General features: G+C 53.4%; 6 protein-coding genes across 7 annotated transcripts; 3 read left to right on the top strand and 3 right to left on the bottom strand.

The window, feature by feature from the left end:
- The first annotated feature begins 7,212 nt into the window (after positions 1–7,212).
- On the top strand, positions 7,213–11,201 carry LOC104375989 (regulator of G protein signaling 16). 2 transcript variants are annotated; one of them, XM_086617280.1, is made up of 6 exons: positions 7,213–7,292; positions 8,588–8,689; positions 9,066–9,215; positions 9,387–9,448; positions 10,578–10,744; positions 11,001–11,201. In XM_086617280.1, exons 1-6 carry the CDS (start codon positions 7,213–7,215, stop codon positions 11,199–11,201), a joined length of 762 nt encoding a protein of 253 aa, XP_086473406.1. The 2 variants fall into 2 exon arrangements, with proteins under 2 accessions (XP_086473406.1, XP_009980770.2); XM_009982468.2 differs by lacking the exon at positions 9,066–9,215.
- An 8,489-nt stretch (positions 11,202–19,690) lies between these two features.
- RNASEL (ribonuclease L) lies at positions 19,691–24,134 on the top strand. The gene is made up of 6 exons (XM_009981307.2): positions 19,691–21,149; positions 21,533–21,621; positions 22,034–22,224; positions 22,330–22,453; positions 23,188–23,309; positions 24,014–24,134. Exons 1-6 carry the CDS (start codon positions 19,700–19,702, stop codon positions 24,132–24,134), a joined length of 2,097 nt encoding a protein of 698 aa, XP_009979609.2. The 5' UTR covers positions 19,691–19,699.
- A 3,291-nt stretch (positions 24,135–27,425) lies between these two features.
- RGSL1 (regulator of G protein signaling like 1) lies at positions 27,426–44,182 on the bottom strand. The gene is made up of 22 exons (XM_086617701.1): positions 44,170–44,182; positions 43,268–43,350; positions 42,921–42,995; positions 42,018–42,147; positions 41,107–41,211; positions 40,648–40,809; positions 39,524–40,488; positions 38,890–38,952; positions 37,578–37,809; positions 36,800–36,907; positions 36,263–36,371; positions 34,663–34,856; positions 34,064–34,181; positions 33,520–33,616; positions 32,982–33,111; positions 31,856–32,036; positions 30,959–31,097; positions 30,190–30,314; positions 29,911–30,023; positions 27,969–28,064; positions 27,791–27,855; positions 27,426–27,500 (listed from the first exon to the last, which is right to left on the bottom strand). Exons 1-22 carry the CDS (start codon positions 44,180–44,182, stop codon positions 27,426–27,428), a joined length of 3,378 nt encoding a protein of 1,125 aa, XP_086473827.1.
- A 4,302-nt stretch (positions 44,183–48,484) lies between these two features.
- On the top strand, positions 48,485–57,687 carry GLUL (glutamate-ammonia ligase). The gene is made up of 7 exons (XM_086617544.1): positions 48,485–48,618; positions 53,358–53,548; positions 54,752–54,913; positions 55,182–55,328; positions 55,806–55,933; positions 56,093–56,292; positions 57,219–57,687. The coding sequence occupies exons 1-7, from the start codon at positions 48,485–48,487 to the stop codon at positions 57,535–57,537; spliced, it is 1,281 nt and encodes a 426-aa protein (XP_086473670.1). The 3' UTR covers positions 57,538–57,687.
- Positions 57,688–127,643: 69,956 nt separating this feature from the next.
- On the bottom strand, positions 127,644–128,786 carry LOC104383746 (uncharacterized). Its single transcript, XM_009991978.2, has one exon. It carries the CDS (start codon positions 128,781–128,783, stop codon positions 127,644–127,646), a length of 1,140 nt encoding a protein of 379 aa, XP_009990280.2. The 5' UTR covers positions 128,784–128,786.
- Positions 128,787–170,062: 41,276 nt separating this feature from the next.
- Positions 170,063–277,734, bottom strand: CACNA1E (calcium voltage-gated channel subunit alpha1 E). Its single transcript, XM_086617853.1, is given in 50 exon segments — positions 170,063–170,602; positions 171,215–171,408; positions 171,531–171,711; positions 173,170–173,298; positions 174,580–174,688; positions 175,331–175,437; positions 175,725–175,825; positions 176,361–176,468; positions 177,649–177,754; positions 184,047–184,143; positions 186,862–186,989; positions 187,176–187,341; positions 187,810–187,901; positions 189,784–189,849; positions 190,051–190,221; positions 190,223–190,252; positions 190,254–190,346; positions 191,463–191,573; positions 192,004–192,168; positions 192,368–192,569; positions 193,149–193,286; positions 193,709–193,869; positions 195,198–195,294; positions 197,353–197,364; positions 201,137–201,243; positions 201,543–201,602; positions 201,836–201,965; positions 202,521–202,680; positions 203,268–203,542; positions 203,639–204,223; positions 205,865–205,921; positions 208,240–208,337; positions 209,607–209,674; positions 210,283–210,400; positions 210,809–210,881; positions 211,221–211,352; positions 211,477–211,589; positions 211,851–211,963; positions 213,309–213,518; positions 213,815–213,949; positions 214,294–214,347; positions 215,383–215,498; positions 227,932–228,035; positions 241,841–242,022; positions 242,333–242,485; positions 243,294–243,397; positions 253,188–253,327; positions 253,784–253,889; positions 261,731–261,997; positions 277,448–277,734. Coding segments are annotated over 50 exon segments (7,251 nt in total).
- Positions 277,735–282,414: the final 4,680 nt, after the last annotated feature.

The raw sequence follows: 282,414 nt of genomic DNA, 5'->3' as shown, positions 1-282,414 counted from the left end.
CCCAGACTGGATCTAAAACATGACGGATGAGGAGCTACTCAGCTTTGCATTTACAGTGTAGATCACAGTGTTACCCTACGAGGAACGTCTTCATGTTGTTCTATCAGTGCCCACAGTCACCAGCTGAAAAGCAATGAGGGAAAGAAGGCATCTTGTGTCACGCTTACTTACGCAGCCCTCTGCGGGATTACTGGCGATGAAGAGAGCAGGGTACAAGTGCTCTCTGGGGTAGACCCCTCCTTCCTTATAATCATGATAGAAGCATCTCATCCTCCCATAACCTCTTTTCTCCCTCCTCTACAAACAAACCAAATCAAGACAGAGTTCAGATTTTTTTTTAAGCTCTCTGGCATCGTCCCACCCACAGGAAGGGGCTTTGAGGACAAGACCCAAAACCCAAACACTGGATAAAACGCAGTTTAAGATGTCTTTGTTCCTCGGGAGACACGATTGCAGTGGCTCAGAATAGATTTAGGAGGGTGTTACTGTATGTATTGAACTCTTAAGTGAGCCACTAGGTACCTGGGAAGAAAGGCCAACTCTTATAAGACTTTCCCTACGCCACATTTTTATTTTAATTAGGTCCTGATGCTGTAACTGTCTCCACAGTGTCTGGGTGCTGCTGGTGTTGGTAGATAACAGCAGGAGCTGTTCAGGCAGGACACATGGGATGTTCGGTCTGATTCCTTCCTGTTGATGGGAAGGCATGGGCTCGGGTTCGGTTTGACCTTCCCTGTGCATTAGCTGCTCCTCCACTAGACTCACCTTCCCCTAACAAGGCTGGAGAAGCTCCTCAGCCATTCCAGATGTCCGACCGGCGATGATATCCCCCGAGTTGTGTCACTGCGGTGTAAAGTGTTACTCAACCTGTACTGTATAGAGACCGTGAGGACGTAATAAACAGCCTGAGAACTACCTGCTCTGTGCCTGAGTGTCTGAAAAAGGGATGAGCGAGTCGAGGGGAAGGCAGAAGCTGCGAGCCTGGGGATGGAGGGGTGTCTAGCAGAACAGCTGAGAAGGAAGAGGATGGGAGAAGCTTGTGCTGCCTCGGACCCTGCCTTCATCCTTCTGTGTGCTGGTTTCACCAGTGCAGATGTGCTGGATGGGGCAGCAAAGAAGGGATGTGTTAATTCTGAGCAGCATCCTCTGTTGAAGCAATTTAGATCCAGTCTCCCTAGAGGTATGGTTTGGGGAGATGAGTCAGAAATATTGTCACTAGGATCTATGAGACTATAAAGAAGATAAATATGAAGAGCTTTTCACCAGTGCATTGCTGTCCTTTGCTGGGTACACCCGCTGCTGCCTATCATGGATTTCCCACCCCAAATCCCAAAACCAAGGACTTGAGCACGAACCGTGTCAGACATTGTTCTTGGAGAAGGCTGCAGCAAAGTTTTCCTGCAGCGAGGGGCTGCTGGTGTCTGCCTGGGCAAAGACTCTTCTCCTTCTTTCCTCAAACCCACAGCAAGGATCACAGCTCTAATCACAGTTTTAAGGCACAGAGAAGACATAAACCAAGGAGTTTTGCAGCTCCAAACACTTATCCATAGCTGAATATCTGCTAACTGAAAAGCCTTAAATTCATTTGCTCAAGTGAAAAAAAAACAGAGCTGTCGGGAAAGCGGCTGCTCTCGTCATTACAGCTGAGACAGGAGCTAAAAACTTGTGCTGGGTCATTAGTCCCGATGCATCTTTTCTGGCTAGCCATGGGCAAGGCAGTTCAGTGGCTTTTTCTACGTGGTGGGAGAAAGACAGGAGTCCCCACTACAGTTCAAGGGATCTGAGGTGCCTCGTGCTCCTCCAAAAGTCCTGTCCTGAACCCCTCGTGCTTTGGCTCCCCAAAAAGCAGTGTGAGGGGAGCCTTTCTCCCTGCAGCTGTGGTCGGAGCTGAGCGGAATCGCTGGCTTCAGCCCCGGGAGGCAAGCAGCACGGAGAGCAGTGATGGCCAGTGCAGAGCAGTGGGGACACGGGGCTGCTGACCAACCGTTTGGCTTTTTCCAGCCTGACCGCCTCTGTACGCAGCCTGTGGGAAGAAGTGGCGACGGCTGGGAGCAAACCCTCTTTACCAGCACTTCAAACCCATTGACATGCAGCCAGAAATGGCCGTGGTGAAGGTGGCACTGCTGAGGCATCCACCTTTCCCACGGACCCGGTGCCTCGGTGGCACGTCTCCCACCCGCCCCTCTGCTGCCTTATTTCCAAGTATGAAAACGAGTGTGGGGTCTGCTCCCCGCACCAGGACCAAGTTCTCCCAGAAAAGGGAGCAGCGTGGATGGATCGGGCACGAGCGGGCCATGAAGAGCAAACAAATGCTTTCTCCAGGCTACAAAAACCAACTTGCACCGAGGTCTTGGCTTGATCTGTCCTTGGGGAATGTACTAGGAGGTCACCAGCAAAGCCCAGGGAGAGGACTGGCAGTGGGGATGGGGGCTGAGAAGTAAGGAATGGGAAGGACAAAGGCAGGCTCGGTGGGCAGGGAAAACACGTCTGGGATCACATTGTGCATGAACTAGAGATGAGCAGCAAGAGCCAGAGAAGTCAAAGTGACTTGGCAAGTCCCGAGGGCCAGTTTAGGGAGTGTTGGAGCTGGGCTTGCTGGGGAAGGGTCTGGCTGCAGCTGAGGGCAATGCCGGGTGCTAAAGGGGGAAGGGGAGGTGTTAGCAGAGGCAGGGACAGAGTGAGGGCAGCTGGGGAGGGTTGTTTGGGTGTTGGTAGAGAATTGCATGGGGGGAGATGTGCTGCAGAGTGGGGCTGAAGCAACCCTGTGGGGGCTGCAGGTTGCCCCGAGAAAGGGCTTCAGTGGGGAAGGGCTGAGGCTGAGCAGAGCATCTCTGGAGTGGGTCTGGTAAGGGAGGGAGAGCAATGACCTGGATCTGGTCTGGCCCTGGGTACACTGAGGACACTCCTCACATGGTCCATGGCCCATCCTCCCTGCCAGAAGGTAAGTGTTGGCTTCATGGTCTGTGCAGGGTTGTGTTTAAAAAGAAAAATTAAATGAGCTTGGTTTTCTCCAGAAATCAGTGCAGTGGAATTTATCAGTCCCTCTGCCTTCTTTCTAGCCCCCTTTTGTTTTACCCTAATTCCCATCCCTTCTTATATTGTTTTTCCTTTTCATCTGTTGCTCCTTCCCTCTAAGCCAGTCTCTGAGGCAAAACAATTTGCATGTATCCAAGGGAGGATCTGCCATTAGCACTGTTCTATCTCTCCTCTTAGTTAGGATATATTTAGCCACCATGTCTTTTTTTTTTTTTTTTTTTCCTGCTGTTCAGTGGCTTTAAAGAGCAGGTGCCAGGAACAGAAAGAGATTAAAAATACCTGCTGTCAGATACCTCTCCCCACGCAGATGTGCTCCGGCGCTGTGCAAAGTGAGCACGTGAGCGGAGTGGATAACAGCTGCCCCTCGAAAAGCTCATTTGTAATTCTGATTTTTTTTATTTTTTCAATAATCTCCTTCCGCACTGCTACAAATTTCCAGAGCGGCTGTTTCCTCTCGTGCTTCATGCGAATGCAGCGTGCGCTTTTGTTGGGAATCAATTAAATGCTCCGGCGGGTTTGGGGTGACAGCAGGAGTCACCAAGGGACAAGCTGCCTGTCCTGTAACAGGGTGAGGGTTTCCCCAGCCGGGCAGGCGTGGATGGAGCAAGGCTCACCTGCAACCACATGGACACGGGGTCTCGCAGCAACCCCTGTCTCACAAGCTGTGCCTGTGGCCATCACACCCAGCTGCGATGTGGCTCCTTGGGGACCCCTCGCAAGCACCCCACGGCTTCAGCAGCCTCGGCGGCTTCCCCACTCCTCCCCGGCACCATCGCCAGCTTCCGAGCCATGCCACGCTTCTGCCTGTGCAGCAGCAGCTCCCTGCCAGGGACAATCCCCTGCCAGCACCCCTTTCCCCATCCCCTTTGCCTACATCTCTCCTTAAATGCAACCAGAATGTAACGACAGCTGGCTGGCAGCGGAAGGGACTGTGCAACACCAGCAGTGCCTTTAAGTCTCTCCTTCCTATTTCTTTGTGTTCAGCATCTCCGTGCTTTCAGGCAGATGGCTCCAGGGGACTTGCTGGGCTTCTGGCAGTCGCTGCCGAAGGATTCTGGAGGATGCACAGTGCTGTCTGCGGGTTTTATCGCTCTGATCGCCACCTCTGCTGTTCCTCATCAGTTTAGGAGCCATGGCTGCAGGCATCCCACCGCAGGTGCTTCCATGATCAAGCCATCTCCCAGCCTGAGTGCTCAGAATCCCCACCAGTGCACCCTGCCTGGGGTGCCAGGACTTCCTCAGTGGAAATGAAACCCCAAGAGGGACAGTCCCTGTGGATGGCAGGTGGGCTTCCTGCTGGTGAGGCTGCGGCAGGGTTGCGGTAAGGGAGCCCGGTGCCAGGTGTTGCGACACAGATGAGTTTTTCTGTGTTCCAAAACAAGGACTGATAATGCAGGCAACCGAGCTGGAGCCACGGGAGGCTGCTGGGCTAAATGAGACAGGAAGCACGTAATTAAATTAGATACAGAGCAGCATGAAGACATCTGAGTACACATACGTCGCTGGGCTTGGAGACCATTGCCTAATCCTGCTGAAGAGCTCTGCGCTATAAAACATCGCACCTACTGCACCCCGCGCTGGCCGCCCACCTGTGTCCGGGCAGCAGCTCCCACCCCGTCCAAGGGGAGAGCTAAAAAAGCTGCCTCGAGGGATCAGAGCTGCCAGCCGGTGGCCTGTGCAGGGGGCTGGTGGTGGCCATGGCAGAGCGGGTGGAGGTCTGTCCCGGCCTTGGTGGGGAGGATGTCTCAGGAACAGCCCGATCTCGTTCCTGTGCTGGGGCTCAGACCCGCACGCGTGGCACTGGCACTGCAGCATGTCCCGGAGCCACATGCTGGTTTCAAAATCCCTGGCGTGGGACTCTTGTCACGAGCGTGGTGTTTCCTATGGCTTTGTGCATCTTCTGGCTGAGCGACCACAGTGCCCGAGAGGGCACAGCCTTTGCTTGGCTCTTTCCTTCCCACTGAGGTTTTATAGGGCTCTCTCCTTCCCGTGGGGGCTTATAGGGACTGAGCTCCCATGGCAGGCATCTCCTCGCTTCTGCCCTGCCATCGGCTTTGCCCCACCCCAGCCAAGTGCTCTGAAAGCTGCTACAGAGGGGACAAGGTAAAACCACACATGTAGTTGCCGAATACACTTTATTTTTATGAAGAAAAGAAGCAGGGACACATGGGATGAAGCAAAGTGGAGGTTTTGGCGGGCTGTCACACCATGGCAGAGTTTCTCCGCTCTGGCGTGTGTCACTCACGCTCCTTTCCCATGGGCTGTGGCTGTTGCTGCTGTCCTAGCTGTGTTTTTGCCATGCTGTTATGTTTCACCAGCTGCTTCGAGCAGCACGAGGCCGTCTCAGGGACCACGGACTTGCTGCCAGAGGTCCTCTGTCCTGTGTGTCTGTAACATGTGCCCAGGCATAACCTGCCTGGGAGGATGCCTCGAGCCTTGGGAGTAGTCACCGGAGCATCCTGTGACTTTGGATGGGAGAACAGGCTGCAGCATGTGAGCATAGGTTTAAAAGGAAAAAAGGCACAGGAGAAGCCCTGACCCAAAATGGTGGGAGGAAACACCACCAGCGTGTGGCTGAGAATCGCATCTGTGCGGAAAACTGGGGAGGAGGTGGAAGTGGAGGTGGACATGCAGGTAAGGGTGTAGAAGAGCTGTTACCGCCCCAGGCTTGTGGCTGTTGTTGTTGGCCAACCGCTACAGCTGGGAGGTGAGCACGAAGGGTACGTGTGCACAGCCAGTGCCAAAACACCCAGGTGCAACCCTCTCCCACGGGTACCCGGAGCCTGTGCCCTTGTCAGCATGGCACCACCCCTGCGGCACCAGGGCTCCCAGCATGGCAGGGAGCTGGGGAGGGGCACCTGGCTGATGAGGCCGAACACCTCCAAAACCCATGTTAGCCCCAGTGCCCTTACAACTGAGTGACATCTGTGCTGTGGGCATGCACAGACCTTCTTTGCAGTTGTATAAGCAGAAGATCTTACAGCCTTCTCACCCTTACTCTTCCCCTTCTTCCCTCAAACCCACAGCAAGGATCACAGCTCTAATCATGGTTTTGAGGCACAGGGAAGACATAAACCAAGGGTTTTTTGTAGCTCCAAATGCTTTTCCATGGCTGACTATCCACTAACCAAAAAGCCTTAAGTTCGTTTGCTCAAGTGAAAGAAAACAGAGCTGTTGGCAAAGTGGCTGTTCTCATCATTACAGCTGAGACAGGAGCTAAAAACTTGTGCTGGGTCATTAGTCCCGATGCATCTTTTCTGGCTAGCCATGGGCAAGGCAGTTCAGTGGCTTTTTCTACGTGGTGGGAGAAAGACAGGAGTTTCCATTACAGTTCAAGGGATCTGAGGTGTCTCGTGCTCCTCCCTTTGCTCAGACTTTCTCTGATGTGCATTCCCTACCCTTCTCCCACCATAGACCCAGTGGAGAATTCGTGGTGAAGAAGTACAGCTTCTGCCAGCCCGGGAGGTCAGACATCACTCCTTATTTATTCCAGCTGTGGACTGGCAGCGTAATTTGGGGGGATGTGGAGACATTACACCCTTCTGCTGTATCTGTGGGGTGGGGGGGTATCGTGTTGCCCTGGGGAGTGCAAACCCTTCCCCCAGGCTTTGCATCTGCCCCTGGGATGCTGCAAAACACCCTGACTCTGCTGGGGACTGGCATCCCTTGCTTAAACCACCCGGGAAAAGGGGTGCTGCAGCCATGCCACCACAGCAGCCCTGGCAGCGTCGGGAGGATTGGAAGTGCTCGGGCAGCAGGACGGTGCTGACGAATTGCTGCGCGTTACGGCGTCTGTCCTGTCCCTCTCGCTCTCCCCATCTGCGTACTCGCCCGCCGGCGGTTACTCAGCAGGCTCCACACGTCGGTGGAAACGAGCCTGTTTTTTCCTGTTATCGAGGAAGAAGTTATGACTGTGATGCTCAAGGACAAGCCTGGGCCTCCCACTCCCCCCCCTCTCCCTTCACAGCACAAAAGAAACCTACCTAAGCCGTTATCTTCGCTGGGCGATACCGGAGCAGCGTTTGGTTGGCTGGAGGCTGGAGTGATGCCGAGTCCCCCTCCCAGCCCTCCCGCCTTCCACCCGATATAAAACCCGGCTTCTCGCTGCTTTTCCAGCTGACGGCACGCGAGCGTGGGCGCAGGTGGTGCCGCAGCTGCCACCGCTGTAGTGACCCGATGAGTTGCTGGATGCCTGGGTGCCCAGCGCTCACCATGTGCCGGGGCTTAGCCGCGCTCCCTATCGCATGTCTGGAAAGGTAAGGGGCTTCGCCACGCCGCAGATTTGGGATGCAGAGGGTTCACTGGAAAAGATGCACCTAACTTCAGAGCAGCCGGGCCAGCCTCGGCCGCTGTGGCTGTCATGTTTCATTAGAAAACAGGGTGCAGACTGCCAGGAAACACGGGGCGTAGGGTGGCCTGAGGGCTTTGTTTTGGCTGTGTCCAGGAGGGGAGCATGGAGGTAAAACAGGCAGAGGGAGAGGAGGCTGGATAGGGCTGCCCTGCCTGTGTCTGGGGGTACTGACACTGGAGGGTTGTGTCGCTGGCTCCGTCTCTGCAGAACTCGCTTCAGGTTGACAGCAGCAGGACTATTTCCACCAACAGAGCTGAAACGTTCAGTGACATGTTGTTCCTCCTGCCAAACACGGCTACAAAGCCCCGCGCTGCCAGCTTGACATTTAAAGGCTTATTTTTCTACGAGCGCCTTGGGATGCCCCCATGAGCCGCGGCACACAAATAGCAGCGGGGCTGTCCACTGCCTCGCAGCGACCCGGGGACAGGAGCCGATTTAGCAGCAGCTCCTGCTGTATTGCTACAGACACCTCCCGGCAGGGAGGTGCCACTGCCGCAGAGCCACGGTGACGGGCTGCGGCGTCCCAGGCTCTTGCAGAGGCACAGCAGCATCGTGCAGTGCCACCAGGCTCGCTGGCTCTTGGAGGCATGGGGTAGGTGGATGGTGCCACCGGGGAGCGCAGCCATCTCCGTGGCATGGTGGTAGGCTCCTGGTGACTCAGGAGCACCCCATGCCCAAAAAAGAGAGGCAGGGGAGTGTCAGCTGTGGCAACAGCCTCGCAGCGGGGAGATTCTCCCGCTCTGCCGAGCAGAACGCAATTGCTGTGTTTTTCCAGTGTTTTGAGAGCAGTGCAGCCGGGAGTCGAGGACGGGAAAAGAAGCCAGGTTAGCTCCAGGGAGCTAGGGGGGGTGGTGGGGGGTCCAGCTGGGCACCCAGCAGCTGCTCTGCTACCTGCCCCAGTGGAAAAAGCTCGTTGGGCTTTATAAATGCATGTGGCGCTACCTGGGAAGCGAGCGGGAGGAATCAGTCTCCTGGGCTTAATTCACTGCGGAGCATGGTTGCCAGGGAGCAGGAAAAGCAGTTGGGGGAGCATTTATTTCATACAGCAGAAGGCGAAGAGGCAGCTGAAGCTGAGGAGCAAGGGCTGCCCCTCCGAGCTGTGCCGGGTCCGTGGAGTGCAGCCCCTGCCAGGCTGGCAGGGGTGGGTGGAGGCAGCAGTTCGGTGGCCCATCAGTCCCATCTCCCCTTCCTCTCTTCCAGAGCCAAGGATCTGAAGACCCGCTTAGGGATCCTGCTTCATAAACCAGAGCTGGGACACAGGATCGGGACCTCCAGCAAGCTGCAGCTGGGTTCCAGGCAGAGGTAAGCCAAGCGGTGCTGTGTCCCATGTTCAACCTGGAGTGGGTCCCCATGGACCAGGCTGTCCCGGGGGGGATGCTCCTGCCCATCTGCACAGCAGGGAGGGCCGAGCGCAGCTCACCCTCCCCACGGTCCCACCCCAGCAGGCAGGGAAGGCGGATCACTGCCTGGCTCCACCAGTTATAAAATCAGACCGGGGAACCGATGCTCTGGCATTCGGTACAAAAGAGCAGAGCCTCAACAAGATACCAGAAACTCAGTTTCTCCTGCAATTCCTGGTGTCTCTGACCACTGCCTGGGAGCATCAGAGAATGCAGGCAGCATTAAAAAACCCCACAAACCTAAATATTGCTGCTGAAGGCAAAGCATCTTCTCACAGAGGAGGCTCTGCTGGGCTTGTAGCAGCAGAAAAGGGCTTCACTGAGCATCCTCTGGAGAAGCTGCCTGGCCAAAGCTGCACTATGGAGCTGAGGCCTGGAGAGCTATCGGGGAAGGTAAAAGAAAGGGAGAAAGGAAAGAGAGCCCACAGGTAATGGATACTGGGATCTTGCTTTGGTTTCCCAACAAGTGCCACTGCCTCCCTTGTACCGTCTCCTGTTCACAGGGCCGCTTGACCAAAGCGCTCCTGTCTGCCTCCGCGGGGCAGGAGAATTGCCGTCGGCGGGATAGAAAGAGCCTTACGTCCTGTTGTCTTTTCCAGAGACTCCTCGCGAGAGGTGCTCGAATGGAGGGAGTCCTTCGACCAGCTCCTGAAGAGTAAAAGTGAGTAGGATCTTGTTTTCTCCTCTTGGTGAGAGCGTGTGGGAAAAACACTGTACCCTTTTCTTCTGGCTGGGTGTTTTTGCGGGGGGGGAGGCACAAGTGCTGTCTCGCAACACCTTGGGCATCATCGTGGGCATCCTGTGTGCAGCATTCCATCGGGGGAAACGTCACGCAGTGCCCCGACCGTCCCTTTCTGCAGGCTCAGCAGAAGGCAGCGTGGCTGCTCTCTGGGTCCTTCTTTGAGCAGGGATGTGGCCACCTCCCCAGAGACTTTCATGGCTCAGAAAACTGTGTTGCTTCACCTCTGCCTGTCTGTCCCGTGCCTCCGGGGATGGCTTTTCCACAGGGAGAAGGAACTCAGCTGTTTTACCGAGTTACACGTAGCCATTTTCCCCTCCGATATTTGCTATATGTACGGCGATGCACAGGGCTCCCGTAAGGTGCTGCGTCCCTCTCCCCTACGCAGATGGTACCTCCAGCCTCAGAGGGGGGACCTCTTTTTGAGTCCCACACATAATCCCTTCCTTACACTGGGCTTTGCAGCAGGCACACAATGGCAAAAGTGCCAAATTTTAATACAAAAGTAATTGTCTGCCTTAAAAGCTATTCCACAGCAAGAGAAAGTTCTTCCCTAGAGCGACTTTGGGGCCAGTATTTTTTTTCCAGCCTTCCTCATGTGCTGTGATGGCTAACGACCATCTCAGCCTGGCTCTGAAATCCTTGCTGCAATTACTCTCCCATACTCCTCAGCATCTTGCTTCTCCCTGGATCTCAGCTGAGAAATAAAAACAAAGCCATTGCTGCTCGGTTCCTGCAGGGATACTGATACCTCGGTGGATTTCTCCTTAGGTAGAATTAGCTCTTTTCCGAAACTGTAAAGAAAATACTCTGAAACCTCATTACAGAAAGGTCAGATAAATAAAACCAGAGGATTACTAGTCTGTGGGAAAGGATTTTATTGGAGTCTAGAGGCTAATTAGCAGTGTCTCAGAGGGTGGAATTTGCCCGGAGGGAAAGGAAATCTGCAGATGTCATGGTCCAAACTCCCAGGGTGATGTTCATCAGGCAGCTATCCTCCTCTTCCTCCCCTCCTTCTGCCCTGTTAACTGCTCTCCTCTCCCCTTCCCAGGTGGGGTGACAGCCTTCCACACCTTCCTGAAGACTGAGTTCAGCGAGGAGAACCTGGACTTCTGGCTGGCGTGCGAGGACTTCAAAAAGACCCGGTCAAAAACCAAGCTGGCCTCCAAGGCCAACAGGATCTTCGAAGAGTTTGTCCAAAGTGAGGCCCCTAGAGAGGTGAGAGCATTTTCTGCCTCTGTCCTGTGGCATGGAATGGGGGCGTAAAGGAATACAATGTCCTGATGGGTTTTATTAAAGTGGGAAGATGTGCTCTTGTCCCCGAGAGCTTCCATTTCTAACCTAGCATGGTCTACCGACATGAAGGGATACAAAGGCCTTCACCCACCTCCGAAGGTGGAGCAAACATTTTTCCTTCCACCACAGGAGGACAGTTAAAGCCGAGTTAACATTTGCGGATGCTGCTTCCTTGCAGGTGAACATCGACCACGAAACCAGGGAGATCACCCGGAAGAACCTCTCGGGCGCCACCTCCGCTTGCTTCAACGAAGCCCAGGCCAAGACTCGCACCTTGATGGAGAAGGACTCCTACCCCCGGTTCCTGAAGTCTGCCTCCTACCAGGACATGACCAAGCAGGCCACCAGCCGTGGCATCAGCAAGCGGTCGCATACCTGACCCCAGCCCGAATCTACCGCGGCGGGACGAGCCGGGGGACCAGGCAGAGGCTGAGAGACGGTTTGTGAGGGCTGAGGTCTGCGCGGTGGGGTTTCGGCTGAACTCCTGGCATTTTAGCAGGATCCCCAGGACCTCAAGCGCTTCCCACCGAGCTGCTGGGAAGAGAGATCCTCCCTCCTTGGAGAAGTGGAGCAGATGGGAAGCCAATGCCTGCCCTTGCAGTGTAGCCGGACACCTGCACCACCACAGGGATAGAAAGAAATCGGATTTGAGTTGCAAGCCTGGAAAACAGAGACTGGATTCCCCTGAGCATCCATACCCGGAGAGCTCCCACCTGCTCTCGGGACCCTGCCTCTGACTTGTGGCATCAGCTGCCGGCTGCGGAGCCAGCGCAGAAGCCTGTGATTCCCGGAGTGCCCTGGCGCAACCGCCCCAGACCTGCCTGCAGGGCTTTTCCTAGGAGGGAACATCCGGAATAAAAGGCCAAAGACTAACGTGGCATTGCCAGCCTGGAGGGACCCTTGTCTTAATCCTGAGATCCTTCTTCTGCAGTTTCCTACGCATGTTCTGCATCAAAGCTTTACGCCTTCTTCCAGTACAGCGTATCCCTAGCAGGGACATTCTTATCCCTTGCTTAAGCTACAAGACTTTTAGATTTCGCCTAATCTTAGGTCACGTGCATAACCTTTAATTACTATTATTATTTATTTTATCATTATTATAATATATATATATTTATTAGAAAAGCACTGCTGAAAGCATACGCACGTCCCTTGCTCCAAGGAGCTTGTAAATTAGATTATTGTAGATATCGTAGCGCTTAGCATGCCTCCCACCTTTCCTGTAGAATAGCTTCAGAGAGACGACCAGGCAGATCCGTTAACCCAACTGTGGAGCAAGGTACGGGAATAGCTGTGGTGAGAGCTGCAGCCTGGCAGGGCTGCTAGAGGGATTGAAGGCGGCATGTTTCCATGATTTTGGAGCTGATGGCAGTAAGGGGATGCTTCACAGTCCATGCTGTTTACTTTCTCCCCTTAAAGATGCGGACAGCATCTCAGCACATAGACTAGCAGCTTTGTCCTAGGCACAGAGTAGGACTTTGGTGAGTGATCCTATTGAAAACTTATTTTTTTACACATGGGAGAGAAAACCTTGTTCTTTCACCCGGTTTAAAGTTGGGCTCGGTGTTCCCTTGGCTGGGAAACCAGCCTGCAAAAGAGACAGAGCAAAACAGGGATGTGTGCCGTGAATCCAGCGTCCGGGGGGAAGGCAGAACGTTTTATCAGCTCAGATGCAGCAAGCTCTTCCGAAAGCCCCGCTGAGCAGGGACTCCTGGGGCCGGCAGCCACCCTGCCAACAGATCCTGTTTGGAAGCAACAGTGCCAGTGGCCCCGTGGGTGGGTGACAAGGAGCCCACAGGTGTCCTGTGCTGGGTCAGGGGGAACGTGCCACCTACATCGTTCCTACCGAGACTGTCTGGGGCTGCCACGTGTGCTTCCATGTATCCCTAGAGATGGAACCCGGAGGTCCTTACCCTGCTGGTACTCACTTCGTGCCGAGGAAACATCTTTTGCCCCCATCCCCAGGATTAGCCAGAGCACACTTGGGCTTTTCGTGGCTGTTTGAGCAGAGCAAGGGACCGAGGACCAGTTTGGGGATGTTATTCGGAGTCCTCTTCTGCTTTCCCCATCTCGGTTCTACCTCTGAGCCTCGATGGGTCCCGGCTACGTTTACAGGGAGATTTTAGCTGCTCTCTTATTTATTATTTATTTTTACAACTGGAACCACCTTCGTTGTGTTACTGAAGTGAACGACGCACAATGGTCCCTTTTCATTGCTGACTTAATATTGTCATTAGAAAATAAAACGTAAAGAGGAAAATCCTGTGACAACGTGGTTTTTTTGTTATGGGCTTTCAATTAATTTTTACATTCTAATTTTGGATGATTTGCAGAGCGTGCTAAAGCAAGCTGCTTGTGTTGGCTGGCTCGAGGGGTGCTTACAGTCGCTTTATGTGTTGCAATGTCAGGAATAGGAAAGGAAGGGGAAGACTTGTGGAGAGTAAAGCTTCTTTGTGATATTGGGCTTATTGAAGAGAACTGAACAGCTCACAGCAGGAACAGAAGCAGAAGTTTAGTTTTTACTATATTAATTGCCAGGGTGTTCGGTGCTGTTTGCATTGCTCGCCATTTTCTGAGCACTTCCCAATACCTGTTTAGTACCAGTAAGACACCATCTTAAAGACACTGTCTTAAAGATACAAGTCTTAAAAGCACAGGAGGATTCTAGTTAGGGCTGCTGTTTGCAAAAACTGCTTTTGGGTTGCTGTCATAAATAACAGTTGATTGATACCAATAACTCGGCTGATAATTGAACTCAATTACAAGAGGGGAAGTATCTGGCTCTAGAGGGGATATTGGAAAACATCTTACCTCTGTCACACTCTGTGCTATCTCTGAGGCCTGAGCAGTCCCCCATGTCCCTACGGGATGCTTTGGAAGGACAGAGGTGGGGTGTATGGTGTGGGCACACCTGGGGATGACGGGAGCCATGTGGGGAGGGGGGGCACCCAAGTGTAGCACACAGACGTTCATGCTCCGAATAAAAACCAAATAAAACACACTTGTAAGTTGTCTTCTTTCTGTTTATTGCATATTTGGGAAGCCAAAATGCAGCCTGCAGTGAGCAGACAGGTGATTGAGGATCGCAGCAGTCTGCCTGTATACCTGATCTTAGTGCACGTCGGAGGGAAGAAATGAGATGAAAGGTGTCCAGGAAATATTTAAATTATCTGGCAAGAAAGGCTTAGAGCAGTAAAACAGTCTAGAAGCAGCTAGAAACAATATACTGCTTTTTTTTTTCTTTTAACTGTAGCTTCTAACTGAAAAAAAAAAGGAATACTTTGCCTTGCATATCTTGAAGTTAATTTAAAACTGATTCTGCATTAAGATATTTAGATTGACCAACAAAAAAAGTAAGAAAAGTTTAGAATTAAAATCTTCTTGAGCTTTCTTTAGAAGGAAATACGGGGCTACGTCTGTTCTTGATGCACCGCGCATGGAAACGGATGGCCCAGGCCGATGCTCAGACTGCGCAGCCAATACCGGAGTATCCCAATTTGCAGCACAGTTTCATCTCTACAAGCCTGAGATGCTTCCCGAAGAGAAAATTCAGTCAATAAACTCATGCATCCTCTGCCATTGCTGGCAAAACCCAGCAGTAATATAACAAAACCTTTAAAGCCTTGAGGGGGGGGGATAAAAAAAAAAACCCACCCACAAAACCACACTGAGAAAGAGGAGCTGAAGGTTCCCGTGACCGCCTTTGGGCACGGCCGGCTGCGGTTGCTTCCAATAAACCACGACCGAAGTTTCCCAGGGTGGAGGCTATGAATTTGGAAGAAGCAGAGAAGATCGGAGCTCCGGGGAGCAAAAGTGGGGGCTGGCGGTGGCTTCTCCCCCCCGGTGTGACACATACTTGCTCCAGGGCCAGTTTCCATGAGTCGGGATGGGGGGATGGATGTATTTGGTGGAAAAAACCACCCGTTTGCCTCTGCCCTGGGACCTGGTGCACTCCCAGGCGCGGCTCGGTGGGGTGGCATGGCCCCCATGGCCACTGCGGCCAGGGGCCCTGCTCTGGAGGGACCGAGCAGCCTTAGGGCACGTATATACATGCACGAGTGGCCCCGTGAAGACACGTGTTTGGGCAGGTGGATGTACGTGTATAGGCGTTTGGATGCAGAGCTTTCTGTGTGCGGGCACTGCGGCGGATGCACGTGTAACAACGCACGTATGTGGGCGAATTTGCATGTGTGTACATCCGTGTTGGTTTTGTTTTTTTTTTTTTAAAGAATGTCTGCAAATAAATGGTATAAAATGTTGATCAAATATGTTTTTGAAGGAAGCTTCCCGGCAAAGGGGATGCACTGAGCCATTTCAAATGCTGCCAATATTTTAACTAGCGTTTTTCCCAGCCAACGGGGAAGGGAGCAGCTGCACTGCACTTCTTCCAGCTCTGTGGCTTTCATTTCAAGGCCTTCACCCCAAAATGTGCCAGAAATCGTGTGCTGTGTTCCCATACGGCTCACGGTCCCTCTCCCTATGTGCGCAGCGAAATGCCAAGGTTGCCAACCTGGTCCAGCTGCGTACAGGGATCCTTACCCTCAGGGTGCCTCAGGAACTGATGAAAAATTGATGATAATATTCACGCTTTCTGATGTTGCTGGGATGCTGAGGGCTGTGCCAGGCTCCGCAGCCCTCCAGCCTCCCCGGGGCAGCTCAGCTGCAATCTGGGCTCAGCCTGCGGAGGGAAGCTGGGGATGAGGATCAGCTGCGAGGAAGGCTGCTGGAAGATGCATTTAAGCTCAGGTCCTCGGCCTGTCTTCTTGTTTGACCTGTTTTGGCTGATCTAGGATGCTTTTGATGGAGCTGCTCTGCTCTCCTTGCCCCAGGACTGCGACATGGTGCCCTGCTCGGTGAGGTTCCCGCCTGCCTTTCTGCTGCGCTCACCTCTTCTTCCCAGCCAGTTTCTGCAGGTCTGTTTTTTGTGGTGATGGGGATTGAGCAGCAGCTTTGAAGGCTGGCAAATGCAGATTGAAAATGTAAAAATACTAGTAACGAAGATATAATAATATAAATAGATAAAATATAAATAAATAAAAGGATATTAAATAAAAATAAAAATTATAAATAAAAATACAAATAAATAAAAGTTTATGATCAAAATAAAAAGTTATAAAAATAAATAGATTTATAAATAAATAAAAATATATGGGTATGAATAAATGTAAATTTTATAAATAAATAAATACAGATAAATAATAAATATATAATAATAGATACATAATAATAAATAAATAATAATAAAGTGAAACATGGGTGATGCTCCTGCATGGATAGCATTGCCTGTCAGTGCCTGAATCGCATCCTCTTGTGGGTTGTTTTCCAGGGCTGTGTTCCAGCGCTGAAAGTCACATCAATGTGGCCAAGCATATAAACCCTGGGACATTCTCATTTGGAAATATAATAAGGAAACAAGTACAGGGAACATGAAGAAAAAAGCCATCCTACTATTCATAGCTACTTTAAAAATTATTTTGACTTTGGCAGGCAGTTTTTGTTGCCGCGTTTTAGCCCATGTTTATTTGTGGCTGGTGGCCAGGACGTGGATGCTCGGAGATGTTATCTCAGGGGAATGGTTTGCAAAATGGCTGTAGGTCCATCAGGGTGGAGGAAAGAAAAAAAAAAAAAAAAAATTTGCTAATTGTGCCCTTGATTTCCCTGCTGACTGTGTCTCAGCAGCTCATCTCCTGGGTCCCTGGAGGCAAATGAGGACTCTACAGAAGTGCAGATACAGTAGGAACGGTTGTGGAGAGCAGCTCTGTGACTCCCATGCTTTAGAAAGCCTTCCCCATAAGCTGCCTAAAACTAAGAATTTAAAATTATAACTCAATGAAAGGCAATTTGGATCAGGGATGAGAGATAGGGAAAGCTTTACCAGTCAACCCTTTGCTATGGTAACAGTCACAGGATGCTTCTGCTGGTTGCCAACACCTTGTTCCCTACCATCCTGAGGTTTGGGTTCCTACCATCCTAGGGTTTTTCATCTTCCTGCCATAAGATAATTAACTGCTTTAATTAAACCGGCAAGCTGAACAGGGCTTTCATACATGGGTGGTGTGATGATGTTATGTGTTGTTTTTTCGTATGCGTTATGTTTTTTCGGACATATTTGTTGTTGGCTGAGAGCTTGTGATGTGGCCCTGCTCTGCTTGTTTGTCTCTTTTCCAGCCTGCAAATGGGTGGTTAAACACTGGAAGCTGGAATCCCAGCTCTGGTCCAACCAGGAGACATGCTGTAGGGATCAGCAGATTTAAATGGGAATTAAAATGGGATCTGGACCACCTTGAGGGTGACATTCCCAGTCTTTTCAGGTGCACTGCATGCTGTGGAAAGGAGGATGCTTATTAGGATGGGGCTGCTGCATAGGCAGAGTGTTTTTGAAAGCTGGCGTGCAGATGTGAGCAAGCAACGCGGGTGAACGTAAAGATTGTGGTGCTGTCGTGAGTTCGGCTGGGACAGGGTTAATTTTCACGAGCAGCTGGGAGGAGGCACAGCCGGGACAGCTGACTCAAACTGGCCAAGGGGATATTCGGTACCGCATGACGTCATGCTCAATATTTATATGTTGGGGGAGCTGGCAGGGAGGGGGTTAAACCACGACAGGGCGGGGCTCGAACCCTCGTCCCCAAGACTGCAGCTCTCCCGGCTGAGCTCACCGGGCGCGGCCGCTCCTTCCCGGTCGGGGGGCCGCGGTGGAGAGTCGGAACAAAGCGGGAAAAGTCGTGGGATGAGATAAGGACAGTTTAATAGGGCAGTGCAAAAAAGTGAGAAGGGGTAAGAACCGCAATAATACTAATAAAATAACAATACAGCGATTGCTGCGTCCCCTCCCAGCTCCTTGCGAAAATTAACTCTCTCCCAGCCGAAGCCAGGACAGATTTGCACGTATGATGTGCAGAACTGCGCCCACACACCCCTTTAGGGTGTGCTTTTCTGCTTGCGTGCCCCTGTGTGTGCATCCAGCCATGACTCCACCTAGACACGTGGGTGCCCAGTCTGTGCGTGTGCCAACAGGCAGCGGAAAGCCAGGCGGGACCTCATGGTCACCATTCCAGCCCCGCTCGCAAGTGTGATCCCGATCTCGCAGCTGGCCCAGGTCGGTGGCGGTGGCTGGGGAGGTTGCATGGACTCTGTGCATGTTGGTGAGTTCGTCTTATATTGCAGGGTGGCGGAGGAAACCGGGTGGCACGTCACAGCCTGGGCAACGTCACGTATTTCCTGTGTGCGCTTCGCCCGCCAACGAGAAGGGCCGGAGGACGGGGCTCACTGGGGCAGCACTGCCTTGGCACAGAGCTGCCCACACGTGTGGGTGCCGTCAAGAACATGCCAGTTGTGGCATAAGTGGACCCGGAGCTCAGCAGTTCCCTGGGTGAAATTTAGCAGCGTGGCCAGTTTCCTCATGTGCGCCGATTTACCAAAAGGTGAGGAAAAGCTTAAAATAAAAAAAAACAACAACCTCTCCCATAAAAACCCCTCCAAACCCTTCCCTCCCCAAAAAGCCCCAGCACTGGTGCATTTAATGTCTCTGTGCTTTCAGCTCCTGGGCACGTGTTTGTAAACAGGGTCTGTGTGCGTGGGACCGTATGGGGAGAGCGCTTTGCTCACCAATGCTCTGCTGTGTGCTGGGAAAAAAGTCACCAACACCCCCCCCTCCAAAAAACCCCAGTATCCCCTTGCAAGTGGATAAAATGTTCCCAGGGCTGCTTCTTCCTGGAAGGGGACGGCATATCCTTGCAGGCTTTGCTGGGAAAGAAAATATGATCTGGGGATAGTTGCTGGGAAGCAGCAGTGAAGAGCAGCTGCTGTGAAAAGCTGCTCCCTGGATTTGGAGGCGTTTTAGGCCGGGTAGAGGGACCCCTTGCTCGCCTTCCCGAGGTGGCAGGTGATGCCAGGAAGGGTTGTGTGACTTTGCACATCGGCTGGTGCCCATGATACGCAGATGTGAAGTGGCCTCTGGCCAAAAGCCAGCGGGATGGGACAGAAACGTTGATATGTTTCCTGGGGTAGGGCGCTTGTGGCTCTGATGCTTGATGGAGGAGGAGGAAGGTACACGGCACCTGCCTTCCCCCTCCTCAGGCTCCTGCCTTCCTGACTGGGACAAGGAATTTGAGCACCACCATGCCCGGGGGATGCTGTGCTGCTTTTCCAGCCAATAAAGTAATTTTTTTTTTTTTTTTAATACGTGGCAAAAGGTGTAGAAGTTACTACAAGGAAATTAAATGCCTCTAAATCTATGAAATAGGGTGTTCGTTTCCTGCTGGGCGGGGGGAGAAACCATCCGTGAAACAGTCCTTGGCTTTCCTGAGAGTAAATCCATATGAATTTATACGTTGGCTTTATACCTTAAGAGTTCTCTGTCCCTTTTCTGATTTGCTCAGATAATTTACTTCCAGTTCAGCTTGTCCGACAGTGACTCCTGAAAGCATGGGACACTTGAATCAGGCTTTGCAGTCTGGAAAATGGATGTCGGAGTTCCAGCTTTTCCAGATACTAGATAGACACGGATAGATCAGATCCTACCCGATTAACCTTTTAATGTTGTGAAAAGCTTGGGAAAGGCTTCAGATGAGGTAGGATCTCCTAATTGCCTATGGAGGCAGGAGGGATGAAGATTGGCTTTTCTGTCTCATTCCAGGTATCGGATCAGGGACTTTCCAGGACCATGTGTGTGGCTGCCATCCAAAACTGGAAGGCAATGCCCATCTCTGCCTGCCTGCTGCGTTCTCCACCTGAAAACATTGCTGGGGGCCGGCTTCTTAGGCAACCTGTGATAGATCCGAGATAACATTTATAGCAAGAACTCCCTGGGATCTTTCTGTTCTCTCCCTGGGCTCAGGTGAGGAACGTCAGAGGTATAGAGCCCTCCCTTTGACCGTCATGGAGCCCACAGCTCACAGTCAGCAGGAGGCACCTACCCCTTCCAGCACAGAGACAGCAGAAGACCTTGCCTTCAAGTTAAACATTGCTGTGAGGGAGGGCAATATAGAAGGTGTGCTGGAGCTGCTGGAGAAAGGGGCAGATGTGAACTCCAAAGCTGGAAGTGGCTGGACACCACTGCAGAGTGCCGTGCAAGCTAATGATGAGGACCTGGTCCAACTTCTGCTCGACAGAGGTGCTGATCCACATGCCAGGAAGGACAACGGTGGCACTGCGTTTACTGAGGCAGCCAGTGCGGGAAACGTGACTGTACTGCAGATGCTCCTTGATCTCGGGCTGGATATTAATGACCATGACGACAACGGCTTCACGGCTTTCATGGAGGCTGCGTGGTACGGGAAGGAAGAAGCCTTAAAGTTCTTGTATAGCAAAGGAGCAAAGGTGAATTTGAGAAGGGAAGTTAGCCAGGAGAAAATGAAACTGCACAAAGGCGGCGCGACAGCGCTGATGGATGCTTGTAGGAAGGGCCGGCTCTCGGTTGTCAAAACTCTTGTCCAAGAGATGGGGGCTGACGTGAACATTTGTGACAACAAAGATAGGAACGCCTTGATCTATGCCCTCAAGGAGGGCTGTGCCAAGGAGACATACCAGTCCGGTGTCTCCATAAGCCGTTTCCTGCTGGGCTCTGGTGTTGATGTGAACAGCAAAGATGAATGTGGGAAAACTGCCCTCATCCTAGCTGTTGAAATCCAGAGCCTAGATCTGGTGGAAGCTTTACTGGAGAAGGGTGAAATAGATATTGATGACGCAGATGAAGAGGGCAACACAGCACTGATGGTGGCTGTAGAGAAAAATGATTACAAGATAGCAGAGCTGTTGTGTAAAAAAGGAGCAAGGACTGATGTTGGGAGTCTTATCGCTGTCGCGAATAGGAATCGAGCTCATGACATGGCAGGTCTTCTTCGTCAGTTTAATGCCAGGTTTGTTCCAGAAACCCTCAAAGACTGGGAGCCAAACAGCAGACGCTGGAGGGATCAGCTGAAAACTCTTTATAAAATATATCGCCCTATGATTGGCAAACTGAAGATGTTTCAATACATCCAGCAGAGAATCCAGAACACTTCCCAGGGTGGCATCTACCTGGGGATCTACGGTGGGACAGAGGTAGCAGTGAGAATAAGCCGCAATATAGAGGGTGAAAAAGAGAAAAGGTTATTTGAACAATGTCGTAACTGTGAATGTCTACTGAAGCTCTTCCAGTTTGAGAAGGAAAGAGGTTACATGTATTTGTGCTTCCCCCTCTGGGAGAAAAACCTTGAAGAACATCTGCAGGAACCAGAAGGCCAAATGAGTTACAAAGATGCTCTGAGGATGATCTTCCAGGCAGTGAGAGAGCTGCACTCCCTTGGATTCGCTTACCAGGATCTGCATCCCAGCAACTTTTTAATAGGTTATCTTTTGCTTTCTCAGTGTTTTCATTTTGCTTTCCTGTTGCCTGTATTTAGAGAAGAAGATGCTTCATAGCTGTCTGTGAAAAAAACAGATATGAAACATCAGTGCAGGTGTCCTTATGCAGAATGAGGTGTCTGTGGCATTTGCTCTTCTCTTTGAAAAAGTATAGATATGTTCACAGACATCCATGGAGCGGTGAACAGAACAACTTTACACGTCTCATTAGATCTGCCCTCCTTTCCAGGGCTTTGCAGAAAGATGAACCCCCAGCAAATCTCTTCAGAGATTTGTTTTCTAGAGAAGGGGTCATCTGGAAGTCCGTGACAAACTGTATCAAGGTTTTCCACCATGATTTGTTAACAATTTCTCTTATTTCCTCAGATTTAGGTGGCCAAATTTACTTGGCGGACTTTGATAATAAAAGAAAGTTGATTGAAGGCAAAAAAGAACCTGTAAACTCAGATTTAGAGGTAACTTCCCTGCAAATTGATGTCTGCTTTCAAGCTGCAGATTCCCTCCGAGATTTTCTGTTGCTATGCATCCTAGGGGAAGCCTTCCTGCATCCTCAACTAGAAAACACCTTGTTTTTTGGGAAAACCCGTGTAACAACAGACCCTGCATAAGAGTGATAGTAATGAGGATGCAAGGCTGTGCCGGGCGCTGGGGTGTCCACAGATACCCCGTGAGCATGATCATGGTGTCCATCTCCCCTGTCTGTGTGCACACAGCTTCAAAGTTTGCGCTTGTGCGTATTTGTCTACTTCTGCACACCTATACATGCGCTCACATACGCAGTCTGCTCATTTAGGAATACTCTTCCTCTTCCTCTTGGTAAGAAGTTTCGTGTACCTGGCATGTGAGCAGTGACGTGTTTCTTTGCAGGCCCTCGGCAAGCTCGTGCTGTATGTTTTAGCAGGGGGTAGGAAACCCCTCCAGCAAGTCAGTATCGAGGATTTGGCTGCTGATTCCCCAGATTACCCAGAGGCTCTGGACCTCGTGAGTTGCCTGGTCTCTCATGATGAACGAGGCTTGGAAGGTTTGAGCAAACATCCCTACTTCTGGAGCAAACAGACGTAAGTGCTGGGGAGTGCACAGGAAAAGCTTTCAGTACGGGATTTGCCTGGAGCGCTGGGAAGAGTGATGTCCTGTTGCAGCTAACGAAGCTCCTCATTCCACAGCAGGTTCAGTTTCCTGAAGAGCGTATGGAATAAAATCAAAGATTTCCCCAAACAAGACCAAGAAGCTGTCTTTCAAGCTCCTAATACTACTGAAACTTTTCCTTACCCGTCATGGACCAAGGAGGTAATCCCCTCTCTTTGCACAGGTACGAGGTTTGAGGTAGACTATCAGGCAGAAGAACTGGAAAAAGTAGCCTCATGCAAATACAGATAACTGGGGGAAACAGTTAAATCTAAGTAGTCAAAATACAACAGACTAAAGACTGATGCTAAAATGAGCCTCTGTTAACTGAGGGGGTAGTAGAGGATGGTTATTATAGAATTAGCTGGCAAATATTCAGGGGTGTTGGTTGGTGACCCATTAAGACAAGCATTTCTGGCCCTTGTTGCCAGCAAATTTCTGGCAAAAGGGTTTTGTTAGATTGGCTCAGGAGCAGTGAGACCAGGCCTGCTTTCACAGGGGGCATCTTGGAAAGACGTGCTGCATTGTTTGAGATCTGGCAGTCTCAGTTCAGTCTGGCATGGCCCTCTCAACAGTGACACTGTTGAATGGAGACTCCTGAGTCCCTCCAGACATGCATGAAAATCTCCTGTGCCATGTTGACAGTCCTGATATGAGTCTCAATGTCTTGGCAAGGCAGGAGACGAAACACTTTGCAGAATCAAGGGTCTGCGTGGCGCATGCCCTGCAGAGGGAATTCTTCTGCTCCGGTTGGGAAATATGCTTTTAAGGGTCACGAGATTTATCCATGCAAGATGATGTCCCTCGGGAAAGGCAGTGGCTGTGGTGAGTGGAGGTCGATGTGCTCCTTTTGTGGTGCCTGAAAGGCAGAGAATAATCTACCTGCTCTTTTTCAGATTGACAAATTTGTTCTGAACATCATGGAAAATCCTAGGACTGGGAGACAATTCAAATATAGAAACGACGTCACCAACCTACTGAGGCTTATCAGAAACTTGGATGAGCACCCGGATGGCAGGTACATGTTCACATCCTCACCCCTGCCACAGTTGCATTGCAGGGAGCCTCTGCATTGCAGAGCAAGCATCAGTGTGTTCAAGAGCAAAGTCTTCTTCAGATGGTCTTCTTTAGAAGGGTGAAGACAGCTCATCTGGCAGCACAATAGTGCGTGAAAGACGGCTCGTTAGGGCAGCAGTCTGGAGCTGGAGTTTTTAGATCACTCTTAAATACTTGTATCATCCTTTATACCTGTGAAAAGTCTCCTTATCTACCTTGCTAGTACTTTCAAAGTGCTGATGTTTACTGTGCTGGAGTGCTTTGAGATACGGACTGGGAAGCACTGGTCCTATTAGAAGATCTGGTTAGGAGGTTTTGACTCCTGAAGAGCTGCCAGAGTCTCCAACCCTCTACAGTGGTGGGAGCTTAGAGGTGTGAGGTTAGAGGTGGTGTTAACTCCTAGTGACAGCTTCACTGATGCTGCTCTTCAGTGAAGATGCAGGTGGGATTAGACAGATGGAGGTGCTGGAGGAATAGTGAAAAAATGGATTGAGGAGCTTGGGGAAGGTACTGAAAAGTTGCAGCTCAAAGATTTCTAGGAAAAAAATGTATTATCAGAAAGCCTCTGGAATAGCTTTTTCTCTGCAAAGGAGGAACCAGGGCATCCTGGACACTTGACTCCTTGGGCAAGCTTTAAAAATCCATTTTGTTTTTGTTCTCTTTCAGGATCAGCAACAGAATAGGAGACCATGCTGAGTATTTCTTGAAGCTTTTTCCAGCACTTACCATTTATGTCTACAACAGTTTACGCCAGAATCCCAAATACAGTCACTTTTGTAGACATTAAGGACCCTTCTCTGTAGAATGTCATTGCCTTGTATCCCATGTCTGAGCCCACCATCACTGCCTCTTTTTATTCCCTATTTCTTCATCTGCAAAAGAATTGAAGAAAGTGGGTGAGGAGATGGGGGAGAGCATGTGGAGGACTTAGACTAAGAAATGAAAGATGCTTCAGGAGTGTTTGGTGTAACAGCCATGGGCTTTGGAGAGGAACCAAGTTGAGTGCCAGCCCAGGTCCTGTTTGACTGCCTCTGTTCCCCTGGGCTTATCTGCCTGTCTGAGGTGGAGATCAAGGCCCCAATCCGTATGGAGAGCAGGGAGATGTGGGACAGCCTCCATATACCCAATGCATCTGGGAGGCAGGAGAAAAGCTCAGCCATTGGCAGACAACATGGGACTCCCTGGTAAAGGAAAAGGAGCTTGAGCTCCCTGCTAGGGCCAATATTCCCTACGGCTTCCACTGATGAGCTGCTCATCTACCCCTAGAAAGACAAAGATTTTCTCTTTTCAGTCTTTTTGAAACACAGCAGCCAGAAGATGAGATTCCTAGGCAACGATCTGGCTGCAGAGTTGCCCTTGGCCTGTTGTCCCTCTTCACTGGTAGAGGCACCCAGCCTGCTGGGACCTGAAGGGCTTCTGTTGGGGGATGCAGGAGATGTTTCCATGAGGAACGGACATGAGGAGCACGATCCCACAAAACTCTGCTACCGTGAGTAGTCCTGCATCACCTGAAAAAGATCGCTGACATCAGAGGGGCTGCAGGAACCGGGACCAGTTCCTCCTGGAAAGGACAAGCTCTGCCGTGGCAGGCTGGGTCTGCAAGGCAGGGCTAGGCATGAGCACTGCCTGTCTCCAAAACATTGCTGCCGCTGGTGCATCGCTGTCGTCCTGCCCGGCTTGCCTCCCTGGCACAGAGCTGGTGCCCATACGGCCGTAGCACGCAGCCAGCTCAGAGCTTTGATGTCGGAGCACTGGGTGGTACAAACCCACTTCTGAAATATTTTTCAACTGTTGAAAAGATTTTTAATTTTTTTTTTTCAAACTGAGGTTGTTGCACTTTCAGTTAGTGTATGGAGAACTGAACCTGGAATAAACATGCTTGGAAAACTGACTCTTACTACCCTCATTTATGAATGAGGTCCTCCATCCCCTCTGCACAGAAAGAGAGAGTCTGCAGCACTGTAAAATACTCAAAAGGCTGCAATTTTTGGCATTCCTGTGGAAGTGCCTCTTGGTTGTTTAGATGAGGTGGTGGATGATTTTGTCACTGCGATCAAGCTGATGGGAAGAATTTCCAGGGAAGGCTGGTGTGGTCTGCAGGGCCGTGTCCTGCCTTCTGAGAAAGGAGGTGTCAGAGGAGAAGCTTGATCCATGCACGGTATCTGCAAAGCTTATTGCTCACAGCATCAGGCCACGGGAAGAGGTGGGGCTGCAGGACTGGGACCAAGGCTGGGGAAAGCACCAGGCTGTCTCTGCTCCTCGCAGGGACAGGGAGGATGGGTGAGTGCTTGGGGACAGGCCAGGCAGGATGGAAAACCGGTGGCAAGGACAGCTGGATGGTACGGCAACTGAGTAGTGTGGCAGTGCCAGATTTTGTGTCCAGGGGTAAGGATGTCCTGGGGAGCCAGGAGCAGGGCTGCGGGCAGAGCCAGCTGCCAGAGCCAGTGCTGCCTGATGTGCTGATGGCTCCCAGCATCAGTGCCCGTCTGGGAGGTGCTTGCAGAGCACATGTGGTGCCCAAGGGCATGCTGATTTGGCCCTGCACGTGTCATTCCCCTGCTGTAATGCCTGTACGTTGCCTCTTTGCTGCGGCCTCTGCTTTTTTCTGCTGCTGAGTGACCTCAGGGGTAGCTGGCTCAACCTGGTGCGATGGGATCAGGCGGTCCCCACGCTGCCACGTGTGTGCTGAGGACATGCTTGTGTGCGCAGGGATGGCCCCAGGTCGATGTGTCTCAGCTAGTGTACTGGGGAAAGAAAAAAAAAAAACCCACAAACGGTCTACAGAAACAGAAGCAGTGGAGTGAAGATGGCTCTTAACTGTGGTTTGGCTGTGATGAGCTCCAGGCACATCTGTGAAGCCTTCTAGGGACCGGGCTCAGCCTGCAGAGCCTAAGTGTTAGTGCAAAGCATGGACAAACACAGCTAGCTTTTGGGGCTGAAAGCTTTCGGGGCAAAACCAAGTTACAGCACAAGGGTCATTTTCAGGAGCTGGTCACAGTGCAGGTTGTAGGAAGCTGATGCCACACCCAAGTGCCTCATTTACAGAAATATTGTTGGGTTGGTTTGTTTTTATGATCCTCCAGAAGCAAAGCGTTGATGATCGTAACTGACAAATACGAAAAACATCGTCATCTGCCTTAAATGCACCTGTGCTATTCCCAGGATGCAGTCTTCTAGGATCTGAGGGTTAAAAAGTAGCTAAAAATAGCTCAAAATTTACAAAGCTGAGAGCTCGCGAGGGGACTGTCAGAGGCAAAGCTTGATAATGGTCATGGTCTTTTTTTCATGAGGCTCAAAGAACATCTGGGGTTCCTGCTGCTTCCTGGGGACTTGGCAAAGCCGCTCTGACTCAGTTTCTCCTGGGGAAAATGAAGGTCTTTGATATGATCTAGTTATGCTTTGTAAACACAGGTCTACTGTCTTTTAAAAACACATGCTGAGGCCCCGAGTCAGGCATGAGCTGATTTTGATTGCAAAAAAAGAGAGAGAGGCATCATCTCACCACCCAGAGACAGCTGAGTAGTAAACCAGGTGGGTTCTCTCAGCCTTGCCACCCACAGGAGGTATTTAATTAGTGTGGAAAGCATGGAGAGGGGTGATGTGAGAGAAGGTTGTAAGTCATGCTGAGCAGAGGGAAGCAATCATGGTCCTCGGTCAGAAGCATGGCTCCCTGTGGAGCAGGGCACTGGGAATTGGTGGTCATTGATGGTCTTTGAGGACCCTCATCCTCAGGCAAAGTATTTGCTGTGACTGCTTTCTGGCTTTAAGGGCTTTCCAGATGTCTTGGGAAAGACCTCAAAGGTGGTGCTGTGCTGTGCACCCAGGGTGATTTATTTACAGTTACTAGGTCCCACTTATGGGCAATGCAGTCTTCTACAGATACATGTGAGGAAAGAGATGGTTGTGTGGACGAGGCTATCTCCTCGGGTGGAAATGTGTCATGGCATGTCCCTGCCATGGTTGCAGAGGTGCAAGCTGCTGTGCTGTGTTACTGGGCAGGCTGGAAGATGTTGTGAGTTGCTTTATTTTTAGGTCTTACTGCTGTTTAAGTGCAAACTATGCAGTGTGGCCAGGCTGGTCAAGTTTCTTGGAGCACACTCCTGTCCTGCTCAGTGTGGATGGTAGGTTCGAAGGTCTGTTCTTCCCTTGGTGCCTGCAGGGAAGGGAGACATGTCACATCAGTTGTTGCTGCTCATGGAAGCAGGATGTGGGTGATCAGGTATGAGCAACACAGCTGTGTGCTCCTGGGGAGCTGTTCAGGGCATGAAGAGTTGCAGCAACTGGGGATTTTCTGTGAATGTTACTGGAGATGGTGGGGATGACTCACGTCCTGCACAGACCCACCCAATTAGCCTTTGGGTTGTAAGGGGAGTCATCCGTGCTGCTCCATGTGCTTGTGCTGGTGTGGTTTGGGGGAGGAAGGCTGCCTCTGCCACCACCTACCTCCTCTGCAGGACAGGATGCAGACTCGCTGAATGAGAGCCTTTTCTCAAGGTCTTTATCTGAATCTGAGAAAAACAACATGCACAACCTTGCCACTGTGGACCGATGCAGGGAGCCCTCCAGCCCAGCTCCCACTCCAGCAGCTGAAGCAGGAACGATCCTTTCAGCACTGGCTCACCTTTTTGCTCCTTCAATGGCTCCGTTTTCTCCTGGGGCTGCGGCAGCAGGATCTGGACTCCTTTCAGGAGTGTGAAGACAATGACAGTGTGGTCGCCTGGTGAGGGAGAAGAAACGAAGCGGTACAGTGCGGCAAATGTGGCAGGACAGCAGGATGCTTTGTCCCCTTTGAATCCCACGGGGCTCATACAGAGGTCAAGGAAGGGTGGTTGAGCAAGAACATGAGTTACCCATATCTCCTTGACTGCAAAGCTGTTTGGGGGCTGCAGGGCAGGGGTGTCACATCCCGCCCTGGCTCTGCTGCAGGGTTGAGGTGTCCTGGGTGGCAGGTGGGAGGATTGCAAGGAAATGGCATTTGGAGAGATGGGGACAGGGATGTGCACAGACGTGCTCCTGGCTTTGTGCCCCCATGGGTGGCTCCTCCCAAGAGGAGCTTGCCCATGAAGCGGGGTGAGGCACTATGTCCTGCCTCAGCAGGACCGAGAAGGCACAGACAGTGCCACAGTGACGCCTGGTGATGGCAGATGGATTCGTGATCGGTACCTTCCCAGCCGAGCGCACGCCGCATCTGCGTGATGCAGGGACCCTCGAAAGGAAAGAAAAGCAAGACTTGGGCGATAGGAGGGTTTTTCTGGTGTTACAGTTGTTTCCCCTAGGAATTTTAGTGCCCTTTAACGACAACAGAATCAGGTTTTCTCTCTCTTCCCCATCAGTGTCCTGAAGACCTTGGCAAACACGTGACTCTGTCCCAGATGACAAAGCAGGTGGCTCCTGTGTAACTCAATGTTTCTGGCTTGTCTCTAGCTGCGAATACACATGTGATGGGACAGGTTTTGTCTGTTTTTTTCTGGTGGAAATCGGCTTTTGCATTAAAACAGTGGTATTTGAGAAGGCCCTAGAGGTGCAGCAGGTCTCTGTAGCAAGGTGAGGACTCAAGCCAAACATTGCACATAATCCAGAGGAAAACTCAAGGTGTGGGGTGGTTTGAGCCAACAGAAACAGCTTGGCAGTTTTGGAGCACACCAGCACAGGGGTCTGTCACCCCAGCGCGGCTGCGGAGCTGTAGCTTGAGCACCTGCCCTGTAGGGATCGAAATCTTAGAACTCTGCTGATTTATTTTTTTTTTTTTTTAACCAGAACTTGACAGTGATAAATGACAGGGAGCAGAACATCGGCTTGCTGACACCCACTCGACCATCAAAGCAAGATTAGTATGTGCCTATTTTGGTTTCCGCTTTAATCAAAAATCAATTAGGCAATTACCAAAGGAACGTTCAGCCAGGGAGCTGGGTTGTCAGGCAGGCTGACAGCACTCAGCACCACTTGCTTTGTGTTTTTCTAGTTTTGAGTTATTCTGTGTATTGAAACGAAACAAGTGGATGAGGAGGGGAGGGGAAAAAATAAAATCTTTCTCGTGTCCTAGTGAGGGTCACCTTGAATCCTGATGAAACTTTTTCTCCATTGCAGATGTTCACAGCATCCTCCCTGCGATGCCACTGAGCCTGGTGTTTGGCTGCATGGTGGTTCCCCTTTTCCTGCTCCCATCTGACTCGCAACCCGAAAGATTAGTTGCTTTATTTCTGTTTTCAGGGTGTGTGCGAGAGTATTTTTAACTCGGTTTTCAAAGCAAACGAGTTATGTGACAGCTCTTTCCTCATCAAGTCTCTGCACCCGCTTCCCTATTCCCCTCCAAAATTTCTAAAACTTCCCTGAGCGGTTTTGTCTGAGTTTGAGGGGAAGGAATGGTTTCGAAGATGCTTCATTTTTCAATAGGCACCCACCACGTGTGTCCTCAAAGGTATGTGAAGCAGTGATGTGAAGGAAGGAGTTTGGCTCTTAAGTGGAACCCTATGGGACACTGAAAACCCAGCTCTGGATGCCTCTGCCTTGGAAGAATAAGTCTGAGGACAAACTTGGAGCAGGGGTACAGGTACTCAGCTTACTTGGACTGTAGATGTCAGATGATTTGGAGGACGTTTTTGTACTGGGTGAAGAGATTGGCACCTTCTCCTTCATGGAGACCTGAAAGCTCCTCATCACCTTCCAGGTGCAGAACCTGTATGAGAAATACTGACAACAGCAAACCTCCAAGCAGACATCTACAGCTGAGCTCCTGAGGAGTGTCTCATCTGCATTTTCATCATGTCAGAGGAAGAGGTGGCTGGAGAAGAAGGCTGGGATCCACAGAGCCTCTCCCGCCTTGGGAGAGAGGGGATAGGTACCTTCTCCAGAAGTGCATCAGGATGGGGAAGATGATGACCTTGGCCCTGTGGTAGAGGATGCGGTTCAGTAGCCCATTGGAAGACAAACTCCAGATTAAATATCTCTCTTCTTTAGAGATGTTTACCTGGCCAAAGAAGAGACCTCGATTAACCAAAGCAGTTTGTGGCACTCTTGGTGGGCCCTAAAGTTATGTTTCTCTCCCTGACCCCACTGTTCGTTTCAGTAGTCTCTAAGAAGAGGTATTGGATACATCCTGGCCAATTGTCCCAGGCACAGAGGTGGGATGACACTTGGATTTCTGTGGAAAGCACTGTGCTGTGCTTCACAAAGGGAAGATAGGCAGAGCTATGGCCACTGTAGGGGAAGAGATGGGTGCAGAAGGGAGGGAATGATGGGGACATTGACCTCTGGAGACTGAAAGGACTGAATTGGTGGAGTGCAGCACCTGTCCTGGTGCTTCAGCCCTGGATTTCTCCAGCAGGTTGAGGATTCACCATCTCCTTGTCCACTCCCTTCTTCTCAATCTGTCTGGGTCAAGTGCTAGTGTGGGGTCTGGTAGTGGATTGGTTCCCATCCCATGGAACCCAAGCGGAGGTCTCAAGCTCCAGAGCATGCTCTGAAGCTTCAAGATATGCTTGGCTGGAGCAGATCCAAACCTCTGCCCGCTTCCCCTTTCCCTGGAGCTGCTCGCAGCTGCAATGCAATGGTCTTGAGCAATGAGTGGACAGCAGCCTTCAGCCTTCCTGGGTGGGTCATAGCATCTCTTACCCGCAATTTGGGGGGAATATCGGAGTTCAGGAAGAGTTTGCTGATGATGGCAACTTTCTTTTTCAGAAAGGCAACTTCCTTTTTTGACCGCATGTTGCGGCCTGCCAGAGCTTCAACTGAATCAGCCAGCCTGGAAAACCTGCAAAGGCATGTGGGGTTTTGCTCTGAGACAAGTGCTCTCACTGCTAGGCTAGACAGTCGGGTTCTGTCTTAGCTCCATATTTACTGGGTCAGAAGAAGCTATCCACGAGGTGTGGAGCAGTGAAACAGGTGGAATGAAAAGTTGCTTCCCTCTTCTACTGCCCACATGGTCGTGGCATCCACCTGCAGGATGCGATGTTTGCCCTTCTTCAGGAAAAGAGGGGAATGGAAACCTGGTCTTGTGCATATGGGAGTGTGCTGACTGCAGTGCTGTTGTGCATCAGCCATGGCTTGCTCTCATGGGTTTGTCAGGGAACTGGACAAAGTCAGTGGAGCAATGCCACAACTGGCACATCAAGGAAGGTGTAGGCAAAACATTGGATTACTTGAGACTGTCAAACCAAAAGTATCTCTAGGAAACCCAAACAGGAACCCTGAACCAGGGGACTTTTTTTTTTTCTGTTTGAAACGGAGGGGTTTGGGGGCTCCAGGGACAGGTAACCATGAACAGATTAGATGTAGACAGCTACGAGGTGAGACTTTGGTTGTGTCTTTTGCTGTGAGGTGACGTCCAGCCTTGTGCAGAGGTGCTGACAGGAGTTTAGGGGTGGCAGCACAGACCTAAGTCTGTGCTAACAAACCTATGGACCAGGCTTTAACCCCCTGCTGAGAGCTGGGCACTGTCTGCAGGGTGGGTTCGGGCCAGAGCCAAGGGAGACTGGTGGTACCTGAGCACCTGGTGGAAAGGGAACTTACTTGTCAATCTCCAGATAAAAGTGGAGGTCGTTGACGAGGAAGTTGACGGTGATGAGCTGGCCGTTAAACAGTTGGCGTTTCACTAGTGCCACCCCTATGTCCGGTGGGGTGCTGGCAGAGGCCGTGTGGGAGCGGACAGTGTTGACGGTGCTGCTGCTCTGCATCGGGCTGATGGGCAAGTCTGAAAGAGGGGAAGAGCTGGGCACCTGATGCTGAGCTATACCCTGCTCCTTCACCTCACCTGTGCTTGCTTTTCCCACATGCAGGTAATTTGCTGAGGGTCTTTCTCCCTAGGTGGACTACAGCTTTTCTGCAGCCAGATTCTCCAGGGAATTCAGACCCATTCAGTGTGCAGCCTTCCTCCTATCTTAGTAACCTCCTCCATCCATCCTCTTCTTTGCACCCGTGGAGGGCTTATGTTCATGGTTTTCATGGGGGACAGCCACAGTACATTAGATCAAAAGTCTGCCTGCCTGCCTCAGCGTTATCAGAGGACAGAAGCAGATAACTAGTGAGAAGGAAAGGTAAAACATCTCTGTTACTTCCTCCGTATACAATATTCTCCAGCTTCCAAGCATTTTCATTTCCAGGGTTTCTGCGTATTTAGCAATTTTAGTGGATTTCTTTTCTAACAGCTCTTTCTCCTCTCAAACCACTGTGTAAACTTTCAGGATCTACATGCTTTAGCAAAGCACTCTGTAGTTCACCTCCCTGTTGCATGGAAAACCGTCTCCGTTTGTGTATTTTTGGCCTGTGTCACCTTAGCGTCATTTAGTGCCTCCTGTTTTTTGTGGAAGGGATGCCAACTTGCGTGATGCAACAGCATCGTGAGGCACTTGCATCAGAAAACCAGTTACTGCATGAATGTGTATGTGTGCAAGTTGCCTGTGCAAAATTCTGGACCTCATCTCCCGATTCCAGCACCTAAGCATGCAGATTTCTGCACAGCAATGTCTGGCATCCTGAGACACCCACTCTTCTGGCTCTTTATAGACCTCCAGCAGAGAAAACTAAGTCAACATATGGAGATGGGAGATGAGCAACAGCTTTCCTCCATTTACTTCTTTTTCTAAACCCTGGACTGTCTTGGTCAGGGAGGAGAGGAGTGGCAGGAGTCTAGCCATACTTTCCTCCTTGTTTTCTAGTTCCCGACGGAGAAAGTCCTCAAACTCTGCGCGGTGTTCGTTGTTGTTCATCTCCCTCCGGAACTTGCAGATGCTCTTGATGATGTCGTGAATGGCATACCAGGCCCTCCGCTGTGGAGACACAGCACAGCTCACATCAACAGTGACAGGGCTTGCTCCCAGACAGAGCCCTCCTATTGGGACCCACCACTGTGAGCTGGACCACCAGAGCCCAGCCTTCGCAGTGGGATTTATGACCCAGCCATCATCTTTGCTTTCCAGTATTTCCTGGTTTCACTGGTGGCCATAGGTGCCAGTATGAGTCACTTGGCCAGTCCTGACCAAATCTGGTGGAGTCTGCATGGAGCAGGACTCCAGTGGCTGTAGGAGCAAGGTTTTACTGATCAGATGCCTTTTTGCAGCTCTCCAAGACTGACTCCTTCACCCCATTTATGTGAGCTCTGCTTGACCCACAGAATCTCCTCTCTTTCTTGCCTGGACAACATTCCCAGCCTGCCAGTAGAGAGGGTCTTTCCTTACCAGCTTGTCTGTCATGAAGTTCTCCATCCTGTGCTGCAAACGAAGGTCAGGCTTATGCATATCGCTCGGGGGAAACAGGTCCTGGTACTGTTTAAACCTGCCAGATGGGAGATGAGAGAGAGCATCAAGGGCAGACAGATATGAGGAGAGCAGTGGTTTGGTGGGAGGATGGCTAAGTGAGAGGAGAAGGTTGGAGAAAGGGACAGGGGGCTGGATCCCCTCCCTTGGGCTCTGTCCTTGGGCTTGGGAGTGTCCGTCCTGCATATCTCTAGTGTATGTCCTCCTTCAGCCCAGCACCCTGCAAGCCCAACAGTGCTTTCATCCCCGTAGGACAAACCCTGCCAGCCTTGTGCACGTAAATGCACCAGCAGCTGCATCAGCGGTGTCGCTGGGGTGAGGGTCTGGTTGGGATTTCGATGCAGCGGCTGATAGTTCACGGGGAAATGCGTTTGTAGCAGTTGCTGACTGTCACCTTAGGGTTCCATGGGAAGGATGTGTTTGGGTAAGCACTGGGCTTAGGAACCAGCTTGACCCAGGTCCTCACCATCGTTTTTCCATCGCCTTCTGGACAAAGACCTGTGCTGTCATCAACATGAAGGGGCTGACTACTTCGGCCTCATCTATGTCTTCGATGATTGAATTGTCGCAGTCCAGCTGCTCCTCTGGAAGAGAACTGGGATTACTGCCTGCTCCTGCCAGCCACTCCCGAGCCACTATGACATCTCTTCCTACCCTCACATCTGCAAGTGGCACCTTGTCCTGTCTCTGTCTGCCCTGACTGCTGAATTTGGTTGTCTCATCCCTTCTCCTTTCTACACTGTGCCAATTGCACACTTTGGGAGTGAAGCTGTGACTCTAAGAGCATCTGAAGGAGACAAGACAGGGAAGAGCTATTTTTGCCACGGCAGGAATTCCATGTTGGTCAGAATTCCATTCTTGGTCAGTAGATCCTGCCAAAGTAGGCCACCTTCCTAGAAATACGAGTGTCAGTGGAAGGCCTCAGCAAATAAATGCTCCACTGGATGGGAAAGGAGAATTGACAGGTCCCTGCAAGACAATATAAAATCTGCAAACAGCATCCAACTCAGGGAAAAGAGGCTTCCATCACAAATGGAGTAGAGTGTGGGGTGGGAGGGCACCTACCAGCTGGGATTTCAGCATGGAAATAACGTTTGACGATGCTGTTAATGAGGAAATTCTTTGTCTCGGGGTTGGTCTCTGAGACTAGCGTCTCCACGGCCATCCAGAAACGCAGCGGTTCATCTGCATTGCGCTCCTTGAGGAACTGCTTGAAGAACTGCAGGTGGGCAGGGTTGTGCAGGACTTTCACAAAGTGCCTGTAGAGGAGGAGACACCAGGAGATGTGATCTCTGTACCACCAGTGGCCTGGAAAATAGTCAAGACCTCTGTGCTTGCTGCTCAAAAAAAGAGACACCTGAAGAAGACCTAGAAATGCATGGATGAGGGATGCGTGGGGACCTGTGAAGCAGATGGGCCAGTAAAGGTACTGGTTGAGCGCAGCCTCCCTTGTCTGTTCTGCCCATCCACTGAGCTGTAGGGAATTCGGGGGGGGATTCTCCTGACAAGCTGTTTCTTTTCTGCTATAGTTGCACCTGCCCAACAGCTTCACTGCCATATATCCAAAGGAACTGCTCTCAGCCTACAGAGGAGGCTTCATCCAGGGAGTCAAGGAGGAGGCATGACTCTGGGTCTGTGCTGGAGACCTCAGAACCTGCTAATGGGAGGAGTGGAGCTGCCCTGCAGAGACCAGGGGTGAGAGGCAGGTAAGGATGGGGCACCTGGAAGGACTGGCTGGAGGAGGAAGTTGTGGTCCCCGCTGGTGCTTGCTGAGAATGAGCAATAATTTGCCACTAGATGGCAGCGAACGTTATGGATTTGGCCATGGAAAGGGTGTTCTGGAGTGGAAAAACCCTTGCTGCTTGCAACTGGTAGATCAGTGTAAAGCCAGAGGGCAGCCACATTGCAAAGCTCAGCAGAACTTTGGAAATCCAGAGCTGGGAGTGGACTGGGATTTTGGGTCATTTATGAGGTTAGCAAACCCTTATTTGAAGATCAGTGAACTGGGTCAGATATTTTCTTTCTAAGTGTGGCTCCTGAGACTGACTTTCACAATAAACAGTAAGAGCTGCTCCTACTCAGGACTTGTGTCCTGGTCACCATTTATATGTTGATGTGGAGCTGCAAGGACACTTAGAAACACTTGGATTATTCCCAGAAGGTGAGACATGAGCCACATGGATGCTCATGCAGTCAGCGAGGACAGAGACTTAGGTGTGGTCACAGGGTGGTTTTAAGCAATTTTTTGGGGAATCTGAGAGCTGCCCATCTGTACTACAGGTGGTGTGCCAGGGAGTGACTGGGGATGAAGTGTATGAGATACGCACAAGATGTGAGGAGTAAATCTGAACTATGGGATTGTGGGTGTGTGAGAAGATTTTTCTCCTTTCCTGAGTAATTCTAGAGTTCAGGCGCACAGGCCACCCATGCCTACATCTGAGAGGGCCCAATTATGATTTAGCAACCTGGTCTAGGGGAAGGTATCCCTGCCTATGGCCAAGGGTTGGAATTAGATGATCTCTGAGGTCTCTTTCAACTCAAACCATTCTACAATTCTATGAAGCAGGGAGCAGTGATGCTATAGGGAAGTACTGGGGAAAATCTGCCTCCTGGAAGAGTGGAAGCAGCAAAAACCAGCAAACTCCTGTGCTGCAAGGTGCCAGACCTGGGTCTTTCAGATGGCTTCTTTACTGCAACAGTGGTGGACTTCGTCACCCTTAATTTGTTTTTTCTCATGGGAACAGTCCTCTTCTTTCTGTTCTTGGATTCAGTGACTGTAGAGACAGAACATGGTTGATTCCTTCCTCAGATGACAGCCAGAGCCCGCTCACAGCTGTCTGCAGGGCAGAGGACCCCAAAGAAGCCCAAGCTTCTCCAGAGCCACTGTGCTGATGTCTGCATAGTGAGCCCAGCTCAGGAGATGCTGGGGAACCCTTTTCCTCCATGTGGTTTGACCACCCTGGTATCTGTTTCAGAGAAGCCCTCCCACTCCTACCCTCTCTGGCTGAATTAACACCCCAAAACATACGCCTTTCCAGGGTGACTAGGCCTCTCTCTCCTTCTGGAGATGTTCTACAGGATGATGGGATGCAAGCAGGGAAGACCCCTGCTTGCCCAATCCCCTAAGGTTACGCTGGAGCACCTCCAAGAGCGTGATGGTTGGGAGCCCACTCTGCCTCTAGCCTGCTTACACTGGACTCACCAAGTGATGGACTTTTGAGATCCAGAACCTCATTTTCCTTGCTTGATCTCTCCACAGCCAGTGAGGGTTTCTGAACAGCCAGCTCATTCGATACCATCTTCTGGGAGTCTGCATCAGATGAGAAAAGGAGAGAGATCCAATGTTCATTCCTCCTGGCTATGACAGCATTTTCTCTGAGTGCTGCACTTCGATCGCTACTCGCCTTTGCTTTTCCCTTCTCTGTCCTGTTCCCATGATCTACCCGTGACATGGCATTGCTGAGGTATGACCAAGGCTCCACAAACTACTTAAGAGACTGCTGTCCTTCCCGGTGCACCAGCAAGTGCCCAGAAACTTGACGTTGTTCTCAAAAGATGATGGGAGAAGACAAAGCTTAGGTGTTACACCAGCGTGGCCAGTCCGACATCAACAGGAGAAGGTCAGGGTCTGGAAATGGAGTGACAGCAGCTGTCACTGGCTTTGGATATCCATCACTTTGCTGTTGCTGTAGCCTCCATTTGATCTGATGACCCAGGTCAGTGCAGGGATGTGGCACTCGGTGCCTTTGGTACTGTCAGGAGGCAACTTGGCCCAAAGGTCACTGCCAGAGCTTGGATTACAGCTGATGGCTCCTAGATACCCCGTCCCAACCCACTCCATGATGTCCCTGAGCTGCCAGCAGTACAGCAATGCACAAAAGTCTGTGCGTTAGGGCCATCGGTCACCACGGGCACACAAAATACCCTTTATCATCCTGAGCTGACGTCAGCCCTGGCAGAAATTCAGAGCCTCCTCTTACCAGTCCTGCACAGGAGAGGTTCCACCTCTGCCTGGATGGAGCCCCCTTTCCGGAGGTCCCGAGTGGCGATTAATCGCCAGTGCTCGGAGGAGAGATCTTCCAAGTCCCTCGTGCCATGCAAGGCCTGGCTCAGCTCCAAGGACGCATTTATCCGCTGGGACAGGAGGAAACGTTCATCTTTCCCAGCAGCATGGCCTTGCATCTCCGGCTTCGGGACATCGCTCTGCGGAGACTACGGCGAGAAGAGCAGAGGGTGATTGCACGGAGCACATATCCCATCCGAGAAGCTGCTCCTGTGCTGTGCCCGATGGGCACCAGGTCTGTGCTCCGAGGGGTAATTTCCTCGACAAGAGATGCTTGAAAACCTGGGCAGCTAATTAACTTACAGCCAGGAGCATTTAATGAATCAGGGTCAGGAGCTGCCAGCTGATTTTTTCCAAGATGCTCAGCTCTCGCTGACTCAGACACTGGCATCTCTGCCAGCCAGGTCTTTGGGGCCACCAGCCCTGACAGCCTCTCCTCACCATTTCCAGCATCAGCTGCTGATTTTACTCTGCAGTTTGGGGGGAAGAGCCTAATAGTTGGTTTGAAGAACACTGCAGCGAGCGAAATTGCGTAGGTTGTGCAGGGATGCAGGTGGGATGCTCGGGGGGCTTCGGTCTGCGTGGAGGTTTCCTGCTGGAAGGTTAGCATTTAGGGAGTTGATAAACGTGAGGTATTAGTGGGATTTCTGCTACTAGGAGGGATAATAGTCTGGGAAGACTTGTATGACTCTGCTTTCTAAAAATCATCCCTTTACACAGTGGAAAAAATATATGGAGAACTGCCAGCGTGTGGGCCAGGCACTCGTGCTGGGACAGGGACACACACACGTGTGTGTGCACATGGGTCACGTTAATAGCAGAATTTGCTGTGGGCAAGGAAAAAAGAGGGGAGAGTTAATTCCCAGAAGTGGGCAACCATGAGGCGGTTACCCAGTGCCCTGCCTGCTGCTGGTCTTACCCCCACCTGCCCTGGGAGACTGCCTTGAAGTTTCTCCTTGGTTTTGGGCCAGGTGATGGCCCATCTCAGGGGAGCTCTTGCAGGACAGATGGGGTGTTGTAGTGGAAGAGCTGAGGATCGTTGCTCTGGGAAGTTGGAGCAGGGCAGGCTCTGCTGTATCGCCCTGTGGCAGCGGTGGCAAGGGGACATGGTGGGATGTTGGACAACTGCAGCTAATGCTGGGTTTCTCCTCCCTCCCTCTCTCCTGCTTTTCCCACTGATGCCTGTGCACCCCATGAGGATCCCCATGTCCCCTGTGCATCCCCTTTACCATAAACTGGAGGAATGTCCTGTCGTCGTCAGCTAGAAATTCCTCGTAGAAGCAGCAGAGCACCTGAGGAGAAGCCAAGGTGGGCTGTCATCAGCCGGTGCTCCAGCAGCAACCGGCACCCCCCCCCCAGCCCACCATACCCTGAGGTCACAGCCGTGATGCCATGGGCAGGTTACACCTCACGGGGATGCCTAGGACAGCTCTGCCGGGAGCCATGCACCCAGGCTGCTCCATTGGGCTGCTCAGAGGCTGCCCAAAAGTGCTTGAGTTGTTAATATGTTGTGTCTTACTCATGTTGTGCTGGAACCAGTGGCTCAGATGCAAAAGGACGGCCACCATCCTGCCATCCCCTGGCATGCACATCTAACAACTGAGGTCACCAACTGCTTGTCTCTGCTCCACTGCCCAGCAAACCAGTGAGGATGCTCCTCTCCACTGGCCTGGCATATCTTGGTCACTGGTTTCAGTGTGAGGTGGCTTGTGACTGTAAGATTTCATTCTTTTTCCCCTTCCTTTTCATCTTCATTTTCAAAATATCTCTCTTCTTAAACAGGCCCACAGCCCTCACGGCAGCCCAGATGTCCCAATGCCACCTGTACCTCTCAGCCTGACCACCACCGGCACCGCTCTGTACCTTGCAAATCTCCTTCTGGGCTCTGACTATCCAGGGGGAGAACTCTCCAGACATCAGCTGGTCCCTCAAGCTCCTGAGAGTCCTGGTCTCCAGGGGAAGCTGCCTAATGGTGCCCTCCTCCAGGTAGGTCTTGCATATCTTCTCTGCAATCAAATGACGCAGGAAGAAACTGTTTTCTCTGCTGGGGTCCAGCACCACAGACAGAAATTCCTCCAGGTCATGCCACAGATCCAGGAGATGAGTCTCCACGGACCGGTCCTGGCGCTTCAAGAAGTCCCTGAAGGGCTGTCCTGCGCAGCTCTCAGCACTAAGGGCCCAGGGGAGGAAATTCAAGGTTTTGACCGGCTTTTTCAGGGATGGCAGCTGGGCAAGGGGTGTAGAGGAACGCAGGTTAGAGAGGACCTTCTCTTCACAGAGGTCTTCCAGATGAAGGACCTGCTCTGCATTGGGTCTAGGTCTTTTAGGAGAGATTGCTTCTCCTTTGCCTCCAAAAGCAGTGTTTGCAGGATGCTCTGGCTGCTGAGGAGTCGGTCCCAAAGCAGCCTCTTCCAGATGTGATTCCTTTGTGCTCCTGGCTGGCCCCGGCTGCCTTTTTGGTTGCACCTGAAAACTGAGTGTCTTCATCTCTTGGGTGTCTTTTCCTTCCTTGACCAGCATCCAGATCTCTGCTTTGGCCTTCTTGCTGCAGTAGAGCCCCGACAAACCCTGGCTCCTTTTAATATGCATCGTGAAGGGATTCTCCGAAAAGCCTGAGGGCTCCTGCAAGTTGGGCTGTAATAAACGCCTCTGATATTCCTGCAGCAGAGACTGGCATGATTCCTCTTCCTCCATGCCCATCTTGCAGTGGATGAAGAATTTAGGGAGCCAGTAACTCTGAATCATAAAGAGGGCCCGTTCCTGCATCTCTCTTAGGATCTCCCTCCTGGTGCTGATGAGCTGATCGTGCTTGGTTTTCAGCACCGACCCTGAAATGGATGGAGGGGATTACGATGGAGACATGGCTCCATGCAGGCCATTCCCCAGCCAAGCAGAGCTGATGATGGTATCCCCTCTCCCTGGGAGCATCCAGGAAAGGCCATCTCGCTGGAAGGGCACTGCTCATCCCCAGTTCCCGTGTTTCTTACCAATGACGGTTCTGCAGAGAGTGATGATGCTGGAGCCTTCACGCAGGTGAGTGGCTTTCAGCCTGTAGAGCAAGGACAGGTAGAGGTCCTTCTGCCTTGTGTCCAACTCGTCAAGCCCCAGAAGCCTTTCGGTGGAGAGCCAGAAGTCAGTCAGTTCTTCCCCTATGGATCAGACAAGGGACGAGAGTTGGAGAGAGTCCCTGTAAGCCCCGCTGATGAGTGAAGCAGCAAAGGAAAGATCACCTGGATGAACTGAGGGAACAGTGTAGAGAAGAGCCAGAGCTACATAGAGGCCATGCTGGGGCTCTGCTGCTGGCCCATCTTCCAAAGCTCTATCTGGAATCCCAGTGTCTCCTGTCCCACCGGTGCTTACCCACACCCCCAGCTCTGCGCTGGTGTCCCGCCGGGCAGCTCACCAGCAGCTGGCCGAGAAGGGGCTGCAGAACACTCCATGCCCACCTGCTGTTCCTTGGATGAAGGCCCGAAAGTGCCACATGCCCTGGCTCCCGCTGATGCACTTCTCCAGCAGCCACCGGTCAGCACTTTGCCAGTTCAGCAGTTTTGCTGTCAGAGAGTGCAGAGCATGGCATCGGGGGGTGCCCGGAAAGCCCTCCGGATCCCTCCAGCATCCTCCCTGGCACAGGCTGCTGGAGGGCAGCAGTGCTGTGAGCCAGGAGACCAGCAAATCACACCGAAACAGGAGTTTTGGACAGGATTGTGGGATGCGCGCGTGGTGTCGGCAAGGATGCTGCACCCTCCATGTGTGTTGCCAATAGCCTGCCCGGCTGTTGTGCCTCTTTCCCTTGCAAACATCCACCTCTTTTTGCCTGTGTTTGGGGCTTGCCCTCAAATTTCTTCAGCTTTCTTCAGACAGAACAGCTGGCTGGGCTGCACTGGCTCATTTTAGGGGTAAACAGCACAATTCAGACTTGCTGCCGGGAGAGCAGACCACGGCATGGGCCTGTGTTCCCAGCGTAGGATGCATCAGACGAGGAGCGTATCCCAATAGAGTGCGACAGCACCAGGCACCCTGCACAGCAGCAAACCTGAAACCTCAGGAGCCCAGTTTGCCATGCCTGAGGATGCTCTCCAGCCCCGCTTCACCCAGGAAACACACAATAAACCCTGCTAAGCAGCTGTTTCGGCTCAACTCCATGGAGGCAGCAAGCCTGTAACTAACAGGTCTGTGGGATAAAGCCTCACTCGTCCAACGGAAACTCTGGGATCTGCTGCATCCCTGAAAATGGGACATGCAATGCCTTTTTAACCCGGAGCAGAGGCACGACCTGCTGGGCAGGCACCAGGCAGTGAGAGCCCTGCCGCGGTGGTGGGGAAGCCGCTCCGAATTCGTCCGTGCCGCAGTGACTCACCTGCTTCCCCCGACCGAATGAAACCCAGGAGCTTCTGGCAGAGGATGAGGTGGAAGCACAGGCTGGATTGGCAGAAGTGAGGCAGCCGGTGCTTTTTCAGCCAAGCCAGGAAAGCTGAGGGGCTGAGATCCTGCATTGCACCCCCCACGCCCAAGGAGAGGATTAGACTGGGAACAAGGAGCCATCTCTTGCCTGGGGATTAGGGTGAGTAAAGGGGCCCTTGCGATGGGGGAAGGAGACAGGGAAGGTGCCGTGTTGCTGGATGGCAATGCTAGGCATCCCCGTGCTGAGAAAGAAGGGGGTGACTCGAGCTCTAGCCCCCGCCAGCATCCCCACGAGCTCTGCCTGCATACCTGGGAGACCTGGCGCTGCGTGGGTGCCTCTCCTCGCAGCCTGCCTGCTTTCCCACAGCCCCGCCAGGAATGCACAGTAGCTTTCCAGCAGCAGCGAGAGGAGCCAGTTTCCCTTTCGCTGGGGGATCCGAGCACCGCAAATGGCGCTTGTGGCTGTGGGGAAGGGGGACGCCTGTGGGGAGGGCTAAGCCGGTTTGAGAATCACCAGGACCTTGGCTCTGGGTGAATTCGGGAGGAATACGGAACACAAGGGGCTGACGTTTGTGTCCTCCTTCCCTGCCACCACACACACTCTCCTTAATTCCAGCTGTTAATGTTTACCGAAGGTTGGATGAATCCCATAAGCTGCCCACACACCAGGACTTTAAATGGCTTGTGCTCCTTCCAGGGCTTAAAAGCAAAATGATGCCTGGGTTTGAGATAATACCCCAGCTGCATGAACAGGAGAGCTGGAGAGTGGCCTTGGCAGTGAGAAACCAGCTCCTTTTCTCCCCTGCCCTGTGCCCTTCCTCCCTCCTCCTCCCCCTCCTCACAAGGGGTGTTTTCTCACCAGGTGGCTTGGCAGCTCTGGCCATAGGTCCCACCGGCCGGTGCTGCTGATGTAAATGGGTGTCTGGCCAAAAATCTGTATTGAAAGTAAAGAGAAGAGCTGAAAGAGACGGAGGGTGACAGGGGACCCCAGAGCTCAGCTGTTCTAGTTAGTCCTCACTATGGAGAAGGGCATCGTCTTCCCTTTCAGACCTCTATCTCCAAGCTGAGGTCCTCAGGTTTTCCTCATTTTCCAGCCTGTGGGGTGTATTCCAAATTTTCCTGGGGCCTCTAACACCACAGAAGCTGGAAGTTCACCTGAAAAGAGCTCAGAAAGGTCCTGGGCTTTATGGTGCAGAGCGGACTTACGGGAAGATTCAGAAACGTGTTGAAAAAGTCGACAAAAACATCATCTCTCAGCAGAAGCCCCATGTCCGTGGAGGCTATGGTTGCTACAGGGGGAAGAAGAGAAAGTTACCTGGGCTTTGTGTTGCCAAGTGTGATATAAACGTGAACCAAAGCATGAGTTTTGAGGGGGAAAGCTATAGGGGATGTGCAGTATGTGCTTGTCCTGTGCACACACGGGATGATTTGGACCTGGCACAGTCCAGGAAATTTGGGTCCCAGCTCACCCACGTGCTCTGGGTAGGTGGCCCAGGGTGTTTGGAAAGTGTCAGGTCCAGCTGCACATAGCAGCTGGGAAGTTCAAATGGCACCTTCCTAAATAGCAAAGGTACGTGGTTTGTGGAGGCTGGGCACAAACGTGGTGGCATCCATGGGGCAGGAGAAAGGAGGTGCTGGGGCTGGAGTGGATGAGCTGTGCTCCTCCACCTTACCCAGACAGCAGGTGTAATCCTGCTATCATGGAGAGGAACCCCGTGCTGTGCTCTGGTGCTGCTGCTCCAGCCCCACTGCCCTGATGCCCTCTGAGTCCTCTTGCTTAGGTTCTGGTAGCAAATTCCCCCAAATTAGCAGGCACCATCAGGCTGAGAGCAGGTTGTGGCTTTGGGTAGTGGGACAGTCACTGCAGACCACCCAGGACATCACGGCAGTGTGACAGTAGTGCTCAACATCTCCCGCTATCCTGTGAAGATTTATTCATGTCTGAAAGGTTCTGGATGCAACGAGGTGGGCTGGCATCAGCCTACTGATGGGTGGAAATGTCCACTTGCGTGAAGGCACAGCTGTATTGCAGGGAGGACCCAGAGTTCAGCTGCTTTTACCCCATTCTGTGTTTAGAGGGCCTGTTGCCTCCAGCAAAGGTAACTCACCGGTGGCCGTCATGCTGCCGTGTAGGGAGATGTGTTCTGGAGTGCCACGCCGCTTATGACACAAGTGATTCCTCGGGGTGGGGGGAGGTGCTGCAGGGCTCTCAGGGGCTGCAGGGCGCTCAGCACCTCTCTCTGTGCTGTCCTTCAGGGAAACGTCTCTTTTCTAATCGCCAGCCCTGCAAACGCACTTGGGCAGTCCTGAAAGGAAACTCTTCCCCGCTCCCAACTTGCGTAAACTTCTTGTCTTCGAACCAGGTTCTTGGTAGCACCTCTGCACTGTGCACAGCTGCTGTCAGCGCATCTGGTGACGGGAATTTCGCCGGAGACTCTGCTGCATCTACCCTGGACAGAGCAGTGGCAGATTTCTCACTAGCTGTCCTGCTTCATCAGGTCTGGGGCTGAGCCCCAACCTTGGAGACCCTTCAGTGAGAAGAGGAGAAAGAAAGAAGGAAGGAACCACATCTCTCTTGCTTGCAGCAGTGACCTGTTTCCCTGGCAGGAGGAGAAATCTGCTCCCCAGGTGGGTATTCGATTCTCCCTGTTCGTAACGTTGCAGTGTCAGAGCCGCTGGTGCCACCCAGGTTTTGGGCACCATCGTGCCTGGCGTCTCCGATGTGCCTGGCAGCGGAGAAGCGAGTCCGCTCCCCTGTGTTCCGTTAACAATAAAGGCGGTTGCGCTGAATGTCACATCCCCTTCTGTCGCTGTGGCTGCCGTCCCCGGTACTGTCACCTGGGTGGGTGCGGGCAGGTTAAAACACGCGTGACGGTGCCCGGCGGGGCGGGGGCGCGGGCAGCTGCCCGCACCCCGCAGGGTCCCCGCGAGCGGGGCCACCTCACGAGGTGGCGCTGTCATATCGCGATTGTGAAGCCGCCGCCGGCAGCAATGGGGCTCCGCACCGCAGCGACGGGCTTGGGGCTCCACGGCCGTAACTAGTTACGGGGGTGACTCCTAGAGAATAGTGGGGCTGGTGCTGGGAACCCCAGGGTGACAGTCCCGGGCTGCTGGCACCGGCTGGCCCCGTCACCCTGAGCAAGGGAGACAATTTCTCGGTGCTGCTCCGTGCAAGGAGGGTAACTGGTGCTTCACCAGGAGGGACACGAGAGAGACTTGTGTTAGAGATCACCCCTGAACTGTCCGTGCACACGCGTGTGCCCCAGGGGGGTCACCTCCTGCCACGCTGCAAAGCACCAGCTGCACTGCGTTGGCTCAAATGGGTTTAACGGCGGTGGGTGGTGTGGGACGCATGTCCTCGCGGTGACCATGAAGGAATGTTGTTGCATCGGGTCATGCTTTGCTTTTGAGAGGTGAGGGCGAGGACTGGTTCATTCCCTGCTGCGGGATGGTGTGGCAGCTCTTTCCCTGCACCAGCTGCTATGGGCACGGCTAAGGATGGGGCCAATCCCAGCACCTTGGGAATGCCAAACTCACCTGCCCTTGGTTGCAGCCCGGGCACATCGGCTGGTCACTATGCCAAAACCCTGGCCTTCCTTCCCCAAACCGACGTGGGGAAGGGGCAACCATGAGAACTGTTTATTCTAGGGTGCCCGGCAGAGCGGCAGGAAGGAATTACGGGAGACCCAGGGAGGAGCAGCTCCGATCACAAATTCATAAGGATTTGTGCTTGCTAAGCCCAAGAGGTGAGAGGAGGGGGTAGTGATGAGCTGGTGTGGCTGCCTCGCACATCAAAGGCTCAAAAGTCCTCAGGGAAAGGTTGCAACTGTCAAATACATGTATTTTCCAGTTGGCAACTGAGCAGATACCTGATGAGCCCCTCAGAGGCTAGTGTAGCTCTGCTGGTGCCCATCCAGCTCTGGGCTGACCTCAGCAGGATCATGCTGGTTTCTACTGGGAAAGAACTAACGCTGTGAGGAGGGACAGGCCGACATGGTTACTATGGGAATGCAGGGAGCCATTTTTGTGGAATACGTCCCCAGGAGGAGACCCCAAGAGGTCTGGCAGGACGGAGCCCTGCTCAGCCCAGCCGCAGCTTCTTGGGGTTTGCTCAATGCATGCAAGGGTACATCTGCCCTGGTCATCGTGCTGCAACAGCTCCTTGAAAAAGGAGCTCATGCGAGCCATGTGGCTATTAAACAAAAAAGAAGCTTTTTTTTTTAAAAAAAAAAAAAAGGCTTAAAAAAATTTTGCAGCTGCATGAGCACAGCCCTGATTTAGGAGGAGGCTTGGAGAGGAGCACAGAGTGGCCAAACTCTTTGTGCAAAGATAAGGGCAGGGTTGCAACACCAAACATGTCAGAAGGGCTTCGCTCCCTCTCTGTCTGAGCCCAAATTACCTGCGTCCTCTGTCCCCCCGGCGCAGGGAGCAGCCCACCCTCCGCAGACCTGAGGCCACCACTGCCAGCGGCAGAGCCTCGCAATCCCGGGCTGGCAGAGGGGGACGGTGCTGGGTTTCTTATCCTTGCCCAACATAAACTGGCACGGCTTGCAATGACGATGAAGTCCAAGGCTGCCCGACCATGGGGTCAACCTCGTTGCTTGCAGTCACTGGCCACTCGCAGACTTCCCAGTCAGCCCAATCTGCCCCTTTTCATGCGGTGGAGAGGGTGGTGATGTTCCCCAGAACCAGCTTCAGTAGGTACCTGCAGCCCCAAGCACCTCTGCATTGCTTTTGGTCTCAGGTGATGGTCCACAGCCCCTGCAAGCTGGGAAACTCCAGCACGAGGGAGCGGTGCAAACACCTTGCTGCACAAACCTGCTCTCCTTCTAGCACAAGAATCCCATGCACAGAGTGAGCTTTTGAGGCAAAACTGTTTGGGGTTTTTGTCCCCCCACCCATACAGCCCCAGCCTGTTCTCATATAAATAGTTTAGGACACCTCAAAGACTGCATCAGCCATGGGTTTGATCCTTTTGCGCCCACAGCACCTTAAAAGTGGAATTGTCTGAGGTCTCAGGTTTGGCAGTTCGGCTTTAAATATTAATTCCTTTCTTGAATGTATTAGTTTCAGTGTTGTGTTTTTTTTTTCAAATGTGATTTTCATGCTCAGCCTCCTGGGTGCGTAAGACTTGTTTGCTCAGCGAGGACATCTCTGGTATTTCCTTACATTAATCAGAAGTGGTTTTGAGCCTATTGCCACCTGTCAGTAGTTGCCTTGCTTGGGATTTATTTACGGTGAAAGCTGGGCTCGGACCCATCACACCTGACAGCCCCTTCAGCAAGCTCTGCGTTTGCGTGCTGCTTCTCCAGCTCCAGTGAAATCGCTCGTGTAACCTTATCCGTGCGGCCGGGTCCGTTGACTTCAGCAGTCCAGGCTGAGCATGTGCTGGGGCAGGACAGGGACCTAATTCAGCCATAGGGAAGGGACACGGACAACAGCGCTTTGCAGTTACCTTTTATAACTTACAGCGTCAGGCCTGGATACTACTGTTGAATCCACTTGGGCAGCGCTTGGAGGATTTCTGCACTCTCGCTTATGGAGCTACGAAGCGCATTAGGCTGAAATTAATCCACCAGCCACAGCTAACACGGCCCTGACCTAGCTGAGAGTGCATTTAGCAGCATTAACAGTGCTAATAAAAAAAAAAAAAAAAAGACAAAAAAAACCCCACAAACAAAACCCCAACACCCAAAACCTGCCAACGCACGCTGTGACCAATTTCCAACTGCAGGGAAAGGCATGTGCTGAGCACTCCCTGGGATATTCTCCACCCTTGTACAAAGCAAACTGAGCCAAGCAATTTCTAGGTCTCAAATCCCGCCTGCCCATGACGTTCTCATCTTCCAGCTTCCCCTGGTCGCTTTCGGAGGTGAGCACGTGCTCAGCCCCTGCTCGCTGAAGACGCTCGGCCTCCGTGCAAGGTCTGCAGGTGTGCAGGGCAGAGCCGGCCAGAGGTAGGTGCTGCCTGCCGGAGCTGCTGCCCGTCCGGCCTGGAGCTGGCAGTGGCGATGCCCATTCTGCAAAGAGCCCACCCCAGGGGCAGCTGGGGAAGGGGGCTGCTCAGGGACGAAACAATGGCATGGTTTCCTGCTGGGAGTGGCAAGGTGGGCATCGGGCATGGCGACTGGCGCCAAGAAAGAGGTGGAGAGGGAGGTGTAAGCAAGCCAGGGGGAGGTTGCACAAGGCTTTCGTGGCTGCTGTGCTCCCAAAGCCCCCCTTTTCCTAAATGCGTCATGGATGGGTATTGCAGCTGAGCTTCATGGGGAGGGAGTGGTTTTTTTCCTTTGCACGTTTTTATTTATTAATTTGCTTTCCTAAATTGCCCTTCTGTGCTGCCCAGGTGATCCGCTCTGCTTCCAAAAACCCTCTGGTCACCAGCCATCAGCTACCCTTGACCCTGGCAGCACCTTCAAAGGGAGCATGGCCCTGCTGCGGAGCGTGCAATGTTTGCTCACTTATCGGGCGAGCAGCTACCGCCTCCCTGCCTTGGGGGGTTTCGTCAGCCTCCCGCAGCGCTCCCGGGGAGAACGGTCGGCCACCGCTGCTTGCACAAGGTCAGTGTCCCCCCACCCAGCACCGACGATTCCCCGCCCCGCAGTGATCTCCCTGTCCTCGGTCGGTAACTGCTGTTTGAGTCTGATGGGGGCAACTCGTTAATGCAGTGCTTGCTCAGCTGGCTAAAGCATTAGGTTCGTTTTTCCAGCCCTGGCTAATTAATGATGAGTAAAAGGGGATGTGTCTCCAGTTCTTCCAGCCCCGTGAGCCCATCGACAGGCCAGGTCCCACGGGTGGTGGGCATGCTGTGGTGGGTGCAAGCCAGAGGCAGCTGTGCCCAGCAGCAGGCAGGGATGGAGGTGATGTGCCACCAGGACATCCAGCCCCTGTCCGGTCTCACTTCGGTGTGTTTCAGCTCCTTATGCAGGACCTCACAGCCCAAAGCGCTTTCCTGGATGGGTCTGAATATGGTAGATCTGAATTTGGGAATGTCTTGGCTGTTGGGCATGGGGAGAGGAGAGATGCTGGAGGAGTCTCTGCGCATTGCAGGGAGGTTGGACTAGATGACCTTTAAAGGTCCCTTCCAACCCAAACTATTCTCTGATGCTCTACTTGTCCCTCCTCCCTCCCAGCTGTGCCGTAGCTGGAGGCTGGGCACCTGAGGTGCGTCCGGCCTCCTCCTAGGATCTAAGCAGTCACAACAAAACGGACCATTCCTCCTCCCTGTTTGACATCTATGTTAAAAAAAAAAATAAAATCATTAATTTCTATTTAAGAATCTCTTTTTTTTTTTTAGTGCTAGTGAAAGGCAAACAGGTACTTGGGCTTAGCGGACCAGGTCTGCATCCTGTTGGGGCTGAGGTCTCCAGAGTGGCCCCCTCCTGAGCTGCAGGGTCTGTAGTGAGAGGGCCACCTTTCGAGATGGCCCCAGGGAGCTGGGAAATAGTCCCAGCACTGCAAGGGCAAAGCCAGCAGCCACAAGCCACAGGGAAGTTTCATATCCTGCCTTTTTAACCCTTGAATTGTCCCTTTGCTTTCTTTTCCTCCCTCTGATGTGTGACATTTCGACATTTCTACCTTTTAAGGACATTGCCAAATTTATGAGGCTGCACTTTCGGGAAGGTCCCTGCAGCCAGGCAGGTGCACAAGGCCCCTATGCCAAGAGCAAACAGCCTAGGTCATCTGGGGGAGATGTGAGGACAGGGATGGAAGGGACACATGGACAGGGATTGGTCACAGCAGCCCCAGCAAGGCACAGTGGAGAGGGAAGTCATGACCCCATGCTGCCTGGCTCCTGGCTGGGGTTGGAAAAAGAGATGCTATAGGATGGTGTCGGTCTTGGCACATGTAAGAGCGGGCATGTCTCATGTCAACTGTGAGAGACTCGATTGTCCTGGTCCCCAGACTTCTCCCAGAGAGACTGGGGACCTTGCCGTGTGCTGTCCCCGCTGGGTTTGCATTGCTGCCTTGGAGGCAGAAGGCTGCAAAGTCCAGCCCTGACCGACCCTCCCAGCTCACCAGCTGTTTTCCAACCCTGGCAATTCTCGCAGGATATAAACCAAGCCAGAGGGAAGTGCCGGGGCAGGCGAATAAAGGTGTTCCCACGAATTAATAGGAAGAAGAAAGAAAAACATGTGCCAGTCGGGACTCGCCCCTGGAGCGGTGCATTGTCTCTGGAGCGGGGCCCTTTGAAGGCTGATTTAAATCCAGTCCTGGGAGGTGTCACCTGTTGGCGTCGCGCCTTCCCGAGCTCCCTGGTGAGGTTTTTGTCTTCACTGAACGCTGGTGACAATAAGGGTCACTGGAGCACGCAGCTGAGCGAAGGCACAGGCTGAGCCGTGTTTCAAAAAAAAAACCTCTAAAAACTCCAAAAAAACTCCAACTCCAACAAACCCAAACCTGCAAGGGGAGGAGGGGAAGGCAGACGGTAAACAAGCTGCCGGGAGCCCTGCGAGCCGGCAAAAGGACGTTTCTCCTGCCGCCGGCTTCCCGGGAGAGGGCGCCGGGTCCGCGGCTGCAGCGCCCGGCTCCGGCTCCGCTCCGGGGACTCGTAAACATGTTGTGCAGGGAGAGGGGAGGGACACGGGGCTGCCACCAAACCTCCCCCGGGGCAGGGAGCCACATCCTCCCACCCCAGCCACGAAACCCTTGCCCACGCCGGGAGTCTCTCCCAGGCAGGGATTTGGTGGCCAGAATGCATTTCTTGGATGGAGAGAGGTTTACGTTACAGGCTGCCTTTGCTCCCTGCTTCCCTTTGGGGTCCTTCGGAGCTCGGTGGCCCCAAGGCTTGGGAATGGCATGAGGATCACCCCACACCACAGGGACTTCCACCTGTAAACACCCTGGGCTTGTTTGCAGCCAGCTCTGGTGGCCAAAGTTTCTGGAAAATTTGCAGGGAGCAAAGCACATTTCCAAGAATTTGGCACAATTGGAGCTGTTGGTGTTCTGATGAAACAAATGCAGGGAAAAGCGCTGGGCACAGCTTTACATTGCCCGTGGCTCCCTTTATGGGAGCTGGTTTGTGTCTCTCCTGGCCTGACTGGGTCTCAGCACCAGCTCCTGCCACCTCCTTCAGCTGAGCTGGTAGATTCGGGTAACCACATCTGAACTTGGTCTGAGTATGGATCTGGAGATAATTTCTATGGCTGTAACTTGTGGCTGTTGCAAGGTGATGTTAAAGAACGAGCTGGGTTGTCCGTGGAGGGAGGGTGAAGACCCTCCTCTTGACATGGGCAATAAAGCAAGGTGAGGCCTTAGCCAGCACTTCCACCTCCTCCTGGCTCAGCTCTCCCTGGCCACTTTACCCCCTGCCCGACTCTAGCTGTGCAGAGGCTGTGTCTTCAGTAGGGCAGTCATGATGGCCAGGAGGGTCCTGCTTCTGGAGGGATAACGATTTTGGTGCTATCCGTGTGAAGCTGGCATGTGGTGACCCAGGATCCCATCGCCCCCAGGCAAGTGCATGGGTGGTGTGTGCGTGCAGGCCTGTGCACAAGGGCAGCAGCTCCCTCTGCTAGCACTGGCATGGCTCTCCTGCCCCTTGGGTCCAGGCTGGGAGGTGTGGAGGGATGAGCAGTAGCAGGGATGGGACAGCAAGTGAGCTGCTAGGGTGGAAAAGTACTAGGCAGTGCCTGCAGTGTGCTGAGTGCCCCTTGCCACCCGAGTGCTCCCAAAGTGTGTGCGGGATTTCTCCTCTCTCGTGTGACAGGGACCGATCCTGTGCCCTGGAGCCAGGGTCTTGGCTGCAAATCCGGTGCTGGAGCCTGTTACCTGCGCCAAGGGGCAAAGCGGGGCACCGAGCAGCAGACACTGCCTGTTCCCCCACCCCCGAACATGTGCACCAAGCCCGAGCCGGGGCCCAGAGCTCGAGGGGGCTCCAGTTCCTCCCTCTTTTCCCCGCTGCCTTGTTTACCCAGGGCGGCCCATTTCCATCCCTGGGAGTTATGCAAAGGCAGCCGCTAATGTAAACGCCGCGGAAAGCCCTGGATCTGCTCCTGCCGCCGCTTTCTCAGAACTACGCGAGATGAGGGGTTATATTTTTCGGGCTGGGGGGGGCGGGAGTTGCAAAATGGACCCAAGCCCCACCCTCTCCCCCTCCCCTCTGGTTTTTGCCCCCCCCTCCCTCGGTGCGGGGCGAAGCGGAGGAGGGACATCCTCCCCCCCCGGCCCCCCCCCTTCCCGGGGGCGGAGGGCAGAGGCAGCCCAGCCGCTGTGCCCTCGCTGCCGGAGGAGGAGGAGGAGGGAGGCGGGGTGGCCGCCCCTTGTGCGCGCCCCCGGCCCGTCCTGCCCCCGACCCCCCCCCCCCCCCCCCGCCCAATCAGTGCGGCGGGGCCGGCGCTCCGGCGCCATAAAGCGGCAGCGGGCGCGGCCCCGGGAGCCGAGCGTGGGAGCCCCGCGCCCGCCCGCCGCCGCCGAGCGCAGGTAACGGCCCCGCGGGGCGGGGGGGGCCCGGCCGCCTTCCCCGCCGCAGCCCCTGGGGCTGGGGGTAACTCCGCCTTGTGCCGGGACCGGGGTTCCCGGCGGCTGTTTGGCAGCCGGCGCACGGACCTTCTAGGGGAAAATTCCTGCTTCGCTTTTGTTTTGTTTTGGGTTTTGTGGTGGTTTTTTTTTTTTTTTTTTGGGGGGGGGGGAAGCGGCAGCTGGAGTTTTCTCTTGAAAACAGATGTTCTTTACAGTTTTTATTTTTTTTTCTTTTTGCAAAGCTCTTTAGCTGCTTACTTAAATACTTGTGCCTTCCTCCCTGCCAGCAGATGCACGCGTGGGTGACGCTTCCCGCAGCGGAGCGAGGCCGGTGGGGCCCTCCCCCCCGCCCCCCGGGGCGAGCAGAGCCCCGCGGGCAGCGCCGAGCAGTTTAGACTGGGGAGGGCTGGTCGGGGCAGCCCGAGCGTCCTTGCAGAGGGGTCGGGTGTCGGAGTGACTTTTCCAAGTCGCTTCAAGTTTTCAGATCGTTAGCGGTGCTGAGCACGGAGGTGAGGAGGTCGTGCAGGGCTGAGGAGCACTTTTGAAGGCTGTTTCTTGGTGGATAAGACTTAGTTTGTGGGTTTGCGTGAGTCTGGGTGTTAAGGGGACGTTTTGAAGGTACCGTTTTTGGAGCAGCGCTTTCCTAACTGTCTGTGTCTGCTTGAGCTGCTGTTTTCTGCCTGCAGAACAGCATGGGACCGCTGGAGATGGCTGCCAGCCCCATGGCCAGGCTGTCTCGTGCTCCTCCCTGGCGGCAGGGTGGAAAATCTGGGAGAGCAGGGGAAGGCTCATGGTTGGGGTTGATTTTATTTATTTTTTTGTGTGTGTGTCTTCCTTTCAGGAACCCCCTTGTCCGGTCTGCAGCCATGGCCACCTCGGCAAGCTCCCACCTGAGCAAAGCCATCAAGCACATGTACATGAAGCTGCCGCAGGGGGAGAAGGTCCAAGCCATGTACATCTGGATCGATGGGACTGGGGAGCACCTCCGCTGCAAAACCCGCACGCTGGACCATGAGCCCAAGAGCCTTGAAGGTGAGAGGGTTGGTGTAGGACTCACAGCCCTTTGCTGGGTGGAGGAAGCAGCCATGCTCGGCTGCTCTGGAGTAAGGATGCAGTTTCTCCCTTTTCATGGCAGAAGGGTGGTATTTGGAGAAAACGCCGCTCCTCACCCCCTCCCAGTTACCCCCTTCCTCAAATACCCAAGGGGACATTCCCAGCTCTCCAGATGTGGAGTTTCATGATCTGGGGTTCAGAACCGGTCCCTGGCACTGCCCCTGCTGCGGAGGGGGCTGTTGGCAGGGACTGGGGGCTGTTGGCAGGGGCTGGGTGGCCCATTGACTCTCGAGTACTCGTTTTGGCCGGAAGTAGTTTGGCAGAAGAAAGTGTAAGGGAAAGAATGGAGCTATCCGGTGTAATTAAGAGCTTGTGTCCCTCAGAACAAACAGTCCCAGCTTACACAATAATAGCATTAGGATTTTCCCCAGGTTGCCATGGTGCTGGCTGGAGACAGTTATGAAATGAAAATACTCTGTGTGACTGAGCAGAATTATCTTTTTTTTTTTCTTGCCTCTTTCTATTTTTTTTCCCTTTTTCCCTCTAAGGGAGTGGTTGGCACAGCTCCTTTGAAATCTTTGTGCTTCCTATCCTCCTACTTTCCCCCCCCCCCAGGATATGGAGGAGATAACATTGCCCGGGTGGAGTTCACTGCTGCTCCCGCTGTGCTTTGCCCTGGAGGGCAGTGCATAGCCAGGAGGGGTGGGCGAGGGTCCAGGCTGGCCCTACTCTTCCTCCTCCTCCTTCACATGAAACTCGACCTATACACCTCCTCCAAGCCATGTCACATGGATAAGGGTATTTCATGGCTCCCCCCTCATTCCTACAGCTTGAAGATATCTGATGCTCTGTCCTCTCCCGTCTTGAGAGCAGAGTGGGTGCTGTGCTCATCCCGGTGGTTGTTGCGACATGGGAAACATCCTCAGTGCTGCTTGGTCTTGGCTGGCAGCCCAGCTCCTTATGTTTCCCAGGGTGGCTGGGGAGTTGCACTCCCCTGTTTTTTTCCTTGTTTTTTTATTTTCTTTCCTTCCCCTATTTGGAACAAAGTCAGCTGAGCTGGGATTAAACTTATTGTAGGCCTGTTCTCTATAAGCATCTTCACCTCTAATATTGGAGGGCGGCTGGGAGCCCATCCTCCTGGTGACCCTGGGTCACTGTGGCTCGTTCCTCTCTCTGCTTCAGATCTCCCCGAGTGGAATTTTGATGGCTCCAGCACCTTCCAGTCTGAAGGCTCCAACAGCGACATGTACCTGCGACCTGCTGCCATGTTTCGGGACCCTTTTCGCAAGGATCCCAATAAACTAGTTCTCTGCGAGGTCTTCAAATACAACCGCCAGTCTGCAGGTGAATGGACCTTCTCCTGATGGAAGTGGTGGTTCTGGGGAGAGGAAGGGGAGACCTATCCAAATGCTGTTCATGCCCTTAGCATCATGCATGACACGGAAACAATCCCTGCCCTGACAGTAAAAGGCAATCCAAGAGCCGGTGGTGGAGATAAGGGCTGGCCCTGGGATTCTTCCCGAACGCTGCCGGGACGCACACTGTAGATAAAGTGGAAGTGGGGAATGGAGGTAGAGATGCTAATAAGCCTCATGTTGCTTTTCCGTTCTAGAGACAAATCTCCGGCACACCTGCAGGAGGATTATGGATATGGTGTCCAACCAGCACCCCTGGTTTGGGATGGAGCAAGAGTACACTCTTCTGGGGACAGATGGGCATCCGTTCGGCTGGCCTTCCAACGGCTTCCCTGGACCCCAAGGTAACCTCTCGTGAGTCTGTGCTGGACCCAGTTGGGCGTCAGTAACGCCGTGTTTGAACCGTCATCGGTGTGAGGCAGCTGAAGTGCTTCAGGGGAGCTGTAAGATTTGAGGTGTTTGTAGAACTGAAGGTGGACGGTAGCAAGCAGGACATTGGCAAAAACTAACCCGTGAAATTAAGATCCTTACAGAAAGGCTAAGACAAAGTTTGGCCACATCTAAATTTGCTCCTTGGTTTCTTGGTTTGCAGATGGCTTAAACTGTTGCCCAGCGTGACAGGGCGCAAGCTCAGGCTTTCAGAGGGACTTGATTTGCGTCGTTGCTCTGCTCTGGTAGCGCTTCCATGAAAAACAGATTTTGAGGCTTTTCCGTATGTCCTAAGCCTTTACAGAGTTCTTCCCTGCACGTGCTTGGTCTTCACTGAATTTAAGCCTTTTTCCTCTTGGAAACTCATGTTCCTCTTGCTGTTCACGTTGCAGGTCCATACTACTGTGGGGTAGGGGCTGACAAAGCCTATGGCAGAGACATTGTGGAGGCCCACTACCGAGCGTGCCTTTATGCTGGTGTGAAAATTGGAGGAACCAATGCAGAAGTGATGCCGGCCCAGGTAAATCGTTTTAGGTGCCTCACAGAATGAGATAGTATGGAAGAATCCCAGGCAGTGGGAGCTCTTGGCTCTGAGCCATGTGGTTTTATTGATGATGAGAACATAAGGGGGTGGGAAGTGTCTCTGCACCACTGAGCCAGCGACTCCTCCTCCTTGTAGTGGGAGTTCCAGGTGGGACCATGCGAAGGGATTGAGATGGGGGATCACCTCTGGATCGCACGCTTCATCCTCCATCGGGTGTGCGAAGACTTCGGTGTCGTTGTGTCCTTCGATCCCAAACCCATCCCTGGGAACTGGAACGGTGCTGGTTGTCACACTAACTTCAGCACTAAGAACATGAGGGAAGATGGAGGTCTCAAGTAAGTTGTGGGGTTTTTTGGGTTTTGTGGATTTTTTTGAGATGGGCCAGTAGTATCTGTGTGTTAAGCAGCAGGCTAGACTTGGTTGGTAGCAGTGATCTTTTTGCAGAGCTTTTGACCGCATAGGAGATGTCACACTGGTGCTTGGTGTTGTGTTTCAACTTTCTGGATTTTTTTTTTTCTTCTTGGTGCTGGGTGGGAATTGCAGCCAGCAGTACAGCTCTCTCGGTGCTGACGGAAGCACAGGTGGCCAGGATGCAGCTGTTTGTGACAGGCCGTCCAGCTCTGCATCTGCCAATGCTACAGACAAACTCAGGACAGGCCTTTTTTTTGTTTGTTTGTAACCATGAGAAAAGAGGAAGACCACTTGCTTTTGTCTGGGCCAGGCTATGGAAGCAAATGCCATGTTTTCTTAAACAAGAAGATCCTGAAAACATAAAACCAGAGTTCCGTATGGGGCTGATGTGCGGGCAGGGACCTTCCAGCACTGGGTTGCAGTGGAGCTGTGAAGGGATGATTCTTCCTGGCAACTGCGTTTGCTTTCTTTAATCTTGGTGATGTCCTGAGATGATGAGCCAACCCGTGACTTTGTGAGCTTCCCAAACAGAAACTTCTGTGTTAAGGAATCTTCCCTCCGAGAGCAGGTTCCTTAGGGTGATGCATCTGTGGGATCTGGCCATGGGTCAGACCGGTGGTGTCCCACACACAGCACTCCCGAGGGACCTTTTGAGGCCATGGCGATTCTCTTCCCAGAACCAGCCTGGCCTGGAAGTAGAAGCGGAGAGAAGCCCTGTGTCGAGATGATGAGAGAAGCATGTTGTAGGGCGTAGGCTTCATCATGAAGTGGTTTGGGGACAGCAATTGGAGCTGGTGCCATCCATCAGATGCTCACTGTGCCCCCCTGCCCCACCTTGCTCCCTTCGCAGGCACATCGAAGAGGCCATCGAGAAGCTGAGCAAGCGTCACCAGTACCACATCCGTGCCTATGACCCCAAAGGGGGGCTGGACAATGCCAGGCGCCTGACGGGTTTCCACGAGACATCCAACATCCACGAGTTCTCCGCTGGCGTGGCCAACCGCGCTGCCAGCATCCGCATCCCCAGGAACGTGGGCCATGAGAAGAAAGGCTACTTCGAGGACCGCCGGCCCTCTGCCAACTGCGATCCGTACGCGGTGACAGAGGCCCTCGTCCGCACGTGTCTCCTCAACGAAACTGGAGACGAGCCCTTCGAGTACAAGAACTAAGCGGACTGCGCCCACGGACACCGCCTTCCCCCCGTGCTTCCCGCAACCCTAAACTTCCCTTCTAAATGTAACCCCGAGGGTACCAGATAACATGTTCTGTGTCTCAGTAACTCTTGTTGTTGTGAGGTGGGGAGGAGGGCAACTTTAGTTTTATCGATGTCTGTTTGTCATTGACTCTTCAGAAGACAAGAGAAGGAGAGATTGTTAGAGAACTTTTAACCACTGTTTTATTATTTTTGTTTTTTTTTTGTCTAATTTGTGTACATCTGATGGGATCCAGTGGCTTCCAGGGACCGACTGTGCACACAAGAGGCCAGTAAGCAGGTGGAAGGCTTAAAAACCATAGCTGATTTCCCCCTCCAAGAGTCAAATTTGGGGTGTTAGCCCCACCGCCGGCTCTCTGCAGGCTGATGGTTCTCTAAGGTTGGTGCCCTTCTGCAGGGAAGGGAAGACGGGAGCTGTGATGGAGCCCTGCGCGCTCCTACCTGTATGGTGTGATGGGGAGACCTTCACCCTCTGGCCGCTCCGAGGTTTCTGGGAATCTTCTGGCGTATTGAGCTCAGCGTAGGAGCGTTGAGGAGAACTCCTGTTTCTGTCACTGGAAGTCAACTGGTCTCCGATTCGTAACACAGAGTGAAGTAGTATTTTTCTATTTAAATATAAAAACAAACAAAAAAAATTATATATGAAAGTGGTTGTTTTTTTTTTTTTAAAAAAAAAAGACATGATGTTCCAATGACTCACCCGGCTAGGGCAGGCAGAGCTCCTGAGGATGCTGTCAGAGGGCCTCCAGGTGGGACCGAGGATGAGCTTGGAGGGCTCGGTGGAGGAGACTCGGATGAGGTTTGTTTCAGCGTGGAGTGGAGTTTGCAGGAGGCGGTTCCTGGACCTGGGATTGCTGTAACTCGAGCAGCTGCGACGTGCCCGTGAGCGTGTAAATCAACAAGAGGAAGGTGTCCTGAACTAGGTGTTGACCGGTCAACTTAACCGTGTTCCGGACAGAGCTGTGGGTGTTTTCCCTTTCCAGCGGGGCTAGCATGTCGCTAAAGCAGGGCTTTTGATAAAGAAGAGAAAAAAAAGGGTTTAGATGATATATTTTTTTTTTTCATAATGTTCTTAGTTTCTAAAATGGAATGGTTTTACAGGGACCGTTGGTGTCTCTGTAGTGTCCTGGCTCTGGGGCTGCCATCCAGCTGCGATGGGGGCTAGGAGAAGGGAGAGGCCGCCTGTCCCTCCCAGCCAGCCTTGGCACCTCCCAGCTCATGCTGGGGGGGTTCAGACGTTCTGGGATTTTTACACTTGGGTATCTTAGATGGTGCCAGTTATATTCTGTTGCATTTGGACTTCTTCTGAATAGTTTTTTTTATATATATATAATTAAAAAAAAAGAAGAACAAAACCTCAATTCTGACTTCTGCCTCCTTTCTGTGATCCATCCTGGCAGCTTCTTTTGTGTGCGTGTTGCTTTCACCATTTGAAGGGAATTGGACCCTGATAGTGGGTAGGCTTTGGCTTTTCATTTGTGGGGTGGGTTTTTTAGGGGGCAGGAGTCTTGCAATCTAGGTGTGCTCTCCAGAAAATGGAGTTTTGGAGGTGGCTGTTGATTCTCCGGTGAGTGATGGTCTAGCCGTGACTAGAGTGGTACGGGAAAGGGACTGGGCTTCGGAGTGTCCATAGGGAGCGTTATGGGCTGAGCACAGGTGTTTGTGCATCTCCCCAGCCTCCTCCACGCAAGTGCTACAGGATGTAGAAATGCCTCAGAAAATAAAATTCCAGCAAACTTCATGAAAAAATGGGCTTTGTGGAAGAAGACCCTTTCTCACTCTCCCTATGGAGAGAGTGCTGCTCGTCCACCTTTGGTGTAAAAGTGGGCATTTAGAAAAGTAACCAAGGTAGTAGAAGTGTGTCACGTTGCTTCTTAAGTTTTTTATTTAGCTTGTGGTGCTATTTTCCCAGCTCCCTGAGAGGTACCTTCTCCAGGGATAAACGCTTTAACCGTTTCCATCTTTACGGATTAACTACACACGAGCATACTGCTGGGCTGTTCCGGCTGGCATGTTTTTGTGGACCAAATGGTCTTTTGTCCCTTCCCTTCTGGGGAATGTTCAAGCCAGCCCCTTCTTCACTGAGGCCCCAAAGTTACCCAATCTTCCTGTGCCCATGTGGGGTGGAGTGTTACTGGAGCAGAACCAAAGTGGACACCGTGTCCTTTCCTCTGATCGTGGCATGGCCACGAGGACTTTGGCCTCTGTCTGGGCTGGAACAGGGGTACCACAGCCAGAAGAAATCCGTGCTGCTCTGTACTAAGTCAGGAACCCAGAGATGTTGGGGTTTTCTGCTGATTTGGGTGCAGGGAGGGGCAGCTGTTGTTCTTTCTGCCTTCCAAGAAAATGTTACAGAGGGGAAAAATGGATTACGCCTCAATTGAGGAAACTTCTGTAAGGCCATTTGGACATAAGGAGGCACAAGAAATGTTAATGCTTTTTTTTTTTTTTTTTAAGGCTCCTATACCTCTGAACACGATGGATCTTTCAGGCTGGAGCCTTGTCCCTCCGGAGACCCTTTTCTCCTGGGGAACAAAGGAATTGGGAAAAGGGGACATGGCTTAGTTTTGGCCACCAAGCATCACCAGTAGCTGATGGGCAGTCAGGTTTTGTCCTGGGGCTAAACACCATCTCCCTGTGCCTTGTTGATGCAGAGATGGGGACTACCATTTGTGTCTCCCTACAGGGGATGCCATCTCCAGGCTGGTCATCAGGGTGGTAACGGGAGCAGGCTTGGGTCCCTTGCTTCTCTGGCTGCCTTGAACATAAATTTAGGACAGAGTTTGATGCTTAATAGTTCCTCTTGTTCTCAGCTGAGAAAGCATTTTATTCGCTCACTTCACAATTACCCAACTGAAAACGAGGTCAAAGCAACAAATGCTGTGCTGCAAAATGGCTTTTCAGATGATTATTAAAAATTAAATGTTAAAAAAAATTATAATGAGTTAGAAGGGAAAATCTTTCCTTTTCTCTAGACGCTGGTTTTTAACTTTTTGCCTAAAACCTCCTTACTGAGTTTGTCTTGTGGTTACTTAAACACCATTTCCCAAATATGTAGGGTAGAGAGGCCTCCTCTTAAGACTGTGGAGCTCTTGCAAACTTAGCCTGAAGACTTCAGAAGCCGCATTTACTGCTTATGGATTTCTTAGCTTCTCAGGACGAAGCAAATTCCTTTTCTCTGCTTATTCACACATCCTTAAAACGTAAGCAATGATATAGAAACGTTCTCTGAATACAAGAAAAACTTGAATATCGGTCCCAAAGGGTTTGGCACATTGGAGCATTGGGAACCACTCCGAATGAGGCAGTCAAAATTAGCACCAGCTTTTTGAAACACCTGTTGATTGCGCTCTCTTTTCATCAAATACCAGCTCAGGGGACAAGGCTGCTCCAAAACAATTAATATATCTACTCACACGCCAGGCTTTTCCCCATAACCGAATTTTATGGCAATCAAGATAAGATTAGCCACAGCTCCCTTCCAATACAGCCAGCAGCAGATGACCTGATGGAGATCACACTTGCAGCATCTTTTAACCCCAGGCTGTGCCAGCCTCATTGCTGTGAGGACATCAGGGCTTTTCTCCTCCTCAAAAGCCTGATGAAGCAGGTGTGCCTGGTTGGGTTTATTCTGCTCTTTCAGAGTGCCCTGGTGCTGCTCCAGTATCCACGTAACAGTCCCTTTATTTTATTTTTTCTTTTTTTTTGAGTTTTTTAGTGCTATTTGATCTTCATAGATGACCCTTTTTTGGTAGGTCAGCCTTCGCATCTTTATGAAGCCTCCAGCCCTGGTTGTGACCACTCGTCTTGAACGCAGCTTCTGGAGGAGAAATCAGCCAGTCTTAGGTGAGTAAGGTTTGGCCGAGCTTTCTTTTGGATGCTATTACCTGGGAGGTGGTGATGGTGAGCAGCATTTCTTCTTGTTGCTAGGCAAAATTGGGTTTATTTCTCTAAGTCTGTGCTTTTCCCTTTTCCTGGGATGTTGATTTTGGCCTGTGAGACTGTCCTGCATCTCTTTGTGGTTGTGGAAGACGGGGAGGGGTGGTCCCAGGAAGGCAGCCAGATGCAGACTACAGAGAGGGAGTGATTGGCAGAGCTCTGCAAGAGCCTCTATTTGTGCTTGAACCTCGTGTTATCAGAGCAGCCCTGCTCTGCTCTCTTGAAATGCCTTCTGCGGGTCCAGCAGCGTCTCCGATGTGGTGTTCGGAGATGTCCCAGCTGAGATCTACGCTTGCTGTTCATTAGCTGCGTTGTGAGCTGGTGCAGAGCCATAGAAGAGGGCCTGGAGATCCTTTGCCCTCTTGAAGGAGGCCAAAGCATGCTCTGGAAAGGCACTGGAGCTCAGCCCACTGGGAACAGGTCAAGTGGGGCTGGTTGGTAGTTTCTTTTGAGACCCAGATGAGAAAGCTGGTGGAGCCAGGAGGGGAATCCTACCGTCAAGAATGTTAGTAATTCGGCTGAGCTGGGATTTTATCCTGCTTGTTCAGTTACTGCTTAAACTAGGATGGCTGTGTAGGAAACAAGTGGGAGCTCTTGAAACAGGAGATCTCCTTAGGTCTGCCTGGCTTCCCGGGCCAGCTGGATGCAGGGTCAGACCTGGGGTGGGTTCTCCACCCACAAGTGATCCTCCTGGCTCTTCAGCTGGAACTGACCACCTACATGCAGTGCCTGGTTTCACCATGCTGGCTCTTGTGACTTTTAAATTTGAGTTCTGACCCTCTTTGCTTGCTGACAAAGAGGCCAGTCCATCTGTAGAGTTTGCGGTATGAAGAGACAAATAGTTTTTCCCGAGGTGATGCAGATTATGTGGGATGTCAAGTCACGAAGTAATGACCCATCTGGATGCCCAACGGTGTCACTTGTTAGTTGCCTGATTAATGAAGAAACGGTGATCTCAGTTCACTCCTTGTGACTCTGCCTTGAGCCAGTGCCGGGTGTTTTAGGGCTGTCCCTATCTCTTGTGCAATGACCTTTGAGGAGAACGTGCCCTGGCCCTGCTGCTCTCTGCATGACAGCGTCTCCAGGATCTCCATCCCCAGTGGGAGATGGTGTGGATCAGAGCCTCTCCCAGTTGCTCCTGGAGGTGTCTGGCCTGTGTTTGGAAGGAATGAGGACTAGGGATGGGTAATTCTGAAGGTTAGCCCCCAAAACCTGCAGTGGCCTTGCACGCAGAGCATGCATGGGTTAATCTCAGTAGGAATCCTGCCTGGAGGGGTAGGAACCCAGGGTCGGATGGGGGAATGTGGGGGGGAAAAATCCATGTTCTGTGACTCCAGAACGAGCACCAGAGCTGCAGCTCTTCATCTTCTTGTAGGAAACCCAAGTCCTTTGCATCTCTTAAGCCTTCTCCTTCGCTGCTCCTTTCCTCCCTTCCCTGGTGAGATGGGGCTGTGTGCACTGGGGTGGCGGTGCAGGGGGACACCTCAGCCTTCACCACAGCCAAAAAGTTTCCTTTTTTCCTATTTTTTTTTTTTTCTTCTCCATCCTGGCCTGCCCACAGCCTCACACAAAGCTATTTTGCTTTCATAAGCGGCATTATGTAAGCCGTGTCTTGAGTGGGGATGCAGTGCCAACTTGGACTCCGCAGCGGGAAGGAGCCACATTCCTCTGCCACTGGGTTTAATCCCTGCCTCCAGCCACAGTTGGTTTGCCAGGAGGAATTGGAGGGTTGTGCCGAGGTTCCTAATCCCTCGCCCCAGGTGGAGCCAGCTCTGTTTGTGCGGGAGCCCTGCTTTCCCTTGTCAACAGGTTGTGCCCTGGGCTCCTCTTAGCAAACCCTTTCCTTTGCTGCTGGGAGGGTTGGCCCAGGCATGCATGCCACACCGCAGGACTTTCCTCTCCTCCCTTGTTTGCTGAACTCTCTGTGCTCCATGGCTTAGGCTGCACTTGCTTAGAAAGGCTAGTGGGGGAGAAAAATGGAAGCGGAGACTTCCGCGATTCTAGCCCAAAAAACAGTGGCAAAGGTGGGTTGCCAGGCTGGCTTGGAGAGCAGGCAGGCTGTAGAGCCTGAGGAAGACCACGTCGGTGCCAACAGCTTCTCGCTCTGTCCCACCACTGACTGCCCTCCCAGGGTGTCACGTCTGCAGGATGTGGCTCTTGTCCCACCATGGATTTGGGGAAGCCCTGGAGATCCTGCACCCAGGGGTCCTGTGGCACCAGCCTGGCTGGGTGTAGGGTGCAGGACAAGCAATGGGTGCTTGGCAGAATGTTTGATGGCTCCCCAGAGCCTGAGAAAGCTGCCTTCAGCCCCTGTGCTCAGGACTGGTGGTCTTCAGGACCACATTTGGCTGGGCATGGGCTGCGTGGGTGCAGAAGGAAAGGTCCTCTTCCTCCACTCAGGTTTTAGATGAAGCTGGCAGCAGCAGTGCCTTGCTGTGTGTTTCCATATTCTGTGGGTGGATGAGGCACTAGACTCCACAGTTTTTGCTGGCAGCTTTCCCCAGTGCCAAACATGCTGTTGAAATGGGAGTTATTAATCAGATGCAGGTTTGGACTGCTTTTTCTCATCACAAAGCCAGGTGGCTCAAGCCCATCGTATGGCTCGTGGAGATGCTGAGTGGCTGGCTGAATCGCCCAGCTGCTTCTGTTCTGAGCCGGAGCTTGGCCGAAATGCCTAAAATACTGGGAAAACAAGTGAATAGGATCCTGCTCCCCTGCTGAGCTGAATCTGCAGGATCTCTCTGTGTTTAGGGGATCCTGAGCAAGCCACCAAATTCGAGGTGGGAATAGCCGTGCCCAGGACTATGTTGTCTGGATGTCATTTCCATTTAGGAAGCTGCCTGGGAACAACTGGGCTTGGAGATGGGCTTCAGCTGGCTGAATCACCCCAAACTATGCGCTTGCTCTGAAATACAAGATATTTTCAGACTATTTTTCACCCAGACAGATAACACATGCAGGGTGATTAACTGACTTCGTTATTTTTCCACCTCTCCTCGTGGCTGGTTCTCCTGGCAAGATCTCCATCCGCTCTTTAAAATGCTTTCACTGTACCATGGATGCCTTCCCTTCTGGCAAATAACTGTGCCAGTGATCAGCAGGTGACACTGTCACCGTGAGCTGTGGACCTATGAGGAAGCATCTCATTAAGAGGAGATATTGCTTTGGTGCAGAAGTTTATCTGTAATCTCTCTAGGATGAAGAAAGCTGCTCATGAAGCTGGCTGGGGAAGGAGGTGGTCTCTGGCAGGGCTGTCCTCTGCATCAGTTTGGAGATGTGCCCCATGTACTGGAGCAGGAGCCAAGGACACTCCATGGATGATGGTTTGGGACTAAAAAGCATCCTAAAGATTTCTGTCATGCCAGAAGTCTGTGCCGTGGAAATGTCCTGGTCAGAGTGAGGTGTTTCATCTGGGTCATTGGGTCTCTATTTTCATGGGGAGGGAAAGGGGAGTTGGGAACAGTGCTATCTTACACCCAACGTGTGAGTTGTGGAGCTCACGCGTGGCACATCCTACTCACACCAGCTTCTCTGCTCAGGGTGGAATGTAGCTCGGAAACATGAAGGGATAAAGGGCGATATCCAGGACCCTACAGAAGATGTCTGCCTGGCTTATACAGGCAAGGGAGAGCAGAAGGGGTTGAATACAGCCTGAACAACATACTGCAACACCCCTGAGCACAGGGAGCTGGGCTTCAGCACGGCAGGAGCAGAAGAGCTCTAAGTCACTCCTGTGGGCCACCCATGGTGGCTACAACACACTTGGGAAGGAGCTGACCATGTGATTTGAGCCCGCACATGGGTAGACATGAGTCTATGTGGTTCCTCTTGACACAGAAGACAGCCCTTCTCCATGTCGTGTCTTGCAAAGGGGCAGCCTGGGCTTGCTGGGGGAGCTTGGGCTGGAGAAGGTCAGCTTCTAAGGTGGGACCTTCTGCTGGAATATTTAGTCTCGGTAAAAGAGAAACCTCTGTGCAAAGGTTGAGGTGGGGGAAAGGTGGTGATGCCCCACGGGTTCGGTGGGGCACCTGCAAGACCAGGGCGAATGAGCTTCTAACAAGCTGTTGCTGAAGATGACCACTTACGGAAATGAGTGATGTCATGGGATGTCTTGAGTGAAAGCTAGTGAGAGCTCAGCCCAAAGAGCTCTGACACCCAGCCGCTCCCCCTGCTCATCTCTCTCTCCTATCCAGCCAGCGGAAACTGCTCGTATGAAATCCAAAGCAAATGCTGCAATACTTGTCTTTTTTGGTGTGGGTAACGTCAGCCCTTTTTTTTTCCTGTGCACTATTGAAGCAGCAGCTGTATCTCAACAGGAATTATTAAATTTTTTTTTTTCCTACTCCCGTGTCCTTGTCAGAGCTATTTTCTGTTGTATTCAGAGATTTGTTTGTCCTGAGGAACCGAAGGGACCTTTGCTGCCGGAGGCACTGTGTCCTTCATCCTGCTGCTACGTACCTCCCCTGTTGAAAGAACAAACATCCCTGTCTCAGCCACGCCAGTTCTAGGACCTTTGCTGGCTGGTTTCAGCTTGCCATGTCCACAGGGACTTAGGTCGCTCCTCCAGAGCGACGTTGGATGTACCCTCAACACAGCGGTGAGTGGAAATAGCAGTGGCAGAAGCAGTGGGGGTGAGAGGAAGGCACTGAATAAACCATGCCCATGGATGGCTTTTTCCACCTGACTCAGTTTCTCTTTCCCAGGAGCTGCACAGGGTTTATGGCATTGCACATTCCTGCTCTGTCTCTAGGTTTGGTTGGGTGTGCTGGGCTCATGACTTGTTTGCATGGATGCACTTTTCCAGCACTGTTGACATCTGCTGATCTCAGATTGCTTTCCAACCATGAAACCCTCTGTGGCAAGAGACAATCAAAGGAGGGGGAGACACCTCATTAATTTTCACTCCACCCTGTGTCCTTCCCATCTCTTTCCTCTCCAGGAGACAGGGAGGAATATTGTTTTGCTCGCCTCAGGGAGAAATGAGATGCTGTTTAATTGCCTGCCACCACGTAGCATGGCTGTTGGAGTCAGGGCTGAAGGATGCTGCGCTTGGCTGTCACTGCATGGCACTTCTGGCAGGATGGTGCATCCCAAATTGCAGCCTAGCCTTTGTTGAGTCTGCTGCTCTGACTGAAGCGGAGTAGGATTCGGGCAAGGTGCGTTCCTCCTTGCTGCCTGGATTACTGCCAGGTGTTGGTCACAGCGAGCCCTGACTCCTGTTTCTGCCTCTTTTTTTAGGGTAGGGCCACCAGAACCATTTAACCAGCCTTCTGGGCAGGCTCCCAGGTCAACCTCCAGCCTGCCTTGGTCCCATGGCTTGCGGGATGCTCGCGCGGGGACCAGCCCTGTCGCTGCCGCGGCTGGCTGCATGTCCCCGCAGGGGTGGCCGGGCACAGGGAGGCTCCCAGAGGAGGACAACTGGGAGCCACTGAGCAACAAGGCCAGGCAAAGGGCAAGCTCGCTTCTGCAATCTGTCATCAGTGGGAATGCTGAAATTATTAACTCATTAATGATAATGAGTCTGGCGCTATTTTGCAGGTGGCTTTGCGCAACGCTGCTCTGCAAAGCCGCTCTGTATTTAAAGGCAGAAGCGAGGCATAGAACGCGTGTTTTTAGCATCCCAAATATACCGACATCAGAGGCAGTTTGCAGGGAAAACGATGGTTATTGCAACCTCCCGGAGCACCAGCGCGGCCTGGGATCTGAACAGCCAGCCAGTGCACAGCCCCGCTGGGGCCCGGCTTGGCTCCTGCCGCTCTCCCGGCCACAGGACAGGGATGGGGACAGCCAGGAGCTGGCTGCCTCAGGAGCTGGTTCTGGTGAGGGAGGCATGACCTTCCATCAGCTCACAGTTTCCAAACTGCCTGACAACGCAGAGAGCAGCCGAGCAAGACTTGGGCAGTGAAATCCTCCACTGATGGGCATCTGCTTTCCTTTTCAATACCCCCAGCTGACATTTTATAGGAGCTGCAGATGTTTAATATCCAGGGGCGTTGTTTCTTTTCTTTTTTTTTTTCCAGGGTGGGCTTCTAAGCAGGGAGTCGAGAGCACGAACAAAGAAGATGATGGTGTTCTAAAAGGGGTCGTATTTTGCTGTAGCTAAATCTAACCTGTGTGCCAAACAGATTTATTTCTCAATGACATCATCTGCAGGAAGACAGACTGGTTTCTGAGCAGTGGTAGTGGCGCTGTGGCTACCGGGCTGGTATCAGGCGATGGGCAAGGCAGCGTTTGTAATCAGAGGTAATCCCTTCGGTTGGACACACCGGATCGCTAGAGGAAAAACAAATGACCTGCTGGTACAAGAAACAGAAAACAAAAAAACATATAAGTGGAGACGGGGCCAGCTTCAAGCCAGGTGTGTCCCTTGATTTGAAGACTTCTTGCACCATCTCAGCCCCAGGTTGGATTTGGGCCAGCATCTCTTTGGGGTTTTCCTAGCTGTCTCACTAGAAGATAATTCCTTTCCCTACAAACTTTAAAGACTTGACACCTGTAGTTTATCTATCTTAACTTCCCCATGTAAAGAAGGCTGAAAGAGAGGAGATAAACCACGTGCTCCTCATAGCATGTGTTCAAACTATAGAAGCTTTTCACAGCTTCTCACCCCACAGCACTGGGGAAAGGGCGTACCAGGTGGGAGGTGAGCCAGGCTCTCAGGGAGACAGGCGGAGATGGGGACGGGAGTCTGCTCCAGGAAGGATTGATGCAAGCACCTTGTCGAGCAGATAATGGCCAAATCCTGCCTTGATGGCTCCTGGCTCCCGTGCTCCGCTCCTGGTTTGGTGTCTGGGGAAGGAGAGGGGTAGTGATGAACCCAATCCTGCTGCTGTGACGTGGCATCCAGGAAACGTTGCTGGAGGTTTTCTGCAGAAAGATGACTCCACCTCGTCAGTGTCACACCGAGGCCGGGGTGAAGCAGCAGCAGCAGTGGGCAGGAGAAACAAAGACATCTTTGTTGTGGGTTCCTCTGCCCTGCAGAGCTGCCTGGCCCCACGCCAGCAAGGTGCCTGGCTCGCCACCAAGATGAGAGGTTTGGGGGAGGCTGGTTGAGCAGCCACGAGCTTCCTAGTGCTGAAATTTGGTGGTAGTTGCACTCTTACCTGGAGATTGCAGCCTCCATCCCAGCTGCAGCTTACCGAGGTTCCGATGGGGTAACCCCTGAAACTGCTGATGGGTCCAGTGCCTTCCTTCCCAACCCACCTCCATATGGCAGCAATGCTCATGGTGGGATGAGGTGGCCTCTCAAGGTACACCTGTGCCATGCCCAGGGTGGCGGGGGGTGCAGGCATGCCTGTGTAGCCCAGAGCGAGTGGGCGCAGGGAAGCCACTGCCGGGAACGGGATGAGCGTCAGCGTGCACGGGTGGGAGCGTTGCCTCACCGGTGCTCTGACCTCGGCCGGAGATGCCCTTGATCCGGCCTGTTCCCAACCAACCTGCACCGTGCAGAGCCATCCCCTCGCCAGGCTGAAGGGACAACTCGGGGATCCGCGTGCGTGGGCGTCAAGGACTGTATCCTTTGCTCTGGAAGAGGACGAGACGAGTCTCTCCAGATCTAGGATGCACCCTTAGAAATGCCAAATTCTTAGATCTCCAAGCAGCCTGTTCCACCAGCGTGAAACCCACTGAAAATCCATCCCCTTTTTGGGGGTAGGAGAGGATGGATCCATCCTCATGCTCGTCTGTTTTCCTCTGGTTCATCGCTGCAGGGCAGGTGGGAAGAAAGATCTGCTTGTTCATCCCCGTCTTCTGCGGTTCCCGTGATGCCATTTGTGTTGCATGTTGCTGCTCCTGTTTTGGAAAGCCCCTGGGACCGTGAGAGTTAATTCTTCATCCCAGCTGCTTTCCTCCTAGAGCTAGGCAGGAAGAGGGATTGTGCTAGGCAAGGGGCACCACTGCTGAGGGGGAGGAGGGGAAAAAAGAAAAATGCTTCTTGTTCAGACCTTTTACCTAATTTCCCAAGGTTCAGACCTGAGGGCCATAGCAACTGGAGCTGCTGGCGGTGTGATTGGAGGCGGTGGGCTGTGCCGGGCTGCCCTCCCAACCAGCATCCTCAATGGGATGGGACGCGGCCGGCGTTGAGGCTGGCCTTGGCTTTCTGCCTCCCCTTCCCCTAGTCAGTGGGATGAGCTCAAGGCATACAGTCGTGGGTTTTGTTGTGGTGGGTTTTTTTTTTTCAGCTGATTGCCTTTGCTCATTTCAAATGTGTTTTCCCTGGTTTCTATGAGTTGTTTGAAAAGTTCCCGGCACTGGTGAAAGCAGATGGCGTCTAGGAAGGGCTGTTCTCATGAAGACCTGCCTAGAAATAAATAGGGTGGTAAAAAAACCTCAGAGAGTTTTCGTATGTATTTGTATCACCTTGTAGAAGTGAGAGGGGGTGGCACTTTGCAGCTACAGAACAGAGTTTGGTCCCAAGGAGCTCGAGTCCAGCAATATTTTCCTTTTCCCGAGGTCAAATAAGCCTTTGCAAAAATATCAGGGATTCCTGCAAACTGAAAGCAAACGTGTGACTTTGGGCAATAAAGACCGCAAAGCGTTCTTGTTTTACCTATAGCTTGCTAATTCTTCTTTTGGATTTATTAGTGTGGTTCAACCATCGAGTTCATCTCCAAGGGCAGCCCATCCTGGAGAAACGTCATGTGGTCTCTACGGGTAAAAGACCCGATGGAACTTGGATGTGCTCCCCTTGGGTTTTCTGAGCAGCAACCTCTTGCTTTGGTGGCACTGTCCCCTTTCATTCCTTGGTTGTGCTGCAGAGCTGATGCAGTTCCTGCAGGTCATTGAGATCAAGTGACCCGCAACGCGTCCACAGCCCCTCTTTGGAGCAGAATTGCCTTTTAATGTGAAGATGTGAGGGTGTCTGACAGGGCTGAATCTGTCCATGGCAGTGAGTGGTCAGGGAAAGGAAGCCATAAAAGCTGTTAAAAGCAAAAGCACCTGCTAGAGGAAAGATGGGGATTGTAGGAGCAACCGAGTTGATTTCCATAGAGCTAACCTGTGTTTCCCAGGTTGTCAGGATCACTCCGAGCTTCAGCAGAGCAGCTGAGTTTGATCATGTCTGTGGTACAGTTCTGTCGTGCAGCAGGCAGCATCTCCCTTCCATCCTTCCTCCTCCATGAGCCATGGGTTTAGCAAAGTCACTTATGCAACTCACTGAATCCACTTAATTCTCTGTACACTGGCACCAGGTTCTCTTTGTCATGGGGGAGAAGTTTTTCAAGGCGAAGCCGGTTGTGTTTCTGCTCTTCCTACCTTGTGCATGGCAGCGTGTGTTTACGGTTCCTTTCCTAGAGAGGAGAGCATATTTCCATCCGTGTTATGTATTTATCTTCGAGGTAGAATTGGTATTTAAGGAAAAAAGAAGGTCAATGTAGTCCAGGCAAAGCTACCTTTGTGTTTTCTGGAGGCTTGCTGTGCTCCAAAGCTTTCTGTGCATCCCCGAAGCGTTTGAGCCCTGCCACAGAGCAGGGAAACACAGGTCATCCCTGGGGAGCTGCGTGCAGAGAGGATCAGCTTCCCTTGGATTTTAATAAGCCATGAAATTGGGTATTTGGCTGTTTGCATTATTCTAGTACTCTAATTTGTGTAGAAAAAAAAATAGCAATTTTTAGTCCGTTCATCTTAATGATTTATAGTGATGTTTCTATTCTTAGGTGCCCTTTTAAAGTAAGGTTGTCTCTTCAGCCACGTCCTACTCCAGGGCTTATCAACCAGCCTGTGGTGACACACAGCAGCTCTGAGGGAATCCAGAGGTCTGGATTTGGGGCTGAATAGCTTTTTTTTTTGGGGGGGAAAGCAGTTTCAGGAGAGCTGCTGTATGGAATGACCTTGTGCCATGTTATACAGGAGTGATTTCCCCACTGTTCCCTGTCCCTTCCACCTCGTTTATAGGATACTTCTCATGCACTGCTGGATTTGGACAGAAAAGCCTGGAAAGCTTGGAAATCTCTCTTTTCCCAGGGGTACTAGCCTGCAGGCGCATTTCGATTGCAGCAGAGGAGCTGGATGCTGTCTTGCATTCAACTTTCTGTTCTTAAGGAATCATTAGAATATGAATAGGATTCTTATCAAACCAGGTTCATCCAAAGGACAAGGCCATATTAATTGTTTGCAGAACTCCAGCAAATAAACAGCATTCCTCCTGATTCCTTATTTGCCTGCTTTAACTCCGATGGCCAACTCAAGCTGCGGCTGCAGAGCTCGGCAGCGGGGGGGTGACAGCCTTTGGCAAGTGTTGGACCGTGCCCAGCTTCCCAGGTGGTATGATCAAGCACTATGGAAACAACTTCTGGCTGGAGCCTTTAAATGATGTATTTGGGAGAAAATAAAGAGTCCTTAGCGCATCTGAGGGTCTAAATGTAGAGGGACACCTGCTGTGAACAAGGCTTTTTTCCTTGAGGCCATGTACCATGCTCTGGAGTAAGAGGGGGAAAACAGATAGCAATTAACAGTGATAATATAGAAGTGTGGGGCTTGGCTCCCTTCCCAGGGAAGAACTGGCACCTAAAGCTGGAGTACAAGAGGCCAAAAAGCCTATAGTGACAGGACAAGGGGCAATGGCTTTAAACTGAAAGAGGGGCGATTTAGATTAGAGATGAGGAAGAATTTTTTTACAATGAGGGTGGTGAGGCAGTGGAACAGGTTGCCCAGAGAAGCTGTGGCTGCCCCATCCCGAAGTGTTCAAGGCCAGGTTGGATGAGGCTTTGAACAACCTGGCGTAGTGGAAGGTGTCCCTGCCCATGGCAGGGGGGTTGGAACTAGATGATTTTGAAGGTCCCTTCCAACCCAAACCATTCTATCATTGTATGACTTTCTGTGCCCCAGGAAAAAAGCTGGTGACAGAGGACATGGCCAGAGCTCTCAACGCCTGACATCTCCATTGCTTCTGGAAAGTTCTCTTTGATCAAGCTGGTCATCTGCCTAAAGAGGAGAGAAAAATTTGCAAGCATCTTCCTTTGCCTCGATGTAGACTGAATGGCCAAAAAACCTTGTTGTTCCAACCAGACTGCCTTGTCCAGCCATCGCTGCTCTCCACAGCACACTTGGGTGGCTTCTTTGCTGATGGGCAGGTGGGGGTCTGCCCCATGAAACACATCGCTGCTGGGGCTGGAGGCTCGGAGGCTGAGCTCACAGGGAAGGAAGGGTGCATGCCAGGCATGCTGAATGGCAAAAGCTAGTTTTGGCGCTGGCCAGGCTGCTGGCTCCCCAGAAGGGCTCATGTCTGCAAAATTTATATCTAGGGCTAAATTTAAACACGAAAATGTAGCGTTTAGAAGCCCAGAGAATAGCCCAGCCCTCATCTCCAGCGGCTGCCTCTAGCCAGCCCTCCCTTTGGCAAGGAAGAAGCTTTTGTTTTCCTCCGTCTCTGGGCCAGTTTGGAATAATAACACCAGCAAAACCCTCCCTGCCCTGGCACAATGAGGCAGCACTCTCAGGAGGGAAGTGCCCAGTGTGTCTCTTCCTGATGTTTCCCTTCCAGATGTGGAATGGCAGGGAGCCGGAGACAGCCCGTTGCCAGCTGGGAAGTGGGCTGGGGAGCAGGCAGTGAAGTTTTCCCCTGGAAACTCTCTGGATCTCACTGCTTGTGGCCAGAGGAAGCAGTTTGGGCTGCCCTGCCAGCTATTCCGCTGGTTTGCAACAGCTTGAGTGGGCTCCTTCTGTGCTGCGGTGAGGAAGTGCCTCTCCAGCAAAGGTGAGGATGCCTTCCCTCCCAGATGTGTCTTTATCCTCAAAGAGCCCTCAATACCCATCTTCTCCTCCTCAAACAGCCCACGGTCCTCATCATCTGCTCCTGAGCAACACCAGCGAGGCTGGACTCTACTAAAACTCCTGTAGGCAACTTGATGGGACAGAGAGATCCATCACTGAGAGATCCAACCCTTTGCTCAGTCCTCACATCCCAAGGACATGAGTCAACATGAAACCACCTCCTGCGCAAAGCCTCCTGCCAAGGTCCTGCTGAGCGAGTCCCAGGTGAGTAGTGGCCTTGTGGGATGAATTTGGAGATTGGTGCCTGGGATGAGGTCGAGGGTGTTTCAGGTTCGATCGGCCTGTGAAAGGTCCAGAGGGATTCAGACAGTGCTGGAAGGGGCTGCCCACAGTGCCAGCAGGCACTGCAAGCCAGGGTACCGCATCACGTGACCTGGTTTGGCCATACCTACCCGGTGGAAAATTCCTGCCCATGGGCAACATCCTTCTGCCTTTATTTTAAGCAGTTAGCTAAGGACGCAGCTAACGGACAGAGATAATAGGTGCTGACAGGAGCCTGGCTGCTAATTGGGGTTTTGCCTGGGCTTACATGATATTTGTAATTAAAGGAAGGCAGGAAGGGGGAGTCTGGTGGAGGAAGGGGACAAAAGCACGCAGGTGTGGTGGGAGAGACTGAGCTCGCAGAGGAGTTGGGGCTCTCTGAGGACATCAGTAAAAGTCAGTGTTGAGATGACTCCCATCCATGGCATCAGCGTGGATTCCCTCCAAAGTTCGTCAGTGTGCCAGGGAGACTGGGGACAGGGTGTTCTCACATGTGAGATGGGGATCCAGACCCTGCGCGGTGTCAGAGCTCATCCATCCCCATGTGGCAACAGTGCTAAGCATTAGGAGAGGTCACCTTAAATTTGGGGGTGCTCAAGGCATTTCCCTGCAGTCCTGAAGAGGCTCTCTGCTCTTCCTTTCAACCTTCTTCCCTTCCCGTTCTCTTTTCCCCAAATTTTTATGCAGCAGCACTCACCACCCATGTTCCCAGAGCCCACCAACTGGGGTGGATTCTGTGCTGACACTTTGCAAACAAAACCATAACTTTAAACTGAAAGAGGGGAGATTTTGACTAGATCTAAGGAAGAAATTCTTTACGAAGAGGGTGGTGAGGCACTGGAACAGATTGCCCAGAGAAGTTGTGGCTCCCCCATCCCTGGAAGTGTTCAAGGCCAGGTTGGATGAGGCTTTGAGAAACCTGGTGTAGTGGAAGGTGTCCCTGCCCATGGCAGGGGGGTTGGAACTAGATGGTCTTGAAAGTCACTTCCAACCCATACCGTTCTATGATTCTATGATTCCAAAGCTTTTTTTGCCTAAATTGAATTTTCCACTGGGGAGCGGAAGGTTCTTTGTTTGGCTCTTTGTTTACAAGGGAGAAACGCACACCAGAAAACCCAGTAGGCGTAGGTTAACTTTCAGCTTGAGGCTGTTTCACTTGCCATGAAAGAATGGTGCAGATGTCTCAAGTCAAAGGCGCACGTGAGTCTTTGCAAGATTAGATCTTGCAGTTTGTCTTCCTGAACGTGTAAATACATCTGAGGGAAACCTTTGCCCTGGTGGCAACTCAGGAGAGTTTCCAGCCTATCTTGAAAAGAAATCTTGAATAAAAATAGAAAGATCTAGACACACAAAACCCTCTGAAAGATGTAAACAATCTGTCTTAAGAAGGGATGTTTTTAAAGCAAATTAGAGAGCAAGTAGTATCAGGAGCCCTGTAGAGATGCTGGACATCTGAAATCTTATGCTGGAAGATGTTACACAAATGAGGGTAATTCAGGTAGGGCACTAGGTAAAGCCTAGCTGTGGGTGATGCTGTTCTGAAAAGGGACGGAGAATAAATGTTTTAAACTGGGCCTTAAACCGGCGTTGTCTTCCTGATCATGGAGCTGCTGATTGCTTGATGCTGAATATACAATCCCTGTCCTGAAGGGCTCACATCTGCAAACGAGGTATAAAGGTTGAGGAGCGCTTTGAACCAGCATCTGCAAGCGCTCGTGTCCCTCTGCCCTGCAGCGGATCCCAGGAGAGGGGGAAGCCCGAGTGGCTGCTTTTCCCAGGCTCCCCAGATGTGATGTATCTGCCTGCTCCCAGCCCTTCTGCCCAGCATCCTGTCCTCACTGCAGCCAGCTGATGATCCCCCGTGAAGCGTTATTGCCAAGAAGCAGGTGGTAGCCCCAGGGCACCCTGCCATCTTGCCTGAGCTGGCTGGCCCAGATATGAAAGAAAAACAGGGGTGGGACCTAACACCCCAGCAACTGCCACCCCAAAAGGTGCTGGCGAGGAGAAGATGTGTCGGTAGGGCTGCGGAAACAGCCTCTCCTCCACCTGAGAAGATGCCTTCAGGTGCCGTGCAGGGAAGATTTCCAGGCTGAGTTTCTGGATAGCAGAGTGCAGTGTCAGGTCTCTAGAGAGACCTTCTAGCAGCCTTCCAGTACCTAAAGGGACCTACAAGAAAGCTGGAGAGGGGCTTTTTACAGGGGCGTGTAGCAATAGGACAAGGGGCAATGGCTTTAAACTGAAAGAGGGGAGATTTTAATTAGATGTAAGGAATGAATTTTTTTAAATGAGGGTGGTGAGGCACTGGAACAGGTTGCCCAGAGAAGTTGTGGCTGCCCCATCCCTGGAAATGTTCAAGGCCAGGTTGGATGAGGCTTTGAGCAACCTGGTGTAGTGGAAGGTGTCCCTGCCCACGGCAGTGGGTTGGAACTTAGATGGTCTTGAAGATCCCTTCCAACCCAAACTGTTTTATGATTCTATGATTTAACCATCCCATCAGAGGTTTGGAGACCTCCGGCGTCTTTGACAGGGCCATCATCTCTGCTTTAAATTAAGAGTTGGGAAAAGTTAAACAGAGTTAAGAAGAGGGGAAGAAGAATAAAAAAATGGATGGGGCCAGCCCTGTGCAGGAGATGGGAGGAGTGCAGCCAGAGGAGGAGGAGGAGAGCAAGGAAAGGGGTGGCTGCTCTCTACCAGCCTCTTGGATAATATCGGCAGCAGTCATGTGCGGAGATCTGCTTTCGGCACAGCCTGCGTGTTTGTGCGGCGCAGGGAGGGGGTGTGAAATCAGCTCCCACTTCCAGGAATCCTCCCAGCACAGGATATGCGTCGGGGAGCTGGTAAACATGATCCAAACACTGGCCTGTAACTCAATCGGCTCCCTGCGTTAGCTGCTCCCAGCCCGGGGACCTCGCGAGCCTGATGGCTTCTTGGGGTGTCAGGGAACGGGACGGTGTGTCCCAGGGCATGGGGCACTGCCAGCGAGGGGTCCAGAGTGATGGGAAGCGTTTGGGGGGAGCTTGCACCAAGGATCTGAGTGCAGAGCAACTTCTCCAGCCCGGGGAGGGGTGGATAATCCTTGGGTGCAGCCCAGGTCCAGCTGCTGCTTTCAAACCATCTCCAGCCTCAGCCGTGGGCTCCCAAAGTCAGAAATAGCCACTTGGCTCAGGAGCAAACATCTCTCCAGACCTCCCCTTCCCCACCTCCCGGTCCCAGCGGCGGCGGGAGCCTTGGAACAGCCTGCACCCATTCACAGATAACGCCGGCTCTCCCATGCCAGCTGCCAGCACGCCTCGACCTGCTCCTAATCTGCCCGCTCGCAAAAATACATCTCGCCTGGGCTTTGTGCTGGCTCCCCCTCCTTCCCTCCCCTGCCGCTCGGGAGAGCTTGTTTATTGCTGGGCGCAGGGAAAACGGTTGACCTCCGCGGCCGTCCATCCCCTTCGGTTCCTTGTGTCCCTGGGAGCGGCGGTGTGCCGGCCAGGGCCATGCGAGGGGACAGCGGACCCAGCGTGGGGGCGAAGGCAGGACAGGGGCCTGAGTTCACTGTGTCCCTGGCTGCCAGAGAGGGGTGGGAAGGGGATTTCGTAATCACAACGAGTTCTATTAATTAGACCAGTGCCGGGCTTAGGGATGGTTTCTGCTAATAACCTCATCACGGGGGCTGAGTATTGATGAGTCCAAGGGTGAGATGTGGGGAGGCAGGAATGGGGTTGAAATTAGTTAATACGGAGCATAAAGTCACACAGGTGAGGACAGGGAGGAAAAGCTCCTGTTGATGCTTCGGGGCTCGTCTGAAGTGGCAGAGGAGATGTCTGGGGGCAAGGGCACCATGAGGCTGAGATGTCCTCAGTGGGTGGGGATGGGCTCGGAGGACCACCATGTCCAGCCTGTAGCAGACAGCTTTGGGTGGCAATAGGGTTGTCAGAGGGGTGAGGGAGCCCAGGGGCGATAGGAAGAGCTTGGCTGGTCCAGCTTAGCAAAGCAGGGGGCATGAGGGGAGATCATCCCAACCCCACACCCAGGTCTGCAGCAAATTGGCCCAAATCAATTTCTATTCAGCTGAGACCAGGAAAGAACAGGATTTGATTTTTTTTTTTTTCCTTTTAGCTCTCAGCTTAATTTCTTTCACAAAGCGGGATGTAGCCCAGGGAGGCAGGGCCTGGCCCAGCAGCCCCCTGCGGGAAATGGGGTCGGTTTCGTGCCGCCCGCCAGTTTATTTGTATTTTTAGAGTGCGCCGCAGGCATGAGGTCACTGAAGTGAGTGAAATTCCACCCTGGAGTGGCTCCCCGTCCCATCCTGTTCCTCGGGAATGGGCTGCAGTCAACAGCTGAGCTGGGGCTCAAGTATCCTGGCCACAGCAGTGCCTGGCTGGGTGGGTTCTGGGGCTCTGGGTGGAAGAGCTGGGGACTGGCAAGGCAGTGGGCAGAGGGCAGCCCTCCTGCTGGCATCACACCTGGAAGAGACCCCTGGGAGCGAGGGGTGTGCTGGAGACCCCATTGCCGAATGGCACAGGGTGCCCGAGAGCTCTCCATCATGCGTTATCTCAGCGAGGGTTTTGTTTGGCAGGACCATGGGTGCCTTGCCCTGAGGGAGCTGGGGGTGTGGGGTTGCTGAGATGAGACCAGGACAAACTAAGGAGGGGTGGGGAGCTCGGATACGCAGAGGAGACCATGCTGGCTCGGCGGAGCGATGAGTTGACATGGTGAGTCAACAACGTGGTGAGTCAACAACATGTTGAGTCAAAAGGGGCGGGGAGGGGGGGAAAACCTAGAAAACGGGAATGCGTGAGGGCTTAAATTTGGCACAGCACATCTCCAGAACACATCTCGGGTCTCTTCTTCATCGTCTCCAGCAACAAGAGATGGAAGTGAAGCATCCCGCCAGGGCTTGGGCTTGGCAGCGAGTGAGTCAGGCGGGCGGCAGTCCCACCTCTTGATTCACTGCTGGCAGCACTGCTGGACACAGCCTCGGCACCGGGAGCAATCCCTGCCCTGCTTTCCCTTGCAAGGGGTGATGGAGTCACAGCCCCCGTGGGGCGGGTGGTTGTAGGGGAAAACCGACACTGTATGAGCTAAACCTGAAAGAGAGAAACTGTCCCCTGGGATGCTGAACCCAACGGAAAGTGTAGCAAGAGATGCTTGCAGAAAGTGTTGGATCCTCGTTTCAAGGCATCCGAGTTGTGTAGCGATGAGGACAAGATGTGCTGAGAGTCGTTTTTAGAGCACTGCTCCTCGTGAGGTGTGAAACATCTTCCTCTGCTTTTTTCAGATGATCTTCAAGGAGATGATTTTTCCCTGCTTGAGCTACCCAGCTGCTTGGCATCACCCAGATCAGGTGGCCTGAGCACCCAGTCTTGGTCACATATGCAGGGGGCCGCTTGTTTTCACCCAGAGATATGTATATACGCTGATGGGGGCCAGTAGGACCAACATTCAAACCATGGCTTGAACCTCAAAGGTACCAAGGAGGAGCCCTGTGCGAGGGAGAGGAACCCCAGGAGAAGGGGGTGCCTTTGGCTGCCAGGGCTGCTGCCGGGCACTTTGAGGGCTTGCACCAGGGAATATCGTCCCCGGTCACACACAGCCTGTCGTTGCATTAGCCTGTCCTTCGATCTCAGACCTGGGGACTCTTCTATGAGACGTCCTTCCCTGGTGTAGTGGCACGGGATGATGATTCAGGGAGATGGTAGCCCAGCTCTTCTGAGCAGGGGAGTGGGTCAAGGATGCCCCATGGGCATGCTGAGCCCCTTCTGCCCGCCCATGCTGGAAGCAAGGGTTCCCCCCCCCCTGTGCCCACACCTTGTCTCCGATGCACTACGGTTTTGGGGTGATTTCTTCCCTCTAAATCCCAAAGCAGTGCATGCCCACACCTCCTGAGTGCCATGCTGCCAGTGCATGGCTCTGCTCCAGGGCATCCCCTCTGTTTGGTTTTTCCCCAGACCACCTTCTCAGAGGTTCACCCTCTTTTTTTCCCAAAGCAGGCTGTTTCCCCCAACAGCGAGCGCCTGGCCGCTGAAGGTTCACTACCTTTCCCTTATGCACAAAACTTTCCACTTGTGTTTTTCGTCTTTCCAGCCGAGGGAAGCGTCTGCTTTCCCCAGCCTCTCGCCTGCAGAAGTGTGTGGGATACGTCTGCCCTCCTGTGTTCAAAGTCCCCTCCAAAGAGAAGCCAAGGGTGCACTGACCTCACAGAGTAAATATTTTCCATGACATCTCCTTCCGACAGCTCCTTTCGGGCTCTGCACCTACAGCTGACCTGGCTCCAGGTTTGCGGCCAGCCTGCCTGAGCTCTGCTCGTGTGAGGAACGGGGCTGGGGTCTACCCTCTCCTTGCTTCTCTCCGTGTCCTCGTGCAACGTCACTGCAAATTAACAGCCTGAAGGTTTCGGTGACCCCTCTCAGCTAACACGCACTTGTGGTTATGGGCTGCTGCCAAGCCAGCTGGGATGCTGGAGACAGCAGCATTAGAGCAGGCATGAAGCATCCATGGGCCAGAAGGTGGGATACAAGGAGGTTATTTTTTTAAGTAGGAGCAACTTGTCACCAGGCAAAGGAGGGGACACTTTTTGACTCCGTATCCTCGCTGCTCACCTGGCTAAATGAGAAGGAATGGATGATCCAACTGCTGTTTTCCACCTCCAGCCTCTTACTGCTCTTGCTGTGGTCTTCCCCTACAGAATCCTTCCACCCACAGCACTCTTCTCGAGGGGATGGTCACATCTGATGCTGATCTCCGGAGGGTCTCGGCAGCTGAATTTACAATGCAGGTATTGCAGAGCTCAGAGCTCTTTGTAGAATCATAGAACGGTTTGGGTTGGAAGGGACCATAAAGACCATCTAGTTCCAACCCCCCTGCCATGGGCAGGGGAACCTTCCACTACACCAGGTTGCTCAAAGCCTCATCCAACCTGGCCTTGAACACTTCCAGGGATGGGGCAGCCACAACTTGCTGGGCAACCTGTCTCAGTGTTTCACCTTCATGGATGAGGTCTATTTTATTTGCAACCACAAAAAAATTGGTGACTTTCCCCCACCATTGGTTTGCTAAGAGGAGATGCTGTGACTGTTCTCCTCCCAGGGCTTTTCAAACCACATGCTGATTCCCAGGCCCAAGGCGGTCTCCCGAGGGGGACTGGGGTGTTTCATGCTGCTGTGTATAGGGTTGGATCTCTTAGGGTTGGATCCCATAGGGTTGGATCCCTATCACTCTCCTCTTGTGTGGACCAGGGAGGAACCACAATGTGCTGCCAGAAATAATGTCAAGCACATGGTACACACCAGGAAGCATCAAAAGCTGCTGGCATTGGCCTCGCAGGCAGCCCCACACCTTCTGTGTTGGCCGTGCAGGGAGAATTACTCAAGCAACTTGCTGTGGGCATTTTGGAGCCCTTTAGTTCTAGGGCCAGATCCCACAGACAGCAAAAGTACCTCTGCAAGCGAGGGGAGGAGAACAGCTACGCCTGTCCTGCTGGTACCTCCTCCCCGGTTTGTGTATGAGATATCCATGTTTCCCAGTTCTTCCGCATGGGAGAAGTGCTGTTCTTATCTCTCAGGTTATTAGTGCTAGAGAGAAAATTACTATCAAACATCTGTTAACCTGGGTGGTTTTAGGAGTTCTTTTTTGGCTTTTTAGCAAGCTTTTTTTTTTTTTGAACTGTTCTCTTTTTGGCAGCCAGGGAAGTGTTTCCCACTTGCTCTGCAGCTTGCCTGCTGCTAGCTTCACGGGAACATGTAAGGATGTAGCAAGAGTGCTTGGCTGGACCAGCCTCTGGCTTCCAGATATTGTCCTGCTCCTGCTGCAGAGCAAGTGCCGAACCTCCTCCCTCCATCCCGCGCTCCTAATGAACGTGTGAGCGTGGTGCCCAGCACTCCCCTATGGCTGCAAACCGTGGTGCTCTCGCTCCAAAGTATCGAACACACGGGCTGCTTTTGATGAGCTGGGAATGAAGGTGAGCTCGTTTGCCCATGCACTGAAGACGCACGTGTTGCTGGCGCAGTTTTGCACCTATTTTTGTCCACCCCTTGGAGGAGACACGTATCCTTGCTCTTAAGCAAGCGCTGCACTCCTCTTTGCAGATACCAGTGTGGACCTCTGCTCCTGGGAGGACGTGGAGGCTGTCACGGCACATCCCACCTGAAGGTGACAGCTGAGTATGGGAGAGAATGGGACTCTGCTGGAAGTGCCAGCTCTGTTGGACATGGCAGGCTTTGGAGAGGGGGTGTTATATCATATGTTGGAGTTTAACACTTAGCTGAATGTGTAAATCTTGGCTTTCCTCGAGGCCTGGGTCTTCCCTAGGGCTGCTGCTCTGTCTCCTCACATTTCTGGGGAGAGGAAGCTGCGGCTGACCTCACCACAAGCACAAATTAGTTGTTTTTTTGTTGCTTTTTGTGTTGGGGTGGGTGGGGTTTTTCGTTTTTTTTTTTTTTTTTTTAGTTTTGTGTGTTCAGTTTGAACAATAAAACATCTGTTCCTGAGCCCAGCAGCTGGACCGAAATGAAGTGACGTTAGCATCAATTATTCTCTGGGATGGGAGAATGGAGCAAATTCCCTTAACACTGAATAGCAAATGAGAACAACAGCTTGGCTAGATGAACCGCATTCCCAAAGAGTCCCCAAACAACCCACCTGCTCGAGCCCTCGCGTTGGGGCACCCGCTGTTGTGCACTGCTGCTCCAGGTACCAAACATCAGCCGTGGGGTGAGTAGGGGAGATGCTTCTGTAGCCATTGGAGAGTAAGACTCATTTTTTGGTGGGAGGGCTTGCGGATACTGCGGTGGCAGAGGTTTTTCTGAATGCACCGACCTGATACAAATACCCTAATACAAAATCATAGAACGATTGGAATGGACCTTCAAGATCATCTAGTTCCAACCCCCCTGCCATGGGCAGGGACACCCTCCACTACACCAGGTTGCCCAAAGCCTCATCCAACCTGGCCTTGAACACTTCCAGGGATGGGGCAGCCACAACTTCTCTGGGCAACCTGTTCCACTGCCTCACCACCCCCAGAGTGAAGAAATCAAAGTGGTTTTTTGTGTTTTTCAGAGAGCAGGTGCTGCAGGGCTGGATGTGCACCCATCTCCCGCGAGGCCATCAGGGAGAGCCCCAGCTGGGACATCATCTATGGTAGGTGCAGGCAGCCAGCCTGGAGCAGAGCTGGGGTTCGCGGTGGGACGGGATGATGCAGAATCACGTTCCCTGGGTACAGAAAGGAGCTATTAACGGGGAGAAAAGGACTGGGGGGGGGGGGGGGGGGGGGGGGGGGGGCGATGGAGCACAATGGCTGTGATTTGTTGGCAGTCGTGACCTACGGTCCCTGGCAGCACCTCAAAGCAGCTGTTGAAGTGCCAGCCGGTGGCGATGCTTCGGCGCGTGATGCGGGCGCCTGACCCTGGCGTAAGGCTGGGACACGGGCTGCCCGGCGGGGAGGGCACCCACCCGGCTTCTCCTCCCCAGGGCCCTGCAGAGGAAACCCAGTGTGCTTGTGACAGGATGAGTGCTCTGAGGACACAGTGGCTTTGCTTTCCAGAGCTCTCCCCAAACCCTACTGTCCTACTAGCCATGCCTGGGTAAATTTTACCTCTTACAGGACTGCACACATACAAAAAAATCCTCTCATCTCATCCTGAACAAGCTCACTTGGAGAACATTATTGCCCACATCCCAGTAGCACAGAGAAAAACCACCACTGTGGGACAACTCAAGGAAATTATCAGGGAATAGCATTTTTATGAGCAAACTGCTTTATACCTGCGCAGCCAGATGCCTGAATAACTTGATGGAAGCTCGAGGAAATAATTTGGGCTGCTGCAGTTTTGAAACCTCTAAAATAGCTTTCCTGCTCCCCAGGGAGCTGTGGATTTTTAGGGCTGACAGCTCCCAGCGCCCCGAGGGTGAGGTACAGCTGCTCGTTGTGGAGGAGCATCCCCATGGGGCAGGGCTGGGGGAAAATGGGGCTTATGAGCATCCAGTGGTGCTCGTTGTGAGTTTTGGAAGGAAAGTGAGTGTTTGGGGTGAGCTGGAGGGGGGAAAGAGCCCGTTTGAGAATAACAGCTTGCTCTGAAAATCCAACAGCATCAAGGAAGCATTTTGTCTGGCTTCTATGTTTAATGTCACAGGTATCTCCGTTGGACAGTGTGTCCGGGACGGGTGCCTGTCCCAGGCTCTGTTGCTGTACCTGCACACCTGGGAACGCTCCAGCACCCCCGCTCTCGCAGGAGCATCACCCGCATCACCCAGCAAAGGTGCTGCTGAGAAAACCCCCTCGCTTGCTTGCCTGAGCTGTTTTATTCTAGTCCCTTACTGCCTTTGGCCTCCAGCCTCGGTGATATCAACAAGCCACACTGGGCCAAAACTGCTCCAGGTGTCACGTCCGACGTGTCTCACCTCTCTGCTCAGAGTCTTGCTGGCCTCTCCTACCAAAAAATAGAGTCCAGCTGGGAAAATCTCTAAAATTGGGGAGAGATTTAGATTCACTTGGAAGAGACTTGGCAGAACTAGGAGCAAAATTAAAGTAAGTTTTAGCTTTAAAAAAGTAAATCACTTTGTCCCAAAGCAACTGAACATACCCCAGTATGTCTATTTTTCGTTATTTTATGTGCTCTACTTCAGCCTGTTTTCTCAAGCGTCACAAAAGTGAGTCTGGTGTCATTCTGTCCTGTCCCTCAGTTACATGATGAACTGGCTGGTTTTGGGTAGGTCTGGCAGAGACGTTAATTCCTCCCCAATATCCAGGTCTTTCTGGCTGCAGAAAAATAGGTGCCAGTGCAGGAGGACAGGCTGATCTCTTACAGAGAGAGAAAGGCTCGTTGGGTCCCTGGTTCCCAAAAATGCCTGGCTGGTGGTGACCCCATTGGCTGGAGCATCGGGCAGCTGGGCAGGTGTCTGAGTAGGCACACAGCAGCCTGGACGTGTGGGATGGGGGTGGGTGATGGATTTAATAAGAAAAGCTTTCCCTGACTCCCAAGGCTGGATTAGGGAACAGTTCATCAGCCCAATGGAAAAATTGGTAATCCCTTCATGTCGGGGTGAGGAGGGCTGTGCTGGGAGCCCAAGGGTTGCGTGCGGGATGGGGCTGCCCTGACTCTGGGTATCTCTTCCCTTCCCAGCCTGGCAGCAGAAACAGCCTGGAGAGACCCTCTGGTGCATCAGGATCCAGAGGGATAAAGCTGAGATAAAGGCTGAACTCCCTGCACCCTGCCTGATTCTCCGCTGATCCATCTGTGGGCTCTCTCTGGCTTCTTTAGACCCAGTTTCCAGTGGAGTGCTTTTCCAAACCTGCTTAGTAATCCCAAGTAATAGAAGGCTGATGCCTAAACGTCTTTTGAGGAGCTGGACCTTAATTCCTACCTACAGCGCTGGTGCTCTGGCTCCCTATGAGCCATCTCACGTCTGCAAGGACTGAGCCTCCTGTGCATTGCCCAATCCCAGCCAGGGCAGAACGTGCCCTGAGGACCATGGGGTGGTGGGGAAAAGAGTTTTGTGGCTGACTGTGGTGGGATGCTCTGTGTCGGCAGTGACCAGGCAAGGGGCGCGCGGCTCTGCCTTGTCCCGGTGGCTTTGCTGTGTGGCTCTGCAGCTCTTCCAGGTGCTGGGGTAGGACATAGCCTCAGGTCAGGGCTAAAATGTCGTAATAACACCCACATCCCACCTCGGTGGGGGTCTTGTGCTCCATAGGGCTCCTGTTCAGACCCGCTCACCTGGGGGCTGCCTTCACCTCCCACTTGGGCTCAGGCAGCTCTGGGGGGGCCGTGGTGCTGGGACCCCTCCTCCCACCCCTGGACCCCTCACCTCTTCATTTCAACACACCCCTCCACCTCTGGCTTGTTTACACAGCTCAAAATGTTCCAGGCATTATCAGTGTTTGCACTTTTGCCACTATTTGTGCTAGTTGCACTTTAAAGCAATAAAGTCAAGCTTTGTTTGCTTGCAAGGAAACCTTTTTTTTTTTTTCTTTCCCCTCATTAGTCAAACCAGCACATGCCCTGAAACGAGGCACCAACCTCCCCCGTAAACCCTGGGCCTGCTTGGGCTCCTGGGGACGATGTTCCTGGAGGAAAATGGGGTTTATGTATGTAGACACACGGCGTTGATGCTGTGCATCACCCACAGCGCTGCCTGCCAGCATTTACACTTCATGGGGGGGCTGAAGCCAGCACCCCACCACTTTCACCTTTCAGCTGGTCCCTTGAAGCCAGTGCCGAGGTATCCTGGGTCACGCAGCCCCGGCAGGCCCTTTTCCAAGAGCTCTGGCATTACCCCCAGCAAAGCCACTTCACCCCGGCTAAATCCCAGGGCCCACAGGAGCATCACAGGAGCCGGGTGCCACTGATGGTGCCGGAGGACGAGGGTCCCACCAGTGCGGGGAGGTGACCTCATGTGTGCTCAGCCATCCCCGCACACTGTCCCTGCCTCCTGCGTGCTGGCTCTGACACACTGTCCCTGTCTGGAGGGTTAAACATTAACAGGCTGGGGCCAGTGTGAGGCCAGCTGAGTCTCAATAGTGACTCCAAGGAGGACGTTAATTCCAGAGAAAGCGATGCTAAAAAAAGTGCCTTTCGCTGCACTGCTCAGTGACCCTCTCCCATCTGGCTGCTCCTCCATCCCGGCTCGCAGAAAGCCTTCCTCCGTTCTCCTCCTCAGCTGCTCAGCTGCTTTCTCCACCTCTCAGCCTGGTTGAGCAGGGGCTTGCCGAGCTGCCCAGCTCATCGCTCCGTGGACAGGGTGTTTCACCCACTGCCTAAGGCCGAGGAGCTGGTGCTGGGGTGCGTGCTGAGCCTCGTGGGGTGGTGCCGGCTCCGCTGCTGGCCTCGCTCCCCCTGCCCTGAGCCCCTGGTACCACTGTGACAGGGCAGAGCCCGTTGCAAACCCTGCTCTCTGCATGCCCTGGGGCTCGGTGGCTGGAGGGTGACAACGGCTAACCATTTTTTCTGGAAATACGATGTTCCTTGCAACAGATCGATCCCTTGATTAACATAAGGTGTTTTTTCTCCACCCCAGCAGGGAACACGTCGCCTCTCGAAAGAGCAGCCGTGATGGCTCAGCACCAGGGACATGGTGTACACCAGCCCCTGGCTCTGCAGGGACAGCCTGGGGCTGGACACACAGCTGCAAAGTGATGTTTAAGTTCCCCTCAAAAAATTAAAAAAAAAAAGAAGAAGGGCTGTAGAAAAGAGAAAGCTCTCTCTTGGCTGGAAATAATGGCAGAGGGTGGGTTTTGGTGTCCCCAAAATGTGGGTGCTGTGGTGCGGTGCGTGGTGGCTAACCCTGCCCTCTCCTGGACACGGGCTTGCTGGCAGCCCTGTGGTAATTTCCTGGAGTTTGAAGTGTCTCCCGCTTTGAGAAATGCCAAATGAGTTGTTCAAGGGGTGCAGCCTGCACAGCCGGAGGGGCTGCAGGAGGATGGTGGCATCTCAGAGAGGGTTTAGGATGTGAGCAGTGCTCCTTGGAAAAGTGAGAATGGAACGTGGGGATGCCGTCTGTGACCCAGGAGCCACCAGGATGGGACTGGCTGTATTGGCATAACCCCTCTGGTGTGCCAGTGGTGCTGAGCTAGGGAGAGCCCTTGCTGTCCCATGGAGGTCGTGCATTCATGTTTGATGCCTGGTTTCATATCCCCAGGTTGGTCTGGGAGTGTTTTCCACCCCTGCTGCCTCGGGGACAAGTGAGTGCTGCTGGCACAGCAGTGCCAAGAGCCGTGGGAGTGTGGCTGCTGTCCCACCACGCTTTGGCCCTACAGCTGCTTTACCTGCTGTTTCATTTATGGTTCCATTTATGGCTGCTGGTGTTACCTATAAACAAAGCCAACAGTGTGCCCGGGTCAGCTCCAAATCCCTGTCTTGTATTTGCTGTGATGGCCGTGACAGTTTGGGCTGGGATCGCTAATGGGAAGCACAGCTGGGACAGGGAAAGGCACATTGCTCCATGTGTCCCAATGCCTCTTTGGCTAGTAAGCACCAGCTGTTCCCTGAATTTCCCATTTGCTTCACAGGGACCATTTTCCAGACCAGGAACAAACATCCACAGTCTGCCGCGTTGTGACTTCCAGGTGTGCTCTCCATCTGGGAGGGATGGTCAGTCCAAAGGGGAGCAGGGCTGTGGCTGCACCCCCAGCCCCTGCATCATGCTGGGGGGGATTTGACAAGCCGGGGTGGTTGGGACTTGTTCTGGGGAGGCGGCACCCGCTGCAGCTGTAATTCACAGGTTGGGAAAGCAGCCTGGGATGTGCCTGGTGCTGCCTGCTCCCACCCAGCATGCTCTGAGCCGTGCAGGTGGGCACAGGGTGCCTGGCACAGGCCGGTGCTCAGGGAGCTCATCCTTGCCAAGCACAGCCTTGGCCGCAGCTCCTGCTTCCATCCCACCCTCCTGGCGCACCTCTATCCCACCTCCAGTTCTCCTCCACTCCCAGCTCCACACTAGCACTCCTTGGAGTCCCCCAGGCTCTGCTGGTGCCAATTTCCCTAAGAAACCGTGACGCCAGCACGATGCAGGCACCCCAGCATGGTGCGAACCCATGGGACTAATCCTGCTTTAGCCCAAACCCAGAGGCTGGGCTGAGAGCGGGCAGGGGACACCGGTCCCTGTAACATAGCCTGACGCCTGCAGGCAGGGATCGTGGGGCAACACGAGCGGACCCGCCGTGCTAATTGCTGCCTGTAATCCCAGGATTATGTTTTACTGCTTGTTATATCCTTCTTACAGCTCCCTTCCCTACCCCAGGCCAAACCAGAGCACAGCAGGCCTTGGGCTTCTCCTAATTAAATGCTATTATAACTTTTTTTTTTTTTTTACATCACATTTTTTAATGCGATTTAAACCACATGACATAAAGACACAGCTCGGAGACCCACGTCATTCTGCCTCCCAGCCTCCAAACACACTCGGCGCGTCCCTCGGGATTAGGGACCGAGCGGTGAGCCCAAGGGGATCGCTGCCACCAGGCTCACACTGGACTCCCCCAGCACCTTCACTGGTGGTGGCTATAAAGAAAGGACCCATTTTGGGGGCACATCTGGAGCTGCTGGGGTCCGTCCCGCAGCACTGGGCAGAGCAGAGCCCCGCTCATCCCAGACAGAGCAGCCGTCTGCAGCATCCATCAAAATGCAGACACCTCCTCGGGAACAGGCGTATTTCTTCCCTGGAGCCGGAGCTGCTTATGAAATTACCAGGGATAGACGAATGGCAATTTTTGTTTCAGCAGACACGCTGCACGCCAGGCACCTTGCAGGAGATAAATCTCTGACCTGGTAATTGTATTTCTCCTCCCTCCTCCCTCCCTGGCTTCAGATAAATGGGTTTAAACTGGTCCCAGCTCCCTGAAGAGGTGAGAGATGGGACAAAAGGATTGGGCAAGGGCAGCAGAAGGCTCTTGCAGCCCCGTGTTTGAAAGGTCCTGAGGGCCTCCTAAGTGGTTCCACCATGAATCCAGGTGCCTCCAAGATGCTGCAAGGGATTGTGTTGGCTCATGCTCTTCCCTCCTTCCCACCCCCAAGACAGCCAGCCAGCCAGAGGGTCTGCTGAGGTTGGGGAGGTGGGACCGGGTGAAACCTCTCACTACCTCTTGCTGCTCTTCTCAAACATCTTTCTGGTGCCAGCAATGTCAGCCATGCTGTAGCTTTTCCATCTGTAGCTTTCTTGCTTTATTTGGTTTTACCAGGTGTGCTTTTACTGGTCATTTTTGCCTGTTATGTGGCGTGGTACTTGGAGCAGCTCATTTAGGAGCTTGCTTCATCCATGCTCAGATCTCCATGAATGGTGTAAAAGCTGGGGATAAGGGGACTCAGGGTACGTAAGTGAGAGAGAAGTGGGGGGGATTTGATTTAGACTCACGCTGTGGGCAAGATTTTAGGATCTGCTCAATACAGGCTTGCAGGCTTTTAAAAGGGTTCTTCAACAGTGAAGAACCCATCAAGAAACCGTGATGCAAAGCCATACATGCATCTGCCTCGAGTAGAGGTTCAATACTGAAGGTTTTTTACACAGCTTCGTGTTTTCCTGCCTGTCCGAAGGCATTTTGTCCATTAAAAAGCAAATTGGTCATGTTTGCAGAGGTTCAGTGAGCAAGCATGAGATCAAGGACAAGGGCTCACCTCATGACAACAGCTGCCTTGGTGCTTGCTCGGTTTGGCCATGCTGGTTAACTTCTCAAATTAGGAAAGGTTTAGAAAGCATTTCTCTAAAAAAAAAAAATCTCCATACATTAGTATCTTTTACATAGCAGTTGATAGACATGAGCGTCAATTTTCAGCTCAGAAAGGCCATCAGGGCGGGTCTCTTCTCCCTCTTCCTCCACTGGACAAAAATTGTTGGAATTCTTCGCATCCAACAGCCAGCTCGCCACCTTGCACTGCATCGGCTGCAGAGCAGAAGCAGCTCTGGCAGGCAGGCAGAAAACCACCAAATGAGCAAGTTTCTCTTCTGCTGCTCACATCCGCACCGTTCCTTGGTGCTTCCAAGTGCGTGGTGTAATCATCCTCCGTTTGTTTTTTACGGCTTCCATCCCAGAATAGATGGGAACAGAAGCTACAGTAAACTCCGCTCCTGCTGCCGGGAGCTGCAAGAAAAATGAGGATGAGTAGGGTGCAGCTACTATTCTGTGCCCTTGAGCTTTCTCCGTTAAGCACTTAATAACAGAGATATCCCAAATCAAGCATAACAGGTGCCAAATGGCAAAGGTGCCTCCAGATAAACTCTTTACTGCGTAAAACACTTACAGAGCTGAGTATCCAGGAGCTCAGTCTGCTTCTCCGGCTGATTTACTTCACCAGCTAAAATATATCACCCTTCCTGACTTCTCAGCAGCTGGAGAAGAGCCTGGGTGGAAAGCAGGCAATATTTGCCCTTACACTAGACCCCAAACAACCTGGGAGCATCAGCAAGGCTGTTGGACACCGACCCCATTCCCCCAAAATGTAAACTGGGATGGCACAATGTGCAGGAGCACAGAGTAAAAGATTTCTTGCATGGAAAGGGAAAAAAACCCAACACTTCTTGCACCCGTCATTGGGCAATTCATGAAGAAAAATACTGTCTTTTTTCTTTTTAGGTGATTTATGTGGTTCCCCTGAGGACAGGTAGTAACTGGGTGTTGATGGGGTTGGTGCGACGCAGGCGCTGAGGACACGGCGCAAATGGCGCGAGAGCAGAAGGCAGAGGGTCCCTCCACTCTCCCCTTTCCCCATCGCTGGTTTATTCCCTGCTCCCTCTTCCCGGATACCACTGTGCTGCTGCCGGCTACCCCTGTGAGCCAACTCTCCATCACCTTCCCAGCGGGAAGGAGGACAGCACAGAGGGTTCACTCGTCCTCCCACCTCTGTCGTGCAACCTGCCCGGCACGGCCGCCTGGTGCAGACAGGCTCAGCACATGGAAAGTCAGCTGTTTGCCAATGAACACAGTCGATTTCCTCATCTCCCGGTGATTTATCTGCAGGAGGAAAAGCTAAGCTCAGCCTTGACGTCCTGCTTTTTTATTCTACTTGGTTTTCCAGCCAAGCGAGCTGGGATCCGAGGAGTTCAATGACTGTGGCCGAGGTCAGCCCAGGCGCATGGGAGTCTCCCGACCGGGGGCTCCTCTGAATGATTTATTTTTCGCCTGCTGTTTCCTTATTTTTAGTGCATGTGCTGGAGTTCCTCATTACTTCCGAAGAGCTTATTTGGGACTCCTTGTCTCCGTGCTGCAGGGTCAGCAGTGGCCTCACAGGGCGGGCTGGTCCCTGCCATGCACCACACAGCAGAGCTGGAGGATGCCTGGGGTCTCCAAGCAACGGAGGTGCCTTTCCTCATCCAACTTCCATCCACAAGCAGCCAGACATCGAGGAAAGAGCTGGGTTTTGGGTTTTTTTCCCTTTGCATTACCCGTAGGCAAAGTCCCCAGTGTCACCCCAGAGCAAGGTTTTGGCTCTTCCAGCCCATGTCCCTCCCAGCACTCAGGGAGCAGCTGCAGCTCTGATGCGTGGATCCTCTCATTTGTTCATTGGGATGTCGGGACAGGATGTCTGCTGACAGGCTCCTGGGTTTTCCTCCCCTCCAGCAGCAAGCATTGGGGCAGGCTGGTGTCGTGGTGCACGGGCTGGACGCAGGAGCTCGGCACTGCAAGGAGGCAAGCAGCCAAAAGTCCAAGGGGGTTTGTGGCAGGAGCTGAGATTTGCAAGGAGCCTTTTCGGCTGGGACCGTGTTTCTGTGGCTGTCAGTGGGGGTTCTGGGAGCCTTCCCACACACCCTGGGACTGCAAGGAGGAGGGAGAAGCTCTACGTGCCTGTGTGACCAGGGGCTTTGCCTCGGCCATTGCGCAGCCTGAGCCTTCAGGCATTTTTGCCCACACTTGCTTCCAGGTAGGTTTCTTTTGAGAGGGTTCATCTTTAGGACAGGGGCTGCCCAGCATAGATCCAGTCCTGGCTGTGCACTGACATCCAGTGACCAGCAGCAGCAGTTAATAATGCTGCATTGCTCTGAGCACAGCTCTGCCACGGCCTTTGCATGGGAATCCAGATCATTTTAGAATCACATAATGGTTTGGGTTGGAAGGGACCTTCAAGACCATCTAAGTTCCAACCCATTGCCGTGGGCAGAGACACCTTCCACTACACCAGGTTGCTCAAAGCCTCATCCAACCTGGCCTTGAACGCTTCCAGGGATGGGGCAGCCACAACTTCTCTGGGCAACCTGTTCCACTGCCTCACCACTCTCAGAGTGAAGAATTTCTTCCTTAGATCTAATCGAAATCTACCCTCTTTCAGTTTAAATCACAGAATCATAGAATCATTAAGGTTGGATAGGATCTCTAAGATCAACTCCAACCGTCCACCCAATACCGCCATGCCCACTAAACCATGTTCTGAAGAGCTACATCTACATGTTTTTTGAACACTTCCAGGTATGGTGACTCCACCACTCCGCTGGGCAACCTGCTCGGATATTTGACCAGTCTTTCAGTAAAGAATTTTTTCCTAATATCTAATCTAAACCTCCCCTGGAACAACTTGAGGCCCTTGACCATTTTATCTTGCCTGAACTTGCAGCATGGTTGCACAGGTGAGGTCAGCTACAGTTAAAGAGATCCTGACAGAGGGGCTACATTTCTTAACACGTTTCTGTATTAACTATCCTTAATTCCAGCTAACAAGGACCTGCGTGTGTGCATCCTCAGAGACATCCTCCAAACTCAGAGATGACGGTGTCTTGACAGGCAGGACCTGTGCAAAATGAAGGCTGCCATTCAGCTGGGTGTTGGCCCAGACCCGTTGCCGCTCGCTGGGGCTCAACCACCATCACAGGGGGATTATTCTCCAGGTCCACACCAATAGCCCAAAGCTGGGTGAGAATGAGCCTTGCTCCTTGCAACAGGGGTTGCCTTGCTCCCTCCACGGGCAGAGGGGCTGGCACATGGCATGGGTAGGGTGGCCGCAGGACATGGGCCGTGTCACAGCTCCAGGGCTGACGCTGACGCTGGACTCTGGCCAGCTGCAGGAAGGTGTTTACTGTTGCTGGAATAACCCCAGCTGGAGAGATGGCCACTTTCCAGAGAGCCAGCACCCCTCCTGCCCGCCAGGCTGCTGGGGCGGGGGGGACAGGGACCCCGATGGGCAAAGCCTGCAGTGGGAAGGGTGGAGAGGCAGCTTTGGGGAGGCTCTGGGGTGCTCTCGGGGTGCTGGGGCAGGGTGCTGTGCTTGTAATGGGACTGGGGTGTGCATGGGGGAGCTTTCAATACCTGCTTGTGCAAACCCGAGGCATGCGCGCAAAGGTTGTCTTGGCTCTTGAACACGGCTTTCCTTGCGATTTGTGCTTTGGGCTGGCACCGAAGTGCTCCAGCATTGCCGAAAACGCAGGGCACCCACCTTGCTGGATAAGCAGAAGGGTCGGTGGTGCAGGTATCCAGCAGGGACACAGCCCAGCCTGTGACAAACGGCATCCCCCGGTCACCAAACCCACAGGGCTCCATCCCCAAAGGCAACCAAGACATTATAAAGCGGTTTAAAGTTTTCTTTTTCCAGTTCCCAGGCTTGCGGGGACTGATGGCTGTGTGAACTGCCCCCTCTTCAGGCAGGAGGGTTTCAGATCTTCTCCCTGGCCCCATTCCCCCAAATCAGAATATTTTGGCACACTACACTGCTATCAGACACAATATCTGAGGTGGAGTTTCTATTTGCAGTGCCAAAACGCTGCCCTGAATTGAGGAGCCACCAGGGCCCCCCTGGAAGTGCGGGTACCAATGGATGATGGTCAGCGGGACCAGCACTGCTTTATTCAGGGTTACTTTGACCTACAGGGTCCAGACCTGCAGCCCTTAAAGTTGTAACTTGATTCTGCAGCCCTATAAATAGTACCAGCGCATCCTATAAATAGGACCGGTGCAAAACAGTCACAGTAACTGCAGTAACAGTCGTCTAATCCAGTTAAATACAATGACTATAATCCAGCAGATTAGCTGAGCATGGACTGGGGGTCATAGGGACCCCAGGAGGAGCCTCTTCCCACTGCTGGGTGCACAGTGGGCTTGGAGGAACACCAGCCAGCTCCTTGCTGATGGGAAAATACACTGGAGACAAACAGCTCTGCAGCGGTGAAGATGGCATATGGCCATGCAACAGTCCAGTTCCTGGAGAGGTTCATGAGGAATGTGCTATGCATCCTTTGGGCGTGAGATCACCTCCCATGTTATGGCGCACGGGTTGCTCCAGACATGTTAGGAGCGTGGTCTGCGTCTGGCGGCCCGTTGAAGAACGATCTCCCTCTGGAGCCACCATGCCCTTCCAAAGGGCAGAGGCACAAAATGTTCAGCTGGTGCCTCCCTGGCACAATCCACCCATCCCATGTGTTTTACACTGGGAAGCTGTTTCTTCCCTTTATATAACTCACCCCAGCACAGATCCCTACACCAGTGATCAGATGACACCAGGAGGGGACAAAGGGTCTGCAAACAGATGTTTTGAAGCCTCCTTTTTCTGCAAGAAGCAGGAGCCTCATAGCCACAGGCAGAGCGAAGCAGCAGAGCCACCTCCAACAGCAATTTTCCAGCCAGAATTGTCCCTCTGTCACTCACCTCCCTCTTAACATCCCTGCTTGCCCCTTTCTGCTGGATTAGTTGGTGCTATGGCTTCAACAATGCGAGGCGACGTCACCCTTCATCTGAGAAGAAATGACAGACTCCACAGCCCCGTGACACTGACAGGGAACAACCTGATTTAGGGCATAGGAGATGCTTGTTCTACTCATGGCTCCCTCCTCCCTTTATAGCTCAACGTTCTGCTCCTTATTTCCCACCTTTGGCAGTGTCAGCAGGCAGGAACCAGCAATGGCCACTATTGCCTTGCTGTGATTTTGGCATCAGAGACTCAACCTTGATGAGGAATTGCTCTGCACAGCTACTGCAAAACACGTGTCCTACAGAGGCCGAGCATCCAGGCTTTCTCAGCGTGCAAGCACAGGCAGCTGAGCCTGAGTACCAGTGCTTGGGAGCCCGTGCTCTGAATTCCTTTGACTATTTGGGAGCTTTGAGACTTCATTTGGGGGGGGTTGAAAACGGAGATCAGTGAAAGAGACCTGGATGGGGATCACAGGACCGTCTGTTTGGAGCTGATGTTGGTAAGAAATCAGGGGGAGGGTGTGTGTTACCGGCTTCTCCAGCAGTTGGAGAAGACCAGCCTGGAGGTTGTCAGCAGGTTCCCATGTTGCAGGGTGCTCCCCAGCCTCCTCCGGGCATCACCCATTGACAAAGGGTCTAGGGACAACTGGGAATGAATGGGGACCCGGAGAACGCGGGGGCTTTGCCATCCCCACCTGCGTAGGTACCCGCATGCTTGCAGGGAAGAGGAGAGTGTGGGGCAGAGCTGTAGGACATGGACATCTCTTGACTGCAGCACAAACCACATTGTCCCTTTTTTATTACTGTAGGAAACTACATTTGGAAGAAAATATTGGAGCACATTGCCCAGGCCGGCTCTGTGGCAAGTGGAAAGCAAGCAGGAGGGATGGGAGCAGCAGGGAGGAGTGGGCAGAGAAAAAGAAAAACTCACCCAAGGCAGGACAGTTGAAGGGCTGGGGGGGAAACTTTCCGTATGCCATTTACCAGAGTCATGTCTGCGGTCCTGGAAACAAGCACTGGATCCTGGAAACACTGCCGGAAGAGAGGCTATACCATGAATTTTGAATGTAAGGCAATCCTGAAAAGGCAATAAATATGTTTGAATGCACATCCACACGCCAACCTTCTCACCTCTTCTCACTTTGACACCCAGACATGGTATCTGACCTCTGGGATATGCCCTGCCCCATTACCAGAGGCCCGACCTGAGCCCTCGCCAACATGTTGTTCCCAAAGTTCACCCTCCTGTTGACCTTATTTCCCTCCCCGATCCTCCTGCCCTGTCCAGGCTGGCTCACATCTGAGTGGCCGGGGCAAAAGATGGCAATCAGGAGGGCATGGGAATCATGGGGCCGACAGCAGTAATTTATAGCTCCTACTGCCGTGGATTTGAGCTCAAGGAAGGGCAGCTTAATGAAGTGCAAAGGAATGGGCAGCATGAGAGAGTGAAGCTGGAAAAACCACCAGCCTGCTACTAAATAATGTCCTTCTGACTAGGCATGTCCTGCAGTCTCTAAATCCTTCTTCCAAAGGATTTAATAAATTCCCTGCTTTCCCTATCCCCTCCAAACTAGGCACTCTTGTGTGGAAGGTTGGTCTATCCCCACCACATCCTCCACACTCTGCAGCAAATAGATGGGAGCTGGTCCCAGGGTCATCCTGGTGGGTGGGTCATGTCGGTAGCCAAGGAGGAGCCGGGAGCAATGTCCCAGGAAGGTCACTGCAGCAAGGCATGGGGATGGAGATAGCAAGAGCCGTTGCTTGTCCAGCTTCTGAGTTGCTTTGCAAGAGAACTGGGATGGAGATGAGAAGCTGGCGCAATGAAGGCACAGGGGATACCATACACACCTTCGATCCCATCTTGCTTCCAGTTCCTGGAGGCAAAAGGTCTGGCAGACACGGATGCCAGATCCCCCTCTGCCAATCAGCTTCTCCCGATCCTGCTTAGCCCATAAATTAGACTCAACGCCAAAGCCATGGACAGCAGTTTCCAGGCGAAAGGAGCAGCGTCGACATCCTTCTCCTGACCTTCCTTTGTGCCTGTGTTGGAAGGAAAGAAAAGTGAGCAGCTCCTTTACCCATGTGCACTGAACGGGGAGGTGGTGCAACGTTGTGGGATGGTGGTGGCCTCAGCGATGCCCCTTAAAAGCCTGAGCAAACCGGAGGCCCTTCGGAGCCGGCACCCGGGGCAATAGCTGTTCCTGCTGCTCCCTTGCTCTATGCCTTAAATAGATTTCAAAGCTCTTGGCACCACCTCTGAAGAACCACAAAGACCCGGCCCTGGAAGAGGGTTGTGGCCAGAAAAGCAGATGCTCTATTGCTCCTCTTTGCTGGAGGACGACTGGGCACAGGAGGCCCAGGAAAGGAGGGTGTGTTTCATGTTGACTTTGCAATTTGAGGTGATGCCAGAGTACTCGGTGGTGAGGGAAGAGGGCAAGATTATCTTTGCTCCATAGAAAAACTAAGTCGCTCCACCAGGGATATCTCCTTGGAGATTTGAAAACCGATGGGACAGTCACCCCTGATGCACAGCTGAGCTGGTCCTGCTCGCCCAGCAATGCCCTGGCCCCCTAGGAGCCATAATTCATGGTGTTTATGTGGTCCCTGCCCAGCTCTGGCAGCTGGTGCAGGAGAGCTGCCACGGGACGTCCCGAGCTGCTCCATGCCTCCAGGCCCCCGGCTTTCTGCACCCTATGCAGGCAGTTTGTGCAAGAAGCCCAGGGCTCAGCCTCTCCCTGGGGTGGAGCCCCACCAGCACCCCCGGGGACACGCTGCCCTCACCAGCTGCTCCCAGCCGACCCCCCCAAGCTTGGCGCATTCTGGCATCTGCTGTTCCCCGGGATGTTGGCGGTCCAAGCTCCGTTCCTGCGGTTTACCCAACGGCTGCGCATAGTGACAGCAGGACGGGACCTGCTCGCTCTCCCTTTGCAGCCCAGCTTGCAGTGGTCGCTGTCTTCTCCTCAACCATTTAGAGCTCCTGGAGCCAGGAGGATGGCTGTGCCATTCTCCCTTCAGCTAAGGCTGTGTCACGACACCCAGAATGACCAGGGAATGATGACGCTCCTCTGGAGGTGGCCACAAAACGTTTGGATGCCAGGAAAATCCCACCTGGCTGGTAGCATCACTGGCAGCAATTTCCCTGCAAGACAGACAAGCTGCATGGTTACCTGTCCTCCTGCTTTCCACTCTTTGCAACAAGGCCACCACCTTCAAGTCCTCAACTGACTGAGATTCCATGAGAATTTGGTTGTATTAAGCCACTACATGCCTCCCCGGGCCAAGGCCTCAGCAGGATGCAAACCAGGGGAGGATCCCTGCCACTGACACTGCAGAGCTCCCCAACTCTCATCAGGCACTGCTGCATCTCAGAACAACTGTGCACCCCAACAGGTGACATGGGACACGTTATCCTGCCTGTCCTGACGGTCCCTGGTCCAAATACCCATCCCTGACGTCAGGGACAGGCGTGGACATTCCTCATACATCTGTGCCCAAAGCATGGCTTGCACCTTGGCAAGCTCATCCTGGGCTGCTGCCCCATGGATACGCCAGAAAAGACCAAAATGTTGGTTATTTTGCACCCAGCAATCACCAGCTCACACTCTGCACCCGCTGAGCCCAAGGGACCTGCAGAAAGGGCACCGGCACTGATGTCCTTCCGTTAAATCCCCTGAAAACTCAGCCTCTTCGGTGTGTTCATCCCTGCACCTACCCTGGCTGCTTCCCGGGGAGGTTTGAGGGGAGCGACAGGCTGGAGTCCAACCGGCGACGGCTATAAATTACCCTCCAGCACCCCAGGACCTGGATTCCCTCCCTTCCAGCCTCCCACCAAAGAGGAGAGAGGAGAAGAAAAACCCTGGGAGTAGGCAGGAAAGCCTGAAAAGCTCTGGATGGACCCAGCAGGATGAAGCTGTTTTCCTTGCTCTGCCCTCCCTCCTTTCTCCTTTGTCCCACCCCTAAAAAAAGCCGCTGCTCTGCCCGTGACTAAAAACAAGGCTTCCTTGAGCAGCAATGAAATCTTAATTTTTTTTTTTTTTTTTTTGGGGGAGGGGGGCAGGTGGGTAGGCAGCATTACTGGGAAAGGATAGGGGTTGCATCCGAGCTCCCACCCACACCTCCCCTCCGGCCGTGAGTTAAAAAACGAGCAGAATTAAAAAACAAGTGGCTCCGGAGGAAGAAGGGGAGAAGGAAAAACATGCCGTTCCCCAGTTTTCCGCAATCCCACCAGCTCCTACCCCTCCCGTCTTGGCAGCGGGGGCCATGGCCTGTTGGCAGCCAGCGGATTGGTTGGGGGGGGGTTGGGAAAGGGAACACAATTTGGTGTTACTAGGCAGACTTGGAGATTTTCGGAGGGGGGATGGAGGGAGGGGGACACACACACACATACGCGTGCGCCTGCATCGGGAGCGGAGCGTGCACAGGGCTTGTTTTGTGATGCTGGATTCCAGTTCGCCTCCGCCAGCGCGCTGGGACACGGCGTCAGCTGCTTTCTGTCTATTTGGGAGACAGCAATGGGGAAGGGGGGGGCGGGATGGGGATGGAGGGGGGGTGGTCTTTGGCACTGGGTCAGTGCTGGGCTACGCGGTGCCCGCCTGAATGTCCCCATTGTGCTGCCAGGGAGGGAGCGGGAAGAACTGCCATCGCCCCTCTGCACCCCTTGGCACCTCCCAGCAGCCTGCCAGGATGGGGGTACCCCGGGAAAAGGGCCGTTCTCCCAGGGGGGTGTTGGGGCGGTGGAGAGAGGGGGAAAAGAAGGGGAAAAAAACAACAAAATGACAAAAAAGAACAGGGTTTAGAAGTAGAAAATGTTACCGTGCAGAAAGGGGATTGAAAGGGAAGGGGAAAAACACAGGCACTCCCTTTGCTACACTTTGGCATTAAAAATGGCATTTTTCTCAAGAAACTGTAAAAATATCCCCCGCTGCCACTGCCCCAAAATGCTAATTTCGTCCCAAAAGCTGGGTTCGTGCAGGTGGCCGGCCCAGCGTGGGGCTGAAAAGCGATGTTTCACCCAGCCCCGAAGCCCACGGCTGCCCAGTCCCTGCAGCCACTCCCATGCTTCAGTGCTGGGGCTCTCCCCGTTTCCCAGCCCCAGATGCCCAAACCGCCCCCTCTCCCCCTGAGCCCGCAGGATGGGTGCCAGGCAGGAGCACCCTGAGCACCTACATCCATCCTGGCCACGTTTGGGTGAAGCCAAGCCAAAGAACCTGGGTTTACCTGGACGATGTCTTCTCCATCACCAGCATGGGCTGAGAAGCTCCAAAGCTGCTCAGCACTCCTACGCAGCTTGACAGCGCAAAACTAAACACAAAAGCAGGAGACAAAAACTTAAATGACAGCAGGAAAGGATTTTTTTTTTCCCTTCCTTAAAACATGTGAAAGCCAATTGATTTCTCTAGGCCAGAGCCCAAGTGCAGAAGCAAAATCCTTTCCCAGCTCACCGTGCCAGATGCCCCGCTCCATCCTCCTGCGGGAGGGTCTGAGGTACCTCCGGACAAAGCCTGTATGGTGCTGAAGGAAGGATGCAGGAGTCAAGCCCTCCGGCTTTTGCCCTCCAAAATTTACCTTAACGATCTTAGAAAAAACAAAAGATATTTTGGAGTAACGTTTTGAAGAGCATCAACGTGGCTTCAGGTCCCTGGTGCCTTGTTAAGGAGTAATATGGGCTGGCAGGACCCTTGTGCTGGCCTTCAAGTGACAAGCTGGGGGGGCTGGCACCCATTCAGCTTTTTTTATATCTTAATTTTTCTTCCTTGTTAGTGTGCAAACCAGAAAGTCCACCACTCCACCCTGAGCAGGGAGAACATGAATAGGTCCATGGGGCTGGCACCATGGAAGAAAGCAGGACTCACTCCATGCAAATGACAGGGGAACCCATCCTAGTTCTAGCTTCCTGGCGCTTATTACGTGACCCTTGCATTAATTAATGGGCTTTGACATTGAGTGGGGGACACCACACATGAAACAAAGTCCCCGCTTGTCCAGAGCCCAGCACATCACAGGCAAGCACATGGAGGGCAACTTCCACGCAGGGAAGACCGACCAGGGCCCACCACATCCCCCCGATGGGTTGTCTCACTCTCCAAGGAGGTTGCTTACCCATGCCACCGTTGTAAACATGCAAGGCCACTGCAGGTCCATTCTGGCCACCTGGCAGAGTGAGGCACCTTCCCGGTGGCCATCAGAGAGAAGACAGGGAAGGTGACAGCAGCTTGGAGGAAGATGCAGCACTGGGCACCTCTGAAAGGCGAGCAAAGCCCAAGACAAAAGCATTTGGAGAGCCGCACTCATTAGAGAAGAGGGTGAGGTGTTTTTCACTTGTGTGATGTGAACTTCTATTCATGGTTCCTCATTAGGACTCAAACGACCTGTGGACCTATCCCAACTTTTGTCTGGCACTCTCTGTGCTCCTATCGGCTTGCAATTGTCCATTGGGCAGGTCACTCGAGGAAAAAACCTAAACCAAACCCCACACAATTATAAACCAGGTCCTTCCTTGTGTTCAGCCTCAGCTCAGTGGACAATCTCCTAGGGTGACCCAAGACACTGACCTGGGCCTTCTGCCTTCTTCCCATTCGCTTCACAGCCTAGCCAAGGCCAATACCAAGGGATTTAATTAAAACTTCTTTCCAGCCACAGCGGTGGGCATTTTGTCTGCTAATTGCAGAACTGACAGCCTCTCAGCGAAACGAATGACTGTCCAGTTGGCCGGTGTACCCTTTCCAAGCCAAGAGCTGGGAACATTAGCACTGCACAAGAACGGTCTTTCATAGTAAGGACACATACAAAACAAGAGGTGAACGGTCATCATCATCATTAGGAGGCAAAAAGAAGAACATTTTCTTCTGCTGGGTAAGGGTAGAAACCAGGCTCAGAGCCCGTCTTTGTCATGTTGAAAAACCAAGATGGGAAAAGGACAGCCACGTCTGGCCCTCACACCTATTTGACCCTTGGAGCAACCAGGATGGTGGATTTGTGTTGCACTCTTTCTACTCTGCCTTTTTCTGGAGAAAGGATGATCAGAGTTGTACCCGCTGTTCCAGCAGACGTCTTAGTGGCTCTTGCCCTGAGGGTTTTAAGGTCAACGGAGAGGTCTTGTCCTGAGAGTCCCTTAGAGTTGCATCTGCCTTTTGCATGACAGCGTTCAGGCAGTGGCTCAGAGGTACTGTGTGAGATCAGTGGATAGTCTAAAACCCTTCTCTGCCATCTCCAGACAATGTGAAGTCCTATCTTATCATATGTTGCTGCTCCTCAGGCTCAAAGATCTTGTGTTTTATACTGATGAGCTTCATATCATTGTTGTTGCTCCCATCTTCCAGGCCATCCAATTATCTTTTTACGATACCTATAACCTCCTCTATATTGTTGATACCCTTCAGCTCTGCCTCATCCACCCATCTCAGTGTTGCTCTTACTTTTTTGGGTCATTCACAGCAATACGAAACAAGACAGGTCCCAAGGCTGACAACTGGGGAGCTCCAGGGGAAACCTCCCCTTCTGCTTGATGCTTCCCCTTCCAACACCAGCCATGGCCGCCCAATGTGCAGTCAGGCCAGACCCACCTTCATCCCACTCTCCAACCACATGCTGATCATTTCATTCTTCAAAATCCATCGTAGACCTTGCAACCTTCCCTGAAGGATAACAATTTGGCTTCTCCAGTCCAACCATCCACAGCAAGGACAGGCATCCTCTGCATGAGAAGATGGACTTTAGTGAGGATGTCGGAGATGAAAGGAAACCTTCCAGCTATGGCATTTTTCTCTCTGAAGACAACCTGAGGCACACAACGTGGTAGACTTGGGCTGTGTTTGTGGACATAGTATGCAGAAAACCCGCACCACCCTCACCAGGAAAGAGCGTATCATCGCTCGCCGTAGCAGCCCACCTGGGCTGGTCACCACCCAGTTGCCAAACCCACTTCCCTCCAGCCATTCCTTCATTATAATTACTTGCCAACCCTGATTATAATTACCTGCCAACCTAATTGCACCCCTTCCTTCAGGCGAAGCTCAGAGCTCTCTGCAGAGCAGCAGAGATGTGGCAGCGTGCTGGGAAGCTACTGGTAATGAGAGGGATGTTTTTACAGCCTAAACTGAGTGCCTTAAATCAAGAAAGCGGATCTAGGGATGCAACAAGCTGTGGTGTGTATCTAAAGCGTGCTGCACATGCTCCTCGCGATTAAACACCATCATTAGCACGAGTCACTTGGCAGGCAGGAAAACCCCAGCTCCTGCCTTCATGCTCTGCAAGGGCTATAGCTTCAAACGTGACACCATCTCAAGGGGGTCCTGGCTGGTTTGCTTGCTCAGAGTTTAAGCCTGGCTTTGCCTATAGGGGATGGCACAGAAAAATGATGTGTTCTTTAGCGATAGCACAAAAAAATTCACCTTGAAGATCAAAAGACCCCTCCTCTCTGTTTCTAAGCATGGCATATGCTTCAAGTAGCCATATCTTGGTCTTTCCGCCCTAAAATCATCACCAGCTTTCCCTTGGAAAACAATACAAGTGTATTTGTAATTGAAGGACGTTGACCTGAGGATGAAAACAAGCTGGTAAGGAAAGTTTTCACTTTCAAACGCGACAGCTTTGCTGTTTGGAAACTTTCTCTATTTCATGTTCTTGCTTCCAGCCAATTCACATTTTTTTGTTTCAATCTTTACAGCCCAGCCAGGCAATCCTGTGCGGAGCTGCTGTTAGCGTGTCACGGAGAGCAACACATACCTAAGGGAAGGAGTCAACGTTTGCTGGAAACGGGCCTGGCTGAACTCCCTTTCCCCCTCCCGAATCCAAATGGCCCCCAGCTTTGGAAAAGTTTCCCCTCCAACCCTGAACTCGCTTGGCCTCAACTGCTATAAATAGTCAGAACAAAACCTCCTGGGCCAAATGCCCCGAGTGTTTAGAAAGCTTTGATCCTGTGCTGCTTTTTGAGAGCTCCAGCCTTTTCAGCTCGTGCAGCTTGAGCCCATATCGTGCCTTGAAGCGGGACCGGGGACGCCGGGTGGTGGGAGGGTGTCAAGCCCCACGGGCACCCCAAGCACGGACCCTCCTCGCCTCTCCCGTGGTAAGCCAGCACCAGGGCAAGAGCAGAGGACGTGGCACCAAACTGGAGCCACCATACCCGCCTCGAGTCCACAGAGCTCCCCGGGGAGAGCTGTCCCTCGGCCGGCACTGGCAAGCAAAGCTTCCTCCTCGCTGCTGGCCGCCGCGTTTGCTGGCTGTCCCTGTTTCCCTGCGGGCTGAGGGTGCTTTGCTGCTCCCTCCCTCTGGGTGTGCCCAGCTCTTGTGCCTTGGCACCGCTCGTCTTGGCCAGAGACGGAAGTGGAAAGACACAAACATCAGGGGAGGAAGAAAAAAAAAACCAAAAAAGAAGGAAAAAAAAAAAAAACAAACCCAAAACAAAACAGAAAAAGGGCTGCTCTTGCAGTATTTCCAACCCATCAAGCCCAGAGTGGGAATCCTATGAGAAAACCGGCTCTCACAAAACTCCAGGCCAAGAGGATAAGCAGCCCCGGGGTTTCCATCCCCCTCCCCTGCCAAGATCCTGGCGATTTTGGAGGAGCGCAGCTTGGTGCTTGCAGGGGTGCTCAGCACCCACAAACCAGCAGCCGGAGCAGGCACCTCAAGCCTCCCCTGCCCCTGGTCTGGCTGTGCGGGGAGGCAGCCCCACATACCTCTCAGCCTTTACCAACTCCAGCCCTCCTATGGCTGCTGTCACCAGCTCGTTCTTCCCATCTGGGCACAAAAAAGGGACCTGAAGGCCACCCCAGCCCGGCTTTCCTGGCTCAGGGCGGCAGCGGGCAGTACCTGCCTTTCCTACCTCTGCATTTCAAATGGGTTTTTATCTGTGTGGCTCAGAGCCTCCCCACCTCCGAGCCAGGAAAACAGCTTTTTCCCTGCCAAAGCTCTTCCTTTTGGGAGCAGAAGGCAACAGTGCTATTGCACACAGCGGCACGAGCAGCACGGCAGGGCTGGGGCAGGGCGGCTCGGGATAACCCACCAGCAGCACCTCAGAGGAGAGGGGATCTCACTGCCCACCACAGCTTGCAGGACAGACAGCCAGGACAGGGGTACAGCACCAAACTACCCTCCCTTCCCATTGCTTTAGCATCTCCTAGAAATTTTGCTGCAACCTTGCACTTGGCCAATGCTTTTCCCCAATCAAGTGACTTCGAGGTGGTTCCAGGATGCTTTGCTCCAGAGCAAACCCCACCTGAAGTGTTTCCAACCCCAGCAGTGAGCGGTTGCTCCCTGCCTGCTCACCTTACCCCACAGCAGGCTGGCAGTGGTGAAATCGTGGATGTGTGGAAATTCAGAGGAGCTGGCACGGGCTTGAGTCTCTGGAGAGCCAGCTTGGCTAATCCAATGTTGGGAAAAGGCTGAGGTCAGCCCCATCGCCCCCTGTCACTGACAGGCATCTAGCATGGGGGCAAGAGAGCCTGGAAATTACCCCTTAGGGGAAATCACAAATAAGGCAGCCCAGCTGTAAGGGAGCAGCGTAGCCACATGCACAGAGCCCACTGCAGTACGAGGACCGGCGCTGAACCCCTTCTCGGCCCACTGCATCCCACGGTGCATCCGACGGGGCTCAGTCCCATTGCCTGCGACTGTGCCTTGTGAGGTAGCTGGCTCACAGCCAGACCCTTGCAGGGGACAGCCAGCCCAGCCAGTGCCCGCACAGTGTCCAGCCTGGAGTCACTTCTGCAGCACCCATTCTCGGCTCTCTGAGGCCATGGGACTTGCTGCCTGAGCCCTACCAGGGAGATTCACCCCCTTTTTCCTGCTTGCTCCTCACCAATGCCATGGGGCAACACTCACCCTGCCGCATAAATGGCTGCAGCACCCAGAAACCCCCTTGGGTGGGCTCCCATCACCTCCCCGCACCCCAGCCTGCGGCACCCCGGATGGGGTGGCTGCTTCCCAGGGAGCACACAGCAGGGGGCAGGGGCATAAGCCACCCTCGGGGAGGGGGTTTGGCAACACGATGCCTCGGAGGCGAGGGCTGGCTCGGGGCTTTGTTTCATGTCCTGTTTATCCTGCTGAGAGAAACAGAGGAGTTCAGTGTGCAGGAATCTCGTGCCCTCGCCCCGCTCCCCCGCCGCATGAAAGCTGCTGAGCAAACAGGAGAAAAATCAAAGGCGATTGCTCCGCGCTGGCAGCCCGCTGGGTTTCCGCACCGCCGGTCCCGCTGCCAGCTCTTACATAAGCTGCCGGCTCGGCCCGGCACTGCGCTTGGGGGTTTTTTCTTGTAAACCAAGCAGCTGCCCCAGAGGAACCTCTATGGGACCCTACAGCTGCACTGTCCCCTCCGCTCATCATAGAGGACCCCTCTCCTGCCTCCCAGCCAGCCTGTTGGGTTTCCCCCTGCTCCTATCAAATAAGATATGCAACCTGGGCAGCTCCTTGATATACAATCATGGACCAGTTCAACTGGTTTTTGTCATGGCAGGGCATGAGTGGTAGGTGACAGCCAAGCTGGGCTGTCCCCATGGCATCCCCCAGTCCCGACTCAACCCAACACCATGAGCTGCCACCATCTCTTCTCATCTCATCTCATCCCCTTCAAGACTCAGCACTGGGGAATGTTACTTTCTGCTGGAAAAAGGAGATGTTTCGGCCCAAATCTGAACTCCGTCGCATCAGACCTCACTCCTCTCTGCTTCACACCAAGAGCATCACAGGGGCAGTCACAAGAGGTTCGGCACCAGTGGCATGGGTGTGTGTCCTCTCCACTAAGCACAGCCTGAAGCACCAGGGCAAGCTGTCCCTGCTTTCTGTAAGGGTGTCTTGATCCTTTCATCTGGCCATCAAGCAGTTCCCAGGCATAAGAACATCCCCAAACACATGCCCCGCATGGGTTATGAAGACTCATTTCCCCATCTCTCCTGGGCATGGCCTCTCAGCAGAACAGGAATGAAAACCCTGCAGACATAAAAACACCCAAGAAAGAATATTAAATTCTCTGCATATATGCCCCTCATCATCAGGCATGTCCTCACCTTCCCCCTCCAACACAAAGTCCTTCTCTGGTTTGGCAAGGTGACAGCTGCCAAAGGAGGATGAGCAAGAATGATGTCACCCTACCTTCTCTTTTCATCCCTACCCCTTTTTTTGCTCTCTTTGCAAGCCTTTCATCATGGGATGAGGAAGAAAGCAAAGTTTCATGCTTTGACAGTGTATGAGCAGAGGTGGCTCTCAAGGGCCCCATCCATCTCCCCATCCTGTGGGTACCCTGGGAAGAGCTCCCCAGACCATTGCTCCATCCAACACCGCCCAGACCTGCCGTCCATCAGTCTTCAGCAACACCCTATCATCTTCTACCATGCAAAAGTATTCTTACTTCCTACTTTTTTTATTTTTCCACTCTGTTTAATAATTTCTGATTAAAAGCAATAAAAAAAAGTATCAAAATGCCATTTTCCTGCGTTTTACCATCATTCCAACCTAACAACATGGCAACCCTGTTTACCTGCACGTTCCTGAGCCCTCAGTAGGGAACTCCTCACTTTCCAGCATGCACAGTGGAGGGATTAGATCAAATTAACTCATACTTGGAGCTGCGGCAGGATCAGGCAAATCCTGGCTTGGCCATCTCTCTTTAGACTACATCTTGCAAACAGAAGGGCTGGAAACAATTTTGCTTTAATTGCTTTTTAAAATGCAGCCAGCAGATGGTTTGGTAACCCAAATTCATGACTCTTTCCACAGCTCCAGGCTGCTGGCTTGGAAACCAAACCCATGAACGACCCAGGTAGTGACGGAGCCGTCCTGCCTGCTTTACCAAAGTGCTGGTCATGATGCCCAAGACAGGACTGCCCAGGCTGGCCGAGGGGGCACCTCAAGGCTGTCAGGCCATTAGCTGCCTTGGTTGCACGTCCTGGTCTGTGATCCCCAGCCACCAGCACCAGCGGAAAGTTGTCTCCATTTCTGGCTCTTGGTCTCAGATGAAAAACTAGCCAAATGGCTAGCGGGGACATTAAGCAGGCTGGTCTCTGGTCCCAAGCAGTATTTTTGGTTGGAGGGACTCTAGGCAACGGGCTGGCTGCTCCTAAAGAGCACTTGCTCAGTTTAGCACAGCCGGAAATAAGGGGCAATCTGCAAATGCACCACAGCTTTGTGGTGGCAGGGCCACCATGCTCAGAAACACTGTGTTAAGCGTAGAGAGTCCATGAGTGTATAACATGGTCTGCAGCTTCAACAGAGAGCACGGCATGGTCTCTCCAGGGCATGGGGGGACATGCCCTGCCTACACGTCCCTTTGTCACCTGGTCCTTGGGGGCCGTTCCCATGGACCCATGCCCAAGAGCATCCTAGCTGCTCCTGAAAGGCTCATGGGTTAGGCAATCGGAGTCCTTTTCTTGCTGGCTCTTGCCCTGACCTGCTTCATGACTTCCCACTAGTCCCTTCACCTCTCCTCCTCCATGGCAGTCACAGGATTGCCGGGCCAGCGTCCGTGACGTCTCCATGCCCACCAGACTGGGACCAACAGGGCTACACATTAGCAGGGTTTTAATGCATCCAGATTGACCCTCCTGACCCGAGTGGTTTATTCTTCACCTGTAGTCCCAATCTCTACGGACATCTCCATGCTCAGCATCCCACAGCACCCAGATGCAGAGCCTCTGCCCTAGAACCAGCCACAGCGCAGCGCAGAGGAATCAAGGGCCGCCCCAAAAAACCTCGCAAACGTCCTGTGAAGCAGGCTTGTTTTTCTGTTACAAAGTAATTTGAAATTCTTGGAAGGCAATCAGGAAAGTACAAAGTATTCCAGCTCAGGACAGCCTGGGACTCATTCCTTAGAGGCACAATGGTTGTTTACTCAATCCCTCATACATTAATATCGAAAAATTCATGAGTTCAATTGTAAACAAGAAGTACTGGCTTTACAGTGTCTGTTTAACAATAGCGGTTCCAGCCCGAATGCTGATTTTGTTGTTATCTTTCTCCTAATCTGGCTATCAGAGGGTCAAGATCTTGCAAAATTATGGGAAATATTTCAAGCCCATTTATTTCTGGTTTTGAAATGCATCCCTCTGAAACCCAAGGCCAAAGAAAGACTATTTCAAATCAACATCGAAGAGTACAGGCAGGGAGAAGGGCTGTTTGTGCCAGCACTGTCCTCTGGCTCAAGAACAAATGAGGAAAAAGCCGGCCACAGATACATTTGTGCTGGAAGTCTGTAGAAGATTCCTAATGATCAAGAGAGAAGGTCCCCAAGGCAGTCTCCTAAGGCAGACACAAAATAACCCAAATCCAACCTGCATCCAAGACAAAGCACAATTGGTTTCTGGAAGCGCTTGTACCAGCAAGTTGCCTGTGGTGAGCAGAGGTCTCCTCTGCATTCTTCAGCCCAAGGACTCTAAGCCCAACAGTCCAGGACTCTTCCCAACACTTCATTTGAGGGAAGCCTCTGAAACTGCATCCCGATGGCACGCTGGTGAGCCCAGCTCCCTCTCTCAGAAGGAGCTGTGGGGGATGAGGGTGGAGGGCCTACAGGAGGGACATGGTCCAGAGCTCACTGGAGCTCACCTCCCCTTCCACCTTTGCCGACTGGCACTGCCACAGGCCCTTCTCATTTCACGTCTGTGCAGCCTCGAGCTCCCCAGCTGGTCCCACTTACAGACCTCTCTCCTTTTTGGGTCTGATGCCTGCCAGAAGGAGCGAGCCGAGACCATGGCTGTGGACTCCAGGAGGTTCACCAGGACATTCACGGCTAGGCTGGCAGCATCTCCTGGCCCCTTTACAGCCCTACAGAAACATGCTGCTGTTTCAGGCATTATCGTGCCAGGGAACATGGTTTTAGCTCAGCTTTCTTGCCTCTTCTCCTGAGCAGCAGCTACTTATTTAGGTAGCCTAAACAGGATGAGATCCATCCCTCTTGCTCGCAGAGTCCGAGCAGATCAGCCACAGTCTCGGCTTGCTCCCTTTGGCAGGCATCAGACAGCACCTCCACATGAGCCCTCGCTCCAAGCGGGTCAGGAGAGACGAGCCAGGGAGGACTTTCATGGATGAGTAGGGCTGTGTGAGAAACCCTAGTTGCTTCTTCTGGGGACAGAGCCTGAGGCTATGAAGCAGCAGATGGCATGCTGATCCCAAGGAAGCAGTGCGAGAGGAGGAGGGAGCTTCTCGAGCAGGAGGTTCATGTATCTTTATCTTTGCTGCTGTCAAAGAGCAATGGCTGAGACAGATAGCAGCATCTCAGAAAGCCTCCATGCAAGCTGTCTCCTGAGGACATCAACAAGTCTGGAAAATCATGTTCACTCTCTTGATAAAGGTTTCAGCGAACAAGTGAGCTCCAAGGCAGGTTCCCAGGGAGCAATCGTCTCTACTGGCTAGGAATACATCAGCTTATGTTTGAGAGAAGCCTTTGGCTTGCTCAAGCCACGGGTACCATCTGGAGACACAGAAGCCTGCTCTCCTGTTGGGGTTAACCACTGTCCCAGCTGTAACTTCTGCCCTGCAGAAACCAGCCAGACAGGTGGGGTTTATGGGGTGGTCATCCAAGTGCTGTCAAATCACTATCCAAGGGCAAGAGCTCTCAGATAAGCCCAGATTTCAACCAGTGAAGAAACTGGAGATAAAACACTCTGCAATTCAATCACTCTCCCCTTCCTGCTCCATGAAGGACAAGAGGACATGCCACCCAAGGAAGTCCATGAGCCTTTGATCTTTACTGCTGCCTCTTCAGCCAAAGAGACCTCCAATGAGAAGTCACTACTGCATCAATACAGCAACGCAAGAGGTAGCGTCTGGCTCCCTGTTCACTCCAGTGAGCAGCTACTTCCATGGGCATCATGGGAACGTCCGCTTTGGGACATTTATCTCTATGCGCACCAATACTCTTATCGCAAGAGCCCAAAGCTTGCTCCAAACACTGGTCCCCAGCCCACCTCACCAAGGAGGACACAATCTCCACCAAACCCAGCTGTGACCATGCTGATGCCACTCAGGCTGATAAATATCCTGTTCTGATGAAAAAAAAACAACCATCAGACTCCCTCAGGCTATAGTGGGAAAGGCCTTTCTGCTCCCTGCATGGGCTGGGGGCACCATCCTGCAGATTGTGAGCAGGGTGGGAGCTCCTCCCTGACCGCCTGCGGTGACGGCAGCGGAGCACAAAGCCAAACTGCTTTTACGGCTTCGCCTGCCCAGATCCCCAGGTCTCACCCATCCTGCCGGTTGGCCAGTCCACCCTAGAAGGCAGCTCTGTGTTTGTCTTGGATGACCTCCTGCCAGACCAGAGCTTTCCACAGCGTGGCTCTTCCGCGCTGCCAGAGAGTGGATTTCCTGCCGTTTGATCTAAACTCACCCGTCATTTCACCGAGTGCCTCCCGATTTCCTTCATCAGCCTTGATCTTTCCATCAGGGAGGTGGCCCTGCAGCCTGGGGCTCTTTGGCAGGGAGCTAGGGGAGAGGCCTGGTGGTCACAGAGCAGGTGCTGCTGGTCCATGTCTCCTCTGGCCCTAGAGCTGGAGGGGTGGAAAGGACCTTCCCTCTCTTCCCAGGCAGATAAGCATGGACATGCAGTGCCCTCTGCTGATCCAGCCACCGAGGGAGACAGAGGAAAGAGCAGCACACGTGGCTGGGTGGCTTTGCAAACCTCTGAAGGGGCAGCAGAGCCTCCAGCCTCCCTGCAAGCTCTTTGCTGGCAAGGCAGGGACAGGACGTTTCTCTCTGCTGATAAATCGCCATTAATGACAGCTCTTGGAGCAGCTGTTTGAGAAGCTGAGCTGGCAGAAGAGGCCCAGGTGGTTCCATCAGCCAGCTCCATACCTGCAGGTTATAGCTACCTAAAGAAACTAGGACATTTCCCCCACCCACCAGGCATAACTGCTGCTTTCCTTCCCCATGCAATGGGGAGGTGGACAGCCTGGCAAGATGGGCAGAGCATTAAGGGACAAGAAGCCAGAGTGGGGAACAAGATAATGTTCCCTTTCCCCTTGACTAGAGGCTCCCCTTCCCAAGAGAAACATGCTGCTTTATCTTGAAATAGTGGAGGGAAGCAGCCACATGCAGAGGACAGGCTGGTAGTCCAAACTGTCCTGCGGAGAAGAGCCTTACCAGGAATGGCACGGATCAGGCGTGAAACAGAAACATCGCCCATACCAGGACCTCAGTGAATTACTGCTCTTGCTACAGAAGCCTTCCTGGGAACACAAAGACAGACATTAATTAATCAAAGGCCCAGAAAGGTTGCTTGCGATGTACCTGCTCGCAGGACTGCAGCCCGGCATCGTGAGCTGCAGCCCGGCATCGTGAGCTGCAGGGTGGCTACTGGTGAACTTAGCGGCTGTGAGGAGTGTTGGGTGTGCGAGTGCCTCCGCCGAGCTCTCCTGAACCAGCCAGGAGAACTGCAGAGTGAGCGCAGCTTCCTGCTCCAACCTTAAGCAGAAAGAGCATCCCAACTGGATTGGCTGGAGCTGGCAGAGCCCTGCTGAGGCCCTGCAGGTGTGATGGACCTGGATTGATCCAGCACAGAGGAAGCCAAGAGCTTAGCACAGCCCCCAGACCACCCTGGCTCCCCACCATCACACCAGAGCAAACCTGTAGTTCCTCCTGAAGCAGCACCCAGCCATGGGGCCAGCAGGACAACCACGGCTCAAGGCAGCTCACACTTGAAGAAACCACTTTGTTTTGCTTTTCCTCCACCTTGTCAAACCCTCTCCAATTAATTGGAGAGTAAAGAACCTCAAGTGAGGTTTAAAGGCCATAATACAGGCACTCCTAGTTATTAAGATTCACTTTATGAGATAAAGCCTATGGACGTCTGCAGAACGATAGAGGTTTATAACGCTGGCAGCAGTCTGACTCCCAGCAGGTTTACGTGGCACAGGCAATGTCCAGCTAGATAGTCGTCTCCTAGTCCTGGACCGAAATTGGCTCCTTCTCCTGACTGCAAAGACTGCATATTCCTTATCTCTGCTGCAGGGGAAGGTCACCACTAACATGCAACGCGTTCAAATTGTGATCGCTTTCCCCTCTTCACTAATTTTTCCAGGACTTTTGGGTGATCAGGACATGAAGCAAGTGGAGAAGGATCTGGCTCAGGTTTGCACTTGATTTCAAAGCAGGGTTTCCTTCCTCCTTATCTCTAGCCTCAGCTTTTCTAGCACTGCCAGTCCCCTTCTCTGGGTGACCCCACTTGTTACATACCACACTTAACCATCCTCTTGGACAGAGAGGACCACTGTGCCTTGGTCTCCTTGGCGTTCCTCCGGATGAGACAAGCATCTCAGCTAAGGGCTGATGTGAAGTCACATCTCTCCTGTAAATCAAAGCATAATTTCAGAGCGGAGGAGCACATGAAACCACAAAGAGCATCAACCCAGAGCCCAGCTTGAAAACTCCATGCCTCTCTCAGGACCTCTCACTCCGTCTGATCTCTCTCTCACCAGCACCGTTTGCCCCAAGTTTCATGGACATATCAGCCCAGGACACCCCTCCTTCCCCCAAAACACAGCCACCACTGCGGTGCAGCCTGGCTGCTGTCTAATGGATGACAACAATGCCACACTTCAGGTAAATCCAAAAAGAAAACAGAACCACAGAAATTCTCCTAAGAGGAAGAAATTAGGCTGAGGCCACACCTGATGCCTTCTGGCATAAAGCCTTAATTTTTTTAAGGAGCATCCCAAAACCTGCACCTTCCAAGGTACCTGAATCCTTTAGCGCAGAGGTGGGGATCCAGCTGAGGGCTGGTGACAGGGGCACCACGAGGACCCATCCCCATTTCCATGACCCACATACCCTTCTGCCAAACCCCACCTGTGGCCCCGGCGTGCTGAGAGTGCAGGGCCAGTATCTCCGTACTGCACCTAATCAGGAGACACCCAGCTGGGAGGACTGCCGCCCCGCTGCGCACAGCACCTTCTCCTTATCTTTACACCCGCTGTAAAGCGCTGGCAGGAGAAATGCTGAATAAGGAGCACTCAGCTGGAAGAAATTAATTTGGTTTTTAGCATCGGCGTGGCCCTGTGTCGATTTGAAGCGTTGCTGCTGGGGGACCAGAGGATGGCCCCACAAGTGTGGGTCGGTGCCTTGCTCCCCAGGGAACAGCTCGGTTCCCAAACCAAGCTGACACGTGCTGGAGCTGGGCAATGGGGAGGCCAAGGGGACCCCACTGCACACCTTCTGACAACTCACAATTATTTCTTAGCACTTTCTGGCCTCTCCTTCACAGGCCTGCAACGAGGTGCCTTGGTTATAGAATCATAGAAAGGTTTGGGTTGGAAGGGACCTTCAAGACCATCTAGTTCCAACTCCCCCGCCATGGGCAGGGACACTTTCCCCTACACCAGGCTGCTGACGTTACTTGTAGTGGCAGCACCCAGGAGCTCCCGCCTGCACCCAGGGCTGACGCCAGCCCTGTTTGTTGTGCCGCCGACGCAATCGCCAGCATGTTGTCAGCCCGGGGACGTCAGCAAACCTTGGGATCCTGCCCCGAGCAGGCAACCAGCTCCCGTTTCCCTGAGCTCAGCAGCCTTGCCTGATAAAGGATAGGATGACAAGGAGAAGGGAACACTTTCAGCACTGGCTCTGCTCCCATCAGATAGAGAACAAGTAGCCGCACAAAGTCCCGAGGTACAGCTCTGGGATGGCCCCGTGGCCCCAGGATGTGGCCAAGCCAGGCAGCGATGGCTGCAGGAACCAGCCTGGCTTTTCATCCTGCTGGAGCTCTGCAGGGCACAGGAGTGGGCCCTGTGCATGGGGAGGAGACGCGGCCGTCCGAGCCCCCCAGCCTGCTGCACCCTGAAAACACCCACTGGCAGCGGGGGAAGTCGGGGAGAGGAGGCACAGCGCCCTGCCGAAGCTTGTGTCCTGGCCAAGCTGTGGGAGCAGCTTCACTGCTAAGAACGACAGTCGACCAGCTCCATAGTGTCTCCAGCACTCGTTCCCACGTGCGCTCCCTGCCTCAGTTTCCCCACCTGTCGAAATCATATCCCCAAAAAGCCTGGCGAGAGCCAGCATGGGCTATTTTACATCCTGGGGCTACTCCAGCTGTGACCAGCCTGGTGTGGGCAGCCCCACAGCAGCCTCTGCCAGGCAGGAGGAGAGGGTAGCAAGCAGAAGGGGGTGCCCCTGCCTGCCCTCCTGCCTGGGTGGCCACAGAGCAGGGAGCTGAGCTAGCCCAGCGCCAAGGAGCATCTCTACCAGGCACCCAACACTGCTTGAAACTCTCTGGTTTCTGCAAAAGAAGCTGCCACCCCACTGCTAAGGGGATCACTTTGCCCCCTGTCCCCAAGCTGTCAGCGCAAGCATCTACCTGCATCCCTGCCTGGGCTCTTGCAGGGCTACATTGCCATCTGCTGCCTGCTGTTCGGCAGGACACGCCAGCCTGCCCCTGCAACCCAGCCCTGGCCCTCCTCCATCCCTGCTTGCAGGTGACTGTCCCTGAGGGACCCTCCGGCACCCAGAGCACCATGCGCACTGGGACATCACCCACGCCACCATCTCCGCACCAAGCCGCCTTTCATGGATACCCCACCGGCACCAAACCCTGAGGGTAGCACTGACCTCACGGCTCCAGCCCGGAGGGTAAGGGAGCCGTGCTTCAGTCCCACCAAGTGCATCCATGTCCAGCCTACTGAAGGGCTGTGGACATGGCTGGTACGCTCATTTGTGACTAACGAACATGCAACCGCCCAGCAGAATGGGGATGGCAGAGCAGCATCCCAAACCAGGGCTGTGTCCCCTGCCAACAGCCCTGCTAACCTGCCAGCAGCTCCAGAGGTGGCTGCACGGTGGTCAGCAATGAGATGTGACTGTAGAGCCTGCTTATTTACAATAAACGACTCGTAAAATACCTTAGAAAATGATCTGGACAAAAGCTGCTGCCTTTGGGTCAAATTGGTGCCCCAAAGCGCCGTGGACTGAGGCCTCAGCACGGAGCGCTGCCCTCAGCTCCACCAGTGACTCACCACTGAATGAGAACATGCATCTCCAGCTCCCTCTGTCTTGGGTTCTTCATCTGGAAACACAAAGACGGTATTTTTTAACTCAGAGCCATACCAAGAGACATACGCTTATTTTAAACTTTAAAGCACCTACGTATTGTTCCTGTGGCTTAAGATAGAAGATGCCATCAAAGGGAGGAGAAGAGTGGTAATTATCTGCACTTCAGAATTTTAACCTTTAGAGAAGGAATTGGGTGTCCAGCTGTACTTGTTAAACGCTTTTAAGCTGATCGTTTCTAAGAGGCTGTGCAGTTTATAACTGAGATTACCCACCTGAGGCAGGAGGTTTCCAGAAGCAGCCCTGGGTTTATAGGTCATTGACACGGACTAAGGCTGATGGTTGCTCTGATCTTTGAGGACAAGACCATGGAAGATGGCATGGGAACGCACTGCTGGAGGTCACTGCAGGCAAAAATCAGAGGACAAACATGGATTCTCTTTCCCAGTTACTTATGTGATGGTGAGGACTATCTCCAAAGCCTGGCTGAAAGTCAACAAGAGGCACTGGACAATATGACCACTGTGGGGTCTAGATGGCTTCTTACATGAACTTACAGCAGTGCTTCTGTAGGAAACAGATTAAACAGTCTGCCTTTATGCCCCCAACGGCTCCTGCAATGGGCCTGGGAACAGTCAGGACAGGGGATTATTTGGGCTCACCACCACCATTGCTCCTCCACGGGGGTGCAACGCTGTGTTTATCCCATAACCTAACACTGGTAACCAGGGAAAACACTGAAAATACCAGGGAATGCAAGGAAAAAGGGAGGACTTCACAATGATAAATTAAAAAAAAAAAATTGCACTTACCTGCGTGCTGCAGATTTTGTGACACCTTTTTCTTCTTAAATCACCGTTTTCTCACTCAGGCTGTGTGACTTTGTGCTTTCTTAGTACATGACATCTTACGAGGCTTTTTCTTGGCTGCACGCTCAGCACCGAGCTCTGCTGCAGTGAGAAACCAGCCCAGGAGAACCGGTCACTCACAGACCCACGCAGGGAGGACAGTTTGTTGTATTTTTCCCCGGCAACATTTATCCCCTATTTCAAGAGCCTGAAGGGGAGAGTGATATTCATCAAAATCACCATTTTCCTTCTGTCATATTTCTTTTTCTTTCAGGCTGGCCATAGCAACGTGCCTGCCCTGGGCAGGGAAAGAGCTGCGCATGGGGTGGGACCCCACCCAGACACCCCAAAACACCCAGCGTGGCTGGAAGGGGGACCAGCAATGCTAGGACCACCACGGGATCACGCCAGCCTGGCACTAATTTTGCCAACCTGTGTTAGAGCAGGAGCTCCAGCCCTGGTCCCTGCTCTCTTTGTAGCTTGCAAAGAGGCCTCAGCTGGCCTCAGTGACGATGCTCTTCTCGCCATCATGAGCTGGACCTGCCTCCGACCTCCGCAGATCTCTTCCCATGACTTTCCTCGATCTCTTCCCATGACTTTCTCTTGCCCTCTGGTTTGTAAACCACCCCCGGCTTGTGTTCTGCAAGATCTTCCCTATGAGATCATGTCCTACTGCTATTCCCCAACTTCGCAGAGATGCTGCTGAGCCCCGGCGAATGCTTTTTGCTGGTATGGTGTGGTTTGCTCCAGTGCAACAAGAGGCCACATGGGAAGGAGGATGCGAATGAAATTATTGCGAGGAGGATTTCAGACTACTGGGAGCAGGGATGCTAACGTATGGAGAATGCTGTCTGGGAAGCCAGTTCGTTTATATCACATCCCCACGATAACTCATGGTTTCAGACCCTGGGAGAGCAACAGTGCCCTGCTGAAGCAGCCTGGTCACGGGCACTCATGAATGGTGTCGTTCAGCAGTGACCTCGTGGCCCAGTTGGCTCTGACTTCATGGAGAAATGGGTTTGCACGTCTCTGGTTTCCTGCAGGCACCACAACATTAATTCCTTCGAGTTATCGGATCTGGAGGCGTCTCCGAGACACGTGCTCTCATTTGCTGCACGCAAGTTGTCCAAAAGAGGAAAATCAGAGGAAACAAGCGCGCGGGGAGCAGTCAGTGGGATGCGATGGCTTTGTCATGCACCCACTTGGTGAGCAGTCCCGTGCTCTGAACTATCCTCAAGATGCTCCGAGCGCAGCCCAAGGTAACTACCCCTTCCCACGTGCTCCCCTGGTCCCCGAAAGCAGGATCTTATTTTCACATTTGCACGTGTGAAGCCCTGATCAGCAGCGCAGGACCGAGTGCTGCTCTGTAGAGGTAATTTTTTTTTAATATTACCTGTTGCCAGGACTTTCTAGGATTTAATTTCCGCTGAGCCCAAATGCAGGCAGAGAGTCCTTGGTGCTGAGGTTGCCTATGAAGTGAGTCAGGTCAAAACAAGGGGAAAAAGTTTGATTCCAATGGCAGAGAGGAGACAGAAATCCCAGTGTAAGGATGGGAAAGGTAAGCAGCATGTGCAAGACAGGCAGTAAGAGCAGCAGGGAGGAAATATCCCTGCAGGAAAGCTGCCACGCTGGGGAGAGACAGAAACACACAGGCTGGACTTGTGAGGATGGAGAAACCGCTCATGCGGTGGCCAAGGGACAACCAGACAGTGACAAACACATCTCGAAGGGGAAGAAAAGCAGGGATCTAGCGTGAAGCACCGGAGTCAAATGGGAAGGTCACAGCATGAAGTCCCGTCAAGGTTAGGCTCTGCCAGTGGGAGCTGGGGGACGCAGGGGGGAGGCAGGCAGGCCTGAGGGTGATGGGAAGCAACGTAGGTTGGATGCGAAGGATTGCACGGGGAGCAGATGCACGTTGCTCATCAGACCCCTCATGCAGCACGAGCTTCCGGGGCCGTTTCACACATGCGCACGGAGTGGGGCAGAGCCCGCTGATCCGCTTGCAAAATATCAAAGAGCATTGGTGCTCTTTGCCAAAAAAAACTGTCCCAGGCTGAACCTCCCCTCGTCGGCGCTGCACGTCCCACAGACAGCAAACCCACTGGTGGCTGGCAGCATCTGGCTCGTGGTCAGGGTCTGATTTTAATTCTCTCTAAGTGTTGTGCATAAAAAAAAAAAGGGTCCTGGCAGCACACGGGGCATCTGCTCTGCGGAGCCAGCCCAGTGGGCTGTCAGGCAGCTTTCCCACCTTCACCATCACGGCTCCAAGACGTTGTCCTTGGTTTCTCATCCTCCTGCTATTTTCATTTCTCTGGAAATGCTCCGTGTGGCCAGGTGACCTTTATTAAGATCATAATTTTTTTCTCCTGCATGGTTCTGCATTAAGATCACAGAATCATAGAATCATAGAAAGAGCTCTTTTCTCGGCTGTGCCCTCCAGGAACGGCAGAAGCAGCTACTGCTCGCCTGGCATTGTAACGGGTGAGCTCCTCAGCCAGCAAGAGAAACAGCCACCGGATCCGAAACCTGGCAGAGCATCAGGGCCCCTGTAATTAATAATGTCTGCGTTTTGTTTCCTGGTGGGTCTGTATTTAAAAAAGCAGGAAAATAGTTAAAGTGCAGAAAATAAAAATCCATGCTTTCAAATAAGCGTCATAGTCACTAGAAGAAGGAAAAAGCAGATGAGAACTAAGCATAAATCAATGTGACCAAAGATAAAACTAGCTATACATTAAGAAACAGTTGCCTGGTTGCTTTCTGCTCCTCATGGCTGTCCCCTTCTGCTCCAAAATCCCGGTCCCCTACAGTAATGGTCCTGGGGGTGAAGGAACCTTAGAGAGGTCCATGCCTGATGCTAGCGAGGAGCATGGCATGTGCGGAGCATCCCAAATGCCTGGATCAGGAGTATCCCCGTGGAAGGCCAGAGGAGAGGAAGGGGGGCCAGTGTGCACTGTGCGGAGAGGAGGGCGATGGCAATGCTGATCAGGAGGAAACCAAGGAGAACAACCACAGTGGTCCAGGGAATGGACCGAGGGAGGACATGCCTGTGGACCCATCATGCCAAGAAGGTGAGGTCTTCTACCAAACCTTCACCCTCATCAATGCCAATGGTGTGGCCAGGAAGCTGAAGACACTGGTGAGCCCTTGTGCCCTGGGTGGCGAGCCCAGTCGCAGGGAAGCTGTGTGCCTGCAGCACCCATCCCAGATGGACAGTGGGGCCACTGGGCCCTCTGGTGCTGAGAACACCGCAGTGACCCTGGGCAGCAACTCTGGGGAGGTGTCTGGAAACAGCCACTCCAGTCACGTCACCCAGTAAGCATCAGCTCTTGCCAGCACAGAGGCCATCAAGCCAGGGGTCCGCAGGGGTCCACCTTGGATGAGCATCCCTACAAGTGCCTGCAGCGTGGATGGTCCTTCAAGAAGCCCAGACCTGCACACGGGTGAGCAGCCCTACGAGTGCCCCTTCCGCACCAAAACCTACACCTGGTCCTCGGGCTACCGCAAGCACACCCACACGGGCAAGAGGCCCTATGTCTGTGCTGACTGCGGGTGGCCTTTGCTCACTCCTCCGATCTCCACAAGCACCAGCGCAACATGCATCGCAACGACGAGCCCTTCCCCTGCCCCGACGGCGAAGGAGGAGGCGGTCAGCAAATCAGGTTGCCCAAGTGCAGGGGAAAGAGGCAGAGCTCAGTTGCTCGTGCGTTATTTATTTCTGAGCGCTCTCCCTCCAGGAAAAAAGGATCCCAGCTTGGCCAGCATGGGAGGCATCCCTGTGCCCCTGGCAGGGCTGAGCACCCTGCCCCGGCCGTGCAAAGGCACCACACGCATTTCACAGGACGGTGAAAACCCCGCCGTGAGTTAAGCAAATCCACACGGTGCTTAAACTCCACAGGGAAAAGGGCAAGGAAAACCAAACCAAAGCCCAAACCTTCCTGTGATGCCAACAAGATGAGCGCTGCAAAACACAACCCTTTCTTTCCACGCGGAGTACGCTGGGTACGGCAACGACAGGCAAAATATTTGCATCCCTCACTCTGCCCTTGGGAGAGCCCCTTCCCAAAGCAGAAGTGCACTGAGCGTTTCTACAGCAGTCAGCTGCTTTCTGAGACCAAGAATAGGGACTAGACAGTGGGTAAAAAATGGCTTTTCTCAGGTACCTGATAGCTGAGGCAATTAAAAGAAAATTAAACTGACATTTCTAACTTGCACTGTAAGAGAGATGTGCAGTAGTGAAATAATTAAAAAGTTACTGCTGGGAACATCCTGTTCTTACCCGTCTGTTGCAAAGAACAAAAGGGCAAGATGCATTTTTGGCTTTTCTTTTTTTCTTTCTTTCTTGATAATTAATTACTAGTTATGGCTGCATCCCTGAATGCTAGAACCCAAGGGTTTTCCAAATGACGACAGAGATGTTCAGTGGTTGGTACCTGGTTTATCCATCCTCACTTAGTGACAAATATTTTGCCAGCCAGATCTCTCTGCTCAAGTTATTCACATGATGGGCTCAGAGCTTCATTTTCTGGTTTATTAGCATTTGCCTGAAAGGTCTTTCCAGCAACTGCCTGGGAGCTGCTCCATGATGAAGCTGCAGTCCCATCCCTTGCTGTCTCTTAGTGTCCAGCATCATTTGCTTCCCCATCAGTTACGCTGCTGTACCAGCTGCACCTGAGCCTCTCAGGCAGGGGACGTGGTTCTCTGGATGGGAACCCACCTTGGAGTGTCCTCACACAGATAGGACTCACGCTGCCAGCTCTGGAAAGGGACTTCCCAGCTGTTCTTCACAACTCCATGAACACAGCGCTTGGGAAGGAAGATTCACTCCGAGTGTCCCATGGGACCAGAGATGGGCCTGAAGGATGAGGAATGGCCAGGGGACACAGCAGATGTGCCTTGCTGACCTCTTCATTGCAGCAAGACCCCGGTACGTGTGAGAAAACGTACGAGAATAAATGTGAGCCCCTTCCACCTTTCTCATTAGCTAAAATAAAAGAGTGATATTTATTAGTGCCTGCTCACCACATGCCAGTTGGGTCAGGATCCAAGTCCCAGAATGTTCTTCACATTGAAACTCATGCTTCTTGACACAACCCCAGGTCATCCTTGCCCTCATCAGTACCTCCAGCAGCCATTTCAGCCCATCACCCAAGGGCACCCAAGATTCTGGCCCTTTCTTCCACCTCCCCCAGCTATGTAGCACAACACCAGGTTCATTTGCAGGTGACAACAACAGTATAGAAAAGTTTCTGATGCTTCCCAAGTCAGACTATCCCTGGATTTTAGTCTCTCTCATGCAGAGTGAGGCTGAATATACCCTGGGCTGGTGTTTAGCAGTGACGTCCCAGAAAAGAGAACAAGGCTCTGCATGGTTTTAGGACAAGCATCCTCTTCCCCTAGAAAGTAAGCAGGTGAGGGATGAAGCCCAGAACCATAGTGGGTTTGTGCTGCTTCACAGTCCATATCGCTCTGCTTCAGCCTGTCCAACCTCTTGCATCCAAGCTCTTCCAGGAAGGGGCTGGGGACCAGTCTGGAGGAATAAGGAAGCTGCATGCTAGGCTGACTCCATCACTTCCACTGCCAGGGGTGGTCGTCATGTTTCATAGGTCTGTACACAGTCAGCCAGCAAAATCTTTACAGAACAAGAGAGAAAAGTCACTTAAAACTCTTCCTCAAGGGTGTTTCCTGATGAGAGAAGCAAAAAAGCAACTATAGCAAACTGTGAAATTAAAAGGAAGTCAGATCAAGACAGGCGAGTGCACAATGCGCTCAGCAAGACTTTGCACTGGAAATTGCTAGAAGCCCCCCAAATTTGCTTCCCCCTTTTGAGTCTGAACAAACCAGATCAAGCCGGGCCTTTCCTCGCTCAGAGCTGGCTGTCTCCCATCGCAAGAAATCTGACCAATTTGAGGAAGCACATCCAAAAAGAGAGCTGTCCCTGTTTCCAGTTGGGAGAGGAGCAGAGGTCTTCCGCTTTGCCACCTTAGTGGTCCGACCTTTACAACCACCCTGCTGCCAGCGCTAACCCCTGCGCTTTGGGAGGATGTCCCACATCGCTTGGATGCTGCTTCTGGATTTCTTATCCAGCCATTCACGGTAAAAACTCGCTGAAGAGCCGAGCCCTGGTCCCAGACCACTTGGCCACACAGCACTACGGAGGGCGTGTAAATATATCTGTAAATTATGATTATATAAATGCACTTATAATAAATGTGCTTGTATCGTAATAGGATTGTAGCTGCCAAGGACGGGGGCAGCCTGGCTTTACTTTCCACTCTTGCACTGATTACTGCCTGATCATTACAAACCGGATGCTGTGTCATAGTATGCAAACAGAGAAGGAAATAACGTAGTTAAAATTGGGGATATTCTTTGTGTTTACGTGAACTCCCCCGTCCTGGAGCTATTTTAAAGCTGCTGTTACACCTCAAGTGAATACACTGGAAATAAATACTCTGCAGCTGCTCATTATGCCATGAACTGCCTGAAAGAAAATCTCTTGCGCTTTTAGTTTACACATGCTGCTGTGGTCTTGAGCAAATCCAGGTACCTGCACAGATGCAGAGCATATTTTGGCATCTGTAAGCAGAGACTGCGCATCTGCAGACTGAATGCTTCTCCCAGTTCCCTTTCCCAATGACTATGTCATCCATCACTCATCACCTACCAAGCAAAAGACTTCAGACCAAATCCTTTAGTTTTGTAACAACTGCTGACACCTCAGGTTTTAGAAACCCCTCTTTATAAATTGCTCAGTCCACCAGGCAATCCAAAAGAACCCACTGAAGACACGACACCATCCCTGCCAACAACACCAGCAGTTATTTTCAGCAGCAGCAACACCACCCAAGGCATCGGGGAAGAAGAAAATTATCACAACCTCTTTCAAGCTGGAAAACAGAGGCTGGGCAAGCAGGCCAGCAAAACATGCTGACTCTTTTGGGGTAAAACCACACTCAACAAAGAACATCCTTGCATCGAGGGCAATGTTTCTTTGTAAGAAGTGGCAGGTAGTTAATGGTAATAGCTGTTAAATGGCAAGTTGGTGGCTAGGCTACCTTCCTGTTACCTGGGCACAGCTCCCAGCCCAGGGACCTATTCCTTAAGAGTCAAGAAGATGCACGCTGGTAGCTTGTACAGAAGCAGACCTGCTCAGAACAAATCACTACTCCTGCTTTCAGATTTGAAGCATGTAAGAAACAATTAAGGTAAAACCCTTAACAAGAAAAGGAGTTGATGGCTCCCATGTTTTCTCCTAGCAGATAAACAAGACAAAAGCTATTTCATGGACCGCACGAGTGCATTCATTTGAGCACACCTTCCTCTGGAAAACAACTTTCCCCCGTAGCAGGAGGCAGTTCAGCAGCACAGCCATCCCACAGCGAATTTACAGGTGGGCTGCAGGCTGGTGCACAGACCTGTATGACCTGCTTCAGGGGCCAGCTCCCGTTCAGCAGTTGCTCTTTTAAGATGACTCTAACCTTCGACAGGGCCACAATTTTTTAACTTCTCAAAGCATCAGACACAGCTGGGATCACCAAAATAAAACCACTGTTTTCCTTCCTACTTCCAGTGTGTTATCCCAATGAAATGCTATTCAACTGCCGTTCTGTTGGTGAGATCTCAGCCGCTGCTCATCTTCAGTCTGTAAGTAGGAAAACGGCAGCAGAGGCTCCTCATGCCAACAGAAACTTTACAAGATCAGTGGCTGATCATCACATGATGAAGCCCCACTTCAAATAAAAGCCGCCTCCTCCAGACATTTCAATGCCCTTTGCTCAGATTGACACATTATGGATTTCTTAGTGCTCCCTATTTGCATCAATGATTCCTGCTTCAGACTCCTCCACGCCAGGAGAAAGCAAACAGAGTAAGAGGAGGATGATGGTACGCAGAGGAGCAGAAAGACCGTACAGTAGTAGCTCTACCTTTGTGCGAGGTGCTATATAAACACTGCACGAGCACAGGTGTATTTACGATGCAACACTTTTGTTAATAAAGTAAGAAAATAGTACTGCAGCTGCCAAGGACTTGCCAGTGATTCCTGGCCAGTGAGGGCCAGGAGTCGCCAGTGCTGGAGCTATTCCAGCTTCTCAGTCTTGAGACAATTTTCCTGTGATGGAAATGAGTTGGGCAGAAGCGATATAGCAAGGGGACAGGAAAATTAGCAAAGAGCAAAGGGAATTTCTATGTTCCACTGTTCACAAACACCACCCAGTGATCAGAAGTACTCACACAATCAGGATCCCCTGCCTGGCTCAGAGCTTCAGCCCTGTGCCTGTGTCCAAGTGCTTCCCGCAATGCCCCGGCAACGAGGGCCTGTGAGCCAGTCCTCCGCACAGCACGGCATCAGCGGGAACAGCTTCTTCCATGGCCTTCACAGACACAAATGAGCTAGCAGCTATACACTGGCTATTCTGAAGAAAAATGACTTCTGCTGAAACCACATACTTCAAAACCTCTCTCATGAAGCAATGCTGTCGAGCAGGTGTATTTGCTCACGAACTATCACCTATCAGCAACTGGCTATCAGCTATCAGCTAACTGGTGGCTATCAGCAACTCTGACATTGCGAGAGTGTCAGGGCCTGGGAAAGATTTCCAAAAATGCAAAGTGCAGAAGTGACAATCTCTGGGTTAAATTAAGCTCCAAGGGATTTCCTGTAGCTTGCACAGGAGTTAGTGGAAGTTTCTTTGAAGAGGGTTCAACACACTTTCCCCAGAAACCATCGCACATTTTAATGACCCCTTTCACACATCCAAGCACTTTATATGCAAGTCAACCTTCCCGGCAAGTATCTTTTTAATAATCTTTTAGTTAAGCCTAGTAGTTTTCATTTCACCAATCATTTACTTTTCCCATTAAACAGATCTTTGTTCAAAACACTTTCACCATTATGGTCTTACAAGTACAAATTCCACCAACTGCTAACACCAAAAAGCAGAATAACTAGATGTTCCCAATTACTGCAACTGTCTAAGCAGAACAGTCACACAACATAAAGGTGCCCTGAGTGGTGCAGTTTAATTGGATATTAAAACCCCCTACGGCAAGAGCACCGCATACCCGAGGGAGAAGCAGGATGCTAAAAAGGAGAGACTGTAGGTGACAACTTCAAAATGGATTTAGAAGATGAGGGTGGAAACTTATGCATGATAACTTCTGGAATGGCTTTGTCACCTTGCTATCTGCCCTCTCTCCAGGTCATTTCAGGTCATGTTGAAGAGCATGGTCCCTACAGAACAGCGCTGATGACCTCGCTGTGCAGATCATTTACCCACAGTTGCCTTTCAGGCAGGATTTTTTCCATGCAAAGATCTTTCTTCCAAGAGAGACTAAGCAGCTCTCAGCTAAGACCGACCCTTTGCTAAAGGGCCCCATCAAAAGCCCTTCAGAAACCGTACTGGAGCTACCTGCAGAGGGCAGTTTGGAGAAGTCTCACTTGCAGCTGTAGCCAGGGTCCAGAGCCGTCCCGGCAGAGGTATCTGGGTAACAAAAGCACATCATTTCAGAAACAACACAACATATCCCTAAGAAGCGAGACACCGATCAGTTCCCTAACCTGGAGACTTCTATGAGGAATGAAATTAAAATGACCCATTAGTGAGGCTGGGAGAACTAATCTCCCATTCATAATGAAGCTGAAGCGTGGCTGTGGGTAGAGGTTCAGCTCGATCTGAGCCAAGGACCTCACCTCAAACATGACAGTACCCACAACTGTAAAACACTTGCTCAACTGTTGCACATGCGGAAGGTGCTGAGCAGCCATCACCATTTTTTACTCTATGAAACATGCAAAAAAATGGCACAGCCAGTACTTTACATTAAATAGCCTGGTAGTAAACACAAAGGTACATAACTCCAAAGCTTACTTTCACTCTGCTGCACAACTTCCTGCTGAAAAGGCACAACACGTTAGAAAAGAAATTAGTGAAATTAGGGCAACTGGCAGAGAAAGGAAGCAAAGCTTTCTGACACTGGAAAGGAAATTAGGGCTGCAACTTAAGGACAAACTGGATGCTTCTACCACAGTGGTTAACAGCAGGTTAAGTGTCATTACTAAGTTGCAAAATTAAAAACCTCACTGCCTTAAGTGAGGCAATACATCCACCTCTTCGGAAGTTACAGCCTCGGGGTGTTTGGCAGCACCTGCCCGAGTCTGCAGGGCTACTTTCTAAGGAAACTTTTCTTCACTAACCATTTGAATCTAAATCAAAGCAAAGAGTCTAGCAGACACTTCGGGTAGTACTCAGCCACAGTTCTGTTATGAGAAGCTTCCTTATGTGCGAAAACATTGCAATGAAGAAGACTCTTATGAAATGAATAGCAAAGGTGGCTTAAATTTGGTCTTTCTCCTGCTCTTTGAATTCTGTGTTCTCAAATATTTGCTAATGTAATACTCAGCAGGACGGATTAAGAGTACATGGTTCCATCAGAGAGACAGATGTATTTAAATCTCTCACCCCAAGAACATGCACCATCATAGTGAAAATAAAACTCTCTTTCCATTATTAACTGACATCAGCTAATCACACAAAAGGCATCAGTGCTCCCTTAGATAGAAACATGTACGAAATACAGCTGGTAACTGTTGAGTTTATTAAGGAACTGGTTTGTGGTTGGTTGTGGTTTTTTTTTAAATAACCAACATGACACTTCGCCTCCAAACAAAAAAAAAGGTAACGGAAAGAAAAACTCAGCAGAACGCAAGGAGAGAAGGGGTAGAGGGACAACTCTGGACTGTTCTGACTTAGCAAAGACCTGCACCACCACATCCACAAACCCAGTGCCAAGGAGCCGTCACACTCGAGAGGGCAGGGCCAATTTATCCAGTGATCAAGACTGCAGAGAGAAGTCTCATAGCTCGCACATCCTTGCAAAAATCTCAAGCTGATGCATCGTCAGTTCAGCGAAAACGAGACAGTGCCAGCACACATGAGTGATTTCAGTCTTAGCAACTCTCACAATTCATTACTCAGTGGTAATTAGGTTATTTTTTTCATACAAAGCCAGTTTAAAGTCAGTGAGTGCAATCTCTAGCAGTACAAGTTCCAGAGATCCCTGTGACGTAATGTTCCCTACCAGACACTGCTGGGAAATGGGTCTGGACTGGCCAGAGCACATGCAGCGGAGTGTTTTCTCCAGCCCAGCTGAACAGGTCTCGTTCAGGTAAGAAGCAACCAAGGAGACCACAATCACAAGTGAGCTTAAGAATTAAGACTTGTCCGATTTGTGCGTGCGCTCATGCCTCCGTAGGGTACCTGACTCAGTGAAGGAATGACCACAGTAATTGCAAGAGTAGGGCTTCTCTCCAGTGTGGATGCGGTGATGGCGCCGGAGCGATGCCATCCGGGTGAACACCCCTCCGCACTCCTCGCAACAGAAAGGGTGCGCCCCAGAGTGAGTCTGCTGGTGACTTTTCAGCCTGGCCAGCTGGATGAAGGCCATGCCACACTCCTGACACTTATAGGGCTTGTCTTGCTGGTGAATCACCTTGTGTTTGGAAAGCAGGTTACGCTTACCGAAATCTTTGCCACACGTTGGACAGGCATAAGGTTTATAGTCGACTTCCTTGGAATTTTGCTGATCCTCAGCAGTGTGTTGGCGCACTATCGACCACGGGTTCCTGGCCATGCCGCTTCCCAAGATCACCATGGAGCGCTCTAGCTTGTGCACGCTGCGTAGGTGCCTCCAGACATCAGCCGTGCGAATGAAACCCTTGTCACACTCTGGACATCTGTGCGGCCTGTCACTAGAATGAATGAGCTTGTGCATCCGCAAATATTCCGCGCGGAAGAATTCTTTGGCACAGGTGGGACACCGGTATGAGTTTTTCACAAGGTGAGTTTGCTTATGTTCCTGCAGCTCGCTCATACCCTGGAAAGAGGAACCACACTTCTCGCACTGATATGGCAAAGATTCCCCAGAGAGAGGTTCCAGGTCCTCAACAAACCTGTCAGCAAGAACTGTATTTTCATTACTGTCACGCAGTATTCTCCCTGGTTTCTTGGACTGTGCAGAGGAACCGTGCTCTAAATCTTTATCTTCACACTGCAGGTCCAAGTTGGTATTGGAGGGGACAAATACCCCAGCTGTACTCTCACCTTGTTTCTGATAACAGGTCCCATAGGTTTCTTTGTCTTCACACTTCAACTCTGCAGAAAGCTCCTTCTTACCTGAAGGTCCAGAAGAGTTACAACAGGGACTGCATGTCTGCAAGTAATTCACATCTGCCTCCTTCTGGAGGCTGGATGTGTGGCCCACCTGCTCAGGGGTCTTTCTGGAATAATTCGAGAGCTTCTCATCTGTGTCCCAAATGTTATTCTCAGAGTCCCAATCTATCTTCACATCCATCCTCTGAGGCGTAGGCTGTGTTCATGTGCAGCTCATCAATGATGTGTGTACCAAGAACTTCAGGTCTTTCATGGTAAATTCATCTCATTCTCAGCTTTCTTTAAAGTCCTCCCTAGAAAATAAAACATGCATTTCATCAGTGATTTTTCTGATATTAACATAACATAAAGTCATCACAGTAAAGATTTTTTCCTGATTAAAACAATGAGACAGGCTATTAGTTATGCAGGAGAAACAGAATCATCTACTATTATATAAGTAGAAAATATACATTTAGCTTACAAAATACAGACAGACCACATTTAACAAAGTTAAATCGTCTGTCATAATCCAGCCTTCACTACAAACACAAATTGATACATAATTTCCATTTAAAATTCACCTAAAGATGAGAAATCTTCAGAACTCTGGGATGCAAACACTTTGGGCAAAGTCCTACACCATAGCTGCCCCCACCGCAGGTCTTTTTCCGAGGATTCATGCTTAATCCTTGTTTTTACCGTGCTAAATATGAACTAGGAGCACCAGTCACAAGGTGTTTTCTTTCAGAAAGTAGTTAGATAACGCAATGAGACCCAGAAACTGTGTCAGTCAAACAGCCAAACCCAGAAGCTATGTATGGAAAAGGGGGTCTGGAGAGCTCAGGAGCACCTTTGGCCTCCCATCCTGACCAGAATTATTGTAACTGTCTTGAGGATATTTGGGGTCCCTGTGCCCCTACCAACTAGCACCATGCAAAGAAGACATAAGCAAGGAAAGGTATGAAAGAGATGTCCAGAGAGCTTACTAATCGTCCTCCCAGGCTCCACAGCGCAGCTAGTCATCCTCCAGAGCTGGCCCACTGGAGCAGCTTCAAATTCTCTGGGTAAATTCCCTTTGCAGACCGGCCTCACTAGCAGAAAACATAAGCAACGAAAATTGGTCAGAAATATCCGTCTGAGTCACAAACTTTCTTGTGAAGAAGACACTTTCCTTTATGCCGTTCCAAGGTGTGGATTCACAAGAGCTTTTCTAGCTTCGTCCCAGCAGCCTCTGTTGACAGCAGCTCCACAGGGAGCTTTTGCTCACCTGGTTTAAACCCGCATTCACCTTGAATGAGCTAGTCTAAGCCCAGAAATTGCATTTTTCCCATTCTGACGGATAGCTTGGCAGCTCCTCTGACCCTCACCTTCTCCTTCACACCCACTTTTCATATTCCCTTTGCTCCCACTGTTTTTTCACTTCCTCTTAACTGTTTTTGTCTGGGTAACACTTCTCTGAAGACAAGCACATAGATGTATAAAAATGTATGTATGTAAAAACGTACATATTTCTGCATTTCCATGCATATACAAAGCTAGTTTCAGTAGGTTTCAACAGTCATAAAGGCACTACAGCAACGTGCATTAAGTGAAAGGTCTGATTCACATCTCAGAAAGGCCAGCTTCATGGGAGACACAAGCTGCGCTTTCTTCTGCTGCGATACAGAAAACAAGCCTGAATTAGTCCTCTTCATCAGTCACTGCCTGGAACAGAATGGCTCAAGTCACCCCCCAACTCCGACCGTCCCCATTAATTTAACACCGCGTGCAAACGAGCGGGAACTGTTCCTCACCTCCTGCAAGGGGCTGAGCACCTCCGGCAGCACGTAACTCAGCTGCTCTTCCCTTTGTTGAAGGAAAAAAAAAACTTTACAAAGGAGACTGGCACCGCTTGGCTCAAGAAAACTCCGACAGCAGCCTCTCCGGCTTCTACGGAGGGGGAGGGACACTTCAACCACGACGTAGGCTTGAAAACAACAAATAAACCCGAAATAAGTAGTTTATAAACAGATAACTTGTTGCTGCAGGTGGAATGAAACCCCAAACTTTTTCCCCCGTGGCGCAGGGGACCCTCCCGCTCCGCTGCCGCGCACACCGCCCCCAGCCCCGTCGCTCCCGGCGGCGGCACGGCGCGGCGCGGCGCGGCGCGGCGCGGCGCGGCGCGGCACGGCACGGCAAGGCACGGCAAGGCACGGCACGGGCCCCCGCCGCCCCCCGCCCTACCTGCGGGGCTCCCGCGCCGCGACCCCCCCGCCGCCGTTACCGCCACCGCGCAGCCCCTCGCGTCGCGCCGGCGCGTCGGTCCCCGGCGGCGGCGGCGCAGTCGCAGCGCGGCGCGGCCCGCGGCGGCCGGCGGCTGCCAGCGGCGGGGCGGGACCCGGCCCGCCACCCCCCGCCCCGCGTTCCCGGCCGCACCAGTCCTCGCTCCGGGAACGGCGACCGAGGGGAGGGCCGGGGCCCGGCCGCACCGCCCCCTCCCGGCTCCGGCGCCTCTTTCGAACTGCGGGGAAACATCCAGGTGGGCCGAGCGTTGGCCGACAGCGGGCAGCCGTCCTGCCCACCGCTCCTGCGGAAAGGCGCTCCCCCCGCGCTCCGGGGGACAGCAGCCTTCTCCCCAACTCCAGCCCGCAGCCATTCGCAGGGTGCTCCCCCCCGCAATGGCGATAACTGCGTGTCTTTCCGCAGAGGTTTGGCGGCGATTGGATTCACCTTCAAGCTTTGCTGTCGGAAGAAACAGGCTCTGCTCTGTCCATGTCCCCGACTTCCGTGCCCTGCATCCAGCTCGAATGAATGTTTCTTCACCCTGAGCGCCCAGAACCGCACTCGGTATCCTCAGCAAAGTCTCACCAGAGCCTTTCACAGCAGCATTACTTCCTTATTCCTAATGGAAGTCCTTTGCCCGACACATCTTAGGATCCCATTTGCCTTTTTCAAAGCCACAGTACAATCACAGTCCACAGGCTTTTTCAGCCTCCTTTCCTCCATCCCTTACAGCTGATAACCCACCAATTTGGCACAGAAAACGTCACCATTTCTGGAAGACATCCGATTTTTCTGTGGCTCTTCATCCCTCCCTCCTGTTCATATTCCCTGTCAGCACTTTTCATTCCCACATGTCCATTTTTACATTCTCGTCATTCACCTAGCTGTTTAACAGGAACCATCCAAGGTCCGAACACCCAGAAGTTCCACTGGGAACTTCCCAACACCTTCTGTTCAACTACAACCAGCAGTCCCAATGCAGTCCCTGTAGCGCTCTGGATTTCTCCTGCCCCGTTATCGTACCGACCAGTTCTGCACTTCCTGCAGCGGAACTACTCTCCAACATCACCGTGTCATCTCACAGACACTGCTCCCGCTTTTAACGCTGCGGTTCTGTTGCACACTGGACAGCTAAACAAAAAACTCTCCCTTTCGGAAGTGGGCTTCTAAAATTAACAGCAAATACAGAACTGAAGTTAAAAATGAACAGGAGTGTATATGACTAGCAAAATATGCAAATATGGTATATAAAAACACTCAATGTTCTGTTTCTTTGTGATCTCGCAGATCTTTCCAAAAATACGCCGCGTTTTTGTGATCTCACAGATCTCTCTAAAAATAAACATGAAACCAGAAACTACTCTGCTGGGAGTCGAGGGTGAGGAAAAGAAACGTACCTACCCCTTTCACACCAAAAAAGCGAGCTACTTTGGAGAGCACAGTAAGTGACAGCTCAGTTTCTTCAGATTAGGCAGTTAAAAAATAAATTAGCAACATTCCTTTCATGACAGTCCTTGCACCCATGAGAAACCCACGTGCAGCTTGGTATGGCGAACCTTGCGGGGAAAGAATCGTCATTCCAAGTCTCACAAAGTAGGAAAAAAACCTCAGAAGATTTTCATTATTTTTATTACCGTTTTTCTGAATTTAAAAATCTTAGACACTTCTTACTGCAATGCAGTAGCTGGGCAGGGTAAAGGCTTTCTTCCACCTAGACCCAAGATGCACGGAATCACGTATCCATTCCACCTCCCTCATGGAATACGAGCACACAACCCTCCCCTTGTTCATCACATTACTTGTAAGGAGTAAAATCTGAGCCCAGATGGCCCCAATATCTCCACAGCCAAGCATGCTTGTGGGGAGTGCAGATGATAAACGGCCATTTTTTAAAAATCCAAATCATGGTTCATTACAACTAGTGCATTAGAACACGAGGGGATATATGGAGGGAAGGGATGGATGAGTCATTCTGGCCAAGCGGGCTGTGCAGCCTAACAGTGACACTTCTGCAAAACCAGCACCAGAGGGTGGTGATAATGTAGACAGCGACACCATAACTTAGAGACCACATGTGCACAAACACTCTAACATGTCAGTCTTACAAGCGCAGATGCCCAGACGAGTCCAGCTAGTCCTGATCATATCCAACAACTGCACATCTCTGTAGACTTCAACCTCACACAACGGCAGCATTTCCTCTTGCACCTGCCAAGGAATGGCCTAATGCCAGCAACAATGGTCTTCCTCATAGAGATCAGGGAGGAAATGACCCAAGCATCTCCAGATGCTCCCGGTCCTCCTCCGGAGCATCAATAAGAAAGATGCTTTCATCATCCTCACGTATCCCTTCTTGAGGTTGCTCAGAGTGTTCAGGGTAAAAGCATTCTCAATGTTCATCTTCACACTGCAGGTTGAAGTTGATGGGTTGGTGTATGGATCATCCAGCTCATAGATCCAAATCAAGTTTCTCGGCAAGGCCCAGCACACAGGCGACTCAATGTCTAGCACACAGGTGACACATGAGGGGTGGGGTGGGGCGGCCCGCGGTTTGTAGAAGCAACCCAGCTTTGTATTGCCTTGAGGCACAGACGACCCCCGGGGAGCTGTGTAGATAGCTCAGCCCTGAGTTGTCTGGTGAGTCAGTGCTGCACTATTCAAAGAGAAGAAACTTGATTTGAGCCTTGAAATCCCTCAACAAAGAACACGCCCTGAGTCTCAATCCAACCATTGTCCAGTTGCCTGAGATAAGGTAAAGGGGAGCTGGAAGGTTCTTCCTTCAGACAATCGATAAGGGGAAACTCCCTGTCACACCCCCAAAGACCCCCCTCAGGCATGGTACCTACACAGTCATGTAAATCAGGGGATAAAAGCCCTATGATTTGGGTTGGGAATCGGGAGCTGCTTCTCCAACTACACAGCTGGTCTGTGAGGAGATTCTTCCCCCCTTCCCCCCTTGATCGGGAGCCGGCCATGGTAACTTCCCTGGGATGGAGAGCCCTTACCTGGAGGGGGAAGTGATTATTTAGCAGCTTTAAGTCTGGTGCGCTTCTGTGTTGTCTCCTTCGTGCGCTGCAATAGTGTATTCCGTGACTCTTGTGTGCTGTGACAGTGTATTGCAATAGTGTATATTTTGTTTTTAAATTGCGACAGTGCGTTCCTCCATTGTATCCATAAAAACCTGCAACAGTGGCGTACCGAATCTGCGAGTGCAGTTCAAGTGAGTTGTCAGCTTGAACCTCACAGTCAAACCTGTGAGTGCAGTGCAAATAAACCGTTTGCTTGAACCTTGTAGCCAAGTCTCTTGGCCACAGCTGGCTGAATTACGCTTCTGTAGTAAGTTTCAAAGGTCTCCTCTTCTTTGCACTGCAGTTCTATATGGATTTCTTGTCGGACTGAAGGTCTAGCAGGATGTACCCAGGCCTAGAAGGTGGTGAGTAATCTTGCTCCATCTCCAGCTGAAGGCTGGCTTTTCAGCCTACCCTTTTTGATGTTTGTCTGGACTCCCCTGAGTGTTCCTCACCTGTGTGACAACTGTCTGCCTCCATCCTATGGTACCATATAGTGCTTACTTGTTAGCAATTGCAGAGACAGGCAGTACAAATTCCTGTGACCCCTCATGGCTGGCTTCTTTCATGCCAGCTTCCTTAGAAAAGAAACAAGAATTTAATTGTCTGCCAGGCAAAGCTAGCATGTAATTGAAAATACTTTAGTAGTAATAAATAGAATCATAGAATGGTTTGGGTTGGAAGGGACCTCAAAGATCATCTAGTTCCAACCCCCCTGCCACGGGCAGGGACACCCTCCACTACACCAGGTTGCTCAAAGCCTCATCCAACCTGGCCTTGAACACTTCCAGGGATGGGGAAGCCACAGCTTCTCTGGGCAACCTGTGCCAGTGCCTCACCACCCTCATTGTAAAAAATTTCTTCCTTATATCTCATAGGTTAGATCAAGGACCCAGGGCAACTCTACTCAGTGCACCGTGTCTTCTGTTGTTGGTCCAAGATAAGACGGAACAGGGCTTCTCTGGCAAGGTAATAAAACCACTGTGTACACACCCCAACACTTAGATGGACAAAAGTGTCAACACACTCATAAAATTCCTGAGCACAGTCCTAGAACTAGCCTCTTGCTTTCACTAAAGAACAGGCCACTCTACTAATGTTTCCTTTTTAACCTAAAATAAAAAATGAAATTCAGAGGTCTTACCTCATGTACAGTGGTCTTCAGACGAATATACTTAGCTCTATCAAGTTCTCTATATTTTAATTTTTCCTCCTAATCCTGAGGTATTTAGAGTGTACTCTGCCTTCCATTTCATATGTTGTATTTATGAGCACATGATTTCACTAAATTCTGCATTCTAAGCCTTTTCCATCAGCCTTGATGAGTTATCCCAGCACACAAAAAAAAATAAGCTGTAATCCTCCAGGGGAAGAAGGCAAAAAATCAAGTGAAATACCTCTCTCTCTTCCCATATATGATTCCTATTAAAATTACGTGCTTTGTACCCTTCCTATGTTTATATTCCCAACACACATATATGGATCCCAAATCATTCCTTTTCTTTATGCTACCTCACTTTTATATGTTTTAAATGTGAAGAGTCTGTCAGGACGATGAGCCTCTGTCATCTACTATTTGTCAGGTAGATCTGCTTGGAAATTTTACTTTTTTTTTTTTTTTTAAAGGATCAGACTCTACATTCCCATTTTTCCATTAAATTGCTTAAAAAGTGCAAACTTGCTGTCACAATGGGGGCTTAAGACATTTTATGAAGGATTTAAAATCACATCCTATCAAATTTGAATTTTTATTGGCCATACAGGTTTCTCCCCGACACCTTGCTAATGTGTTTTAGGACTGCCATAAACACTTCAGAGAGCTTCAGATATTGTTTAACGCTTTAGAGAGCCTCAGGTCCTTCTATGTAAAATAAACAAAAAAAACCACCCACGTTTTCTTCTAAGTAGGAGCTGAATTCAGAGAGACTTAACTGACATTGGGCTGAACCTTGAATTTTTAACTCCCCAGGGCAAAGAAGGGCTCCCTGTAGCACACTGAACTCTGGTGAAAGACTAGCAATAGTTGTTTACTGTTAGAGAGACTCAATTTTGCAAGGACACCACCACAGCACCCAACAGCAAGCGCTCTCCTACCCAAGCTCATCACACCACATGCAACATGCTTACAGCCACAGAGAGGGAGAGTGAGCAGCCAGTGCTCCCTGCTGAGGGCGTGATTAAAAGAAGGTTCAGGATCTCCGATGCTGTCCTCTCTCAAATCAGCTGGAGCAAGGTTCCACTGTCCATGGCCAGCTCCAGCCTGTTACTGTAACATGCTTTTTTCTGTGAAGCTTGCCAGGATCTTCTAGGTCCTTGGGTCCCAGTCACCTGGCATCTCATAAACAAGGCATTCGTAAGAAACGAACCCTTTGAGAAAAACTAGTCCTAACTACAGCAAAAATCAGACACAGATACAAAATCTAGAGTCGAGCTGTAAAGAACATGGAACAATCAACAGGAAGAAAGCAAGTAAGGACTGCAATAAGCAGGCTAGTCAAGGAATGACTTTCTGGCACGCTTTCGTTTCTCAAACTTGCATTTTCCTTTGCACCTATTGACCTAGACTGTTAGCAAGCTGCTATGCAAGACTATTGTCCGATTCCACGAACATCCCAGCCCAACTCTGACAGCTCCGTTCCAGTAAGCTGACCCCTCAGGCGCGGGCAGGAGGTGCACATGCAGGAACATCCACACCCCACGGCTCTCTGCAACGACAGGCTGTGGTTTTAAAGGAAACTTCTCTGTTATCTGCACACGTACCTTTCACATGCTTAGTTCTGAGAACCCACAAAACACGTACACGAGCTTGTTCAGGAGCTACAGGAGAAACCTCTACCTGTTGAACAGTTCCCCAAACACCCTTGGTCTGTGCTCATTGGTTTTTATTGTCACTCTTGGATTAACAGGTTGACTCAGGAAAGCATTTGATAATCTACTCAAATTACCATTCAGCATAAAGGATTTTTACTGGAGTACCTGATTAGGCGCGAGACATTTTTTTTTAGCGGTGCAGCAGGAAAACACACACCCTCCGAGAGTTCCCTTTTTGCTCAAAGCGGAACCTGAGCGAGCAGCTCTGACTGAAACACGGCGCTTCGCTCCAGCTACCCCAAAAACCCGGGAGGGGCGGCCCTCTCCGCAGCAGCCCCCGCCGCCCGCACTCCCCCACCGTGCGCGGCGGGACCGGACCGGACCGGGCATTGCGGGGCCCCACGGGCGAGGGCACCGCCACCCACTCGTCCCCGCCGTCGCGACCCGCCATGTTGCCCCGCGACCCTCTGCCCCCGCTGATGACGCGGCCGTAGCCCCGCCCCGGCCTGACGGACAGCTGCCGCCACCAATCGGCGGCCGCAGCCCGGCTGTCGGTCAGAGCCCTCGCCGCCAATCGCGAAGCGCGCGGAGGGCGGCCCGGGGCAGCCCACGACCGCTCCCAAGGGACCGCGGCGCCGAGGGCGGCCCCCTTCAAACCGTCCGGTGAACGGCGGCCCCGGGACCGGCCCCGGCACACCTCCAGTGACCGGCACAGCCGGAGATCAGCCCCTGTCACACCCCCTGGGACTGACACCGGCAGGGACCGCCCCATCACATCCCCAGCGTGACTGACATCAGCAGGGACCGCCCCCATCACATCCCCAGCGTGACTGACACCAACAGGGACCGCCCCATCACATCCCCAGTGTGACTGACACCAACAGGGACCGCCCCATCACATCCCCAGCGTGACTGACACCAGAAGGGACCTCCCCTGTCACACCCCCAGTGTGACTGACACCAACAGGGACCGCCCCATCACATCCCCAGCATGACTGACACCAGCAGGGACCGCCCCGTCACACCCCCAGTGTGACTGACACCAGCAGGGACCGACCCCATCACATCCCCAGCATGACTGACACCAACAGGGACCGCCCCCATCACATCCCCAGTGTGACTGACACCGTCAGGGATCGCCCCGTCACATCCCCAGTGTGACTGACACCAACAGGGACCGCCCCATCACATCCCCAGCATGACTGACACCAGCAGGGACCACCCCTGTCACATCCCCAGCGTGACTGACACCAGCAGGGACCACCCCATCACATCCCCAGTGTGACTGACACCAGCAGGGACCGCCCCATCACATCCCCAGTGTGACTGACACCAACAGGGACCGCCCCATCACATCCCCAGCGTGACTGACACCGTCAGGGATCGCCCCGTCACATCCCCAGTGTGACTGACACCAACAGGGACCGCCCCATCACATCCCCAGCATGACTGACACCAGCAGGGACCACCCCTGTCACATCCCCAGCGTGACTGACACCAGCAGGGACCACCCCATCACATCCCCAGTGTGACTGACACCAGCAGGGACCGCCCCATCACATCCCCAGTGTGACTGACACCAACAGGGACCGCCCCATCACATCCCCAGCGTGACTGACACCAGCAGGGACCGCCCCTGTCACACCCCCAGTGTGACTGACACCAACAGGGACCGCCCCATCACATCCCCAGCGTGACTGACACCAACAGGGACCGCCCCATCACACCCCCAGTGTGACTGACACAGTTATGGACCAGCCATGGAAAACACCTTGTCAGGGCATAAAGGACCGCAAAACAAACCGGAGTGCCTTATCTCTGTTATATGTTCAAGCCCACCTGCTCAATCCCTCTCCGAAACACTCCCGTGGGATGGGAAGGATGTTTATCTGCTGGAGGTCTTTAAAATAAACTTTTAAATGCCCACAAATTCCTTGGGTTCGGGGTGAAATCGTTGACATGCGACTGTAACAGGGTTAGGGATGCTGAGGCGCGGTGTGACACAGCTCTTTTTCCTGCACTTCATCCCAATTTCGTGCTGACAGCCTGCATCCCAGCTTCTCAAGATTTTCCCCACCCCTGCAAAAGTCTTACACAGGTTCAACAATTTTAGGGACAGCTTGTTCCTAATCAAAAGCCATGGAGTTTGGAAGACTGAAAACTCTCCTGGGGACATCAGTTCCCACCAGTTTATCAGTACAGCCTTCATCACCACTGTGACACACAGTCAACGCTTTGTTTTTCACGTAAAATCTTCCGTCTGTACATTAACACACATTTTTTAACAAGGCAGGATGTCTGGATACAGCGTGGAGCTCCAACAGCAGACCGAAGCCGGGGTCTGCCATACCTGTCGCACGCTGTGATTTATTCTCCAGCCAGCTGAGCTGCCCACAGGTAACGGAGAGATGGCTGCACGGGAGAGCGTGAGTGCACAGTGTATATGAGCAATCCCCTAAATATACAGGCTATACGGGAGAAGCCTCCAGATCCAGGACTCTCTGCTAAATCAAGTCAGGGGTATGATGCCTGTGCTATGCAGATGAGCTGTCATATTGTCTCCCACACAAGACTGTCTCCAAAGGAACCTACACCTACTGCGAATATCCTGCAGCATATGGACATTTATAGGTCAACCTGGAAAAAGCGAGAGTAATGATTGTCCAAAAAAAGCAGGAACCCAAATAATTTTCCAGTGTTATTTTGGAAAATGCAGACACGGAACAGGCTGAATTATACATACCTGAGAGCTGTTAGAAAATGTCAGATTGCCTCTAAAATGCATTAGAAGAAAAAAGAAAATGCCTCCAGCTTTCTGGTGCAAGAAGAGAATGCAGGAAGTAAATAAGATTCCCTAATAAAAGTTGGTGCTGGGATGAATTTGCAAGCGTATTCTAACCCTCTCTTGTGCTGAGGACAGAGTCTGGGGTCTCATCCTAACGACCAGAAACATCATCAGGCTGAAACTCTGACAGAAGAGCTGCACTTTCACTGCAGGAGCAGCCGTGATGTATAAAGCCAGGAACTCCTCCCATAACGATTTCAGAGCAAATCCAGAATATTTGTTACCCTTCTCGAAACTGAGCTGGAAAAAAACCCCAACTTCTCGCGCCAACTCTATGAAAACAACACATGTGTCTTGACAGCATACCGTTAGATGATTGAAAAATGAAGACCAACCAACAATGCAATATTCTGGGCATTGGGGGAGGAAGGGAACTGGCAGATCCTGAAGTCCGTTCGTGTTTCCAAACACTCCGCGTTCACCTCCAGCATGTACCTGCCACATCTCCCAGTTGTATGCACCAACCTCAGTATATTTTTCCAAAGCTTCATGCTCTGAAAAGAGCTGAACCCTCTGTTGCTGACTGATGCTTCTGCTGGAGAGCTGAGATTTCTATAATTAGCATCAGAGAGAATTTGAGGAAAGAGCTGTCTCTTTTTCCTTTTTCTTTCTTTTTTTTTTTTTTTGTTAATTCGGATGTTGCACATTTTAAAACAAAACGTTTTACTCAAACATCAGCACATCGGTTCATAATTGCAGAGTAAGGAAGAGGAGCATGTCACTAGTTGGAAAAACATGAAATTTTCAGGGAAGCAACTGAAGCGTTTGCACAGAAGGGGGCATCTGCTTGCGCTCGGTTGTCAGGAAACTTGTACAGCAGAGACTTACGCTTTATGAGAGAAGGGAAAAAAAAACAGCAAACTATAGAAACACCTGCTTTCCCTTCTGTCCTGTGTGTGCAAACTCTCATTAGATGACTTATAGGATGGCAGTTTGATTGGCAGTTCCTTGCCACCAGAACGGATCCTTCTCATCTCTGCTGGGATCTGTGCACCCACATGCAGGACTGTGCTGGGGACAGTGTTCACAAAGGTCGCATCATTCAAAGGAAAGAATCCCCCTGCCCTGAATGTTTCGGTCACCACTGGGATGACCAAAGTGCCCGTCTTTGCATGTTTGTATGTTTGAGCCTTTTTTTTTTCGCATGTTTGCGCCTTTTTTTTTGCATGTTTGCATGTTTGAACCTTTTTCCTTTGGCTCCTTTTCAGTTTTCTTTGTTATAATCCTCTGGAAGAGTCAAGGCATAAACATCAATTGCCAACAGGCATCTATTGAGCCCAAACTGGCCGCTTTTTAGCCACTGCAGTCTGCCGTCTCCCATGAAAGAGAAATTTGGAGTCAAAATGGTTGTTTGGGACTAGGGACATCAGGGCAGCAGAGAAACTTTGCCTCCAAACAACAAAACGGTCCTCCTCCTGCAAACGCTCCGTAAGAGCCTTTCTCTGGCAGGGAGCTGAATCTATACTGTCCCACGCATATGAGGTGGCCATGGCAGTACTGGCAAGGTCCGTGCCAGCATTGTAGCTTTGCAGGCTGAACTGCTCCAGCAAAATCCCTTTGCACTGCCCACAGCTACTGACTGTACGAGAAGGACAACCAGCTTATATTAAACACACAAATATCCCAGTGAAACCCCTCTTACTTATGAGGCACAAAAGGTCTGGTTTGAGTCGTGTTTAGCAGCCTTCCTGACCTGAAGTCTAACAAACGCACCATCATCTTCCTACACCGGGGAGATATCACAAAACACTTACCTGAAATAGAGGCATCTATTCTCCATCTGGTAGGAAAACAAGCTTAACATTTGAAACCGCGAGATGGGAGCAAACAAAGTCCTGAATGAGCGCAGAAGGGAACAGAATGTAATAAAACTAAACAGGTAATCGCTGACAGATTATCTGGAGACACAGGCTAATGCCAAACGAACCAGGAGAGAGAGCTTAAAAATAACCGATAACCGAAGCGCGGCGCCAGGGCAGGGTGTGGTAACAGGCAATCTCATTCTTGGCATCTCTGTGTTTGCTCTTTTGAAATGCTGCAGTTATTTGGATTAAAAAACGTCACTTCCATGAATCCAGGTAATGTTACTGGTATCATTTTGCACACAGATACTCTACGTGTTTGCACAGAAAGTAAACCTTACTTTATCTAAAACGATCAACTTGCTGAGTAAAATATAAGTTTTCCTACTTTTTTTTTTCCCCAGAGAACTGAAACTTGAGGTAATGAATCAGAAACTGTAAAACGATTGGAAAACACCTGGAAAAAGAGGTTTAAAATAGTTATTTCTTGTTCAGCTGAAGAACCTATCGGTTATCCATCCTAGAATGAATTAGTGAAAACCACACAGATTGGCAAGCTCAGCACAAAATTTCTGACCTGAATCAATTTCGTATTTGACAGGATAAAATACTGCTACTTAGAAGAGCTAGCTGAACACCACCTACGAAGCGTGCATGCTGATGAGCTCTCAGAGGGGAAATGGCTCGGCAAACCCAGTCTCATTTTGAGGGAACATATTTGAGAGATGCGACAAGTGTGAGGAGCAATCAGGGCACGGGCTGGGTGCCTTTGGGTCCCCAGGTCTGCCTTGGGGTGCGATTCTGGCCACTGTATCCTTTTGGGTGACTTGTAAATCGAAGGATCACGGGCAACACAGAGCAGCCAACGTAATCAAAGCTGCTGTCATAGGTAATAACTTCAAGATTCCCAAACTGCTTATAAGTACATGGTATCCATATAAAAATTAATGACCCATTGACTGCAAACAGCAAAGTACAAGGCAAAACCAGATTTGTTGATGTATCTATTTGCCATTTGCTGCCTGTCCTCACAATAAAAGTGTTTCTGGTTATGGTTACTGTTAATTGCTTTTTATCTAACAGTGGAGCTAAGAGGTTTCAGCTGAGATGGGGTTTCACAGTGTTAGGCAATTACACAAACATCCAGATGCACAAAAATTCCCTGGTTTGTAATCTCGACAAGGCAGAACACAGTGAGTTATCTTGGGCCTAAAGAGAGGTTTCTGATCTGGAGGAAAAAAGAAAAAAAAAAAGGGTCTGACTGACCAAGGAAGCATCAGGGAAGGTGAAAAAATGAATCACTGCCTCCTTGTGCTTCATCTGTTACAGCTCACAGATTAAAAATTCAACCACGGTTGCCTGAATTTTAACTCATCAACAGGAACACACAGAAGCATCGTATTTTCAAACACACCACATCTTCTGAAGACGTTCCTCCTAAGGAGGGCTTCCTTGTGTGGTGTCATTATCTCCGACAGATCTGCTTTGGAAATTTCCTCTCGGGGCTCCTCCAAGTTGACAAGTGAATTCTCTGCATCAGAAATATTTGTTCAGAGGCTGCCAGGCTCATCAGTCACTTCTCCGAGAAGGAGGCAGTCCGGGGGGGATTCTGCTCTTCCCGCTCTTATTGCCCCTGCAAAAATGACATTATTGAGGGGACAATGGCTACAGCCACACTCCTGGGCCACTTGCCCCTCTATGACACTGCTCATTCCTCAGTGTCAAGGCTGGGAACGACACTGCTGGCTGTCCTTGGTCCTCACAGCCAAATCACTTCAAGCTGAGGCTTTGAGCAACCTGGTCTAGTGGAAGATGTCTCTGCCTGTGGCAGGGAGGTTGGAACTAGTTGATCTTTGAGGTCACTTCCAACCCAAACTGTTCTATGATTCTATGATCACAAACACACCAAAGGCGAGAGGGTAACCTGGATTAGCCTGAGCAGGACTTCCAGCCCCTTGGGCACACCCTGCCCTGGGAATTCGGAGGGATAAGACATCTCTGCTGGCTGCCAGCCACTGACACAGGGCTAATTATTTGAGACCTATCCAGACAGAAGGGAAAAACAAACAACCCCCTGGTCACCTCCAGCATGGGATTGTTTAACACGCACCTTTGGTCTGATGGTAATTCTTCATGGGCTGTACAAGTGATTTATGGCATGGCCGTGTAGCGTCACGGGTGGACAAGGAGAGGATGGCTGGATCTCAGGCAGCATCTAGACTGGTGGGTTACCAAAGGCCTCTGACAGCTCCTGATTTACTTAATGAAGAGCTCTTTCCTACAGCTCTGACTGCCGCTTCATCATTCATCATTAACAAAGCACTTAGGTGCCTTATCTCTGAGCAGCGAGATTTCTTGTGTACACATAAATCAGCCTCCCTCTAGCAAGAAAGCTCAGTTTTCACCCAGCCAGCTCTTTCTGAAAGCGAAGGCTCTGCCACAAGAAAGAAAAACACCTTCCCCTTTTCTTTCTCAGACATACTACATGACAGTCTTTTCCCTTTCAAATGTTATTCACTACTTTTCATTCCATGTTCCCCAATTATTAAAATGATTTTGCTTAGACAGGGACAGGCAAAGCGTAGTGTAGTTCCTTCGTCTTGTTTTTTCATCTTCTGTGTTTTTGTCACACAAGCGAAGATTTGATTTGGTCTCTTTGAAAGACAGTTAGGGACTCATTTGTCGTGATTATTCCACTTGTAAGCTGGTGCTGCTCTGCTACGCGTCTGAAACCAGATGAACCCATTGGTGAACATGTGAGGTTTTGAAAGGTGTCGCAGGAGAAAAAGTGTTATTAGTTCATCCCTCTAACAAAGGTATCGTGCTGGATTTTCAGCCCCGCCGTTACTGCTGTGTCTGTGGTTTCTGAAGCCAAAAGATGAAGGTTCATTAATTAACAAAAGAAGCGGGGAGATAATCTCGTGATTAAGTTATTGAAGTGGGACCTGGGAGAACTGGGTTGATTTCTCAGTCCTGGACTGGTTGCTATGTGATCTTATTCAAATCGCTGCATGGAGATAAACGCAAAACGTTGGTAGTGCCAGCTCCCCACAGGCTGCAGGCGCTGTGGGCAGGGGCTGCTGCGCATTATATTTTTCATTATTGCCAGCTGGAGTCAGTTCTGCTGTAAGACAAATGGAAATAACCCCCCCAACCCTAAACACATTTCGTTCTGCAACTGGCCTTTGCTCAAGCTCTCTATTTTTCCAGAATCTCCTGTGATTGACTAAATCACTCCTTTTAATGTTTTTCCCCTTTCTTCTGTTTCCTAGTGAATGTCTTTACCTTCTGTCTGTTGCAAATGTGAACAGTTTTAATTAGGTGCTGCTGAAATGTCTTTTGCAGTTTGGCATCCTGTTTGGTTTCGCTTCTCTCGTTCTCTTTGCAGTTCTGTTCCTTCCCACATTGCTTATGTTTTCTTGTTTGTGGAAGCTCTTCTTTATATGCATAATTTAATCATGCTGCACTTCAATTTCATCTCTAATAAGCATAAATACAGAAAAGGGCATCTGAAGCCCATCTCTCCAGATGCTTCTTAAATAGACCTCTTTTCCTCTAGCGTGTTCCTCAATGTTACGGGTTTCCAGCTGGACTCAAGGACAAAGCGCTCAGCTCAGCTCAATGGATTTATTATGTTTTCAATTATATTCCTAAATGACTTCATTTCTCCTACAACTTTAGAGATCATACTGAGCGTACACCTTCAACTGAGGTCCAGAACAGCACGGAACGGCTCAAGAAACTCAACAAAGAACCAAAACCCCCAGGCTGGAGCTATTAAACCCAGTTCCTTATCCTCTCCTTTTCCTGCTCTAGGGTTGAACCAGGTTTTGCTTTTGCTGAAGTTATCCTTATTGTGTCAGCAGCAAATCTACATGGTATTCTTTCCCCACGGAAATTTGCTATTGGTGTCTCACCACTCCCTCCTCAGTGCTCTAATCTGTAAGCACTGGATATCACAAGTCATTTTTCTATATTAACTAGATCACTGTTGATCTAGTTACATCCAGCTTATCTGGGGAAGTCAGTAATTTCAATTAAGCTGTGTTATGCATTTACTTCTAGTTTTATAAAAGAAGACAGACTTTCCCTTTTATTCTTCTTGATCTCCAACAGTAATACAAGAAAAATAAAAAATTGGGCTGAAGTGAACTGCAGAGGTCTGGCCGTTCACCTCTCTGACACAAGGGCATGATCATCTACACCTAAATCCACACTGAAGAGATCTTTAACAGGCTGCACACACAAACTTTTCAGGTGCAGCCTCTGTAATCTCTCCCACGACCTGCTCTAGCATTTACCCTGTACCTATCATGACCACGTTTTCTTTCCCTCCTCTGTCATGTTCGAACTGTCTGCTTTGCTATTGTCTAAGCCCACTTCTTCTTCTCCCACCCAGCCTACGTGTGGCGAGCATGATTTTTACAAACGTGCGGTCTGTTATCAGATCTCCTCGCTTACATTCCTTCCCTTGGCTGCTGACCTGGGCCAGTCCCCGTAGAGAAGTGGCAGAGAGCAGGCAGTGCACCCTCTGAGAGCATAGGTTTGGGCTGAAGTCAACTCCACAAAAAGAAAAAAAAAAGTATTTGAGAAGCAAGGATTAGGAAGATGAATTTTATGAGAAGTGAGCAAATTAGTAGTGACGCTTCTTTAAAATTCATTTTTCTGAGGTTTGACATAAGCCACTCAGGCGATCGCCTCCTATCATGTTATCAGGGACAGCTGCCTTGCTGCAATGAAATCATTTCGCCATGCGTGGAAGAAGAGAGGATTAGACACAAGAAGACTTGGGGTGTGATGAATGGAATTAACAGGCGAACCCGCACGCTGTGCAGTGTCTGCCCTGCCTCCATCCATGGGAAGGTGACAAATATGGCACTTCCTTGTGCTTTGAGGTATCAACAAAACCCTTTGATGGTGCTCTGGGGTGGGACATTTGGCTTTATCCTGACCATGAGAAGTACACAGGCTTATTCCTTCTTCCACGCCTCTTCATGGGAGCACACCAGTGTGGCTGTCCACAGCTAACAGTGCAGCAATTTCCATCTCTGTCATTAGGACTTGTGTTTTAATGCTTTCTAGCACAGGTAAAGAAACTAATTTTTATTCTTGTGCCATTAAAAAAGCTGAACAAGGACACATCCTGTAGCTTTCCTCTCAGTGAATAGCACCTTATTCACCGAGTGCTCCTAGTTCTTTTCCCAAGGCGACACCTGTTGAATTTGATTTCATTCTGCTCTTAACTGCTTATTGGAAAAGCAGCAGCCGTGCACTGCAGGCTTACAGTTCTCTTCTGGACCTATGGCAAAAAAATCCAAACTATTAACAAGTGACCTTTCAGCTACAGTGGATGAAATCTATGCCCTAAAAATCACTTCCTTCAGCTGCATTTTTCAGGTTTCCTTTGGCCACTCCGAAGGATTCAAAGCCTTGATCCCACTTGTGGCTTGAGTCCTTTTTTCCAAACAATACACATGTCCTTTTCAATTCAGGCTCCAGCCAGAGACAAGGAGGGCCAAACCACCAGAAAAGGCTCTGGGGATGAGATGGCTCAGGCAGGAGCAAAAGGCTTTTCAAGAAACCATTCTCAGCACGGCTTCCTGCTCAAGTTATCAAACCCAGCATTGAAGTGACCTCCAAAATTATCCAGCACGCTGTTTACCTAGCAAGGGCTCTGACACATTACGGGTTTGCTCATGTTTAATTGAAGTAGGAGAAGCCCTGGGTAACTTGGCTCTGACAGGCACCGTGACATTTTCTTTCTACAAGGGGAAACCTCAAAGAGGCTCATGCCTGATAAGGTCTGACTGTTTCCACGGTTCACATTTACAAAGGAAATAAGTAAAAATATCTCCAGCTACTGGAGAAGAAAAAGAAGCCTTTTTGCTGTTGTGGAGTGGAAACCCTAGCTTCAAAATTAAGGCAGCTAAAATCACTAGTTGCTTTTCAAAATGCTGGCCAAACAGCTGCTGTTTGACGTTTGTGTGTGCAAAGTTACCGTACAAAAAAAAGGAAAGAGGAGAGACGTGTTTGGAAGCACAGCGCTAGCTGCATGCAAAGCAAACACACGGCTCCTTCCAGCCTGGATTGTGTCACTTAACACACGTCTGGACGGTGGAGCTGAAGGCATTGCATCCGACAGGCTCGCTGGCTATCGAAAAAACACTCAGGGTAAAGCAGATCAGTGGTGTTGACATCAACATTGCTGGGCTGCACTAGCTCTTGGCCATCTCACGCGCCTCCCATCAGTGCAGGAAAGCTCAAGAGAGGCTGCCGTGTGCTACGGATGCTTTTGTTTGATCCTGAGTCAAAGCCAGGACTCCTACAGCTCTCATGGTGGGTCTGGTCAGGACCACTGCAGCACCAAGCTCACTTGTGACAGCGGAGATGCAAAGGGTGAGCTCTGGTCTGATGGAGGGCCTGAAATGTTGTTCCGTAAGAAAATCAGCAGCCACGGCAGAGAGAAGGATGCCAGCAGCCCTAATGTAACGCTCAGGGAATCCTTACAGAGGAAGATGACATGGTTAGATAAATTCAGGGTGGTACTGCAGATTAAGTGCATGCCACTAAGCTAATGAAAGCGCAGCCTGCATTTCAAGAGGGCTTCACTGCAGCGTCAGCAATCAGCTCGTTTTGCTGCTGGTCAAGATAATGGTAATGATGGGGCGGCAATGCCAGCGAGCAAGAAACACTCTGAGAAACGGTGACAGATGACTTTAGGAGACTCTTAAAACAATGCTAAGATACTAGAGCAGGAAAGAGGTGTAGATTAAGCTATAAAAGTGACCTATTGGATCAAGCCCCTTCTCCATCATAGCACAAAGCCCCATGGTCACCGAGACGTTCAGCTACCGTGTAACAAGTGTAACAAGATTGATAGGTACTTAATTAGAATGAAAAGATGCAGCAAATAAATAAAAGATGAAACCCTTTAAAGGAATGGGCAGCAAACCCCAGCAAGCAGGGCCTCTAAACCTACACCAGGGAGAAAACGGATACTGCTGATCTGGCAGCAGAAGAAAAGCAGGGAGGAAACATTGCCGGGTGCTGCGGACACACCATGAGCTACATCATGTACCTGGAGCCAGGCTTCTCCTGCTGCTTGCTCCTGGGACATCAGGTCTATCCTCTGGGAACGTCCTGGCCGTGGCAGCAGGATGAGGCTGTGCAGTTCTCCCTTCCATTCAAAATTGTCCCCTGACCACCAGCTAGAAACCAGACACCGCAAACTCCTGAGCTTATTCGCCTTCATCAATATTTTAATAGATATTGGTTTTTACTGTAAGAGACATCACTTCTTGTTAATTTGAGTGCTGGAATGGCACCGGCAGCCAGAATACCTTGGCTCTGAACAAATCCTGAGGGGAAAAGGGAAATATATGCCTAAGAACAACAATTGGAAAGAATCTAATTCAATAATAGGTTTTGTTTGGTATCGTTCTGGCACCAGCAGTTATCTTCCTGTTATTTTTAGGTTCTGATGACGCCAACAGGTTTTGTTTTTTTCTTCATAGGGTTTTATTTTTGCTGTTATGCAAAAAAAAAAAAAAAATCCCAAGGAGAATTTTTCCATGGTTTCACTGAATGAAATTGTAATTATTTCTAGAATTAGGACTTTGTATCTCTAGATCCTCAGCAAAATATGCAGAGGTTTTCCTGAGTCCAGAGAGGAAGATAACAACTTCTTGGTTGGCTTTTGGGAAAGGATAGAGGGATGGGATGAGGACAGAAAGCAAACACATATTTACCTAGCAAGAGACTAACAGGGTTTTAGATGAAGCGTATTACACAGCCCAAGAGGCAGAATTTGTGTTTATAAATACAAAATGAACATCAAAATATTCTCGTTTCATGTGACAGTCTCTTTCTTTGTGTTTTTCTTTCCGAGGGATTAGTCACGGAAGTATTTACTTGGAGATATTAGCTGCAGTAGCTGTACAAACCCGGCACCAAATATTACGAATGCCTGGTCCGGTATTGTTTGCGCTTTCCACTAGGTCGTGAAATTCTTGATCTGTAAAAAACACGTGTTTTGAAAAGCTTTTCCCCGTGATTTCCTTTGCTTTGTGCATCACGAAGACTTATTTTTTTGTGTGCACTAAGTGGCTTGGTAGCAGGGTGGGATTGCAAAGGCAGACTGGGTCAGGAGGGATTCCCAAGGACAGCCGGGGCGAAAGGAGGGGTATCAGCTCTGTGGCTGCACATTCGGGGTGCCGTGATGGGGAAGAGGTGCACCTGCTGAACCCCAAACCTCGTACCTTTATGGACTCCTAATTCAGGAGCTGTCACAGGTAGACACGGTCGATTGACTCTGACGAGGCCGTGTGGTCCTTGAACCGTGTTGCCTGACGCAGACGCCCGCTCACCGAGGTGCAAAGGGATGCTCACCTAGCTGTAAGCACAGCTCAGGGTCACAGTCCAGCTGAGATATCTCCGTCCTCTTCAGATTCCTAATTCTCCAGTGGAAAAGCCTCTTCTCGTGTTTTATTACTGTGGAGGAGCAAACAGGGAGGGGTTTCACTGAACATCCCCATCTCTCCCCAGGTCTGCTTGGCCAAGGGAAAAGCAAGAGGAAAGCAAAGACCATCAGATGTTTCTCCTGGGAGATGCACGTCCCCTTTCAACGGTGACAACTTCCAGACCAAGAAAGGACATTACTGCTCCAGGGCTGGCCAAAACGGGAGTTAACCAAACACTTACAAATGAGGGAATTTGTGCTTAGGGACAGCAGGATCCATATCCCCTCACCGTATTTGCCATCAGGCTTGAGGCATTTTCTGTTCTTGCTTGAGTACTTGGGACAAAGAGACATTGGTTATAAAACTGCTTGGCTATGAGGAATAAGACACAAACTATAAATTCATGTTTTTTAGAGTTTTTTCAGCTTAGATGTCACTTCTGGGCTCTGAGTTATACAAGATCCTGTATTTTTCAAGGGTTAATAACTGGTGAATTCTGTTTTTTTTTTCTTCTTTTCTTTCTTTTTCTTTTCTTTATTTTTTATTTTTACAATTACAAAAGGTATTTGCAAAACATATTTTTTTTACCAGATAGCTTCTGGCTGCTTTCAAGCTGAAATTTGGCAGTCAGCATGCATTTCTTATTCAATAACAGACACAGATTCTGCACTTTAAAACTTGCGGTGGGTACAGACCCAAGAGATTTTTTTTTTCTTTTCTTTCAAATCTGCCTTAAAATCACACTTTTTTTTTTTTTTCTTTTAAAGCAAAAGCTACAACAGAAAACCCTAGGATGTGTATTAACGACAGCCAATTAGCCACATATTGCCTGGGCGGCTCCTGTAGAAAGGCTTTTTATCGATAATGAAGTCCTGGAAACTGATGAATTTTACAGTGGGACGATTTAATATTGGGGAACCAGATCGCCTCGGATGCAAAACAGAAGTACAGAAGTGTAGCTTGGGCACTTGTTCAAAGCCAGCCCCCGCCCTGGTGCTTTTACCAGTTGGGGTTTGATGATGGGTGTCCATGGGATGAAGGACCTAGGAGAAGGACGTTCATTAGCATTACTGGAGGGGAACCCCCTTGGCTGCTCCTGCTCCCTCCTGGCCTTGGCATTCATCACCTGTTTCCCTGGAGGGAGGTAAATCAGAGAAGAGGGAAATGCGCACATCTAATTTTAACTTTGAAGTGGGGGAAACGGTGGCGGGTTGTTTTTTGTGTGATTTTCTTTTTTTTCCTGGAGCTCCTTCTTATTCCCTGCACCCGCCCCAAATATCCTTGCAGATTTTTAAAAAATCTAGTTGGTTTGAATATGCACAGGCTTCTTAGCGTTTTCTCGGACCAGTGCCTTTGGGTAGCTTTTTGAAAAACATGAGAAATTAACATTTGAAAAGGTATTCCCACACACTCTCTGAGCAGGAAATGTGGCTTCCTTCCCTACCCGTTTTATCACTAAGCAGCTTGGAGATAAATAAGGGAGACTTTCATGCCCATTGTGGTTAAAAACCATCATCCCTGCTGGGATAATCTCTCAAGCGTGTCTTTGCTGAGCACAGAAATTGGACAGGGAGCTGCACCTAGATATCCATGTATTGTCTCTCAGCCATTGCAGACAATCTCCCACAGACCTCTGCTTAAAAGAATGAAATGGAAGATGGAATAAGTCAAGAAAGCCACGTCCAGAAACACCTTTCAGCCAGTGCTGTCCCTGCCAGGTCTCTGTCACTGGACCCCGCACCCACCATCAGCACTAGGTGAGGCTGGAGAAGATGTTCTGGTTCCTTGTAGCCTGTCCTTCTTATGCATGTCCTTGGGTCCAAGCACACAATCAAGTCATTGGCAGCTTAAAGCTACCTCCTGGCATCTGTATGGGCAGGTCAAGCCTGCCCTGGGCAGGGCGGTTCATTTTAAATCGTTATCCCTTAGGGCATCATCACGTGAACCTGCTGGACTTGGGTCTAGGACCTGAGTTAGTATCCTTCCCCAGGGAAGGGGCTAAAGGCCTTGCAGAAGGGATACGCCTCAAGACACCAAGTTCAGGAAAGGGTCGTTAGAAAGCTTTGTGGGTAAAAAGCTAAGAAGTATTTTTAGGTGACTTACTGCACCAAACATGGAGATGAAAATTAGACTGTTGAAGCACAATATCTAGGAGCTAAAGCTCTCCTGAAGGGCACGTTTCAACGCAGCTGTAACCAGGTAACTACGAGCAGCACCTTCAGGAAAAAGGAAAGAAAACCAGACCTAATTTGCCATCCAGGCCTCAGTGTTTTCTTGCCCATTTTTGCGTGTGCACCCATCTGCCAAGCCAGATGTACAAACGCGTTGTGTGGGCAAACAGGCACTTGTATGGGCAAACATTGCCTTGACGTGCGTGTTCTCGTGGGCATGAAATCATGTGGCACGCAGAGGCGGCGAGGAGAAGTGGGGCTGGGCGAAGGCTGGCCCCTCTGCCTGGGCACGAAGACCCTCTCTCTGCTCCCTGACACCAAGACACCGGCATAACGAAGTCCAACAAGGCTCAGAAAGGCGGGCGATGTTGCAGGACCTCCTTTCAACCCGTTTCCCCTTCAGTCTGAACCATCCCGCCTCGCTGGCATTGCCACGGGGTTTGACAGGCTCCCATGCCTACCGCAAAAGCCATGCTTCACTGAATCACATGCGAGGCGACGCGATCAGCTGGCATGTGAAATGACTCACATCAAGGTGCTTACCTCATCTCACGTATGAATTCTTGTCTTCCCCCAGCTGGGAAAGGACACCCAAGGAAGCAGGAAGGTGCTACACCACCCTAATATGACAAGTAACACTGTTTATCTTCTGCTATCTATGAATAACCTTGCATAAGCCGTTAAAAACAGGTGTGAAGTAATGCATTTGCTGTGCTTTCACAAGCTAATTGGGAGCATTACAACAAATGACTAGGTAATTAACCAGTGTTCCAACCCCAGTAATCACGTATTGTAATTCTAGCAGAACCACAAAGACTCTGTAATATTGACTCCTTTTGGAAGGAAACACCATTAGCTTTATAGTCTGAATCTCTGTTCTTAAAGCAAATACAGTTCTCCCAGAAACAGCAGTGGGAAGGGAGCGTTTTCCATGCCCAGTTCCCTTGGAGTGTCCCGGAGCTGCTGGTCCCCAAACATCAGCCCTGACACCCCCAGCCGAGCAGCCCCTGGGCTGTGCTTCTTGGCAGAGCGGGTAGGGGAACAGGTGAGATGGATTTCACCTGGAGCAAGCCCCAGCTGCAGGGTGGTTACACGTGGCTGCTTTGGGCTGAACACAAAGAATTATTTAAAGAAAAGCAGGAGTCAAGGAGAGAGACCTCTTACAGCACGTCCTTCCATCCTCTGTGGGGCCAAGGAGCCTCTGGCCAATGTGATGGGACCAGCTCTCAGTGGGGAGAGGACACCAGCTCCTGCTCAGGGTGGAAGACCCTCCTTCCAGACCTGGAGGGCCAGGTGCCACCATGGGCTCATCTTCCAAGGGCTGGAGCACCTCTCCTATGAAGACAGGCTGAGAGAGTTGGGGTTGTTCAGCCTGGAGAAGAGAAGGCTCCAGGGAGACTTCCTAGCAGCCTTCCAGTACCTAAAGGGGCTACAAGAAAGCTGGAGAGGCCAGGTTGGATGAGGCTTTGAGCAACCTGGTCCAGGGGAAGGTGTCCCTGTCCATGGCAGGGGGGTTGGAACTAGATCATCTTGAAGGTCTCTTCGAACCCAAACCATTCTATGATCTTGGCATCAAAGACCATTTACTTCCGATTCAGGGCCCAGTTCACTCTGTCTGGGTGGAAAACAGAAACAGCTTAGAGCATCCTGAAAAATACCAGGGTCTGAGTATTAGTCCACTGCAGGTTCCTTTGGATTTAGTAGCCCCCACAGCCAGCACAGCCCCTGAAAAAGCCCAGGGTTGCGAGTATCAAGGGCGAATGGCAGCAGAAGGAGCTGACAAACACAGCTCCCTCCTGCAGCTCTGAGTACGCTTGGGTGCTCTGATGCAGAGGATGCCAATCTGGCACTGAATTCCTCCTTTAAATCATTCCTCTCTCGGCTCCTAAAACATCTCCTTCCCTCCCTAAAATAAACAAACAAGTTAGAAAGCTCATGAGCCTGGGAACAGGCTGCGGGCAGGAAGCTCTGCGAGATGACGGAGCTCCAGCATCCCAGGAAGGCGGGGGCTCCTGCATCCTTCTGTCTCATGGTGGCTTCCGGCCCCTTCGCGTCACAGCCTGCAGCTCCCGCTCCCCCTGCACCGCAGCTAGCGCGGAGGTGGCTCACGTGGACCCCGTAGCGATGTCACGGTGGGTGCTGTAAGGACAGGGAGACAGGACTAGCACTGGGTGACCTTCAAGAGAGTCAGGGTGCTGTAGGGCTGGTAGCTCACTGGGGAGACATGAAATCTGTGTTATTAACTCCGGGCAAGAATGATTTACCCCCTGTTCAACATCACGGTGCTCCCCTCCATCCCACTGGGACAGGAAGAAGGGTTGTGTAAGCCCGGCGTTGAGTCCTCACCAAAACTGAGGGAGCCAAGAAAGGGTCTGGTTGATCTCAGCCTCCGTCTCCCATCAGCGAGGGCAGGACCAAGGGATGCAAAGGCTGTTCCTGTCTGTGCCAAGGGCTGCGGCAGCTGAAGTGTCTCTCCTTGCCTAAAACTTATCTGCCCTTTATAGGTCTCTGCCCTGCCTCCTTCCTCGAGAGCAACAGAGCAAAGCGAAAAACAGAGGCTTTATTACAAACAGTACCTGTTTCCATAGAGATTTTGCTTAGAAATACATGCGGCAAAGATGGAGGTGAGTGAGGAAAACGCAAGGGCTTGTCCTTGTGCGTCACAGGAGACGTCTCACCCACCTGCGGCATCCAGCAGCCTCCCCTGTCCTGGATGGGGCCGACTGTGGGTGCGTGGCGGGACCCCCAGCCCATGCCCTCTGGACGTCCTTCCCTGCTGCAGCGAATCTGCCAGCTGGTCCTGGCAAACCCTACGGAGATGTCCCCAGCCAACCCCCTCCGAAGCTCAGGGGTAAAAGATGGGAGCCCGGCTGTAGAGCAGCCGGAGGATGAAAGGCAGAAGCCAGGCCAAACTCACCGCGGTACGACTCCGCTGACACCATGAGAGCTCCCACTTCTGTTTAACGAGGGAGATTAAAGAAGTTTCCTTGACCCCGTGGAATCCAGGATTTTCTTGTTTTCCCAGCAAATCATGATGCCTCAGGAGGAGATAAAAGCATGGATGCACTTAGATTCTCTCCTGTTCACCTTTAATCAGCTCTCCGAGGAAACGGGCTCTGTAGGAAGCTATTGCAAACACTTGGTTATTTCCACAGCTTCCCAGAGTAAGGAAAGAGTTGCAAGACAGAAAAGGGCAGAGAAAAAAAAAGAAGTGGGAAGGACGAGGCTTGCAGGGTCCTACCCCAGTGCCCACCACCAGCAGGTGACATTGGCCCAAGCTGGTAAGAAGTAGCTATTGCCCTCACCAGATGGAGGAGTGGAGAGATATGCCGGTCCCACACATTTGGTAAAGTACATATGGGGATGCAAGCAAGAAATTAAATAGATGAGAGACTTTCTTAGACATTGGTATGTCATCTTGAGACAAGGCAAACCAAACCCAAGAGCATTGCCAGGCTGGACTGCCAAGGCAGGTGCTTGGGCCAAGGGAGAGGTGTGCTTGCACCAGGATGGGGTCAGAAACCTGGCACTGCTTTCGTCTGCATGCCTGCTCCTCTGAAAGCAGGGATCCTTCCCCTGCACATAGCCTGAACTTTTGGGAGCCCATGGGACAAGTTCAGACCTCGAGGAGAGCATACTTCTCTGACGGGGAACCAAAGATAGGTTTTATTGCCACGCTCAGCTGCGTGGAGCGGTCTGTCACACACACACTGGGCTGATCCATGAAGGAAGGTGTAACGTCACTTCCCAACAGTACATCCCTGGAGAGAAGTAGCCGTTTTTATGGAACAGTGATACATGAATGGCAAAAATTCCTCAGCTCAAGAAACCCACAGATTCACGAGAAGAAAATTACAGCAGCCTCACGAGGGACACAGGCTTCGCTGCACAGGGAGAGGGATCGTTTGGGGGCAAACGAACCTTCTCCTTGAAGAACAGCCATGACTCAGCTCCACCAGCCGGGAAAAACAACCAGATGGAGTCAGGCACTTTCTCAGCACAGGAAAGCCTCGCCGGGGAGGGGGCAGGAGGTGGCCACCACTCCTATCCAGCCTCTGCAAGGCACATGAAGAAGAGAAGCCAAGTGTCCTGCTGCACCTTCCAGTCGGTGGGACAGCCTTCACTGTCATGGCATCAACGCTCTCCCAGCCATCCAAGGAGCCCTCGATGTCCCTTTGATCCCATCACTCCTGGCAGCTGGAGTGGCAGCTGGGTAAAGCCCAAATGCTGCTGGTGGTGCCCTCCGATGAGCGTGTCCACAGGCACACGCCATCCACAGATGGGGAGAGCAGTGGTGTGTCAGCTTTTCCCAACAGGGCTAGGAAATTAAAATGCAAATGAGATTATTCGGTATTATCTTAGTTGAGCACATTGAGAAATCATCTGGCTTTTGCATTCCTGCAAAACAAGAGCTACTCTCCACTGGCAGGGCCTCACAGCTGCCTCGGCATAGCCTCTGTTTTAAAAGAAAGAAACTCATCCACCCATGGCTCGGTCTGCAAGATCAACGCCCGAGCAGACACGCAGCAACAGATACCTGCAGAGCAGCAGAGCATCGCTGCAGAAAGGGCAAGGACACACTGCTCCGTGCATCCCCACGAGCTTGTGATGCCCAACACAAAGCAGCAGCGGCATCACAGGGAGCAGACCAGAAACTCAGGCCGCTTGGTCCTCCAGACAGCAGCTATATTCCTGGGAGATGAGAACCCTGAGTCTGGGTCATCTACCCGTGACAGTCCTGGCACTTGGCAGACAACAGGGACAGCTGGAAGCACAGTAAACTGAAGGGAAGAAGCAGCAGGTTTCATTTAAAACCCACGGACATTGTGTTCACTTGAATGGTTCGCTTGAAGCAGCCAAAGCCCAGTAGGACCCACAGCTGGATGAGCAGGTTGTCAGGCACGCACCGTGATTGCTGCTGTGATTCGGCCCGGGGAGCTCCTCTTCCTCACTCAGCACTGCAAGATCTCTGCCCAAGAGCCGTCGGGTCCCTGCGGGAGCAGCTGTTATGAGACACTCCTGGCTCTGGCAGCTGCTGGAGAGATTAGAAGATGCCAGAAGTCCCTTTTACAGGAGATCCTTGCCCTGATGCTCTGTGAAGCCCCCCTGCGTGAACTCACACAGCTGCTGGAGCCTCCTGGAGCACACCAAGTCATCTATTTTATCCACAGCTGCAAAACCATTACCCTGCAACCACTCTTTATCAACTGGGGAAGCTGCACAAACTTCCATGGGCCAGAAAAGCCACACTGGGACTCACCTGCAATGTGGCATGCATCTCCTGAGATGCAGACCCCCGTGACATCCCGGATTTGACCAAGTTGCAGAGCATGGGCTGATTGCTGGGTGCCCTTTGATTAGCTGTGGAGAGATTTTTAGATTTCATCAAAATATCTGCAGCCATCATCATCCCAGGGGGCGTCACAGCAGCCAAGGGCAGCCAACTGGGCACGCAAACAGCCCGGCTGCAGGGAGGCAGCCCCGTGCCAGGCAAGCTCAATCTGCAATGGGCAGGCAAGGCAGGCAACCGCTGTCTGCATGGCGAGCCAGCAAGCTGCCCGCAAGCATCTGCTCTCACCAAAGGCACGTTCTGCTCTCTCCACCGCTGAGACCTCATGTTGTCAGGTAATGCGTGCTTGAAGCTGGAGCCAGGATGCTCAGGGCTCGAAAACCACCTCTAGTGAAGTCTCCCTGTTCCATCGATGAAGCTATTCACCCCTCCGTGAAACAGGATTTGCTTCTCCCACCCTGAGCTGACACGTTTCAGGGGGCACAGGCTGTCTCCTCCTGTGCGTCCAGATGGCCTCACCCCCAGGAGCCCCATCTCTGCTGAGAGGCCGGCTGTTACTGCAGCACACGGCAGCAGCAAGCCCAAGCTTTCTTGACAGCTTCAGAGGAGCATTGCAAGAGCTTTCGGTGCAAAAGCAACAGCACCTTGCAGACACCTGCCACCATGACCATGCGAGCCTTGTCGCAGCTCTACAGAGTGGGAAAGAGCAGCTGTTGGGTCACAGCTCCCTCCTTTTGTTTTCTCTAGAAGCAGTTCATCCTCCCACTCCTGGGGACGGTGTTTCTCAGGACAGGGTCTGTGTGGGTCACTTCCAGCCCTGCTGCTCTCTCCCCGCCATTCTGCTTTTGCCCTCCTTCCTTTTTATGCCCAGTTGATGGCACAGTGACGTTTAATCCCGTCTCGCAGCTTATTCAACCAGCAGCTCCGAAGAAGTTGAGCCAAGCTGAGGTTTGGATTAATAGACCAAAACCTGCTAAAAAATAAATAAATTCCACCAGCTGGTCCACCCCCCTGCCAGTTCCCAGGCCACTGTTTGTGACCAGCACTGCTGTGTTAGCACCAGGAGAGCTATCGGCACTGCCAACTGCCCAGATCGACCTGGCAGGTCTGAGATATGGAAACTCGTGGCCATTTAGTGCATCCACTGCTGAGTGCACCACAGGACCTGGTTTCTGCCAGAGCCCTAGAAATGCACATGAAAACACGGCTGTGCAAGGGAGGTTTTTGCTGTTTGCAGGCTCTGAATGGAGTCGCGTTTCACATCTGTCCTCACACGCCGCAGAGCACAGGGATCGGTGGGAGAGAAAATTCCAGCTGCATCTTGAAATAAATCTGTCTGCAGTTTTACCACTCGCCTCTCAGCTGTCCCCTTGGTCCTGCCGTCATCTGTCTCGCTTCTCCGACTGCCAGGACCGAGGTGGAGTGGTGGACGCTGCCAGGGAATGACCTTGTTCAGAGTAAATCCTTTCTCTGGGGGTAAGAAAATGGTGAGGACTAAGGGAGCTGAGCAGGAGACATGCCAAGGAGAGTCTCCTTTGGTGACCATGGCAAAGAGAAGCTCCTGCTTCTCCCTGTAAGCACGTCCTGGCAGGAGCCCACGGCATTGACTTCGGGGTAGGGAGGTTGGTGGCTTGGCCACCAGCGTTTCTACATGGCCTCTTGGCTTCATGACCATCAGACAAGGCTCTGTGCTGTAGGACCAGGCAACATCCAGTCCAGGCACCTCATGGCAATGTCACTGCCACCCTCTGTGCCTGCCTCCGCAGGACAAGGGTGCCAGCACACTGTGGCTTGGCTTCCTCATCGGCAGGACCCAGCCTGTGGGCAATGGGGCCCGATCCTGCGTTTCTGCTGTGCTCACGGGAGCCCTGGCTTTGCTGCGGGTTTCTGGAAGTTCACAGAGAAACATGAATTTATGGAAAAGTACAAACACTAAATAAGCTCCCCCTGCCTAAGCCCCTGCTTTATATTCAAGCGATCACGACAGGCGTTTGTCAGGAACGGAGGATACAGCGTTCTCCGTCTGCAACGTGTCTCCTTATGGCAGTGCTGGCGAATTCAACAACTTGTTCTTCTCAAGGCTGTGAAACTCAGCCTGGGAGGTCTGCCTAGCACCCCTGACCTCCAATTCCCCAGCTAAAATAAGTTTTTGTTGCTGGGAGAAGAGCCAGCCTCCCTCCCAGCACTGCCAGAGCCTCTCCCCTGCCCCCCAGCCATACCCAGGGCTGGCGAGCCATCCCCCTGCACCATGAGCCAAAGGGAAGGGACAGAATATGCAACAAACCTTATTTTCTGGCTTGATTTCAGCCAGGAGACAATTGTAGAACATCACTTAACCTGCTTCCTTCCCAGACTGAAACCTGACCTGTTCTCATGGCCTGTAATAACATCTCTGAGTTAATTCACTGGAGCTGTAGTCATTTGCGTCCAAAAATAGAGCTTAACCTCTTTCCCTCAATGCCGAGGCTGGTTCGAGGGCGAGGTGAGAGCCTTGGTGGCAACGTGGGCAGCAGCTCAGCCCCAACAAGCACCGCCTGGCTGGAAGCCTCCTGCTCCCCCACCAGATAACCCTCCCAAGCAGAGCAGAAAGGGGTTTCTACAGAGGGAAACTGTAAGAAACATGATTAAAGCATTCAGGCAGCGAGCAGCATCTCCAAGACCAAGGGAGCAATGTCTGACCCATTAGGAACTACTGTTCTCGATTCTGTGACCTCATGCCTCAGTTTCCCCACCTGTGAGCAGGACTGGACTTGGGGATGGTGAAAGGCTGTCCTCGCCAGCAAGATAGCCCCATCTCTACAGTGGCTGGCCACAGCAGCTCCAGGAGAAGGGCAGGGAGAGCCCCTCACCCTCAGCACTGCTATTTAAGAGGTGGCTCATAGGCCACACCTGGGGACTGCAGCATCTCCATCCTGCGCAGCTGGGAACGGGCATCCGAGCTTGGAGCCAGCACCAAGCCCTTCATAGAGCATCTCCAGGGATGCCCAGGGACCCACTTGGTGCCGGCAGCTCCACCTCCAAACCGGGGGAGTCTGGCGGTGGCACACGCATGCGTTGGCAGAAGGTGGGTGCACCCAGCAAGTGCCAATGATGGGGTCTGGGAGCAGCTCGTCCCAGCTGGGGCTCTGGATTTTAGCCGCCCAATCTCCTGCTGCAGTCTCCTACAGCCCGCTTTGCTTTGGCTGAGGATTTCCAAGGGGTCTCTCTAGCACGGGGGTGCAGGGAGGACAGAGGTTTAAGGGGCAGCAACTTTACAGCCAGAGGTGGTAAGTAATTGACCATAGACCAACCCCATGCCAGTATGAATCGATGCGCAGCACTCAGCGCCAGGGGCTAAGCCCATGTTTGACCCAGCCGTCTCCTTCACCCCGTTTCCTCAGGCAGGCGTGCTCAGGAGCACACATGAAGGAGAAGAAGTTCTGCCATGGCCAAGGTGGCTTCCCAGCCACTAGCTACGGTCACTGGAGCGCATCTCTAAAGCTCTTCCTAGGGCAAGGAAGGCTAAATCCTGGAGCGAAGAGAGCTGATACTGGAGAGGGGAAAATTAGCAGAGGCAATTAGACAGGGCAGCCTCGTTTTGTCATGCGGATGGTGGTGACCTGCATCTGGGGCAGCATAAACCTGGGTGAGAGTGGGCAAACAAGCTGCCAAGGCCTTTCCCCTGGGAGCTGCTGGGGTCTCCAGTGCCCAAGAAGGCTTTCCTGCTGGGATGCTCCCGGGGTGTGCTGCGGAGGAAGGCCAGCCTTGCTCAGAAACGTCCCGTCGGGTATGTTTAAACACCCACCAGCCTCTGGCAGACGGTGGGAAGAAGCTGATTGTGTCAAGCATCGAATCGCTGTCACTAGTGCAGGCTGAAAACCCGCTTGAGGAGTTAACGCAGGGAAAAAAAAAAGGAGGCTAAGACAAGGGGAGAGCGGCGGCACACGTGACTGATAATCCCATCTGCCCGTTTCGCTATCAGCTGTGGGTCTTCTTCCCCGCTGGTGCTGCTGAGATGTTGCAGAGCAAGCTGGTCCTCTGCAGTGCTGGTCCGCTCTGTGCAGGAGAAAAATATGGGTTTTTTGTCAAACCAGCACCAGGCAAAGCAGAGGTTTGCCAATGCTCATCACAGGAACATCCTCAAGCAGCAAAAAGAGGAGCGGGTGGGCACGGGTGGCTTCCTCTGCCTGGCTTGCACCCTCTGTTGCTTCTCCTTCCCTGCTGCCTGACCCACTGGGGCATCTTCCACTAAGTGATCACTAAGACCTGGGTGCAAAGATGTTTGTCTTTGCAGCGGGGTGGTCCATCCACCTCGGTACATGCGTGGCTGGAGACACCAGGCATATGGGGACACGGGGACGGCAGCAAAGCTCTTGTTCCCAGGACTGGTGACAGATAGTCCGGGCTGTGGCAGGCTGGCTGTGACCCGAGGCTGTGTCCTTGAGAGGATGATGTGAGGATTCCTGGCCTATCCCGTTGTCCCCCGTCATCGCACCCCCTCTGCTCCCACTTCTGCTGCAGAAAGCGGCTGCAGCTATTCCTGCTGAGAGGTGAAAGACAAGGCTCTGCCAAGGGGCAGGGGAGGCTTTGCTTGTTCACAGCTCCTTCGCACAGCTCACGCTGGTTTCCCAATGCGCTCCGAGCTGCTAAAGGAGATGAGACTTGCTGACACAGCACAATATCACATGCTGCAGGAAGAAGGGCTGAAGCTGGGACAGCTCCTTAAAAAAAATTATGGCTGTGTAAATGAAGCCCACCCCTTGATCAGTGAGAAAAACCCCAAAAAAGCTTGATTGCACTTTTTTTTTCTTTTTCCCCTCCCCTAAAGTAAATTAGCAATGAAATAAGGGCATCTGCAAGCCTGTCAACACTCCTGAGGCCAAGGGAAGGGGCAACTGGGAGCTGACTGATGCTTCACCCAGAGGTGTGACACCATGGTCCAAAGCATATTTGCCCGGATACCATAGGATTAAACTCCTCTGGGAGTCATAACCCTCGGATTTATTTCCTTCCCCTGCTCCTCCCCTTTTGGAAAGGAAAAAAAAACCCCACATCATTCATGATGGCCATGATGTGGAGCTGTGAAACTCAATCTGAAAATCGCATCATCTATGGCAGATTGCTCCATAAATTGACCGACTGGGTCCCAGGGGAGCGTGTGTGGGCGGGAGAGAGTGCCTTGCTTAGGCCTGGTTTTGGTTTTACCAAACAACCTCGCACCCTCAACCCTCATCCCTATTCCCTCTCCCTTCCACACCAAGTGGCACCGGTACCTTTGCTGAAGTCTGCAGGAGCAGCCCACCGCGGGCGTCGCATCCGTGTCCTGGTCCTTCTGGACTGCTGTGAAGACATCCACCTCCACAACAGCTTCAAACCGAGTGCACTAGGTGATTTTGGCTGCAGGTCCTGCTCTCCCAGTCCTCCCAGCACCTGAATGCCCCTTGCCAGGGGTGCCTGGCACCCAGAGAGCTCCGCTTCGGTGAGGGGAAGATGCCAGCTGGGGAAGGAGAGAAATGAATGCTTTTTGCATGCAGAATTGGAATTGCATGGCAGAATTGTGTTAGTTTGGGTTTGTTTTTTTTTTTAATTATCTACACAGAAATAGCAGAGGCAAAAGAACAGCGGGCTCTTTCCTGCTCTGTGGCATTTAACCAAGAGACGGGGCGGTGGGTACCGAAACAAGACAAGCCCATGGGAGAGGCAGGGGTGAGACCAGCCCTGTCCATCACCTCGCTCCCTGTCCCCTGTAAAACCAAAAATGACACAAAGCAGCTCCCAAGAAGCTCCTGGGAGACAGTATTGGCAGCTCGCTCTTCCGTGTGCTGGTATGGGCCAGTTTCCAGGGCAGTCCGTGGTATTTTCACCTGGCAAACGCAGCCGGTGCAGATGTGCAGCACTATGTCACTGTGCAAGGCAGATCGTTGCCAAGAGACATAAATAAATGAGCAGGACAAAAAACAGAGGTGCTGAACCAGGCCGGGCTGTTAAAGCCCTTTGGGGAGGACAAGCCTCAACAAGCACACCCCACTTCCCCAGGGAGCTGTGCTGGTGCTGGAAAGGAGCAGCGGCTGCATGTGCTTGCTCGTGGGGGGGATGCTCACCCGTGGGAGGATGCTCACCCGTGGGAGGATGCTCACCCGTGGGGGGGGATGCTTGCCCAAGGAACTGTCGGTGCTGCCAGCCTGTGAGCCAGCAATGCCACGTGGCTCCCGGCATGAGTAAGCACCAGCCCCGCTTCAGAGCCCACACACATCCTTGGCACCGGGAGAGTGTGCTTGTGAGTACCACTGGAGGAACGAAAGGGAAGGGGGAGTTGAGAGCCACCCCCGGCCTCTCCCCTCCGAGCCATCAGCTGCGTCCTTGGAGGGAGCAAACCTCTGCTCGCTCAGCATTGTATGTCTGGGTGTACCACCTCGTCGGACCTCCCACCTCACTGGAACTGGAAAAATGAAGACAAAAGGCTTCATTCTTTCAAGTTTGCCAGTCCCCCCACCCCGTTCTTGTCCCTTCCTTCCCCCAGGGGCTTGAGTTTGACTTTTGTGGATGTCCCATCCCTGGAAGTGTTCAAGGCCAGGTCGGATGAGGCTTTGAGCAACCTAGTCTAGTGGAAGGTGTTCCTGCCCGTGGCAGAGTGGTTGGAACTAGATGGTCTTTAAGGTCCCTTCCAACCACATGATTCCATGTTCTGTGATTGTATGACTCCAGCAGCCTCACAACCAAGTTGTCCTTGTTTTACTGGAGGTTTCGGAGGGCAATGCCACAGCTTAACGAAAGGAACTAATGTGGTCGTCATCAGGCGTTTGACCGAGGGGGTGTTCGAGTGCCCTGGGAAGGGAGCCAGGCTTCCCTCGCAACCCTCCCAGGGTTGCACAATTGCTGGCATCCTGCCTTAAAAATAATCTGGGGAGTCGTATTATTTAGGGAATAAATAGGCACCCAGTGCCACGTGCCTTCATTTGGCTTTGCAGGGGCAGCAGGAGGAAAGGGGGGCAGAGACAGAGAGAGAGCAATCTAATTAGATGAAGCCTCTTCCCAGGAAGGGTCTTTTCCCAGTAAGAAGAGCAGGGTTAAGGGGTGCTGATTTGCAGCAGTCCCAGAAGAAGGACTGTTGATGTCCCCCAGGCACCTGGATGCAGGACGAGCTGCGCACGACACCACGATGCCAATGCTGTGGGTAGGGACTGCTTCCATGTCCCAGGCAGCTCTGCCGGGACCTGGGGCTGGAAGGGCCCTGGAGCACCCACCAGCCAGGCTTTGGTGCTTTTGGTGGCCCCATCCCCCGCGGCTCCCCGAACCCTGGCGCGTGGAGGAGCAGCACCAGCACTTCTGCCAGCGGCATCTGTTTCTGGGGTACTTTTGTTCCCGATTTATCCCTTGTCTCCTGGAGCTATTCTAAGCAGGTACAATCTGCATCGCCATTGTTATTCAGATGATGTACGGATAATTTTAACCTTTCTGTTCCATTTGTCAAGGGGCTTTTTTTAGCCTCCGTGCCTGCCAGGCAGAGCGTTGGCTCTCCGGCAGCGAAGGCTCCCCGTTTTGCAGCACCGGTTTCCCTTGCTGGAGTGAAGCTCTGCTTTCCCTGTGTTGCTCAGGTATCTTTTTCATGGCCCCAGATACACTAGGGGGTTTGGGGAAAGGTGACAAAGGAGGTAAAGCACTCAGCTAGCTACATCCATCGCTCATCCCAGCACCAGCCTCCTGGGCAGGGCTCCATGGGATGTCCATCCGACCTGCACACCCAGCCTGACTTTCAAAGCCTTTGGGGCAGTTCAGACTGAAGACATTCACTTCAAAAAACGTTGATGCAGGGCTTTTGGCAAGCCTCTCCTTAAACTGCTTCCAGTGCCAATGGCAAAGCCCTCAGCCACCAAGAAGGCATCAGCACCCTGTAGAGCTTTCACCACGGTCAGGGATGCAGATCACGTCTTTGGCTTTAAAACGGGAATGTGCTTCCCAGCCTGAAAAATGCCAGGCTTTGCCTCCTGGTTATCACGGCATCCATTACCCAGGCAAGTGCCCGATGTCCCTATGGAACCATACGATTCCTACAGAAAATGTGCTTTTTAGCACTTCATGAGCCTAAGAATTAGAAACCAAACCTGAGAGTGTTTGGGAAATAAGGGGGAAGATGCAGAAAGTGGAGGGCAACATAAAAAGCCGGTCATGACGTCTGGGCTCGGGCCTCGATGGCAGTGGCACATGGGAGACACGTGGGGTAAGCCCGGCTCAGAGTGGTCGGGATGAGCAAAGCAATCGCCTTCATTCTCCCCTGAGCTCCTCTTGGCACTGCACTCACCCATCACCGGGAAAGAAAAAGAAGATTCCTGTTGAAAAGCCATAAAACATCCCTGTCACCCGTGCCCAGCCTGCAGACAGCCGTGGGCTGCTCACTCGCCTCTCAGAACTTTTTGTGCTTTAGATGTCTCTGCAAAAAAAAAAAAAAAAGAAATAGAAGACCTGACTTCAGCATCTTTGCTTGACAACTCACCTGCGAACTTTGGACTGGGCAACTGCATCTGAATCCACTCGGCACGTCCTGGGCGTGGTGGGGTGGCCAAGCTATTCGAATCGCCTGAAGCCCCGGATCCCAGCAGGTTTTCCAAGCCCTCGGTTTACAGGCTGGTGCTCCTTTGCGTTTCTCCAGCCATACAATGTCACCCTGATGCTCTCGGCTTCCTCCCAGCAGGTTTGCTGCCGTGCCGCCGGTGACAGCTCCTCAGGCTCCTGACTCCAGCTCCCCCAGCCTCCCCAGGCTGACGTGTCTGGAAGCAGCTGGACACAAGCCACTGCTCCCCCAGGTGATGACCCTTCCCAAACATGCTCCCTGCCTCTCTCCGCATCCCTCCCCCCGCCATCTGAGGACCATAGTGGTGCCATGGGCAGGGGATGGTCTCCCATGTCCACGCTGGGGAACACCCCACCCTGCGTGATGGGGCACAGCACAGGCTGTGTGTCACCCGCTCCCCACCACGGGGACCTTTGGCCGGGATCCAGCATCTCACCTGGGGTCCCCGTGTCCCCACCAGCATGGGAGGGGGTTGCCAATGAGACGGGGTCTGCAGCGGTTCTTTACAACAAGGTTTTATTTTTTTTCCTTTTGACAAAAAACATTGAAGTTGTACATCGCTGTCAGTCGGTTCGGTTCCCTGTCTGGGTCCAAATGAGCATGTTATGTTACAACATCCCACCCCAGTGCCTGGGGGATGAAAGCAGAGCATCCCCTACCCACCTTCCCTCGGCCCTGGGAGCCACCAGCCCCACACTGGGTGGGGGGCTTTGCCCTCCAAGACCTCAGAGGGAAACAGGAGGATGGGGCTGGGATAGTCAGTCTGCAGGGGACAGCGGGGCTCTGTCCCCTGGATCTGCCCCATTTCCCCGCACACCCTTTGCAGTCCCCCCAGGGCTTGGAGTCCAGTCCCAGCACCAGACTGGGAACCAGCTGGATGCTACTGGTGAATTCCTGCCTGGGCAGGGGCTTGTCCCGTGCAGGTACAGGTTGAAACATGTGCCCCCTGCTTCCTCATCCTCCCTCCCATGGTCAAGCACGGCCAGCAGCCACCAACAGCAAGTGCAACGGCAGATCCTTGGAGTCCAGGAGGTGAAGGACATGTCCAAAAAAGCCACGGACGAGAGATCATCCAGCAGCAAAGTGAGTCCGGCGCCTTGGAAAGCGAGACACAGGCTGCAACGTCACCTGGGGGCTCTTTTTCCTTCCCCCTGGGCATAGTCTTTTTTCCGTGGTTCTCCTGGGGGTTGTTTTTGGTTTCAGAGATGTGCTTTGGAGGTGCCACTTTGTCCCCGCTGGTCCCCGCCTGCCCTCCCGCCGCTGGCACAGGACTGCAACTATTGCGGGAGAGGCAGGAGCAGGCCATTTTTGGGGTCCCCCAGGAAAAAAGTGGCTCTGGTTTGCTTCATACAGTCTCTGTACGTTAGTAAAACACAGGTCTTACATTCCAAAAAGCTCTGGTTCGGACGCCGCAGCCCCCTGCCCTGTGCGGGTGCACCCAGAATGGGTGCCCGAGGCTTGAAACCCACATGAAATGTGCCCCCCACTTCCAGAGCATCCCTCTCTCTCTCCCTCCCAATGGGCACAGGCACAAAAAGCCGCCTCTTCACCTTCCTGCAGGCTGTTGCTCAGAGCCCCACACCCCATCAGACACCTTTCTGCCTTTAGAAGCAGCCGAAGCCAGCACCTCTATTTAAAGCACGGACAGCATCGCCTCCCTTGGCCCCATGCAGCCCCATGCTGCCTGGCAGGCCTGGATCCCCCCAGAACCCTGGCCCAGGGAACAACGCTCCACCGGCTTTGGGTTGAAGCCACGAACCACTCATGGATGGGTGGAGTCGGGGGCAGGAGATGCTCATGCCACCAGCCCACACCAGGGACGTTGCCCACAGTTGCGCGGGGCACGGCTTGTCCCCGAGCACCACGGTGCGGGATGCAGGAGCTGAGCCAGAGCAATGGCAGAGGGTTTCCCAGGGAATTTTTGGATCCTTTGGCAGCTAGAAGTATCTGATCGGGAAGCGTGGGGCGAGCAGGGACGGCAGGGGTGTCACCCACTGGCAAGGACAGATCGAGGCAGTGGGAGATTTTTGGCCCCAGAAGTGAAACTGGCTCCTTGGGTGCATGGAGGGCAGCGTGACCGTTCGGAAGGGGGGTTCGGCCCCTGACCAAGGCCAGGAGCAGGCAGCCTTCGGAGCTGGTGGGATTTGCTTCTCACAAAGCAGAGCTCCTCCGGGGCAGCTGACAAAGCGACGGGGGCCAGGGCTGATCTGCACATGCAGGAGCGGGGCAGGTTGTGCCGGTAGTGTCTTTCGGTCAGGGAAAGACCTGGGCTATCTGAGATAGTAGGGACCAAAGAGAAGTTCCTGGACAGAGATGCTGCTCAGCCACCTGGAGGCAGCCCCGAGGATCCAGACCACGACACCCCACAGTAGAGCAAAGCCATGGGCGGGAGGAAGGGCAGGACGAAGGGCCACGTCCCATCTCTGCACGCATGGCCGTGCCCAGTCCAACCACACCAACCAGCCCTCCAGCCCCTGGAGCGAGCCCTTCCCCGAGGCTCCAAAGGGCTCAGCACCCTCCAGCTCCCCAGGACCACGCTTGGGCTGAAAACGGACACAACTCACTGCACACCCAGTAGAAACATGTCAGCCATCACCAGAGTGAGCCACCTGTCACCGCAAGGCCACCAGCATCTCCCTCAGTCGAGGATGCACACGCATTGTTAGAGCTGACAGCATGCAATTACCAGATTAATTAATGACCGGCGCTGGAAGGCGGCCCTCTACTGCATTTTCAGTGTTTGCAGGAGGCAAGAGCCATCCTGCTCACCCTTTGGACCGAGCTCCTCTCCCAGATCCCCACCGGCTCTCTGACACCCACCTGCCCCCATGCCGGGGCTACGGGATTTGCAAACCCAGCCACCCCCATGGCAGCCCCCTCTGAGGCGGGGGTCAGGCCCCTGGAGCGGGAATGAGGGAAACTTCGGCTATGGGGGAAACTGAGGCAGGGGAGGTGCCGAACCAGGCTCCTCTGCCAGGAGGAGGGAGGGATCTTACAGGACCATCACGCACGCACAACATCTTCTCTCCCCTGCGGACGCAGGAATCTTCTTTTCCTGGGAAAACACAGCAAAGAGGCCTCTGAGAGGTTTGCTATCCCCCCTTAGCACTGCTGGCACTAAGCGAGCCGAACCCCCGGGGACAGCCCCGTCCTCGTCCCTTGGGCATCCCTCTCGCGCCAGCACCGCATGGCACAGAACTGCCCGAGGACCCCTCACTGCAGCCACCTCTGACAGAGAAACACAATTTCCACCGCTGGAAACATCTGGGATGGGGCGAGGGGACCGAGGTGACGTTCCCAATGCGATGGGTGTGCAGCAGCCCCCCTCCCCGAAAAGGCTTGCTCCTGCCCCCACCAAACGGGGTACGGGCAGTGAACTCCCCAAGGGGCTCCCCGGCACCGTCAGATGACTAAAACAAATCCATGTATGTGTATATCTTTATATATACAGCATATAAATATATATACACACACATACCGTATATACACACAGAGGCACACCTAGAGTTCTCCGTATATAAATAAATATATGTCGGGGGGAGACGGGTTACATTCGGCAGCACTGAGCCCCGCTCCCACCTGCCCCCAGTACAAACCAGTTGGTTTCAGTTTCGGACCCCCACCCCAAGCCCTCAGCCCCCCCCACCCCACTGTCACACCTCGCCCCTTTTCCGGGCTGGATGAGATCCTGGGGGAAGGAAACTCAAAGCGGTAGCGGCAGAAGCCCGAGCGACAGAGCAAATGGGGGACCCCGGTACCCCTCGCTGGGACTCTCTGGCCTCGGGGAGCAGAAAACCATCGGGATGAGGAGCCTTCCCGGGGGTCCCGGCTGCAGGGCAGGGAGCGAGGCTGCGGCCGGGGGGCTCTCACTTGCCCCCCAGCATGCTTGCTCTGCCGCCCAGCAAAATGCTTCTCTGTGCAGAAAAAAAAAGTGATAGTAATAAATGAAAGTCGACAGATTTTAATTTTTTTTTGCACAAAGACTTTTTTTTCTCTCTCTTTTTGTTTTTTTCTCTTTTCTTTCCTTTTCTCCCACTCCTTTCCGATCTGTCTGTTTGGTTTTCTCCTTTTCCCCTGCATTTGGTTTTGGTTTTGTTTCATTCCCAGGCGTGGCGAAGAGCATGCATTGGAGAGGGGCAGGGCGGCGGCGGGGCTGGGGCGGCGGAGAGGGGGAGAGCCGAGAAGGGGCTGGGGTGGGTGAGAGGTGGTGGGGGGTCAGCTTCTAGCACTTGTCGTCTTCCTCGGTGTCGCTGAGCACGTCGATGCTGGCCCCGCACATCACGCCCTGCCCTGCCCCTCGCCTCCGCCGCCGGTAGTGCCCGTTGGGCATCTGCCAGCTGTGCCGCAGCGGCGGGGCCGAGCCGATGGTGTTGGAGCGGCCGAGGCTGGTGGCGACGGCCGCCTCGAAGGTGAGCGTCTCCTCCTCACCGCAGTCTGAAGCGTGCGAGTCGTCGTGCAGGGCCAGGTAGGGCTCCGAGATGTAACGCTGCGGGGTCGACTGGCGGCTCTGCTTCCCCACTGGGGAACTGGAAGACTCGGTCAGGCCAGCGGCGTTGGGCTCCAGGGTGGAGGAGAGGAGCGGGGAACCCCCTTCGCTCTCCTCGGCAGGCGGCGAGGCGTCCCCAGCATGCCGCAGCATGGAGGCGTAGGAGAGGAGGGGACGCGGCTTGGGGGGTACCGGCGGGAGCTGGCGGCGGCCTCGCCGGGGGGTGCTGGTGTCCGAGATGGAGGGGATGGAGCTTTCGCTCAGGGAGCCCGTTCCCTGCAATGCACCGAGACACGCTGGGGAATACAGGGGCGACGAGCAGCGCTGTGCACCCACTTTCCCCCAAGGAGCATCCTCCCTGCCAAGCCACGGGGCCCCGAGGAGTATCCTCCTGCTTGGATGAGGCCCCGCTGCATCCTCGCTCACCCCATCCCTGCCTCAGGGTCTGCTCCAGGGACAGGGATGTGTCTGCTGTCAAAGCAAAAAGCTTTCAATGGCCAAAAAAACAGCAGGACTCCCACAAACCCGCTGCGGGAAGAGCTAACAGCTCGATGGCTTCTGGTCTCTACAGGTGGCATCTCTGTGGGCTTCAAGCATGCTCAAAGCACTGGCATCTCCAGGCTTGCACAGCTGGGACGCCTCGAACTTGGAAGCGAGCAGAAACCACGGCGGCGAGAGGATCAGCATGGAGATCCACCCCTCTCCCCAAATGCTCTGCAGGGTGCCTAAGCAGCCCCAATCTGCCCAGCTCACAGGGGACACGGAGATGCCTCCGTAGGGAGGAGAGCTGGCACAGAGCTCCCAGAGTTGGGGCTTATCTTCCCACTTTTGGCAACGAGGTTTTTCTACGTCTCCCGTCATATTTAGGATGGGGATTTTGTCACCCACCTGCCTGTTGGGTGTCTGCGATCTGCCCTCGCTGGGTGACCGGGACTCACGCCGTCGCTCCGGCGACTCGTCCTGCGCCTGGGGACTCCTCTCCTCCGAGTTGCAGCGGGAGATGTCGGGGGACAGCAAGTGCTTGCGCTCTTTGGATCGGCCCCGCTCCCTGCCACCCGAGCGATGCCCGTCGGACCGGTGGCCTGCAGGACACCCTCATCAGTCCCCACCGTCCCCTCCCCAGGAGCAGGGGACGCTTGGCTGGGGTGGTGGGTTGGGTTTTTTTTGGCCTTGGCGTGGGATGGGGCTGCCTGCCCTCGCTCACCCGAGTCGGCGTTGAGGCGCCGGGCGGAAAGCTGGAGCGAGGAGTGGTAGCTGCGCCGGCGGGACTTGTAGGTGTTGTCACTACTGCGCTCCATGGAGAACTCATCCAGCCAGGAGCTGTTGGTGCGCTTGTCCCGGATGGTGGAGAATGATCGCCGCATCGAGCTGGTGTCTGTCACCACCTGCAAGCAACCCCGGCCGCCCGGGGAGGGGGTCAGTTCCAGGCAGGGGTGGGGGGGGACAGCGGGCAAGTAATTACCAGATCATCTGTTATCACTGGCACACCAGCCTCTGGGATGGGGAGATTTGGGGTGAGGGGGCAGCCAGCCTGAGTGCAGCCCCCTAGATAACCTCTGCACGAATCGGGGGTAGGAAGAAAGTGGGGTTTGGCTTTTGGGCTTGTGAACTCCCCTGGCAAGTGAAGCCAGTGGCGGCGATCCAGGCCAAGGTGCTGTGTGCCGGGGGGAGAGCGGCAGCACCCTGCCCCGGGTGCAGGGGCACAGGGGGTACCAGGCCATCGCCCCCCACGCTACCTCGGCACACTTCTGCAGCTGGAGAACAGGAGCAAGTGGGGCAAACAGACAGCAAAGAAGAAATCCTTGAGAGAGGGGGGATCCTCCAGTGCCCCTCGCTCCACCGTTGTTTTCCCAGATGCTGCCACTTTCCCAGACCCCTCCTGCTCCTCAGTTATTCCCACATCCCCGTCCCCTTCCCCTGCACTCATCCCCTCTCTCCCTGCTCATGCTGCTGTTTTATTGTCCCTCTCCTTTCCATGCTTCTCCTTTCTACCTGCTCCCCTCCTCCTAGCTCATGTTCTCACACATTTTGTGGGATCGTCAGCATCGCCTCCTTCTATATTCTCCTTTGCTTTATTCTGGCATCTTTTTGCCTCTGCAGCCTTGGGCCATTCTATCCATCTCCTCTCCTTGCACTGTACCCTCTCTGCTCCCATCCCCTCCTTCTGCTCATCTCCCCCGCTGCCAAACAGTCAATAAAGCCCGTGAGCTCCCTTGCTCTTCAACCCCCACCCAAGCGCCATGATGGGTCACACCAGCCCCGACACCAGGACCTCTATGAGAAAGCAGACCCAGAGATTTCACAGCGAAACTGGAGCCCACAAAAGCATCTGCGTCTCAGTGGAAGCTGAGTACAAGACAGAACAACAGAGAAACCAGGCAGACAAACGAGGAGGTGAGATGTGGCCTGGGCTCCTCTGGACAGACGGAGAAGCGTGTGCGTTAGGACAACGGGAAAGGAAGGAAAAAGCATTTCATCACCTGGGAGATCATCTGACAGACGGGCAGGGACTCCTCGAATCTCAGCCAGCACCCAGGCTGGAGGAAAGGAGGGGTGTCCCACTGCTGGGGGACCCTGCAACCTCCCAGCGTGGTCCTGCTCAACCGTGGACCACCCACATGAGCCAGGAGACCCATTCCCTTGGCCGCTCTCTGCTGCCGGCGTACCCCGCGTAGGGGAACGGCAGCTCTCCTACTTGTGCAGCACCCCAAAGATGGGGAGATGCTCTGATATCAGGGAAGCTGTGGGGCTCGTGGGACTTGCTCAGCACGGAGAGAAGCCCCAGTGTTACCTGGTAGGCTTTGCTGAGACCCGGCACCCAGGGGGGCTTTGCTTGGTTTTACCTGGGGATCCACAGTGAGACGAGGCATGGAGGAGGCCCTCCCAGAGACAGCGTGGTCCTGAGTGTTCACGGGAAGGTAGCTGCCACGGTTAGAGGGCTGCACTCTTTGAAACTCCCTAACCTCTGGCTCCTGGAAATAAACACACAGCCGAGCTCTTGGGATGGGGTTGGAGCAGGGCGACACGCTGCTTCCACCCCGGTTGCGGGGACAGCCCTGCTCGCTTGACCGAAGATGGAATTTAAGCGGGCCAAAAAAATGGGGTCTGAGATGTATCATCCAGCCTACTGCTGCCAAAAAATAATCTCCAATTCCCAGTCCGCTGCAGCTGAGCCCAGATGTGGTGCTGCAGCTGAGCCCAGTGGCAGATGCATCCCGCACCTCTGCAGTGGCAGCGGGAACCCTGCCTAGATCTGGGGACGCCCTGACAGCCCAGGCTTTAGCTCCCTCTCCTTTTGCCAGAAGAGGACAAAGGGAGGGGATTTTTCCCTCTCATTCTGCTTTTAAGCCTTCCTGGCTGCATCCCCGTTGAAAGCAAGCATGCCCACCGTGGCACCTTTGCGTTTGTGTTAATTCCCCATTTTCGGGAACTCTTTTGCACAGGACGTGGTGTCAAGGAGATGGGCAGGGAGTGACCCTGGAGATCTGCTAGAAGGTGACTTTAGGGGTTGGGGGGGAGCCTCATCTGCCACATCCCTGACAGCAGAATGGTGGCACAGCGGAGGTGGCCGGGGCAGGGGACGCCTGCCCGCATGGCACGCAGCTCACACAAGGCCCGGGGACACGGAGCGGGCTGGTGATGCACAGGGGTACAACACCATGTCCGATGAGCGTTGGGGTGGTGCGCAAACGCACACACACAGACACGGAGAGAGATGTATGTATATATAGACAGACACACAGACGGACACCGCTGCTGCCGGTCGGCGCGTGTGCCGGGCCGGAGGGGTGTGTTCCCGTTGGAGACAGTTTGACAGCTCAGTTTGGGGTCGGGGACACCAGCACTGACAACAAAATGGACATGAATCCGAAAACATCAGATACCATCACTCAGCACGGGGTAACCCACTGACATGAGCGCTCAGTGGAAAAAAAAGAGCAGCCTGTGAAGAGAAGGATATTTTACTGCAGGACGTCGTGCCCCACCCACGGCTCTTGCCCCAGAAACACTCGCCGCTGCCTGGCCCCATTAGCCAGGGCTGCTCCAGGGACGGCTGTGTCCCCAGCGTCCGGACAGAGGCGAGGGGCCAGAGCCCCAGCTGGAGGACGCTCAGGGATGTTTGTCCTCTGCTCAGATCCATGCCTGATCCAGCAGCTGCCCTCTCCCCCCTGGCAGCCCCGCACCTCCCCTCGCCCACCAGCATCCCAGCTGGGATGGCAGGTCAGCACCCGCCAGGCAATGCATGACTTTACCAGGGACTGGTGCTCCTGGAACTGCCCCTGGGCCGGATCCATGCAAGCCAGCTGGAAGATCTCCTGTGGCGAGAGCGGGCTTAGCGAGGGGAACCCACTCCGGCTGCTCCTGCAAAGACAGTCTAGTTTCAGGGAGGCAAGGAGGTTGCTGGGCATTGCCTTTCTAGCGGCTCAGAGCTGGGGAGCCCCCATGCTTGATAATATCCCCTCAAGGCTGTTGAGACCCCCAGGACAAACATCACGTTCCTTGGAGAGCTGAAGTGGTGCCCAGGCAGGAGAGGACACCAGTGCCCCAGGTCCTGAGCCAGCAGTGGGGACATCCCAAGTGCAGTGCCAGCAGCTCCCACCACCTGTTCCCACCAGCCAGGGTGCTGGGATTTCCCACCGGCCCTGCACCACCCAGGGACCCGCTGCTCAACTGCTCTTGAGGTTCAGGGCCATTCCAGACCCTCCTAGGCAACAGAGCTTGCCCTCCGTGCTGGGACTGTCCTGCAAGAAGAACATCCCCACAGGCACTTGGTCATCCCTCTCAGCCACCTCCACTGCTGTTGGTGATGCTGATGCACACCAGCTACCCGGGATCCTGCAAAAGCTTTGTGCTGGAAGCTTTCTGCCCCGGGCTGGGTTTTCCTACTCTCAGCAGCTCCTTAACCCTCTGTGCATCCCTGTGCCAGTTCCAGAGAACAAAACAAGGGCTGCAGGAACAGAAAAGTCACAGGACCACCTCCCTTCTTCTCAGGGCAATACTCACAGGCCTGAGAGGGTGTCTTGCTGGAGGTAAGGCAGAGCCTTCGCATTCGAGATGATTTCCTGCGGCAAGGAGGACGGCTCCATGCGCTGGAACATGGGGGCATTTTTCTGTATTGAAGAAAGGAAGAAGCTGAGCCTGTAGGAAATGCAGATAAACATCCAGTCCTTCACCAAGCAAGCCCCCGTTGCTTGGGAAGACGACGGCATGCTCACGTTCGCTGTCGGGGACCAAGGAGGCACATACGCATGCCTTGTGGTCACCAAACCCCAACCTGTACCACCAACTTCATCCCCCAGCTGCACCCCATGCATGTTTGGTTGGGGTGCAGTAGGGAGCAGCCAGGGTGCTCTGAACGTCCCTGTCCTGCCCACCCTGTGCCCTCGCTGAGCCTCACCTGCTCCTCCAGCTGCTGCCGCTGCTTCTTCGCTTTGCTCTGCTTGTAGTAATCCATGATCATCATGGCTGCATATATTTTGCCAACAGTCAGGTCAGAGGCTGAGAGCATAAGAGGGGACAGAGCGCGGATGCGGGTGCGTTAACAGAAACAGCAGGTCTGAAGGCACCGGCGTGGATCTTGGGAAGAGCCCTGCTGTGGGATACCCTGCTGACCCTCAAACTCTGCTCTGAAAGAGAGAGCGAGCTGAACACCCAGCCACTCCACATGAAGGTAAAACGGATGGAGATGGCTTGAAAGCATCCTCATGAACCACCTCACCCACCATCCTCATCACATTACCAGATGCAACAGAACAAGTGGTGCTCAGCCTCCTGCCCTGATATGCTCCAGAGACGATTTACAGGAGTCCCTGGGTTTGGCCGGAGTCGATCCCTGCAAACTGGGCGTTCTTCAAGAGGGTTCCCAAGTAGCCAGGCAGAGCAAGGCAGAAGCCAGCCTGTCGCAACACAAACCCTTTCCCCACTCCTCCCCCAGCTGGGGATGGGTCTGACCGGTCCCCACCTCCCTTTGGGAAAAAGTCGCTGCAGGTATGACGGGAACCTGGCAGTGATGGCAGCTCCCCCAGAGACTCACTTTTTGGCATGGGTACCAACAGGTCAAGCATCTTCTGGGACAGGTGAGGCCAAATGGTCAAGATCTCCTTTTGAAGTTCGGAGTCTAACTGCTGCCAATCTGCACCACCTTGAACAGCAGAGAGGGGGAAAAATGGCCCACGGACATCAAGACTTGGCACCAGGGTCCCACTAAAACCACTCCTTCCCCATCTTGAAGTGAAGTTCACAAGCGGTAACCAGCTCCCTGGGCTGGGAGGGCCACCTCGCATCAGCAAGCCCAGTCTTCTGCTCTCCCAGGGAAACTTTCCTACCATCCTTTCCATATGTGCCTCCGTCTCTCCATCCCCTGCCCTCCCACTCAAAGCTGCCATCTTCAAGCACTCCTTGGGTCCGTCTCTGCGGCTCCAATCCTACTCCAGCCCACACACACCTGCTGCTGCCCCACTTTCTCTTTTCTGGTGAGCGGATCATGTGCTGGTGAAAGAGCAGCTCCGCTTGGTTGAAATCCTTAAATACTCGGTGATGCTGCGCAAGGAGGAGAGGGGAGCTGGCGAGTATTTAAGGATTAAGTTGAAGGGGTCTGCTGAGTTTAGGAAGACCCAGGCTCAAAGGGTGCCATCAACACGTGTCAACTGCAGACACCCGAGCCCCGTGCAAATCGGCCGAGCTCTAGGAGACTCGGGTTCAAATCTCTGCTTGATCTAGAGGGGCTTGAAGCCGTTGTTTCAAGATGCAAGGAGCTGTCTGAGCACTGGGCTTTTGCTGGTATCTTGTCCTGGGTTGGGTTTTCTTCCAACAGCTGAGCCGTTCCCAGGGGATGTTTTATTGAAAATGGCATGTTTCTGCAGAAAGCTTTCGATCTGATGAATCAGAGCGTTTCCAGCAACAACAACAAAGCAGGTTTTCCTGCTCTGAACATTTTATCTTTCCTATGAGAGAGATTTCTGTTCCCCACAGCCTTGGGAAGCCAAGTAAATGTGATCTTTTCCCTCGTTGGGTTGGTTTTGTACATGGGGAGGAAAGGGAATTCTCTCTCTTCTCCGTTACACAGTGGACATCAAGCTGTTTCTGCTCTCTAGAAGCAGCTTCTAGTGGGGAACTGGCCACCTCTTCCCTAAAGAAATAGATTTTTTTATAGAAAGCAGCAGAAATTTGCCCGTTCAAGATAATAACTTCCATCCACATGCCAGGCTCTGGGGTAGCCGACCCCAAATTTGGCTGTGATGTCCTCAAAATGCCCAAAGGATGAAAGCTGGTCACTCTGAGGCCCTCCTAGCTCTGTCCCCTCTCTACCCCACCGACCTTACCTTTGGCAATTTTGATGTCCAAGGCTGTGCGTATCAGCGCCATCAAGGTGGAGGTAAAATGGACCGTCATGTCCTCGGCCACGGGCATGTTCATCAGCACCAGTCTCTGCGCAAGAGAGAGAAAAAAACAGCGGACGGAAAACAATATCGAAAAACACATCGACCAGGCTGGAGGAAAAGAAATTAAACATTAAACAAAAGGGAAAAATAAAAATAAAAAGCAACAAAGAGTGTCAAAACAGCACAGCCAAAAAGAAGGGCAAGGATCACCCCACCACCCCCGCCCCCGGCTCCTTCCACCCCAGGACACCGGCTCACTGCCTTCCAGGGCTCCTCCTGCACCCCAGGAACGGCCCCTGAGCCCCCCTCCCCCCGGCACCGGGGCTGCCACGGCACCTCCCGGCACTTTTGGGAAGACATGCCTGATCCGTCGGGGATACAGGCGTGAGGGGATGCTCGGGAAGGGGAGAGGGGGCTCAGGTTTCCGTTCCCAGGTGGTTTGGCTTCCCGGCTCTCAACCCTTCCCACCTGGGGCAGGGGAGAGGAGGGTCCCTAATCTCCAGGGACTTTGGATCGGCTGGATTCCTCTAGCATGCTACATCCTGGCGCTCCCTTTTTGCGTCTTTCAGAGATGAAGTTTGCCAGCACATGCACAGGGTCCAAATTATCCAAGGGTGGGGAAGGGAAGGAGAGGGTAGAAAAAGTGCAGAAGGAAAGAGAGAAGGGCAACCAAGGCAGGTTAGACACGCCATGCTCCTTCCCCATCCCGGGCAGGCGGGGTGCAAACCGAAGTGACCAGATCCACTTTCCAGAGAGTATATTTTGCTTTGTGAATACCTTGGGTCATCCCTTCCCTGCCCGTTCCTTTTCACCCAGCTTCTCATGTCCTCTCCCTGTCTCCAAGCCTCCTTTTTTCTTCTGGAAAAGCACGATGGAAGATGCACGTGCACACGGGAGCCAGGGAGGGCGGCAGCACTTTTGTGATCTCCCCTTCGCTTGCCCTGGACACTGCTGAAAGGGCTGCGGGCAGCAGCCCGGGGCCAAGACAAGCTTCGCTTTTCTCCAGACCGGGGCAACATGTTGTTCCATAGCTCCAGGTCTTGTCCCAGCAGCTGCTGCCCTCAGCAAAGCCATGGCAGCTTCCACCCCATGTCCTTCAGGGCTTCCTGCGCTCCTGCTCCATGCCTGTGCAGCCGGGAGCACGCCGAGCTGGCGGCCGAAGGAGATGCCTTTTGAAGGCATCTGGCTTTGCCTTGCATGAGCCATCCTCGGGATGGCTCGTTCCAACACGCCCAGCTCCTCCCGTGCTGCAGAGCTGCTCCTACGGGATATGTCCTTGCTGCCTACCGGCTTCCCATCTCCAGGGGCTTTAGCCCTGTTCCTGCACTGGCCAGGTCAAGGATGGCTCCAAGCCTCATGGACGAGCTTGCGTCATCGAGCTCCTGAGGACATCTCGCTCTCCTAACTGCACTACAGGGTCGCTCCTCACCTTCTCCAACCCTCCCGCTTCCATGCTATCACTGATCCTGCCCCTCCTCTTCCGCTGGGTTCTTCCACCCTGGAGCTTCCCAGGCTTGCAAGTGACCTCAGCAGCATCCCACACGTGGGCAGTGGAGACTGGCCAGCTTGGCCAGGGCTCTTCCGAGCACGCCAGGCTCCCCCGGAGCAAGCTAAACCCACGTTGGATGTCTCCCAACGCCTCCCCGGCTCCCCCCAGTCCCACCTCCCGCAGCTCCCTCCGGCCCCGGCTCCTGCTCGGCTCTAGCCCCCGTAGAAGGAAGGGTTGATCTACCTTATAGGCCACTTTGGAAGGACATCTCTTGCCGAGGCCTAGCGGTGGTGACATAAGAGTCAGCATTTCATACATCTCAGTGTAATGGATTCGGCCACTGCTCATGAAGGGGGAAGGGGAGGGAGGGAGATGCAGAGAGAGAGAGGAGGCGGCATTCCCAGAGAGCGGTAAAACGTACAAACGGGAGGGGGGAAAAAAAAGTACAGGAAAACAGGAGAGAAAAAAATAAACAAAACAACAAAAACAAAAAACAAACGGACAAACAGGAAAAGAATAGGAAACCCGTTAATCAAGGCAAATCGTACATGAGAGACTGTCCTGACGTGGATTTATAGCACTGCTCACACAGACCCAGGAATGCTGGCGGAAAGCATCTCACCCCTCTCCTCTGCTGCTGGCCTCGGGCACCTGCCTCGCTACCGGTCTGGGGGTCCTCCTCCACTCCCACCCCCCTTCCTAAAGCCCTCCAGCAGCCCCCAGACTTGCCCCACAGGTTCCAGGGCTGTGTGCGAGTGGTATAAATCAGATACACGGCACTCGAGCCATGGGTTATTCGGGATAACGGCGGTTTGCAACACGGCGCTCCGTGGCCTTCGTAGCGTCTTCCCTCCCAGGGACGGGGAGGACGGGGGGGACCTGGGTATGGCTTTGCGTGGCCACCTAACCCATAGCCAGAAGGCTGTGTATCCCCAGCTCGTAGGGTCTATGCAATTGGGAGGCAGCGTCTTGCATAGAAGGCAGTGGGCCAGGGTCACTTGTCAAAGGAAGATGCCCAGTTGCTTCCGTCTGGCTCTGCGGATGGGCCACTTTTCCCGCCATGCACCAGTGCAAAAAGGCATGCTGAATCGGCTGGAAAAAAAAAAACAAACCAAAAAAAAACAACACAAAAAAAACCAACCAAAAAACCAAAACCAGGAGGAAAAGTTGTACATGCCATGCTCCCGCCCTGGCTCTCTCCCACATGCGGCTGCAAGTTCCACCAGGTTGGAGTTTAAAGAGTCTCAGCAGAGGCAGCTGTTTGGGCCTTCCAACATCAGGGTTCGTTTGGGTTTCCCCAAGGGAGGCAGCTGGGACAGACCCCCGCCTTGAGCTCCTCTGCTCTCTAAGGCCCTGCAGCGAGGAACGCTGCCAGGAATGGGCCACCCACGGGCGCCTCGAGCCCTCTGCCAGGCTGAGATGTTCAGACCGTGCCTCCCTCTCTTTGCGCATCCAGGATGCCGCTCAAGCACATCTCCCAGGGATCCTGGGCTTTGGCTGCCTCTCCTTCCCCTGCACTGCCACGCTCAGGACGGTTAACGGGCAAGGGCAACCTCACACCAGCAAAGGCGTTGACCCGTACAGCTGGGCTGGGAGGATGCTGCTGGGAAGGAACCCATCTCAGCCGGGGTGGCCTGGGAGAGAGGCCACTGCCAAAAAAATAAGTGTTCCTTGCAGGATCCTGGCCAATTCTCTACCTGCGTGCTGAGAGCAGCGTGAAAAGGGGAGAAAGTGATAGCTCCTCTTCTCAGGGGGTACTGGCTGGTTTGGAAGCAGCCCTCTGAGTAAAGAGGTCCCCAGCAAGATAAGTCCTGACATTTCGGATGCGATCTAGGGATGGTGACAACCTGCAACGGGAGCTGTTTGGGGTGCAGGCACAGAACAGGCTGGGCACATCCTGGTTGAGACCTGACACGCTGGAAAGAGGATTGATAACCACACCGGAGAATATGAAGTGGGACGATCAAGACGAAATATCCAGGTCCAGGAGGCCGTTAAGCAGAGCCTTGGCAGAGCTGGATGTGTCGCCAACTTGAGATGTCTGAAGGGGAGAAGATGACTTCAAAATTTTTATGCACGAGCTTAGTGCAAAAAGGAAGCAAGACAGTGATCTGCCACCCACCCTTCCTGGCAGGGGGGATTTTAGCATACCCAGCACCCATCAGACACTGTTTTTTGTTCTGAGATTCTCTGCACTATGAAGAAGGAATGGGTTCCCATCACAGGAAGAGTTTGCATCAGTAACCAAGAAGGACCACATGAGAACAGTGCGGTTTTCACGGATGGGCTGCACACTTTGCTGCTTCTCAGAGCAAAGATCTTAAAGCATTTTGAGCAGCACAGCAGTACCCAGAAACCACATCCTTATGGAGTGAAGCTCAGGAAGGCACGTGGAATGACATCCATCTGAACAGGATGGCTCCCAAGAGCTGGTCATGCACAGGCACATCCTTGATGGGAGAGCTGACCATCTGCCCTGTGTCTGGATGGAGATGTGCCCTGTGGCTATGGCACAGGGTGGCCTATAAAACCACCAGGCACTAATGGCTCAGTCCTGGTGCTCCGGGAGAACCCTGTGAGTGATGGGGGGAGAAATCTGGAGGACATCTGTACTCCTGTGGTTAAGAAATAGGGACTGTGCCATACCAGGCTGTTGGGAACAGAGCACCAGAATAGCAAGTGATGTCAGAGTAGATTCAGGAACAGATGTCCACAGGGACATGAACATCTGTAGAGCATTTGCCTGACCCATGACCATCTCAAGGGCTACTTTTAGGGGGCAAAAGTGATGCCTTGGCTCCCTTTTGCATGACTGCTAGAAGTTGGGGAGGTGAAGAAAGACAGAGATATTAGCAAGGAGTGGAGAAGGCTGCTGGGATACAGTCCCAGCAAGATTTGGTTACAAGACCTGCTCTCCCCAGCACAAGGACAGAGCTTGCTGGACATCCATGAGAAGTCTTCCTGCGACAGTACCCCTTTGTTAGCCTACCTGCGGATGGCCTAGCGGGTATGCTTCCATACCGTGCTGCACCACTATGCCACATCCTGAACTTGGCCAAGAACCACCTCTTCCCAAGCAGCCTTGTCCACCACTCCATAAACATGTTGGTGTTTGTTTCGTTTTGGGATCTAGACAGTCGTGGCAAGACGCAACAACCACATGTGTTTTCTTCCTTCATCAGTTGCCTTTTGGGAATTGTTCCAGGGCAGTAGGAATCCCCGAAAGTCTCTCTTGTCCTTGAAACGCCCTGTGCGCAAAGAAGAAGAGACCAAGGTACACAAGGAAGGAACAAGGATGGTTTCCCTCACACAACAGCAGAAGCTGGTCTTGCTCTATCTGCCACCACGTCCCCTTGAGTTTCTCCACCTTCACTGCTCTGTCCATCCCACGGAGTCAGGAGAAAGCCTGGGCTACTGCAGAGCTCCCTCTTCCCAGGAAGCGTTACAGGTACCCTTCCGAGCATCAGGTGATCCAGTTTAGGAGAGCAGCATTTGCCAGTGAAGCCCTGATGTCAATCGAGAAAGACCAGAAATTTCTCCTGAAGGTGTCTTCTGTCCATGGGGGCCTGAGCAAGTGCCCTCAGCAAAGCTGCCGTCCTTTGCCAGGGATGCAACAGAGAAGCATGGGAAGGCTGCAAGGAGCCCCTCCTCAAGCAGATGAGCCATCTGAGATTCTTGTAAGAGATCTCCTATCTCTAACCACCTCTTCCTAAATGAGATGACCAGGTCTTGTCTTGCTTGCTCTGCTTCGCTTCTGGTGGTCTACTTCAAGATTTCAAACATGTGCATCATCCCCACGACCGGCTGTGGAGGGTGACAGACCTGCTCCAGGGATGCTGGCTGGAAGAAGTGTTTCCAATGGGGCAGGGAGAAGGAGGCAGCTACAACATGCCATGTCAAGGGACCCTCTTCCCCTGCAGTGCCAAGATCACAGGCTGAGGGCATCTGAGCTTCCCTCCCACATCTCCTCAGATGCCGTGAGGGATGCAGAGTGAGGAGACAGCTCTGTGGTTCATCATTTTGTGCCACGGGTGTCGTGGCACTTTGGAGAAGATGGCAGGTGTAGGATTTTGCTCAACTGTCACCCCAAAAATAAAATTTTAAAAAACTCATGCAAGTTGGAGAGACACAAGGAGGCCAAACCGCTGCCGTAGACTCATGGAGCTAGGAGCTCGGCTCAAGTAGAGGGATTAGAGCTGTTGAGCTCCAGAGATGTGCCCAGGTGCCACCTGCTCCCAGCACATCCAGCAAGTCAAAGGCAAGACTAGCAAGGGTCCTGCTCCCCAAGAGGCGGTCGTGTGTCCTCCGAGTGCCACGCTTGCAGAAGAGCCTGTTGGGCACTGCACGGTGTCCCCCAAAGTCAGGGGTCTCCCTGGCCTCCTCATCCTCCCCCCAGTCCTCACTCTCCAAAGCAACAGCCAAGTCCCCGCCATCCTCCTGCCTTTGCTCTCCCCTCTTCCCTCCCCAGGAGTAACCCATATCTGAACCCCTCAAAGAAACCTCCTGAGGAGACTCTGAGAAGCCAAGCAGGGACGGTGGCGTTTGGCCCGGTGCCCTTCAGGTGCTCTCCACGCCAACGGAGCCGGGGTGAGGGGCTGGCCGGGGGTGGGGGACACACAATTTATGGAAACCCACCCTGGCCCAACTCATACTCCCCCTCGAGGAGGCCAGCTGCTGGCTCTGGGAGGCCATGGACCTCTTTAAACTCGGAGGAAAGCAACGTCAGGGTTCCCTCGGGAGGCGCGGTGGCGGTGGAGCAGGGGTGGTGGTGGTGGTGGGGGGGTGGGGGGAAGGAGGGGTGGATGGTGCGTCCCGTGGCCAGGTTGTGGCGGAGGACTGGGAGGCAAACCTTGCACGCCACCCTGTAGGGGCAGTTCTCTCCTAGGCCCAGAGGAGGCGAGATCACCCGTACTAATTTGTACATATCCTTATACGAGATCCTGCCGCTGCAAAGGAAGCACAGGTGGGTTAATAGGACACTGAGAAGGTGGAGGGGAGGATGGAGAACTTAAGAACCCCACCCCGGGGGTGCACGGGTCTTCTCCTCCTGGCTCTGTCGGACCCAGAGAGGTGAAAGCTGTGAGCATCAACTACTGCCTTCTCCACTGAGTCAGCTCATACCTCATACTGACCCATCTCGACCCCGGAGGAGGATAGTTTTGGTGGTGAACACCACCCCATCGCTCTTTCTCATCATGCCCCTGGACACCTACGTCTGATGGGAGAGGGCTGGGACTTTAGAGGAGGTGAGACTGCAGCTTGGTTGGGTTCTAGCCACCACGAGCCCTTCAGATGGAGCTAGGTGCCATCACATCACCAGAGAGCCTGCCCTTGCACAATCAACTCTCTGGTCCTCACAAGCTCCCAAAGAGGTTGGCAGCTGAGTCACTTGTATCTCCAATATCTGGGGAACCTGAGACGGGGAGAGATAATGTGACCAGCTGGTGACCGGTGGCTCTGGCACTGGCACCTGGGTCTCTCGTGGGCCAGTCCTGTGCTCTGACCACCAGACCACGCTCTGCCAAGGGTACACATTATTAGAAGCAAGTCCTGCCATACACACACCCCTCCTTGCCCACAGAAGCACATCTCCCCAGGCCTGGGTGTGATCATGGCAGGATACGGCCTGTATCCTTCCTGCACTGGCCGGAATAAGGAAGCCGTCGAGGCGGAGAGCTGGCAGGAGAGGGCACGGGGGCCATCGGATGCTGAGCTCCCCACTCCACGCCAGAGCAGAGCCCTTCGGGAAGCAGGACCGTGTGGGGTGGAAGTGCTGAGGTGCAGCATGCTGCAGCCTCCTGGGCATCCTTGGACAAGCTTGGAGGGAAACCACACAAGGAGGCAAAGATCAGCGTTACCATCCTACCCAGCACCTTTGCCTCTGGTTTCTCCTTGCTCTTCTCCCATGCCCTCTCCATCACTGGCCAGAGATAACCCAACCACCTGGGCAAAACCCATCCCTGAGCCCCTCCCCAGGCATGGAGCAGTCTTCCTGCAAGACCTTCACGTGATGGTGTCGGTGTCAGGATGCAGAACTGCTGCCCCACTCAGGTGGTGGGACCCGTTTGGATGTACTCACCCGTTCCTCACCCAGCAGTGGGCGCCAGGACTGCCCCCACAGGCCCAGCACCACCAGCTCCTGTGCACCTCCCCTAACCACTGGCTATGTATCATGATGAGAGAGCACGGCTTGCTCAAGAATCAGAGAGGTGCATGACATCGATAGGACAGTTCAAGTGCTTTTCCAGTGACTGTCCTGCAGACCCAGGCCACCAACACGGGGGGGTGAGAGTTAATGAAGTGCCTGGTGTGAAGAAATCCTTCCCAAAAGCCACTGGCGAGAAGCCCCACACCAAGCAGCTGGGTGTTTCACTGCTCTCACCTCTTCTCCCTTCTCTGATTGTCCATCAGGACATCTACTCACCCATGCTGACCTCTCCCCCTTGCACAAGGCACAGTTGCCCACTAACAGGCAAACCCACCCACTCATGGGGGCTCTGCATAGCAGCAAGGGTGCTGGAGGAGGAACCTGGCCAGCACTGAGCTGCACAGGGCTGGACAGAAACAGTGGAGGAAACTATGCCAGGAGCTGATGGTATTAGGCATAAAAAATTATCTTGGCTGGAGCTGGTCTCTTGAGAAGTGGGACATGAGCAGTGGAGGTGAAGAGTCTCCAAAGGGAGCACGTGTAGCTGCCAAGGGCTCTTGAGCTAAGATGGCCCATGTTCCCCATCACAGGGGTGGGGGGTCATGGCTCAATAGAGGCTGCCCCTGGGCTGAGGGAGGGAGGAAGGCGCCACACGAGATGCCCTCATGGAGCTGGGAATGAGCGTAGGGCAAACATGCTCCCAGAGCTGCCAAGGGCTCCACGCTGCCCTAGGGTTGCCCCAGACAATGCTGGTGGGAGTGGTGGAGAGCAGCTCCTCTGCAGCAGCAGCGGGAGCAGAGCCAAAGCCTGGCCACCCAGGGTATATATAGAATCAAAGAACAGTTTGGGTTGGAAGGGACCCTAAACATCATCTAGTTCCACATGGCCGCTGTGAACCCACCCCATCGCTGAGGACAGGCTGCTGCCTGCGAGCGGGAGCACTGTTGGCCGGGGTCCTTGTGAGCAAAGGCGTGAGCACAGGAAACAAAGTCCTCCTGTCTCCGGAGGGGTGAGCGGGCTGGCCAGCACAGGAACACTATTCCCCAAGCCCATCAAACGCATTCCAAACTAGGTCCTCCACAGGTGACTTGGCAGGAGCCCCCAGTGACATGAGGGTCTCTCTCTCCCCATGGAGACATGCTCAGCCCTGCTCTGCTGGAGAGCTGTGGGTGCTGGGGACCAGGCGGTGGTACCTCAGGGCAGAGGTACCCAACTGGCACACGAGGACAGGGAAGGAGGCTGAGAGGGACCTGCCTGCTGGCCGGGGAGGAGGGGAAGATCAGGAACCTCCAGCACTCAGGATAAACACTGTGGCAAATTGTGAACATCACCCAAGACACTCGTGCCTGGTGGCATCGTAGGAACTGGCTGCTGCCCTTGTAACGACCGCAAGCGAGAGCAGCCCTTCCCTGACTGTCCCACGTATCACGGCCGGTTTCCAACAGCGGAACACAGAGGCACCTGCTTAGAACCAGCTCTGAGAGGCCACTTGGGAGAGAAGGAGCTGGCTACATACCACGCTGCTCGGTCATACTCTGCCCAGATCCGGACAAACTCATCTAGATGGTGAGGCCCAAGGATGGAGGAATCCCGAGTCAGGTATTCAAAATTGTCCATGATGACCGCCACAAACAGGTTGAGCATCTAAGTGAAAGGGAAAAAGGCGGAGAGAAAGGAAAGTGGAGGGAGAGGGAGCAGAGAAGGGAAGGGAGAGAGAGAAGGAAGGGTAATCATGGGAAGCTGGAAGACGACAGATGACCCTATGGTGGAGGTGCAAGCTGAGGGGTTGATAAAAGGGACCACCGAGGCTCTCAGTGGGGAGGAACTCACCAGGAAAGAGCAGAAGAAGATGAAGGAGACGAAGTAAACGTAGGCCAGGTCGGTGCCGCAGCGCTCATTCTCGTTCTGCCCCGATGTCGCCGTCGTGTCCGGCTCGCAGCCTTTGCCCTCCAAGCACGACAGCATGATCTCCTGCCATGCCTCTCCCGTGGCACTCCTGCGCCCAACGCAGCCATGCTCAGCAGCTCACGGTGGCACAGGACAGAGCCGCAGCAGGATGTTCCCGGGAGAAACCTCCCAAGAAGCTATGCAACCCCCTCCACGAATTAAGCATGTCCCCGGCGTGCAGAGGAATGAGGTGCTGGGTCAGCACCAACCAAGCTGGACCCACCTGAGTGCAGTCATGTCAGGGTGTAGCTACTGGCACGGGGGACCAAGTCCCCCGAGCCAGCCTGCCCAAAGAGCAAGGAGATAGCCATCCTTTTTGGGGCAGGGTGGAAAAAAACAGGAGTTCCTGTGCTCCTGTGGCCATGTGTTGCCCAGGTGCTCTCTAGCACCAAAAGTTGACCTCCACCAAACAGCCTGCAGTGAGAACCCGCCCAGCCCGGCTCCTGGCACGCCTGCACCCAAAAACACCACCAAAGGAGCTGAAAACACCACCAAAGGAGTTTCTTATGTTGCTCACCTGAAGAGGAGCATGAGGGAGCCCAGGAAGCTGCGGAAGTTGTTGTGGCGGTTAATGTGGCTTTCCTCATCTAGTTTGATATTGCCAAAAACCTACGGGAGGGAGAAAAAGGGCTCAGCTATTCAGGCAGGTGCTCGTTGGCCAGGGATGTTCATCATCCTCACCCCAGAGCAGCCAAGATCTTCCCTCTCTGCGCAATCCCCCATGGAAAAGCACCCCAGCAAGAGCACACTGAGGAGCCATTGGGAAGGAGACCCTCCTCTCCTCGGTGGCGACGGGCAGTGGGCGGCAAAGACTGCGAGAGGCTGAGCTGCCATGGAAAGAGAAGCACGGAGGACCTGGGATCAACCAAGCCTAACCTCTCCACATCCATCCCTCTGCTGTGCTACAGGCAGTTTTTGAGCACCACACGGCACCTGGTGGTCCTGAGTGCACTGGAGGCGCAGGGACGAGTCGCAGCACCCTGGGTGGGTGCTGGCTCACGCTCCTGGAAACTCCCAGGAGCTTTTTCCCTTGGCGGGGAAAGGGTCCGTGATGGTGGGGCTGGGCACAGCCGTGCTAGCAGGGTGGGGAAGGGCTCAGCCAGGGAGGGACAGACTGACTGCTAAGCCACGGCGGATGGCCGGACACAGGGGACTACTATCCCCAGGGCCAAAAGAGGCAACAAAGCCCCAAACGTGGGCAATATCCTACTAAAGACCCATGGCCAAGGCTGTGGTAGGACATAACAATCTTCGTAAAGTGCCTCAAAGAAGTAAAATGTGCCGTTATTCCTGTTAAATATTTATTCCATTTTCCGTGAACCTAAAAATACACTAACTGCAGAGTATTTTTTTTCCCTGCACGGGTTTTTTGGAATGTGTAATTGTAGAATATTTTCTGCCTCCAGCTATTTTGCTCAAATAACGCCCCCAGACTTTACTGCTCGGGGATTTGTTCACAATGGTGTTAAAAAAAAATAATTAAAATAAATCAAATACTACCACACAGCGGGGAGGGGTGGGGCTGAGTCAGATGGTGGTTGTTGAGCGCGGTGAACACCTGGAGCTGGTGCCGAGATGGGTAGGACAGAGCGGCCAAAACCAGCCACGCGACTCTCGAGGTGGGAGAGAGGAGGTGGAAGAGACTAAACACCGGCGCTGCCAGGCAGCCTGAGCGGGAGCCCACCACGCTGCCCCAAAAGCTGCCCCCCAAAAATCCGCCAGCACATGGTGGACAACGGCGGCGGGTACCGCGGCGGCTCGCTCATCGGGTGGCTCCGGATTCCCAGCGTTCGTTGTTGAAGATGCTTTGTCAGATCTTCAGCGTGGGATTTAGTCAGCGCAGAACCGAGCCAGCCCCGTGGCACGTGCAGAGCTGAGGGTTTCAGCTCACGCGCTTCTGATTTATCAGCTGGAGCCTGGAAAGCTCCATGTCTTCCCGTGCTCTGCAGACCTCCCACCCCTCTGGTAGGTCATTGCAGGAGCCCAGGCAGACCACGGGACTGTCCCGACGCAGAGGGACTAGGTGGATGCTGGGCTGCAGGGATCACAACCGTAATTCAGCCGGTCAATGGGAAAGGCAGAAGGCTGCTCACCAGGTCCCTCAGGCATGAACTCAATCTCTGGGGACTGCTAAGGGGTTGGAGATGGGATGTCACCTCTAAAATTAAAGTGCTTATGAAATGAAGGGGTGGTGATTTGAAAGCAGCTGCCGCACAGGATGCCCTGGTGATTCCCCAAGGCCACATCTCAGTGGGTACAAGCAGAGAAGGCAGCTGCGGAGCTTGACTGAACAAGCTTGTGGCAGCTCCCCCAGGGCATGCAGCTCTGCAGCTCCCAAACAAGCGTTCCACCCTCGGGACCTTCCCAGACACCGTGACCGAGTGAAGCAATGACAGGCAGGCACAAGGCTGCCTGATGTGCGTAATGCTGAGGACACGCTGCTCCAGCCTGTCTGTGCCAGAGGGATGCACACCAAGACGCCCGTGCTCACCTGCATCCCAATGATCGCATAGATGAAGAAGAGCATGGCGATCAAGAGGCAGACGTAGGGGAGGGCCTGCAAGAGAAGCAGATGAATCATCTCATTGAGCACAGGTCCAGCTCCAGAGGAGCACAAGAAGCACAGCGAGCTGGGAAGCTGTGCCCATCTGTCTCTCCTACAAGCCAACAAGTCAACAAGACCTTGGGAACAGCCCGCACTGGGGAGCAGCACCCCAGCACTGTGGCCTGGGAGGAGACCAGGTCACCTGTGACTTACCTTGAAGGACTGCACGAACGTCCAGAGCAGGATGCGGATGGTGTAACCCTGGCGCAGCAGCTTGATGAGCCGAGCAGCTCGGAAGAGCTTCAGGAAGCTCATGTTGAAGCTGCTGGTGTTCACCAGCTGGGAGAAGATGAGAGGGTCAAAGGGAGGTGGGAGCCCCCCCAGCCCACAGCACTACACCCCACTGCTCCCAGCCCCTGCTTCACCTTGGTGTCCGTCAGGATAATCTCCGTAATGCTGCCGATGACGGTGATGAAGTCAAAGATGTTCCAGGTGTCCCGGAAATAATTCTGCAAAAGGAAGGAGAGAAGGAACGTGGATTTGAGCTCAGGGATGGCAGGTGCAAAGGGCGCTGGGCCACGGGCCCAGGCCGCTCGTGAATAACGGTGGTGGAAGAGACTTTGCCACCCATTTGTATGCGGCCACAGTCTGGAGCATCATCCCGCGTCTGAGACAGTGGCAGACCTGAATGTGTCTGCGGTGAGCAGCTTCTCCTGGGAGATGACTCACATGTCCAACAGGCCACCTTGGTCAATGGGAGTGCGAAAAGCAGCCACAGCCAGCCCCAGACAGGCTGTGAAGGCTCGTCACGCTGACCTTCACAGCCACAAGGCTGCTTTGCCCTCCTCTTTGTGGGCACCTGGACCCTCTTCAGCTCCTGCTGCTGTGCAGCAGCTGGTGCAAGAATGGACCTGACCATAGCTGGCCCACTGGGACCGGGGAAGATGACTGATGAGGTGGACTTCATCAGATGATGATGGTGGACCACCAGATGAGGTGGATGATGGCTGATGAAGTGGACCACCAGATGAGGAGGATGATGGCTGATGAGGTGGGCCACCAGATGAGGTGGACCTCATCTCCCAGTATGGGTTAGAAACAGGAAAGAAACTATAAAAGAGGAAATCCAAGAGTTGCTCCTAAGCAGCAAAGCGTAGCTGAAGAAAAGGCAGTCCATGGCTTCAAATCTTAAATAGCAGCTGAGAACCTGAGGACTGTGAATTAGGCTGGGAGGTCTCACTGCTGTTCAGGTCTGGTCCAACTGATATAGCCCAAGGACAGCAATGCACCAGCATCTCGTGTCTCCCGGGGACAAGGACAGACATCAGCATGATGGCGGCAGCAGTTGGCTTTAGCAGAGTGGCTGCGCGGCACGTACGTGGTCCATGCACCAGAGTGCAGAAGCAAGTCAAAAAGTAAAGGAATGGTGTGGCTTCCCCCACCAGCATCCAGCAGTGGGAAGTTTAATGAGAACCAAAGGAGCAATTCCAACCTAAAAGCAGCTCTTAGGCTGGGACCCAAAATAAACAGCTACAACCTCACATTATTAACACCTTCCCCCTGTGATCTGTGTGCTGCCAACATCCAAATTAACACCCTCGTCGCGAACAGGAGCAGCCACTCACCAGGAAGCCAAAAGCGATGATCTTGAGGACGCACTCCAAGGAGAATACCATGGTGAACGCGATGTTCAGGTACTTCAGGGCCAACTCATAGGTGTACGGAGCAGAGTAGTACTGATGAAAAGAGAGAGACATCGCTAGCCAGGAGGGAGCCTGCTAGCCTCTTGGCTGATGACCATCCCAGGGAAGACCTGCGGTGGCCCATGCTCCTTGCCCTGGGTGCCTCAAAACCATCTCCTCCTTCCCCTCTCCACCCCTCTCCCATGACAGCTGCCACTGCTTCTAAGAAGGAAGCACAGAGTAAATCTAGATCTTTCTGCAATAGTTATGAGATCCAGATCATTCGGGTCATCTGCTTTAGGGAAGATCGCAGCTCCAGTTTGGGGCATGTGGTGTTCCAAGCGATTATGCCAAGGGAATGCATGCTCAGACTCTGTCTCAAAGCATCTCCTAGAAACAACCAAAATACCCTTTGGTCCCATCCTGACCGATCGTCCTTCTCCCCATCACCCCAAACAGGACAGGCTCACCCTGATCGACTCACCTTCATCATCAGCACCACGGTGTTCAACGCTATCATGGCCATAATGGTGTACTCGAAGGACGGGGAGACCACAAAGTGCCAGACCCGGTACTGGAAGGTGTGCCGGTTCTGGGGCATGTACCGCGTGAGGGGCTTGGCGCTGATGGCAAAGTCAATACAGGCCCTCTGGAATAAACCAACGTGCATCAGACCCTGGCCGATGGTAATGTGGGGAACGGTGGCTGTCACACTTCTTCCCTTCATGGGTTGGGCAGGCAGGTGGCTCACGGGTTTCTTACGCCTGGGGAGCTCCAGGCTCCCAAACCCCACCTGTTACCCCAGAAAACCCATAAAAACATTCTTTTTCCCCGTCCCCAGACTGTACCTCATTCTTCTCCAGACTGCACTCCTCCATCATTTTGTCTCCTTGCTCTTGGAACGTGATGATGATGAGAGCCACGAAAATGTTGACAAAGAAGAAAGGGAAGACCACAAAATAGACGACATAAAAAATGGACATCTCCATGCGGTTGCTGCGACTGGGCCCACGGTCCTCCTCTGTCACGTCCACCGAATGCTGCAGCACCCTGTGGGCAGACAGGCAGAGAAAAGCAACCGGAGATATGCCCATCAGGACTGCCACCACACAGCATGTCTCATGAGACCTCCTTTGTACAGCCGGCTCTATCTATCCGCAGTTGCAACGATGATAAGATAAACCTCTGTCTTATTCTCCTGTAGAAGGTTGGCCCTTCTAAGTGGCAACAGCCTGGCTTACCCTCCTTTGCCTGTGCCCCTGATGGAAAAGAGATTTTCCAGTGCTCCATGTACAGAAAAAAAAAAAAAAAAAAAAAATCGCCCAAACTCACATGAGCATGAAGAAAGGGCTGATCTTATGGTCTTCTCCAAAATCAAGCAGAAATATACCTCAGGGCCAGGCAGAAGAAGGGATTATCCACCATTTCCTCCCTAAGGAAGAAGCTAACCCCAGCCACCCTCCCCAGGGTAAAGCTCTTTTGTCCTGACAGTTTCTCACCCTTCCTCTCCTCCTCCCTGCCCAGCAGTTTCTCTCTCAGTCCCACCTGGGCGTAGCCAGTTATTAACCCCACAACTCCAACTGGGGATATGCCCACCCCCATTCAAGCAGGATGGAGCAGAATACTCACTGGGGCCAACCCTCGCCGGTGGAGACAGTGAACAGGGTGAGCAAAGCCCAGATGATATTGTCGTAGTGAAACTCATGGCGTTTCCACTCCCGGCACTTCACCTCCATCTTGTTCTTCTCATGGTCCACGTAGTTCCCTCTGCAAGGTCAGGAGAGAGTAGGGACATTGGTTTTTACACTGCCAGACTACAAGACAGTGGCTTTAAACCCTGGGGGCAGAGTGTGTGTGCGGTGCAGGGGACACCACTCCTCCTGTAGAACTGGAGGAAGAAATGGGGGGAGGCTGGACAACACCTGGGGGGAAGCGGAGAGGGTGAGAGAGAAGGAGGAAAGAGAACAGGAGCAAAATATGGGGCTCTGCGTCCCATGCCCCATGCAAGGATGCACAGCACTGACCGCGACGCAGACAGGGCTCAGCCCATGCTGTCTGCTCCAAGAGGCTACAGCCAAGAATGAGTCACAACCAAGGGACTTAACTGAGAACCCAAAGACGACATTACCCAGCACCCTGCCTTTGCCAGAGGTGTCAGCAGCATCAGACCTACTGAACGGTGCACCTACATGCAGTCCTTCTCTGTGTCCTTAGAGCTGTCAGTGCAGTAGAAAAACTTCCCCTTGAAGAGCTGGACGGCAATGACAGCAAAGATGAACATGAAGAGCTTGTAGACGATGAGGATGTTGAAGACGTTCTTGAGGGAAGTCACCACGCAGTCGAAGACGGCCTGCAAGGAGGGCATTACTCACCTTGGGCAACCAACGGCCTTGGCAAAAGGCAGGACCAAAACCTTCCTCAAGACTGCCATGGGGGAAAGACATTTCCCACTCCTGGGGTGGAAAGGAGGAAGGAGCTGGGCTTTCTCCCAGGCAAAGGGCTGTTTTATGAGCAAGTTTAACACCTGGAGTACCCCCAGAACACACATAGAATTATTAAGGTTGGAAAGGACCTCTAAGATCACCAAGTCCAACCGCCAACCCGATACCACCATGCCCACTAAACCATGTTCTGAAATGCTACATCTACATGTTTTTTGAACACTTCCAGACATGGCGACTCCACCACTTCCCTGGGCAGCCTGTTCCAATGTTTGACCACTCCTTCAGTAAAGAATTTTTTCCTAATATCTAATTTAAACCTCCCCCGGTGCAACTTGAGACCATTTCCTCGTAGAGCCTGAGCAGCCCCTCAGACAGCAGCAGAGATGGATATTTATACGCTCAATGTTCTCTGCAACCAGGGTAGCAGATGGAGGACCACCCTAATAATGCAATTAGCAGCGCTCAGGACCAATTAGCAAACACTTCATTGGTTCACATCCCCCTGAAGAACACGGCAGAGTGAATACCTCTGCCAGCAATAGCAGCACCTCCCCAGGCTGTGCCCTCAGCCCAAGTTCTCACAGTGCTTTAAGAAAGAGAGGAATGTCCCTATCCCTGCTTTGTGATGGGGGCAGAGGTGTCCAGAAATGAACTGACATGGGCTGAATCCACCCACTGATCTGGAAGAAAAGCTAGGGTCAAAACCTGTGTCTCGGGGGTGCCACCCTGGGCCTCGTCCATCAGCCAAATAAACCTTTGCGAGAAAAACTCGGGGCTTCCTCAGTCTCTTACTCCTTTTTGGCTCTTTACCCCATTGGCTAAAGTAGGGAAATCCATAATCCAGCCTGTGCTGCATAAGTAATCCCTCTATTCAGCTGGGAAATTCCCCTCCAGTGCAACACCATGACAGCAGAGCACACACAATCCTGGGTTGTTTGCAAGCTGCTCTGGTAGGAAAGATAATGAACCTCGGAAAGAGATTTGAGCTCTCCCAAACCTGAGGCAGCCTGTGTTACTGGGAAAAAACCTGGGCTTTGCTGCCTCATGCCCACTCCAGCCCCAGATGTGCAGCAGCTTGAAGGGCGTCGCGTTTGAAAACCGGGCTCCTAAAACACAGCAAATGCTTTGAAAACTACTCATGCATCGCTCATGAGAACATCGCTGCACGTGGTCCCTGCACCAACTGGTCCGTGCTGGAGAAGACAGACATAAGGCAGGAGATGTTGGTCATTACCTTCAGCTTGGGCAGTCGCTTGATGGTTTTCAGGGGCCTCAAGACCCGTAGCACACGGAGAGACTTGATGGTCTTGATATCCCGGCCCTTGTTGGTCCTACCGCGTCAGAGGGAGGCACAGGCACCCAAAAACAAAAGAGAGAGACAATAAACTTGCAGACCCGGGGCTGGATGCTCTGGGGGGGTTCTCAACAGCTGACACCCACCCCAGCATGCATGAAGATGAGAATGAGAGGGCCATATGCCACCATGGGGGCCAGCGATCACAAACGTGTGACCGTTGAGTGCTCAGCCCACCCAACCGAGTCTCCTCCAACGCATGTGCTGGCAGATGGAAAATAAATCAACCCTCTCCTCCCGGGGATCAGGACCTTTCCGCCTTGCTGGGGGAGCAGCAACCTTAGCAAACCCTCTTGTCGTGATGGCAGGGCCAGGGCAGGCGACGCAACGCTCTCCCCGCGCAAGGGCAGCTGCCCGAAGGGCTCTGTGCCACACTGTTCTGCCCCGTGTCCCTGAGCCAGGCTGCTCCACGGGGCCAGGAGGTTTGTTTCCTACCACAGGCAAGTGCCATTGGCAGGCGGGGCTTGCAAAAGGCCATGACCTTTGCAAATTATTTTCTTCCATTGTTACTGGCTGCGAGGGACTCACGATAAAACGAGGGGGATGCCCTCAGTGGAGTCTACATGCAGGTCTCTCACCAAGAATATTCTGTCCTGGTCTAAACTCAAGATTCACAGTCGTCACATTTGGCACCTGCCCTGTGCTAGGTTTCTTTGCACAAGTGTTGTCTCCTACAGCTTTCTGCCTTGTTCCATCAGTGCTACCCAACTTGGTCTTCCATCTCACAGAGTCTCAGCCTTCCCTCTCCAGATCAGGACAGTGCTTGCCTCCACCCCAAGTCAGTTGAGGGAGGCAGATCTTACTATTAGGATTATCTAGAAAAGCAGTGCTAAGAACCCTCTTGACCTTCGTTCCTTGAATATGGTGATTACTCCCAACCACAATATGAGGTTTTTTTTCTTGTCTTTTAACTAAAGCCCGTGGGCTGGATCCCAGGATGGAGCAGAGAGGTCCTGGTGAAGGTGGCATGGTTTGTATCCACTGGGCACCCTCAAAAAATATCAAGGAAATGACTTAGAACAACAGACACGGCAAATTACACTGCTCTTTTACAAGGGTTAATGCAACAGGGAGCACAATAATGGACTTAATCATTAAGGGATGTAAACAAAGCCACTAATTAATAGTCCTATCTGGAAGCACAGTCCCACAAACACACGGGAAGCAACTGTACCAACAGCCCCAGGACTCAATTTGCACATCCTGTCTCCTGCTTTGCTCAGTATCAGGGCCTGGGTAAGGGGCTGGGGTGAGGATCCCAAGGCAGCGCTCAGCTGGTGCAAGATGCCAATCAAGAGCAACTCAACTGCAATGGTTTGCATTTGCCGAGGAGGGACCTCTTCAAGCCTCAAGAAACCTCCTCCTAGATCCTGCTTGGAATATGGATATAGGTCTGGATGACACAAGGAGGAAAGCTTGGCCTTTCTGTGTCTACAGCCAAGGCTGAGCTCTCCCTGGCCCCCTGAGCTTGGCATGAACCACCTCCCATGCCCTTGGAGGACGTCAAGGCTGAAATCCCTGCGGTGTTTGAGTGCAGGAAAAGCCCCTGCCAGGGCAGAGCCTTCAGCTCTGTGGCAGATACCGCTTTCCCCATGTCCTGCTCCCCTGGGTGTGCTTCACACCGTCTCAGGGACAGACACTGAGATCCATGATGAAAGCACCCTCCTTTGAAGGCAAGGGACTCATAGAACGGTTTGGATTGGAAGGGACCTTCAAGATCATCTAGTTCCGACCCCCTGCCACGGGCAGGGACACCCTCCACTACACCAGATTGCTCAAAGACTCATTCCACCTGGCCTTGAACACTTCCAGGGATTGCATTGCTTGCAAAGAAACCCCGCCTGCGCTTTCCTGGTGCATATCCCCTTTAACGCATCCCAGGGCAATACCAGTGCACGTACAGGGCAACGTACTCGGGTCCCTGGGAACACAACTAAGGATCAGCACAGGCGTCAGACAGACGGACTCTTGCTTGTGCCTGTCACCCCCCACTCCCCAGGGCGGCACCCCGCAGCAACCCGCACGGCATAGTTACCCCAGAGCATTCCTGTCGGCGATCCAGCCCAAGCAGCACCACACAGCACCAACAGAGAGAGGGAGAAAGAGAGAAGAGAGGAAGAAGGTAAGAAAAGCGGTGGGGGAGCTGCACGGGGATGACTGCAGTCTCTCAGGCAGCTCTCTGCTATCCCATGCCTAGGTTGAAAGGCACAATGAGTAGACCACGTTGTGTCCTGCGGGACGGAGCTTATCTCCAGGGAGGGACTCATCCAGTGAGCTGGAAGCCCCTGCCCTCCCAACTGCAGATTTTGGGAGGGAGCACGTAGTGAAACCTCTGCTGAAAGAGGAACCCGTGGAGAGCAGGACGGTGGGCAACAGCAGGCAGGCGCGTAGTCCTCCTTGGCCAAAGGCAGATGCCTCCAATGGAACCTACCTGCAAGGCCACCAGAGTTCTCATCCAAACAGCCTAACTCTGCTAAATCCTCTCCAAGAAATCCACCAATTAAGAGCCTCAGCTGCCCCACAGGATCTCCTGCAACCCAGCAGGACACTCGTTCAGGCAAGCCAAGGTGGTCTACAAGGTCCCTAGTTGTAACCACACCTCCGTCCCTGCTTGAGTCCCTGCCCCGTGCACGCAGAGCACTCAGCACCGTGGGCAAAGCCTGCACAGTAAAACATTCCTTAAAACCCATAAAAATAATCCCATGGCTGCACGTTAGCGAAACAGGTGGAAGGTGCATTGAAAAGGCGATAGCTGAACTCCGCAGCGTGTCTGTGATGGGACATCAGACCTCTGACCTGACCAGCCTCACACCAAGTTATTCCGCAGCATGTTGGGGTCCCTCTTGCTTCCAGACCCTGGTGCCGATGAGCACAAGGCGATGCCGCTCGGCAAAGAAAGAGGCACCTCTGCTGGGTACCTCCAGCTGGAGAAACTCCTGCCCATGCTCACCAGGTGAGACAACGAGGGCTATGAACTGATCACTCAACCCTTCCACCATGCTTTGCACCACTCAGCCTTTCCCGCTGCTGTGAGCCCACCAGCATCACTGCCCCTCGGCGGCTCCACCACGCCGCGAGCCGGAGCCGCTCCTCTGCGCAAAGCCTCCTCGCAGGCTGCCGCGGGTGGCGAAAGTGAGCAGGGTCTTTAGTTACGGTTCGGGTTATTTCAGCTAATTTAATTTGAACTCTTTGGAGATTTATGGGTTTATATCAGGCTTTTTATTTAGGCTGCATTCAGATTGACGTATTCGCTTTCCATGCGGAGAGCTACGGAGGAGCCAAGACGACCTCTTGCTCAGGATGGGCTTGGAGGGGGCAGCCGACAAGTCACAATAGCACATGAAGACACACAGCTTTACGGGTGGACACTCGCTCATTGGTGACTTTGATGGGGCACAGCAGATGATGGTGGCACTGCTGGACCAGCTCAGAGACCTCCTGCGCTGCCCACGGCTACCCGGGCCCCCCACCGGAAAACCAAACCACAAAGAGGGGGCAAAAGGGCCTGAAAACCCAAACCGCATGGCGTGTCCCAGCACTTCTTCTACTGGGAGGAGCTGGACCCAGTCACCAGTCGCTCTCAGTCACGTAAATGCTGCAGTTGCTCTGTGGGCATCGCTTTGCCCACCCAGCACCGTGGAGGTGAGGAAGGGGAGAGGGAGGACATGTCCCTCCCAGCCCCGAAACAAAGAGCTTGTGGAGGGAGAAGAAAAGGAGAGGGATTCAGACACGGCTGTCAGAGTTTTCCTCTCGAGATCAGGATGGAGGGAGGGCGGATGGCGGGTTGGGACATGTATAGCTGGAGAACATCCTGTAGCTCCTGGGGCCGCAGTGGTGACAGGCTGCCAAGGAGAGAGGCAGGTGTTCTTATAAATGCTTTATAATGTATAAACCCATCAGAAATTGCTGCGGTTCCTTTGTTCCCATCATTCCCGAAGCCATGAGGTCATCTCCTCTGGCAAGAGTCACCAGGGGACATGGGGGAGAGGAACAATCCTGAAGGCTTACACTACAAAGAGCCCTCGTCCATGGCACAAGCAACTCGATATCTATCCAGCTACAGCTACAAGAGTGGGCAGGTGACACAGATGATTGCTGCAAACATACGGGGAAATGCAAAGGCCCTCTACGTGGGAGGGAGTTCGGTGCTGCAGCCGATGAAGATGCTTGCCCTCAAGAATTCAGCTGCCCTGTGCCCAAAGGGACCTCAGGAGGCTGGGTGGAGGCAGGCAAGTGGTAAGCGGGGTTGGAAGGGGCACAGTAGCTTTCCCATGTACTTGGTAGTGGCACATGGGGACCATGCCAGCTCCAGGGGCCACCCCAGGAACCATGCCACCTTTGTGGGGTGGAGGCAAGGGGACACTAAACACCGATTATGCTACTGTTAGTGGCATTGAGGACACCTGTCTACCTGGGAGCAGGCTGAGCCATCAACCTACTCTCCTTCAGCCATCAAAGTCTTGATGAAAGATGCCTTGGAAGGAAAAGGCTCTCTTGTCCTCCTAAAATCCCTCAAACCACCCAGCACATCCTCAGATTGCTGATACCCTTGAGCCCCGCCACAGGCATGCTCTGAGGGGCTGCCCTGGCAGGAGGGGAAACAGCCAGACCCCAGAGATGCTCAATCTATCTTTGTAGTGGCCTGAGTGGCCTCCCTGAGGCTCAGAGCAATGTGCTCAGCCAATGGTCCTGCCCCAGTCACAGAATCATAGAATGGTTTGGGCTGGAAGGGACCTTTAAGATCATCTAGTTCCGACCCCCCTGCCATGGGCAGGGACACCTTCCACTAGACCAGGCTGTTCAAAGCCTCATCCAACCTGGCCTTGAACACTTCCAGGGATGGGGCAGCCACAACTCCTCTGGGCAACCTGTGCCAGTGCCTCACCACCCTCATCTGCTGGTTCATCCCTGTGCCGAGCTTCTCCCAAGGAGAGAGCAGTGGATGAAAGCACCAGGCAAGGAAGGGGGTGAGGAGGGTGAGGAAGGCAAAAGGAACAAGCCAGGGAGGGTGCAAGTGGGTGAGAGTGAGGGGCCAGTGTCACGGTGGCACCTGCTCATCCCTCCTCCTCAAGCTCCCACTGCACCACCTGCCCTGGTCGGCAGCACGGAGGAGGGCAGAGCAGTACAAAACTCATCCCTGGACACTTCTCCCCGCCATAGCACGGGCACTGCAGATGTCGAGCCACCCCGCACCCACCTGCGGAGGGGCACCCGCGGGCGCCACAGGCTCGGTAGCAGAGCCCAAGGGCAAGGCGATGTTCAGCAGGGACAGACTGCAGAGGGTGCGGGCACAAACCCCACCGGCTGCGCCCCCATTGCTGTGGGGCTCCAGGGCAACACTTGCCCTCAGAGCAGATGAAGAGCGACTGGCCGGGGGTACCATTTCCAGCCCCAACATGCTCCGAGGGCAGCTCTGTCCGGCAGGCTGCCGCTTTTGCTGTCTCTGTGAGCCCTGGGATGCGTGGCAGGTGTAAAACTTTAGCTCTGCCACCCTTAGGTCTTTTTTCCCCCCCCTCTAACAGCACTTTCTGTCCTCTTTCAAGTCCATTTTCACCACCAACCTCTTCCTAGCACCTCCAGCTTGCCTCACCTTGCCCCCTGCCTGCTTGCTCACCAGCATTGGACAAACAAGGAGAAATACATCTCTGGAGCAGCTGCGCACTGTTGCCACAAGCCAGCCCAGAAGCAGAGCAGAACAGTGCAGAGAAATAAGAAAAAATAATAAAAATCAAGGTCTAGTAGCCGTAACACACAGTTGTATCCTCCTCCCACCCCGGCTAAGAGAAGACAAAGAGCTGACAAGCACGACGGCCACTTACGCCAAGGCAAAAGCCACCAGTGCTCCCACCACCACGATGAAATCCAGGATGTTCCAGAGGTCTCGGAAGTAGGAGCCGTCCTGCAGGATCAAGCCCTGATCGATCATCTGCCAGGGAGAAAATCGGTGAGAAAAATAGGCAAGGAATGAGGAGCTCGGCCATCAAGTGGAAGCAGCCGCAGGTGGGACGTGCTGGGGACAGGGACATCACAGGGAGCAGCAGACCTGTCCCTGTGTCCCAGGTATACATCAAGGAGCATTGTATTTTGGGAGCACCCTCAAATCCCAGCGCTAAGAACCAGGCTTTATAGTCTCCGGCATCCAAATTTAGGACCAGAACTAAAAACCTGAGCTATTTCCCACCCGCTGCAAGGACGCTGCGGGCCCCAGCCCGCGAGGGCTCTTACCTTGATGACCATCTCGAAGGTGAAGACACCGGTGAAGACATAGTCGAAATACCTCAGGACCTGCAGAGAGAGGGCACGAAGGGGCTCACCGGTGCCCACCCAGACCGCACTACCACCCCGCACCAGGGCTCGCCTGGCTCAGGTGCAGACAGGGGATTGGCTCGCTTGCCCCAGACCCAGTCTGTTCCCAGGGTGCCCTGATCCATGTCCCAAACACATGCCCCACCACGGAAGCTAAAATCCTGCAGGAGCTTGCCCAGGGGCTGCGGGGAGCAGAGAGGGTCTGCACTCACTTTGTTGCGGTCGGAGTTGGTGAGGACGGGATCCTCAGCCGCCAGGGCGATGCTGCTGGCGGCGATCACCAGGAGGATGCACATCTCAAAGTAGCGCAGGTTGACGATGTAGTGACAGGCCCTCCGCACCCTGCAGGGACACGGCCCGTGTCCACCCCACCTGCCAGCCCCTGGGTGTCCCCAGGCACGGCCCACGGTCCCAAATCCACCCACCCCACGTCACTGGCTTCCCACACGGAAAGATGGGCAGTAAAGCCTGAGAAGCAAAATGAGGGAGCCTGAGGGTGGTTTGGGTGTGCTGACCCCTTTTCTGGGCTGCCCCGGTGCCCTGGGCACCCTGCAGCCAGCCAGGGAGAGTCCCTGGGAAATTGGAGTGCTTATTCTTCCAGGCTGCTGGAGCTACATAAGAGCTACAGGGGAGCAGAAAATTGCAGAGGTGTGCAACAAGCATTGAATAAAATCACCGCTTGGCCATCAGCTGGCAAGAGAGAAAACCCCGAGCGGGGTTGGCACATCGGCGGATGGCGCTGCCAGGGCTTGGGGACCACCATGGCTGGTGACCCAGGCTGTCTGGGAGATGTTCACCCGCTTCCCAAGGGGATCCTCTGTTTTCAGTGATGTCTCAGGGTCCTTCCCCTTCAGCCCTCCCCAGCCCTGGGCTCCTATGGTCCAAAAACCATCTCACGGGTTGGTGGTGCTGAAGATGAACATGGAGCTGTGCGGCACCATTGCTTTGCCCGTCTCGCTTTTCTCCTTCTTCCGTTTCTTCTTCTCCATCTCCTCCTCATCCTCTTTGGTCTCTGCCTCTTTCAAGGGGCTGGCTTCGCCGTCTGTCTTGTTGCTAACTGCAGGAAAGCGAGAGCCTTTGCCTGGCCTTACACCCCAACAGCACCCTGGGGTGTCCCTGTCTCCCCGACACAATCCTCCCCAACCCAGTTTCTGCTTTTTACAGGAAGAGGAACCAGAAGGGAAGAAAAAGCATGAGGTGAAGCAGACAAACGGGGTTTTAGTAAGGGCAGCTTTCACAGCGCTGTTTAATGAATGACACAGTTTGCGCGGCTCACCTTGACCCCAAGGATGCTGCTTAGGGCTTGGAGCGGCAGTGGAGGCTGCAGATGTGGTAGGAAAAACTGGGGATGCGAGTCTTTTACCCGGGTAGGGAGGAAGGGGGAAGGAGAAACCAGGTGATGGCATGGGTGGGAAGGAAGTGGGAAAGGGAGAACCTTCCCAGGGGATGGTGGCACATTGGGGCTGCATTCGGGCTCCCCTGCGAAACTGGGGTGCTGAAGGGAGGTGCTGCAAGGAACGGCAAGGAAAGCACCCCCTGCTCGATGGATGCGGATAGGAAAAGCCGTGCAAGCGGCTCTCCGTCCCGCCCCAGGGTCCCCGCGGGCCAGGAGAAGGGGCTCAGGAAAGAGAGACGGGTCCTCACTCTGTACCACAGCGGAGTCGTGGACATCGATCATGATGGCGGTGCTCTCCGTGGCCTTCTCCGTGTTGGGGGTGATGGAGGAGAGGTCAGGCTCGCTCCGGCTGACAGTGCGGCTGCCTTCCAGCAGCGCTTGCTCACTGGTGTCCAGGCTGCTGCAGTCCTGCTCTGTCAGGCTGCCCGTCTTGCCCCGGGGGGGCTCGGGCGCTGCTTGCGGGGTGCTCCCCTCCTCAGCGGTCCCAACCAGCTCAGCATCACCGCTGGGAATCCCGTTTGTCCTGCGGGAAGGAGGTGGGATGAAAAAAGGTGTGAGGAGATGAAGGGAAAGGACAAGGAGCTGTGGGAACTGCGAGATGCCCTCCCTGGGTACCAACCTGACCGGCTCCCCGCTCGCCTCTGCTGTGGCCACATCTCCACACTGGTCCCCGTCCTGTGTTCCCTCCGCAGGGCTGGCCTCCTCCAGACCCGTCTCCTGGCTGGCTGAGCGGCTCCCCAGGGTGCCAGCCGGCTCTTTCCCCTCAATTCGGGCTCTGCGGTGCCGGCTGCGCCGCTGGCTCTGCCTCATCCGTGCCCTGTCCTCCGTGCCACCTCCTGCCCCATCCTGCTCGCCTGGCTCACAGTTCCCATGGCACGATTTCTGGTGCCACGACTCCTTGTCTCGCTTGGCCCGGGGCGACGGACTCCTCCTGTCCTCAGCGCCACCGGGGTTGGCCCCCGGGGCCGGCTGCTCAGGTCCCTCGGCTGACGGCCGCTCGCCCTTGCCGCTCTGATCCTCGGCACATTTCTCCAGGGCGACGCCATCCCCCGGTTTCTTCCTGCGGAAGATGCTGGCGTGGGGGTTGATGAGGGGCGGCTCGTCTTTGTTGATGCCCTCCTGGCTGGACATCTGCATGTGCCGGCGCAGCTGGCTGGTCCGCTGCTCCCACACCGACATGTGGTGCCGCCGTCGCCGCTCCCGCCTGCAATGGGGGACAGCGAGGGGTCGGCATCCCGGACACCCACCCCGCTGCTGGTGCTTCTCCGGGAGGGGTGGGATTGAATTTGGGAATCCCAGGGAGAAGGAAATGCTGTCCCCAGGACTACGGGCTGAGCTCCTGCCTTGCCCCCCGCCTTCCGGCATCCCTCTGGTGCTGGCAGGGGGTGAAAACGGGGCTGAAATGGTACTTCTGGCCCTCCGGAGATGTCAGGCTGATGGAGGACCAGCCCCAGCAGCCTCACAGCTTCCCTGAAGCTTTCGGGCATCACAGCCAGCTTGCTGGGAGCAGCCAGCACCCCAGCCTGCCCCAACCTAGCCAGGCAGCGGCCACCATCCCCTTGCACAGGGCCACCTCTTTAAATAAGGGCAATGTCCCCTCCTTGCTTTGCTAGCTCCTCAGAGCTGGGCTCCTTTTCAGAGCAACACCGCCTTAATGATGCAAACGAAGGTGCAGGGGACTGTGGCATGAGAGCCAGCTTGCCGGCAAGGGTGGTAGTCTGGATGGGATGGGGACAGTGAGTGAGAGGGGAAAAGACGCCAGGTACAAGACCTGCCTTTCTCAGTGACAGGTGGCTATCCAAGAGGGAGGATGTCACCAGTGCGGGAGGTCCCCTCCTTCCCTCTGCTCAGCTACACTCAGCTGGGACAGTACCTGGCCTGGCACATCCCGGGTTGGAAGTCTGTCCCAAGGAAAGGAGCTGTACTGGGCTCCTCTACCTTCTTGCAGGTGTGCTCTAGGGAGGGCTGTGCTGTGCCATGAAATCTTTGCAGTGCCATCGTGTGCTTATCCCAAGAACAAGTACAGGCTGGGTGGAGAATGGATTGAGAGCAGCACAGAGGAGAAGGACTTGGGGGTACTGGTTGAGGAGAAGCTCAACATGAACTGGCAATGTGCGCTGGCAGCCCAGAAAGCCAACTGTGTCCTGGGCTGCATCCAAAGCAGCGTGGCCAGCAGGTCGAGGAAGGGGATTCTGCCCCTCTGTTCTGCTCTGGTGAGACCCCACCTGCAGTGCTGCATTCAGCTCTGGGGTCCACAGTGCAGGAAAGACATTGGAGCTGTTGGAGCAGATATAGAGGGCCACAAAAACGATCAAAAGAATGAAACACCTCTCCTATGAGGACAGGCTGAGAGAGTTGGGGTTGTTCAGCCTGGAGAAAAGAGGCTCTGGGGAGACCTTCTAGCAGCCTTCCAGTACCTAAAAGGGCTACAAGAAAGCTGGAGAGGGGCTTTTTACAAGGGCATATAGTGATAGGACAAGGGGTGATGGCTTTAAACTGAAAGAGGGGGGATTTCGATTAGATCTAAGAAAGAAATTGTTTACAATGAGGGTGGTGAGGCACTGGACCAGGTTGCCCAGAGAAGCTGTGGCTGCCCCATCCCTGGAAGTAGTCAAGGCCAGGTTGGATGAAGCTTTGAGCGACCTGGGGCAGGGGGGTTGGAACAAGGTCATCTTGAAGTTCTCTCCCAACCCAAACCATCCTACGACTCGTTCTACGACAAACACACATACGAACACCCTGGTGAAGACAGACGTGCACTTCCCAACACACCGAGGCAAACGGAAACACCCGCGAGCACACGCGTGTGCGGACGACACACAAATGACACACAACCCCCACATACAGGTGGCTGCTGCGCGGCTCCCACATCGACATGTGGTGTCTCCTCCGCCTGTCTCTTCTGGGGAGGAAAAAACAAATGGGGTCAATCCCCCCTTCACCCTTCCTTTGCCTCAGAGGGGCAACGTGGAGAGGTGTCCACTGGCAGGGTGGGGGGACACCTCTCTGCGTTGTCCCCCCAAGCCATCTCTTTGCCTCAGAGTCATCCATTGCCATGGGTTGATGCTGCCCTGATTCAAGGCTTTATCCTTCACGTGCAGGAACAGCCCAATGTCACAATTATAAGGTGGAGAACGAACCACACAGGACCCGCCGGCAAGGACCCATCGTCACTGTCCCCCCAGCGAGCGGCTGAGCCTCCGAACACATCCAAGGCAGCGCCTTCGGGCACCGACGCGTGACAGCATCCGCATGCGTCCATCTGGCCGCCTACTCGTCCAACAGCCCCGAGCCATCTGCACCGACGGCGCCCGTGTACGAATACAATGCTCCGATCGGCACCGCAGCCGCCCACGCCAACCTGGCCACGTGGGAGAGAGCTCATCGCCGAGCGCAACCGGACCCTCTCCGCAGGCAGGAACGCGTGTAGCAAACCTGCCTGCGCCGGGTACCCACGTAGAAATGAAGCCATCTGTGTCTGCGCGCACCCCGAACACAAGACGCCGGCTCGGCTTCACCGCTCCCGAGTTTCCGACAGCCCTTCGGCATCAGCTCTGCTCTGGCTCGTCCTTGTGGTCCCTCCCCAGCTGCTGGCACCATCAAAGGCACGGCAGACCTGACGCTGGAGATGGTCACCCCCTGCCCTGGCGTAATCCCCTCTTCCCTGCCCCTGACACTATCCATCCCGATGAGGGGGAGGAGATGGAAAAAAGATCAGCAAATATCAACATCTCCCATTTCAAGGCCACTAGAACAACAAAGGTTAACGAGATCTATTTTTCCTAACCAGCTACATCTGACAATAGCTGGAAAACTCTAGCAGGGATGGGCAGCGTGGACAAATCCTTTAGAGCCCTAATATAGTCCAGCTCCTTCTCTTCCTCACTCCTATCCGTCCAGCCTGTTCTGCAGCCTAAATCCCTCTATTCCCTCGCTTTATCCAACACATTCTCATCAGCAGCCAGAGACAGTCACGGCACACAGACTCTGCCATCTCTCCCAGCACCCAGCCAGGCACAGATTTATTTAACAAACCCCCTGTCACCCCCAAAGCGGGGCAATATCTGCTGCTACTGGGAGCCCAGGCAGGGCTTACAAACACCCCCAGCTCCTGCTGCCCCTAAAACTGCGGGTGACGCATGGAGGATGGGGACCACCACATCCCACTGCTGCCAAGCCAGGGAGCTGGGGTCGCTCCCGACGCTGCTTCTGAACCCCCTTCCCTGGATCGGAGCTCGCCTGAAGACAGCGGTTTCTCTTGGCAAATCTGTAAGAGATTCTGCCGTGCAGGAGCTTGGCTGGATTTCAAAGCATAACGAAACCTAAAATTCCCTGGGAAGGGATTCTATAAAAAAAAGGGAAAAAAAAAGAAGAAAAAAAAGCCTTTCAGCTGCACTGAAATGTACTGTTTTGGGAAACAAATCAAAACACCTCGTTCCAATGTTGACTTCGAAAGTTTTATGTGATTTAGACCATATGACACTGCAAAATAAAGGGAAAAAAGGCGTCTAGAAAGGAAAAAACAGAATTTTCTTCTGCTGAAATGCAGAGACAAGGCTCCTTAACACCATGCCCAGGCTTTATGTGGTTTGGGGCTTTTTTTTCTTGCCCAAATCATATTTCTGTACAATCCAACGTGGTTTCGCAAACCTGCTCCATCTCTCCTAACCTCATTTGTGGGGGAAGGAGCCCGGGGCAGAATCGTGGCACCGCCGCTCCCTTCCCCCCCAGCCCTGGCTGCTCTCCTGCAGCTCTGCCATGATGAAACGCTCCCCAGGAACGAATATCACCCCTCCTCGAGGAAAAGTTGAGATACCTTCTTCCTCCCCAGCCTCCTTCCTCCCCTCTAGCAGCAGCCCTGAGTGTTTGAGCTGTACATTTGGGGCAGAAAGCTTTTTTTAGAGGATTTCTGCCATGGCCAAGCACTGAGGCTGCTGCCTGGGACAGGGGTGAGCAGCCCCAGGTCCCGCGGGGTGACTTGGTCCCTGCTACAACACCTCTCCAAAGGCACTGCCGCTCGTGGGGCGCACACTGCTAGATCTCCATCCGTCCTCAGGAAGACACCGGGAGAAGGTGAGGGTCTCACTCTGTGCGGGGACCCATTTCTCCTGCAGCAGCCCCATAAATAGCTGTGTCAGGCTCCGCGCCAGCTCCCCACCCTGCCAAGAAGCCCGAGGGGGCTTGAGGGGACACCAGGGGAGCGGTGGGGGGGTCACTCACTCGATAGCAGGCATGTTTGGGGCAGACATGGGGCTGACTTCTTTGGCTTTCTGAAGAGCGTGCTTCTGGTTAAAGGCCTCTTCTTCCTCCTGCTCATCCTGCAGAGGAAAAAACGGAGCTGTTTAGTGGGATGTTGGGGTTTCCAGGGAAGCTGCAGCCATGAGAGGCAGCGAGGGATGGACGGGGCTACCTTAGATGCCAAAGTGTGTGAGAGAAAAGGGGAGCAGGCACCTGTGTTCCCAGAGCCAGCATTTATTTTATTACAGGGATGCAACTTTACTACTACACCAGATCTTACCGAAGGGAAGTATTTAAGTATTTAAATCAGTGGCAAGAGCCGGACTGTGCACACCAGAACAGCCCTGGATGCACAGACCAGCTCAGCCCTCCCTTCTTCACAGCCACAGGGGTGAGACAGGCATCCCCCCCACCGTGATGGAGTGGGAGGCAAGGCATCCACGAATGACCCTGGCGGAGATCCTGTCGCTTTAATGAGTACGGTTGGGTCTCCGGAGCAAAGAAAATGTCATTAGAAGTCATTAGAGTGCATTCAGCCTTTTCCAAAACTCAGCACTCCCTTAATTGAGGCTGCTGGTACACCACGGGGCTCTCCCACTCCCCTCACCCCGGCAGCAGCTGGCAGCCCCTGGAAGTGCCACCCACACCTGCTGCAGGGGGACAGGGACCAGGCGTGGCTGGTCCTCCCCAAAGAGCAGCAGCGACCCTCACAGCTCTTGCCTGCTCACCCTTACCCAGATGGTGCCCCAAGATTTTAGCACTCCCCAAATATTTCCCAGCATGGTCTTAAAACCGGCTAAGCCAAATAACCTTCTCAAGCATCGTCTTAAATCGTGTTTGCTGCCCTGTGGGCAGGTGGGGAATAAATTTTGACACCACTGGAAAGCCCTTCCCACTCCACATCTCCAGAGCACTCGGGCAAATAACCATCCCCACATCAGAGCCCATCAGATAGATGAGGGTTATCTCAGGCTGACTGGAGGCAAACTATACTGGGGAACTGAAGTGGAGAAACATTTAAGCCACACTTGATGGGAAGTGTGAGTGTTCCTGGAGAGACATGAGACCAGCAGGTTTAAGCACTTTCCTGAACCAAAGTCTAACTGGCTTTGTGCAGCAATACGGGTTTGTGTTTCAGGGGAGCACCTTGCGTACCCTCCTGGGGGAAAAGCCCCTGTTTCCGGTTTGACCTAACCTCTTTTTCAAGGCAGTCTGAGCTATGAGACAAGGTGGCCCAGGTTCTGGAGCGAGGACAGTCACAGGAGGTGCTCCCAGTGCCTTTCCTGCTGGCCCTGTCCTTTACTATCTTCACACCAGTAAGAGAAAAAAGAGGAGCAACAAGAACGTACCTTGGTGAGCTCCTGAGCATTGGCCAGATTGTCCACCGCAATAGCCAAGAACACGTTCAGCAGAGTATCTGCGAGCAGCTAAGGATGCACAAGCCATGTGTTAAGGACATGGGTGTCTGCAGCCACCAAACAAGGATGGTCCTGATGGCTCCTCACCAGCTCAGTGAGAAGCAAAGGGACAAACTCCTCACTCATCCCATATATTTGACAAGGGTGTGTAGCGATAGGACAAGGTGTGATGGCTTTAAACTGAAAGAGGGCAGATTTAGGTTAGATATAAGGAAGAAATTTTTTACATTGAGGGTGGTGAGGTACTGGAACAGGTTGCCCAGAGAAGCTGTGGATGCGCCTTCCCTGGAGGTGTTCAAGGCCAGGTTGGATGAGGCTTTGAGCAACCTGGTGTAGTGGAAGGTGTCCCTGTCCACAGAAGGGGGATTGGAACTAGACGATCTTTGAGGTCCCTTCCAACCCAAATCATTCTATGATATACAGCCCTCAATGCACCTCCAGATAGCTCCTTCTCTGTGTTTGGGATACCCAGGGCTGTCGCATGCGTGACAAGACTCCCTCAATTGGAAGGGGAAGAAGCAGCAGTGGGTGAGAAGGGGGGAGTGCCTCCAGAGAGGGAGATGAGATGGGGTTGTCTCCACTAAGAGCATAGCAGCCAGGTGGATACAGTTTCCAAACAAGGTGAGGACGATGAAATAGATGGAGGACCACATGCCTGAGCGAACGCCTCCCTGGGAGCGGATGCCATTGTACATCACCTCGTTCCAGTCCTCACCCGTCAGGATCTGCAGGAAGGAAGCCAGCAGCTCCATCATCCGCACCTTCTTGTCACCGGGACTGCCCCCTCCATCTACCCCACCAACGCACAAGAGCTGAGTACAGAGACCCTGTGCAGTGAATAACCCAGCTCCACAGGTTAGAGAGGATGTTGAATGTTGGACACTGCTAAGGGTTTAGGTCTCCTCAGAAGGGTTTTGAAACTTTTCCATCTCGCCTAACAGAGGTGGAAGAGTTTCCATCTCTCACCATCCACTTTGTTACATAGCAGGAGAGGGAGGAAGGAAGTTACAACCTAACAGCGGATGGAAGGGATTTTTTTGTTTGTTTGTTTAAAGAGCCCCTTCCAGCCAGGAGAGAGTGAGAAGGTGGTCCCAAGTCCCTTTGGTTGCGTCCCCTTGCAGCCCAACTCCTACCTGGAACACAGTCATGATGGCTGCGGGGAAGGTGTCGAAGTTGGCCGATGGTGTCCCATCAATGAAGTTAAACCTGGAAGTGGAACCGGGAGGACATAAATGACCTGGAGCACCAAGGTCATCCAAATCCCTGATTGCTGTGCTGTCAACTCTCTTGTGCTTAGGAGGACCTTTCCCCACTCTAAGGAAGGTCTCCTGAGCATTTGGTGCCAGAACCTAAAAGCTGTCCTGGTCAGGAGGACCCACACAACCCAGAGACACCTGCCTGAGTAGGGACTTCTGTATGGGAGAGGTACCACTGTTAGCAGCAGGCTGAGGAGCAAGGCTACAGTCTTCCTAGGCACCGAAGAGAGTGTCATCATTCGGCTTTGACACTAAGAAATTCCTTTTCCCGAGACTTGAAACAACCTACCTCCCTCCAAACAGCTGCATTCCCAGCAGGGCAAAGACAACAATGAAGAGGAAGAGAAGGAAGAGCAGGCTGATAATAGACTTCATGGAGCTCATCAGCGAGACCACCAAATTCCTCAGGGATGCCCAGTACCTAGAAAACAGAGGCAGTGCTGGAGCACCCTCAGTGGTGCTGACAAGAGAGCAGGAGCAACTGGATCTGGGCTGCAGCCACCATCCAAGATGAAGGGTGACAGGCACAGATGGTCAGTACGTACTTGGTTATTTTAAATATTCGCAGGAGACGAAGGGCGCGTAGGACACTGATCCCAAAAGAGGTTCCTGGTCTGAAGATAGCCCAGACCACTTCGAAGATGCTTCCCACCGTGACCTGAGAAGCAGACACAGCCATGAGTCAAAAACAGGCTCAGGATGGGCTGTTGCAGGAAATCTTCACGTCCCTGAAGACGACGCACCCACCACCCTGCCCAAGAGCTGGTGTCTCGGTCTGGCACGGGCAGGCTGTCCCATCAGAAAGGGCTCCCCTGCCCATTGCAAGGGCCATCCCGTTCTTCTCCCCCTTGGTGCCTTGCACCACAGACACCTGCCAGGCATCTCCCCCCACACCCACATCATCTCTGGGGCCACTTACCCCACAGTCGAAGCAGTTGAAGGAAGAATGGAAGTAAAGGCGTGGCCCCATCCCGTACATCTTTAAAGACATCTCCAGGAGGAAGAGTCCAAGAAACAGGAACTCTGCATAGTCTGAAAGAGAAAACACAAACGCGTTACCCTGAGGGCACCGAGCTGTGTGGAGCATCATGCATGCACCCACCAGTAATCTATGGGCTACCACCCACCACAGAGACGGGACAAGCCGAGGACCACGCTGCTTTCCCAAGCTCTCAGGATTTGGGATGAGGGAAGCTTGTCTGTGAGGAGCTAAATTGTATATAGCAGAGCATCAACCCCACAGGTTAATGTTTCAAGGTAGGTGCACCAGGGATTTCAGAAGACTATAGATGGCCGGCATGGAGCAGAGCAGCTCTTCAGCATTACACAATGGTGGCTGGGGCGTTTGCAAAGACATTAACCATACGACGCTGTAGGGGAACATTAGCAACCTGGATTTCAATCATTGCACAGCTGGAACTTGGCCAGGGCAACCAAGCCAAACAGCCAAGAACCAGTGAAAAGCTTCTCCAGCTATTTCATGAACGTTAGCAGGCAAGAGGCTCTTCTACCTTGTCCAAAAGATGCTTCTCACCGCGACCAGCTGCTGTACCACACTGTGGCATGCTGGGATGCTGGCGTGCCTGAGCGCGCTAATGCAGGTTTGGGCAGGCCTGGTCCTTGACAGGGACGTTTTCAAGGTGAGTAAGAATAACCTGGCTGAGAAAGCAGCACTGTCCCTACCGCAGCAGCTCAGGAGTAACACACAGCTGCCACGGGGTTGTCCACGCTGCTCTGCATTTAGCACCACGCTAGAACGTACATGGGTGTACCACCTCTGAGACCTGACCTTGTACCATGGCCCACAGTGGACTGGGGGATGCTCCAGTAACTGGTTTCAAGCCTGGGGTCTCCATGCGTGCTCTCCACCAAAACTAACCAGGGAGTTCTCCCATGATTGTTGCCCAGCACCATCTTTGCAAACTCACGCCTTTCCAGCTATTGTTTGTGGACATTCAAGGACAGATCTCCAGCAAGCTTTCCATCACCACTGTTCACAATTTTAGGAAAAACCCAACTGAGACCTGCAATCTCTTTCTCCCTCTTGACAAACACATTGGACCTGAAAGCCACGAGGCCAGTAAAACTCCTCCACATTTGCCCACAGGGCCAAGACAGCCATCAGTGGCCACAGGGCCAAGGGCAAAGCTGAATTAAATGGCTGGACACAGTCCTTTCTTATCAACCATGAACGTAGCTCAGGTCATTCCCCACCCATCTCCACACCAGCGTGACTCTGGTGGAATTCATCCCCATGTGCTCTGAGGCAACAAGTGAGGGTGTGCTGCAACCTCTGTCCATTGGAGATAAGAAGGTTGCAGGAGGTTTTGCCTGCCCACTCAGTGCTTTCACACCCACACAAAGCCCAGGGACTCACAAAGGAAGTGTGTGAGCCAGGCTGGCTGGTTGTGATGGACGATGGCCACGCAGGCAGTGTTGAGAGCCACCAGACTCAAGACGATCCAGTAGAAGACCTGGGATTTCACCATGTGGCGAACAGAGATGCGCAGGAGTCGCTCCTTGTGCCGTAAGTAGGAGGCACCATCCACCCTGGCACCTTTGAGCCCAGAGTGACTCAAGGGGTTACCTAAGGGAAAAGAGGGGGGAGAAGGAGTTGGGTGCTCCAGCCAAGGAGAGTGAAGGCATTGGGTGACCCAGCCTTCCCTGCAACCTGAGACAAGACAGACAGCTCACAGACACTGCTCTCATGGGAGATGACTTAACCACACAGTTTTCAAATGGTACAGAGGGCAGCGGGCGGTTGGCCCCCTTTGCTGCCAAACCAGCAGATATGGCTGCTCTGTGACAATTTCCGCATGACGGGTGCAATTCTCGCAACTCAATAAAGTGGTTTTGGGGAGGAAAGCTCCAAACTGTACTAACCCAAGGTTGGATGAAGAGGTCTTCTCTGCGCCAGTCTCCGCTCACCCACAGAGGAGATATCGACGCAGTGCTCATCGCTCGAGTCACGGTTCATGGCATCTGTCCGGTTCCTTTTGATGGTGGCTCGTCTGAGCACTGGGAAGGGGAGAGGAATGGGTGTTGGTGGCCCACCTCTGCCAGTAGCCTGATCATTGGACCTCAAGTACCATCAGTACTTGGCTAGCTCAGGTCTGGTAACAGGATGGAGATACCTAGGTGACCCTAGCCCAGAGCTAACCCTGTGTAGGACCAGACATCTCCTGGCCTTCAAAATCTTGGGGGTTATGCTGTCAATCCACCTCCCCACACCCCTCTTGGGCTGCAGACCCCACTGACACATCCCCAGACCTCCCATCACAGCTCGAGGGTTTCAACCTCCAGCTGCAGGCAGGCGGAAGGAAGGGCAGGCAGAGTTTTGGGCAGGGCATTGCTTGTCTTACCTTCTAAGGCTGAGGTCCCAGAGTTTTTGTTCTCTTCAGCCAGCATGACTTCCTCTACGCAAAACACACAGTTCAGCATCAGGAGACAAGACAGGCTGAGCACATCAGACCTCGCTGCCTTGTACCTAAGCACTTTGCCCAGCCTGGAGGTGGTTGCTTTAGGTTGGAAACCCTTGCCAAGTATTTGTTAAGTGTCCAAAAGCAAATTCTCCAGGGTGGTAAGTGGCAGTGACTTCACATTGCATCAGAATGAAAAGTTACTTCTAATCAACCTTTCTTCCTCCACTGTAATTAAACCCATTAAAGAAGCTGAACATTGTAGACAGGTCTGGGGCTCAACATCCCAACCCAGGACCAAAGCTGAGCTCTGGGGCTCAAGCCTTGTTTCAAGTTACCCATCTTTTTTCAAGTCTGAACACTAGATGAAAGTGTACATCTTCCCTTCCCAGTGCCGAATGCACTGAGCTGATCCCCATGAGGGGCAAGCAAGGACAGGGACTGTGGCAGCTTGGGGACCAGCACCCACAGGCTGTCACACCCGGCTGGGTGCCAGCAGGAAGCCTGGAAACCTCCACCATCCCCAGCCCCTCACCCAGGTCCAGGTGGGAGCCATAAGCTGGGAACCAGTGAGTGTATCCCCTCCAGAATGCTCCAGGAGCAGGTTTAGCTGGAAAACCACTGTCACAGTTCACTGCTCTACTTTCCTCCTGCCCACCACTGCAGGAGACTCCAGCAAACATCAAGAGAAAAGAAACCATCACAGAGCAAGGCCCACAGCCATGATGCTCACAGCATCCCCTGGAGATGTAATATGCCTCATGTTCAAAATACGACAGTTTCATGCCACAGAACACCAGGTTTCATCAGCTGTTGGTGATGTCCTTGCCCTCAGCCTGGCTGGAGAGCTGCTGGAGCGTCTGGGGGCCAAGCTCACCCATGCACCCAATGCCACCACGTGAGCGCCTGGCCAACTCTGGACAACTTTGAGATTGCACTGCATGATGCCCAGGGATCCCTCCCCATCCCCACCACTCTGCATGACCAGCAGCCCGTGATGCCCACCACACTCCTGAGCCCACCAGCCTTTACCTGCTTTGTCTATCCAGGCCCGGTAGCCGTTGAGCTCCCGCTCGATCTGCTGCTGGCGCCGCAGCTTCATGAAGGCTCGGCGGTTCTCCACCCGCTCGCGCTCTTTGGCAAACTCCCTGGGGGAAGGTAGAGGGGGGCAGTGAGAGGGGCAGTGGGGTGCCTGGGGACACCACCGGGCCAGGAGGAGAGGCAGGGGCTGAGGGGGAGCGTGAGCCAAGGGCTGGTGGAGCATGTTGGGGAGATGCTCAGCCATCTCCAGCCGAAGCACGGCCAGGGGATGGGTGAACCATCAGAGAGGAGGAGAAGTTTCTTTGCAGGAGGAGAGGCACAGACCCACATGAGCAAAGACCCTGCGCGGTCACTCAGCCTTGCATGCCCCGGCTGGGAGGTGCTGCTGCCGTTCAGAGAGGACGCTCCCAGTGCCACCCAACTCCAGAACCAGCTCAGATCCTCTCTGCCCCTTCGGGGAATAAAAACTGGGCAACGTGGGGACGCAGCAAGGGGATGGAGGAGGGGAGGTCCTGTCCCCCTGCTTTCACCACCTCTTCCTTCTGAATCCTTTCTCTTTCCAGCCTCTCCTTGGAGGGTTTTTCCAGGACTTGGTACAACCCTGTTGTCCTTTTCTGGACTTCAGTATCTCAGGTGAACTGTCCAGGCACCATGACCAGTCCAGAGCAGGACAACAGAGTGGCACTGTCTAGAGCGAGGGCACGGCAAACGCCGAGAGCTGATGCCGTGCCCAGGCAGCCTCTAAGACCCGTGGGGTACAGACGTACCAGCACCCACATGCTCACGTGCACTCCCAGGCACAATCACAAACACACATCTCTGTACATAAGACATATGATTTCACCCGTGGCCCAGCCCAGAGCTGTACAAAGCCACCCATATGCAGACGGGGCTATACACACCACCTCACATGCGGTTGAAGCACAAGACCGCACTGGTAACATGCTCTGCTTCCTGGCACACACACGCTCGTGGCCACACGCAGAAGGCCCATACAGGTTGCCCTCCTGAGGGCACAGGTTTTCCCCTACCCTGCGTGAAGAAGCACCCAAAGCCCTAGGCACGCATGCAAAGGCCATCACCCACACACAGAGGAAGGGAAATACTTGGCAGGAAACACAGGAAACAGGCAGCAACGTAGACAACCTCCCACCCACATCGTGGGTTAGATGTGAGACAACACGGCTGGACCTGCTTCTAGGAGGTCCTGCACCCACCACATACCTGGGGCATCTCAATTGACATGTTATACCTCTGTTGAGGACCACATTCACTCAGAAGGAACATCCGTCCCACCAGACGTGCCCCCAGCACACCTTTCCTTCCTTACAACAACCTCAGGGGGATGCAACCTGGTGGCTGCAGCTCCTGGGCCATCTCCGAGCCTCGGTGGCCACAGAGCCCTGGTTGCACCGCAGAACCCAGCCCATGCCCTCAGCCCGCTCCCGGGGCCAGGCTGCTCCGAGGGAAGAGCAATTGCGAAAAACAAATGGCACCGTTCTCTGTGCAAGACAAACATCTCTCTCCCCCGAGACTAGCAGCAATCTCCAGCCTCAAAAAAAAAAAAAAAATATATATTCAAAAGAACTGGAAGAATTGGTCCGTCTGCTGCAGGGAGGGTTCAAGTGCATTACCCCAGCTGAGCTATTACACCCTTAATGCTGTGTGGGCTTTTGCATGTGTGTGTGTGCGCGTGTTTGTGTGAAAAGCCCTGAATGTTCCCTGCGTCTCTTGTTTAAGATCCCCAGACAATTCAAGCATTTTTAATTCCACCCCAGGAAGGTGAAGTTTCCTGCCGCTCTGGCATTAAGCACCAAATGACTCTGCCCCTCCACCGCTGCCTTTCAGACTGAAATGAGACTTTCCTCCTAGGGCAGGGAAGGAGGAAGAGAACAAAAGGCAAGGAAGAGAAAAGCAGCCTAAACAGAGGGAAGGAGGGCAGGAGGAGATGGGGGAGAGGGAAGGACCTCCACAGCCAACAGTGAAATGCACTCACAGTTTTGGATGGGTCATGCAAGAACCCCTCCTTGCCCAGGCTTGAGGAAAGGCAGGACCATTTTGGCTGTGCCACCATCCCCCACCAGCCTTTGCTTGTTGGCAAATCAGGATGCCCAGAAATGAGAAGATGCTGTTTGCAGCCAGAGTCAGGAGGGACGTTGCCTCTCTCCTCTAGTTTGGTCCACAGGTCCTCCCGTGCACCAAACCTCTGTCCCATGGGCCGTAACGCCATGCCAGCCAGTCCCTTGGCAGAAGTTTTGCCAGCATGACCCAGCAGGTATATTCTGCTACCAGGAGCACCTGAAAAGCTTCCCTTGCTTTACACCAGCTGGGAATCTGGTCCCTCTCCACCACTTCCAGCTTGCCCATCCCTCTGTCTTCCAGCTCCTCCTCTGCTGAGGTCGGTGTCTCATTTTGCTGCACGGTGAGAGAAGCCATCATCATGTGTCCACGATGAAACCCAGCCAAAAGGACCAGCTGAGCATCAAATCAACTTTTCCCAGAGAAGGGAGCGGGAACATCTTTTCCAGCACCCCCCCTCACCGAGCACCGTTTCCCTCCACCCAAACGCTTGCTCGTGGAGCCCTAATTTGCAAGAAGCTGGTGCCACTTGCATCCAGGGACAAGGTCCGCACGGCTGCTGCAGCGTCTCCGAGGGAGACACTTCCCACACGCTTGATCCCTAATGGAGCTTAATTGCTTTTGTCCATTAGAAGGAGGAAAGAGTGGCAGAAAGGGGAGGGAAAAAAAAGAAAGTTAAGCTCAACTTAATGAATTATTACATTTCAGAGAGACACGTTCCCGAGCAGGGCAGCAGCGGGGGCTGGTGACATCTGAGAGTGGGTAGGCGATGCTGACAGATCAAGGATTGCTCAGAGCCAATTTGCAGCAGCGGGTAGAGATAATACTGTGTGTGAGTGAGAACAGGGCCAGCAACGGTGACTGACAGCCGCTTGGGAAGGCTCCAAGTTGCAGGCAGGGCGGCATGGCATCACCGAGAGAGTTGGGCGCCTGCCTCCCATCGAAGGGCTCTGCTCCTCGATGTGGTTGGGTTACATCGCCAGGGATGGCCTCATTCTGCCTTGTGAAGATCCCAAGACCGTGCTGCCTGATGGGGTCCCTGTGAGAGGGTGCAGAAGATCCCAGCAGAAAGAATGGTTCCAATCAGCAACACATCTGTTGCCTACTTGGGTCTCCTGACCCCAAATCCTGATGCCTCCAGCATGAAAACATCCACCTGCCACAGCCAAGCTCCACTTGTGCCCACCCTGCATAGCTGCAGCCTTTCCCCGTTCGGCCTCGTAAAGCCAAAGGCACATGGCGAGTGATGGAGGCAAGCACTGAAGGTCGCGGTGGGAGCTGGGGAGCACTGTGCCATCTGTCCTCCCGCACGCGAGGGCACCATCCATCCACACGCCGTGACCAGCCTGCCGGGATGACGGGAGCACAGATGGTTTGCTCCTCCTCAGCCTGCAAATTCTCTGCTACAGCCTTGGCATTCCCCTCATGTGGCCTGAGAGCTTCTCTGCTCCTGGAAGGAGACTTCGAGGGACACCATCACACTCGGTCACCTTCCTTCCTGGGCCCCCGCACCCTTGTTTGCACCAGGGCAGTGATGCTTTCACTATACCATTGCACTCTGCTTAAAGGAGTGGAGAGTCCAGGTTCCAGGTCTGGTTTTAATGGGAGAAGAAGCCACATGGAAGCATCCAGCTTGAAAATGAGCCCCCTTTTTTGAGAAAAAAAAAAAAAAAAACAAACCAAAAAACCCAAACAGCAAACAGGAAAAAAGAAAGAAAAGAAAAGAAAAAAAAAAAAACCAACCAAAAATCCAAAAGCAAGAAGATCAACAACTGAAAACCAGTTAAGAAAAAAAGATATCACAGATACTGCAACCCACTTTTCTCCTTTTTGGAGCTTCTTTGAGTCCAAAGTAGGTATATTGCACTGGTCACATCAATATTGTGGCTTCTATGCTTTGAAACCACAAGCCAACAATCTTCAAACTCATCAATTTGTTGCCTTTTGCCACCATTAAAGACGCCTCCAACAAACCAGTTACCAAACGTGTCTTAAAATCACAGAATCATAGAATGTTTTGGGTTGGAAGGGACCTTAAAGATCATCTAGTTCCAACCCCCTTGCCACAGGCACGGACACCTTCCACTAGATCAGGTTGCTCAAAGCCTCATCCAACCTGGCTTTGAACACTTCCAAGGATGGAGCATCCACAACTTCTCTGGGCAACCTGTCCCAGTGCCTCACCACCCTTATAGGGAGGAATGATATGAGGCAGCAGAAAGGATGGGGTGGAAAGAGAAGAAATACTGGATTGCACGCTGAGGATGAGGCAGCAGTAGTGTGTTGCTGTGAAAAAAACATATATAATGGGATGTATAACAAGGAACACCATCTGTAAGACATCAGGCAATACTGCTGCTCTCCTCAGCACTCACGAGGTCTCAGCTCATGGCTCCACTTCAGGTTTGAGCACCATAATTTGAGGAAAAACCGTCTTTGACTCCAGGAGGGTGTCAGAGAAGGTTACGGGACAGATCTGACAACAGACGGTATGGAAAACACAGAGGAGACAGTTGCAAACCAGGGGGATCAGATGGTATTTACCCAAGAGGTGTAAAGGAACTAAAGTACGAGTGTTGAACTAACTGTGCAGTCTGTAACCTGGTGTTTCAACTTCAACAGACGGTGGCAAACAGGCACAGCAGAACCGGTGTTGCAGACCGGGATTGTCGCACTGAACCGACAACAAAGGCTAGAGCAGGGTGTCAAAAAAAGCCTCTGCAGGGTGAAGATGTGCTTCAGAGGTCTGCTTTGAAGAAGGCACCAAGGTTTTTGGACAAGGGTAATTGCTTGATTTAAGTTCACTCGAATCGACGGAAGAAGTCAGAGAAGATTCAAGGTCAGGTTGTACAGGGCTCTGGGTAACCTGATCGAGTTTAAGATGTCCCTGCTCATTGCACCAGGCTCGGACTGGACGACATTTAAAGGTCCCTTCCAACACAAACTATTCTATAATTCCTTAACAAAGCTGGACTGTCTCAAGAAAGTCTTCCCATGAAGCACTAACTGGTGAAAAGATAGAGTAAAAAAACCAAAAAAACCCCAGAAACATTCTACTTCTTATATTCCCTTGTAGCGGTGGCCATTCACTTTTGACCACGCCATGTACTGCGGCGAGAGTTACGTGTTCACCGCGTTGTGACAAAGCTGCAGCGAGAAGCGGAGCGTACAGCTGATGGTGCTAAAGAGAGCACATTTATAGAGCGCCGGCAGACACGCGAGCTGGGGAGCGAGAAGCTGACAAGCTGTTGGATCTGGGAGATACCAGCCCTGAGATTACCCATTACGTCACTGTCCCATTTAAGAAGGGGCAGATGCTGATGGTTCTCTTCCACCTTGGAGAAAGCTTGTGATGTGAATCAGATTTTCTTATAGGTACTTGCTGACGTCTGCCACTTCTACCAGATCCTAAAGGGGGTTGTACTAGACAGGATTGATCCCAAGCGGCATGAACAATTCGGAAAGACCTCCTCGTGCTAGTTTGCGTTGACACCCCATGCTAAGAGGAGAAGTGAACAAAAATAGAGGCAGAAGGGAAAGGCAATGACAACATGAAGACAGAAGGAGAAGGCAGCCCAAATAGGAAACTGTCTCCACAAGCCAGGAGAGGACAGAGGTGCTTCAGATGAGGAGCCCCCAGAAGCAAAGTCAAGACTTTCAGCACTAAAAAGCTCCTTTTATAAGCTGGTCCCTCAAAGAGATACGGGACATCATGCCTCCACGTAGGTCTCAAAGCAGCAGGGACAGGGTCATCGCTGTCCAGCTGTGTTATGGCATCTCTTGGGCCCAGGCTTTGGGAAGCTTTGAAGATGAATTTCAAGATTTCAGGTAACTGGTATTTGATGGAGAGCCAGAGCAGTGATGGAGATACTGAAATGACTCAGAGCAGTGAGAAACACAACAGAACTCAGTCTTTGCATCTGCTGATGGGGAACACACTTCATGCATGCTCTCCAAGAATGAGAGGTACTCTGTGATCCAAGTGAGAAACGCACGTGTGGATGCTTGCTTTATGTTCAGCTCAACCCTGCTGTGAACTTAAAAAAAAAAAAAAAAAAAAAAAAAAAGGAGACAGGCTTTCCACAACACTTGGGCTGGGCTCAGAGCAGCCAACAGTTTGGAGAGCTTGTCATTTTGAACTAAAGAAAAATAAATGACAAAGAGGACAAATACTACCAGGAGAAGGGAGTCACCAACATTCCAGTTGCAGCGGCTCAATTCCAACATTTTTCCAACGGTAACGACGCTGGGTTTCACGTTGCCATCCCCGTTGCTCAGAGAAGTCCACTGGTCATGGTGTCGCACCAAAGGCGACATAGCATGGCCAACCCATGCTGCAAGAAAGCTACAGAGAGGTGACAGACAGTCTGGTCGCCCCAGCAGCAAGAAGCAGAGATAGAAGCTCTGGATTTTATTTCACTCTTATCAAGCAGGGCTGGTATGAGCAGTGCAGCTTTGCTGCTTCAAGAGCCCCGGGCTTTGTTCGCAATCACTCCCACTGGCTCATGCAGCGCTAGGGAAATGTCACTCCTCCCCTTCCCTCCTATGCTCCAGTTTTTATCCTCTGTAAGCGGAGAACGGTTTTATAGTTCTCCTTTGCAAGTGACAACGATCTGCAGATGAAAGGTGCACGGCCAGGACTGCCGGTGAGTTACACCATGGCAAAAAAAAAAAAAAAATCACCAATTTTCAACATTTGATCACGTTAACTTCCCAGGAACTTCCAAGCACTCTAATCGACTCCTTCGACACACAAATACAATGAATTCAGAACCAACCATCAAGTGTGAAACCCACAATGCAACTGCTAGATATGCCGCTCCGCCGCTGCAAAACAAACAAACAGCCGCCTACGAGGCACAAAGAACTGATAACACTACATGATTCATTTGTGGCATCCGGTCTACTTCACCCAACGGCGGTGCCCAGCCACCCCCTTGCAAGGATGGAGTTGGTCATGGAGGAACTGGGCATCTCCAAATTCATCCACCAAGTCAAAGAGCTGCAGCCACAGCCACACGATTGCCATCATGAACCAGGAGGATGTGAATTACAATGGTCTGGAACAAACAACTCTAAAAGCAATCTGTAAGCAAGAACTATCTGCTGAGGGCTTTGTCGACAGGATCAAAATGGAGCCTTTGCACCCACAGTCTGCAGACAATGGGCAGTCAACAGGTCAGATCTACAAGAAGACATGAACAAGAGCAAATTTGAAGCAGTCAAGACACGGCTGGGAAATCATTTGCAAAGAGAAATCAAGGACAAAGTCAATGAGTTATCTCTTTGCTGGGGAATTTATTCCATTTATTTAATCCTGCCCAGCTGTCTGCAAGAGGAGTCCTTATTCCCAGTAACCCGGGGGGATATGGCATGCCAGACACACGTGTCCTTGTCAGGCAGCGTGTTTGCAAAGGGCTGAGAGGCCCTCCACAGAAAGGTGGTACGGCAGAGCAAGGCAGAGAGGTGCTCGTTGAATATGGATGTCCACCTGGCTGTTGAATATAGATGAAGATCTCAAAGGCTCCTTTGCTTCACTCACGTTCAAATACCACAGCCGTGACACAAGAGCTTCCCCAGAACAAAGTGACAAGCGTGGCTGTTTCTCACCAAACGTGGCCCAGCCAATGTGCATCCCATGATGGTGCTGGGGGACCTGGCAGGAGGCACCACAGCCCACCCTCCTCATAACACCCCCACCTCCATTCAAAAGCAGCTCCAGCTGGCGAATCCCCAAACACTCAACGGGCGCAGCCATTTCACATTTCATCCGAGCCACTCTCCGAGATGCTACAACCATTAAAGAAAAAAACAAACTCAACGATGCTTCCAAGCTCTCATGCTTCTGATGCAATAATTCTCGGGCATGTTTGTTGGCATCTTGCTGTCCCTCACAATCTCCCCACAAGCCTTCCTGTGTAATGGCGACATGTCTCCCTGCTTTCCTCTCCACAGATCACCTATCTCCAAGACACTAATCCTCTTCCCAGTGTTTTCAGCTGGGATCCAGCTCGAACGCACGGAGCCCAGATTCTGTGTAGAGCCGACCAGAAAAAAAACTCTGTCTCCATTGAAAATGTACACTTGTTCTTTCAATGCCCTTATTATTAATTGCTATAAAACTTAATTTTATTCCTCGTCTGTTATGCCTCAAAATTGGATGGGAAAAAAATTCAAATTAAGTGAAGTGAAAAGATTTCAGAGAGGGTACAGAAGGCTCCTGAAGGAGCTGAAGAAAACTCTCCGGAGACTGGGAACGCAGTGCTAACCCAACCTGAAAGAAAGAAGATCTTGAGACAAAGAAATCTTGCCAAATTGATCCTTTAATTATAACATTAGTCGTTTCTTTCAAAGGCTTAGTGCAAGAGCTGGGGGTGGGGGGCAGAAAAGACTTAAAGGGAGAAAAGACTTAACATCACCAGGATGAGTAGAAGCAATTAGGAGGATTTAAATTACTCTCTTGTTTGGTACAAGGCAGATGGATTTCGTTTTTCTTGCCATCGTGCTCAACTTCTTGCTTTGCCATCAGCTTCCAGAGGTCTTCTCCTTGGTAGACTCAGGGTCCCAGCCTTCCCAGGTCAGGCAGCATTCCCTTCCACTGCCCACACTCAGTTATTGTTGCAGACCACGAACACTGTGGATTGTAGCAGCTTTGTCACCCTGGAAAGGGGCTGGAAGTATGAGACTCAATGGGGGAAAGAAGTCCACCAGGGCTATGAGTCTACCTCAACAGGAAGCCAGATGCCACAACGAACGGAGCAGGGCTTTACCGCAGGGGCTGAGGAAAAGGGGAGAGAGAGTCAAAACACAGCTTGTCTGGTTTCAGAAGCTCCACAGGACTCCTCAACGTTATTCTTCCAAGCACGGCTTCTTTTTCACCTTCACTTTTCCAACTTCTTGCTCCCGGTGGCAAGTTAAACATAAGCCATCTTCTTTCCAGGAGGGGTAAAGCAGACAGGACCTCTGCAGGGGTTTGGACAGGACCAGTGGTGAGCTGTGATCACTGGGATGGCATCACTGCTGCCGTGGCACTGTGCATGCCGCAGGCGGTGGGGACCAGGCAGCGCAGCTCTCACCAGGTCTCTGCTGCTCTGGAGATGCAGCACGAACACATAGATCCAAATTATTTTACATGAGAAACAGCTGAAAAAAAACAAACCCACCCAACATTTCACTAAGACGGAAGAGTAGATCTTGGCAAACCTCCAGCACGGAAGCTGGAGCCAACCAACTGCAGGGCATTGCCCACCACAGGCCATCAGCCGCAGGGGCAGGAGGACATCCTGTCCCGTCCTACCTACCCCACAGTGGAGACGGCTGCGCCACGCGATTCTCTCCGTGCTACAGTGGTTCTACCTAGGAAGAGGTGCAGAGCTGCGGGCGCATCCTGCCCCATCCCAGTGGGGTGCTGGATTACACCAAGCTCAGGCCACAGGACGGCAGCAGGCAATGCTTAGTAGGAGTCTCAGCATCCTCCCGAGCTCCCAAATCCACCAGCTGCCACGCGGCAGAAAACAGGGCGTTTCAGCTGATGCTCCGTCCTCGCTCGCTCCCACTGACTCTCTTCTGCCAGGATTATTTTGGGAGCTCGTGTAGCTTTAAAAGCTGAGCAGTCACATCTCCTTGGGCTCCATACCTGCTCTCAAAGAGGAATGGGGCCAATTTTTTCTTTCCCTTCCTGCTTTCAGTTGGAATTAATTGATCCGTAATTGCACCCGTAGAGGGGGAGAGTTAATAGACGCAATAATAAATGCCAAAGCCCCAGAAGAACTGGCTCTCCAAGCCCCTGCCTGGAGCGAACCCATCTCCTCTTAATAGCGTTGCATGCGATTCCAGCACGCATGTTAGTATTTAGAGAGAAAAATTGAGGAGCCTCGGTATGATGGGAATCATTTCTTTCCCTCTCCCACATACTTTGTGCTTAGGAGCAGATGGATCCAGGCTGTTTACATCACGGAGGTCATGCCTCCGCTTAACAGTTGGGGAACTGACTGTTGGGAGAGATGCGCATCGCAACCAGAAGATTGCTAAATCTGGGCTCCAGCAAACTTCTGCTGGTGGCAAGTTAAACACACAAATGTCCTCCCGCAGCCTCTTCGCGTTTGGGACTGGCCTCGGGGTCATTGGATTGTTTCTCCAAGGAAAACTGCTGCTGAGACGAAGCGAGGGCAGAGAGCTCTGCAGCAGCTCGTGAGCGTGGACTTTGAGAAGAAGGCTGGGTTCTCCCGAGCAGACCTCGTTATTCGCCGGTACAGATGGTGCAGTTTGCAAGCAACGTGGCTCCAGGTTTCTGCAAGCGGGCTACCAGGACTCACCACTGTGCCGTAACACCAGCGAAAGGCTTCCTTCACGCGGAGGTGTTTGCATGGAGCTCATTCCCAAAGCGACCTCCATCCTCCCAGCTCAGCCCAGCCCAGGAAGATGCGGGGTGATCCAGCCAGACCCTGGCTGCTCATCCAAACGTTACCCTTCCCCTCCCACAGAGCCAAGTGCCCTCTTCCAGCACAAGACGATCACCGGAAGCGTTAAAAATGATAAAAACTAAGTGAGCAAAGCAAGGAACGAAGCCCTTCTTATGGCACTCATTGTTTGCGTGCAGAAGTACCTTCTCCTGCCTCACCTCGCACCCCTCCGCAGCTCTGGCAGCAGCTTTGGCAAAAGGACGCTCCATCACCACCGAGGTACCACATCCGCCTGGCCACAGGGGATGCCCGCGGCCATGGCCGGGCAGGAGGACACGCAGTGGCCTCTCCGGCGGGCGGCAGAGCCCAGCTCGCCGCCTGCGCTCACCTCGCTCGGCCCTCCGGGGAGCTGAGCAGTCGTGCTTTTCCCTAGGTATCTGGCACGCCACGAGAGCATCTCCATTGCCAATTAGGCCACCCACCCACTTGCATCCTTCCCTGATACAAACCCTATTAGCGATAAACAAACAGTGGAAATGCCAGCCGGCGCCTGGGAAGAGCCCTAGACAACTGTATCCAATTCGGTGGGCGCGGGAATGGCTGCCCTGTGCGGTCTCGGCACAGGCAAGCACCGAGCACGGACCAGGGCATGGGCTGGGCATCCCACTGGCTGCCCTGTGGTCCTTCCACCAGCAGCTGGCTTGCAGGTATCCCCAGGCTGCTCTCAGCATCCCACCAGCACCAAAAGCCTCAGTATCCACACAACACACTGTGTTGACATGCTTCACCACTGCAATGAGGGGCTTTTCCAGCTGTCTAGCCTCCAGCTTCCCAATTTCTCTTCTCTGGGCTTTTGTAGGAAAGCTCCTGCTTGACACTGCCACCTGATTGGACATTGTTCAAATTCCCGAGATAGATGCGGCATGAGAAAGGCAAAGGCCACCCAACGCTTCCTGGATGTCTTCATCCTCTGTAAGAGCTGCCTCCCTGGGAGGCGGCACAAAGCCCCTCCTGCAGCCTGTCCCCAGTCAGACTCCAGACTGAGAGCTGGGGGAATTCAACCCACCACCAGACTTCGAAGCCCAATCTGCCTCTCCAAAAGCACTCCTGAAACCACCGCCGTCACACCTGGACTCACAGGGGCATTGAAGACAGTGACAGAGATGACCGAGGCCAGTCTCCATGGTAGATCCCTGCATCTAAGAGCTTTCCAGCTGGCCAAACCAGTGCTACGGTGGCTTTTCCCCCGCCCCGATAATGAGCAATTAGGAAAAAAATGACCTGTTGCTGGGCATGGGGTCCCCACTGCCACCTGCAGCAAGGGCAGAGGAGCCCACATTCCTTTTCCAGTGCAGGAGAGGACATGGTCTCCCTATGCACCAACCCCTGCCAGCAGTGGAGGATGTGCTGATGCAACCACAGCCCATTGTCATGGAGACAAGAAGCCTTTTTCTCTCTAAACCCAGTTTAATGCCTTGGATTAAAATCTCCTTTCCCCTGGGAAGAGCAGAACAGGGACAGTTGTGTTGTTCTCACATCCCTCCCTTGTCCATAGGCACCCCTACCCTCACCAGTGTGTATCCCCCACTGGCGCCGGGTACATCGGTACGTGGAGGTGCCTCGCATCGCTCCCACGCATGCCCCAAATCCACCCCAAGCCATGCTCACCACGCTCCATCAACCAGCCAACACGCGCCCTACTACAAACGCATTCCAGACTCCAGCAGGTTCCCATGAGGTTCCCCCATGTCTCTCCCCTCCAGAAGGTCCCAAGCAGACAGAAGATCCACACTGACCATTTCTGGCAGGTGACCAAAACCATGAGCTCTTCAGCAAGGCAAACCAACACGAAAGCATCATCAACGCTGCCCCTTTCCCAGCTCCCCAGGGAGGAAAGGACATAAGAAGAGCCAGGGAATGGTCCCTAGCTGTGGGGCAGGCAGACATGGAGGGGATGGGGGACCAGCCCCCGGGGTCCTGGGGGGCACGGCAGAACTGGAGGCCAACCTCAGGCACAGGACAGGCACGACCCAGAGAAGAAGGACAGTGTCTTGCTTACCCTGACAGCACTCCCAGGACAAGGTTGAGGACAAAGAAGGATCCAATGATGATGAGGGGAATGAAGTACAGCCAGTTCCAGGTGGCTCCTAAGGCATCATTGGTCTGGAGGGGGAAAAAAAAAAAAAACACACGCGTGAGGTTACGTTCAACCCCAGCAGCCGGGGCAGAGGGAGGCTGCGTTAGCTCAGACGCGGTGGTGATTCTCACTCCAGGCTCCTCAGGGCAACACAGCCATGCCCACCAAGCCCTGACAGGCACCGGGCAGCTGCCTGTGCAGGCAGGCGTGCCCAGACTGGGGCTCCCGGCCAGCAGTGCCCGATGCCCGTCAGCATCCTGCCCCAACCACGGGTCTTCCTCCACAGTCTCCAGCCCACACTGGGCAGGATCACTCTCCTTTACCTCCTTCTACCAGCCCTGCAGGAACACAGGGGCTGTTAGACAGCGGTGTAGTCAGAGGTGAAGGGCTCTGCAGCTCAAAATCGGGGTGCTGAGGGTATGGGGGTCACCCTGAGCATGACCCCAGCTCAACTTGATTCAGTGCTCCCCTGGCATCCCACCGAGGCAGGGCAAAGCCTTGCCGCAATGGTTAAGGGGGCAAGATTTCTAAGGTGCCTTAGGGCCAGGGGAGCTTGTGGCTAAAGAAGAGGCAGCCGATGCTTGTCCTCCTGTGCATGGGGGGGAAGGGGGCTGGTGTAGGCAAGCCCCACACACCTTCACATGGGTATTTTGCTGGTGGCATCGCTACTGACACCTTGCAGACACCCTCCCGCCCTGGATGTGTCACCCCAACCCCAAGGAGCTGAGAGTGGAGGGTGGGTCTGACTGCAGGTCAAAGCCCTACAGCTGAAAAAGCTGCTGGCAAGCCCTGCTTGATACCTCCAGACATTTATTCACTGAGGCTGTTAATAAAGCAGTGCCCCTCTGTACCTTGCAGCCACTTCCCGGGTCCCATTTGTCCTCCGGTGTCAGGCCCGGCGCACATGACGCCGGGCTGGAGGGTGATGCGGCAGAACGTGACTGTCTGGGGGAGGTGGTATCAATCTTGTGGCAATGAAAGACTCTTTCTCTTTTCTCTCTCTTCCCCCTCCCCTCTCCCCGTGCTAATTAAGCCCTCATCTTCATCTGAGTCATTGGCACCACGTCTCCCGGTCAGCCAGCGCAGGAGCCAAGCCCAGGCTCTGCAAGGAAGAAGCACCATCTCCAAGGGGTTGAGAAAGCCACCGTGCCAGAGTCTTCCTCCAGTGACCGAGGCATCAGCGCGAACCTCAGCCGGGTGTCCCCACCGGTGTGACATCGAGCCCAAGACAGGAATGGCAATGCCAGCACATCTGGATGCCATGGATGCAGCCCCCAGGGCCAAGGAGCACCAGGCACACCACAGCGATAAGGACTCCAAGGTCGGGGAAAGCATCTGGAAAGACTCACCGCCCTCTTCCTTCAGCACTAGGGAAATCACAGGCGTCTTCTCAAGGTCCTGCACCTTTCAAGAGCCCCAGTCCCACCCCCAGCCCCTTTTCTCAGGGACATGGGAGAGACGAGTGCAGGGAGGTGGGAAGGACACATGGGAATCCTGTACAGCCAACACTCATCGCCACCCTCCAGAGACATCCAGGCCACCGCGCTCTGCTCCAGCAGCACCATTTGCCACAGCATCAGTCTTCAAGGCACCGTGCAGCCCTCAGCCTGAGCTTGGCTGGGCTTCAGCTCCCCACCAAGGTGCTATCAGGTACCTGCGACCCGTGCCAGGATTGCTCAGCTTGGAAACTGGCTCCTGCCCAAAAGCCATGGGCTTTCCCCAAGGTCCTTGGCACAGGGGACGCAAAATAGATGACCTCCTTTCCTACAGGTGAAGGAGACATCTTCCTTCAGGGCTGACCTCCTCCCCTCCAGCGATGCTCAGCAGGAGATGGAGTGGGGAATGCAGATGAGATGATGGAACAGAGGACGATTCCCCCCGGGCTATCAGCCAGCGATACCAGCAGTAGCACCCAGACCACCTCTTCCCACGGCATTTTGTGGACACAGTCAATGTTGGTGGCACCAGGGACGTGCAGCCAGAAAACCTGAGGCAGGGGCTTGGCAGTACCCTGATGGGCTGGGCTGTCTGCGTTCCCAACCTCTACATGCATTTAGGGTACCCAGCTCCCATGGGGGTGGAGATAAAGGGGATTAGAGAGATTTTAGGGTTTATTTGGGGGTTACATGTCTGGCACCACTAGCATCCAACAGCTCCAGGAGAGGCATTGCTGGGGCAGGGGAAGGGATGAGGAGCTGTGGCCATGGACCCTCCATATCCAAGGACACATCACTGGCCACAGCGAGCATGGGGATGGTCCCAGCCACCCAAGCCAGTGTCAAAAGCCCCAGGAACCGTCCTGCTTCGAGTAGCTACATGGGATCCTCCTGGCTGGTGCCAGCTTTGCCCCAAGATAAAATTTCCCAGGGCACATCCAATGCTCCCTACAAAACCAGGAGCTGGTGATGCCCAGCCAGGATGTGGTGGCTCCAGCCCATCATCTGGTACCTGCTCAGCCACTCCATGTGGCAGAATTTGCCCTTTTATTCCCCAAGGAGCTGGAAGATATGCTCCAGTCCCTTTGCAGCACCCAGACTGCAGAGGTCCCAGCCAAAGGGAATTGTTTGGAACACACAAGGGTCATGGCATTGCACAGGCTCCGCATCATCCACTGCTCCTCTAGCCAGTGGTGGAGAGTACAACCACAAAGCACCCAGTGCAGCAGGACTGCAGCACGCAGAACAGTGTGTGTGCATACACACATGGATGTACTCCCATCTCTGCACTCCCAAAGCCACCAAGACTTTGCCATCCCTCCTGCAAACCTCCCTCCTTCTCCAGGACACAGTTGGCCTGCGGTCACCCTGTGCTTGCTGCTCATCCCCTCCTCCTCCTCCTCCTTCTCCTCCTCCACGCCGCCACTTCCCAACCAGAAAGACTCAGGCTCCTAGGAGATATCTTTGCTGTTCCTCAATGAGCACATGGCTTTCCATTTCTCACTGCATCCCACATCTCTTCCTCCAGCCAGAGGCGGCAGCCTCTGTCTTCCCCCCAGCTCTGGGCAGCTAGTCGATGCTGTAAGTTGGAAAGCCCATGGCTTATCCCCAAGGAGTCCCACTGGTCGTCACCAGCCACTAAGTCCCCTCAACACCATCCCGGCGCTGCTCGCTTCCCTGCCAGCCTTGCAGAGCTCCTCTTCTTCTCCTTCTCCGCTTCATTAACACTTTCCCATAGCCCAGAGCTTTACTACAAAGAGCAGCTCTGCACATTCCCAGGGCTCTCCGATGCCAGGTTAGCCTGGCGTGACCTACCTTTGGCAAACCCATGATTCATTTTTTTTCCCTCTTTTGCCTTCCAAATCTGTTCCGAAATGGCATGCAATCGAGGTCAGGCTTACAGTCCTATTCCTGCCTGCCTTATTTTTTTTTTTTTCTTTTTTCCCCTCCTCCCCCCGCTTTTAAATATAGGCATCGCATTCGCTATTCTCCAGTCAGATGGTGCCTCCCCCAACTCGGTGGAGTTGTTAAAAATACTTGTTACCAGACCTGCCATTTCATGTGCCAGCTCCCTCCGAGCACGGGGAGGGGGGAAGCCACGCTGAATGCCAGCTCGATGGGCGCGATGGTCTCCGCATTTGGTTTCCACATCGACTGCACTCGTGCCCGTGTCCTCACTCCCATTATCCAGGCCTTTTGTTGCCTCTGTCTTTGTGTCGGCCAACTGCAGGAGTGAAACACCCATCCATGCCCACATCTCCCCAGCCATTGCTTTGCCTTGCCTTGCTTCCATCGGCAGAGGTGAGGAACCGCTGGCCACCCCATTGAGCGTTCTTCAATGATGTCTGTTTCGCTGTGACTTTTGGCAGCTCCCATAGCACTTCCCAACTTCTTCAGTGCCAGGATGTAGTTGTCTTGACTTATCAGCCCCTTTTCCTACCCCTTTGGGGCATTGTTTGTTCTCAATATCCCTCCGTAGGCGGTGGTTCATGGCCTCGGTCCACTGTGCCTTCCCATAGGTTTTCTCCCCTTTGCTGAAGCTACCAGGAGGTAGGTTATCATGTGCAGAGGTTGGGGTAGACACAAGGAGTTTAGTCCTCAAATTACATGAATGCTGTAACTCCTTTAATGAAGATATTCCTGGCTCCTGCCCCTGGCTGCCTATGCTGGAGATCACATCCCATCACTCACCCAAGCCCTTTGGGAAATGAAGGAGCTGCCCAACGCCTGATCTTTGCTGCTTCTTCCCATCCATTTAAGACAACCAGCCTAAACCACCACCACCCAAGCTCTCCCACAGCCAACAGACCAAGAAACATGTTTGTTGCTGCCTCCAGACATACCCGAGACACCAACACAACCAACGTGAGCTTGTCAGTGAAGACTACGGAGCCACAATTTCTCCGAAGGACTCCACACCCAAGGGTATTTCTCATGCCAAGACATCAGTAGAGATGCCCGGCCATGCCCTGGCAGGAGCTGAACCATCGGACCCGCATCTCTGCAGCGGACATGACCCGTCCTGCTGCCGTCGAAGCCTCCAAGGCTATAAATGACACCACCAAAGCGTGGGAGCAGGACCCTCGTGGGGTAATGGAGCCGGCACGGCAGGTCCCCACCCGGTGAAGGAGCCCCTGCCAGCTCCTGCTTCCCAACCCCCGGCACGGGGTTATTCTTCCAGCAGCCCTTGTGTTGGTTTGGTTTGTTGGTTTTGTTTTTTTTCCAAAGGGCGGGAAAAGGCATGGGGAGCCTGCAAAAGCAGGTCTCACTTGGGGGGCCAGAAATCTAAAGAAATCTAAATATATCCCCGAGTCGAAGGCAAAGCACAAGCTCACAGCCCACACGTACCCTCCCTCGGCTGCGCTCGCATCGGAAACTTTAGGATTCCTTTGCTATAGGGGAAGGGGAGGGAACAAAAAAAACCCACAAACTCAGTCTCTCCTACCTAAAAATAAACAGGGAGCATGTTCTGCCTGTGCAGGGTGCCTTTGATGGCCACTCATTGCCCACCAGCCCAGGGAGGGGGACTGGGGACTGAGGCTGTGGGCACCCAACTCATTTGGGGAGCAGCTGGACAGAGGGAGCCACTGGACTTCATTCACACAGCGATCCATCCTCATTGATTCTCCAGTGTCTAGTAACAGGGCTGGGCTCCCAGGAGAGGAAAGGAGCTTTCTGCCTCTTCCCCAGCAGGAGATGTGTCCTGGATATCTCCACGCCCAACTTCGCCAACCTCAATAGCGCACGCCGATGCCCCGTAAGGCAGTCAGGTTCCATCTCTAAATCCATCTGCATTAGGAGAGAGCTTCTGTGGTTTCTGCTTGAGCCCGGACCAAACCGGCACATAATTAGATTGGGGTAATAATATCCATTCATTACCGTAACCAACTGGCCGTGACGTGCTCGGGTGATACAGCAGCGCTGAGCTACGGGGTTGGGTGAGGAATCTACGGGACCTCCAGCAGCACAGGTGGCCTCATCCTGCTTCATCGCAGTCCAGGGATCTCCCACTCCACGGAGAGCTCCCGCAGGGATCCATGGCTCTAACGGGCAGTGACCGAACCATCCCAATCGCCACGGCTAGGCAGGAGAGGTCTGTCTGTCCTCCCGGTAGCAATCCTAGCCAGGAGGTTTGTGGATGATGGGAAAATGCAGGATCTCGGGAGGCTTTGCCCTGGGCGCTGTGCCTGCCTTCCCCAGCCTTCTGTGGGTCGCTGCCCGCTGCGAGGGCAAAACCAACACAGCTTCCACGATTTGTACACCAAACCCTCAGCTCAGCAACTCTCGATGATGGAGTTACACCACCATGCCCCTGCCACGGCTGATGCCACCTCCCCAGCATCACCTTCACAGCCCTCGACATGCTCCTCCCTGCAAACCGTGGCTGAGAAGCACACACAGCCCATCGGGAACAGCCTCAAAATCTCCGTACCCCAGCAAAAAGGGGTGGGGAAAATAATCAAAAAGCCACCTTTACAGCAGATTCCCTGGCCTAACCCGTTCCCTCAAGATCTTGATGCCCGCTGCCACTCTCCCCAGCGCAGTAACAGATCTTCTTCTTCCTTTTAATAGCAATAATTTGATCTGGCGCATGCAGGGCCATGCTTCACTCCCCACCAGCCCCGCCTGGTATCCATCAGCGACCCCAGCACTGGACAAGATCTGAATGAAAACGCTTTGCTTTTCCAAATCAGATTAAGGAGGAAATTGGTACATTTCCTTGGCAGGGCCAAGGCTGGCCCATGGCAGGATGCATCCTGCCACGGTGGGGTCCAGAGAGGCGGGGTGGGCAGCTCCTGCCCCGTGCCTGCAGAGGGGCACACCAAGCTCAGCAAAGCCCGCGGCGCGGGGGAATGCTTGTGTCTGTGCTGGTGTGGGGAAGGTGAAGGAGTGGGAAAACAGGAAAAACCCCAATGGATATCACAGAATCATGGAATGGTTTGGGTTGGAAAGGACCTTCAAGACCATCTAGTTCCAAACCCTCTGCCATAGGCAGGGACATCTTCCACTACACCAGGTTGCTCAAAGCCTCATCCAACCTGGCCTTGAACACTTCCAGGGATGGGGCAGCCACAACTTCTCCGGGCAACCTAGTCCAGTGCCTCACCACTCTCATTATAAAAAATTTCTTCCTTTATCTAATCTAAATCTCCCCTCTTTCAGTTTAAAGCCATCACCCCTTGTCCTGTCACTACACACCCTTGTACAAAGCCCCTCTCTAGCTTTCTTGCAGCCCCTTTAGGTACTGGAAGGCTGCTAGAAGGTCTCCCTGGAGCCTTCTCTTCTCACACTGAACCCCAACATATATTTCATTTCTTCTGCTTTCTAAGCAGAATGCAAAAAACACATTGTTAGAAGCATTATTAAAAATCAAGTGTTTGATATGAGTGCGGAGACCAGTTATTGCTCTCTTCTCCTCCCATCCACCAAGAAATCACACCCAGGTGCCCCAGCATCGATCCACAGACCCTGAGCCCCACATGTGCCTCCTTCTCCTCCTCTCCCCCCAGCCATTCTTGCTGCGTCCCCGGCTGCCCCCATGTCTGCTCCCAAACCTCCATCTTCCCCCTGCCCGGACTCATCCTGCGCCTTCCTGAGGGCACCCCATAACCGCCCCACAAGCAGGATGAACCTTTCATGATACGGTATTCGCAAAGCTTCACAACCTTCGTTAAACCCAGCACTTGGCTAAAGCAGCGCCGGCGTCCCCAGCGCACATCCCTGGCCTGAGGTTTGGGTACGTGCCGGTGCCGTTGCTTCTCCAGCTGGAACCAGAGCCTGGGCGCTGCAGCAGGGCATGGTTGGTTTTTATGGGATCAGCTTTGGGTTTTTTATTTTCAATGGGGCTTATTGATTGCCAGGCTGGAGTCTGCTTTGTTTCGAGAGTGTTCCAAGCCCGGAGAGGCACTCGGGCCCCATCCTACATTTCCTAGATGCCGGAACATCCCTGGCTCCAGCTGTGATGCTCTGGGGCAACAGACCCATGCGCAACCTCAGCTCACCCCAGTACCCCACGGTTCAACCCTGCCGCACGGCAGCACATGAGCCAACGCAGAGGCGCCAGAACAGCTTTGCAAAAGCCTCGCCGGCATGATTCCCGGTGCTGAACCCGCTAAACGAAATTCCAGACCCTGAGCTTCACGATGATGAGCAGTGGGGACAAGGCAGCGTCAAGAACCGCCCTGCCACCCTTTCTCCCAGAGCCTGGGGTTGTTGGGCAGTGCCGGAGCATCGGTGCCTTCGCCGACCCCTCGGCTCCCCCAGATCCCGCCGGCAGACGGTTTAGGAACGAGACTGCGGTGCGGGCAGGGAGGAGGGTGTGGGCAGGGAGCTTTTGACAGAACATGCCTGCAAAGCCGGGGATCCAGCAGACATGGTTTGTTTCTTGCTGTGTCATTTCAGCACACACAGAGAGAGGGAAAAGGGGTAAAAAAAAAAAAAAAAAAAAAAAAGGAAAAAGCAGGAACATTTGGCAAGCTGAGAGGGTCTGGCTTTGCTGAGTGCGGGAAAGAGCCGCTTCTCCCAAAAGGAGACACGTGCCTGTCGGGGCTGGGCTCTGGCACCCACGGCTGGCAGCTCACAAGCTGCCAGCTCAGGCACCAACAGGAGCAATTTGGGGGAAAAGGGCTCATTTCGTTCAAAGTTAAGAAGGTTTTAAAGTTTCGAGGTGGAACTTGAAGTCTCCTCTCTGAAGCTCTCACTAACTTAATTGCATTTAAAACACTCAGTGCTGGACATTTAGGAGGAAGGAGCAGGAAGGGGCTTCATCCCGCGGTGCCATGAGTGCGAGGGAATTTTCGGCAGCCCCCATCTCCCCTCCCCAGCCCAGAGCACACCCCGCTTTGCCCACAGGGCTGGGAGCTGCCAGGAATAGCTGCAGAGGCATTAAGGTCTGTACTTGCTACTGAGCTGCTCAGAGCGCTAGGTGTTGATTAAATTTTCATGCCTCCCTGACAAGGTATTTTTTTGTGTGTTGTGTTTTAATTTAAAACACACGAGAAGGGACTCCTTTTCCCTTTGTAAGCATTCCAGCTCGAGCGCCTGGCGTTGTCCCAGGGCACAGAGGGCTGAAAAGCCAACTGGTTTCCCTCTTTCGCCATCCCTCCCATCTCCTCTGCTCTCCAGCCTCTCTCACTCCTCCTCTCCCCAAAGATCATCTCCAGCCACCGCCGCTCCATGCCAGGAGCCACCGTTACACATCGCTTTCCCAGCTTCACCCTCCGCAGCGCCCGAAGGAGTAGCTGGGCAGGCTCAGCCCCTGGCTGTGGGACCACTGCTGTAGTGAGCTCCTCCAGTGCTCTGCCCATCACCATGGCGTCAGGGCACGTGCTGTTTTAAGGGGATCTTTGCACCACTGGCCCTTGCTGCAGAGTCCCTACAGCCCTCGGCACATGGCGAGCACTACTGCAGCACTTGCCCTGGGACCAAGGACCCCAGGGGTCACCAGGGGACGAGCACTGACGTCCAGAGCATCTGCAACAGCTCCTGGAAGCTCTGGGGTTCGAGGAGGTTTCCCAGCTCATCTTAGCTCTGAGCAAACCCCGAAAGGAGCAAACTCCTCTCTGGTCAAGTCATTAATTTTGCTGGCTCCTGGCTGCCCCACAGAAAGCCAGGCACTACCCTTGCTCTCCAAAAATCAAGAGGAGAAACCCACTGGGACCTGCACAATGCTCAGGTCCCGTTCCTGCTGTTCACACACCGGCGCTGCAGGGAGAGCAGCTGAGCATCCCAAGGGATGGCCGTGACGCCCTGGGAATTCATGTCAGCAAGCGATGAGCAATTTTACATACACACACACGGAAAAGTAACTGCTTTGAAATAGATCCCTCCCCTGAGCCCCTCCGAGGCCACTCGACCAGTGCAGCTGGGCACCTGGCAGCAAGCAGCACAGCCGAGCCTTGTCCCCATCTCCGATCTGCGTGATTTAACAACCCCCCTTCCCCAGCACCCCAAATCAGGGCTCCCCGACCCGTCCCCATTCCAAAAAGGACGTGGGTTTGAACAGCAGGCTCAGGCAGAAGCTCTCAGCTTTGGCGCTCCGCAGCCAAATCCAGCCCTAAGCCGACTTTTGGAAGCCGGGTGCGGCGCGTATGGCAGCCGCGAGCCGGCGGCGGTTGAGCCACGCTCGCTGCAAATCCCTTTCCTTGCAGCAGCTCCCATTCTACAGCTGCTCCCGCAGCCTCGCTGCTGCCAGTGGCTTCGCACCCCACCAGCCCCTGGGCAGCCTGTTTGACGGGGCCACGAGACCCGCACGCCCCATCTGCCCCCCGGGCAACACAGATCTGCCCACAACCACTGTGTTTTGGTGGGTATTTTGGAAGCCACCAAGGATTTGATTCTCCTTCCCCACCACAAACGCTTTCCTCCTGCCACGAAAGCACGCAGAAGGCTCCTAGCCCCAGCATCCCCTAAGGCTCCCCGGATCTTTTTGCCCTCCTGCTTCCCTATAGTCTCAATCTCTTCTGTCACAAGAGGCTTTCAGGTTCATAGCAAGCGACCGTGGCCAGCTGGCTCCCATTAGGCCATGCCATGCATTTTTAATTAGCAGCACTGCTGCTCTAACGAGCACACTCAGGAGGCAGATGTTTTCACCCATGTCGTCGCTAACAGCCACGGCCCCGTGCAAAGTCGAGTTGGCCCTTTGCACAGCTGCGCTGCCGCTCGGTTATCACTGCGGTGCGCTCGGGACCCGTCTGCAGGTCGCTCTGGCTCTCAGGACTTTACTCGATCCTCGGGATTAGGATCAGGAATTCAACCCCATGGCCCAATCCACGCAGGGAAACAGGCTTTCCCTGCATGGCAGGTTCCAGTCCTCTGCTCCCGCAGCTTTCTCCGTGTGCTTGTGTCTTCGTTTGTCCTGGGCTAACCAATTCCTGACCAATTCCTTGTGCCACGTGGCCAGTGTTATCAGCTCCGGTAGCTTGGAGCACCACTGTGGGCACGGGAGCCAGCCGGGCAGGCAGGACTGACCCCTCTTCCCTGCAGAACCCACCAGCCCAGCCCACAGTGCCGGCACGTGCTTGCCACGGGTGTTTTTCTTCCCACCTCAGCTGCCGGCAGCGTGGGAGGAAGAGGAGGGCGGCAGCTCTTGGCAAGCCAAGCCAGGCTCCTCCTCACTACCTGCAAGCACAGCGGTGGAGCACTTCCAAATGGGAAAGCAAATCAATGATCTGGGTGAATAAATACAGCCTCTCAGGTCGGGGTTTTGGGGGAAATCACCATTCCAGACTCCTCTCCTCTTTGCTCTCCCAGGGGAGCTGGGCTGAGCACCCAAAGCCACCAGCCCCACCAAGCACCCGTGCTGTGCCCAGCCAGCCCTGCCACCCCTTCCCGCACCCCAGCACGACAGTTTAATGACAAAACTCACACCCCGACCCCTGCCCCACACTGGCACGCTGGCAGAGGTGGAGAAGTAGGACAATGAGCCTCTTTGCCAGGGTTATATTTCCCTCTAGTCCCTATAGAAACTGGATTTGGTCTTCAGCCAGCCCAGGAAAGAGGCATCTGCTCCAGTGTAAGAAGAAAAACAAAATATTCCTTTGCCCCTGTTTTGGACCACAGAGACAGCCAGAGGAGCCACAAAACCAAAACTCCCCTCTAAGAGAAATTAAAGTCCTTCAGGCTCCCAGGGATGGGGGTTGGAGAAGCCATCACACCCTACAGTTTAAGTTTTATTCTTGCGTTTTTTTCTTTCTTTTTTTTTTTTTACTCCATACTGTGATTTCTACCATTTCATCCAGGCAAGGTAGATGAAAGCAATGCAGAAGGCAAGCACATCCAAGAAACATCCACGGGGAAAATACCACACAGCCCCATCAGCTTCTCAGGGGCCGATTAGCTTTTCGTGATGCTATCTACAAATTTCAGGAGCCACACTTCTAGACCGGCAAAACTGTGGAAAAAAACGGATCTTAAAATCACGATACAGTTACACATGGGAATTCTGTAGTAAGCAATTTCCTTGAGAGATTGCTAAAGTGGTTTTCCTACCATCTCCCTCTCCTCTGCAAGGCTGCGGCGTTAACCTACAAGGACGCAGCCTCCCATTGCTTTACTCCAGTGGGAGAGCAGAGTCCACCACCAATCCCCCGAATCCAGGGCACGCACTGAGCAAGGTCCATACCGGTCAGCAGCAGGAGCCTGCTCTGGTTTGCTGCTCCAAGTGACAAAGGTGATGGCAGAGCATCCCGACGGCTTCCTATCCCTGCCCAGCCTTCCTCCGGGGACTGCGTTCCCCATGTGTAAACCTCTTTTTTCTATTAAAAAAAAGGCAGAGGCTCATTTTGCTGCCTCCAAGCAGCGAAAGGACTGAGTACCCATAGCCTTTGTCACCTAGAGATGCCCTGTGACACAGCTCGTGTCCCCAGGGAGGGCGGGAGACATAGCCCGGCAGTGCTGGGAACAGTGTCCCTCCCTCACCGCCTCCCAAAGTGAATCAGCAGCTTTTTGCCCTACCAAGGCCCCAATCCTCATTCAATTAATATCCAAGGAGGTCTTTAATCCTTTCCATTATAGGTAAGTAATAGCTGGTTCTTTGCAGAGGAGCAGGAAAGGGAGGCTTACGGTCTTGGCCATCGGGGACATGGTGACAGAGCACATCTGCCCAGCATCACGACTAGTGCTGGGAAGAGAGTTCAGATACTGGGGCTGTGGCTCCCCAGGTGATTCAGAGAGCCCCCTATTTAACAGCTATGGAGGTAAATAGGTGCTCCCAGCAGCATCTCCCACCCTTACCCCCCAAGTAAGATCCACATGGTGGATCAACAAATCCCAGGTATCAAATGAGTCAACTCCAGCTTTCCCGGTAAGGACGCCCTAATCAGCAGGAGACCTGTTCTAGTAGGGAACTGCCGGTACAAACCCACAAGGTCCATCAGATGGTGAATTGCCCATCTGTGTAGCTCAGGGGCACTAGCACTGGCTGCAGGCGCTGAAGTACAGGCAGGAGGGGACATGAGGAGCACTGATGGAAGCAGCCTCTGTTTTTTGCAGAGAGCTGGTCATTAATGCAAGAAACAAGGTGCCGGGCAGGCTGCTGGTGCCAGGCAAGGACACTGCTGGGCACGCACGGGCTGTGGCACAGCAGGAAAAATCACCTTTCCTGCTATACTCAATTATGGCTGGGCAATCGGCGCTGCAGTCAAGTCTCTAATCTCATTGATACACCAGAAGCAGCCAAGAAACCATCTTTTTTTTCGATCTGAACTCCCAGGTGGTTCAATACTGCCCAATTCCCCTGCCGAAGCAGCAAGATCCAGACACTGCCATCTCCCTTAGCAAGAGGAAAACCGAATCTTTGTGGCAAACCCCTCGCCGTGAACTCTCCCCTTTCCACCCCAGTCTGGGTTTCATGGTCCATCTGCCTAAGCACACCAGCCTGCATCCCCAGAAGGACCCGGGGATGGACCGAGCAGGAGGGGGACCCCAACACTGGCAGTGTGGTGCCTTCACCCAGGGTTAAAATCCAGCCTTCCTGCTTACAACTAACTATCCAAGCCTGTTTCCCCACCACAAGCCATCCAATCTGCCTCCCGCAGAGCAACGCCACTCAGCAAATCTCCAGGCGTTATGGGAACCAGGGTATAAAAACATTCCCGGTGCAATGACACCAAAATTGATGCTGAAATTAGGCTGGGAACAGAACTGGCACAGTTGCTTCTAACCCATAAACTAAACCAAACGTACAACGGCCAATCACCCACACCGGTATTACACTTTGTGATCGCCTGTAGCCTGTTTTCCCTGCTTCCAGCTCTGCCCCCAGGTCTCTCCCTGCGTACCCCAACGGCTCGAGCATCGGCAACTTCAAGTGGCTGCAAACCACAGGAATGCAGCCCAGCTGTTCCCTCCTTCACCAGCACCGACAGATGTTTGTAACATGAATACCAAAGGTCTCAGCTTCCTGTTGAACACCGAAATGCTGCCCCTGCCCCAGGGAGGGGGTCCAAGCCCAGCTCCAGGGCCTTCCCAAGGCACATCCGCTGCCTGGGCCGCAGGGAGAGCGGTTGGGCAGCACCCAGAAACCACGTCTGCTCTTACAGAGCTGCCCTAAGGAGCAGAGGAGAAGGAGGAGGGAAGGAAGGATGCCTGCCCGCTCCCCAGGGACAGCCCTCAAGCAGGAGGCTTGCTGCAGCTCATGCTCACAAGGTTTTGCTCCCTGCAATGAGTTGCACAACCAGCCCCGAGACAAGGGCCGAAGCCCATGGAGCTCCCTTTGCCTGGAGACATGTGCCACATGTCTCTTCATTCCCCATCTCCTGCCCAAATGGGATGGACTGAGGCCATCTCCATCACAAAGGAAACTCAGCGTCTCCCAGGTTTCCAGGACACAGAAATACCAGCTCCGGCTCCCCATCCCCATCTGCCCAAAGAGACCCCAAATCAATGCTACTCACGTTGTACAGGACTGTGGTCCACCCTTCCATGGTGATGCACTGGAAGACAGTCAACACAGCAAAGAGGATGTTGTCAAACTGCGTGATCCCATCGTTGGGACCAATCCACTCCCGGCACTCGTAGCCTGGGGGGCAACCTTGCACTCCGCATGGATGGGGGGGGTCCAGCTCCTCTAGTTCACCTGCAAGCACACAGCAGAGAGCCAAAGGATACAGGGGTGAGAGAGAGGCAGGGGATGGGCAAGGAAAAGAGCCTGAAGGCAGACAGGCTTGGGATAAAGTGGGGCACCCCAGCGGGACTAGCCCTGGCTGCCCATAAACCGGTCCCATAAGAGATCAGGACATCCTGAGCGTGACCAGATGACACCTGGTGCACACGAAGCAAAGCGCAGGGTCTTCCAAGCCCCAGGCTTCCCACCATAGCGACGCGCACTTGCCCCGGCTGTTTTCCACCCGCGGGACGCAGCGCGGGTGCAGAGCCCTTCTGCCCACCTGAATTGTTTGTGTAGCAGGCTCGGTGCAGCTTCCCACTGTAGAACTCCAGGCCGATGATGGCAAACATAAGGATAGCAAAAAAGAGCAGCAAGCCGATCTGGAGGAGAGGCACCATGGCCTTCATGATGGATTTCAGCACAATCTGCAGGCCTGGGAGGGGGGAATAAAAAAGAGCACGGCTCAGCACGGTGCTGCAAACCCCCTGCCTGGGGCACGTCCATCCCACCCCTGGCCAGAGGAGGACAGCAAGCGGAGAGGACGGATGGTCATCGGAGAGGCCGGCAGAGCCTGGAGGGTCCCTTCAGGCAGCTGAGGACCACGGAGGAAAGCACCATCCCAGGGGAGCAGGAAGGGCCAGGCTGCGGAACGAGGCTCCAGCAGGGCTGGTTTCTGGATCTGGTCCCACCTCTGGTGTCCTGCCTGTCCTTGGTGAGACATGGCCCGTGCAGCTCTATCCCCCTCTCTGCCCCCAAGGCATGAATCCAGCACGCTGCCCAGGGCAGGAGGGACAGGAGGACTGGCGCCGGCAGCAGCCTAGTTTCTTTATTTATCCCCATGCTGGCAGATGAAATCTTGCAAAATAACCGAAATCTCCCCCAAATAAACCTCAGTCCTGAAAGGATCCACCCACCGCCTTCTGCCCAGAGAAGCAGAGCTGCCGGCAAGCCCTGGCGAGCCACCTAGCCCAGCCTTGTGCCAACCCAGAGCAGGCTGAGCGCGGGGAAATGCCACCCGGGGACACCGAATGCTGCCATCCCACAGTGCCCTCCCCTGCGGGTTACCTAAGGCGTGGCTGGGAAGATGGCACATACAGTGCCCGCTCCGTGGGAAGGTCTGTCCCCCTCTTCCCAGATTGCACCCTATGTCTCCGAGGTGGCACGAGGACCCCTCTCGCTCTGAAGGACATCAGGAATGGATGCAGACACCCCGGGAGGAGGACCAGGAGCATGCAACTTACTGGGAATGCCAGAGACGAGCTTCAGAGGTCTGAGCACACGCACAGCCCGCAGCGTCCGCAGGTCCACGTGGGTGTTGAAGTGTGTCCCAGCAGTGGCGAGGATGCTGTGGGCAGACAGGCAGAGAACAGAGTCACCCTCAGTCACCCTGATGCCAAGAGCCATGTTCTCAGGCCAGGCTGGGGGGAGCCATGAGGAGCACCGTGTCCCTGGGCAGATACAGAGATTCAACACCTCCCGAAGCCCATATGCCAGACAGCTCCGTTTGATGCTGGAACCAAAGCTCATGGGCCACTCTGGACAGCCAAAGCCACCCCAGGGGTCGTCCAGCCCTGGCAGTCCCACATTGATGCCCACTGTGTGCGAGGAGGGCTGGGGACACACCGCAGCACTGGTCATCACCCATGCCGTGCAGTCAATGCTGCAGACATAGCGCTCATCGCAGCTCGAGGGTTTAAACTCCCTTCCAGGATCTGGACCACAGATGGTGCCCTAGAGATGGAGGTGGCTCCCCTGATGGTCACCTGTGCTCCCCTAATGGTCACCTAGGCTCTCCTGGCAGCACCTCCAGCCGTCAGCTCCTCTTGCTTTTTCCACATGTGGAGCTTCCTCGGAGCCCCACCTCTGAGATTGTTGAGAAGGAGCCGAGAACCTCACACGCATTCAAAAATCTATACTAATGAAAGTTTGATGACCTTAGAAGGCAAGCGGCAGGCGCAGGAAGGACTCCAGAGGTTTGCTTTTAAAACACAAAGATTTTTTTTCAAGCCTATCTCCAGAAAACAAATTGGGGCAGAACGGAGTCTGGCAGTGGAAATACTCTAAGGCTCCGGTACTTGCTGAGAGGATGGGGATGGTGCGGCTCGGGGATGCTGGCAGAGCCACGGGAGCACAGACAGTGGTGCCGGAGCTCATGGGCTCCTCTCCAATTCGGGCTCGGTTCTTGAGGTGCTGGATGAGGAGGAAGAGGAGGAAGAGCTGGAGTGGAGGAGGAGGAGGGGATGGGAGAGGGGGGGATGGGGAGGAGAGTGGGACAGAGGGAGGCAGCAACCTCAGGGCTGTTTGCAGCAATCCAAAAACTGCGGGAAATTGGGTCATTGTTCCACTAATTCATCTAATTACAGGCCAGAGCGGCTCTCTGGCGCGCGAAGCAATTAGCACTCTTTCTCTCCCCCTCTCCCCGAGGTACGGCAGGTACCGACCTGCCCCTCCAGAAAGGCGGCTGGGTTTCCTAGGATACCCCGGCAGCAGAAACCCTGTCACCACCAGCAAACCAAGCTGTTTCAACTTTTCAGCTCCTTTCCCTAATCTCCTCTTCCTCCCTGCCCTGGCACAAGCCATTGGCCGCAAGGCCTGGCCCCTCAGCGGTTGAGACGTGTCGCTCCGACATCGCCCACGACTCCCTGTCTACCAGGCTGCTTGTCCGCAACATAAATGGGGACCTTCTTCCCTTGATGGTACTTTCCCTTCCCCCATTCCCCTTCGGCACAGTCCCCGCTCCCCACAGGGCTGACAGGAGAGGAGAAAAGGGACTTAATCAATTTGGGAGCACCCAGAAGCTGGGGATTGCTGCACTGTTAAATCAGTTGTAAGACCAAAATCAATAAGCACGACAAAGCACAGCCACACGGGAGAGAGGAGAGCACAGGCACTTGCATCTCTTCCGTGCCACCTGTCAGCAAGAGCAGATGAACCCAGTGCTCCTCAAAACACCAGCGTAGAGGACACGCTGGAGACCCCAAGACCCTCCTTCAGCTTTTGCTCCTCATGTCCCGACACCCAGTGTCCAATCAGCCTCCCAAAGGGATGAGGGAAAGGTGTTTGCAGCCCCCTGCGCTGACTCCAGCCAGGGCTGAGCATCTCTAGGAGATCAGGGATGCTCCTGGGCTGGATGCAAGCCCAGTGCCTTGAAAAGCCCGGCTGGAAGGCTCCTGGCAGCAGAAAGGGATCGACAGCTCTCTCCCACCACCACAGAGCAGCACGAGCCATGGTCCTACACGGCTGGGCAGAGGGATGGAGGTGGAGCCGTGACGGCTCCCAGCCTCACCGCGCATCTCATCCCCGGGGCAGGACCACCACCACGGCAGCGGCAGGGAGCAGAGCGCCCCGGCTGCAAAGTCCTCTGCTAACCCAGATTCGTTTGAAGGGCTCGGGAGCTGGCGCGCCGAGCCTCTCGGCAAGGTTCAGGCGATTCCAGGGCGCCGCTCCGCCACGCTCCAAATTAGCTGCTAAGAATGGGACTCCGCTGCGGCAAGGTGACGTGCTCCTTGTCCTCGCTGGGTGCCGGGGGACATCACCAGCTCCCTGGGAAGGAGGTTTGAGCAGACCACCAGAGCCAGGCAGTTGCACTGCAGACGTGTTTCCCGATTGACGACAAAGATGATCCCCCCACACACCACGAAATACATCAGTTCACAGGCACAGCCAACGCTCCCGGCAAACTCATCCATCCCAGAGCCTCTGAGCAGCCCTGGACCACCTTTAGAGCGATTGAGGTGGTTGGAAAAAGCCAAGCAAGCTTCCAGGCACACGAGGATGGCTTCTGTCCGCTCTCCCCAAGCCCTTCAGTGGCTCTAAACAACAGACCCCAGCTCTCCCCAACAGCCCGGCTTCGCTCCTTCCCACAGACACCACCGCCACGTTGCCACTAATAATAAACGCAATGCTGGAAACACACCTTCCTGCTTGAGACTTCGGCATCTCACCTGCTAATTGCTTATTAACCCTCTAAATATGCCTTTTTCTTTTTTTTTTTTCTTCCTTTTTTTTTTTTTCCTCTTCAGAGAGCCACCCCTATCACCCAGCACAACCCCTTTCTGATTTATTGATATATTGACATAAATATTAAGATTTCTTACAGCTCCTCGAGACGCACGGCACAGAGACAGGACTCCGGCTGTGACAAACCTTTGTGCTGACACAGGGTGGCAGCTCCGGTATCTGTAGAACAATTTAAACCCTTTTCGAACACTTACAATATCCACGTCTGATGTGCTAATAATTATTCTTTATTTTTAGGCAAGGACCCAAACTAAAATTACTTCTCACCCATCCAAGTTATTTGAAAAAGCTGCCAGATTGGGCTATAAAAATCCCAATGATCTCATGCTTTTCATCATATGTACTGGAGGAAAAAAAAAAAAGGGGGGGGGGAAGTGAAGGCGTTTTTATAGGTCACCCAGGCAAAGGGGTTAGTTTTACTTCTTTGTAGGAAAGGGGGAAGAGAGACTTCAGGTGGAGGAAAGAGCAGAGAGGAGCTGTTGGAAGAATGCAAATGAGAGAGGAGGCAGGATGGGAAATACATGCGAATCCCCCAAAGTATAATTGAATAGTGAGCAACCACCGGCAGACAAAAACATGCTTTTGGAGGGGAAAAAATAACAAAAAATTATCCGATGCTTTGTGTTTGCTACCAGGCTGATTATTGTATTTCCTTTATTTCGAGGTGCGAAGTGAAGGGCGAGCTCCCGCTGGGCCCGCCACACCTGCGGGCTCCGCGGCTGGCAGCCGGCGGAGTGATGCTCAGCCCTCGGCACCGCTCCAGCTCGCCGCGGCTGAGCAAAGCGCACGCCCTCACCTCCAGCTGAAGACCTGCACCTCCAGCTTTCTTTTCTCAGAGGATGAAGCAAAAAAAAAAAAAAAATTTAAAAAATAAAAAAAAAAAGAATAATCACATTCAAAACGACTCTCTGCTCTTTGGGACTTGGCAGCATAAACCACGAGCGATGCTCAGTGACTCTGCCCATGCAAAGCCCTTTTACTAGGACAGAGCCAGCACCAAATTTGGGCACTACCACTCGCTACGGTGCCTGTGTTGCCCCCTGCTCCCGTCCCCACCATCCCATTGGGAGCAGCATCAGCACGGCATCCCTGGAGCCTCAGTCCCTGGGGGCAGCTCAGGGCACACCACAAAGGGCTTCGTGCCAGGGACCCCAAGCAAAGGCTGAACCCCCAAACCGATCAGATGGACCTTTGACTCATCCCCCTCACCCCAAACCGAGCAGCCCTCGACCATCCCCATCAGGGACCGCTGCAGAGGCACGTGCAGACGGGGCGTCCCGGCAAAGGGCACCTCCCGGGCCACGGGCAGAGGGAAGGATCGGCCGAGACAATCTAATCTCAGCTCAGAATCTGGGGCAAGGAGGGTGCTGGCTGGCTGGCACACAAATTAATATTTATAATTAAGTGGAAAGGCCCCCGAAGGCTTGCACCGCCACCTGACTCTATGAGGGAGTCTACTGCATAATTAATACACTGGTCAAACGGCTCACAGAAAGTAAGTTACCTGATGAATTTACCCCATTCTTGCCCTGTTCTGCTGGTGAATCCCCCCCCCACCTCTGCAGGCAGCATCACGAGCAGCAGGACAGACCCCAGGCAGGGCTGGGGGATCAAGTTGCCCACCCTGAGAATGTCAGCCTTCAATATGGGGGACAATACAGTCCCCCAAAGGCCACCTCTTCCCAGAGAAGCCCCTGGGATGCAGCACACGATGGAGCATCCCCCCCACAAGCCCATCTGACGCCTTGTGGCAGATGCAGGTTTTGGCAGGGGGAGGAGATGTCGGTGAAGCCAAATTTGCACAAATGGGACCTGGTGGAAACCTCAAGGCGTTGCCAGGAGCCCGACCTTGCAAAGAAACACCACACACGCCGTCCATGGTTGGACGAAGGCTTTGCCCCAGCCCCGGAGCTCTGCACCCAGCGATGCAGAGCAACGGTGTGGGGGCTGCGGAAGGAGCCCCCCGGGTGGATGGGTGCCTGGGGCAGGTGGTGGCAATGGCCCCTGGGACCAGGAGCCATGTGGGTGGGATTGACTCACTCCACTGCGGGAAACCAACTGCTGGGGAAGAGAAGCTGGGAAGGACGGGGTGAACCACGTGAGCAGCATGCCAGCCGGATCCTACACTGGGGGGAAGGCAGGATGCCTGTCTCCCCCCAAAGCCAGGGGTCTGCCTGCCCGAGGGTGTCCTGGTGTCACCCCACCACCTGTCCCCAGCAGGGTGAAGGCTTTTTCCCCTCATCACCTGCCCCGTCCTCTCGCCAGGTCAGGGAAATGGCACTGCCCTTTGTATGAGGTGCCGATGTCGGGTGCATCCCGTCACCGTGGCATATGGCACATGAATCATTCACAAAGCCGGGGAATTAATTATTCATCCAAACGAAAGACCAAACACTTTACTAATTGTCCTGGAAGGAAAGAGCTGGGAAGGAGGTGGGAGATGAGGCAGACATTGGGTTGGAAACAGGCACCTTTCATGAAAGGAAAAGAAGGGAAGAGGGGGAAAAAGGTCTTATCTGGTGTGATAAAAGCATTGCTCTGCCCTGGGGCTCAGAGTTGTCTCTACTGGTTCACCCTATAGGCCAACACCCCTTGCAACAGTACAAGCTCCAGCAGAATAATCCTGTTGGGATGCTGAGGTCTGCTCCAATTTAATGCTTGCTCTCCAAGCCCTGTATCCCAAACTCCCTTGCCTGGAGGTGCACCGTCCTCCCTCCATCAGGGAAACGCAGGTGTCAGCGCTGGGGCAAGAGCCTGCTCCTGGCACGGGTGTGCACTCCAAACCACAAGGGGAAATGATGTCAATATTCCTGCAAGGAGCTTCTGCCAGCACCCGTTCCAGGACCCCCCCCATCTCCATCTCTGGACCTCTAAGACCAAAAGGGTGAGCTTGGGTCAGGTGAGCTAAGCTAAATACCAGGGGGCAAAGCGTCCTCATCTCTGCCATGGGGAAGCCCAGGGGAATGGCAAAAAGGGCACCGGGCGCTTTCCAGGACAGTTATCCCAAAATCCAGGCAGCACCACAACGAGCAACAACGTGCCCTCCTTGTCCCGAGGCAACCCCGCAGCAAAGAAGGGAGCAGCCTCCTACGAACAGCCAACAATCAGGACACGGCTGCGCACGGGACTTCACCGGGAGGTCAGGGGCTCACAGCTGCCTCTTGCCTTTGCAGGGAGAAGACTTTGGATTTTGGACTTTCCCGCACGGGCCAGTGGCCCTCCGGTTGGCCCTGGATTAGCTCAGGGCACGGCGGGTGCTGCTGGTGATCACTCATTCCTGCCTTCCCTTGGCCATGCTCCACTCCGTACAATCCCTTAACGGAAACCGCAGCGCCCAAGGGCTTCAGGAGAAGCATCCAGGTGTAGCGGCTGTTATTAAAGCCTCCGAAAAACCCTGACGCTGGCTCTTCCACTTAGTGACCCCGCTGTATTTATCCTGGTTTTATGGCAGCTGCTTCCCCAGCTCCCCAGCAGCACAGCTTTACAAGGGCTTTTTGATTTCCATTTTGATGTTTTCGCCGTTGTCAGAAGTGTTTGCCCACCCCTTCACCTCTCACGTAACGTGTTATTGTGTTACTGCTGCAACTGCTATAAAAAAAAAAAGCAGCCAGCGCGGTGCTGTGATGCTCAAGGCATCGGAGTGTGCGAAGCAACACACCCACCTGGATCTTTGCAGAGGGAATTTAACCCTTCTTTTTCCATGAGCTCCTTTGAATATCGTGTAGGACAAGACAGGCTGGCACATGGTTCGCTATTTGTTATGCTAACGGCACCCAGGGAGCACGGAGCTGATGCTCCAGTTGCCAATGGCTGAAGGTCCTTCAACTTCTTCTTGGGACAACCGATTAAGAGGTCACCAAGGTTCCACTGTCCTTCCTGACCTGTTTCTGAGCACTTTTTGGTCCAGGACACGCTGGATCGAGCAGGTCATGAGCCCAGCTTCAGCGCCCGGCCACATCTGGTTCGTGCATGGGCCAGGCGAGCATCCCCCAAGCCCCAGGGGAAACACGGACATTCCCCTCCCTGGTTCTGCCTCGGAATGAAGGTATTTTATGCACATTTTCGGAGAAAAATATTTTTAGCTGGGGGAGAACAGGCTGTTTTTTTCAGGCAGCGATGATGATTTGGAAACCACAGGTTATAAACAGAGCGGCTTTACAAATGTGACTATTAGTTCCCCAGTGGAAGCTTTAGCATCAGGGAGTTTTAGGTGGGCGTTGATTTCCACTGAGATGAAAAAATCTGGATTTATTGACATAAGAAGCAAACACCAGTTGAACCCAAGTCAGTACCATCCATTCCTGCACAGGGTCCCAGGAGACTGTTCACAGCAGCAGCCCCTCGTTAGGCTAATTAATACCAGGGAGAGCATGTCCAGGAAATCCCACGGCTCATGGAAACCCCAACACCGTGATGCCACCTGCATTAAGCACCTCTCCTATAGGACACGTGGCAAAAAAATAAGTCCAGAAAGGAAGAGTCGTACCCTGTGTCACCCTGGGAGGGACAAGGGCCAGCGAGTGATGCCGGGTCCCTCTAGGTCTATCAGGAATGGATCCTGGGGTGGGTCCTGATCACATGGATATCCTCTCTGGTCCATCCTCATGGATCCAGCATCTCAAACCGGTCAGCACATCCCATGGCGAGCGCTACCCTCCATCCTCGAAGCTCACAGCATCCCCTCCACCGCAGCCACCGCCTCTTGCCAAGTCGTGACGAGATCCCAATGACCATTAATTCTCCCGAGCTCGACGGTTTCTGTCCAGGCACTCACATATTAATCAAGCATAAAGTTTTAGTCTGCAAAGATGATCCTGAACCCGCCGGCTGCCAGCGCACGTTCCCCCATGCAGGCTTCACCGCTCGCCTGACGCAACCGACAGAGCGTGAACCACCAAGAGCAAACCCTCTCCCGCAAGCTGTTTGCAAGTCACTTGCCAGCCCAGGATTATTTGCTGAACGAATTTGCCAATAATTTGGCAGCTCGCACAGGCCAGCGTTCCTCGGGAGGGAGGGGTGACCACGGCGCTGAAGAACTGCGGCTTCGTCGGCATCGCACGGCGCAAGCAGGAGTGGAACAGCACTGAATCACCCATGGCTTGGTCCAGCTGATCCCCCAGTGACCTGATCCTCCTCAAAACTTGTCCAGGATAAAAATCTGTGGTTTGTCTCCTCCACTCACCATACAACAGAATTCAGCCCAAAAACTTGGGGAGACCATGCCAGCAGGCACCAGCACGGCCAGAGCATAGCCAGCGGGTATCTCGGCGTTTCTTGGGAGAGGTTTTCATCCCGCTGGAGCAAACATCAGGATGCGAGGAGGCTGATGGTGGCGAAGCAGACCCTGGAGGTGCTGGTGTTAGGGGGACCCCGGCACCTCCCAGCATGGCAGCCGGCGTGATGCCGACAGCCCTTCACGGACAATCGATTCCCTGGCACGGGGCCCTGCGTGGCACTGAAAGGAGCTGGCAAGGCTTTCACCAGTGAGTGAGTGCCCAGTGCTGACTCAGCACCGGCTCAGTTACAGTCAGCTCACCTGGAGCCACGGGGAGAGCAGGGAGAGGTCCATGGTGAACCCCCCGCCCAGCCCCATATTTCCCCTTGGCCCAGGACCCAAAGGATGCCCGGGCCAGGAGGCAGCCAATGGGCATTTTCCCAGCCACTGGTGCTCAGCCCTGCACTGCTGCTGCACAACAAGGCTGAGACACCCCCCCTCTTGTCACTACCAGAGGTGACGCATGTTCCATGCTGTGCCCAGAGACACGACCAGGATGTGGCCTCCTTTGCCCGGCCGCTTTCCCAGCAGTGGCAAGCCCGCCCAGCCATGAAGCCCTCCCCTGGGGGAGTCACTTTACAGATGCCAAAGAGGTGACAGCACCCTGTGCCATGGCTGCACCGCTTGCAGGCAGCCCATCCACTGCCCACTGAGAAGCATCACCCCGTCACCAGCACACTCAGACTGTGGCCGTCCAGGTCCACGTCGGACCAAGGGAGTCAAAAGGTTCCTGGCCACGTTCTTTTCAAGCCTTCTCTCGAGCGCATTCCCAACTCGCACCTCGCCACCATGGATGAGCAGCGCCCATCATCATGGCCCTGGCAGCACCAGGCTCAGCATAGTCTTCCTCCTCCAAACACCCACATGGATGTCATGTTCTACGTGGTGCCACCAGCCAGGAGAAGACTGCAAGCCAAGGGACAGGACTGTGCAGCAAGCAACTCAGCAGAGACCCCCAGTATCTCGCCAGGCTCCCGTGCCTCAGTTTCCCAGCCAGCAGAGCTAATGAACACAGAGACCACCTGTTCATACGCATCAAACCAGCTCCTTTGAACGCAGTGTTTCCATCAGCATGCAAAAAGCAACAGCCATGATCCGGGCACCCCTTCCCAAGGGCACTTCAGTGGCTGCGACGGGCTGGGGGTTCACCCTCAGGGTTTATGCTCAAGCCAATTGTCACTGCAAGCTAGCACAATCCCAAATGCCCCTGTTTGTCCCTGTGTCACCAGCACAGCCCATCGCACCACAAGCAGGACTCAAATCTGGGCCGCATCCCCAGCAGGTGACACCATCAGTGACACAACCAGCACCTGCAAAGCTCTGTGCGCTACCACCCCCAGCATCACTGCTGCGTGCTGGGATGCTGAGTGAGCATCACCTGGGAACTCAGCCCCACCCAGACCTTGTTCCCAAACTCCCAGCACTGGGCCAAGGCTGGAAAGTGCTTGAGAAGGTGAAAGGAGAAGAGATTCTCTCCCTCCCCATGGGGGCTTTGATCAAGACCTCTCCCAAACCACATCCAGTTGCTCATCAGGCCATACTCCCAACTCATCCCCACACCCAAATGGGTGGCAGACACCAGGCCACCAGCTGAGAAAAGCTAGACATGATGCCCTCACAGCCAGCTCTCCTCACCCAACAGGGAACTCCATCCCACCGTCAGCTGCCCAACACAGGAGCCTCCAGCACAGGGAACCGTCATCCCCTCCCTCTTTGAGATGAAAAAACACCACCGATAACAGCAAACCAGGGCCTTGCCCCATGCCCTGGAACTCATGTCCCCACCAGGACAAGCCCCGGCTGCCCAACCCCACCAACAGCCTCGCACCGCCTGACTCACCCGCTGAGGACCACGATGAAGTCCATGACGTTCCAGCCGTTACGCAGGTAAGAGCCCTTGTGGAAAACAAACCCCAGAGCCACGATCTTAATCCCAGCCTCGAAGCAGAAAATCCCAATGAAGTAGGGCTCTGTCTTTTCCTGCCGGAAGGGAATCAGTGACACAATGAGGCGGAAGAGACGGAGATGGGGCAAACACAACACTAGTCCTTCCACACTGACTAAACTCACGTCCCGTCCCATCTTCCCCAGCCCCGTCCTTCCCTTTGGGAGCTTTCCCAGCCCTTCCTCAGCCAGCATCAACCTTGGAAACCTAAAGTAGGGGCTATGACCCTCTCAAGTTACCCAGTCCTCCTTCCCTACCCCACTTTTTAAGAGGCTTAAACCTTCCTCAACCCTTTCCATGGGGGAGGAGTATATGACAGCAGCCCTGGGAAGGCTGGAGGGACTGGTTCCCAAGGAAACCTCCTGCCCTACCACCCTGAAACCAGCAGAAATTGGCTGGTAGGATGGAGTGGGTCCCCTCAGCTGATGCCCTGCTCACCCACCAGATCCCCCTCGATGCAAGGTAGAGACAGACAGACACGAGGTACTTACTAATCTCCGTGACATGGGCGTCTTGTCGTCCTCAGGGAGGTGCTGCTCAAGGGCCAGCACAATGCAGTTGGCAATGATGGTCGCCAGGATCATGTACTCAAAGGGAGTGAAGGGGAGTTAAGGAGCAGAGAAGAGGCAGATGTTTGTCCCTGACCCACCAGCCTGCCCCTGCCTATCCTTCGTTTCACCTCCTTGTTAGTGGCCACCACCACTTTCCCCACAGGAATGTGCACGCATGCAGCTCAGCTTTCACCTCCCTGCTGCTCCTGGGCAGGAGGGTGAAGCCCACCTTGGTGCTGTTTGGAAATGAGAGGGTTTGCAAGAGAACTGAGAGCCCCCAGGACCTTCCTCAATGGAGACCTGCTGAGCCTCATCACCACATTCCTGGGGTCACGGGACACTAACCAACAGCCTTTTCTGGGCTGTCAGGTCTCTTGGGAGAGAGATGCTGCTGGTGGTGGGAGCCCAGAAGACAGGCACAAGTATGAATGTGAACAACCAGGCTCTGAACAGGCTAGCTTTGTCTGGAAAAGGCTTTGGCACGGTCTCTGGCAGTGTCCGGGAGGCTCTCTCTGGTGTGGCATGCTGGTGGCCAGGGTTGGCATGTCCCCGCACACCATGGCCTTGCTGCTTGCCTTCTCTCTTCCATCACGAAGCAGCAGAAGATGGAGCTCGGAGGGGGGTGTCATGGGCTACCAGCAGTCCTGGTCCTTAACCATCCCTGTGGGAGGGACCATCTGCATGGCTCAAGGAGGACGGGGCATCCCTGGGAGGTCCTGGGGATCTGACCTGGATGACCGGACCCTATGTCCCGTGTTTGGCAAGGTGGATGTGCCCAGGGAACCCAGGTCCCTTGCCAAGCACGCGGCGGGTGACAGGGTGAGCCCGAGCAGCGCTGGGTGCTATGGAGCACCAGGCTGAGCGCTCGCAGCTCAAGACACTGATGACTCCTGAGTCCATGCTCCAGTTCAGGCAGGGCTGAATCTCCCAATGGAGACGTCCCAGCCCAGCCACGCTTCAGTAAGACCCCAAGGGGTAGCGGCACCTTATCAACAAGATCTGGTTCGACCCTTACGAGCATTCTAAACCCTACAGCCATGTCTAGGGCTTACACACCCTTCTCTGGGATCAATCCTGCACCAGGACAACTGGCAGCGGGTGCTGGCATCCAAGGACCTGAGCAAGCGGGGTGGTGGAGGAGAGAGCCCAGGAAAGCACCCTAAGCCTAAGCCTGGCTCCCTCTCGTCTTTTGATTCCCAGGGCCTGCCGGGAGCAAGGTGAGGGCGCGGAGCTGCCTCCTGCTTGGCCTGCAGTCAAACTCCCCAAACAAAGCACTTCCAAGTGACAGGACAGCCACGTCTTTCCAACTTCCCCTCCACCTCTACCGCGTCGTTGCCATAAAAGCCCTGTAGTCCTCAGTGACAGAAGGATGCACCATGGCCCAGCCCTTCCCCACCACATCAGCCTTCTCCAGACCTGGCAGCTTCAGGTTCTCACCACCCGGGCCAGGAGGTACCAAACGCCCATGCCACCGCCCCCAGGGAAAAGCGATGATTCTTCTCATTCACAACCTTGGCTTTTGGCCACCAAAGCCATCGACTACAGTGAGATGCTTTAAACCAGCGGCCCTGAGCCCATGGGCAAGAGAAGACATCCCAGTGCTGGCCATGAGCACGGGGAACTGGAAACCACGAAGCGACCCCGGTGGCAGCGGTCCCATGCACGCAAGGTGGGAGTGGGGCCGGGCATCGGAGCAGGTCTCTGGAGAGCTTGGCCGGGAGAGGCAGGCGAGGAGAGCCTGTAGGAGCTGGGATGTATTTAGCCTGGCAGGGAGAAGAGCCAGGAAAGATTCAGCCAAGGCATTTAAACGGCCACTCAGGGAAATTAATGGTCACTAAGTTAAAGACAAACCAAAAAACAGACCGCTGCCACGGGATCGGACCTTGATGCCAGCCGGGTGCAGTTCCCCGTGCTCAGAAAGAGGTTGGACACCAAAAGTTTTCCTCTGAGGCTTCATGCAAGGATTTATTTCATCACACAGCTCCTGCAAAAGCCACATTACTTCCCCCATCTTCCCAGCCCCAGCCACATGCTTGAGTCAGCACGCTCGGCCCCCGGCCACCCGCCTCTTTGGGGTCTTTTTGTTTCATTTTCCCGAAAGCCGGCGAGCGATTAGCCCAGGTGAGAAAGGAAGGTGGGCAACAGTGGGGCGGCACAGCCCGCTCCCCCAGTGCCAGGCACACTGGCCTAGATGAGAAGCGTGGGAACGGCACGGGGAGTCTGTCCCACCGCCCTCTCTGTGGCTCATCCCGCCGCCGAGCATGCCGCGCGTCTCCCCACCACGCCAAGCAGCCTCTGCCCTGCCGCCACTTCCCTCCTGTGGCCACCAGTCCCACCGGGGAAACAACCCCCAGATTTACCAAAGCCAGAAGGTGGGAGCCCCATCTGCCAGGGGCTGGGGGCTCAGGACGGATTCCGATGGCCTGAGCTCACGGGACCGTGTCCCCGCTCCGCCTCCAGTGAGCCCACAGCACGTGGGTTGGCGGGTGTCAAAGCCAAGGGAAACAGAGCAATCGTTGTCCTAAGCGTGGACCTAAGCATGAGGTCACTGCCCAAAAGTGCCTCTCCAAACCCCACTGGCCCACTTTTCCCAGGATCTGAGCCTAGGTTATTGCCTCCAGAGCTGGGCGAGAGCTGGAAGGCACTGACCCTGCCGAAACGAGCCCCCTCAGCTCCGGCTGTGCCAGGTTTTGAGAGTCCAAGGGTAAGAAAACCCTCCCCCAAGGGAAATTTTATCCACACATTCCACCTCTCCCAAGCAAACATACCCCCAGCTCAGGGCTGGAGCCCATCAGAGGATGCTCTATCACTCCTCTATCACTCCTTCATATCCGCTCTCGTTAGGCATCTAATTACACCACCTTCCAGCCACCCAAAACGTAGAGTAGCACTCGCCTCCCTCTGAGCCCGGTCATGAAAGCCCATCTCCCTCCAGCCTCCTGCTCCTCCTTTGTCTGGCTTCTCCTGAAGGATCATTAGGGAGCCGATAAAAATAGGTTTTCTTATTGATTTATCTCCTTTACCCAATGCTCTCTCCCCTGCACCGTTGACTTGTTTCCTTAGCAACTCGGCGGATCCCAGCGCACGCCACACCTGCAGCTCCACGCTTCCCTCCCAGTGCGTTTGAGGTGGGGAAGGTGCCCTCAGGCCATGCAGACCACCTCCCAGACCCAAGCCCCAGCCCACTGGGAGTGGGCGCTGCAGGGTAACCCCATGCCTGGAGCTCCCTGGTGGGTCTGGCAGGGACATGTCCAGCCACCAGTGGAGTCTTGCTTCCAGTTGTGACCCCCTCTTCTTCACCTTCCTCCCAGGCAGGTGCCAAAACAAGACTATCCAGAACATCTATATTGTCAACACAGGGAGTGTGCCCAGCTCCAACCTCTGAAGATGGATTTACAGTGCTGGCGGCACGTTGATGCAACCTCCTTTATGCAGATAAATGCCTCCCCAGATGCAGGCAAGGGCTGGGAGCCATGGAGAGCCTCCCTCCATCTCTCCACTTTGGGGACCGTGGCCTTCTCCCTGCTCCTGGGAAGGCATGTGGAGAAGGAGCAGAAGAGCCAGAGGAGCGAGACCACACGTGCATCTCCAAAAGGGCTCTTGGGGAAGCCTACCTCAGAGGGCCAGCAAGAAGGGCAGGAATGATTTAACCCCCTGCCTGCATCACTCAGCCCAGCTCCAACATCTCCTAGAAACTTAAGTCTCCATTTCCCACTGCGACGCAGGCTTCCTCCAGGACCTGCTGCACTGAGGGGCTTTCCCTGCTCCCCAGGTGTTGATGAGAAGGAGCTTCAGTTCCTACATCTGAGGACTCTATTTCACTGGTCCCAACCCTGCCACTGCTGCCCACTCCACACAGACCTTCCCACACTCCATCCACCCAGGGCACAACTGGACCAAAGACTCACCTCTTCAATATCCTCATCCCTAGGACACCTCGACCCTTCTCCTTTCAGCTCCACACCCCAGCCGGAGAGCAACCACCTCCTCTCCAAGGCTGTTTTCCAAGAGAAAACCAAAACACCAAATGGAGCAAAGACCATGAGCGGTCCTAATCCAACTCTGGGTTTCCCCAGCCCTACAGCACCTCCCTGGCTCATCGCTAAGAACAGAGGAAACTTCCCCCAACAGATGAGGCCATCCAGTGCCCTCAAGCAGCCACAGAGCCATGGCCCTGCCAGGTTGTCCCCATCCCTGGCACCCTGTCACCCATCATCCCACCTGTGCTTTACTGGGGTCACCAGAAAGCGATGTCCAGACAGACATAATTCCAGAGGGATGTAGGGTGGAGCAGCCTCTCCTTCTCCCCTGCCTCACCCTGCACTTGTAACTGGAAATCAAATCTCTCTCCTCTCCTCCTTTTTTTTTTTTAAAAAAACAAAAAAGAACCACATCATGTGATTTTCCTGCCTTAACATCAGTTTTTTAACTTTGGTTGCCACAGCGACAGGATGCAACTTGGCGTCACCATGACAACAGCTGCCTCTGTTTAAATTCACCATCTGACAGGCAGCCTCGCTCGCTCCGGCTGTCAAAAAGATGGACCTGCCATTACACCTACTCGCCCCTCCCCAAAGAAAAAAAAAAACAAACCACATTTTAAAAATCTGATGAATGAAGGGCACAGAAAAGAGCCTTGGAGGAAAAAAATAAAAAAAAAGAAAATTAAAAAAAAAAGAGAGATGTTCTTGGGTAGTGTGAGGAGGGAGCTGCCCAAGGACGACACAACATGGCCCAGCTCTTCATAGAATCATAGAATGGTTTGGGTTGGAAGGGACCTCAAAGATCATCTAGTGCCAACTCCCTGCCATGGGCAGGGACACCTTCCACTACACCAGGTTGCTCAAAGCCTCATCCAGCCTGGCCTTGAACACCTCCAGGGATGGGGCAGGGGAGCCGAGATCTGCCCAAATCCAGGCAAAAGGGGCAGGAGGTGCTTGCCCAGGCGTGGTGGAACATGTTCAGGGTCCCCAAGGGGCAGCGCCCACCCAGCATCCAAGATGCCCAGTTCTAAGCAGGTAGAGCGGATGGTGGGCACCTGCAGCCAGCGGCTGCCCTTGGGGACACGGCCAGAGCCACACAATGTCATCTAGCCTTTCTGGGGCGGGAGAGGGATCTTATCCAGGTCAAATGTGATTAAGTGGATGAAGAACGGAGCAGATATAGATGAGCCGCAGCCCATCTCATGTGCTAACTGAATTGCAGCTTTCCAGGCAGCCAAACAAATGAAATCAGGGCTAAAGGCCTGGCCATCAGCAGGAGGAGAGCAGGCAGGACGAGGCTTTGTTTCCGACAGAGAAGAGGGGTAGATGTTCCTACAGCCAACCCAGCAGCCGCCTCACGTTTCGAGCAGGACTGGTGAAAAAAGCAGCTCCAGTGGAGGTAACGCACTGGGCTTTCCAGCGAGGAACTCGGCAAAGGCTCGTCTCCCCACGGAGCTGCATCCCAATCCCAGTTGCTCATCTTTCTCCTCCTTCCCCTCCATGCATCATCCCTATTTACACCGGGAAGCCAAACTGCAGAGGCTGCTGGTTATAATTATACAGTTACCCAGCAGATATACAGGCCTGAATCACCGGTTATTTTTAGCCCTATTACCTAGTCAACTGGAGCTGGATGAAGAAGAGCCTCCACTCCCCCCCGCACACCACCCCAGCCCTCCCAGCTTTCCTTGGTGCCGTGTCCGCTCCAACCTGCAGCACCGGGACCGGCCCACCTCCCTGCCGAGGCCAGCAGCTCTCCTTGACTGTGGCCAAGATCCAAGGCTCACCTCCCCAAACCACCCCAGCCCCAGAGCGATGCCATGGGCTTCAGGCCAGGCAGCTGAGATGCTCACCACGTTTTCCCTGGCCCTACCAAAAGGCACCAGCTGTGTGTGCCAGGCTACAACTCTGAGGATGGGAACAACTCGCCTGGCCAACATCACCAAACTCGTCACCAAAAAGCCTTGTCCATCCCCAAGCCCTCGAGAGCTCAAGCGGTGTGGAGGAGTTTCTTGGAAGGAGATGGCAACCAGGTGGAGGACGGCCAAGGATGATCCGCTCCCACACCTGGAGCGTGCCTGTTCCCAGCACTCATGTAGGGATATGTCACTCACTTCTGGAAAAAACCCATCAAATGAGCCCATCTCCCTCATGCATTGCAAATTCCAGGAGAGAATAACACCGGGGAGCTTTTATGGTGTGGTGGTGAAGCTCTAGTCTCTAGGAGACAGCGGCTGCCTAGAGATGAGACATCACACCACGCCGCACCGGCACGGGACCCCGGCGCACGCGGGGAGTGCCAAGCCAGCGGCAGCACCCTGGCTCCTTTTTGCTTTGAACGAAAAGTGAAGGTGCGAGGGCCCTCCCACCACGCTGGGAAAGCACGTGAATAATTTGGCATATTCTGGAAAAGCTGATGGGCCAGCGTGGCCACTGCCCTGCAGGGCTCCGAGCTGAGCTGCCACATCCCCATCTTCGCTACCACACCGGTGCTCCCACAGCCGCCCACCACGGCTGGCAGAAGCAGATTTAGGGACGTCATGGGGAATTCAGCCCCTACCCCCAAGCTGCTCCTTCACCCCCTTCAGTCACCCCCCAACCCTGGGGGCTTCACGGTTCCCCAGCCAGGACCAGCACCCACCCAGCAGAGGCTCGACCTGACGTCTTAGAGCTGCAAAGGAACCATTTCCCCAGCAATGCTCAGCAGGGTGGGTGACCTGTCCTGCATCCCTGCGCCTCGCCAGAGGGTTTCCCTGAGGTACCTGTTGCACCAGACCAAGGTGTTGGTGCCTGGCACTGGGGCAAGCTCTGCCGCGTTTGCCGGCAGAGCCAGCAAGTTACCCAACAAGTTGCAGGGCGAGAAAACAGCAGCGGCAAGAGCTGCATGTAATCACCACTGCAGAAAACGCTACGGGGAGGGTCCTAAAGCCAAAGCACGGCCACGTTGAAGTTTTCTGGCTCAGCTCCTCAGTGAGGGCAAAGCCCAGGAGGGGTCTCAGAGGGGCAGAGCAGGGTGCTGAGCCCAGGCTGGTGGGGAGCTGCGGTGCTGGGCACCGGCCAGAGCACCCCGAGGGCATCTAAAGGGAGGGTGGGAGGGGGAGAGAAGCACACGGAGGTGTATGAAAGGATGGAGGAGCAGGGGAAGGAGCAGGTTGGATCTGCACCTTCCACTCAGCCCCAGGAGGAGGTTCCCTGGAATACGCCACGGTCCCCTGCACCAGCCGCCCAAGGGGCCATGGGGCACAGCCAGAGCTTTTCAGCATCTTTCCTCCTGCCGCAGGCAACCGATTCCCAGAGCCGCGGTGGGGGGCTGGGGGCTACATGGCAAGGCTGGCTGTGCCCCTGCCCCTGCCACCAAAAGGGGCACACGCAGGCAAGCGCAGGAGGGGACAAAACCACCACCCAGCAGGGACTGGAGATCCACAGGCTCCTGGGGGTCCGTCCCCACCAGGATGGGTGGCTCCAGATGGGGTGGGGTGGCAAGACTCCAGCTAGACATCAAGGCACAGAGGAAAGGCCATGACCCACCCCAGCCACACACACCCCCCCAGGGAACCCTAAAGGGTTAAACCACGACCAGAACCCCCTCTATGCCAGCACTGAGGGCTTCCAAATCCAAGCCTGAGGAGGGGCCGGGGGGGGCTCCCTGCAGAAAGACAGGGCTCAGCTCCCCACCGAGCAGGGCACGGCACAGGAGGGGAAACAGCAACAGGGTGAGGAGAGCATCCCTGGGGGATGGTGAGGGGATGGAGCACCCCTCTCCGCACACCGAAGGAGAGCAGAAGGCAGGCGCTTACCTTGTCGGCTAGTGCCACACGCACGTGTCCTGGGTGGCCACTGAGGCAAATCCAGGGAGCACTGGGAGGGAGGGGGGGGGGGCTCACAGGGGCTGCCGAAAGGATATGGCCAGTCGATAAGCTTCTTGGCGTATTTCCTGACTATGTTCTCTTCCCCAAAGAGGAAGAGCGATCTGTTGACGGTGAAGCAGTTCTGCCGGACGGGGATGGGGTTATACAGAGCCATAGTCCGGGCTCGCTGTGCTTTGGTTTGCTTGAAGGCTCCCGGGGTCCCTCCCGCAGCGACAGGAGTTCCTTGCCGGCTCCGGTTCTGGTCAGAACCCCCGTCTCCAGAGCCCAGCCTGCCAGCCACCGCCTCCCCAAAGCGAGCCATCCTGGAAGAAAACACACAGGTGAGCCAAAGCAGCACTGTCAAGGCGGTGGGGAGGGGGGGGGGGGGGGGGGAGAGAACAGGGAGGGGGGTTGCAGGGCGCAGTCCCAACCACAGCCCCCTCCTCCTCTCAGGCTGATGCTCAGCTCCGTCTCTCCTCCATCCCTCCAAAGGAGAGGGGACCCACGGGGAGAAGGAGAGGCGGCAACGCGTGGCACCAGCTTAGCGGCATGGTGGGCTAGCTGGCTACCTCCAGCCCCCTCTCACCCCCCCACAATAGCCCCATGGCCAGCAGGGAAGGCAAAGAGCCATCCTGCCTGCTTGGCAGAGGCCGCAGCAGCTTGGTCCCTAAGCACCTTTCGCCATGAAGAAAGGGGTTAAATCCAGCCACATCCTTCCAAATGCTCTGCCTGCAAACCCAAACCAACCCCTTTTGCCCCCACGCCCCAACACCCCTCCCCCCCCCCCCGCCCAGCAAAGCCAGCCCGGGCACTGCCTGCCGGCAGAGATGAAGCAGGGAAAGGGCTGGCATCCAAGTCCTTCCATCCACCCCATCGCTAAAGGAAAACACAATTTGGTACAGCACCCAGCGCAGCAGCGGCGGGGAGGCCGGGGGAACAGGTTGCAGCGTGGTCCAGCCTAGTTCGAGCCAAGTATCCGACTCCCTCCTCCCGACTCCATCTTCAGCAGCCGCCGGGGACCCGGTCACCCATCTGCTGGTACCCCCCGTTGGGTGGGTGGGGGCGTGCAGAGCCCCCAGGCAGGCACCTGCAGCGGGCAGGGATGCTCAGCCCCTGGCAGCCAGGGCAGGAACCGGCTTCCCGCAGGAGCCGGGCCACGAAATTAAAGGCTGCCGCGGCTCTGCAGCTCGGGGACAGCTTGCTTTAATGAAGTCAGTGGCAACACAACCGCGCACACACGCTCGCACACCACCACACACACGCACCACACACGCCCGGCTCGCTCCCTCGCTCCATCCAGTGCATTCTTTTGGCAAAGCACGGGAGCTGCTGCAACGCAAAGTCAGAGGCGAGGGGAGGGTCTGAAGGGAACAAAGGCAATAGGGGAGCCCCCACCCTGCAAGAAGCTCCCCCCCTCCAGCCCCGGCTGCTGAGGGCTTTTGAGCCCATGGGGGTTCCTAGGTGAGTGGATAAATTGGGGGGGGCAAGGGGAGAGGGGTAAAGGGGGGGCTCTGCCTCCCCACCCTGCTTGCAGGGGAGGTGAGAGGCTCACCCCATCTCACCCCACATCGAGCATCTCTCTGGCCACATGCACCATTCCCCCCTCCCCATCCCTGGGAAACTTCAGGGCTCCCCGTTCCCCACCGGAGCCACCCCGATGCCAGTGACTGCCCGGGGAGAGCCCTCCTGCTCACTCGCATACAGATCAGCTCCCTTAGCACCCCCCGCCTCGCTATTTTCTTTTTGATGCTTGATGTTGGCCAGGAGAAACAGCAGCTCATCAGAGAGGTGTAAACGACCCCGTCTGGATGTGTCCCTGCAGCAGCTGCCATGGGGCAAGGGGGGATGCTGACCCTGGTTCCCCCAGCCATCCTGGCACTGATCCCGCTCCCCCCAGCCATCCCAGAGGCAGAGGACTGGGAATTTGGCTGGTACTGTGCCCCGACTCATGCGGGTGCCGAGGTCACCCAGGGATGCTCAGGGTCCCTTGCTGCCTGCCCACCCCCTTTTGGGGGAACCCACCCTGCCCTCCTGCACATGCAGGGGAGATGCAGCTTCCCAGTGACCCCCCTACCCAACGGGCACGGCACTGGCCTCACCACTCAGCACATGCACAAACCCCACAAGCTGGTCACACACAGGATCTCCCACTCCTCACGTTCAATCCCACATCTGAAGAGCTCCCCAGGGCCTTCGGCACTCGCTACCTGCCCTTCCCACAGGAAGGGCGCCTGCGGCTCCAGCCAGTGTCCCAAGGCACTTCACGTCCCCATGATGGTCCACCCCATCACCAGCAACCTGCTCTGCAAACAGCAGCTCCTGCCCCATACCCCGCATCTGCTGCGCAGCAGCCAGGAACACTTGAGACGGCTCAAAAAAAAAGATTTTTTTTTAAAAAAACCAAAATCAATCTTTTAATCACCTAAATCATTAATTCATTCAGACAAGGGCTGCTCCCTTGATGCAGCCTAGCAGCACCTCACCATGGACTTTCCCATCCTCCGGGCACTATCACGACTGAATGACCACAGGGCTTGGTTTTTGGGCCAGGCTCTCATGGGTGCATTGCCAGGAGCCCTCGGGCCAGCTAAGCAAGGAAGAGGAAGAATCAGGCCCTCCACAGCAAGATACCAGAGGGGCGTTTGCAAAAAACGTTGTGGGATCATGTCCCCAGCCTCAGCCAAACACCGAGAGCTCACCACGATGCCCGTGTGCTGTGTCCCTAATCGACTTTGCTCCCTTGATTAGCTTTGTAACAGAGGTGGGTGTAATCGGGCAGTTTCAGCAAGCCCCTCGGCTCTGCCACCACCCCACTGCAGCAAGGAGCCAAGCAGGGGTGGGCAGATCCCTCCCAAAACGCTTCCCAGGCCACCGGCCAGACCTGGCACAAGCCAGAGGGACCCTGGGCTTTCATTCCACCAACGATGGGCAGCGAGGAGGCCATGCCAGCTACCGACTAATTACAGTCCCTTCGATTCATTCCAGGCAAGACACTACCCTAAACGAATCAATTATGATTTGTGGCTCATCCCCTTCGCCTCCTCCTCCTCCCCAGCACGGCATCAGGAGCGATGCGGCTCTTCCCACCTTTCAACCCTTTAAGCTGCTGTTAATTAAGCCCAAGGCTGGGCCGATTGCCAGGAGCAGATCCTCGGTGCTGCAGAGCTCCTGCCTTGGCTCCTTCCCTGACCCCCCCCAGCCCTCACCCACCTCCCTGAACCTGCAGCCAAGCCTCTCCCAGCCTAAACGCTCAGCCTCTGGCTGGTGACCAGAGGCAGAGGAGAACAGGGAAGGCTGGACCCATCCTGGATGCTCCCTTGGCATCCCCTGTCCGGTTCAGAGGCACCACACCTGCCTCAATGCGAGGGGCCAAGGAGGAGGAGAAAGAAAGCAGCGTTCCTCCAGCCCCCTCAAAGCAAGGATGCAAGCCTTACCTGGACACCTTTGCTGGGGCAGTGGACTTTGCCGTGCGCCCAGGGATTCGCTCTCAGCTCTACTCTATATTCGCTGCAGCAGAGCAGAGCGCAGGATGACCCCACTGGGAGCCTCTCTCCCGCTCAGACGGTGCTAAAGGATGGGATATTTATGAGAAAGCAGCTCCTTAAGAGAAGATTGAAAGCAAAAAAAAAAAAAAAAAAAACACCACAAGAAAAAAAAACACCAACACACATCCTTGGCTATGTCAAGAGATGCAGGCTCGGTTTCCCAGGATGTTTATTGCCATTCTCGTCTTGACCCTCACCCCAGCACGCTGGGATGGGTGAGTCAGGGAGAAGCGCGGCTGGTGCCCGCATGATTCAACGTGGCACAGGGATTCAGAGCCAGCTACGTGGGGCTAGGGTTTGGGCTGAGGGCTTTTTTGTGTGTGAATGAAGGAAATCCAAGAAGACAGGACAATGGCAGGTGCCAGGACAGGACGGCACTTGGGATGCACTGGGTTTTACAGGTTTTACTCCCCCCCTCACACCGATATTGCCATCCGAGCCTCTTCCTCGCTTTTTTATGGTTATTTTTTTTCCTTTCCCCCCCCTCCCAGCCATGCCACCACCCCTGCACGGCGGGGCATCACCGGACACGTTGGGCTACCCCTGTCCCAGAGGAGGATCAAGTCCCCCTCCCCGCCCGCTCTCCATCCCCGCCGCCGCCGCAAGGACGCGGCCGGGCCCGGTGCGCGCGCGCTGCCGCCGCTCCGCCATCGCCATCTAGCGGCACCCGCACCCCCGCACAGCCGCCGGCAGCGGGCAACGGGGCTTTCGGCTTCTCTCCCCCCCTCCTTTGCCTGCCCTTCCCGCGGGTGCTTTGGAATACGCGCACCAAGACACAGCCCCTCGGCGGCTGTGGCACCCCTTCGCGCGGCTCATGGAATGGGTTGGGAGGGGCCTTCGAGACCATCTAGTTCCAACCCCCCTGCCATGGGCAGGGACACCTTCCACTACACCAGGTTGCTCAAAGTCTCATCCAACCTGGTCTTGAACGCTTCCAGCGGATGGGGCAGCCACGACTTCTCTGGGCAACCTGGTCCAGTGACTCACCACCCTCATTGTAAACAATTTCTTCCTTAGATCTAACCGAAATCTGCCCTTTTTCAGTTTAAAGCCATTACCTCATCCTATCCCTACACACCCTTGTAAAAAGTCCCTCTCCAGCTTTCTTGTAGCCCCTTTAGGCACTGGAAGGCTGCTGGAAGGTCTCCCCTGAGCCTTCTCTTCTCCAGGCTGAACAGCCCCAGCTGTCTCACCCTGTCTCCACAGCAGAGGTTCTCCAGCCCTCGGATCACCTTCGTGGCCTCCTCTGGACCAACTCCAACAGCTCCACGTCCTCCTTCTGTTGGAGGCACCAGAGCTGAACACAGTACTGCAGGTGGGGTCTCACAAGAGCAGAGCAGAGGGGCAGAATCCCCTCCCTCGACCTGCTGGCCACGCTGCTTTGGATGCAGCCCAGGACATGGTTGGCTTTCTGGACTGCCACCACACATTGCCGGCTCTTGTTGAGCTTCTCCTCAACCAACACCCCCAAGGTCCTTCTCCTCCGTGCTGCTCTCAAACCATTCTCAACCCAGTCTGTACTCATGCTTGGGATTGCCCCGACCCACATGCAGGACCTTGCGCTTGGTCTTGTTGAACTTCATTAGGTTTGCACGGGACCACCTCTCAAGCCTGTCAAGGTCCCTGGAGAAGCCTCCGGCTCAGCCCAAGTAACCCAAAAATCTCCCACCAACACTGTTAAAAGCATCCTCTGCTGAGCCGCAGGTTGCTCAGAAAGCCACAGGCTTTCCTCATCTGAGGGACAGCATCACACAAGGGACAGATCCCTAACACAGCCCCAGGCAGGGTCTAGTTTTGGGTAGGGGGGACAGACTCTGCTTTGCTGACATATTCCCAGAAGCTCTGATGGGCTGTACTCATCTTCGAAAGTGGTTTTTGGCATCCTGATTCAATTTTATGTTTTAAAGAAGGCTTTAGCTGTGCTGAGAGGGGGAAAAAAAACCCATAATAGGATCAAAAGAAAATCATCTACAGTGCTCTGGCCAAATTTCAAATCAGGACTGGGTAGCTGTGACTCAGAGGCGTGTTTATAACCATGCAGGAATGGAAGTTGTTTTTTTTTCCAGGAACAAATTCATTACCTGCTGGATTAGGAAGAGCTGTTTTCCCCATTGGCAAAGGGGAAGCCCTGCCAAGCCAAGCTCCTCCATGGCAGGGAGACAGAGTCCCCAGGCTGGTGCAACTCACCCATGGACAGCCAGGACGCAGGTGGAGAAGGTCCGAGCAGCTCCAGGACTGCATCTCCAGCAGAGGGTACCACATCATGCCTGATGTTCATCTGGGCAGATGTTAGCAGCTGCATATGGGCCACGACAGCCCTGTTGGCATCTCTCTTGCCAACAAAGCCCCAGGCAAGGCACAACAGCCTCGGCTACCCTGCAAAGGCTCTGCACTGCCTTGCAGCAAGACAACTCTCGGCCAAGCCAGGGCGCGTGTTCCCTCTGTGCTGTCTGCTCACTTTTTTCGCAGCAGCCTCACCCAACTCAGGGCTCCCCATGCCTGCTCGCCGCAAGCTGCCTGCCTTACCAGGACATGCCTTCCTCAGCACTAAAATCAGCATCATCTTCTCAAAAACCTGCCTGGATGCATCCCCACCACAGACCTGAACGGCTGACTTCTCAGGGTCAGCATGGTAATTTATTCACGGAGAAGTTAGATGGCTGGAAGACTAGCAAAAGCCAGCAAATTTCACACCAATATGTAATCTATGCATCCAGATTTAAGAAACTGTCACTACTCCACCAAACTCCTCCCGGTCATCCAGCTGAAGCAGTCACACCAGGTGTCACACAGCAGCGGTAGCAGAAAAATTTGAAACTCCTTTTAAGCCAAAAGTGTCATTTGCTGCCCGCTGCTGTAAAACATACCCATGTTCACAAACACTGCTGGGTTTAATTACTGAGGCCCACGAGTCCAACATCCAGCCTTGGCATCTTTAAAATCAATGGGATAACAATGTTGTAAAGCTCTCTTTCCTGGAATGAAGGAACAGCCCTCTGGAACAGGGATTTTGATCACTATATCATCCCTCACAACAAGGTCTCACAGGCAGGAGGGCAGGTGCCAGGGGTGCAGAAGGAGCAGTGCCATGTGCCATAGCAGCTCTCATGCAGCCTTCCCCCCCTCAGCCCCTTTCCCAAACCACAAGACACAGTACACCTTGCATTCCCACCCCGGACATCCCTTTTCCAAACCTCTCTGCAAGTGTTTGCCTAAAATAACCGAGCTCTGAGCATCTTTGACTCTGTTTAAGACACCTGCCAATCCTTGGCTGCTAAGGAAACGCAACAATAACATGAAGCAAAACACCACACAAACACACGTGCAGTTCCCAGCAGGTCCCACTCAAGGTTCCCAAGCCCTCATCGTCCCAAGCAGGGCTCACCAACCCCCCACCTTCTCCAGCGGTGAGCTGTCAGAGCTCATTGCATGCATTAACTACGGCTTTTTCAGGGAGCTCCAGGCAGAGCCTGGAGGAAAAACCCATGAGCCTCCATCCCTCTTTCTCCTACCCTCGCTGAGTGCGTGCAGGTGCTTCCCAGTGGCTGATCTGTTGTGACATCCATCTGTGCGAGCAAAGCAGACACATGCTAAAGGTGTCTCCGCAAGTCAGGCTGGATGTCAGACCAGGGATCAGGCACCGCATATAATCTCCTCCTCGTGCTCTCCTCAAGCACTTTTGGCACAGGCCAGGCGTGTCAAGATGCCAGTGCCACAGCCCCGGCACCAGGTCCTGCTTGGATGGCCTGAGCCCTGGGGCTCACCACTGCCCACAGCGCCGTGGGATCACAAGCCCCCCAGGCTGAACTCCTCATGCACCCCTTGAAGCCACCAAAAGTGCCCAAATGCAGAGCCTTGAAGCTGGACGTCCCTCTCACGTTGCGGGGCTGGAGCGGCTCATACGTCAGAGCTGCCGCTGAAATCACAGGATGCTGCGTCTCGCATCAGAGGGGGATTCAGCAACCAAACCCTGGCAGGCTGGGAGAGGTTTAAAGGACATTCAAGAAACCTCCAGTCCCGTGCGCTTCAGCCCTGTGCATCCAGCCCTGCAAAACCCACCAGAGCTGGTTTCAGTGCTTGGTCCTGCTCTGCCACCACGAAGCTCGGTGCCTGGGGCTGTACAGCCCTTGATACTCCCCAAAAAGCCCAAACCAAAGCCAAGGACCACCATCACAGCTGCATACACCACCAAACAAGGACAAGGGGTTTGCTGACTGCTCCAGCAGCAGTGGGCGAGATCCCATCCCCCCTGGACCATCACAGCCAAGGGGCAGCACGGCTTTGCCCTGGCACTGACCACAGCGACGGGCACAGGAGGGGAGCATCCCCAGCCTGCCACTGCCTGCTCTCCTATTTCCCACCGAAACACCCCACGCCGAGCATTTCCGAGGACTGCAGCGCTCCTTGGGATGACTCTCTCTGCCTTAGGCTGGGGGGCTTCGCAGCTCAGCCAAAGAGGCCTGAAATCATCACCCATTAATAAATCGCCCGGAGTGCCATGCTGCTTTATTTAGCCTTGCGAGTCAGGCTCTAATTAGCATTCGCAGCCGCATCCTGGCTGCTCCGGGCAAGCACACAGCAATCCCACCTTCCCGGAGAACAGCTATCTGCCTGCCCCTCCTTTTCCATCGATGAAACCAAATTTCCAGCCCCACTTCTAACCCCCAAATCCCTCTGTACAACCTCTGCCCTCAGCCAAGCAGCCCAGCCTCACGCTAATCAAGACAGCAGCAGGTGAGATGTGACCTCCCCATTCTCCCCTGGCCCCAGTGGGTCCAGTTTTGGGGCATTGTGCTTCCAGAGAAGCTGACTCAAGAGAACGCAAAGGGAAAAAAATAGGGATATTTGAGAACAACCCTGTCAAAAGAATGGGGGCTGGGCAGCATGGATAAGAGGAGACCAAGGAGAGGCAGAAGGGACCAAGCACGGACCTGGGGGAGATATTTCCCTTCTTGCCACCAAGGCCCTGGAAGCCCAGGGCTCAAGGGGCAGATCCTGCCACAGCCAAACACCGAGCTGTCAAGCTTCACACATGCGTGAGAACAAGGAGATTGAGCTCAAAAAAATACATCCCCAGGGCCAGCCATGGACAGTCAACAGGAGAAGGCTTATTTCTAGCCTGACAACAGGTTGGAGAGGGACATTTGAAAGCATTTCTTCAACCTCTGCACTACCCAAAGCAAAAGAAATATCTCACTTTCTTCACCCGCATCCTTGTGATCCCTCTGGTGCAGCAGCGTTAGCTCCTGCCAAAGCCAGTGGAAGGTTTTCTCGTCCTCAGATGATCTCTTCGCCCCCACAAAATGCAGGTCCATGTCTGAGGACCGTCCTGTGCTTTCTCTGATCCTCTGCCTGCCCTCCAAAGCTCAAGTCAGACAAACGCAGCAACCACGGTACAGGGATGACAGAAAAGCCTTTGGGCTGCAAATATCCCTGGCAATCAAAAAAAGGCTGGACCAGAAAACCCACCATCTCCATCCCCAACCTCCTGAAGCCAACCTTGCAGGCTCAGCTATCTCAAGAAGCAACCTGCTAGCAAAGCAAACAGTGCGACTTCAAGGAAATTACATTGTCAGGACAAGAGCCAGGAGAAGATGGAGCTGTTGAAAAATTTTTTCCGGCAAGTCTGAACTTACGCTGAGCAGCTGATGCTCGAGACAGCCAGAGAAGCCCCGTCCCTGGCGCGTGGCCAGGAAGGAGACGCTGCTTCCATCTTCCAAACCTGCGAAAGAGAAAAGGCCAAAGAGCAAAACCTCTCTCCGAAAGCTACTCGGTGCTGGGAGGTGTGAAAAAAACGTGTGTGTGTGTGTGTGTGTGTCCCCTCTTCCTCACCGCAGCGACAGGCAGTCAGCAGCTCGACAGCCTCTGCGAAGGCAAACGCCCTCGCCCATCCTCAGGAAAGCACGGCTGAGCGCGATTCCTCAACGGGAAAAAGTCCATTGAAGAATATTTAGGCTTATTTCCACCCAAGTAAACACACCGAGGGCAGTTACAGCACATCAGCTACCGTTTTACTGTCTCTGAGTTGCAGTGGGGAAAAAAAAGACCCCTGTGAAGCTCCTCTGATGACAAAAAAAGGGACTTGCAGTTTTTATCAGAGCTCACAAAGACAACGCGTGTTTCGTTATGGCGGCATCCACCATGGTGGTGTGCTCCAAGCTCTAGGAAAGCTGCTTCCCATCAAGCAACCCTCATGTAGCTGGTTAGCATCACCCTTGGGAGGTGAGCCATGCCACCGGATCCTTCAGGTGTGTTTTGGGAAGGACAGTGCCACGCTGATCTCCTTTCGCACCGCGGTCCCCCGTGGCTGAGGGTGAGTGCCAGCGTGTTTCTGCTGGTGAAAGAGTGAGAGCCATGCTGGTGTGCACAGAATCATAGAATGGTTTGGGTTGGAAGGGATCTTCAAGACCATCTAGTTCCAATCCCCCTGCCATGGGCAGGGAAACCCTCCACACACCAGGTTGCTCAAAGCCTCATCCAGCCTGGCCTTGAACACCTCCAGAGATGAGGCAGCCACAACTTCTCTGGGCAACCTGGTCCAGTGCCTCACCACCCTCAGAGTGAAGAATTTCTTCCTTAGATCTAATCTAAATCTCCCCTCTTTCCGTTTAAATCACAGAATCATAGAATCATTGAGGTTGGAAAGGATCTCTAAGACCAAGCCCAACCGTCAACCCCATACCACCATGGAGGGGGAAGGTGTACTATGTCTTAGAAACTGTAAATGGAAAATAATGTGAACTGCATACACTCTAGAGGCTAGAACAAACATCTCCAGACCAGCAGACAGCCCCCCACTAAAATCACACAGGAACAGGTTGGGATTGCCTGGGAGAGGGGAGGAGGTCAGATTATTCCAGGGGAGGGAGAGGACGAGGGTATCGGATAGCAGAAGTTTCACTGCATGCGTGCTGCACCGAATCGTGCTCACAGAGCTCAGAGCGGGGAGATGATATAAAACCAACACAGATGAAGCGGAGGGTTGTGCTGCCATCCAGAGGGACTTCGACAGCCTGGAGAAACAGGCAGAGGAATGGCGTGAAATTCAGTTGAAGGAAGTGCCAAGTCTTGCCCTTGGGGAGGAACAGCCCGGTACCCGCTGGCTGGGACACACCTCGGCAGGGAAAGCCCCAAGGGACCTGGTGGATACCAAATTGACCACGATTCAGCAGCGTGCTCTTGCAGTAAATCTGGGCTGAATTCGGCAAAGCGTTGCCAGCAGGTCAAGGAGATAACCCTTCAGCCCTGGTGAGACCGTGCTGTGCCCAGTGCTGGGCTCCCCAGGACAGGAGAGGCATGGACTTACTCAATTTGTACACAGGAATAAACTTTTTGACTGTGAGAGGGACTGAGTATTCCAGACAGGCTGCCCAGAGAGGTTGTGGAGTCTCCATCCTTGGAGATACTCAAAACCTGCCTGGACATGGTCCTAGGCAGCCTAGGTGACCCTGCTTGAGCAGGGCAATGGACCAAGTGACCTTCAGAGGTCCCTTCCCACCACACCACCCCCCAGTAATTCTTGGCTTCTGAGCCCTGGCCAGCCCCAGGCCAAGGGGGATGGATGCTTTCCTCAAAGGCAAGTTCCTGGGAAGCACAACCAGCCCCAGGACAGTGCACGGCTGCAACGCAGCCCCAAGATGTGCTAAGGAAGCTTTCCAACACCCGCAGCTGCAGCTGAGACTCCAGCGAGGGAAGCAGGAACGTGATGTGCCATTCCCCACCTTCTGCAACCAGCTCCGAAGGAGCCCAGCTCCCTGGAAGAGCAGCCTCAGCCATGCAGGAAGGCTGGGACCGACCGTAATTGCCCACCTTTTTTCAAAGTCACCCAAAGTAACTCCAAAAGGAAGTTCTGCTTCCTCCAGGGTGGGTCAGAAATCCCGACTTTGAGGCAGTTCAGGGAAAGATGCTGCTATTTCCATGCTGTCACCAGGACAGGGTAGATTTCGATTAGATCTAAGGAAGAAACTCTTCACTCAGAGGGTGGAGAGCCACTGGCACAGGTTGCCCAGAGAAGTTGTGGCTGCCCCATCCCTGGAAGTGTTCAAGGCCAGGTTGGATGAGGCTTTGAGCAACCTGGTGTAGTGGAAGGTGGGCAGAGGGGTTGGAACTAGAAGATCTTGAAGGTCTCTTCCAGCCCAAACCATTCCCTGATTCTGTGATATTCAGCAGAACGCGAGTACATCCCAGGTCAGAAAACAATCTCCTCCCATGGACCAAAACCTCCATCTGCATTAAAGGGAAGGGAGGAGAGCACAGGGACGTCCAGGGTGGATAACTGGGGGAGATGCTCCTCTGCTGCTCCAGCCCAGGTTACCATAATAAAGGCTATATTTCATTGCCTGCGGGTTTAGCACATCCACAGCCCTTTCCACCACCTCTTGCAGAGCAAAAGAGAAGCAAGAAGAGTCATCTTAATGGAGAGACGCTCGTTAGGATCTCAGAGAGGTTAATTGCTTTGCCCTGGGTTGCAGTGGACTTGCACAGGAGACACACGCATACCTCCACAAAGGACGCTCCAAGGTACAGTGGCCCAACTTTGCCTGTCACCAACATCCTGGGGCTTTCACCCGCAGAGCCTCCGCAGCTCCTGCCTGCACTGCCCTGACCTTTTCGTGCCAGCTGCCCCACGCTCCCGGGCATGCAGGAGCCCGCGGTGGAGAAGGACATGGCCAAGATGTCTCTGATAGCAACCAAGGCTGGAGAGGTGCTGGAGGAGAAAAGTCATCTACCCCCCAGGGCAGGGTCAGAGAGGCATGAGGAGGGGTGATGGGCACTGGACACTGATGCCAGAGCTGAGACCAAGGAGGGGATGCTGGGGCACCTCCTCCCATCCCCAGCAGCACCCACAGGGTGCAAGAACAGCTGCTTTGCAGGTCTCTCCCAACATTGCTGCTACAGCCAAGAGCCGGTACCCTCCTCCAGCCCCACACAGCCCCCCACGGAGCCCACTTGGGTGGGCAGGAGCTGCTGCGCAGAGCCGGGCTGCTGCTTCCAGCACAGCACCAACACCCGCTGCACCCAACGCCTCTCCCAAAACCGTGCTGCAGAACTACCAACATCAGTGATGGCAACTCAGAGCCATCCTGGGGCTCGTCCCTTCCCTGCAGATCCAATCCCTGTGCCCTAGGCTGCACATACGGAGCTGCACTGGCAGCAGAAAGCTCTCCTGCCCGGTCGCTCCGTGGACCACAGGAATCTCACTGTGGATCATACCTGTCGACATGAACACTGGTGAAGAAGAAAAAGCTTTCGCTTGTCTTCTTCCCTCGTGGCAACCCAGCACAAGAGGGATCTCCAGCAGCTACTGGGTCGCTCCCACAGCCCTGACCGAGGTGGCAGGTGCTCAGCAGTGCTGCATCAGAAACGCGTGTTGGAGCTCATTTGTGCAAGATAGACGGCACTCCCAGGACAGTGTTTAACCAAAAACTCCCCGGAAACCTTACGAAGGAGGCTCAGACCTCTCTGAACTGCCCTGGCTTAAGTGGGTTTTGGCAACAAGGCAGAAAAAAATATGTATCAATTATTCTGGACCTGCTCTGACCCTGCAGGCAAGCCAGCCATCCGCCAGAGTCTGCCACAGCTCAAAGCCAAGCAGAAAAGCCATTTTCCAGGCTTCTCATGTTCCATCCAATGCCCATCACCATGCTGGGGCCACAGGAAGATACTACCCCTACCGACAGATGAGCTCTGCACTCCAACAGTGCTCACCAGGAGAGTCAGCACCAGAGCTCCCAGGCAGAAGCCTCCAAGGCGATTAAACCCGTGAGAGATGGGCCCTTCTGAAAATTACATCACAGGGAAATCACATTATTACTAAAAAAATTATAGATAAGGAAATTAATTTGCTTTTTCTCCTCCACACACTATCTGTCTAGTCCCATGGCACTGGGGTTACCAGCTCCACACACCAGCCTGGACTTAGGCAAAGCTTTTGGGGAAACATCACCAGTTTATGTCTCTAATGTTAAAGCAGGAGCCTCTGCCATATGTTTTTTTACAGGATGAAGGGGTATCAGGGCACCTAACTTGGGCAGAGGCATAGATCCAGCCTCCTGGGTCTTAGCCTGCTGTGCTGAGATGACCAGCTCCCCAGGAAGGGACTTGGCCAGGACGAGCAGTGGGGGTCCCCAGTCCTCAGTGGGACACACAGACTGTCATCCATGCCAAGGCTCAGCGTCCCCCAGCACTGGGGGCTTCTGCAAAGCGCCAGAGTCTCCACCTCCTGTGAGCCATGGACTTGGGCATCTTCAAGGTCAGAGCCCCATCTGACCCTGCTGACAAGGATCACATCCCAAATCTCAGGGACGCCTGCCTTACATGTGACTTCCCACACCCACAACACCATTGTAAGGCAGGGGCTGAAATGCCAAAACTAAGCATCCGAGAGCCGGGAAACACAAAGATTGGACACCACCAGCCTGGGGAAACACCCAGTTAAACAGTGAGAGGATGGGATGGTGGCCACCTGCATATTCCCATCACATTAAAGACAGAAATATCAGCCTTTGTGTTTGAGCTGCTGCTAGATGGAGAAGCTGGCGATGGCAAAAGGGGCTCATCCCGCATGGTACGAGCGGGAAGGGCTCCGGTTTCATCTCCCTGCCACAAAATAGAGCTGTAGTCATCCAGGCAGTTAATTAGCAAGCAGCCGTTGGAGGAACTCGCTCCGCCAGCCGACAATTAACGAGGCCATCCCTCTGCTTCCTGCCCAGCCATGATTTATTCATCCGGCATCCCCGGTGGGTCGCAAAAGATAACGAGGCACCAGGCCCTTGCCGAGCCCATATGTCAATTTATTTTCCCTGCACAGAGCTTCCAAGTCCCCAGCCAGGAGGTTCCCTGGGTGCAAAGAAACAAGCACGGAGCCGAAAGGGCCAGGGAAAGCCCGCCTCGCTGGTGGCTGCCCTCCAAAAAATGAATAAGGCAGAAGCAACCTCAGCGTTATCATAAGCAATTTTATCCTGCAAAGCATCTCAAAGAAATCCCACCCGCTTCAGACAACGGGAGCGCTGACCTGGATCACACTGAAACAACGTGCCATGACTAACAGAGGAGCTCCCACCTCCTTCGCTGCCCCAGTGTTTTATTATACATTGATTATCCCCCCAAATAAATTGCCCGAGGCAGGTTGCTGCTCCAGACTGGAGATCTCAGAGCAGGATGTTCTGCAGCAGCTTATTCCGGGCAATTTTGCTGAGTAGACACAAGGGGGGGAAACCTTATAATGTAAATGCGGTTTGTGCGGCAAACGCTGGGCGAGGGAGAACGGTACAGGAGCTGGAGCTGGGTTTCTTTTGCGGCACCGGGGCAAGCTACGGGGAGAAATTAATTAAAGGAAAAGAATAAGTAAAATAAGTAGGTTCTAGCTCTGCCAAGCGCTTCAGTTGTCCCAGGTTCGTTAAGGTCTCCAGCGTGCTCTGATTCAGGGGGGTCTTGGCCACTTCTTTGGATTAAATACAAATCCCCTTGCAGCAGGGCTCAAGCCGCAGTAAAAGTGGAAGACGGCAACCCCAAACACATTCAAAAGCCCCGCTGCACCCAAGGGAACCTCCATCCCAGCCAGTCCTTGGAGACAGAGAACATCTGAGCGCCCTTTCACCAGGCTCTCCGTCCCACTAACCCCCTCCTTTCGACCATCCCCATCAGATGCTGCCCTCCAGCTCGGAGCCAAGAGAATCACCTCTGACTGTTCCAGCTGAAACGTTTGCCTCCCGCGCACATGGCACACCGGTCATCCTCTCTGTCTCTCGCACGTACTCCACAAACTCATCCCATCAGAAAAAAACACCGCGGTCCCAACGGGTCAGAACAGCCCAAGCCCTGCAGGATGAACCAAGCCCCAGGGCAGAGCAGGATGGGTGCCAGTAGGGACATGAGGTCCCAGCTGCTGGAAGCAGGACCATGCATCCCATTAGATTTTGGAGCACAGGGAGAGGAAAGGTCACAGAAGAGGTTTGACAGGGCAGAGGAAAGAAAAAATAAACCCCCAAATATCTCATTCCTTCTATTTCAAGTTGCTCCCTGCCTTCAAAAATCCCCCTGGGAAGCAAAGGCGATGAGGAAAGGCAGCCCAGCTCAGGAGCGCCAGGAGATGGAGCACAGTTGGCTTTTGCTGCTCCACGAGGGTGATGCTGGCATGACACCCCCCAGCACCCCCCCACAGAGAACAGGGAATGCTCCCCGCTCCCCCCAGCTGCCCACCTGGGCCGGGGGCTCGCCGGTACTTACTCCCACTCCTTCCTCCGCGCCTGTGGCGTGCTCTGCATCTTATGCGCCTCGTGCGCCTTGATGATGTCCCTCTGCTCGATCAACCCTCCCCGCCGGCGCTTGATAACGTCCGGGCTCACCGGGACATACTGTCCGAGTCCCAGGTCAAAGGCGCTGCCGGTTTCCGTGCCGGCGTCGGCATCCCGGGACCGGGGCTCGTAGAGGGCATCAAAGCTGGCGGCACGGGAGACCAGGGCCTCGGCCAAGCTCTCGGGCTCCAGCAGGTTGCAGGACTGAGTGGTTTGCATCAAGCCAAGCCGGTGCTTACGCCACGTCTCCTCCTCGGGTAGGGCCAGGACATAACGGGGGGAGGCAGTGTCCAGCTCGGCCCCCTGCCCGGTGCCGGGGCGCTGACGGAGCACGCGCCGAATCCCAGCATCTTTGGGGCTGTTGTCGCTCATCACTCTGGAGGGGCACAAGACAGAGAGCGGAGGCTCAGGGGTTTGCTCTGTTTGCCCGCCCCCGCCCCCTCCCCCCCCCCCCCAGTGCCCTCCCTTCCACCCACGCCAACTGCAAGTCCCATTTCTCCTGGGTGTACCGAGCTGGACCTCTCAAGCCAGGCACAGGGCTCACAGCACTGGAACACGGGGCTAGGAAAAGTGGCAGCACCTCCTGCCTTACTGCTTTCCTCCTCCCTCCCAGCCTGGGCCCTCCTGCACCTCTGGAACCCCCAGCTCCGCGACCCCACGCCCTCCCTGGGGTCACCCAAGCAGCACAGTTCTCTGCAGCTGGAACACAATGTGATGAGCTCCACCACCATTTCACGGATGGGGAAAAGAGGAAACTCAGGAGACCTGGATCAAACCACCCCTGCATTGCTTTTGCTCCTTTTTGTTGGCTTTTTTTGCTCTATTGATTTTTTTTGCTCTATTGTTTTGGTTTTTTTTTTTTTAATTTTGCAGGGGGTTGGGAAGGAATAAAGGCAGAGGCATGCAGCAGCTCAGGAGGCTGGATGTGGAAATATCAGCGCAGCTTTGACTTGGGAGCTATGCATCGGAGCAAAAGGCGCAGGAATGATGGTTCTCCTCTATGAGGGTGGTGAGGCACTGGACCAGATTGCCCAGAGAAGTTGTGGCTGTCCCATCCCTGGAGGTGTTCAAGGCCAGGCTGGATGAGGCTTTGAGCAACCTGGTGTAGTGGAAGGTGTCCCTGCCCATGGCAGGGGGGTTGGAACTAGACAATCTTTAAGGTCACTTCCAACTCAAACCATTCCATGATTCTACGAATGCTGCTACAAACACCGTGTCGAGCAACATCTCCTTGGCTAAGCAAAATAGATGATGCTCTACAGACAGGACATGCTCCTGTCCAAGAATAGGTCGTGGTCATACTACCCCGAGAAAGGCTGGGAAACCACCACACCAGGAGCAAAAGGAATTAAATATAGGAAAAAAAAAAATCAAGAGTAACTGAGGGGATGAAACAGCATGGGACCCCACGTTAGCCAAAACAAGCCTGACATCCCCGTGCCGCAGGGGAAGGATGCTCAGCCCAGCCGGGGAAGCATCCCATCTCCTTCGGGTGCCGCACTGCAAATACCCAGCGCCTAAAGTTGCCCCCGAAGTTAAACCTGCCCAGCCCAAGGGATACTCACCCCTTGGCAAGCTCTTCAGAAAGAGAAAGTTAACTGCCATTAAGAGCCTCAGCAAATTAATTAGCACATCAGTAAAAAGAGTTTGGCTGCTCCCACTGAAAGCTATAAACAGACTCTTCACTTCGCTACTTTGCTTACCCACACCACTTATTTTTGTTTTAAGGGCAATAATTGCTTACTTTTTCAATCCAGTCCTGGCTACCTTTACAATTCCTCGTTTTCCTAACCTATGCCTTTCCTTCTCACATTGCTTTGCTCATTTGCAACCCTCCACTGCTGAAGTCAAACTCCTCATCCAGCCACGTCAAGTTTTTCTCTGGTGTTTGGGACCTTTTTTTTGGTTTTGCATTTTTATTTTTTGTGATTTTTGCCTTTTTTTCTTTGTTTGTTTTAAAGACCATTCTGCAGCCCAGTTCCTTCCCTTGGTGTTTCCCCAGGGAGGACAGGAGGCTTTATTCCATACCAAGCATGATCAACTCCAGGTTTCAGCCGCGGTGCAGGGACCGCTAAGAGCAAACGAGGACACGTCCCAAGGGCAGGTCCAGCATCAACGCGGACACCGGCTCTCCTGGTGGCCTACCAACGTATCTCCCACCAGGCTTGCTCCAGAGACACCAGTGATTCCCAGACTCGGAGACAAGTGAAAATAAGCTCAAGCAGAGCCCTCAAATGACACACGGCGAAAGTCTGAGATAGATAGGAATAATTAGCTCTGCCACTGCCTAAGCAAACAGGGCTCACGCTGCCAGCGGAACAAGCCCTGTTTCCTCTGGAGAAGCAACAAGTAGAGAAGGGAGGACGCCAAAAAATGTTGTTGAGGGAAGCTGATAAGCTACATGCTTACAAAGGCGCTCACGGGTTGCCACGCGCTGCATACAAAGTGTCTGACATCAGGGCATCTGCCCGTCTTCTACACGTCTTTGGTGTGTCCCCCCCTTACACCAAAAACTTTAATTTCTACACAAAATCTGAATTAGTGGAGGAAAACGCCGCATTTGTTCAAGTAATTTGACTTCTGCTGTTTAAACACCAGTACTGCCTCCAGCAAAAGGGAAACATACAGCCAGCCAACACCTGGCTGGTCTGGAAAACACGGAGTTGTCTTCTGATCCCATCTATGGAAACGCACAGCTGGGTATCCGCCTGGAACAGGCCATGGCCAGAGCTGGGACCAGGCAACTGGTCCTACCTCCACACTGGGTTCGCTTAATACATACAACTCAGGTGCGTATCGGTGTCTCCGAACCCCCCCAGCTGCAAACCAGCCTTTCTGTGGGAATAAACCCAGGTTTGCCACACAGCTCCCTGTGAGCAGCTGGGCAGAAGGTGGCTTTGCAGCTCTGTTAATTAATTTAGTTAATAATAAATAACTAAAAAAGGGCAAAAGAAAACAGCGTATTCACCCACCCAACCCCACCGTGGTACCGCACGTGGTTTCCCAGAGGTGACTCTGGCTGACGCTCGCTGTCCGTATCCCCGGTTGCAGAGCCAGGATGTGGCAACAGCGTGGCACAGACCCACGTGTGGCTCCAGGCAGCCCCCGCAGCCGCAGAGCCAAGGACTTCACTGCACAGCAACGGCGCATTCAGCTGCGTTTGATACCGGAGAGCCATGAAAAAGCCACAAAGTGTACTGTTGTGACACATAGCAGACTTTCCATACCAGAAAATGACATTTCTAGAGGCTCTTATCTCCTGAGTTTCGGTCTAAAAGCAGTAAGAGTCAGGAAATTTACTGTTTGCTCCTGAAGCGGGGAAGTCATCGAGATAAAACTATGGCCACATGGCGCTGGGAGCAGCCAAACTGAATGAGAGGGCGGATATTGGGCTGGGAAATCACGGGTGCTCACACTTTTGCCTGCACAGTGACTGGGAGCAGCACGATGCTCCAGCACAACCCAGGGACGGGTGAGAACATGGACCACCCCGGTGTGATCATGCACAGCCGGAGCATCCCCTGTCTAATGGAGACCTCATTAGAGAGATCGCGCCCGGCATCCATCCGTCCCCTCTGGCGCTGGGATCACCACAGCCAAACGGGGACAGCGCAGAGAGCTGTCCTCACCCATCGGCCTCTAAACCGACACGTGCCTAAACGGGATACAACCCAGGGCTTCATCCTGCCCCACAAACCACCAAGAACAGCCTTCCCAAGACCTCTGCACCAGAACAGAGCTGAGAACACCTTCAATATTTCATGCTCCTATACAAGCGATGGGTCCTCCGCAGCATCCTCCAGAGACGGCCACATGCTCCCATTATCCCAACCCAAACCACATGTCACAGCCGAGAAGCACAGGCTCTGCAGGCAGGCAGGGTGGGACCCTGGGCTCTCACATCAGCCTTCGTTTTTTTTTTCCCCCCTTTTAGTGGCTGATTAACTAATGCAGAGCTGCAGCGAGGAGCAGGTTCCAGCAGCAGCGCTGACTTACAAAGAGGAAATTCCTTTAGGGTTTTCTCCATGTCCATGTTTGTGAAAGGACGGCAGCAAGCAAGTCTTTAGCCACGTAACAAGGTAATACCATAATAACCAGCACTTAAGGCACTGGGTGAGCTCTTTGCTTCCATTATCTGAATAACTTTCAGCGAAAGCCTCAAGTTAAAGCAGAAAAGCATGGGATGGACAAATCCTGGCTGTCTTGTATGCAACAAGTGGCAAAGCTGCCAGAATTCTCTGACTATGGTCCAGTCACCTGCCCTGGGGATTTGGGGGATGATTTCGACAGCAGCATCAGAAGAAAGAAGTTGCTCTGATGATGCTGCGTCCCCTTGCGAGAGAATGTCCCTCCTCAATCCTGATCAAGCAAGGAGGGAGCACAACGGGGACAAGAGCAAAGCTCTGCAGGGGAAAAAGATAAACTGATATAGGAGAACATCTAGAATGTTGCCTCCAAGCCAGCCAGTGGTATAAACCATCCTGCCTCCTCACAAGTGCAAGCCCTGTGGGAAACAGATGGGTAACTAGATGGATAGAGGAGAGCATCTAGGATGCTGCCTCCAAGTCAGCCAGGGTTTCTCCACTTCTCCAGCCCACAGGGAATGTCTCTTCCCTGAGCTTGGCCAATCCCCCTGGCAACTCATGTGCTCGGACATCTCAGCCTCACTCCATCCTTCCATGGGGCACAGAGATGCTCCAAATCCATCCCCTGCCACCCCTTCCCTCCGGCTCGCTGACCTGCCTCTCCTGGGCCATGGAGGCCACTCGGTTTTCAGGACACTCAAATGCCACCTGCCTCTCTCCGCTGAGCCGTGCTTACCTCGAGCTGCTAATTGCTAGTCCCTGCTCAAGGAGAGCGGGAGAGCTCCCACAGCGCAGCTGAGCAGAGCACTACAGC

This window comes from Tauraco erythrolophus, chromosome 10 (genome assembly GCF_009769465.1).
Source record: "Tauraco erythrolophus isolate bTauEry1 chromosome 10, bTauEry1.pri, whole genome shotgun sequence".
Lineage (NCBI taxonomy): Eukaryota > Metazoa > Chordata > Aves > Musophagiformes > Musophagidae > Tauraco > Tauraco erythrolophus.
The sequence above is the reverse complement of the archived record's forward strand: the minus strand, read 5'-3'. Positions and strand labels throughout refer to the sequence as shown.

What these genes read in the sequence shown, in the direction of transcription:
- RNASEL (XM_009981307.2), top strand. Translation starts at nt 19,700, where the DNA reads ATGGAGCCCACAGCTCACAGTCAGCAGGAGGCACCTACCCCTTCCAGC. An exon ending in ACCCGTCATGGACCAAGGAG is followed by an intron (nt 22,454 to 23,187) that starts GTAATCCCCTCT and finishes GCTCTTTTTCAG; the next exon opens with ATTGACAAATTTGTTCTGAA. An exon ending in GATGAGCACCCGGATGGCAG is followed by an intron (nt 23,310 to 24,013) that starts GTACATGTTCAC and finishes GTTCTCTTTCAG; the next exon opens with GATCAGCAACAGAATAGGAG.
- RGSL1 (XM_086617701.1), bottom strand. An exon ending in CATTCGGTCGGGGGAAGCAG is followed by an intron (nt 41,212 to 42,017) that starts GTGAGTCACTGC and finishes ACTCTCTGACAG; the next exon opens with CAAAACTGCTGAACTGGCAA. An exon ending in TCTCAAAAGTCCATCACTTG is followed by an intron (nt 36,372 to 36,799) that starts GTGAGTCCAGTG and finishes CTGTCTCTACAG; the next exon opens with TCACTGAATCCAAGAACAGA.
- LOC104383746 (XM_009991978.2), bottom strand. Translation starts at nt 128,783, where the DNA reads ATGGATGTGAAGATAGATTGGGACTCTGAGAATAACATTTGGGACACA.
- LOC104375989 (XM_086617280.1), top strand. Translation starts at nt 7,213, where the DNA reads ATGAGTTGCTGGATGCCTGGGTGCCCAGCGCTCACCATGTGCCGGGGC. An exon ending in CCAGCTCCTGAAGAGTAAAA is followed by an intron (nt 9,449 to 10,577) that starts GTGAGTAGGATC and finishes TCCCCTTCCCAG; the next exon opens with GTGGGGTGACAGCCTTCCAC. An exon ending in AAAGTGAGGCCCCTAGAGAG is followed by an intron (nt 10,745 to 11,000) that starts GTGAGAGCATTT and finishes GCTTCCTTGCAG; the next exon opens with GTGAACATCGACCACGAAAC.
- GLUL (XM_086617544.1), top strand. Translation starts at nt 48,485, where the DNA reads ATGGCCCTGCTGCGGAGCGTGCAATGTTTGCTCACTTATCGGGCGAGC. An exon ending in CGGCTTCCCTGGACCCCAAG is followed by an intron (nt 55,329 to 55,805) that starts GTAACCTCTCGT and finishes TTCACGTTGCAG; the next exon opens with GTCCATACTACTGTGGGGTA. An exon ending in CAGAAGTGATGCCGGCCCAG is followed by an intron (nt 55,934 to 56,092) that starts GTAAATCGTTTT and finishes TCCTCCTTGTAG; the next exon opens with TGGGAGTTCCAGGTGGGACC.